The 288,358-nt window shown below is 42.1% G+C and overlaps 7 protein-coding genes and 1 long non-coding RNA gene across 11 annotated transcripts; 4 read left to right on the top strand and 4 right to left on the bottom strand.

Annotated features, from left to right (window-relative positions):
* Positions 1–2,838: 2,838 nt before the first annotated feature.
* LOC115611554 (ovalbumin-like) lies at positions 2,839–20,746 on the bottom strand. 2 transcript variants are annotated; one of them, XM_030494670.1, is made up of 11 exons: positions 20,572–20,746; positions 19,389–19,506; positions 18,916–19,058; positions 17,907–18,074; positions 10,023–10,208; positions 9,415–9,480; positions 7,988–8,116; positions 7,114–7,231; positions 6,228–6,370; positions 5,760–5,915; positions 2,839–4,451 (listed from the first exon to the last, which is right to left on the bottom strand). In XM_030494670.1, the coding sequence occupies exons 1-11, from the start codon at positions 20,725–20,727 to the stop codon at positions 4,050–4,052; spliced, it is 1,785 nt and encodes a 594-aa protein (XP_030350530.1). In that variant the 5' UTR covers positions 20,728–20,746; the 3' UTR covers positions 2,839–4,049. The 2 variants fall into 2 exon arrangements, with proteins under 2 accessions (XP_030350530.1, XP_030350539.1); XM_030494679.1 differs by having other exon boundaries at positions 9,430–9,480.
* A 17,820-nt stretch (positions 20,747–38,566) lies between these two features.
* LOC115608005 (serpin B12-like) lies at positions 38,567–44,789 on the bottom strand. Its single transcript, XM_030486078.1, has 7 exons — positions 44,628–44,789; positions 42,898–43,011; positions 42,413–42,544; positions 41,441–41,558; positions 40,052–40,194; positions 39,101–39,271; positions 38,567–38,971 (listed from the first exon to the last, which is right to left on the bottom strand). The coding sequence occupies exons 1-7, from the start codon at positions 44,787–44,789 to the stop codon at positions 38,567–38,569; spliced, it is 1,245 nt and encodes a 414-aa protein (XP_030341938.1).
* Positions 44,790–54,517: 9,728 nt separating this feature from the next.
* On the bottom strand, positions 54,518–64,161 carry SERPINB5 (serpin family B member 5). The gene is made up of 6 exons (XM_030486089.1): positions 63,988–64,161; positions 60,967–61,104; positions 59,462–59,579; positions 57,904–58,046; positions 56,251–56,418; positions 54,518–54,935 (listed from the first exon to the last, which is right to left on the bottom strand). The coding sequence occupies exons 1-6, from the start codon at positions 64,159–64,161 to the stop codon at positions 54,543–54,545; spliced, it is 1,134 nt and encodes a 377-aa protein (XP_030341949.1). The 3' UTR covers positions 54,518–54,542.
* An 18,464-nt stretch (positions 64,162–82,625) lies between these two features.
* On the top strand, positions 82,626–101,411 carry VPS4B (vacuolar protein sorting 4 homolog B). Its single transcript, XM_030478938.1, has 11 exons — positions 82,626–82,815; positions 85,376–85,487; positions 86,859–87,009; positions 88,274–88,341; positions 90,276–90,395; positions 90,635–90,791; positions 92,177–92,325; positions 92,496–92,577; positions 94,719–94,938; positions 97,154–97,291; positions 99,120–101,411. The coding sequence occupies exons 1-11, from the start codon at positions 82,795–82,797 to the stop codon at positions 99,219–99,221; spliced, it is 1,320 nt and encodes a 439-aa protein (XP_030334798.1). The 5' UTR covers positions 82,626–82,794; the 3' UTR covers positions 99,222–101,411.
* An 8,504-nt stretch (positions 101,412–109,915) lies between these two features.
* On the bottom strand, positions 109,916–112,425 carry LOC115605101. Its single transcript, XR_003990506.1, has 2 exons — positions 112,390–112,425; positions 109,916–112,048 (listed from the first exon to the last, which is right to left on the bottom strand). It is a non-coding gene; the product is annotated as an uncharacterized LOC115605101 (long non-coding RNA).
* A 336-nt stretch (positions 112,426–112,761) lies between these two features.
* On the top strand, positions 112,762–138,273 carry KDSR (3-ketodihydrosphingosine reductase). Its single transcript, XM_030478951.1, has 10 exons — positions 112,762–113,066; positions 120,944–121,033; positions 122,144–122,200; positions 126,350–126,415; positions 126,561–126,656; positions 127,728–127,919; positions 129,744–129,827; positions 132,511–132,594; positions 134,456–134,557; positions 134,913–138,273. The coding sequence occupies exons 1-10, from the start codon at positions 112,959–112,961 to the stop codon at positions 135,030–135,032; spliced, it is 999 nt and encodes a 332-aa protein (XP_030334811.1). The 5' UTR covers positions 112,762–112,958; the 3' UTR covers positions 135,033–138,273.
* Positions 138,274–146,578: 8,305 nt separating this feature from the next.
* Positions 146,579–242,758, top strand: BCL2 (BCL2 apoptosis regulator). The gene is made up of 2 exons (XM_030503507.1): positions 146,579–148,768; positions 237,980–242,758. The coding sequence occupies exons 1-2, from the start codon at positions 148,175–148,177 to the stop codon at positions 238,112–238,114; spliced, it is 729 nt and encodes a 242-aa protein (XP_030359367.1). The 5' UTR covers positions 146,579–148,174; the 3' UTR covers positions 238,115–242,758.
* An 18,948-nt stretch (positions 242,759–261,706) lies between these two features.
* On the top strand, positions 261,707–284,260 carry LOC115614796 (MARVEL domain-containing protein 3-like). Of its 3 annotated transcripts, none has more exons than XM_030502139.1 (4): positions 261,707–261,772; positions 262,871–263,026; positions 266,481–266,650; positions 278,224–284,260. In XM_030502139.1, exons 2-4 carry the CDS (start codon positions 262,911–262,913, stop codon positions 278,928–278,930), a joined length of 993 nt encoding a protein of 330 aa, XP_030357999.1. In that variant the 5' UTR covers positions 261,707–261,772; positions 262,871–262,910; the 3' UTR covers positions 278,931–284,260. The 3 variants fall into 3 exon arrangements, 2 of the variants coding, with proteins under 2 accessions (XP_030357999.1, XP_030357989.1); XR_003993859.1 differs by having other exon boundaries at positions 261,754–261,772; positions 266,481–266,634; XM_030502129.1 differs by lacking the exon at positions 261,707–261,772 and adding an exon at positions 261,982–262,175.
* The last annotated feature ends 4,098 nt before the right edge of the window (positions 284,261–288,358 follow it).

Below are 288,358 nucleotides of genomic sequence, written 5' to 3'. Positions count from 1 at the left end.
CACAAGTCTCTCACACTTACTGTGTTTATTTAGCAGCACACACAGCATGAGGGCCTGCTGCTGTACAGGTTCTGGACCAGTGCACATAGCAGTCTCTTCATCAGTCATCACAGCATATGTGAAGTCCCTTATTCATCCCTCAAGTCCCTGGGATCAGCCAAGAGCCAGGGTGAGGCTGTGGATGGTCTTACCTCACTGGGAGGCAGCATGGTAACGAGGCCCTTAGACCCAGCATACACGTGGTGCTGACAGCGGCCACTGGCATTTGCATAACTAGTTTACTGTCTGTGCCATATGGAACCTTAGTTACCAGGGTCAATCACCACAGAGAAGACTGCTCATGACAGCCTATGACTAGCACTGCTCACGTCAACAGCATCATGGGCTGCATAAGAAAAAACATTGCCAGCAGGTAAAGGGAGGTTTTCCTGCCCCTCTCAGCGCTGGTGGGACCACAGCTGGAGTGCTGTGTACAGCTCCAGGCTTTCCAATACAAAAGATATGTGGATGTCCTGGAGCAGGACCAGGGAAGAGCCACAAAGATGATGAAGTGATTGAAGCATCTGTCAGGAGAGGCTCAGAATGATGGGACTTGTTTCACTGGAGAGGAGAAAGTACACAGGGGTCTTATCCAGATGCCGAACTTTTTTGATGGGAAGGTGAAAAGAAGATGGAGCTAGACTTTCTCCAGTGCTTTAGGCAAGAGGGAATGGATGCAACTTGAAGTAGCATAAATTTCATTTAAACATAAGAAAGTACATTTGTTTATGGGGAAGGAGGTAAAGCCAGGTTGCCCAAAGAGCCTGTGGAGTCTCCATCCTTGGAAATATTCAAAACCCAACAGGGTTGCTGTAGCTGACCCTGCTTGAAGGGGGGATCTTGGTGTAGACAATTGGCAGAGGTCACTTCCAATCTCAGCTGTTCTGTGATTTTGTGTTATATGCAGAGGAAGATCTCCAGGGAGATGGAGACAGCAGGGTTATTGCCTGTTAATGTGCAAAGTACTGTGGTGCAGATAAGGCACTTCGAACAGGAATGTGTGGCAAGTCCCAGAGTACTGTTTCCATGTTGTACGGGGAGCAACATCATGTCATACTGGAGAGCCCTGGACCTCTCTTTGTGCTTTCTGAAGCTGTGTTAGTTGCAGCAAGAGGTGCAGAAGGTTTCAGACTTTTTGTTGCCCCCTCCCCCGCCAAGCCTTCCTTCTGGCGCTGCACAGTAATCTGTCAGAGTAAAAGGGTTTCAAGTCTTCAGGAAACAAAAGTACCAGAAGCCTTTGGAAGGCCAGTAGCAACAAGGAGGTTTTAAAATTTTTTTTTTTTTTTTTTTTCCAAATAAAAACATTAGGAGCATTTTAACATTGTTAAAATTTTGGCCTTTTTTTTTTTTTTTTTTTTCAGAGCAAATACACTCTATTATTAGAGCTGCCCGTTGGCATGAGAACCGGAACCATGCCTGGAAAATGAAACCTGTCAGGTGAAAACACAGATGTGCTCAGGGCACGGGGTCCAGCCGGAGCACTTGAACCCTTCCACTGAATGGTTGGTCGGTGGATGAGAGCACAGAGAGTCTGAACCACAAACCTCATCTGTCTGGGGCACAGGAAGGGCTGCTTGCCCCAGATCTCCCCAGGGTTTTGGAATGCTTGGAGGCCACACCAGGCATTCATCATCCCATTGGCCAGGTCTGCCACCCCCTTCTTGGCTAATACTTTTCCACTACCCTTTTAATATTGTGCCTCCTACTTGGTTTGTGGTGACCAGGTCCAGGTCCTAGCCATCGGCACTTTGTTACAGGTTTGGTTCAGTATTGCTGAATTTGCACTTTTGGCTGCATCTTCTTTCCGCTTTTGAGAAAGAGGAAACATTGTACTTTCTCATAAGCTTCGTGGCTCCTTTGCTTTTTTTCCCATTCCTTCATTTTGACCTTCTTTTTTCAGGGAACAACGCTGGTCACTGAGGCATATCTTTGTACTTTAAGCACTTTCCAGTTTAATAATCATAATAAGGCTAGTTTGCAAATGTAACCCTTTTCAAATCTTCTTGTAGTTTAAGTGAACAGGCTTTTAAATTTAAATGACTGGATTAACTGCTTCTGGCTACAAGAGATGCAAGGGGTGAATAAAGTGCTTATGACAAACCTTGAGGTGTTGAAATTTTGCATCTCTTGGAACTGTTCATATCATTGCTTTCATTTCTAAAGAACAAAAATTGAAGTATAGTTGTTAAAATAGGAGTTTTTACTGCTGAAAAACAGCTGAGTCTCTATCACAAATATCCTGATGATGTTCAAATAATGTGGATGTCTGACCTGTAGCAGCAGCTGCTTCCCTTTACAGATCTGCTTTTGTCACACCACACTATATGTTAATGTGGAAATAGCAGATATTAACAACAGAGTTCATCCTCTCAAGACTCTCAAGGGGAAAATGCTTTGCCTAATAGTTGTCAATCTACTTATTCTTTCTTATGCCTTTTCAGTTATGTGATTTTCAGATAACTTCATCATCTAAAATGGTAGAGCTGCTGGTATAGTTGTTCCTTGAAATATTTACCAGTGTAATTGTCAGTGCATCTTTAATACCCATTGGAATTGTATTGAAAAATACATAAGAATAAATTAGTATTCCATTGGGCTATTTCTTCGTAATTTGTAATACAGAGAGGAATCAAATTCCAAATATGTGCATTTATGCATTTCATAACTGCCTAGGAAGCTCCATATTTACATGCTTTATTCATTCTAAAAATAAGATTTTGTACTAAACCCCATTTTACTCCCAACAGTTACTGATGCAATGGTATTTTTAAGGGTTTGTGGACCAGAAAATTAATATAATTCTCATGAAAAGCATTTGTGATTTTATTTTGTTAACCAAAAAAAAAAAAAAATCAATTGTATCCATCAAAATCAGTAATGTATGATTAGAAAGAAAACAGGACATAGCATTGAGCCAATATATCCATATTTGCAGATGGCAATGGATGCATAGGAAGGAAAAGGCAGAGAATATTAGGATTCTCTGTATTTCTTACAAACAAGAGATGTAGCCTTGAACTATCACAGGAACCAAGAAGCCCAGCTGCATTCATAGAAGAATTATGTGCTTGAAATTTGAGCTCCACCTGAGGGCTTCCCAGTGACCAATTGAAGTTTACTTGCCAGGCAAGCTCAACAGAGACGGGGATAATGTTGAAAGCTGTGTTTTTCCACAGAACTCCCATGGAGAAATCAGATTCTTTAATACCACTTGCAGGATTTTTCACAAAAATCAAAATGTGCTCAAATTTGACATGCTTCCAATGTTTTAAACAAGAATTCAGACAGCTCTTCTGCCTGACAGTTCTCACTGAGTTCTGGATCATATGGATCAGCCATATATCCATGTTTCAGGCTTTGAATCTACACTCTGTGAGAAGGCGCAATTGCACCTAAGATCTTTTTTTGTGCTCTCTGAAGTGGAAGGGAGACTCTCCATGACTTTGGAGAACCTCTGAAATTCGGACTTAGGCGAGGAAGTCATGATGAGAGGACGACTCTGGTGACAGTGGTCATGTACACCATTTTCCAACAGCTAAGTAAAAAACATTTGAGATGTACACAGGGACCGGTTAACAACATGCATAGCAGAATCTTATTCACAAGCATCTATGCCAGACTGGAGATCTCAAAGCCCTTATTTGAGGAACAGCAGGGGTTTGTCAACAGAATGTACTGAGGAATGGGATGAGCACAACAACTAGTTCCTTGAATGAAAATCACTTGGCCCCTTCACAACTGGTGGGAGAATCTAGTCTCTGTTGACTCAGTATTTGTTCAGCTCAAGCAATCCTGGAACTAGTATGAGAAGGGAAAGGAGTAAACATACTTGCTGCTGTTTCCTCACCTGCAGGTATGTCTTTGCTATGGAAGCTTCCCAAATGGGCATTTCCTAGATTAGGCTTTCCATTTGGAGAAAATATTGAGAGATGAGATTATACTACAATACTACACTAAAGGGGATCTGTTTCTGAGGGGAAGGCAAGCTTTATTTCCAGCTCTTTCTTTCTTTAGGGAGAACAATATCTACCAAAGAAGAGGATGCTGTTGGTTGGATTGTGTTTGATGAAGAAAAGGAAAGGGTGGTCAGCCCTAAACTCTTCAGACTCAGGGAAATATTTGACGACTCCAATCACACCTGCTGAGCCAGCCATCTCAGTGCCGTCTTCATTGACTTCCATGAATGCCTTATGAATGGCCTCAGATATCTTCAGGTTCTTTGCTGAAGAGATGCCAGACAGATCGGCCGAAGGGCTGAACAGGTCGGTCATACCCAAGGCCTTTAAGACACCTGTGAGGTTGTATTTTTCCTCAATCTTCATGCGCGGGAGGTACACTTTCACTTTCTTTTTTTCCATCACGCTGGGACTGGTCCACTCCGTAAGTTTTTCAAAGTTGATTTTTTTCTCAAGCTGTAAAAAGAGGCAGGAAATGAAACACCTGGAATGTGAATTCAACAGCTTCTTACCATTCGTTTTAATCAAGGCTATCATACAGAAAACAAGCCAGATTGTCTCCTAAAGTGCATCCTATCAATATCCTTCTTGTGGTTTATTAGTTGCTTCTTCAGTACTGCCTGTGTCACTGTCCTTTTATTCAGTTCCTTACCCACCTGACACATCCCCTTCTGTCCAATTAATTTTATGTCTCATGAGACACAACCCAACAGTTGCACAGCTTAGCAAATTTTTTTTTACTAGTTTTCATGCATATGGCTGACTCAACCTGACTTAAAGCAATTTGATGTTTTCTTTTACTTTCTGTGCTGTTCTCATTTTCTATTCTTGTATGATCATGAATTCTTTCTGATGTTGATGATAGACGCAAGTCTCGTCTGTTTTCATATAATCATAGAATGGTTTGGGTTGGAAAGGACCTTCAGATCATCTGGTTCCAACCCCCCTGTCGTGGGCAGGGATGCCTCACACTAGACAATGTCACCCAAGTCTCTGTCCAGCCTGGCCTTGAACACCGCCAGGGATGGAACATTTGCCACTTTTTTGGGCAACCTGTTCCAGTGCTTCACCACCCTCATGGTAAAGAACTTCTTCCTTTTATCTAATGTATAATATATCTTATGTCCTTATATCTATTTTCTTTGTTTGATGTGTAATTTCCAAATATATTTTATGCCTTTCCTTTCCATCTCCTTATTCACAACTCTCTGAAGTCTTAATTGATGAAGTATTATTGATCAGTTAGTTTAGCTTGGTTTCACTGTTTCATAATCAAGAATATTTTATTTAGGACATGCTTTATCTAACTTTGGTTTTTGTTCCATGATGACAGAAGCAGAGAAGTTTTTGAAAGCAGCCTACTTATGATGTTTAATGAGGATTTTTCTAAAATACAAAAGCAAAACCAAAAAAACCCCAGGGATTTCGACAAAGAATGTCTGTTTCTCATCAGTTTTAGAAACATTTCCTCAACAGTTTCTTTGGGGGCAGAGGTGAAATTACCTCTCATTAAAAAACATGTAGTAGGGCTACAGCAGCACTAGTCTCCTTTACCTGCATTTTATTAGGCTGAGTCCAGTGCTCTCTTAAGAGGCCAGTCGCTGCCTGAGCACTTGGTATCACCTGGGGAGCTTTTCTGCTCCCCCACCAGCCCAGCACAGCCATGGGGTGGGCAGCTGGGATGTAAGTGGACAGCAGAAGGTCTGGTGGCAGCCAGGTCCCACTGAACTGGTACCTCTTCTGCTTCCCCTGTCAGGGCCATACCTGCTCCAGACCAGAGACGTCATCAGGCAACAGCACCAACATGCTCAGCTCTCCACTGGCATATGGCAGCTCCAGGATCTTAATTTTCTCTGAAGGCACCACTCCCACTTTGAAGGTACTGTTCTGACGCATCATTTGCACAGGTCTGCTTTCTTGCTGCAGAAACAGAAATGAGAGACAATGTGAGCAGGGAGCTATTTTTTCTTTGAGCAGGCAAAAGTACAAGCTCTTTGAAAGGGACAGGACTCGATCTTGAAGCATGCTGCCTTTGAAAAAGAGCTGTGTCTCCATTTTTCTCTCTTACCTACTGGTGTGCTTGGGTCAGACACATATCTTGCAAACCTGACTGCAAGGAGCGCAGCTAAATCACCTGGCCACTGACCACATCATGTTGTATGTGTAACACTCAGCCTGCTGTCTGTGCAAGCCCCCAACTTGGCTTCCTGGACAGATGATGTGCCCCTCTACCTTTGTCACGCTGAAGGGAAATTCCTGAGTGTCTTCTTCTTTAAACGCCGTCTTCCATATCCCTTTGAAGTAAATGGCATTCACAAGGACCAACAGAGTATTCAGATCAACAGAGCGTGGCTCAAGAAAATCTTGAATCATTCCTTTAAGGAAGAAGCAAGGCAGAGAGTGGTAAGTTTCACAGCAGTAGTCTTGCATTTTAGAAGTCAATCAACATGCTGCTTCTTGGCTTGACTTCCTCTTCTTAAAAGGTCTGCATGTGGAATTCAGGTTCATAAGGATGATTTAATACAGAATGACTGGAACCTGGCCAGATATTTCTGCAAAAAGACAGGTAGGATCAGGAGTGGTACACCTCTCCAGTGCTTAGAAAAAGATTTATATATAAAAGAAGGAAAAAGAGATGGAAGCAGCGATATAGATTTTCTGTTTCTTACTGTGCTTCTTTCTCGCATTGTTTTTCCTCCCACCTCAGCCCAACAAATGTACACAGCTCATGAGTCATTCATTTCCCACCATCAGCCTAGAGCATGCATTACTTTCATTCCTGGAAGCCCACTTGTTACCCATCCAGCACATCCTCGTAAAATTATGCCAACGTTCTAGAGAAGCTGGGACTAACCTTGCATGAGTTAAGCTCTTCAGACACAGAAAGTGTGCATATAAAAAGTGTGCACATCCTGGCATCTCTGCCTTTGCCAGATATGTTTAAAACACACTGTCACTGCCACACAGGTGCAATAGAGTCATCCCTTTCCATAGGAAATATCCACAAATGGGGATGGGATTGGAGGGTAAATCTCTCCTCTAATGCTTAGTCTTTCCAGAAGTTGTTTAAATACAGTTGTGAGAGGAAAGTGTATTTCAAAATCTTGTCTGACCTTACCGTTTGTCTGATTTTCCACCCAGGAATTAATGAGCTGTCTGGCTTGATCTGATGCTGTTTTGAAGTTGACCATTTCCAGACCTGCTCTGTACAGTTTCTTCACACATTTTAAGTAAATCTGTGAAGACAACAATTGTAGCCACCAAACTAGTAATTTTTTTTAAAACAGTATGAAGGTGATATAAAATATGACTAAAAGGATTTTCATAGTGATACCATGGTTAGGCTGTTCTCATTGCTTACTTCCTGGAAGAACCTGCTAAAACTGGGCCAGAAAAATTATTTTGATCCATGACATTTTCAGATCTGGCAATTTTATTACTTTATCAGTTAAGAAAATACATATCAGAAATGTTTAAATGTTTTCTTGAAGAAAACCTGATCCAAAACCATTGTTTCAGGTTCATTTCAGAGTGTTTTATTATCATTATGTCCACTCCTTTTACTTTAAAGCGTTCTTCTTTATTTTTGAAGATGATAAGAAGTTTTTTTGATCTGGAGTATTTGTATCCTTTGTTTTGAAAATGTCAAATAGAAGATTTTGACACTTTCAAAAGTTGGTTTTGAGGTGAGGTTTTCAATTGAAGAAATGTGCTGAAATCAAATTATTTCCTGGAAAAAACCAATCAATCTATTAAAATAGGAGCAAGCAGGGAGAGAGGAATTACATTACCAAATAGTTTTGGCTTTTACTCCATTCGTTTTTTACTAGGGCCATCTTTTTGCCTGGAATTGCTATTGTCAGGGCTGTGGCAAAGGGAAAAGCCATGGAAGTCCACACCAGTGGATTAACAGACCACCTACTCTGGCCAGTCCTCCTGGATTACAGGTTTACACAGAATTTAACAAAAAATCACTATGATGTACAACTTACCGGTAGGATTGAAGATGTCTTTTCAGCATAGAGTCTGTTGGCAACGTGGAGTGAATAATTGGCTTTTGGTGCAGTGATATCAGAAAGAAGTTCTTTAAACAGTATGTGGATATTCACAGACTTGCCACACTGAGAGTTGTTGATAAGAAGATAAAAAGGTACAGCTGTTAGCTTATTTTACAAGGAAGAGAAGTATTTATAAGGTACAAGTAACATGGGAAAATGCACAGTGTTTGGACATCTGCAAATGAACATCTACTACAGTCCAAGATCTCCGTGGGAGGGATATTCAATATAAGCAACTAACGATGTACAATTAATTCATAGTATACGATGACACTCATTCTAGGTGATAACAAGCAGAAAACCTCAGTGATGAATCTGAAACTGTAGAAGTGAGGTGAGAAAAACAAAAATTTGGGTGTCAATGATTGCAATTGGCAAGTTGTCATAGATATAAAGCCTCTAGCTCCATGCTTCTGCTTGCATTTTCACAGCAGCTTTCTGCTGAAGCTGCAGATAGGATAAGAGTGTTAGATGACAAGGAAGTCAGGAAGTGTCTCATAATATAATGAAAAAGTGGACCAACTGTCTAATGTCCCAGGAATAATGTTCCAGGTGGCAGAGGCTGAGTGTGCAAGAAAAATGCACAATGATAAATGTGGCTGGAACTTCATTTGATGAGAAGGAGAATTGTGTTGAACTGCTCCTTTCTAAATGCTTAAGCAGCCACTAAATGCTTTAGCTGATGTTACCTTAATCTTTCTTAATTATGAAAAAAAAAAAAAAGTGTTATAGCTCTTTGCAAGTCCCACTTTGTGCTTGTGGATCCCAAGTGTATCGGGACAGTCCAGGGGGCATGGCTGGTGTTATCTTTACAGAGACAGCAGATTTACACTGAGAAAAGCACACAGGTGGTATCAAGGTACTGGGACCCCTCATGGTGCTCTTGGGGTAGCAGTGAGAATTGGAGGCGAGAAAAGTCCCTGCAGCTTTTGAAGAATGTGGTTACTCTCCAGCCTTTGAGGTTTCTGGGCTTTTTTCTGAGAAAGCATATTCCTGCCCCACTTTAGAGTCTCAGCTGCAAGTCTTACTGCTACAACCTGATTACAGTTACTGAGCCCCTTTCAAATGCTGTCCCCTTACAGGTGTGCATATGCTCATCTACACAGGAAGGCTGGCTGGTACCCAAAGCATGCTATTCTGTTCTGTCACTTGTTCTAGTGCTACATGTGCAGCCTGTTTTCTTTTTCTGTTTTTTGGTTGGTTGGTTGGTTTTATTTTTAACCTCAGTGATGAATCTGAAACTGTAGGAGTGAGGTCTCTTAAATTAAGAGTGTTAGCAAAGGTTTGAGAAGGTGTCGAACCTACTTGAAGCACCATCAGGACGGTCTCAGGAGAAAAGTGTGAAAGAGAAATAAATGTACCTTAGATTTCTGTACCTTGGTCTGAACAGCTCCTCCAAGTCCTGCAATTTTGTCAAAGTGAAGAACCTGCAATTGGAAGTAGCAATAGAAGAAATTAAGTATGTGAAGTCTACCGAAAGTCACTGATGTTTGTGTTGATCTAAACAGGTCTGATTAACGCATAGATGAATTGAGAAATTGCATGTAAGCTTTAAAACTTTTTTTCCTGCATGTGCCACACTGAAAATTTGAGATTATGATGATTAGCTTAGATCCATTCTTTTCCAGTTAATCATGTTCAGTCTATAAACCAGTTACAATCTTATTGTATTGTATTTATAACTGTGATTTTGTTCTCTGAATGCTTCCTCTTTTGTATATTACAAGTTGTCCTTTCCACCTCGAAGGAATCAGGTCTGTGAAATTATACAAGCTGAAGCAAGAGGCTCTGCTTTAACCGTTCTTCAAGACTGCTCTTTCTTAATGGACTACTCTTTCTTAAAGACAGTTCTTGGTTGCCATGGAGAAAAGCAATGATGGTAAATGAAAACTCAGCTCAAGATCCAAACTTCGCAGTTTGGAATGTCATTCTTTTTCTAGGCAGGTTTGAATCCATTTAGGTAACTTACCTTCTCCATCTGATACTCAGTGTTACCTCTTGCTCCCAGGTAAACCATGGCCAGGGCTGCAATTATGCTCAGGGGGGAGTAGAAGATGTTGTCATTGGCATGGTGGACTTTCAGCTCTTTGAATACATCAAAAGCAAATTCTGCATTTGCTGCACTGATGGAGCCCATTGTTAAATTTAGTGCTGTCTAAAGTAAACAGAAATATGAGTGTCTAATGGTTGTATGTAGTACTTGCTTTAAAAAGTTCTGTCAATAGCCCAGAAACTGCTAGCTTATTGCAGATTTTGTGATGCTGAACCAATGAATTATATGAAGCCTACAAATTCTACAATCATTGGAAATATTGTAACTCCTGACCCACTTATCTCTGAATGCATGTTTGTTTTCTTTCAGCAAGATACTCCCTCATCATCAAGATAGTAGCTTATACTTGACTTCTAGGAAATAGATAGTTTCATCTGTGCTTCAATGTGATAAATATAACACTGAATGAATGAGTGTCCCTATGGCCATCCAGAGGGCTCTGAACAATGTTTGAAATCTTTAAATTAGATATAGTCAACTCATTATACTCTTACTTCTCACTGTTGCTTAGTACAATCAGTCAGAAATTTGGAGGTTGCTTGCCTGTATTTTATAGGAGTAACAGGAGTTTCTCTGTAAACCCAGCCAGTTGCTTAGATGCCGAACTATAGATTTAGGGGGGGTTCTTTCCTGTAGTCCCATTTTGGATATTTAATCTCTGCTGATGCTTTTTTGTTGAGAAAAAGCATAAGCATATGTATCATAAATACATGTTTTGGCAGTATAACTTGAAACAGCATAGAGTTGCATTCGTTCAGTCAGGTGAAAGTCCTGTACATGCAAAGGAATGCGACATGTTAAGGATATTCATTGAAACTGCAGTCATTCTCTCTTTTCAATCTGAGAAAGTTGCATACTGTTCTTATATCTCTAGAACAGTTAAAGTTGGAGGAACAGCAGCATATATCCATAGTTTGAAGCAGATGTGGTTGATTTATGTGACCTGAGAAGCATCTGGCGCTAATGACTGTGGAACCACAGACTCTGGGAATCATCATACTGTACCTCACCTGTGTTCTCCAGAGAGTAAGACTGAGAAAAGAAAAATGCTTTTATTCCCAAAATAATTATTAAAATAAAAAAAGAACAGTTTTAATGTGACACCAGATTTTCAATGAAAAAGAAATATTTCTGCTCAAAGCTATGATGTACAAATGCTCATATTTTGCATACCAGAAGTATTTGACAGTCAAACAGTATAAGATATATTGATAAAGCAAGGTAAAATTATTGTATATGCTGTCTTTTTACATAGCTGTCTTATACTTACCTTAAAGTTCTTAAACATGATATCACCTTTTTTCCATATTAAAGAATACTAATTAGAAATTATATTTCACTTGGAGAAATACTTACCCCAGAAACTTCAAAGAGGCACATAAAAATCCAGCTTGTCAGCTGAACCTAAACAGATTCTTTGAGCTCTTGGTGGTATATATTGTACCATTTGAGACACTCCCACTGTTAGCCTTCAAGAAGTCATCTTTTGAGTTAGTACCTTTCGTCATGATCTTTTGATTCATTGCACTTTGAAACACTGAGTTGATCAATGTTAGACTTGGCCTCTACCTACAGCAGGTCAATCTTTATTTATTGTAGTAAAACCTAATTTAAAAAATTACGTATTTAAGCTTTTACTGTAACTTATAAGGATGTACAAAAGCAACTGGAATTCAAATCTAAAACTATGTCTCATGCAGTTCTTTTGAATTTACAAATTACTGTGATTGGGCTATATTAGGTATCTAGAACCAAATGAGAAACAAATGAACAAAACTCAAGAAAAATAGTGTTACAAATATATCCAGCAAAACATAGTACATTTTTAATACACCTATCTGTAACATCAGATCAGGTGAATCTCGCAGTCAAGTGAAGCTAAAGATCCCAAAATGTTACAGGAAAATAAGACCTAGTCATAGTGCAGTGAGCTGGGAGTGAGGAAACAGTTCCCATCACAGTCCACCATTAGTGAGCATCCATGGATACAGCTGAGGAAAGAGACCTGCATTACCAGAAAGTCCAAAAAACTGCTGAAGCTATGATATATATGCAACAACTCACCACAGTCTATGCAGTGGAACAGAGGGAAGTTCCTCATGGACAGTGACCATCTGATATTGCCAAAATAATGCAATTCCAAGAAGAGCCAGCTGTGGGATGGTCATTCGATTCAGAGGGTTTTGAAATGGACTTTTTCCATGTAAGAACAAACCCAAAACTTGCTATTTATTTTCCAGACCAAACTACTACTGAAAGGTGTTCTGCTCTGCCAAAATGCAGAAGTATGTTCCTGGAGTCCAAGGACTAGTGTGGTTTATAACTTGTACTTGTTAAAAGCACAGACATATCTCCTTTTATAATTAGGTGAGGCCAAAGTTTTTTACCTGAAGTCAAACTATAGGGTCTACAGCATACATGTGGAGGAGAGGAGAAGGGCTCTAAGGAGAAAGCACTTCTTGCTACAACTTCATTTTGATGAAAACATTCAGAGCAGCAGTGTTGAGATGAATTAGAGGTCTGAGGGTGGGCATGGCAGAGGAAGAGATTTGAGAAACAGTTACGAATTACGTATTTTCTGGGCTTTAAGTTGGACCCCAGAGTATTCAGATATTCAGAAACAGTTCTAAAAAGCCAGTAGGATTTAAAGAATGATTGAGGGTCAGCTTTTAATTTTCATTCTTAGCAGGTCATGGCAACAAGGCCATGGTACCTGCACAGGCCATTCTCATAGATCTTCCATACCTACTTTTTACTATGGCAGGTGAATAAACTACAGAATCTGTCTGCAGGAACATTCATGGTCTGTTAGACAATCATAATGCACAATATCAAATATAATTCAATTGTAAAAAGCTATTACTCTTTATTGAATAATAGATTTGATGAGCAGTAAAGAAACAAATCTGGCATCTGTAAAGGCCATATGAGTGGATAATAGAAATCCCAGATTTGTACATATTAAGTCACAGAGCATACAGCAGTAGGTGCACCCTCTGTGAAAGGGGAAGGGAGACATTTTACCCTTAACAGTGTTTTGCTTTGATGAAATGCAGGCATGCATGAGCAGAACCTGATAATTGGGCTGTCTTTCAGTTTCCCAACTCAGAATGAGTTTTTCATGTGAGGGTGTCATAGCAATCATAAGGATGGAAAAATCTAAAGACAGTAAGCAGCTTTCCTCTCACCTTGTTCAATGTTCCTTATTCAGTGAGCTGGGCTGCTGTAGCTTTTACTTTATCCTATCAAACCACTACTGAATGAGGGCACGGGTTTTGTGTGAAAAGAGATGTAGTGTGTCTTCTCTTGTTCTCCTATTTTCACATATTTACATTAGAGTTCCAGCTGCTGGTCACCAGCTGCTCAAACATGCCGTTGGGGCTTCCATGAAGAAGCACCCACATTCCTTATGCTCTGCCTCAATGTGTTTGTCCTGTGTGGAGCATGCACGTGAAGTATACAACTGGCCCTGCCAAATGTCCAAGATTTTCTCAACACACATTTGCCCTGGAAGAGGGCATGTAGGTGTTTCTGGTATTTTCTCCCAGCCAATATATTTTCCTTCTTTGTGCACTCTACATTTCATACATCTGCAGCAACATGATCACTACAACAGTTCTCCACATAGGTTGAACATTTGATAACTACTCAGTTTCTGAATTAAACTAGTTATCCTTAAGTGAAAAACTACTTTGTCAAGGCAGGAAAGACAGTTTAAAACACCCAAAGTAAATGAGGAGAAGAAGTGGAAGAGAGGAAGTTTGGTTCTGCCAGTAGCCATGATGGGGCAGTACAACTACTCCAGAGAGTAGTCTGTTACTACACGCTGATGGGCTTGTTTAGTATTTTTTTCTACATGGAATGTTAGTGCAAAAGTGGTTGCAGAAGCAGCCTGTGAGTTGATGAAAATTTTGATCAGAATGGGCTGTCCATATGCAGCCATCAACAGACAAGTGCTCTTTTGTAACTCTGCCTAATTAAGGCATTGGATTTGGGAAAATCAGATGCTTCTCCTGAAATTCAAAAGCTAAGAGTGTAGTACTGTAAAGCAAGAAAAACAGGTTAAAATCTGCTCCATATCCATGTTTGGCCCAAGAAAGAGGGCAGCAAGGACTCTGCTGCCCTTTGTGCCTAAGTCAGTTAATGATGTTTGCCCCTCTTTGCCAGTATTAGCATAATTGAGGAAATATTAAGCCACAGAAAAAGCACCTCTTTCCAACATTTCTCTGTTCAGATTTTCACATTTAATTTCTTATGTTGTGCAGCAACTACTGTGCATCGTTTGGGGGTAATGTGTGCTTCTGTTTTGGATGGCCTGACCATCTGTAAAGAACACTGCAAATAGTATTTGACTTCTTTTGCTTTGTTTTTTCGCAGTGTACATATTTGTAGGCTGTGAGGCTTGCTGGCATGGTCCAACAGGCTGTTCAGCAACACTCAGCATAGAGCCTGTCCCTGGAGAAGGGGCAGGGGCAACCCCTTCAGGATCGTGTCTCCTCCAAGCACTTTTCGGAGTCTCTGGCTTTATTCTGCTCTGCAAGCTCTATTGTTTGGCATTGCACATTTACCAGCTACAGTTCCTCACAGGAGAAGCACTTGCTGTCAGAGTAAAGGGTTTATCTTCTGTTTTTAAGTAAACATCAATTTGTGGGAGTACTGGCCTCTATACTAGGAGCTGCTACCACCACACTAGCAACAGGAGGCTGCTTTCCAGCTCCTGCTTATTTTCACTACATTTTTTAGATGGTTTATAAATTAAGATGGCAATGAGAAAAAAGATTATGTGAAGAGAAAATTTTTTTCTATTTATACTGTATTTTTTTCCTGTTTTGAAATTATTTAGATATCCAAGGAGTAAGTTAAAAAAATAAATAAATACAAAGATCATAAGTGATTACTTCTACTGTAGTAAGCTAAGTGACAATCCTTGTTTCAGCCATTTCAGCCTTCTCCTTTGCTCACACAAAGGATTCCTTTTCCTTCTCTGAGACTCATGCTGTTTGGGATAGTATTTTACAGCACTTGCCTTTATCACATATGCTATTAATTGTTTTTTCTTTTACATTACATCTGAAAATATGTTTATCTGATTATGCGAGCTAATACATTCTAACACTGTTCAGTGTTCAAGGCCAGGTGGGACAGAGCCTTGGGTGACATGGGCTAGTGTGAGGCTTCCCTGCCCATGGCAGAGGGGTTGTAACTAGATGATCTTAAGGTCGTTTCCAACCCAAACCAGTCTATGATTCTATGATTTCACTCTATTTTTTCTTTTTTTTTTTTTTTAATGTAAGTAATTTACATTTGAAACAAACCAGATATACACAAAATACCGATGGTGGTTTTGAAAAACATGTATGGCTATTTTTTGCATACCCTGTTAACCAGAAAAGCCCACAGCCTGTGTTTGGTGTTCTCGTCTCTTAGCAGCTAATTGATGTGAAAACTGTGCCTCTACTGGTAGTTTTACTATTTCAGGCTGTATTTCATACTGAAATTGCAGCAATCTGAGACAGCTCCACAGACTAGCATGAGTCTGCTTTACTTAGCAACCGAATTTGTGTTGAATACTCTAATTTACTGTAATTTTTCCTGCATACCTCAGCATTTAGAAGAGCCCTTTGAATCCGCAGTTCTGAAATGGCACTAGTATGCTCACAGTGTTTACATTCTTCCCATCAGCAAACAACAGGAAAAAGAGTGTGTGTCATCGGAGGTGGAATATTTTTTCCTTTAAAAGCAAGTATTTTTCATGTATCTGTGGATTTTGGACATTGCCTACTGGTGAACTGGGCAGTCTGCTTTCTTCTCTGTACCCACTTGCTGTGCCTTCCCACCACCTACTCCGCAACATCCAGAAGGTGGTTTAGGGAACTAGGTCATCAGCAAGAAAATTAACTTTACCAAAAATTTTCCTCTTGGTTTACGTCCCAGAGAACTGTTCATCGCCCAGTCAGGCAAGTAATAGTGGTGGTGTAGGGGAGGGAACAGAACCACATGAAAGGAAGAAGACAAGGGGAGCAGCATCTTCTTCCTCAGTGGCATTAGGCTGACTCAGCCATGTCCTAAAACTGCACTCTTAATTCTCTGGTAGAATCAAATGCAGGATAGAAGCAGTAAGTAAGATTCAGGGTTTACCTATCCTAACGTCGAGTTGTTCAGTGCCTAAACTTAGCATGATAAATATTTTAAAATGGGCAGTAGACTTCAGTGTCACATTTATTAAAGTATTACCCTTATTTTTACTTGCTATATTAGACTATTCCTCTGTCCACTTAATACTGCACACTACTACATTTACTATTTAGTTTGCAGTGGTTTTAGTCTGATAGATGGAACAAATACAGGCTACCCATCTAAATACCACCACTATGGATTTTTTTATTATTTTTGATGAAAAAACAGGTGGAACAAGAGTCTCATGGTACCTGAGGCACAGAGAGAGCTGTTTTCTAGAAGTGAGAATAGCTGATCACTGCTTGAAGTTTTATGAGGGAAGTAAGGGTCCAATTCCCAGCCATTGCAAAGTAGGCCTTGTCAGAAAAGGCCTTCCATTATTCTGAAACCCTGTTTTTGTTCCATGGAAGTTTATGAAGAAGTTGGAGAACTTCCTGGCACATACAGGGTTTCCAACAGGAAAAAAAAAACAAAACAACAAGCAATGGGTCTGCCCTGCTTGAGAACAAGCAAAACTACACCAGAAAAATCTTTTGTTTCCTCTGCTGAGTACAAATCCTGAGAGTTCCAGCTTGAACCACTACCCACAATCAACATTTAAAGGAGGGGTCCCACAGGAATACTTTTTTACTCCAATACAATGTGGCATTTTCCTTGGGACCTATACCAAGCATGGGTAGGTAAACCTAAAAGAGACCAAGTACTCAAGTTTATGTTATCCTTTTAATGCAGATCCCTATCCTCCTGTCTCCTTCATGTGGGAGAATGTATCACTCATCTTTAGGGAACTAAAACCATGGGTTTCTTGGAGACATACTGCATTAGGAAAGGTTCAAAATAAGATTTTATATGCAGATGCCTTCAGAGGCCTACAGCTCTTTGGCAAGTATCACATAGTGTATTTTAAGGTAGATGTCATTTTAATGAGGCCTCCTAAATGTAAAACACATGTGAAGATAACACGTTAGGGTAAAGCCTAGTGAAAATGTGCTCATCTTGCCAGTGGGGATCTTAGTGGGGCAAAAGATCTAATTTCCAAAATAACATCCACTTAAGGAGAGGAATACCTTCCAAAGAAGAGAATAGTATTGGTTGGGTTGTGTCTGATGAAGAAGAGGAATGGATGGTCAGCTTTGAACTCATAAGAAATTGGGCGACACAGAGGCACTGCAACAAGCCCCATGGCATCAGCTGCTTCAGTGCCCTCTTCGTTGACTTCCACAAATGACTTCTGAATGACTTTGGACACAACCAAACCATCTTTCCTAGAGATTCCTGACAAATCAGCTTTTCCCCAGTCAAAAACATTAATTGCTCCCATCTCCTGGAGAATTTTGTTGAGAATATAACTTTCCTCCATCTTGAACTGAGGCAGGTACACCTTCACTTTCAGCTGTTGCATCCTATCCGAGTTGGTCCATTCTGCTAGCTTTTCATACGTCAGGGTGTGTTCAAGCTGTAAGGTGGTATCGATAATAATGATTGACACCATAATGAAGAGAAGGAAAAGATAATAAGGTTCATTTTTTTGTTCTTGTCTTCTGACCACACTGGAACAATGTTTAAGTATTGCTCTGTTTGCAGCCCCTTATGTATGCTACTAAAGAAAAAAGGAATTATTACCTGTTCCAGGCCAGTAGAATCCTCACAGACAACTTCAGGAAGAAGAATGAACATGCTCATTTCATTATCAAAATATAGGAGCTCTATCACTTTCATTTTGAGTTCCTCTATGATGGCCATGTTAAAATAACCTTCTTGAAACATCATCTGCACTGTCCTTCTCTCATTCTGTAACACATGAAACATACTAAGATAAAATACAGAAATTATCACCCAGGTTTAAATTGGTTTCAGTATTGAGATAAGAGTTCAGTCCAGAAACGTTATTTACACTGGTTGTAGGTTTAATGTACTTGTAGCATTGACAAGTTCCTCTCTCGTAACTGTAGCTCCAATGAAGTTATCCATTCTAGGAGCATAAAACCTACTTTTCCATTTCTACTGGTGCCAGATTACTTTACCCACAACTCCCTTGTTACAGCCTTCTTTATTATGGCATATCAAATGAGGAAACTGATGCATCTGATGCCACCATGAATCTGAATTCTTCATGAGTAATGTATACATTATCATAGAATCATAGAATCATAGAATGGTTAGGGTTGGAAAGGATCTAGTTCCAACCCTGTGCCATGGACAGGGACACCTCCCACTAGACCATGTCGCATTCTCCTGGGATAATTTGTCTTTAGCTCATTTTTCTTGAAAACAAACACTACTCTGTTGGTAAATAGTAGCAGAGGAACAGAATCCTCAAATCCACTCCCAAAAGCAGACTGTTTTCAGAACAGCATCCTCAGTTGCAAAATCCCCAAGTTAGTGCATGTGCTCAGTGACTTTGACACAACCAGTATCTCAGCTGCATGAGACCCACTTCTGATGTGAATTGATAGAAAGTTACATATCTGGTTATAAAACTGGAGGGAAGATGTAGCTTTCTATTGTTCTAGCTGAAGACCAGTGTTTTGTCTTGGGATAACAGAGGGCAGAAAAGCTCCCATCTGTTGTTACAGGAGACAGACATCTGATTTCCATCCCCAAGCTGTCTCAGTTCCTGTCCATACTGTACCTTGTTCAGATGGAAATATGTTTCCTTAGTGTCTTCTTTCTTAAATTCTACTGCCCACTTTCCTTTGAAATATATAGCACTGACCAGGACAAGCACAGTAGAGGGATCGATAAACCCAGCAGAAAATAGGTCTTTGATTTTACCTTTAAAAATAATAAATAAAGAATAATTATTGCTTTGTACAGGTAATCATCTGCACTTGACTGTTAATAATTATTTCTGTAAATCTGAAAAGTAGTATAATGCCGCCAGACAAATAACACAATGTTTATGTACAGCTTTTAAAGCCAGAAACTCTGGCCATTTTTGTGATTTTTCCTACTTTTATTTCCTATTAAGCAAAAATCTGCAGTAAGTGTTTAATATGTAACAATCTTGCTACTGTTGGAAAAAAACGTGGAAACTGAAATTAAGACATAATATTGCTACTGGTTCAATTGCAAACCAAACAACCTACACATTTTCCTCTTTACCTTTTGTCTCATTTTCCACCCAAAAGTTAATTTTATCTGTGACTTCTTCTTCGGTGTATTTAAAATTGACTGGTTCCAGTTCTGATCGGTAGAATTTCTTTGCGGAATCCAAGTATTGCTGGAAAGTACAAATGACAGAAGTTTATCACAACAGGATGATTTTTATAAGATAGATAATTTCATAGCTTCAGGACAATTCCATGTAGTAGATTGGTGAGAAAGGAATGAGTAAAAAAGGCATATATAATAAATTCATTGAAATAACTCAAGCATTCAGTTTTTAGAGAGATGCTATTTATTAAAAAAAATATTTGCAGATCTATTTTTCTGTATTTTCAAGCTGTCCTGAGCAGTAGAAATGTCTCAACACAGAGAAAAAAAGGTATCTATCAAAACCTGGTACCTTTCTTTAAGCTTGTATATAATTTTTATGCTGCCCGTATTCCCCTAACTACTATGTGAAGAAGGTTACCTTATTTTGAACAAATAATCAGGATTGATAATATCGCAAGGAGATATATGTGTGTTTGTATATATATATTATTCTTTGTAGATGTATGCACTGTAAAACATATAACTTCTATTAAGTATAAAACTTTTTCAAGCTGCTGGTCACCTTTTTCTATCTCTGAAAATTTCTCTTTACATGGAGTGCAAAGTTTTGGAAGCAAGATGAAATATGCAATGGCAAAGAGAAAGGTAGTAACAGGGATAAAATAGCACTGTTTCTAGCAATAGACTTATAAATACCTGAAGCCTGTTTTCCTGAGAAAATTATCTGTATGCACTTGCATTGCCTGGGTTGTTAGGAATGTTCTGAAATGGTGAATTCCATTAGACTAGTTGACAAAAATCTGAAAGGCTTACTTCTAAGCCTTGTTTGAAAAAGCAGCAGGAATCAGAGTCCCATATTCACATAGACTCTGAAGGGAAGGTGGAAGAGTGAATAAAATCATCTTATTAGAAACAGATGAGACACTGGGGGAAGAAAAAGATCTTCTTTTGGTCACAGACCTTTGTTTCTTGGATAGAAACGACACAGCAAGTATCAGCTCTATTAGACACCAGTTGCGCATGTCAAGGATACCTTGTGCTTCATTTCCCTTTGTACTTCATGATGGAAGAAATCCTGCTGAGTTTGTAATTCCCAGGAGCTGTTAAAATGGACACCATGGCCACTTACCTGGAAGAACGGATAAGTAATTTCTCCAAAGAGCCTGTTGGCAATGGTGAGAGAGCAGCCTGGTCTGGGTTCACTCACTTCAGCCAACAGAGCCTGGAACTGGGAATGGACTCCTCCATCTTCTTCACACTTTAAACATGAAGACAGGAGTTTCATGGTAGGCTTGAGCTTTCACCATGCAAAACTGGACCTGAGGGTGAATTACAGCCTCTCCCTATATGAGAAGCCTGACTCCACCCAGTTGATACAGGCATTGAATTAAATGCATCAGGACACAACGTCCAGGTCCCTCTGTACCAGATGTAAAGAATGACAAAACAATTCCCCTTCAGGCCCACACTAGTCCAGCTCCAAATCACTGAGCAGAAGTCTACTGGATTAGAGCCTTGGAGGAGTAAGCTCCAAGGTGCCTTTGGCATGCCCTGTAGACAAACCTTTGCAGATATCGAAACTTACTATGTTTTAGATTAGTACTGCTGTTTTGGTTAGAAACCTATAATGAGAAGGTTTCTATGTTGAAATGTGTGATCTCACCAGGCCCACAAAGAACATTAATAAGCAGGTCTGCAGATCTAGACAGAGTGGCTGCTCAGCCCTACTGTGCTTTCTGATGAAGTGATTGTTTGCAAGGAAAAGGGCTGGCAAACCTGCACCTATGGCTTCATCTCAGAGCTGCAACTGTGTCTTACCTTCTCAGAAGGGTATGTGTTTCCTTGGCTTGTACTGCTCAAAACTTCACTGAAATGAAATACCTGCAATGTAAATATTGGGTGAATGCAGCTGAGTGACAGTACCTCAAAGCTTAACCAGTGTTGCAAGCCTATCCCAAAATGCAGTCAGACACAGTCAGTCACAATTTTCCTTGCAAGTAAACATGAAGGCTTTGTAGAGGGTGAGCTCATGAAATGTTTGAAATCTTTCTTCTTAAGAAAAAAGACTTTGGGTATCCATAGAAGACAGAAGACCACGTTAAAGGGAATCACCACTTCTGAGCTCTGGAGAGTGGAGGGATACCTCCAAAAACACTTCCTTTAGCACTGATATATTCATTGCATGGTCAATTACTGTCATAGTGTTTAGTCTGAAAAAGTTTGGTGTTAGGAGTAGTGTAAGAGAGGGTAGTGTAAGAGAGGGTATTTTTAAAGGGCCCACTGTGTGCATCACTCCTTTGATGTGAGTAGGAGCTGTATCAGATGGTATTACTGGCCTCTTGGCTTGTATCTTAACTACTGTCCCCTTTTCAGAGCAAAGGAAACCCACCTTCTCAATCTGTTCTAGTGTGTTGCCCCTGGCTCCGAGGACAACCATCCCAAAGGCAGCTGAGAGACTTAGTGGGGAGAAGAAGATGTTTTCATTTCTTTTCCCTTTGCTCAGCTCTCTGAAAAAGTACAGACAGAACTTGGCATTGGCTGCACTGAGAGAGCACATTGTGGCACTGTGGTTGCCTGCAACAAGGGAAACAAAGATTTAGGCTCCTCATCCTTACACCTGCTAAGCTTAGATGCCTTGGTAGAGCGCAGAAAAGTTTTCTGCAGTAAATTGTTCAGCGCTTTATGGAAGATTCCTGATTCACCACGTCTGGGATTTCACAGCGAGTCTGAAAACCAGCACCCTGAATGGTAGGAGAAACAGATTTTCAGTGTTCTGAGCTCAGCTGTTTCTCCAGCTCAAGCACTAGCTATGGCTTTGTCACTTAGCCCTAACTTTGTTCCAACCACAGTTCCAGCTCGCTTTATCTTTCTTGCCTCGAATCCTTTAGGCACAGTGCTTATTAATTACAACCCTTGACTATACCTCACTCTCTGTCTCTCTAAAATCTTTGTGTGTATTAATCAGCTGTGTCTCACATATTGTGTCCTTCTAAGGCTGGTTCCTTAACAAATGTTTGACAGAAAATTGAACTACAGATAGGTTCACTTAGTAAGATTTCAGCAAAGGCACATTGTATATTAGTGGAAAACTACAGTTATATTTTTTATTTTATCTGCAGCTGTAATATTTTTCCCAAATATACTCCAGTTAGTCAAAATCATTCCTAGCAGATGATCTTGAATGTTCTGCAAAACTCTTCACATCTTGCACCTAGGACAGAGTTCCTTTCTCACGAAAGCTTTTTCCCTGTCTCTTCATCCAGTAAAATGACATAGAATCATCTGATCCATTAGAAAGTCAGTTTGGTATTTCGGAGTTTCCACTATTTTAAGTCACCCTTGTTTTGATTCTTACTGAGTCTGAATAACTTTCTCCACAGGTATGGAAGATGACTTTCCCCCAGTACACAAGAAGAATTCAATTATCTGTATAAATATTTAAAAGAAGGAATGGTGTAGAAAGATTATGCTCTCACAAATTACCACTCTGGGTCATGCAGAAGAAGTGGGAAAAGGTTTGGGTTTAACCTTCTTTAGAAACACACCTGGTAAAGCCATTGTACAAGATAAGCTCAGCTCCATCACACAGCCCATACATTTTAATGTAATTCAAAACGTTGCACAGCATCTTGACAATATTGTCAATTCCTCAGAAAGTTATGTACGGTATATATGTGCTAAGCAGATATGTACATCACTAATGCATGTATCAATCTTTAGACATTTCATACTTCTGCCATTTGTAATGTAAAGGTTAGAATTAAAGGTCAGGGAGATATTTACCTTCTCCTCAGGACTGATGGTGTCAACTTGACTGTTGAGCTTGATGACAAGGCTTCTGGAGCAATGGGATATAAAGCCATTGCCACTCCCAGTGGCAGCATAATTTTTGCTCATGATGAATCACATTCTTGTCTGTTGCAACCAGCTACTATAATTATGGGACCTTTTGTGGAATCTTGAATTTTTCCTTATCCCTAGGACTTCAGAAAGGAGCCACAATTTTAAGGTGTGAAAAAAACCAAACAACCTACCTAATCATAAAAGGAATGCAAACTCCTAGAAACAAAGGAGATTTCGGGGTTTTTATATGTACAAAAAATAAATTCTACAAAATCAGACGTGTTGCTGTCAGAAGTGACACCATTAAATGCAAACATACATTTTTGCAATGGAAATTAATTACTAAAACTTCTGCAGATGGCACAGTAACAAGGGAAAGAAAAAATATAAAAGTATCTATTTGGCCAATTGTGACATAAGGTAGTGGTTCCAGAGCTGCAGAGACACTGCAGTTTGGGGCTCCCCATGCATCACCTGCATTTCCTTAAATTTTCCTGATGGAAATATGAGAGTCTTGTTCCTCTCCTGGGGATTCCTGATATTTCTACTGTAAGTGGGGAAGACATTTGTGGCAAAAGGGTTAGAGAAATTATCCCTGTCTACATAGCCTTCTTTCAAAACCTTGCATTCTGCAGGTGTGTTTACAGGAAAGCTGGACAAGTTTTGTCCAGGCGGGCTATCCACAAGACACTGATGTGTCAGCTAAGTTTAGCCCAGAACACCTCATTACTCTTTATTTTTATCAGTGGCTCTGGGGAAGTCTGGTCCTCGCCTTATATTGCTTCAGCAAAGCATAGGCAGCAGAGACAGAGAAACCTAGTTTTAAGTGGTATTATGTTTCTTGGGTTATTTTCCTAAAAAGAAAATCTTTCTTCACATTTAGGTTGATATGGTGTGTGGGTGGGCAAGTATTTGCATGAGTGTATGCAAGCACAAACACTGATAACACTGTTTTGTAAGTACTCTAGTTACTACTACTAACATATACTTAAGTATCAACCCCACCATATACTAGGCTTCTCTGGCATTTAGGAAACTCTGAAGGCAGTTTCATATCAGTCATAAGATATTCACAAGTTTATTTCTTTTCAAGTTTGAATTTTCTCATATCTTTTTTCTTGGAGGAAACAGGAATAAAAATGCACTGGTCATTCAAGGACAAGCCTTGGTCATTGCCTGAGGACAAGAGGATTAGACCTGCACAGATTTTGCCTGAAGGGAAGAAAGTCGTCCAGGCTGGTTTTACATGCTGAATGTCAGGGCAAGAAAACTTCCCAAAGAAGTGCCTGTTTTGCTTTCCTGTTTTCTGCTGAGGAAGTGAGTGCTCTGCACTCAGTCACTTCAAAACCCAGCTCCTGAGCCTGTTCTTCATGTTGGCATCTAAAGAAAACTGCAGAACAGGACCAGTCAGATGCTGTTCCCTTTCTTGCAGTGGTGGGCTGGTCTCTGCATTCTTATTTTTGGCACTAGGCATAGCACAGTTGGAAGAAAAATGCTGTGCAATATAAAAGCAGAAGGTATGCAAGTAGGAGCAGCAAGATGCAACAAGTGTAACTCAGAGTAGCATTCAGTCACTTCCCAGAACAGAAGGGAGATGGCTTTCAAGGAGCAAGACACAATTACATATCGTCTTTCAAGAATACTGGCAATCTTGAACACAAATTAATATGGTGAATGAAAAATCACAATCCGGGAGCACAATAAATCATGTCCTTTTGGCACAGGGGGGTGTGTTGGAGCCACAAGTCCCCATAAAATTAATTCTTCTGTGCATGAATCTTCCATGGCAAAGTTCAAGTTATCTAATATGTTAGCAAAGTGAAACACAACACTCCTAGCCCTCCTTAGTTTTCTGATATTTTTGAGTTCATCTTAACTGTCTTAAGCAAAGAGGTTTCTTAGCTGTTGTTTGTTATTTCTCTATTTCTTTAGGTACTTCTGCTGGTATTACATTTTTGAGTTATCCTAAAGATTAACTGTTGCTCTGTTGCTCCATTGCTCCATTTGGTGGACGTTTGTTTCACGTGGATCATTTTCTGTCAGTGACCAAATTATATCTAATGAAGTAGCTGGACTGGCATTTATTCACAGAAAGAAACATTTTCTGCTGCTCTTCTAGTCTCTTCCTTTGATATTTTCTGCTCTTCTAGATTAGTATAACACAGGTTAGAGGGTGGTTTAGACAGGCATAGTACTCTAACAGGAATGTCTGAAGAACACAGGAGATTTTGTTCAAGTAGATTGAAGGATCTCCTGTGTTGTAGGTTCTGAGGAAACTCAGTACACACATGCCTCCTGGAAAAGACAAAGCTACAGCTCATCCTGCCTTTGGACAGGGAGCTGGACTAGGACTCGCAGCACCCCTGCCAGCCCTGTGACTTCCTGCTCTTGGAATAATGCAAAGGTTCATTGCTGGCCAGAGGAAAATGAAAAGGAGAAAAATGGTCATGGTAGTGTCAGAATCAGGAGACTGTCTTTATTCCTTTCCAAAAGTAAGCCTCCTAACAGGAAAAGATCAATAACAGGAGGATTTTTTTTATATTTTTTTTTTTTTAAGTTACAGAGAAATAATTGCTGAGATGCATTGCATGGAAAGGAAGATGAAGATATAAAAGCACTGCAAGCGCAAAAGAAGTGACAGATTTTGGTTTACATAGTTAGGCTGCTCTGGAGAGAATGCCGATCCAAAGACAGCCCTTTTGGGTGGTGGCCTGGTGCTTGTCATGGTAAAGTTGCTTTCAGGCACGGAGGAGTGGATCCCAGACTGAGCTGCTTCCTACCCCTAAAATTCCACACATTTAGCTAGGATTGTAAATAGTGCTGCATCCTCAGGGACAAGTTTCATTCAGCACTGGTTACCTGCACTGTTTACCTGTTTGCAGTCATAGCAAAACACAATTTTACAGCAAGAAGCAATGACTTACTCTGTACAGAACAGACCATCAGCACATCCTTTGTGATTATTCTCTGATGCAAGTAGAATAACCTGCAGCAAGCCTGCATGGCTATAGATCTCCCTTGGCTTTGTTTTCACCATTTGTAGTCATATGCTTCTCTTGCTGTCAGTGTCTGCAGGACACAGCAGGGAAGCAGGTTCTTGTTGAAGAACCAGAGGCTGATCTTCAGCTTAACACCAAAGGCTCTTCTTAGCCTTTTCATCTGACAAAATGCATATTCTGCTACCACTCTGAGACTGCTTAGGTGGTAATTACAGAGTACCTGATGTGTCTGAGGTTGCCTGTGAGTAAAGGTATGATTGGATAAGCAGAGTTGCTGAATAGCAAGAACAAACAAGGACTCCTGTGATTTTCACTGGCCAAGGACCAAGAGGGCCCACCCTATTTGCCTATTTACATCTGCTGTGTAAGCATCACAAAAAATAACAAGCCTTATACATCGTATCAGAGCAATTAGAGTGATAAAGCATCTGTGGTGATCAACAGCAACTTTAGCATGACAGAAAAATACGCCTTGAAGTTGATGAAGAAGTGGGAGAGACTTCAGATGTTCCTGATGGTCTCAGCTCATTTGAGAAGCCCCATGTGAGCAAGGTCTGGTATTAATTCCTGTGATTTTCAGGCTGTATGAGTGAAAAACCTAGTGAAAAGCACATATCAGCTTCTAAATTGCACTGCTGTTTCCTGACTCTCCAGTACTGAATTTACCAGTAACGGACTTCTGGAATTGATGAGCGTCAATTTTGCAGAGACTTGGGCCACCTCATCCTGGTCATTCAGCTTGCCGGGGAAACGGTGAGCTCAGCACTGTTTTCTTCCACCTGAACTTCTTTCTGTGCCAGAACTCTTTCCATGATTGCAATGGACCACTTTAGTCTCCAGGGACATTTAGACACGACACTTGATTCACTTATCTTCTTGGCATCCAAAGAAAGCTCTAACAATGCAATCAGTTCTGCTTGCTGTACCTTCTCTGCTCCCAACCTTTCTCACCTGCTCATGAGCCACAACTAACAGGAAATTACATTTGTAAGCAAGGATGTCTGCATTTTCCTTCTTAACCGGCTTCCACAGAGTAAGGGATTATGGCTAGATAGACATTTCTCCACGATGCTATTTTATAACGCCACCTAATCCAGGTTGTGTGACTGATCTCATCTATGATATGTCTGAATATCATTCCTGTGTGGCAGTTTAAATCATTTTATAAGCTAGGTCTTTTTACTTAAATAACAAACACAACATTTTTTAAAGCTGTGAAATGCAGAATATCTATAAATATTCCTCTCCTAGATCTATCTCCAGTAGTTAAAATTCTGTTGATCTCAATGCATAGCTTTTCTTGTCAGCCAGCATTGCGGGGTGCAGTGATGAAGGCAGTAGAAGACCTTGTTTGCCTTTTAAAACAGAGGCTGTTTTTCTATAGTGATTAACCACTGAAAGAGATAATAGATATTTTCTTGCAATGGAACTGTTGTCCGAGGTTTTGAAAGTGCAACAGAGACTGATTTGCATTTTGACGTTCATCCCTACAAAGACAGCAACTGGCTTTGGGCTTGTTTTTTAGCAATGAAATGTATGCACGAATGACAATTCTGCTGACATGAAACATCAGAATTTCAATCTAGACAACAGTCAATAGATGATATTGCAGTGGTCTATCAAGACGTCACTTCTTATTATTTCACTGCTGAGGCCCCAGTAATCCTCCAAACCGGTCATTTTGCAGCCCAGAAAATGATGAAAACCCAAATTCAAAGAGAGATTTGAATCTCAAAGAGAGCACAAATTCAAAGAGAAATTTGCCTATCATAATTCTGGTGGACTTTTTGGGGCTTCAGGTGACAGAAATGGGAGTTTGGCATGTTTATGCACTTGTGAAAAGGAAATTCCTTGAGTTTTATCACTTAAGTGTTTCTCCTTAGAATACTCCAGCTTTTCAGTGTTACTGAGGATATCGAAGAGCAGTAAACTCTCATCACAGGCATTTATTGTTTCATCTCTAACAGACGTAATATATAATTAAGTAGGTAATAAATCATAGAACACAGTGTATCTTTAGAGAATTGGGGATTACCACGACAATTTTTACAGAGCTAATTTAAATGAAATTTGGTGAGAGATTCCCAAATGCTTTGGAGAATGCAATACATCCAACACAGATTGGGGTTCATTTTTATATTGTTCTTGGAGCTGAGTTGTAAAGAAGAAAGGGCTGCTTGGAAACATTTCATACCTGAAGAAATGGTAGAGATTTACTGCAAAATATGCATTCAGCCACTAGCCACAATCTACATAGTGTGCAGACTACTTCCTCTGTGGCTCCGGTACCCAACCATGGAAAATACAACAGTTGGGCAATGGTTTTAGCGTAGAATAAGTTGATAAAATCTGTTTTCCATGTGGCAAATGAAGCTTCCAAAAGTAAAGTGTACAAAAAAAGAATAAAAAATCTATTCCCACCAACAGATCTCATAATAACTTTTAACAGATACATTGAGCAAATCTTTGTTTTTCTTTTGCAATTCCATGTAACCATTAATTCGTTCTGTTTGGAAATGACAGAAATGTGTGGATGGAAGGAGCCTTGAGACTGTCTAGTGCATCTGCTGCCCTAAGGCAGGATCAAAGATGTCTCCACTACAGTTAATAGGTGTTTATTGAACCTGGTTTTAGAAGCTTCTAGACAAGGAGTTTCCAAATCTCTGGATGTTTCATTGCTTCCTTATCCCTGGAGTTTTAACTCATCTCTGTCCTAAATCATCCTGACTGTAAATTAGAACAGTTACATCTAGACATTTTCAAACTTTGATGTATGTTAACTGGCCAACTCATGCAAATATTCATTAGTCAATTTATTCTTTGCACAAGATGTAGTGTTTGGGAGTGTCTCTTGGGTAGTAAAACGTAATTATTGTAGATGTATTCATGACCAAGAACTTATTGCTACACTAATCACATTACCCAAAACACTGTGAGTATTGTTAGTTACTGAGCTACTTCAACAAATTATGGACTTGGAAACCGGAAACTCCCTTTGGGGCTGCTCAGCCCTGTAGAACATTGCATAATTTTCACAATTCTGGGGAGAAAGGTATTGCTTTTCGCCACCAGACTGGATGTTAGCAGTAATTGTTCTTCCCGTGACAATCCTTGTGGTCTGATTTCCATAGCTAGTCATATCATGGAGTTGCTTCATAGTCCGATATATTATTAGCATAAAAGTGTGGGGATGCCTTTGCCAGTCCTTACAGCTAGTGAAATCAGATGTATTGTGGTCCAGAAGTAGGGCGTGATAATCAATATTGTTCACATATTGTTAGTGACCAACTTTTGAAAACAAAATAAAATTAGGAAATACCCTTCCCAAGCAGCCAAACCCTGTGAGGAACTGGCAGGTGTATAATTTGAAAACATAGCCAATGTAAACTGGTTCATCTCCAGAGGAGGTGTGAAAAGAGAATTTGTTCACATGGAAAAAGGCTCCTCTTCAGGCCATGGAACAATGTGGATGTGCAAATAGTATGTTTTCCCCATCCTGACATGGAACTTGTATAATATATTGTTTCATCATTCTGCAATTTAAATTCCCTATCTACATGCCTGGGGTGGCCAAGGACTCCTGAAAATGAAGTTCTCTATGTCTCTCCCCATTTCTGCTTTCTCTCAGTTGCACTGACTTTTACCATCGATAAAGCTGTTGCTCTCACATTATCTCAGATAAAATTTGACAGTTTGACAGCCTCTTCATTTCTGGCCTGCCTGTAAGCCAGATACATCACCTTGTGAATACCAGATACTTGTATCCCAGCCGGTTGTAAACATTTATGTATAATCTAATGTAGAACCTGTGACCAGTACTACTTACCAACAACCTTCATAAAACAAGATACTTTAACTACACAGTATAAAATATTAGAAAAAAATGGAATTTAAAACAATATGCTTCCATGAACCATTATTTTATGCAGAATATGCAAAGTACTTCCTGCTATTTTGGTCTTGCGTGCTTGTTGGATGTGAACAAGAATGTCTTGGCAGAACATGATGTCCAGTAGCTTTGGTATTTGACCTGGGACACCCATGTGAAATCTATCCACTCACAGAAACATCTCACACTGTTCCAGATGAAGGCAGATATCTAACAACATAATGCTGATGAAAGGACTTTGAGGATGTTTGGGAAATCATGATGCAATGCTTCCCGTGCAACTGTCTATTTGTGGGCCAGTGGAACAGTGTCCCTGTGGTATAGCAGCAGACACAACCACTGCTACTGCTGGTGGAAAGTACCATTTGACTGTTTTTCGAAACCTCCATCTTGTACAAAGTAAGCTTTACCACTAAGCCACAGGAGGTAAAGAGGAGCTGGAACAATATCAAATGCTTGTGGGGTGATTTCAAAGCTCTGATCCTGCCAGCAAGCTTTCTCATTTAAGAGTGGGGAAAGCCTGTAACTACATGTCTTCGTTTGCAGAGCTGCAGTTTGCTATATATTTTTTCCCCTGTATTTGGAAACCAGCTACAGGATCTATTCACAAATATATTCTCATTTTGTCTGCCTATGCGCTACATGGAGAGACACAACAGTGTGAGTTCATTTCTAAATCGAGACTTCATGATGGCTCTTTTTTCTTTCTGATATGCTCAGGTGTCTGACCAACTCAGATGGAGACTTGGGGCTGAATTCTGTTCTCAGGCATGGGTGTAAATCTATCATAACTCCCCCAGTATCAGATCACCAATGTTTAATAGCTTATAAATGGATACTGTATAAGTGCAGAAAATTGTATAGGCAGAAGAAACCAGAATTAGACCCAATTTAATTTTGTGATACAGCTCCATTTCTTCTGTCCCACTTGTGAATCTCAACCATCAGGACTGTAAGCTTCTAAACTCTGGAGATACTAACATTGACTAAAACCTACATGTATTGCAATACTTCACTCACTCTTGCACAGACAGAAAATGAGCTTTGCTATGCAGAAGCAAACTGCACAAATACACAAGTGTTAGATTACCACTGAAAATTAGTAATGACAAATTTAATGCCTTACCTGAAGTGGGGTTTGGCACAGAAAAACACTCAGCTCACAATTTCATGCTATAATGTAAAGTGTTACCTGTTCGGTAGACTCATCACTGGTGTTTTCTGGCAGAAGAATGAACATGCTGAGCTCTTTCACAGTGTAAGGGAGCTCCAGCACTGTCACTTGCTCTTCTTGTCTCGTGGCTAGTTTCTATTTTCCTGTGTGACACATCATTAGTACATTCTTGTGCTCTCTCTAAAATACAGAAAGTCAATCAACAGTCAAAAAAAACCCAGGCAAAATAAAGCAGGCAATAAACCCCATGGGATCAACCTGCTTGAAATTTCCACATTGCACGAAGTGTGGAGACAGTTGGAAACACAGAGCCTTTCTTAGGAAACTCAGCACCCCAAGCACTGACTTGCTCCCAGGAGCAGGTTTCAGACCATGCTTAGCACTTCATAGCGAAGTGCACCCCACACTTTGACCTGAACAACCACCTCTGGGCAAATCACCCCGTTACTTCTACTCTTGCTCTTCCCTTGTCTGCTCCAGCTAGCTCCACACTCACTTTCATGCCCTCAATTCATTTTCTAAAGGCTGTTCACTCCCTAAATACAGTCATATAGTCACAACATCCTGTTTTTCTTGCAAGGGCTGCTACATGGTTTAGAAGTATTGGTTAACCTTCAGACACTGTGCTTCACTGTAGTACGTTGTATAAAACCTTTTCTCGTCATTTGGGTATTGTATAAAACATGAAGCACACTGTATGAAAACAACAGAGAGACCGATGAATTGGACTGCCAAGATACAGCCAAACAACCATGTGGAGAGGCCTTCCTCTACCTCCTGAATTAAAGGTAGGAAGTTCATAGAACCATAGAATGACAGAATCACAGAATCATAGAATCATAGGATGTTTTGGGTTGGAAAGGACCTTAAGATCATCTAGTTCCAATCCCCCGGCCATGGGCAGGGATGCCTCACACTAGACCATGTTGCCCAAGACTCTGTTCAGCCTGGCCTTGAACACTGCCAGGGATGGAGCATGTTCCAGCACTTCTAAGATATCTGCCTTGCCATTTATCTCCTTCTGCATTTTCTGGGAACTACCAAATTCCATCCTGCTGTTGAGCAAGCTTGTTCACTTGAGCAAAGAATTTGGCTACATCTTACATCCTGGGATTGTTACATCCATGAAATGTGAAAGTCAGCCCTGTGGGCAGAAACATTGCTGCCTGCAACACTCTTTGCTCCTCTCCAGCTTCTGTTTCCAGTACTTCTGCTGCCCTGAGGAAAGCTAAAGCTGAGAAAGTCTCTTTCTCCTGGGAAGAGATGACTCTGACAGCTTCTTCATTGATGGAGGGTGGTGTCCTGCCCTGTCTTCAACCAAAATTTACCACTGTGTAGTCTTGCTCCCTTCCCAGTTTATTTCTGAAGAAGGAGCATGCCTGGGAAATCAAGGGCCAACAGAGTAGCAGCAGAATGGCTTTTTACATCCCTCAGCAAAGTGGGAGACACAATCCAGTCTCATCCAGTTTTCGCTCTCTGAAACAAGTAGTGAAAGAAGGAAATACATCTTTTTCCCTCCCAGAGAGGAGGGAGGCACCCTGTTGGTGCTGCTGCTTCTCATTATCTTCCCTGCTGCATAATTTCAAAGAGGTGGCAAGCATCTGCAGAAAGCATACAACAACAGCAAGAGGGAAACAGAAACAAATCAGAAGAGTCTGATACACAATGTTCAGAGAGGCACCTCTCCCTGAAGTACTTACGTGCATCTGATAACCTCTGTCTTGTGGGGAGCTCTAATAACCCTGCAGCAGATGACAAAAGCTGGGCCCATAACCACAACATGTTCTTTCTTCTTTAACCCAGGCCTTCCTGCAGAGGTGCAATCACCCAGCCTGTGCTCCAGCAGCTTCTCTGCCTGAGGGCTACACTTATCTGGGGCTGTCTCAGCACTGGCACTGTATCTTGGGGATCTCAGCATGTTTTTCTTTCTGTGTTAGCAAGAGCCAGGGAGTCGAGGGAGAACATGGTGGCCTTCAGCAGCACATCCTGAGTTTTTAGCATCTCCTGGACTATGGGTCAGGAGGTGGGAAGACTAACCAGGTGCTATGAGACCTGGTCCAGAGGGCAGAATGAATCCCAATTACACAGCTTTGGGAACAGATCCTGGCACCAGGATGCTCCCGAATGGTAATAATTTTAGGGCTTTTTCCATTGGCCTCATGCAGAAAAAGGTCAAGAGGAGGTGAAGTGAAGGCATCACCAGCCCAGCTCAGTATGGTCAGCACTGCTGGTCATGTGCAGGGAAAAGCACTGAGACAGAGCAGCTCCTTTGTCCAGGTTGGTGCTCCTTGTCCCTTCACAAGGCTGGATGTGGAATTTACCCATGACACCACAGAGAGTTAAGACACTGCTATGGGGGCACTTTCAGCTGAGGTGCTCAACTCTGAATGCTTGCTGCTGTGCTCCAGCTATGGATCTGCTTTCCTAACCCCTAGGTCTAGCCCACACATTTCAGCAGAACTATGTGGGGAGCTTGAAGCATTGATTGTTTTGTCTTGAAATGAATGTGGGGCTCATAAGGCTTTTGTTGAGCTCCACAGCCACTGTCAGTCTGCACCTCTGGATGGCTTGCACAAAACAAGCAGCGAAAAAGGCAGTACAGTGGAGTAGTTCCTGTGTGGGGGCACGGGAGAGACACCAAATGCCTCTGGGTATGTCTTCCAGGATCCTTCATATTCATCATCATTCACAAACAAGGAAATGGGCATCACGTTGCCAAAGCATTTCTTTGCTTCGTGGAGGCTGTTCTGCTTCACAAGCAGCAGTCGGCTTTTTCACAGTGTTTCCCCTGTGAAACAAAGGGGCACTTGGTGTCTCATGGCAGGCTGTGGGCTGAGCACTGTGTTTATTTTAGGCCAACAGGCAGCTGACTCTATCGAGCAAAATGCAACTAAACCCCATATAGATAACACAGGTTGATTGCATTAATATAATCTGATAATATGATTTGGCGGACTTTCCCTTATTATGAAATTCTGGATTGAGAAAGTCTTCCCCATAAATGGTTGCTCTTCTACTGTTTAGTCAGATAATTTCTCACTCAGCAGGCTGAGGGCTGTGGAAAAGGCAGGACTGATCATTGCTGGCCTCTGTTAGGGACTGCTTTGTGATGACAGATTGCAGGGGAGAGAAGGGATAGGTAGCACAGTATCCTGCGGTGGGGGCCTCTTGGGAAAGAAGCTGCCAAGGGTGTGAGCAGAAGCAGAGCTGTTTGCTGCTGCAAGGTTGCAGGCTACACTGAGTGCTTTGCCAAAAGCTAGATGCCTCACAAGCCGTTGTGCAAGGAAAGAAGACATCCGTCAGGATATGCAGTAGAGCTCCTTCAGCAGTGCTCTTCCAGTGTTTTTAAAATCAACAGTACATGTATGGAAAAGCTGGACCTGTTTCCAAACTGCAGCAGTCAAGCGAGGGAATAATGTAAAACAATCTTGGAGCTGTGTAGGTGGCAGTGCTCTTATACAAAAGCTGTGACACACCATCTTATAATTAAGAATACATAGTTTCACGCCTAAGGGTTCAGATGAAAAAGCTGCACAGTCGCACCCTCTGAAGAGCTGAAAAGAAGCTCACAATTGAAGTACTTTATTCACTGTTTTCTTTTCTAGGCAGATATTAGGAAAAATTCAGACTATCAGAAATCTACAGACAAAAATAGTTCTATATCATTGTTAGGATACTTGACCACATATAGATACTTTCTTTTTTTTTCTGTGTTACTGGATTAAAACAAGAATAGTCCTGGGAGCAGAGACTGGAAACCAGAACTCATCTACAATAGTTATTGAACTGCAAAGTTATCAGTCCTTGAGTTCTCTTCTTGTGCCATTAAGCTGTATTCATTTGCATAAGGGATTCAAGATGAAGGTAGGCAGTTTTCCTACCCAGCCTATGCTAAAACCTGGTGCCTGATAGTGCTTGGTGCATTCTCCTATGAGACACAGGCTTGAATTCCAGGAAGGGAATGGGGCACACTGAAGAGAGGCCCTTCACCTCCTGAGCCACATGAATTTCTCCACTACAGAAGTTATGTACCATTTTCACTTTAAAAAAAAATGAAGTCACTCTAACGGCAGTTTCAGGGAGCTCTATTTGAATACTTGCACAGGTCTGCTTTGAATGCGCTCACTGGATGTTCTCTGGGGACTTGCGCCTCATTCCACTTTGTTCCTGAATTTCATCGTGAGCAAAGCACCTCATTGCTACTGTCAAGGCAGTTAAAGTAAGCAAAGAAAAATACTAGCTGTCAGAGAATTTACAAAAGGTGAAAATTAAATGTCTAAAGATTTTGGATACTTCCACATGTATGAGAAAAGAAAATTTTTCTTTCGGATGGCTTTTTGGATGTACATGCTTAAAGCCAGCTTATGTTCTCTTTAGGAGAGCCAAAGCATTATTTTAGTGTTGCTTCTCCTTTCTGAAGCCACGTATTATTCTGTGCATTTAACATGTTATTCACCGGTTCTCCATCACAGACACAAAAAAAGTACAGGTAGCAAGTGTGGCTTATGAATCTGGTTTTCGTAAAGCCTATGAATACTATGATGTAGAAGTGATTATAAATCCATTTAGAAAATGAGCATACTTTACCAAGAAAATAAAATCAAGGATTTACGAAGAGACAATTTTTTAATAAATATGGAAATGAGAAGTCTAGATTACCCTGCTGCCATTACTGTGTGACTGTCTGTATTGATGGAGTAGATCAGCACGTTGCACAGTACAGAAGGCATGGAACTACTTACATTACCACCGGTCAAGGCCAGGGTGCTGGCCGATTTTGTGATTTCGTTAAGAAGGTCTGTGGCCATGCAACTTCGAGAACCTGAGACACTGCGCAACCCAAATACATCATGCCAAATTTCAAGAGGAGCGGTGGAGACTAGCTGTGTAATTTTGGTTACCCCTTGAGAGGAAACCACATGTAAAGTTAGCTCAGGCTGAACACAAACATAAAGAGTGACACTGTAAAAGTGAAACTTTCAACACTGATCATGTCTCTAAATCCAGTCTCAGGCCGTGAGCACTGAAAAGTAGTATTCCTTCACCTTATAGGTCAAAAGCTCTATATTTTGCCAATAACCATTATTCCAATCATGGTTGAGTTTCTCGCAGTTATTTCCAGATCCAGACAGGAGTAGGAAACAAGGCAGATCCTACACAGTTCAGTAAATATAACATGGGATATTAAAGTCAGGAGAACCTGAGATTTTACAATGTGCATGTATGTTTGGGTCTAAGACACAATACTTTATAACTCTTCTGGTTTTTTACTGGCTCAGATATTTTTGTCATACAACATGGTTAGTATAAACTAATTTGACCAGCTGTAAATCAGTAACTGATCAGAGCTCGGTCGTGTTAGCCAAATCCAGCTAACTGATGTGCAAGATGCAGAACCATAGAATGGGGTTTTGGTCAGAAGGGACCTTTAAAGATCACTTAGTCCATCCCCGGGGGCTCAGGGCAGAGCAGCAAACACATCTGAACCTTGACATTTGCAAAGGGGATATGTGCTCCCCTGACAAGCTGCAAACTGTGGGGAAAGAATAGGCATTGGACCTTGTTTGCACAGGTGGGGGTTGGCTGAGAGAGGCACTGCCTTTGGTAGAGCTTGCACCAAGGGGAAAAAAAAGTAAAAAAAAAATGTCACACAGACACTTGTTTTTTTCCCTTCATGATGTTGATCTTCTTTACATAGTACATGAGATTGTGGCAGTCATAAAACCACTGCTATTGCGTATACCAGAAATGGCCTGGATGCATTCCTTACACCAAACAGGGCTCAACACATCTTCACGGCTCCCGTACTCTGGCAGCACAGGAATGGCCCGGCTTAGCCAGCACTAAATAGAGATTTTTATTGCAAACCTCCCCCTCTATTTATTTCATTTCCAGGACTAAGCTCCCTCATTCTTCACGGATAGCAAGTGCAGATCCATCCCCCTGCTAACCCACAGTGTCATCAGAAACTGCTGTTTTAACTCAAGGGTACCGAAATAGAATATGCTGAGGGTTGCGGAGCGTATACTCATTTCTGAGAAACGACAGGAATAAAGGGAAGTTTTTTTCCCCTGTGGCATTTGCCACTTCATCAGTGGAATACCCATCCCTGCACTTTCAGAAGCAGTACTGATTTTTGAGATTGCAGTGTTCAGAACTTCCCCAGGGAATGTAAACACTGTATGATGATAGCTGTAGGTAACAAAACCATCATCTAACAGGTAAACTGGGCTTCCTGCATCTTCAGATTAGACAGTCAAGAGTAGTTTGTTTATCTGACTCTTTTATTGTCCTACTCCTGTCTGTTCTTGCTCAACCAGAGTCACCTAGAGCACATTACTCAGGACTGTCCAGATGGCTCTTGAATACCTCCAGGGAAGGAGACTCCACAACCTCTCTAGGCAACCTATTCCAAGACCTTTCTTTATTTCCCAGAGCATGGAGAGAGCCCTGTCTTCCAGGTTTGCATTTCAGATTGTTAAAATACACCAACAGCAGCATGAAGAGAAGAAAAAACATTTATTGGAAGTTCATGGCTACAATTTACACATCAGTAACTTCAATGGGGTGCTTTAGAATATTTTCCTCCTATTCTTTGAGATTGAAAACACTTGGTTTATCCCTAGATGAAAGGCAGCCTTCTTTACTATGTAAATAATTAACCATCGTTAGAAACGTCTGGGTTTGTATCCTGTTTCGGCAGACAGCGTGCACACAAAATTCTCTTTGGAGTTATTTGAAACCTTAGGGAGCACGTAGGAGAGGTGGTGGAGTCTTCGTCCTTAGAGATATCCAAAAGCCATCTGGACATGGCCCTGGGCAACCAGCTGTACGTGGCCCTGCTTGAGCAGGGGAGGTGGACCAGATGACCTCCAGAGGTCCCGTCTAACCTCAACCCTTTCATCACCACCACTGATATGCAGGAATGCATATGAATGCAGGAATATAGGAGCATATGTGGGCATTGAGGAAACAAAATGTTATCCACATCCAGTGAGGTTAAGTCAAATTTACTCCTATTCTGAATTCAGATCAATATTTGCAATTCAAGGAGCCTAGCAGGAGAGCATCCAATTGATTGGTTCTAAGCTAAACTGGTTGCAGAGACTACTTTGAAATACAAACTGGCTGTCAAAGGATTAAGAATGCATTGGGAGAAAAATACAATTTCTCACTTTGATCCAGCTGTTTCTCACAATCTTAGAAAATGGTCCTGATTTTAAGGTGAGCAGAGTTTGCCAAAGAAAAGAATGGTATTAGTAGGATTATGTCTAATAAAGAACAAGAAAGGGTGGTCAGCCATAAAAACCTCCGTGAGAGGAAGAGACCTCCTCACAATGGCAGCTCCTGTACCAGCTGCTGCTACAGTGCCTTCCTCATTGACTTCCACGTATGTCTTATGGACAACATTTGACAGTACCAGAGATTTTGCAAACGACATTGCAGAAAGGTCAGCTTTTGATTCATTGAAGATGTCGGTCATCCCCATCTCTTGTAATACCTCATTGAGGTTAAAGGTGCCTTCAAGCTTGAATCGGGGGAGGTATACCTCTACTGTTGTCTCAAACATGTGCTCTGAAGAGGCCCACAGCATCAAATTTTCATAAGTCATTGTGCTTTCAATCTAGAAGATGGGGGGGGGGGGGGGGGAAGAGCTTAAAATAGCGAGCAGCTTTGAAAAACTTAGATCTTTACCCAGCCATAATTCAGACAAAGAACATCCAGCCATAGTCCATAATATATACTGCCTTACCTGCTCCAGCCCACTGGTAGATCCATCAGCCATGTCACCTGGCAGCAGGATGATCATGCTCAGTGTCTTCTGAGCATAAGGGAGTTCAAGGACCTGAGCACCCATCTCCTCAATGAGGCCTAATTTAAATGTTCCTTTCTGATACATCATCTGCACAGGTTTTTTCTCATTCTATTTAGAAGAATTATACAGTCAGTACAGCTCTTAACATTTAAACTTACTACAGGTGTAGTATCAGTAGTCAGGGTTTCAGCAGTAATTGCTGCTAGGCTAAACATTTCACTTTATTTTGTTGCATCTACAGTGACACACAAAACATGAACTTTGCAACACATAAATAAGGGGATAATGCTTTGGGAAAAAACAAACAAACAAACAAACCATTTTCCTGCAACTGATCAGATAGTGAAGTTGCTTAATAGTTGCTCACACTTCCAAACAGGCTGATGCTGGTTAAATTTGCAAGTCCTAACTTGGACTGAGATAAAAAAGAAATAGCACTGAATGAATCAGGCTGTCATTTATCAGACTGATTGTTTAGACAGGAAGCAATAAATAGGTTAAGAGCAAAATCATAGCCTTTCTCAAGTATCCTCTTCTAGGTCTTATTATTTTGGCTTTTTTTGTGATGGGGTTGCTTGAAATCTTTATAAAGGCTCAAATTGCCTTTTACAGTTTGCTAACTTCTTAGCTAACTTCTAGAGTAGTGAAAGAAAGCTTTTTCTATATGATGTTTTCAGCAAAAATCCTGCTAGTATTGATTAGCATGTGAAGAAAAATATGCTTTTCTATGAAAAACCCTCCTGCCACCTCTACCCAACAAGAGAGGCTCACCCACACCTTGCTCACAGGTCAGCTGAGCCCTGGGCACTGTGCTTCTCCGTTATGCTTGCTGCAGTGCCCACAGTATCTAGGGTAAGTAATGTTAAGATTTACAGAATTCAGATCTACCTGATTCAGTTTAAAATCTCTCTGTACTGTTTTTTGTTCCTCAAACTTGTGCTCCCAGGATGCTTTGAAGTAGATTACATTCACCAGCACCAGCAACGCATGTACATCAATCACACCAGGAGCAAAGAGTTCCTTGATTTTACCTAAAGGAAATTTCAGAATACACAGTATTAGCTGTCATTAAGACTCTGGACTGAGACTCTCATACTTGTCTGTGAACTTAGTTTTGGAGAAACTTAGAAATCCAGTTCTTGGTTTATTCAAAGGGGCAATATAGGCAAACAAATGGTCGATTCCTCTGCACTATTATCAGTCAGGGAGGACAGGGAGGGCCACCAAATTAGCCAGCTGTCAGTGTCCATACATATGTGCCAGGTGACATTAACCATAAGGATGGAGGCAGCACCATTAGTCACCTGTTTTGTGTTACATGAGGGAATCTTTCCCTTTGCACCAAGCACAGCAGTTAACCAGCTGTGGAGCTTCTGACTTTCTACATAGAAGCTGAAGTAGGAGTTAGCATGTTCACAGGCTTCATATGAGCACCCAGAGCAATGATGGCTCCTAACCCTGGGCACAGTGGCTGGTGAACCTTCAGCCCTCTCACTGGGACCCAACTGGGGTGAAGAGCTCTTCCCCACACCAGCCACAGGCCGCTCTGCCAGTACAAGGACAGGTTTGGTCAGGAGATGGGCAACTGAGAAATTACAGAAGCCTTCAAATCTATTTGCCTGTCCCCCAGTAAGTTCTGGTTTATGTTCAGCCATAAGATTTAGAAAGCTTTCATCCTGCTGCTACTGCAGCTCTGATAAAACTAAAGGAAAATGGCATATATCATGTTTAGTCTAATCAACAAGAGCAAATGGCCCCTGCTAGCCTGTCAAGGGCAAGAGCTGGTTGATTGTCACTTGTGATTGTGAGTCTTGCTTGTGGTGACATCTCTGATCTTTGCTGGCCATTGCTCTACATATAATCAGGTCTTCAGTCATCCTCCTCCTTTCCTCCAACCCTCAACCCAGGCTGTTCCCAATCTCACCTTGAAGCTCATAGCTTCCATCCCCTGCTGTCCTGTCTCTGCACTTGTGGCTGTGCACAGAAGCAATTTGTCTGGCTGAGCCTTACAGGTACTATTGCAATTACCATGCCAGGCATAAGGGTGGGAGTACAAAAGTATTTGGCAACAAACACACCTGTAATTCAGGAATAATTTAGCTGATAACTTACTCTCATATTTCAAGAGTGGATGTGAAGACATACTGTCTTTAAACAGCATAAGATTGAACACCCAGAAACATGAGCAAGTCTTTGCTTTTCATATGCTGGGATTACTTTTGTTGAAGCAGTGTAAGAAGGCAGTGATAGTATGGCTACAGATTTACTTTGGTTTACCTTGTGTCTCACTTTCAACCCAAGTGTTGATTTTTATTCTGGCAGCTTCAACAGCACCATGAAAGTCCACTGCTTGCAGCATTGCTCCATACAGTTCCTTAGAGCATGTCAGAAATTGCTGTAAAGCAAAATAAAGATTATGAATTGGTCAAATCTGTTAAGCATTTATTCCCTTTTGAAAGAAATCAGTGGTTCAGAACTATTTTAGAAATGGTGAGGGACCTGCTGACTCCATAAGGCAAAATTTCATTATGGAAACATCAACTATCTGAAGTTTATTCAGAGAATCTTTGAAGGAGAGATACTTATTCTATTGCATAGGCAAAAAAAGTAAATAATTAAGAAGAAAGCCAGAAGAAAGAGTCTTCCCATGGAGAACTACATAGCTGAGGTACAGATAAAAGCAAAAAATTAGAGAAGATGCAAGATGTGTTGTTTAATGCTTAAGTATCCAAACCATTCAACAGAAGTAATTGACAGAAAAGCAAAGATGTGACTAGCAAGTTGGAGTCACATAGTCACATAGTTGAAGACTGCTCTGTCATTCAGTAAGAAAGGAGTAAGAAGTTCAGCAGAGCACACAGCAGCCCTATGCATGGAACTGTGTAACATCTCAGATGATAAACCCTCTCTAAGCTTCCTGCTGCCCCAGCGTGCCACTTGCAAGCACAGAAGTAGCTTATGGGCAGCTTGAATAGGCATATTTGGCTGTAGTCACACTCTGGCTGAGTGTAGACTTATGCCAAACGTGAACAGACTCCTGCTTTATTTTTGCCCTGTAGCCATTGATATCAACAGGGTGGTTTTTTTAAACAAAATAATTAAAACTGGCACTTCTGTCTCTTTCCCAGCAGCCCCAAAAGATACACCAAGTGCTCCATGTTACACGTGAGGGGGACATCAGCAAGGCTTACAGTTATAGGGAAGCTTGAGGTCAGGGCCGCAGCAGTTAGCAGATACCAGGTAGCTTACCTGCTGGAGTTCAAATCCTTGTTGTATAAAGAGATTGTTGGCAAGGGTTAAAACATATCTTTCGCCAAGGTTCTGTAGTTGTAAAAGCAGTGCCTGGAACTCTTTATGGTTAAGGTCCCCATCCTTGTTACACTGGGAATATTACAAACACAATAACAATTCCTCCATATAGCTTTGGTTGTTAATTTACATCCTAACTATTACACTATAGGGCTAACTCCTGCTGTACTGATTTTTAAATCCAGTTAGTCTAAGCTTTGTAGCCTGATCTTCCTTCAGATGGGGAGACTGAAAGCTTTGGTATTGACTCCATGGAAGACTTGGCCCTTAAAAAAACATCACCCCGTATCAGGCATTTACTAGTGGATTAGGCAGTCTGTGCGTGTGATCTTGACTCCCTCCAGTGGCAGACTCTAGTGCTCTATACCTAGAAATCTACTGCGCAGTGAAGAAAAAGATCCAGTACTCCTCACCCAAGGACGTACCTGTGAGGGGGAAAGCTGTCTCTCGTGGCTTCCTTCTGGCTCTGTTTCTGGGGATGTGCTCTCATAATCAGATCCAAGGCTCATTCTTCCTGTATCTTTCCTGGCATGGAGCACCTGCGATTGAAGATGCCAAATTATGGCAACTGTAACTGGGATAAAAGCATTTTCCTTGGTTAAGAAATTCGCTATGCTGTCCTGGATAAATGGTGTAGATTTATGAAAGATATTTTCTCAGCTTCAGCCAGGCTAAAATGACAGACTTGAAATTGTTCATATATTAATGTTCAAATTCACATTTCTATATCAGCTAACCAAGAACTTGCATTTAACCCCTCAAAATGTTACTCTCCTCCACCTCAAAATATTTACATTTGATTTGTATTTTTATTGCTACAGTTACCTCAAATTTCAAAACAAAAAGTTGCCTCAGGCAAAGAGATAAAAATAGTTTTCTTTGAAAACATCAAAACTGGCTTTTGGAATAATTCTTAGTCTTTGCATCAGCTTAGGAAATATACCAAAACCACACCATTCTTAGTGGAAACTAGTCCTTTTTTCTAATGTACAAATATCTACTGAAAAATTTCCAGCAGCTTCTCCATCATAATAACATGGCATCATACATAGACAATCTTTTTTATTGAAGATACTGGAATCCTCCTAGAATAAGCGAGAGTCCCTGTGCATTGGGTTTATGTGGCAAGGTTATGGTAGCTATGGGACTGCAGAGGTGGCCTCAGTAGGAAGAGACTGGGGGCTGACCCTGTGTCAGAGCTGGTTCCAGCTGGCTCCAAAATGAGTCGAGTCTGTTTTGACATGACAGTAATTGGAGAGTGATGTCCCTATCCTTGTCTCAACCCACAAGCTCTTTCATCTTATTTCATCTCCCAATCCTTGTTGAAGAGGGGGAGTTAAAGAGTGGCTGGGTGGACACCTAGCAGCCACCAGCTAAGGTCAACCCCCCACATCCTTGAAACCTCATGAGGAGGGCACATCTACCTTGGCTGTGGGTGACCCAGCAGTCAGACTGTGCACATGGCAGTGTTAGAATATGATAGATGAAGATCTACCAGTACAGAGCCAGCTACCGACAAGAACCTGTGCCGCAGGATTATTGTTCTTTTACCACTCATGAGTACAAACAAGAGAAGAAAAGAAAGATTACAGAAAGCAGAACTTGCACTGCAGGGAGTAAAGGCACAGCAATTGGAGGGGTGGCCTTCACCTCCTCCCTGACCACCTGGGTCCTTGTGAGCTCTGTAGGTCAGACATTTTGGCTGTTGAATGTCGTGATAAGTGAGCTGATGCTTCCAGCCACCCAGGTGCTATCACTTCAGGGTTCTGCAACTCTCCCCACACAGACCCACGCTTTCAGGGTTCTCATAGCAACCACAAGAGGAAGCGCCTGCCTGTAATTCTGAAACAAAGCCTGACATTCTGACAGCAGGCTGGGGAAAAGTAAGAGTGCCCCACTGTGGTGGACCACCTCCTCTCGTTTAGCTTTTGCTCCCTGCTCCCGAGTCTGCATGGGGCCATGGTATGACTCACGCAAGCAGATGGCAACGACCACAGTGCACCAAGCACAACTGAGAAGGCAGCACCTGTGCTTGTATTCGTTGCTTGTTTCCTATGAGACCCTCTCACATATGTCATGCTAGGATGCCCAACATTTCCGTTAGAGGAAGAGCAAGCAATGTGGAAGTGTCTCGGCATGTTTCATCAATACTTACTTCTTCTATCTGAGCAGCAGTGTTGTTTCTTGCACCTAGATGGACCAGGGCCAGGGCAACAGAGATGCTCATTGGAGAAAAGACGGTATTTGTGTCCCCTTTGTTGAGCTTGTTGTAGAGATCAAGACAAAACTCAGTAACTGGTCTTGAAATGGAGCCCATCCTGAAGCTGTTGCTGACTGGGAGCACTAAAGAAAGAAGAAATTTAATGCAGCTTCTTGCCTAGTTAGACCACACTGTGAAGCATCTGTTTGCCCTGAGATTGTCCTATAGCTGCTAAATATAAGAAGTTTTCTAAATTCTGACAGTTTGAAACAGTCAACTTTGCACACATTTGTTGGTCCATGCTACACAGCAGGAGCAAGGGCACAGAGGGTTTGGAAAAGGGAGACGTGCACAACAAATGTGAATTCCTCAGAAGGGACGATTTTTCTGTCTTATCCCATGGTGTATCTTATTTCAGGTCATGGTATTGAAATTAGTCAATTGTGGATTAACATTTTACTTCTCCAAACTGGTTTCATGTGTACAGTTACATCAACTCTTTCCTCTTGTGACAACGTAAGATTAGTGACAGAAACTTGATGACAGAAACTACTCCTGCATATAACCATGTCTGGTAACCAGAGGTATGAGGGTTTCAAAGGACAGGTTTCTAAAAATAAAATCACAATTAATTAAATGTTTTCTTATATGAAAAAGGGTCATTTACAGCTATGAAGGCTGAACTACACATGGAAACATGAAAAATTTGAAATACACTTTTTCACTCCTCTTGAGATTGGACTTGGTGATTTTAAAGGGCTTTTCCAACATAAAATATTCTATGATTCTATGAGTTGACCAGGAGCCACAGATTCAGGCAAGATACACAATTAAAATTTCCAAACAAAGCAGTAGCTCAACAGCCCTGAAAAGAAGTCTGTAAGTTCCTGCTCAAGGATATGACAAGACCTGTGTCACTCTTTTGTTTTGTACCAGAAACATTACAGTCTGATACCTTTTCTGTGGGTTATTTACATTAAATCCACTCTACTAAGAACAAGTTCCAAGCAGGAGGCCATCTGAAACAAAGGGGGCTTGAAACTCCATTCCTGTCCTGTAAGAGAAAATCGTAAAGCTGTTGTGTGGATACCAGTAGGATCACATGAGCTTTTCTGGAATTATTACACCCCAAAAAATCCCACATCACTTTCAGTGTCAAACAAATGATATTTTGGACAGCACACCAGAAAATTGTGTGAAAAGCAAAGCAATACACTCCTGCCTGCTTGCAGAAATAGAGTAGCTATGGCCTGTGTTCCAGAAAGATACTTTATTTAGGGAAAATACACAGCCACAGTATGGAGAGAAGACCCTCATGTCTCTGTCGGCACAGATCTGGCTGTTCTAGCTTTCAGCCTGCACTGAGACAAGCATAGATCGGGTCCATCGCAAGCTGCCAGAGCTCCTCTCCGCTGACAAGATGGGTGAGTGCACAGCTGGATGGTTATTCCCACTGCCCACAGAAGGCAAAGCAGACACTCTTTCTCAGCCCTGTGCTGCCCAGCTGCTGCTGCCTGCAAGGTGGATTTATGTGAGGAGCCTAAGCCTGTGCCACCAAAGGCTATGTAAGGGTGGGGAGAGTCTGGTGCAAAGCTGAACTTCAGGGTCTTTCATTAGCAGAGCCCTTGTAAAACCTGTCCTGGGCTGTTGGTGTCCTGACCTCCTTTGCAAGGGGTCTACAGCCTTCTTGGGAAGGGGCTGTCTGGTGCTGGGGACCTCCATTCCCTTACAACCAATGCTCTTCTGCTATCCTGCTTTCTCACTGAGGCCCCAGCTCTTCTATCACAGCCACAGTTCCCCTGCTCATAGACAGTCTGCCCTTCAGAGTTTTCTTTACTCAAAGAGCTACACTTGTTGTCCTCAAGATGTAGAATGTTCAGCCATGAGCCAGACACAAACTTTGCATGAGAAGCTGGGGCTCAGGTGCCAGAAGAGTTACCAGGGTGCTAGGAGTTGATGTGGCTCAGCTGAGATGCACATTTATCTGCAAACCATCTTAGCCCAGAGCAAGTGCCATACAATGGGAATGAACTCAGCCCAGAGTAAAACAGACTTAGGCTAAGAGGATTGCTGCAGTGGTTTGGAAGAGCTGAAAGTCAAGTTGCTGAATATATGAAAGTGCCACATGTGGCAAATGCAGACATTTCTTGCCTTTCGACTAGCTTGAAAAGCACAGCAATAATCAGTGCTTCATCATGTTTCTGACTGATGCTCTGTGGAAAGAACTTGCAATGCTGAAAGAAAAAGTTTATGTATGTTTCATACTGAGACATTTATTATACCCCGAAGTCCAGAAGTGCTTCACATACAGACCTAATACAAATGGGCAAAACAGAGGAGCAATACCCCAAAGGATTGCTGAACAAACAAATTAAAGGTGAGTTGTAACTCACTGATTCTGAAAACAGTTGTTCTAGCTCTGATGTTTGTGTCTTTGTATGAAACATTGTTTTCCTTTTCCTTTTCATAACACAGTCACCTTACCACAAGAAAAAGACATCGCACTGCATAGTCATTTCTCTTTTCTGCCACATTCATTACCTACTACCCAGAACCTTCTGAAACCAAACCTGAGTGCTTCTTTAGTGCTGAAGTTTGAATTGCTCCACTTCCACACCTCTTGCTAGATCTGAAATGGAGCTGTGAGATCGTTCACAGCAAATGTAGGTCATGAGGTATACTGTAGGTGTGCCCAAACCTCAGGACAAGTCAAGGAGAAAAAAAGAGTTAATAAACTTGCTCGTCAGGAAGGAGGCACCTCCACCCCACCCTGCAGGGAGAGGACCGACTGCTAAGCCCAGGAGCTGAGAACAGGTTTTGAAAACAAGTGTCTGGCACAACAAGGTGGCCACTCTTTTAGAAAAAGGAGCAGGCTATCCTCAGGGAGATGTCCAGGTGCAAACACTGTGGCCAACTCCATGGTTCTGTGAGTGGGAACCACGTAGAGAACTGTCCTGGAAACCCAAAGCAAGGGAAGAGAGGTGCGGGCTGGTGGAAGAACTTGGTTACTGCAGAATGAAAGAATTTAGTGAACTTCTTAATCCAGATTTGGGCGGGCACAAGTGTATGAATGATTCCACACCATACAGCCATGTGTGTTATCTGTGTAATCATTCAATCAGTGAGAGTTTTGGACTTACTGCGAGGACAGCAAAGTTTGGAGAACGCCTACATGGTGGACAATAAATGGTAACATTACTTTTAAAAGATTTTAGAGTGGTAAAGAGAGAAGATATAAGATCAAAAGAAGTGTTCCAGAAAGATTCTAGCTGCTGTTCTGCACTAGCCAAAGTGTCTGCACTGAACATTAATAACAGTGCAAACAGGGTTGGGGCTTTACAGCTGATGAAGGGAGATGTTTTGCATGATGGTTCAGTAACTTTTAATGAAGTACAGCAGATGGAAATCACTGGTGCTGTTACAGTGAACAAGCAGCTACCCAGAAAACAGAGCTTCCTTCAGAAGAAACCATTGCATTCCAGAGACCTTGTAAAGATGACATTCTTCCATGGCTGCGTGAAATGATGAACACTCCTTTTCTGTAACTATTAATGATCTATTTTTTATTTACCGTTTGCTTTTGGCTAAGGGTAAATGAAATCAAAACAAAAACTCTCAAAAGTTAAAAAGGTGTGCTCAAAGCTCTCATAATTAATAGGTGTATTAGATTATATTATGCTGTCAACAGGAGAAGGCAGTAAATAAAGTGCGGAGGGTAAGAAAGCTGTAGCCTTGTTTTTAAGGTAATTCTGTATTTAATATAAGGTGAGTAAGTAGGAACCTGTTTTCCCTGATGCCACATGATAATTCCCATTACATGTTTTACTTATTCAATCTGCATCCCATTAAGGTGCTTTAATGCACATTCATTTCTCATACACAAAGGAAGAGAGAACTGGCAGAAATGACGTGTCTATCCTAGAAAAGGAGCACGTGCCAGATAGTACTGTCTCTTCACATGAAAAATCTACGATTGGTAGAAGTGACTTTCTTTTTTTTCATGACTGTTCATACAAAAAGACATTTCCAAGTGTTTCTGTGCTGATTTGGAGTAAAAGGAGCAGCATATAAGAAAAATGAGATTTCATACAACACAGAAACTCTAACATTCCTAAGTGACACAAAACATTTCCAAAGTAACATGATTTAAATTAAAACCTAATACATTTCAGTACAAAATAACTTTTCAAGGGCAATGTTACCAAGTTCATTTTCCAAACAACTTAGCCTTTCAGGCTGCTACTTCTATGCTAGAAAGGCCTTTTTCTGACTGCTTTTATTGTTTTGCATCAGTACTCCAGTATATTTTCTACCTCCTTCTAGGCCAATTATTGCTGCATAAACAGACATGGATGTACATTGCCCTGTTATACGCTGTACAGTGGGAAGTTATTTGCTATGCCTATGTGCAGCTGCACCGGTTTCTCAGCAAGATTCTAAATATCATTGCCAAACCCAAGAGCTAATATGTTGAGAGCAAAGACTAACATCCCCACTAGCAACAACAACAAAAATCTGAATACTACTCCACCTTTCCTGTTTTATATAGTCATTGTTTAAGAATATAAACAATCCCCCAGCAGGGAGGATCAGGGTACAGGAGAAACATGTAAGCACCCGGCCAAACAATTGCATGCTCTCTCCCTCATCTAGTGAACTTTTCAAGACTTTTGCTTGTGCCATGGCAACCTGGGTAAAGAAGGGAAGTTAGCTTGTATCTCCCACTTTGTGGGTCAGTTTTCGCAGGTCATCAGTACCATTACTTCATGTAAAGCCCATTTCTACCAGAGTGGATCTGAAAAAGCCTACCCTTCAGCCCTTCTGAAAATACAGGCAGAAAAGCATCTACTTTCTGGTATAAGCCACTAAGCTGGTAAGTCCTGCGGCAGTAGAGCTTTCTGGATGGGCAGAGTGGTCCTGGGAAAATTTCAGGAAAAAAGCCTTTGAAATTTCAGCAAGAATCTTTATATTCATAGCTTTGGCCATGTGTTCCTAAATTCCACATCTACATCCCACTGAAGACCCAACTCCCTTTTTGTGAGCTCTTGAGCTACCTGGATTTTAGCAGTGTTTTTTGCTGCCTGCAGCCTGTAGAGGTATCCCCCCCTCTGTCCCATCTGTAAACATGATGTTTACTTTACCAACCTGTAGACTACTTTAGATCTGCCAAAACAGAAAAAAAAAAAAGGTATTAAAAAATAAAATAAATAAAGAATTGTTAGAATCGTTTACCTTCTTGCCCGAAGAGGTTAAATGAAGAGCACAACAGCTGAGCTCTGGAGCACGTTCTTGTGAACACTGTATTACAAAAATCTCCCACTCTCGTGTGGGAAAGTTCAGCATCTAACCAATTGCTGATGATAGCAGCATGTTGCAATTTAATGCAAATGCCATCAACATGAAGTTCCCTGCAGAAGACTGGGAAACCTATATCTAGCAACATGCTAATAGTATTTTTTTCAAAGCTGCCCAGCAAGTTTGTCAGGCAATATCTGCTGGCAGCACCTCCTGATTGCAATGCCAAGTCACCCTCAGCTGGAAAACCAGCTTTAACCCTGAAGATCCACGGCTGTACTGCTGTGCAGTACATGGGGTCTCACCTGGACACAACGATGTGCAGGGCTCATTCCAGGATTCAGAGAAGCCTTGTTTGGAGCTGAGCTTTCTTGCAGAGATAGAGCAAATGAATGGGAAATGCATGAGCTTTTTGTTGCCTACAGCCATCCCTCTCTCAGGTAAGGAGTCAGCTTTATATGTATGGAAGAAGCTTAATTAGAGAGGGGAATAAGTATTTCCTTGAACTGTAGCAGGAATCCCCAGCCAGGGGGTACTCTTTTAAATCATTGTAGTTAAGAATAAAAGGCTAGGAGTGCTTGATCACATAGGTTATGTTTCCAGCATAAAGTGAGATGGAAGTAAAGAGATGGGAAGCATTGGAGCTGCACCAGCACAGGTTGCTCAGGTGCAACACTGGGTTATGGCAGCTGGACTCAGGGGTCAATATTAAGTCCTCTAGGATTGTATGTGGCTTTGCAACCTGGCAAATTTTCTGTCTTTCCATTCTTACCTCTTCTGTCTTCCCACAAAGCATAAAACTGACACTGGATTCATAGCGTATTTGAGGCATCAGATATGGTGAAGGGAGAAAGGAGGAAAGAGGAAGAAGGTCTCCCAGCACCGCCTTCATCTTCCCACACTTCCCTTCTAGTGCTGAAGCTGAGGCGACCTCTTCCTCAGGTGCAGCTCCCACCAGCTTTACTCTATCCTGCTCCTCTGCCATGGTCTCAGCCCAGTTGGCCAGGCTCCAGTACTCCAGTGCCCATCTGGAAAGAGGGGTTTGTAAACAATGCAAGATACAATGATAAAATGAGTGCTCTTGTTACCCCTGTTCTTTTCATTGCTTTTGTGCTTCCATTTGCAATTCACTTCTACATTTCTGGTTTTCCTTCCTGTATGTTTCTGTAGTGTTCCTTAGTCTTCCTCCTCAGTTCTTTCTGTCTCTTTATCTGTTGGATTCTCTTTTTAATTTATTTCTGCACATTGCCTTACCAAATATCTTTTCTTCTGCTGCTTCCATGAGTCCTAGCCTCTTTTCAGTGACAGTCTAAGTATTTTTTAGTATCTCTCAAGACTTTCCTTCTTCCAAACTCTGTGCTTTCTGCCTCCTTCCTATATTAACATCGTTCCTCCAAAGATTTATTTTATTTGCTCCGTACATATATTCCCTCAGAACTTCCTTGACACCAGTTTAACTGCTTTGCCTCAGGAAATGTCAATGTGTGTGTAAATTCTGTCTTTTCTAGGCCCTTAGGACAGTATATTCAGGATTCAAATCTATACTGCTTTTCCAGTGGGGCAAATTTGCTCTATATAGCACTTTTCAAGTTTCAAAACCAAATTGCTCTTCCCCACAAACAACTTTTGTAGCCAGAAGACAGTAAGATGTATCCCTTCTCTTCTAAAAAGTGCTGGGAGCAGGAAGTGGGCAACGACTGTGCAGCTGGGCAAGTGATGAGATGACTAGGCACATAACACTGCAGTTTGCAACTGCCTGCAAAAGCCAGCCACAGCTTGCTTCTTTTCCATTAGGGCCGTCACGCATCACTGGATAGTAATGCTCTGTTGAAAGGTGAGGTGGAGCAGCTTGGCAATCTGAGCAAGTCCTCAGCTATGTTCACTTTCTCCATTGTAACCAACACCTTTCAGCACGTCAGTGTTCCTATACACGAGCTCCCACACACGTTTTCCCATGTCTTCCCATGGAATTTCTTGCCCAAGGCCCAGAGGCCAGCATGGGTGGGACCGAAAAATAGACCATAACAGCGTTTCTGTCACCAGCAGGAGCCTTACTGGTGCTTCTCCCTCACATGCTGCAAGACGAATGGGTGTCATACTGGGACTGGTAGGGAGAAGAGGCAGAAGTGAAAAATGAACCTGAGCTTTCATGGGCAAGATACCCTGTTTATAAATGACCAATAAATGGGTTTACCTTCTGCTGACTAAGTCAGCTTTATATCTCTGACATCTGCTTGCCTTGCATAGTCTGGGATACCATGGCATTAGTCGGGAGGTGGAGAAAGATGGGCCCCACCCTGAGGCAGTGTTTCTCTCTGCTTTCATGGGATAAGCTTTCCTGGCAAATCTATCACAAGGAAATGAGAAGACGTGCTTATGTAAATTTGTGTCAATGTGCTGAATGCTCTGATCAGCATTTTAACAGAGTATGATCTCCATTGAATGAAGACTGGCTCCTGGACTGGAATGTTTTCAGAAACTGAGAAAAGAGGCTGACAGAGTGGTGTCTGAGCTTTTCTCCTTCAGGAAATCTCATCCAGGCAGAAAAAGAGAGATGAGGCAATCTGCCAGAGGTTTTCATCAGTTTAGAAGGCTTATGAAAGATGTAGAATAAGTGTAATATCCTCTGCTGGACAACTGGAACTACCTGACAGTCAGAGCCCAAACACAAACTGTACTGACTATAAGTAACTAGTCCATCTTGCCTATGTATGGACTGCCTGTGCAGCTGCTCAGCCAGTCGACAACTGCATGTGCAATGCCCTGACCAACCTCCTACAGGAGAACAAATAGAAACCATGGCTACAACAGCCCTGCATAAGTCTGACCCTAGCCTCCAAAATAGATCAGACAATGATGGGGTGTATAAGACAGCTCCTAGACATTCAGCTATCACTGAAGTTGTTGAGCTGGTAAAGATCTTTGCAGGCATCCCTCTCAGACAGGATGGGCTGCAAAGTAATTGTTGTATTTTGCATTCTTCTTCTGGCTACCATCCATGCATCGGGACACATGTATCCATGTATCTCAGGGGTTGGCCATGAATCAAAACAGAACTCCTGTCTCCAAATTCACAATAACCACTGTGTTGTTCTTTGGTGTTAGAAGAGAAGTATACGTACTAGGGGTTGCATGTTCCCATTTACAAATCTCCTTCCAGTTTCTTTCAGACCTGAAGTACCAAGAGGAATTCTCAAGTAAAATGCTCCCATTTTTTGAGGATACATGATTGAATTATCTGTTTAGTGGGACCAGCTAGTAACATAGTCCTTACTGGGAATTATCATTATGTGGTCCAGAAGGGCAATCCAGACACTGATTTAGTTTTTTATTTTGACTTTGTGGGGTAAATAAATTGGTTCATTTTCATTGCTATCATTTATTGGAGGCCAGGAGTGAACACTGACAGTGAACACGCAAGAGTGAACACCCCAACTGACGCAGGAGGTATTGCAGACATTTGACACAGGTTTTATAGTGCTTTATTCTGAACAGTAATTAGGTAAACCAGTACTGAACATATGCAGCAGGCAGTCTTTAGACACAAATGAAATCTGATTACCATGACTTCATATGGAACTTGGAGACTGGTAATTACAATGTTACTTGCACTCAAGTTGAAGTCCTTATTTCTTTCTCATGCCTCAGACATCAAGTAATTGTATGGAGTCCCCCTAATGCTGAATCCAGAACTAGAAATGGCAGACAATCTGTGCATGAAAAGTGTGGCACTTCCAGTATTAATCCAACTGTTTTCTATCCTAGAATTGCATAATGTTGTTTTTCTCAGGATATATAAACAGGGCTCCTTGTAGCTGCAGTGAATTGGTCCCATCTTCCATGTCTGAAGGGCAAAGAGTCAAGAAACCCCACACAACGGAATCCAATTTACAGACCAACGTAGTTCACGCTGAAGAGTCTTCTGGGTATACATTTTGCCACCATGGTTATTGCCTCTTGCATCCATAGGCCTCAGTGCAGCTGCTGTTTCACAGCTGCAAACTCTGATGCTAGCCTGAATTGTCTAGCTACACTGCAGAACTTGGGCACTGTTTCACTGGGCATTGGCAGGGTCCAGCAGGGCACCCTGGACCACCAGGGTGTAGCCAGGTACAACGGGAGGGCTGTGACACCACATGTCCACATTTTCCCCTTGTAGGCAGTGGGAATCCACAGAGCGTGGGTCACAAGGAAGAGTAGTTTGGCTAGGGAGCAGGAATGTAGCTCTTCCTCCCAGAGCCCTTTCCAACTCTTGGTCTATCTAGAACAGGCTCTCAGTTCACTTTGTTTGGGCAAAAAGATGTCATAGAAGAATAAAATATATTCATTGCTGAGGCTGGGATACTTCTCAGTAAAATACAATGTGTCCTTCACAGTGGGAATCCTTCAGCTTAAGGGGATGAAACATAGGAAGATAAACTAGTTCTGCTGCATATGTAGAGTACATTGTATTACCCCGCTGATATATGAACCTCCCGGATTTCCTTTCAGAGGTGATAGTCAGGATACCAAGCTTTACAGGAAAATGCACCACCATAAATGTAATTGTGCTCTTTCATAATGAATATTCCCTGATTAAGGAGAACAGAACCGGCCTGAAAGAATCACATTGCGGGTTTTGTTGTGCCTAAACAGAAAGATAAATGGATGGTCAGCTTTAAATTCATCTTTGTGTTGCAGAATCCGATATCCTGGTACCTCTAGTGACTCGCCACCTTGTTCATTTACTTCCAAAGAGACTTTGTGGATGATCTTTGACATAACCACACCTTTTGTCTCACACATCTCAGAGAAATCTGATGCATTCTCATTGAAGACATTTGTCATTCCCAGGCTTTCCAGAAGTGGCTTCAGATCATAATCACCTTCCACGCTAAACTTGGGAAGAAATACATTCACTTTGGTGTTAGCCATCATGCTGGGATTCGTCCACTGTAATAATGTCTCTGGGGTGAGTGCCTTTTCCAGCTGAAGACATAAAGGAACAATGGAAGTTAATGAGCAGTCCAAGGAAAGAGGAAAAAAAAGACCATTCCTGAACTTCCCGCTCCCATCAAGCCCCTAAAAAGTAAAGTCCAAAAGGCAACCTTTGCTTTTGAATTCACAACTGTAGCATTCAGGGTTAAGCTACTCTCAGGTGTATTGATGGAAATATGACTTCATCCATAGGACACGCCTCTGGAGCAACTCCATTTTATGTGCATGCTCTGACTCTTAGCCCCTTACAAGCTTTTGACAGGCAATCAATCACCTCAACCACCATGTGAAGGAACCTGAGAAGACAATCCCTACCCAGGTCACACCCAGCCAAGAGGCAGATCCAAAAGTCTTGATTCTGACCCTCCAGAGTAATAAAATTGCTTGTATTTGGGACAGAAACAGACTCCAAATCCAGAGCCTGATCTCAGTCAAACATGCAGCTGTTTGAGCAATTTTTTAAAAACTGGGAAGTGATGAGGCAGAATTTGGGCCCATCACAAATTGCTATCAGGAAAGGCCTCTCTTGCATTTTAAGATATGTGTTCTGTTATTTACTCCTACATAAAAAAGTACCTTACAGCTGCAAAGGCATATTCCTCCTGCCTTTACAATTTACGGCCAGTTGCAGCAAATTACAAAGGAGACTTACGTGATCATCTATCTCTTACTCCTTAAACTTTGAAGAGAGGTGAAAGTATGCTCTAAAATTTTCATAGAGAAATGACATAAGAAATAGTTGTTCTTCAGGAAAGGTCTTATTAATTTTCAAATTTATGTGCAATTGTAATAAAAAATGGCTCATTTTCAGACACCTCTGCACAAAATTAAGTGTAAAACCTTAGTAAAATAAATCATGGATACATGTCAACTGAAAAAAAATGAGGACATCAGAGTAAGTAATGTCAGCAGTACTGAGTACCCATTAAGCATGACTTTAGCACTTTACTATAGAAAGAACAAAAATCTTAAGGTGAAAATTATTTGGGAGTCCAGATTTTCAAATTGATGCAGAGGCAGGCTCCTGAAGGGCATCATGAGCACCTTCTGCACTTCACACTGCCCTCTGTGCACAACCTACCTAAAACTCTTGTTCACAACCTCATGCTTGGCCACAGTGGAAACAATGTCACAAATATGAGATCAGGAACAGAGAAGCAGAATGAGAAGGTAAATTCACAGGAAAATTACTTTTTGTTTCCTTCTATATAGCATCTAAATAAGAAAAACCTTCCCTAAGCATATGCCATTATAAGTGGGCTGTTTCCAGGGGAAGCATCATACCAATTATATTTTTTTAGCTCACCTTCTCCAAGCCAGTGGTCTCATCTTCAATCTCTTTGGGCAGCATAATGAGCATGCTTATATGTTTGTTAAGGCATGGCAGCTCAAGGATAGCAACATTTAATTCTTTTACATAGCCCAGGCAAAAAGTAGCTTCCAGATTCATCATTTGCACTGGTTTAGTTTCAGTCTGCAGAACACAAAGGAAACAATTGAGCATTCCTTTTAATTTACAAATAAGATGGTGAGAGAGGAAAGTTTGTAAGCTTGCATGAAAGTGGTATGTTGAGTTACCATCAGAGGATTTGTTGGCTTTCATAGGTAATTAAACCAGCTGTAAGAGACCCTGTTGACTTTTTACAGTACGCCGCTTTACTAAGAAAAGTGGAACAGAATTCTACTTAATACAACAGCAACATATTGGGGATGTGCCTTAAAAGAGAAATTTACCTAACATCAGTGGCCCTTCATGCTTATTTCACTGAGTGCTGCAAACTATACTGTCTATACAATTATACATTTTAATGCCCGTAAGTATCAAGCACTGAACACATCTCAACAGTGAAGGTCAAGCTGTTCATACGAATAATTGATATTTTCTTCAGGAGCTGAAACAGAATAAGAAGAAATTTCAGGCTTACTTAAAGCCCTATGTCTTTGCCTTTCATGAAGGAAACAAACCAAAACAAAACTATTTTCTAAGGAAGATTTACAAACTGTACTGTTCACCTGGAAACATTTAAAATTCAAATGTTAAAATTTGAAACGTTACTTTTGAAAAATAAAAAAGGAACTTGAGATATTTCACTTAATTTTGGTGCTGATTGTATAATTTTAAAACTTTTTTAGCTGAAACTGTTGCTGGTGTGGTTATTTATGAATATTTTCAATGAACCTGAAATGACAACTTTTCTCATGCACACATATATATATGTATGCGTGTGTATATTTGGAGTATAATCTTTTTATCTCACAAATGTTGCCTAGCTTTATATCTTAGTTTAAAGCTGACTTTATCATTAAACATTCATTTCTGGTCACAGATTCCTGAAGGCAATGGCCATAGGTGCTGCACACACTTGGGCCTCATGGCTAAGCACAGCAAATATGCCAAGGGCTGTAATCCTCAGCCTGACTGGAAAGAGGGAGATTGATGTGGCACCATCCCTGAAGAGGAAAGCACAGGGCCAGACACCTAAGGGGTATTCTTAAAGAGACCCCACAGGTGAGACGTTTCACTAACTCTGTGACCATGAGAAACGCAATGTTTTGTGCTTCACCCCTACTGGTTTTGGGATGCAGCCTCTGGTACAGGCCGCAAGCTCTTGGAAGAAGCTAACCATGAGAATGTGCATCTCCTTGTAGGCAATGGCTGCTTCCGATCACTTGTACTCAGCTACTGTTGTCTAAATACACTAACAGGACAGTCTGTTTTCACACTGGGCCTTTGAAAGATGGATGTGAATGCACCAGCAAAGTTTTAAAACAACACAACAAGCGAACTAGTTTAGGGACCCTTGCAACAGCATATAGGTTTAGATAGAGTTTAAGAATCCTATGATAATAATAAATATTTCTAATTTTCTATTGTTGGATTTCCTTAGCTCAAAGTTTGCATTTTCTTGAGTGGAAACAGTACTCTTTATTTGCCCTTTTTTTTTTTTTCAGAACATACCTTGTTGACTTTAAAAGGACATTCTTTGATCTCTGCCTCTGGAAACTTCTTCATCCAATTCGTGATGAAATAAGCTGCATTAACTAGGAGGATCTGAGTCTGGTCACTTACACTATCCTCATTCAAAATATTCTCCATTTTGCCTGTGAACAGGTTTAAGATGGTTGTTAATGCAACAATATGTTATGAGTATATATGGTAACATTTCACTGCATTAAAAAGTCTATGTCCTGCACCTGACAAATAAAATATTTTAATTCTACTAGAAAATTCCAAAAAGAAGCACTGATTTAAAATTGCAGCTTAATGTTTGACAGTGGGTTTGGGATCAAAGCAGATCTTCCAAATGACAGGTTTTCTCATCTTATATAGCATGTTATCAAAATAGCATGTTATCAAAAATATGTTTACTGCTTTTGTCCAGTACCTTTAAGAAGGTACTGAATTTTCAGTGAAATTCCAGAGGTTTAAGCAAAAACTTTTGTCATTTGGAGGGCAAGACTTGAAGGGAAGTTCCAGATCAGCAGCCTCTCACTTCTAGACTGATACGTGAGAATAAAATAACCAGAATAACAAAAAATGCTGCTCTGATTACAGTTCATAATCGAATACTGCTACAGACTTCAAAAAGAATATGGAAATGTTGTGTGCCTCCTCCCCTTTACTCTGTTTTAGATCTGTGCAGGCACTGCCATAAAAGACACTGAATTCAGAGCACAGGAGAGGCAAGTCCTGCCTTCATGCATGAATTGCACCATCAGGGCAGGGTACTTCCACATTGGCACCTGTGCCAGCCTGGGAAAGACCAGTCATGGACCCAGGTTTTCATATTTGCACCACGCAAGGGTGAGGCAGCAGCCAACCCCAGAGATACCTGTGCCCAGGCTGCAAACAGGCTCACCATGGACCCTGGGTGATCTCCTGGGCCAGGGCCAGACCTCTGTCCCCAGCAGACTGGGCAGGCTCTGCCCCAGGGACCCTCACGGTCACTGAGGGGCATCTCTCATAACTCAGCCCTGCGGTTGATGGCTCAGCAGCACTGCAGAAGTTCCTGCAGCTCCATTCCCACAGGAAGGCAAATAAGAGATGCACATCTGCTTGTGGCACCCTTGCTGGCAAGAGCAGCTGAGCTGAACTAAGCCAAGCTATTAATTAACAGCCTGAAATTCAGAGTTCAGCAAGTGCTTCCCATCACAGTAAAACGTTTAAAGTAAACCAGGGCCCAGGTGTTTGATGTATCAATGTCAGATGCTTGTGAAGCAAGACAGCCAGAAGCTGTCATCCTCCCAAACTATCTTGCTGCAGTCAAGTGTGAGCAGCTTTGCCCAAGGCTGATGCAAGGTCAGTCTCACATTTCCACATTCAGAAATGCTGCAGTAAGTTAGTGATTCCAAAACAGGCTGACGTTGCTAATCCTCATGAATCCAAATAGTAACTCTAGTCTCATTGCTTTCACTATGTGTTTATTTCTAAAAGCATTAGTAAAGACGTGTCACAAGGACAAAGATCTCTTTCTCCAAAGAGTCAAACAGCACCCCCAAGGTTAAGCTGTACTCACCATCAGTTAACTCTGAAAGAGATTTGTTGATGTTCTGCCGTGTTTCCTCGGTTTTTTCTTTGAACTCCACTAATTCCAGTTCAGATGGAAAAGGCCTCTTTGTGGAGTTGACAAAGTCCTGAAAGACACAAGGTACCAAAGTCATCATAGGTTAAATGCCATCCCCTCAATGTTACAGAGTCTGCAACATCAGCATCCCAAGCTTCACCATAAGGTAGCTGGAGAGTTTATTATGAGTGACAGTGGATAACAACCAGGGTGCACAGCTGCATTCAACACATTGCTCCCAAGGTTGCCTTCAGGCCAGTGGTATTACATCAGCAGCTAAAGTAACTTTGGTATTGCAGGAGTGACCATGTTTCCAGAGTTTGAAAGGATAATACAACCCTCAGTCCAGACCTGGGTAAGAGAGAAGACTGAGATAAAGGCCACAGGCTGCTCATATCATATCTGTCCTCACCTGATGAGATGTTTACTGCTGTGGATGGGTACTGGCCTTTGCTGTAGCAGAGGCTGAACAGCAAGCAATCTGATTCATACAATCACAGAATGGTTTGGATTGGAAGCGACTTTAAAGCTCATCTAGTTCCAACTCACTGCCATGGGCAGGGACACCTTCCGCTAGACGAGGTTGCTTAAAGCCCCATCCAGCCTGGCCTTGAACACTGCCAGGGATGGGGCAGCCACAGCTTCTCTATGCAACCTGTGCCAGTGCCTCGCCACCTTCATAGTGAAGAATTTTTGCCTAATGACTAATCTAAATCTAACCTCTGTCAGTTTAAAAACATTCCCTCTTATCCTATCAATATGATTATAAAATTATTAAATTATTATAGCACCATTTAAATATGCTGAATTTTCTGAAACACCACTTCTAGGCTGATGTTTGGGGCCCTACTCAAAAGCAACTTTTGGAGAAAGAAAACAAAGCAAAGCAAAGCAAAACAAACCAAACAGAACCCCCAAACAAACAAACAAACAAAAAACCACCAACATTTTTCTCAGTTATTTGCAAGGTCCATAAGTTATAAGGCCAAACACCACCTTTTCCAATTGTGGTGTTTCAATAGCCAGGCTCCTGCCTCCTCAGACAGATTAAGAAAATACAGCTTAAGCAGTAATTACTTGGGTGTGTGAACTGGACACACACTTGGCCCACCAACTTTTTTTAAAAACTCCTTTTTTGCTCATACTTACAAGACCTTGATGTGGCACAGAAGTTATGTCGCATTGAAAACCTACTGAGCTACTGACATAAAGCATATTAATGAAAGAATTAAAAGTGTTGTAATAGTTGCATAGCTTGGGGTCAGGCAGCACACTCATCCATTCTCCTACAAACCTTTATGGCATCAGAGAATATTACATTGTTCATCATCTGAGTCTACCCAATTAACAGCCAAAAGTGAGAGAATTTATTTTAAATAACATTGCAGTCTGACACCATAACCCATCAACATACTGGCCAAGCAATTCACAGCACTAGGCTTTTCTGCAGTACTTACTGTGGTAGGATTAAGAGACTTGTCTACAAAGAGCCGTTTGACCATTTTCAGTGCAAAGAAAGAGCTGAGTTTGGAAACATCTGAAGTTATTGTTTGAAACCCAAAAGAAACATCTTTGACATCTTTTAAATGGAGTACCTGTAAAATGAATATAATAAAACACTAAACATCTTTCTTATTATTATAATCTAAATATTCCTAACAGCTTAGCAAAAAGTCGTGCTAGTTTGCGACCAGAATTGTGGCTTTTTGTATTTAAGCTAACAACAGAACCTCTCACTGTTCTTACTCAAAAATCCTTTATTTATTTGACATCCTCACATAAATCTAAAAACCTGATCCTAACAGAACTTTACCAATTGCATTTGTTTCCTGTGAGCAGTCCAAAGAAATCAATAGAGCTGTTCATGCTGGTGATGTGGTTTACTCAATTAAAACGCTGCAGTATGCAGTCATATTTTCATCAAACTTACATTCCTGCCCAAAAACCTGGAGCTTTTAAGCCAGATAAATGAGGGTCCCAGTTAGTCTCCTTTCTAGAAGCAGGCTACACATTTAAAAATGCTTAACAGATCATCAGGTTCTCTGATTGCTGTAACTGATACATGACAGGCACTGCAGCGATAAGACAAGGGGTAATGTGTTCAAACTTAGACAGGGGAAGTTCATGTTAGATATAAGGAAGAAGTTCTTTACTGTGAGGGTGGTGAGGCACTAGAACAGGTTGCCCAAAGAGGTGGTAAATGCTCCATCCCTGGTGGTGTTCAAGGCCAGGTTGGACAGAACCTTGGGCAACATGGTCTAGCGTGAGGTGCCCCTGCCCATGGCAGGGGGTTGGAACTAAATGACCTTAAGGTCCTTTCCAACCCAAACCAGTCTATGATTCTATGATCCTATGACATCATGTGGTATTTCAGCAAAAAATGATCAGATAAGTATAAGTCTGTTTTGGTAGACAAAGTATGAGCTGGAGGTAGGGCTGCTGACCCACACGTGGCCACCTCCCAGCTCCTGGGAATGACAAATCCAGTTCTAGGATGTACTGAGGTGACCTAAAACTTACTGGTTTTAGGCACCAGAGGTGAGAGGTTTCTGCTGGTCTTGTTTGAAAATAACCCTGTAAATATGAATTGAATTCCTAATGCCTGCTTATTACAGGGTCTTTGATGGTGGCTGTTTCATTACAGGCAGCCTGCCAAACCTTCCTCACCTGTCTCAAACTCTCACATGAAGCATAACAGGCGCTAGCAACCTTCTGTTCCCTTTGTCCTTCACTCCTGCTCTTTCTCCCTGAACACATCGTATCTTTACAGACACAATAAATTGCTGGTCTGCCTTAACCACCCCTTTGTGTCTTCCCCTATCCTTGCTTAGTGGGAGCAGAAGGAAATAAGCTCCCAAGGGCACAGCACCAGCACAGGTCTCATAGCCAAAGCCCACAGTCATTTCCTCAGAAACAACTTTCTCTACTTATTTCCTTTTCCTCCAACAGTTTTATTTCTTAGCATGTTAAGTGCAGAAAGCTTCTGTGCCTGGAAACTATGTTCAGGGAGAAAGCTACGCTACTGCAACTTCTATACCTGTGAGAGCCTTTGGCACAAGTTTGTTAACTGATATTCCAGAGTAAGACTGCCAGTCTGGCTCCCTTTGCATCTAGTATTTAAAAACCAAGCATGAACTCAGGGGCAGGCAGAAGCTAGAACAGACATAGAAAACAGGAGATGTTACATTTAGAAACACACCAAGCTCTCCTGAGTATTTGGAGTCAGCACTTTTGATATACCACTTGAGAAATATGAAACATGAACGCATTTATGTAACAGAGCTCCATTTGTGGATGTGTATGCTAACTTATTATGGGATGGTTCAAAGCAAATTACAGACGTAAGTGAAAACAAAAGTAAGAGCAGGTTACTATTTTGAAATCTCCCATTAGGAAGAAAATGCTTGAATTCTGAAATGGTGAGGAAGCTGCAGGGGTCATCTAAATTAAAAAAAAAAAAAAAAAATTAAAAAAAAAAATCTAGAGTTAATTTAATTCAAAACGAAAAAAAAACCCCACAATGCTGTGTGGAAAAACCTGCAACGCCTACAAGATCTTAATGGACACATTGCTGTGCAGCTCTGTGAATAGCACAAGACTCATTGTAAACCTGTGGCATGAGTGAGGGCACAGGGGGCTGCAAGTGGGGCTCCCTTCAGTGAATGACAAGGTACAGAGAGTAATTCCCAATGGAGGGAAAGTATATTCAAATATGTACAACATCTATCAAAGCCAGGTGATAATCATTACACAAATGCATATGGAATTTGCTTCTGATCCACCTTTAAGGAACTGCAAAAACCATGGGCACCAGGATAAAAAGGAACTACACAAATCTCTGCTTACACAGGGGCAGCAGAAGAGACTGCAAGGCTGTCTCTCTCCACCATAGAGAGAGCTTGATAAACTGCCATGCTGCATCATGGTGTTGGAAGCTCCTTGAACATCATAAGCTGCTTGTAAGGAGAAACATGGCTGAAGTTGTGCCTACTTCTACTGCCTCTGCCTCCTCTTCGTGGTATTGCAGGAGAAAGGGGAAATGTCAGTGACAGAGCTGCTAAGCATACTTGCTGCTGAAAGACAATGGCAAAATTCTTTCCAATTCTATAAAGCTTAGTCATAATTGAATAATGAAAAAATCCCAATTATCCAGAAAATTGAGTGATCTTGACTGTGACTTGCAGCCACAATCAACACTATGCTAAAAGGAGACAAGGCTTCAATGCAACTGTTGAGGACTTTGCCATGTCCACTTTGTTACACAATTGAGAAAGCTTTTTCTTTATGCCAGATTTTCAACCTCTTTTTCTGTGTGGGTTTATGGAGTGTGGAAACTTTCAGGAATTTTGGATGGATGGTTTGCAACCTAACTTACAAGGGAACCAGATGTCTAGTAGTATATTAATGAGAATAACTAAGAAAGCATCTCCAACTGCCAGATAATTTTGCAGGCACAGAACAGAATGCTGACACCTTACCTGTTTCATTTGGTCTGCAGTATCACCTTTCGTAGCTTTATATGCCAGAGCCAGAGACGTTGAGGTACACAGTGGAGAAAAAATAATATTGGCTGTTTTGTCCTTCTCACATAGTTTTTTGAACATATCAACTGCAAAGGCAGTGTTCGCTAGTTGCAGAGCATCCATTGTCATCCTGAATCAGAAAAGAGAAAAGAAAGATTAGTCAGTGTAATTCTAGCTCCTGCTGTGATGGGTCAGAGCACTGAAAGAGGCTGGACACCAACATGGGACTGAGCAGCTTGAACCTTCAGGGAGAGGAGAGAAGGGCCTGGCTGAGCCCACTCAGCTTCTGCCAGCACACTGGCAGCTCCTGAGGAGCGGGAAAGGTCTCATCCATATCCAACGAAAGAAATGAAAGTGGTTCAGTAACAGCCATCATCTTCAAGCAACAAATGGCAATCCCACATATTACATGAGCCAGTATTGCCAGAAGCACTTGGGGAAATCTGGGTAGGTCAGGGTGACCCACGCACATGAGTCAAATTGGATCACATACGAATTTAATCTGTTTTTAATTGATACTCTAAAAATGTGTCAACTTATAAGGTACTTTGCCTATGCTCTGGGCTCTCCTGGCTCTCAGACAGGCCTTTAATAGTCTCATAATCACTCCTGTCTCTTGCTTCATGGCTAATTGTTCGTTAAGGCTTTAGTTTTGGTACACGTCCTCCCTCTGAGGGATGATTCCCCATTCTCCCTAGCCTTGCTTGAAGTCTTCAGAAAGTTGTCTGGTCCTGTAGGTTGAGATTGTCCTAGAAACTTAAAGGAGGCCTCCTAAATAAATACTGCTGTGTGCCCATTCACCAATTACACTGTTCTAACTGCAAATATTTTCCTAGTTGTTCCTAATAACTACAATTGCCACAGGGCTGTTAGATGCTCTGTGCAGTCAGGAATGGGAAGGACAGTGCCCAATGTCTGTTCTGTCTCAAGTCCATGTTCTGGGAAAGCCAGAGAGTATTCCCATCTTCCAGACTGCTTTCACATACCTGAAATTGCACTTTAGCATAAGCACATTTGTGTAGGTTCAAGCTGACAAGGGGGAACCACAGAATTTCAGTCAATAGCACAAGTCTGGCTTTAGACCAGCAAGCACATAGAAGATGACCCCTTTGGCATAGTGAATTTGAGACTACTCTGCCCTCAGTATCATCTATCCCTAAAAAAATAGGCAATCTGTTAAAACTGGTGTTGAACAGCTCCATCAAAGCTACTTACAGAGACAAAAAGGAAATGGAAAAGATAAATATTGGGCATAAGATTTCACACAGAACCTAAAGCATGTCTCCAGCATTTGCTCTCTCCAGGAAAAATGTCAAAATAGTGGAATAAATATGGTGTAGAGGGGTGATTTTAAACGCTGTGTTCTTATCCAGACACATACCTATCTACATTTGCATGTCAGGCTCTGACAGTGAAGATCTAGGGGCCCTATTTTATCCTATCATGAAAAGGAAAGTCAGTTATTTCTTACACTAGTAGAAGGTTTGCTTGTCTTTTGAGAAACACCTTAAAGACAGGGATTTCTCTCCAATAGCTACCTAATACTTCTGTCTCAAACATTTACTCACCTAGTTCATATAATTTGCATCCTAGCCCAGGAAAGACCTCACTGGGTGAGAGCAGAAAGGTATGAGAAGACAGAAAGAGGAAGAGGGAACATATGGGCAGGCAACTGTCTCCAGCAAGGTACCTTTCTTGACTGCTCCCTCTCCTCCCGGTTTGGAACGGCATTTTGAATTAGAACAATCTCCTATTTGAGTGCATGTGTCATACTGCCCAAATGTAGCTAAACATCTGACACTACTGTACAGAGACACTGTGGAGCAGTTATGGTACTTGACAGCAGCAAATGACTTCCAAATAATCTGTACTTAAACATTTCTATGGGAGTAACAGAACTGGTGCATAATTTGCCTGTGACACAGTAAGAGAAACACTTTGATTTACTTGTAAGGCCCGTTTGATTAGAAAAGGCTTCTTATAAAATAAATGTCTTTATTTTTATTTTAATTAACTTACACATGTTCTTGAATCTATTTAGTAAGGCCACTGTTTTACTTGGCAACTGACTTGTTCTGGGCTAAAAGATGCTGTACAAAAGGTTACTGAAATACATTGCACAATCTAATTAAGTAAGAAAAACAAAGGTACTGGCATAAAACCAAGGCTTTTTTAAATCCACGTTTGAAAAGCACACCTAACCAGCACTGCACTCTTGCAAAATGTTCTGACTGTTGGTATTAGCAACAAATTGTTTGCTAAAAAATTTCCTCTCACTGGGGGGGGTGGGAGGGGAAAGGAATTTGTCTTGAAGAGGGGAAGTGTTAAATATATATGACTGGAGAAAGTTATCTCTACATAAAAATATAGAAAAGTATGCTTTGCAACATCCAGGGGCCAGTAGCCTGGCAGTGCCCAGCAGCTGCTAGGTAAGGAGAGATTATCCATGTGAGATCCCATTTTACAGTGTCAGCAGGTAGTCACGCTGATGTCAGAATGAGATATGTTTCCTGAGCCTCAGAGATCTTACGTATCTAAAGCACCAGCGCAGCGCTGCAACCATCTATCTCATTTACGTAGTTACAATTTCTCTTGCATAAAAGCAATTCATTACCAGAAAAGTGAAGCTTGCCAGAAACCATGGGCTCAGCATGAACCTTAAAGGAGGACAGCTTTGGGCAGAACAGTGGCAAAAGTCAGTTAAAACAAATTTGAAGGACTGAGACTGCTGATGAGGGAGTAACTTGGAGCAACAGAGGCAAAGCAGCAACGTAACATCATCCTTTAAAGCATCTCTCTGTAGTTGCTCATTCCAGACATGCACTTTTGTGCCTGTGCATGTCTTAAATAAATGCCTTGCATAGGCTACCTATCTTATCTTCCCCATTAACTCAACCATTCACAATGAACACAGAATATATACGTACCCTTATCTCCTCCTCTCTTTCTCTGTTCCCCTCCCCAACCCCTTAAAATTTTAAGACTTGGGGCAAGTAGCAACTTCCTAGGTGTTTCTTACTGAGGAGCTGGTGGAAAATTACCCAGGGAACAAAGAATGTGTCATTCAACATCTACCACCCTCAAGAAGACAAACAATACAAAGAACATCAAAATGCAGAATGAGGCATGTAGTTCATCTGAAAGAAATCTGACTTGCTAGTGGGGTAGAATATCATTCTTTAGTGCTGGCTGGCTTCATATTATTCTATTCAGGCCTCTGGATCTTGCAAGAGATTCAGAGTAAGAAAATAAAATAGGAAATTTTGCAAAATTGAATTAAACTCTTTTTCCTTATGCCAGTGAAAAGCTGTACCATGGCTTAAAAACTCTTCTGACCTCATTAGTAACTCTGATACTGTTCATGTTGGTTCATTTTCTACAAAGTTTCGGTGTTCCTTTTCAGCAAGGAAAGCAGGAGGTACTTTGTGGTAAACCTTTTATTTACCTTTTGTTCATTCATTAACTGCTGATAGTCTCAAAGCTTCTTTTGTGTGGAGTGAAACTATTCCTGGTAGTGGTAAAGCTCTCCATTCTAACAATTTCTTTTAGTGCTACTATTGAAATAATGCCCATTCATGGCATTTTGTTGGGAGAAAAGCTCAGTCCCACACTTAACATTGAATGACGGGCTGGATAGAGAAGAATAATCTCTATTCCACTTTTTCAACTCACCCGGTCAGTCAGGTTTTTATGCTCCATTTATTTATGATGTATGATATTTAGGAGCCTATGACATTCATATTAGTGAAAAATATTTACTGTAGTAAACATTACAAAATGTTAAACCTCAGTAAAGACTTGAGCATCCCAAGCCTTGTGAGTCCAGTAAAGCCAGTTCTAATCAAGTGAGAAGGGTTGAGGCTCCCATCTAGAGGAAAGCCCATTAGCAGTCTTAGAAATTAGATGCAGCTCCTGAGTCAGTAATCACAGGGAACCCTCAAACAGGGAGGAGTAAAAAACCTGAAAATGAAATTTCAAAAAGGCCTGCTGCATTGATTCTTGCTGAGTCCCTCCTTTCCCAGGAAAGCAGTATGTCAGCATTTCCAGAGAGGCCCGCGGCACTGGGGCATCTTCTAAGCTCAGGTAGCTTGTGATCCACCCAGCTTTTCTTAAAACTGTCACAGAGTTACAGAAGCACTTTCAGATACAGAAGGGAGCCGAAAGGCTACTGAACCAGTTTGGAAAAACCTGATTTAAACACGTTTAAGACACCATTTTTGCTTAGTCACTCTTAAATGCAACAACAACAACAAACACTCCCCCCTCCCAAACCAACAGAGAGGCTTTGTTGACTGTCTACTTTCTAAGAGAAAAACTAAATATAGCTTATCTTTTAAAAATATAGCCAGGAGAATAGGAATATCTGTGTGGAAATGTCTGACAAGTCTATTTAGCTACATGGTAGGGATAATCTGATAACGCAGAACAAGTATTTATTTTATTCTTGTCCTGGTTAAGCAGTCCTTCCAGAAGTCACTTGTGACAGATAAAGCATGACCGGTGCTGGCCATCCAGTGCTGGGGAAGTGTATTTGGTTTATAGCTCAGGAGCTGTGAGTGCCAGTGTGGTAGTCTCTCCAGTTCAAACAAACTTCCACTGTATGAAACCATATCAAAAAGATACATGCATGGTTCACAAGTAAGGCATTAATGTGTGAAATTAGCTCAAGCGCTGAACATGACCCACTTTAGTTTTTACTCGGCAAACAGAAAATATAAAGGAAATAAAGGACATCTGTGAGCCTTTTCTTCTTACTTCTACACAAATGACAACTCTCTACCTGGCAGAATACCTGGCTATGCAACAAGAACACAATTTCCTCTGAACAGACATTTCTTTGAGGAACGTAAGACATTAGACTCATGTGGGACCAGAACATCTTGTATGCCTGGGAAAAAGCACTGTCAGCAATATAGCAAGGAAAGTCACTCCAGGAAGGAAATCAGGATGAGCCACCGCAATATGCTTTGTTGTACCTCAATAGCCAGTGAATTCTTCAAACTAAATTGTCACACTGAAAATAAATTGGTAATTACTGGACCAAAGTTCCTGCCCTTCACTTTAAACAAGTGCAGGTTAGTCACTCAAGTAATAAAGCAAACGGAGTACAGTGTACACACCTCTGCAGAAAATGAAAGGAATATTCCTCTGTAACAGAGACAAAACAGTCTAAATCCTACTTTGACACATGGAGCATGTTTCATGGCATTGGACACAACCTGCTTTTTCTGATATGGGGAAAGCCATTTGCAATAAACCACTATATTTTAATAATTTGTAATGCTTTCACTGTCTCACCTGCCAGATCCTATTCACTGCTTCCAATAAATCTTTTCAGGGGGAAGAAATATAGCATAGCAATGCAGCAATTTTGGGATGAACCCAAAGCATCGTAGTTTGGAGAGGATCTTTGCTCCTTTCATTTCACATGGTATCTTTTTGTACAAACTTCTTTATCCCACTCCCTCTACAACATTATGTTTCACAGTGGAGATTTTTTTAACTATTAGTTAGGCATTAACTAAAGTATCAGAAGAGGGAAAAAAAGCTGTACTTACTTTGCAAAGCTGTAATCCTGGTAAACGAGTCAATGGAATGGGTACAGCACAAAGAGCTACCTGTGGTGAAACCTTGCCGAGCAGAAGACTCTGCTAGCTCATCTGCTCATTGACACCACTCCCACTTTCCCAACCTTAATTTGTGCAGACACACACTCCCTCTCACTCTCTCTTTCTTCCCTCCCCTAGCCTTAATCATTCTTCATAGCAACTCCTACATTGCAGGAGCAAAATGATTCACACCTGAGTTGTCTTTACCTGCCCAGCTACTGAAGACAACAACAAGCTCTGGCAGGAAAGAGCAGTCTTTGTGCATTGCCTTCAGCAAGTGCAGTACAAAAGGCACCCTACGAGAATGAACAAAGACTATGAAGGAGAGAATACAGTAGTGGATGAGCAATTAAAAGGCCTTCTGAGCAAAACCAGTACTACAAATTACACTGAAGTTGCCGCTATTTGCAGGAAAAAAGTTTAATTGTGAAAAAGACACTCAGGAAAACAAACAAAACATGTAGGAGTGCGTGGCTGAGCACTTAGCATCTGTACATGCATTAAGACAGTGTCTTAGCTCTGTCTTTGTAAGGGGCACAAGTCTGTATTTGGTTGCCTTAAAAGCCCAAGGCCAGACTGGAGTTAACACTCCAGGAAAAATACCTGCCCTCCTTATTGCTGTAAAGCAAGCGCTTCCTCCCACAGGCAGCCAGGTCTTCTGCAAAGGAGCAGCCTTCTCTGCTGTCCCCAGAGGTGGAAGGGGAGCAGAAAGTCCCATCCCTTCACCTCTGGGATGGGGACTGCTGGGTTCATGTTGTACAGTCCACATTACTACTGATGAACATGACAGAGTGGGAGAAAGAATTGAGAGGGAGAATTGGTGCAGCCCTCCAGGTCTATTTTTACTTGAAAGACGTAAGCGGTCCTTAGCAAGGAAGAGGTGGCTTACTCCTGCTCCACACCATTCCCTGGTCGTGCAGCCAAGCCACCCGCAGCGGGCAACACCAGCAAGTACTCCCTTCAAGTACTACACTTCAGTCCCCATGAGGAAACAGCGTGTCACACCATGGGCACAGCTCAGGTTCACACCTCAGTAACCCCAGCTGGCCCTGCATGCTTTTAGGCTACAAAAGGGAAAAGCAAGATACTTGAGTTTGCTTTCAGGTTTGCAGTGCTGGCTGTGCCCAGCTGCCCAAATGAAAGGGCTAGGAAACCAAACGACGTTGTTTTCACCAACACAGTGCCTCCTCAGTGACAGTAGGAATTGGGGAGCTGTTATCTCCTTCTGGAACAACACGTTCCTGTGTTGCTTTGAGCATTAATCACACTATGCCACAGCATCCTGATCACATCCTACCCATGTTTCTTTTGAAAAGGGTCCTGAGCTCTTATGACCCAGGAGAAATTTTATTTTACTTTCTCCTGTGATGCAGATGGGTTTCACCTTTCATCCTTACCAGACAGCAAATCTAAGATTTGTATGCTTTTCCATAAGTGATTCATAACAAAAACAGATTGTGGATATGTCTAAACAAATAAGATACGGGCCAGCTGGCCAGCTGGGCCATCATTGTTATGTATCTAATTATGCCTTCTGTAAGAGAAATTTTGATGAAAATCCACAATAATATTGGTTGACAGACTTTTCTCACATGTCTGCAGGTAATCTAAAGCCAAACATTTCCATCTCTGCAGGAGCAAATTTTCCTTCAGACTCACATCTACCAAGTATGGTCACAGTGAAGGGGCTCAGGAGCTTCTGGATAAGCTGCCGAGAGGTGAACAACAGCCATACTGCCCTAACAGAGACAGCACAACTCACCAGATCCACTTCCTTTTTAATCATAGGTGGGAAATACAGATATAAAGTACGTGCATCAGTTTCTTTTAAAGGCTGGACAGCGGAAAAGAGAAAAGACTCTACATTGCCAAGCTGGAGGTGTGTAAACATCACCCGCTATTAGATAACTGCTCTGTGATAGCTGAGGTCTGGCACTACGTAGCTGTACTGAATCCTTCAGCCTGACCCACTTACTGCTGAGAAATTCTGGTCATGGTGCCATGAAACTAATAATCACTGCTGCAATTGTGGTGCTTCAGATGAAGGAGTCCACACTGGCACTGGTAAGTGAGCAGCTCAGAGGGAAGTCTTGCTTCCCCTGAGAATGGATATTTTGGGCTTATTTGCCGTTGGAGGTAATGTTAAAATAACTGTGACTTCCTGCTAGCTTCTTATTCATATTTATGAGAACTCCTGACACATGACTGTGTCTTATAGTCCAGCCAGGAAGATGTGGAAAAGCAGAAGATGCTGACTTGAAAATTACAACATGCTTAACCTCAGGTAGTTGAGGTTTCCAAGGGACAAGAAATGAAGCCACTCTCTTCCAGTCCAGGAACACTCTTTCTTGGTCTGACTGAATGATAACTACTTGCATCAGCTTCCCTATGTCCTGCATTTACCTTTCAGTAAATTAGTCTTGTTCAGTTTAATCTCAAAGCATTTTCAATACACACCTATTATGACCTGTATTTCTATCACCAAGTTAAAAAAAAAGAATAAAACAAATAACAGGATTTTTCCTTATAAAAAAATCAAAACTATTTTTAAGCCCACTGTTAGTTGGACACCTTCTACTGTGATATTATCTCAGAAAATAAGTTAAATAAATCAGGTAGAAACAATGAGGGTGTGACGTGGAACACTCTGAATGTTAAAGTCTGAAGCCGCCTAATGCAGACAAGTTACAGTCTACTGACAAAGTAATAACTGAGCTCTTGTCCTCCCTCTTTCAGGTCTTCAACAGCCCAAGGGAAAACACAAAGACGCTGCTGGATGCTAGCATTCAGAAGTTACATATGTGTGTCTTCATCTACGAACTGGCAAGCTGGACGCACTTTGTTGCAGAAGAGATGTAACCAGCTAGGTGATTCTCCTGTTACTCAGCCTGCTTTTGGCCCTCCCTCCCCCAGCTCTCCCTGCCACTCCCTCTGAACACCTCCTAGGAACGCTGTCCCTACATGCTGCTGGAAAGGAAAGAAAAACGGCCGCCTTCTCTCCACACTTGGGGCAAGCTCATTTGGGGGGAGGGAATACTCCTGCTGCTCAACACAGCATGGAGAACTATTCCAACTACTTCATAGACTCAAAGCATCCACTGGAGTGTTTGTTTATTTGTTTTTTCCTTCCCCAAACTCACTACTGCTCAGTGCATGCCTGATTGCAATTAATGCTCTGAAGACCACATGGGAAATCATCTACAAGTGGGAATGAATAATAAATAGAACAAACTAACTGGTGCATTCTTTCTACGCTGCCAGTCATGAAAGGTCTTCTAATCGAGTTACAGCTTTCACAGTAAGCTGCAGATCTTGCAAGGAAGCCAACGATAGGAGGTCATTTGTACGTTTTATTTTGATTCAGTGACCTGTAATTTTAACACAATTAGAAAAATTCAAAGGGTAAGATTGCGGAGTCTGTAACTAGGTACACACAGCAGCACTTTTAATATTCCCCACATAACATGAGTTTAGATTTCTTCTTAGCAACAGGAATAAGTGTTAGCCCAAATATTTTTAACTTTCATAAGAGATGCTATCAAAGATCAGACTGACAGTTATAAACCACAAGGTAATTTGAAATTAAAATAACACTTGCAATAATAAAGCGTTATTCTCTGGTTCCATTGAGAAAGACAACTGAACAGCAACAAGCTGTCTCTATTTTCTCTTTCTTCCCAAGATGTATGCCCTGTTACACATAAAGGATGGTGTCACATAGCAACACACTGATTCAACATGTATCGTAGCAACACAGTTTTCTTCAGACACATCTGCTGACGCAGAAGTATTACTCACCAGTAATTACTTCTAACAACAGACCGGAAATTAATTTCTCATGCCTACTTACTTACTTTTGGGGTTTTTAGTGCTTTTTTTTAGTCCAGTGTTCTGGACTGGGGTGTACATTTCATTGGGAAAAAATTGAAATAGGCAACCAAATACCTGACAGCTTTCAGTGAGAACAAAGCCTTTGGTGAATGAGAAATGAATGACTCCATGTTCTGGAATCAGGCTGTTGAGAATCTGACTATTTACCCTAAAGGCATTGCTCCCAACACTTAGCACCAGACATAATGTTTGGCATAATACAAATAAATCAGCTTAACAAAGAGATATATTTGACTGACTACTTGGAAGAGCCTGTGAAAATAGCCTTGTAATTTCACTAGGAACTCAAAGTATAAGGGGAAATGCATATATGTAAAATAGACAAAAACCCATGACACATTATTCTGAAACTTCATCTTTTTCCCACTACAAAGACTAAGATCAACTTCTGTGAAACAAAAGCAGAGAGATAATGCTTTGGATTAATCACTTCTCACTAGAACATCTGTGATCCGCTCCTTCCAGGAAGGAAAATTTTGAACCCATCCCTGTGTGCACTGCTGGTTCAGGGTGCCATCTCATGGGGACACAGATAATATTCTTTTTCCTTTCTCACCGATGCTGGCAGTTACTGCACCATTTTCCTTTGCCAGGCTGGAACTATGACGCAACATCACCTGCCTTAACATCCGTCCCAGAAAACATGCAAACACTCTCACATTTGTCATGTTTCCTCAGTCTTTTTTTTTTTTTTTCTATTTAGTGATATTTTCAAATCTTCGAAGTGCCACTCCCTAGTATTCATAGAATCATAGAATGGTTTGGGCTGGAAGAACATTAAAGATCGTCTAGTTCCAAACCCCCTGCCATGGGCAGAGACACCTCACACAAGACCAGGTTGCTCCAAGCCCCATCCAAGCTGGCCTTGAACACTGCCAGGGATGGGGCAGCCACAACTTCTCTGTGCCAGAGCCTCACCACCCTCACACTAAAGAACTTCTTTCTAATATCTAATCTAAATCTACCATCATTCAGCTTAAAGCTTGTCCTACCCCTTGTCCTATCTCTCCATGCCCTTGTAAAAAGTCTCTCTCCAAATTTCTTGTAGGCCCCCTTTAGGCACTGGAAGGCTGCTATAAGGTCTCCCTGGAGCCTTCTCCAGGCTGAACAGCCCCAACTCTCTCAGCCTGTCTTCACAGGAGAGATGGATTGTTTAGGTGAATGGATTCACCTTAATGAAGCCACCATACCACGGGAGTACTGTTACTGAGGACGCTTTCTCTACATATCCAGAGTTTGTTGTGCTCAAGTATAGATCTTTGGAGGACTTCAATTACTGAATTACTGTTAGCATAATAATCCTTCAGCAAGTTCCTAACTGAGCACTGGAGCAATTTTAGAATTGTCATCCTTCACCTAACAAAATCAAATCTGTATTGGGATAGGACTGCCCCTGTGACTAGATCAAGGTAGGAACCCTAATGAGAGAGGAGATCACATTGATATAAGCTAAATTAGCAGACGTACCTTTCCCAAGAGAGTAAAGGGACCAAGCAGCCCTACCCCTCAGACACCAAACTAGTTTTAACTCAGAGCTTCAGCAGTTTCTGGAAGGGATTACATGACCTTCACTGCCTGCTGTAGTAGACCTGGACTCTGGCATGCAGCTTGCCTTCCAGCTCTGTGTTTGTATTACTCCCTTAAGTGGGTATGAGAACAAGGGATACCCTCCCACCCCCCGCCACCCTTTCTTTTACCTATCGTCATCAGTAGATGAGTCACTCTCTTCTGTAATCCCAGTGGTTGTGTGCCCGTGTGATTAATGTGAGTCAAGGCACACACTTTCCCAGAGTTGCTCAGTCGCAGTTTCATAGCCTGAATATATGTTTATTACGGGAAATAAAAGCTTAGAATCAATATTTGCTAAAGATTTCACTGGAAATAGAAATGGAAATTCAGCCTTCACAGGCTGAATTTTCTCATGTTGTCTGTTTTCAGTGGAGGATGGAGTGAAGGACTTTGTTTACCCCTGAATGGCAGCTAAGATGAGGTGTGAACATGTTAATTCTTGCTTCTCCTGTTGGTATTTGGCAGATCTATTAAAGGCAACCAAATCGTAGTGTGCATTCTTATGCACTACTTGAAGGAACACACCCTGTTTTCTGTATGATCAGGAAACTATAGAAGTTATACCTGCAAACTATCTTGACTTCCAGATGTAAAATTTAGAAATAATGGCCTAAAACCCCAGCTAATGTAAACTGATTAGTGCCCATGAAAGCAAGGGAACTCTTCCCCTGCTGAGCAGTTAATTCAGCTCATATCACCAGCAACGCAGGACTACTAGATTGGCATCACAAAACACATAGAAAAGAATACTATATAAGCCTATAATGGGAAAAATATAAAAAAGTTATAAAACATAAAAAATTATTCTATATTTTACAAACTAAAGTGTTAAGACTTGATAATAGAATTTTTTCTTTTCACTTTCCTAGTTACATTTACCCAGACAATAGGTAACCTATGGAGAAGTAGCTTTCTTCAGTCATTCTGAGATCTAATGGTCCCATTAAGCTCTACAGGGAAACTTCAGAGGATACTGCATGCATATCCCAGCAAGCTAACAAACTTATGAGCACAATAACATTAACATTTATAAAATAGGAGTAGGACGTAAAGATGTAATTACGTCTATAGAAACTTGTGGTAATGCAAATACCTATCCATCTGTCTATTTAAGGTCAGGATTCAAAGCCCACTGTGAAGGTGGATATTGACTTCAGCAGGTTTTGGGCAAAATAGGACAACAGACTTGTTGTTAGTGAGAATCGTATTGAAAGGTGTGGAGAAGGTGGTGTGCATGTGGAAGGATTACAGACAGCTCATGACAGAGTAATAGCCTAGTTCAAAGAACTTCCTGCTTAAGATGAAAATTCTTCTGCTAAGAGTGGCTTGGATGAAGAGAAAGTTAAATGACTTCTCTATCCAGTTTCTGCTTCTTTCCATACAAAACCTAATTAAAAGGCTTAGGAATTAATAGAGGGATCCAGGAGGGAAATGCTAGCCCAGAAATGTAGCGCAGACTAGACTGCAGTAGCTACACAGCCTGCTACTCCTAGTAGAGCTGCTGGCCGTTGGTGGTTGTGGGACTTCTTGTGCTCCTCTGACACTGCATAAGCGAGAGGTGCAATAGCAAGTGCCTTATCATTGTGATGCTCATCCCCCAGTACACCACCATTGCATCTCCAATACTGTGGAAAGGGGGAACACACTGGTTGGAAGACACCTTGGATGGCCCAAGTTCTTCCTACCCTCCTGTGAATTAAAGAACTGTGAGACCAGTTCTGAAGCAGAGGGGATGTTTAGACCCTTACTTCTTAAAACACTATTTTGAAGAAAACTACAAGACAAACCACCATTAAGAAGAAAAATTATTTGAAGGAGCTGCAGTATGGTCTACTCCCAGAACAGGTCTCTTTTACCCTTTATTTCCTTATTCATCCAGACTACATGTCATTCAGTAATATTGCAAACACTGCTCTCTACAGTCACACAGGCGAAAACCACTTTGAATTTAGCATGAGAATGAAGTCTGCTGGAAGCATCAGAAGTAGCGCATCAGTTTTAAAATGTATTCATCCAGTGTGACACTCTGCTTTGCAACAGCTAAGTTCAGTTATTCTGCTGTATACTGGAACTGCAAAAATTATTCCCCTGTCATCTGTGTAGAGGAGTCTGGCAACACTTTTAAAAGTACCTACTTGAGCAGAACTGCTTTTCTGCTCCTCACTGCCTAACAATTGAGATTTCTGGTACTCTGGCAACAGTAAACACTACAGGCTTTCTGTTGCACAGGAGAGCAAATTCCCAGAAAGAAAAATTGAGTCAACTCACAGATTTGTGTCTTTTTAAGACAGTGAGACACAAGCTGTGACAAGCAGCTGGCTTGAACCCTTACATAATATGGGCTGTACAACCTGATCTATCGATTTTATGAGACCCATGATTTCTCTTTGGATTATAGCATATATTTTTAAAAAATATGGCAGTGATTAAAAAAAGACCCCAGATGATGAGAGCATCTACAATATCCTTAGGAGCTGTTCCAGAGATTCTACAGGTCATCAAAATATTAAATGAAGGCAACGTGAAGTAATCCAAAGTTCACAGTCCAAACCTGAATCTTTCTAAACCCAAAGAAACACTGGCTGGGGAACGTTTTTTAATGTTTTTAACAATAAAATCTCTGAAGTGAGTACGGCTGTAAGCCTGTTAAATGCTGTCACTGAAATGTGGAAACCTTTCAAAGAAAAATGCAGCTACACCAAACTCCACAATGCATAGCACAAAATCCCTCCCTGAACTCATATGTGGGTGGAAGAGTTGCCAGTTCCAGCTGGCAAAATTGGGTATCTTAAATGAACAGGAGTCAAACAATACAGGCCTGAAGCCACATCTGCTCAAGAGTGCATGAAGTCATCATCGAAGAGATTTTACTCCATTTAACTCATTTAATCTCAATGACTTAGCAAGACCTAACATACAAAATGCTACGCAGAGAAGACCTAGGTGAAATGTTTGTCCTTGGCCTGTATACAGAATGCCAATATGAGTGTTCCTGTCTGGCGAGTTTATGATGAGGAAAGCCTCAGAAATCACCAGACTTATGCTGTTTAGGGAAAATATGACCCTTGAAGATAACACAGGCAAAGCTAAGAAAAATATTGTTTCAGATTTAATTTTTGTTCCTGACAATTTCTCATGTAACAGCAGAAAAAAGTCCTGAAATTCACTATGCTAAATGTTGTTCAAAACCCCAAAGTAGTAGTCAAAAAGTAGTGGACTGTGCATTTCACAATTTAAGAAAATAAACTACATTCTTATTTCTATGCTTTGTCGAAAGAGCAAGTGAACAGTTTTAAAATGAGCCCTCAGTTATAACTGCAACCATTTTCTCAGGCTGTTTTTCTGATGTGCTGGATTAATCTCACTAGGAAGTACAGGCATACACATCTGGAGTCATTCTGTTGCCTAGAATAAAGTAACTTAGTCCAGAAGATTACACATTTCATACATCCATACACCTGAATAAAAATCATTGTGCATCTTTAAGCATTTACATATTTTTGAGTTTCCAAGTTTTAAACCTAACCCAGAAGTAGAGTGAAGATAAACATAACTAAGTAATCTAAAGAGTTGAGCTCAGAAGGTACAAATTGAAATTTTCTTTTCCAGGGAGGCAAGCCAGACTCACTACTGTACTATGCCAGGAAATATATTGCCACCATCCACCACAGATTTTTAATGTCTTCCAGTGAAATGAATGAGCAAGACCAAGGTCTACCAGCAGGCTTCATGTTCTCTCAAGCCAGACTGTAAAAGTAGGAGGTGGAAGAGGAAATGTTAATTTTTGAATGCCAGTTTTTCAGAAGTGATTGATTCTCCAAACTTCATTTAAATCAGATTCTTCTCAACAACCTGTGACGCCACAGCCCTGCCCAGCCATGATAAGGCTGTCTGACACCACTTCCCCTCATGGGGGCTTACCCTGACCCCCACCCATGGGCCCACATCCCAGCCCAGCTCATCCGCAGGGAGTTGCCAGATGCCCAGGGCTGGGGCTGCCCCAGTGCCTCCAGCTGCCCTGCTCCTGGCTGGGACAATGGGAGCAAAGACCAAGGGCTCTGAGAAAAGGATCTGTGACCCATGGTGGACATGCTTGCACTGACGCCTCAAGCTATGGGTTGGGATACAGAGTCTAAGGACCACTTACTCCTCAAAAAAGCAGTCCTTCAGGTCTTCCACCGAAGCTCACCCTTGCCTCAAGTGCCATAGATGTAACATGGCTTTATTTTTGTTTCAGTCTTTCTGGTCCTGAGTACAGCTTCAACTCTTTTCCTCCTGGGCACCATAGCTATACAACACACTCTCTGAGCCCCAAGCCCTGAGTGCATTAAAAATAAGGGGTATTAGGACACAGCTCTCTTCCACCATGCTGGCATGGTTTCAGTGCTATTAAAAGTGGTTATGGATGGCAGCCATCCACCCAGGAATACTGTAGCAGCAGTACTCCCAAAGGCACTACGTTAGAGGCGGACACATTCCCAAGGACAACTGGTGGCTTGGATCTCTTGGAACAGCAGTGCTCCTGCTTTTTAGCCCCTCATGTTTCCCCGTGCAGAGGGAGAAGCTTGCAGGCCACACAGCCAGACTGACAGTCTGCTCAGCACAGCTTCATCGCACGTCCATTGGAGGTCCAGTCTTGGGTGCATGAGCTGACTGTGTCTACACCAAACTAGCTCAAGGTAACGTAACGGGAATTGGAGAACCTGAATTTTACTTGCTAGCTTTGTTACTGACAGCCTTTGTTACCTAAGTCAGATTGATCTTTCTGCATAATTTCACCAGGTAGAAAAATACAGAAAAACAGAGGTTATACTTTCCTACTTTTCTTCTCCACCTTGCCTATTTGCAGTTAAGTTCTCTAAGACAGTCATTTCCCTTAACTGCACACCTCTCGTGTCATCTAGTTATAGTTAGTATATATATAATATTGAAGTCTCACTCTGATAATAACATTAGTCATGTCTAGCTACCTCTCAGCTGCCATAGTGGAGGAAAATTGCAGATATGAGGCCTGGCTGTGCTGTAGACATGACTTGTTTTATTGACATATCCATCTATCCTTGGCCCAAGGTGTTCACACAGAGTATAGTGTGGACCCCTTCCTTCCATACCAAGAGATGGCAGCAGGAAGTGTTCTCCACGGCAGCTTACTCAGCCTTAACATGGTAGATCATGCATGCCTGTGCCATCCACCCAAACTCACAGCAATGTGAGTAACAGCACCCCAAGGAATTAGGAGATGGGCTTAGCTGAGGCCAGCAGGTACCTATATTAACATCTTTAATACATTTTATTTTCATTACACTTTGTTGTACACAATCATTATGATATGGATTCTTAGAATAGGGTAACACGGGAACTTCTGCACTAGGAAGTATTAGATAATGTGACTGTAGTTGTTCCTCAAATTGAAGTAATACCCTTGATGTGACACTTCATTAGCTTCTCAGGAATTAATTTTGATGTCATTACTCAGCTTTCAGCCAGTCTTTCCTCAGGCAAAACTAGCTGCGAAGTGCAATTATAGTAGTAATACTGTATGAGTAAGACTAGAGCAAGGAGTGCAAGATTTAGCCTGTTATCTGTATATATAGGTTCCTTCTCTGTTTATTTGTTTTCTTTTAAATTTCATTCACACTTGCAGAAACCAGTTGTTTTTGTGGAGTTTCAGAAGCCAGTTCAGTGCTATTGGGGTGGCATTTACTACTTATATGCCTGTGACATACTTACTGTTTTAGACCTAAAAGCTAAATATAACATTCCAGATTTGAAAATCACAGGTACAGATGACACAGCCAGAAATATTAGTGACAGGAACACATCTCAGAACACGCTATTACACTAATCAGAATGAGAAGGTAAAGATAGAAGGGAAATTTAATCCCCAAGGAAGTAGTGTGGTTTTTTTAAAAAAAGGAGGTTAAAACTAGACCAAAGGCTCCAAGATGGCATAATCAACAGTAAAAGGGTAAAAAGGATGCTCTGAAGATGTAATAAAAATAAGAAAGAAGCAGTTATATGTGATTTAAGCCACCAAGTTTCTTGAGCGCTTCACACCATGGATGCTCTGCGTGTATCCTGCTGCCAATGCATCTGTAAGTTTCCTTCAGACATCATCAGCTCTCCCATCACTTGGCCAATTTCCGTTGTCTTTTGTGACAAATGCAATAAACCCTACTTTCTGAACCATTTCTCTTTATCATCTCACGTCCCAAAGCCCGATTATGTGACTTGATCTTTGTTACATCACATCTTCTCACATTTGCAATCGAGCCGAGCCGAACAGCTGTTTGTGACCATGCCTAAAAATCAACCAAACCATCCTCCAGTATGTGGGTATATGAGGACACTTACCGATATAATCTGCCAACCAGATGACTTGAGAAAAAGACTGCTACAACCTTCCCAGGTATAGGGGTGACTGTGGATGTGCCTTTTATACTGTGTCCAGAACAGGCAGCCTACCAACAGTATCAAAAAGGTTCACTGAACTATTGTATTAGAAAACAAAATCAAGAAGTGACACCAAAATTAGTAAGTGTACTTACTAATCTACAACTACCTCTACAGGTAGATCTCTAACCTACCAACTACCTCTAACTCTAGGTCTCTACAACAACCTGAAAGGAGGACGAAGACGTGTCTGGTCTCTTTTCCCAAGTAATAAGTGAGACGACAAGAGATAATGGCCTCAAGCTGCGCCATACATGGTTAGACTGGATATTAGGAACAATTTCTTCACTGAAAGGGTGATCAGGTATTGGAACAGTCTGCCCAGAGAAGCGGTGGAATCACTGTTCCCGTGCTTGAAAAACATGCAGATGAGGCCCTCAGTGACATGGCTTAGTGGTAGAGTTGGCAGTCCTGCGGTAACGGTTGGACTTGATGATCTTAAAGGTCTTTTCCAACCTAGTTGATTCCATGATACCAAGTCAAACTTGCACTATAGTTACTTGGAGGTAGTTGGAAGAATGGGGTTTATTAATCTGGTGAAGTTTCCCAGATACTCCTTTTTTGCCCTAAAGGAATGACAGCAGCGCAGGGAAGGATATGGCACTTATTTAGGAGAGGTTCATACAGCCACACAGCAAGTTAGCTTCACAAAACCGGTTTATCATTTGCTACATGTTCTGCATCACTTCCTCCTTCATCCCCTGTGGGCATCGCACCTTGCCTGAGTTTTATTACTAACCCACGGGTGAGCAACACCCGATTGCTCATGACCGTGCCCATTAAGAGCTGGTTCTGCCAAAAAAAGCATTCAGCACTTGGGCTGTGCGAAAGGCAGCATCGCTGACGGCACCAAACTGCGGGAGGAGCATGGCAGAGAGGACAGAAACCTCCCCAAACTGAAGTAGAACTAATCCTAAGCCCCGACAAGCAACTGCCTTTTAACGCTTTACGCAAACAACGTAGACACCGCCCAAGGGACACGCATGTGTACATCGCCCGCCGCGCCCGGGCGGCGCTACCTGGAGGCGCGGCGCGGCGCGGCGCGGCCCACACGTCATGACGCCGGGGGAGGTGCGCGGGGCGCTGGCCGGAAGCGGAAGTGGGTCTGTCGGTGGGTGTCGGGGTGCGGAAGTGCCCGGTGGAGGAGGCCGCGGTTTCGGCGCTGCGGGCGGACGGGAGCTCCGCCACCGGCGGCCGGGGGCCTGCGCTCTCTTCTCTAGTGACCCTCCGCTGCCCCGCTATGGCGAGCTCCAACCTGCAGGTAGAGCGACGCGCCTGCCCCGGGCGCACCCAGGAGGGGCGGCGCTGCTGGGGCCGCTGGGGGTAGCTCTGGGCCGGGCCTGCGGGCGGGGCGGGGGGAGAGGGAGGTCCGCTGCCGGGGCCGGCAGCCGCGGGAGGTGTCGAGGGGGCTCGGCGTGGGGCTCGCAAGTCTCGGAGGCCGCGGGTCGGTCCTCTGGTGGGCACCGGGCTCTGCTGGCAGCGGGTGATGGGCCCCGCTGGGGCGGCGGGACTTGGTGTCCACCTGGGAAACGCGGTTGGTTGCCTTTTGAGGGCTAGGTGCATGGTTTGGCTTAGGCTTCTGCTAAGGCTACCGACTGCAGGAAGTCTTTGCCTGCTCTGTTTACTGTTTGTGTCAGCCCTCGGTTGAGGCTGTATAATTTGTGCTGTGGCTGGTTGGCAAGACAGAAATGACCTGTGTTAGAAATAGTCATTGTCTCTTCAGCTGTTTTGAACCATGATCATTTCCATAAGCTCATTACCATGTAGTACTTACACCGGCAAGTCTAGGGGAGGTGCTGCAAAGTTTGGAATAAACAGGAGGATGAAACCTGTGTAAGATGATGTTCTTTCTGAGGATGATGTTCATCAAGCTATCAAACCACAGCCCGATAAATAGAGTTTGTGCCTCATGGCTAGTTAGAGCTGGACATCTATGCTGTGGTTCATACAACTTTCTAATAAATTATTTCCTGTTCGATAGCAGTGTTGATCTTCCCAGTAGCAGGCTAAGATGCCAGGTGATGTAATCAAGTACTAGAACTGAGAATCTAATACCCAAGTAATAGTCTTTGGTATTTACAAAAGCAGAGTATACCAAAAACAATCCTTGCATCGTGTAGGCTCTTCTATTTCAGAGGAGCAGAGCTGCAACATGCTCTCTTTTCTCACACTTCCTTTTTAGCAGGTGGTATTTGCCATTTAGTCTTTGGATTTAGTGTTTCATCCATCACTTTGTTGTACTGTATCCAGGAATCACTGGGCTGTTCTGTGGTAGTCTAAGTCTTAAGAACTTTAAGAAAGTAACTTCTTTTTTTAGAATAAATTCTGCTCTTTTGCTGATTTGAGTGATGCATAGAGGGGCCTAATGGAGCCAGCACAGCATGAACAGCAAGGAGGGGATTGCCAGAGGGAGTGCCGCTTACTACTCTGTCAAACTGTATTAGTTGTGTATATGTTAAGCTGCTTATTGGCTCATGGCTTCCCCAAAAAGGGAAGACTGAAGTTCTGTTCCAAGGAAACAGATGCTTACAGTGTTCCAGCACTTGCCGCAACAGAGCTGTATAGTCTGCTTTATTGGATCATTGTTTTTAAATAACTTGCTCTTTGATTTCAGGTAGATCTCTTGAGATGATCTTTGCCTCCAAGACACCACACAGAACAATAGAATGAGAGATTTTGCTATTTCTTCTTTCATGGCCATTGTTTGCTAGCTGTGTTTTGCCTGAAACACATCTGAGTGTCCCGATAGTTGCAAGAGTATCTGTACTGGAATGTCTAATGAAAACTCCTTGCTGCAGTTGAAGTTCTCCACCTTGCTCCCGGACATTGCCATAATCTAGTGAGCATACTAACAATGCTTAGGAAAATAAATTGACCCAATGTGGAAAAATACTTTTGGGGCTATAGAAAATTTAGTTCGTGTTGGTTAACTCTGGCTAAACAACTGCCTGTTTTAAACTTACGTGAGCTAGTTGTTCAAACTGACAGTTTTAATTGTCCTGAAGTGGTATAGGCATTCCAAGGAGGAAACTGTAATAAAAGGTAATAAGCACTTAAGAGCAAAGGAGTAACGGTGATACCAACAAATCCACAGGTCAGTGTATGCAATACACTGGATGGATTAGATCACAGTTTTATTTGAAACTAGCCCAACAAATAAAATTAAAAATCCATTCATAACTTCTAGAACTTTTCTTGATGCTTGTGATTTGGGGACATCCTCTGTCTGGTGGGGTTTTTTTCTCCCCTCCCACTGTAGTGTTAATTAGTATTTCTCACTTGGATATCAAGAACCTAAGTCCTTCTAGAGAAGCCAAACAAACATCTTTGAAGATGTCTCCCAGTATAGGGCTGGAAGTGCGATAGAGCATTGTAATCATGTACTTCCTGTATTGACTCTGTTGACAGAGTTTACTGATGTCATCAGTCATAGTTCAGAGTGTCTGAGTCTGTGATTAAAAAACCCTCTTAGAATGGATTTCCAAATCTTTACGTAATAAATGCAAGAGATTGGTAAGGTAAATTGCATAAACAAACCAGTAGTAGTTCCAACTTCGTACACAGTTCTTCTCACTTACACTTTTTTGGGTGCTAGTAAATTTCAGCAGTTTGTTATTCAGTGTTCATAAATGGATAGAAATATTGTGCCACATACAAAGCACATGTAAGACTTGCGGTCATTTGCATTCAAGATTTTTAGGGTAAATGTTGAAGAGCAGAAAAGCTGGCTGTTGAAAACCAGTCAGAGCAACAGCTTAAAATGTCTCTTTGATCATGCAGTGTGTTCTCGCATAGCACTTAATTACTTGCTTGTATTACAGAAAGCAATAGACCTTGCTACCAAGGCAGCGCAAGAAGATAAAGCAGGAAACTATGAGGAAGCCCTCCTCTTGTACCAACATGCTGTGCAGTATTTTCTCCATGTTATTAAATGTAAGTGTAATGTATTAGATGATTAAGTGAAGTTTAGTATTCAAATTGCACAGGGTAATCTCGTATGTCGACATTATTATTTAAATTTTTACTATCATCATCAGTTGGTAATTGTAGTTTGACTGAGGTCGTATATTTTGCAGCTTTTGCCTTTACCATGTTGTGTGCTTGCTTCACTCTTGTAAGAAACCAGATTATTTTCACTTGTGTTTTGCTTTAGACAGGGAGGCAGGGAGTTGCTGTGTCGCCTCTAGACTTTTATAGCAGTGTGTCAGGCTGGCCACTGCACAAGGAAATGTGACAATAAGTACAGGGATCCCTGAATTTCTGTTGTGCTGAAAACCACGTGTTACACAAGAAGTCTTTGTATCCACAGAGCGGTTTTTTGTTCCCTAATTCATGCTGGTTGCTTTTCTACAACCTATCTGCTGGCATTTTTCTTAATGTTATAGTCTGCCGTTCATCCTGGCCAGCAAAATGTATGAGATGGATTTGTATGTTGTAATTTTTCTCCAGTTTCCATATTCTCATTATTTTATGCCTTTTCATGCTTCTCTGTACCTTTTGTGTCATGTCCAGTGTTTGTATGCAAAGAGTAAGCTTTCTTAATGTAGGTACAGCCCTAATCTAACTGGGCTAGGGTAGCTCTCCTGACGTAAGCACACTTGCAGATCTCCATGATTTGGAAGAAAACTCCACACCATTATTCCATTATTCTATTTGCTTTATAATCACTTACGATAATTTGTGTTTATCAGTTCCTATCCATTTATATCTTACAGACTTTTATCAGAATATCACTTGCTGTGCTTTTAAAATACTGATGTATTTTTTGAAACTTAACACATAAACTTGTTAAATTTTGACTGCCAATTTGAAATACTGTAATAATGACTAAAACCAGTGTGGCTGTTGAATTTAACTCTTTCAGATATTTTATGTAATTTTTTTCTTTGACGTGAACATCTTTTAAATTTAGCAGGCTATGGAAAAATAAAGTATGATTCTAAATAAAAATTGCTTAATACAAGCAGCTTCTTAATGAGATATTTTAAAAAAGGAGTTAATACAATGTATAGCTTTAAAGGTTGACAGTAAAGCTTCCAGTGCCATTATCCTTAATTATTACAGTCAAATTTTAAGCCAAAGCAATGTTCAGGTGTATATTTATTTTCTGGTAGGTGATGACTTCCTATCATTTCTTTCTATGATATAGTGGACAAAGAAGTAGTTGAGGTGCTCAGTTATGCGGTGAGCCCTGAGAGAAGCATATTGAGAAGATATAAAGAAGATAGAGATTCAGTCTTGTTTTCTGATTGATACACTTGTCTTTTGCTGTTAACAAGGCATTGTTTCTCTTTAAACTCTTAGATGAAGCACAGGGTGATAAAGCAAAACAGAGCATTAGAGTGAAATGTACAGAATACTTGGACAGAGCAGAAAAGCTGAAAGAATATCTGAAAAAGAGAGAAAAAGCTGCACCAAAACCAGTTAAAGAGTCTGGTCCTACTGATGGAAAAGGGTATGTTTTTGGAGAAGGTAAAGCAAAATACTTCCTGAACTCAGCTTATTCTAAAATTCAACTCTTCAAAGATAACTTTAATTAGTGTTTTTGAAACGCTTCAGATGACTGCTAATGCTGAAATACAGCGGGCTGATAAAAGAAAAATAACGTGAATTAGAATCACAGGCATTTCTCTGCTTGTTTACTAAAATGTGTGATCATTTGCATAGGAAATTCAGTGAAGAATGAAAGTTGTTTCAGACTAACACCTGATTATTAGATTTAAAGGCAAAGAGTCTGATGACCCTTAAATTTTTCTACATTTAAATACTTACTGGAAAAGAAATTCAGACTGATGATTACTGGGCCTCAGTTTGATGTGTCTCACACTTGGTAAGAGGTGCAAAGCTCTCTGTAGGGTGAAGTTCTAGAAGATGGGCTGAATCACCCTAATGCCTTGCTGCTGCCCAGTCTCTCTGCTGCTTTCCTTGTGTTAGATTTGGTTTTCATTTTGCATATCAGAGCTGAACAAGCGAGCCACCTGAAAAAGCAGAGCCTCTTTTCCATTTGCTACTTCCTTTAAGAGGATAGGGGAGAGAAAGGGTTCAGGATGATGCCTGCTAGCAGACTGCCCTTTTTAGCAGTCCTGAACAGCTAGAGTTGCTCAGTTGTCTCTTTGAAACTTCACCTGATTTTTGGTCTCCTTCATTGTCTACTTGTCTCATCAGTTTTATTTTTTGAGCTGTACTGTGTTCTGCTGGTTTATAATAGAAGGAGCTGGTAACATCACAGAGGCTACATGTATTTCATGACCTCCACTCTAATTGTTCACTATCTAGTCTCCTTTTATCCTTCTTTAACTTTCAGTTTCCTTTGCTCTGACAAGACACGGGTGTACATAGTACTAGATGGAACTGACCAAGTCCTGTTGCAATTCCAGATAGGGGACGAGAGCGAATGTCTGAAAAAAACCATTTTAACAAGCAACGTGAGACTGCTACAGGGCTTTTGTTTTCTAAAGGCTGGCTCAAAGCATGTAGAAGTGTGTGAAGAGGGCTCAGACCAATAAGAGGAAGTTGAAATGGTGAGGAGGGTGAATTAGAGAGAACGTGGCGTAGAAAAGCGGTAGTACAGTGATGTAAACTTGTAGAGATCTGAAGGCTTCTCAAGGTTTCTTTCATTCCTTAGCTGGGTGATTTTCCTGCAATTTGCATTCTGATTTTTATCCAAACACAGCAGTCTCTTTTATTGTATTTCAACATTTTTTCTTGTTTCAAATCAGGAATGACAGTGATGGGGAAGGGGAGTCAGAGGATCCTGAAAAAAAGAAGCTACAGAATCAACTTCAAGGTAATTTTGCAGCATCCTTTTCTTCAAATAGGGGTGACTTCAGTCAAGCAAATGCCTATATTTTTGTCACCTAAATGTTATGGATTAACTTGCTGTCTGCAAGTGGCTCAACTAGTATGTACTTTTCACATACAAAAGCATAATATTACTGGAAGTATGGGTTTGCATGCCATGAAATCATACAGTGACTATGTTGAAATGCATCTCCTGTACCCTGTATTTCATATTAAAATTGAACTGTTTATCAGGATAGCATTTTCCAATGGGAGAAGTTGCAAAATTCCATGTAGCTGTTGGCTAAACTGCATCAGTATTTTTCACTCTTAAGTGCATTAGAGTATTGCCTAGAGGCTAAGGTAACAGACATACAAACAGTATAAGCAGGACCATTTTCACAAAAGCTTATGCTCAAGTTTAGGAGTTGAGAACATGGATTCTTGCCCATTTATAGTAATGGGCAGCATTTTCTCATATGCAGTGATGATGTTCTCCCAGTTGAATAATATGATTGTTTGGCGTTTCTGTATCACTGACTGTATGCAGCATTTGAGTTCAATGTATAGCAGTGACCAGTAGTTTTGTACACAATAAAAAAGATGCTTTATTTGGTATTTATTACCCTTTAATGCTGAAGAACTTCCCTGCCAGAAAGTGCTTATGGATATGAAGAAAATTCATTGTTCTCCATCCTATTTTTCAGTATAACAAAAATCAAATGCATTTACTAGAACACTCTGCCTGTATAATTTCAGGAGCTATTGTATCATATTTGGAAACTGCACCATGCTTTTTCTACTTCTCTGCATGTTTACTTAATCCTATGCATAGTTATATGGGACAGTTTCCTACACTTTAAAATGACAGTAAAATGGTGAGCATTGGACTCTTATGCTGTCTCTCACTATAAAGGCTTTGTTTCTTCCCACATGAATCTGACCATTTCTTACTTCCAGAAACAATTTCTTGCATCCACCACTTTTTTGATATCTCCTATAAAATGACAATTTTCTTGCTTATACATGTGATTGCTTGAAAGTCTGAGGTGTGAGATCCTTGGTACCTTGAATCTTAACACAGGAGTCTGTTATTCGGATAATACAAGCTCTGGGCAGCCTTCAGATTACTCATTTCTATTTTGCTTCCCACAATAGCTGCAGAACTTTCCTGTATTTAATATTGCTGCCTTGTCCCATCTAAAAGTATTCAAGACAAAATCATTTTTAGTATGTCAGGCTAAACAATGTTAAGTCTAAAGAGAAGGCTAAATTAGAGTTCAGTTGGCTGAAGTCAAACTGAACTTGTTGATTGAGCAAGATGAGACTTGATGATAAACTTTGAGAGAACATGGCTAGACTACGATACTCTGCAGCTAAGCAGGCTCCATATAACCTTTCTGATGCTTTCAGACCTAGCTCTTGAAGCTTTTTACCATTACGTGACCCAGTTGTTTGCACATCTGGAGACACCCAACAAGTTACTTCATCTCCTGGAGAGTCTTATATATCTTGGGCTAGTGCAGTGACACTGCTTCTCCTAGTTAAAACTAAATTTCATTTTTTTTGGAAGTACATTGGTGGTTCAGTGAGGAGGTGGTGCCTGGGTACCTATTAGAGAAGGTACTCCTCTGTAACTATTAAATGCACATTTGCTGGTCAGTTACAGACTAGTTTTAACCATTGCAGGACCTCTACTAACTCTTGAGTACTTTGGTTATCCATGGTTTATTGTGGTAAAAAAATGTGATAGATTTATGTAGAAATAACATCTATTTGACTAACAATATTCAGTGTTTATATCTACTTTGAAGTGCCTTGTTTTTATTCAGTATGGACATGGGCATAGATTTCTGTATTTTTTATTTTTTTCCAAAATCGAATTTACTGAAGTTGTAAAAAGGTATGTGCATCTCTAATTTATACAATCTTTTCTTATAGGAGCAATTGTTATGGAGAAACCAAATGTCAAATGGAGTGATGTTGCTGGCCTCGAAGGTGCCAAAGAAGCACTTAAAGAGGCAGTGATCTTACCCATTAAATTTCCACACCTATTTACAGGTCAGAATTACAGCATTTATTTGCTATTGGCCAGTCAGGACTAGCACTGGGGTCTGAGAAGAGTGGTGTACCAATGTATCATAGACTCAAGCTGAGTTCTTAACAAAGAGATTGTGATCCATCTGACAGAAGTTTCAGGGGTAGATGTGGAAAACCTCTTTAGTAAATTAGAGGGACTTTAGAAAAATAGATTCAGTCTTTCTACAGTATTTTGAAGGCTGATGGTTTCTCTCTTGCAGGAAAAAGAACACCTTGGAGAGGGATTCTCCTGTTTGGACCACCAGGAACAGGAAAGTCTTACTTAGCAAAAGCTGTGGCGACAGAAGCAAACAACTCTACCTTCTTCTCAGTATCATCCTCTGACCTTGTATCAAAGTGGTTAGGTGAAAGTGAAAAGTAAGTCGGAGTTGCCAGAGGTCCAGGAAATCACTGGCAAGAAGAAATTAACATAAAGCTAGATAAGTTACTGTGAAGAAATTGAGTTTGAGGGAAGGGTGATGTCTTTAAAAACAAACTTCAGGTGTTTCTATGTTTCATGTTGAAGTGCCATGGAAAGATATCATCATGCGCTGTGTTTTGTACTGCTGCAGCTGGACCTCTCTTCAGTGCTCTAGATAGTTTTTGAAACTAGCTCAGAAGGGTTTCAGGAGCACTGTGGAGCTCATTCTCCTGTACTTGGCTCTGATGCAGGCTACATCAGTCTGGAGTGTTGGAGTACTCTACCTCTTGGCATCTCCCCACTCATCTGTCCCAGCAGCTGTGCTGTTAACACGTGGCATCTTTTTGTCCATATGGAGGAGTTTTTTCTTTATCCTGGTTTCAAAAAGTATCTGGAATCTAAAAGACTTGCAAAAATAGGTTGGAAAAGAGGAGCAGCCATGAAGGAAAATTTCATGGTTTCCCATGTTAACTCTTCGTTTATTACTATGTGTTACGTTAAGACTACCAGAAAGCCTGAAGTGACATGTTGGCTGTGGTCTAGAAGTCTAGGCTTCCAGTGAATACTTACTGAATTAGGAAAAAACTCTGGCATTGTTGTAAAAAAGGACTTTCATGTGATGATAAGAATACTTGTCAAAACCATGCTTTGGTGGTTTGAAGTGCGGACAACTGAGCAACATTAAAGTTGATAGAATGAGGAAGAAAGGCCGTTAGATGAAGTGTTTGAACTGGGGATTTTCCCCCAAAGCTGGAAACCTTAAGTGGCTTTTCTCCTATTGCAAAAGGAATACAGAACTTGAATCCAGCTGGGCATTTTTTTTCTGTTTAACTTCATTTGAGACTATTACCTGACATTTCGTGTTGGTAATGTGAAGGATTTCGCAGCATGTTCTTAATTTATTTTCCTTTTTAACTTAGTAAGATACGTTAATAAGATTAGGTTACTATCATAGAATAGTTAGGGTTGGAAAGGACCTTAAGATCATCTAGTTCCAACCCCCAATGTTAAATAAGAGAAAGCCATGTTCTTTTCAGTCTGCCTGGAGTGGTGGTTTTGTATAGTCCAGGCTGTCTTGTAGAAATGTAAACTGAAAAAGGGCTTTTTCTTGCAAAACCATGTCTGGAGTACCCTAAAATGTTTCACCTCCCTTTATGCTGGGCTGTTCAGTCAGTAAAATGCTGAGACTTGGAGCTGGAAGAATATTATATGTTCGAGTAGCTTTATGTTAATACTTTTTTTTTTTGGCTTTCTCTAAAGGAAGTGACTGTGTCATAATCTCAAGTTATGTGTTTTCACTGGTGTAATCATTAAGATAACTGAAGCTGTTTCCTTTTTTAAGATTAGTGAAAAACTTGTTCCAGCTTGCCAGAGAAAACAAACCTTCTATTATCTTCATTGACGAGATAGATTCCCTCTGCGGGTCAAGAAGTGAAAATGAAAGTGAGGCTGCCAGACGGATAAAAACAGAATTTCTAGTCCAGATGCAAGGTAAGTTTACTTGGTTTTCACAATCAGTCAGAGGAATTAAGATACGTATTTTAAGGGTAGCTTGCATGAAAACATGAAAAACATCTGCAGTTGCACCCTGTTAAATTTTCATGACATTTTAAAAGTCTGTTTGTTACCTAAATTGTAAAATGGTTTCTGTCCTGATATAGGAGTTGGTATTGACAATGAAGGAATCTTGGTCTTGGGAGCAACAAACATACCTTGGGTTTTGGATTCTGCTATCAGGAGAAGGTATGATGGCATTATTTTATGGTATGAAATTTGAAACTTTTGTGAGGGTTCAGTCTGAGACTGCTTGAGGTAGTAATCCAGCTCATGTTTGCAGACATGGCTAATATTCAACAACTCAATTCCATGAGGTGGACTGAGCCAAACTAATAGCCTCTTGCCCCTTTAAAGAGGTAGGTTGTTCACTCTTATATTGGCCCTATAGTTTATTTGATTTTTTTGTTTAGATGATTGTGCTTGAGCAAGCAGAAAACTATTCTATTTCCTTGTTGGCTGGTTTTCTGGTGGGCTTGGGGGACAAGTTACAAAAAACACACCTCAGAAGCTCAAGAGGGAGTAAAGCTTTCCTTTCCAGCTGTTAAACTGTTGTGCAGCTTGAGTTCTTTCACGGAAATGTAGCTTTATGTTACACAGAAACACCATGGTTTTCTGCTGATCAGGCATAATTTGTGATCTTTCAGTGCATGTTTTAACTGCTGTTCTGTAGAGCTTCCATACCTGTATTTGACTAGCTGGATCTTTCTTTGAGCTGCAGAGCAGCAGGGGAAAAGTTACAGCTATGTGACAAATACAACAATGTTGTGATGAGGACACACCTTGGATAATGGTCATTTTTGTAGGCTAAAGAAATAACTACCTTTTTTTTGTGACTGTCACTGACTTTATATATATATATATATATATATATATATATATATATATACACACACTTTATTCAAGTTGATCATACTTTGATTAGAGGTTGAACCAGGTGACACCCAGAGGTTGCTTCCAACCTGTATGACTATAGTTTTGTGTGAGACAGATTTAGAGGTGAATGTGTTGCTTAAAATTTCAAGTCATTCTTGAAATTCCAGCTCTGGGGTCTACAGTACAAGACAGACAGATAGTGGGCCATGAAGATAACCAGAAAGGGCTGTGAAACACCTCTCCTGTGAAGAAGGGCTAAGAGAGTTGGGCTTTGTTCAGCCTGGAGAAGACAAGACTCCAAAAAGACAGCAGAGCAGCCTTTCTATATATAAAGGGGGCTTTTAAGAAAGATGGAGAGATGTTTGGGGGTTGGTTTGTTGGTTTGGTTTTGTTTGGGGTTTTTTTTTTGCTGTTTGTGGGTTTTTTTGTTTGTTTGGTTTGGTTTGGTGGTTTTTGTTTTTTTGTTTTTTAATACCAAGGCCTGTAGTGACAGGAGAAGGGGCAACAGTTTTAAACTGAAAGAGCATAGGTTTATATTGGACTTAAGGAAGAAATCTTTTATGACGAGGGTGGTGAGGCACTAGAACAGGTTGCTCAGAGAAGCCCCATCCCTGCAGTGTTCAAGACCAGGTTGGAAGGGGCTTTGAGCAACCTGGTCTTGTGAAAGGTGTCCCTGCCTGTGGCAGGGGGTTGGAAGCAGATGTTCTTTAAGGTCCCTTCCAACCCAAACCATTCTATGATTCCCTGCAGTTCGAAAAAGTAGCTCTCTAGCTCTTGTCCATAAGACTTAAAGGAGCTTGTGCAACAATGGCAATAATCAAATTAATTTTTCATGGATTTCACCTATTTTGTCATGTATATCAAGTTAATTGTATTCTACAGAATTTGGAGTCACTCTTATTTTGTTGGTAGGAGGTAATCCCCACAGCGAGAACAAAAGCTGTTTTAAAGGCAGAACTGCAGTTATCAACATTTCCTACTGACAACTGTATTGAGAATATGACTTCAAATTTGCTTCCAACTATGAGCTTTTCTTTAATAGGAGATGGTGAAAGTGGTTGTGTCAGCTTGCTATCAGACAGTTCTTTGAGTGTGAAAACTGCTCAAATGTACTTCAACACTTGAAGACTTTTCCCCCTCAATTTTTTCTTTTAAAATACAAACTCTACTGGAGAGAATCTGGAAAAACTTCAGTCTGAAGAGATCTTTGTCACGGAAAGGAAGTAGTTGCTCTGCTCTGGATGTTACCTTATGCTAGTTACGGATTTATTTATGAGAACACGTTGTTGAATATTGGCCTTAGGTGTGGGGGTTTATTAAAGTTTATAATACTGAAACTACTTCTTTCTAATACTGTTAGGAACAAACTACATTTATTTGCATAAGCTTCTTTCCACCGTGCACCTGCATGAGCTAGCATCTGTGGAACATTTTGGGTTTTCTTTTTAAACCAGGTTTGAGAAGCGTATTTATATTCCTTTACCTGAAGACCATGCCAGGGCTGCAATGTTCAAACTTCACCTTGGGTCGACTCCAAATGTCCTAACAGAAGCAGATTATCGAAAGCTTGGAGAAAAAACTGAGGGCTACTCTGGCGCAGATATAAGCATCATTGTACGCGATGCACTGATGCAGCCTGTCAGAAAAGTGCAATCAGCTACTCACTTTAAAATAGTAAGTAGGAATCAAATTTATTTTATTTATTTATGTATTTATTTATTTTTAGTTATTTCATCTCAGAACTACCTTAATTTGAAAATTCCTTGCAAGTAAACCGAATTTGGTTTTGGGTAATACTGCATGCTTACAAATGTCCTTTTTATCGACCAGGGGAGAACTTGGGTATTCCTCCTCTGTTTTCCTCTCCCCCTACCTCCCCCAGTCCTGCCATATATCTGCTGGAGCTAGTTTCTGGGTATTCACGACTCTTCATGTCTCTAGGTAGTGTTAAAAGTATTCAGTTTGAAGTTTGACGTAAATAGGAATGTTAGAGGTGCTTTTTTTCTGGATCAAGTTACATGGTGGTTCATGTTTTTCTAGCATGTTTAAAATAAATGTATTCCTCATCCGCGTGGGAACAGATGGATTATAATTGTGCACATTCTGCTTGCTTGGCATATTTTTCAAACTGACAAATTAAGGTGCTTGTAAAGTTCTGGTAAAAACATTGATTCATTGTTACTTGTTACAGTATTAAAGATGCATGAGAACTAAGCAAACAAATTTTTTTAGGGCTCTTGAGGAGCTTTTCCCAGTTTAAAAATGGAATAAGTATTTTGAAACACTTGATAAGTTTATTCTGGGGGCAGCTCGGCAGTAACACTGATTTAAACTGTATTTATTTAAAAATAAGCAGCTGTTTTGATGTCTCAAGGATTTTCTAGATGCTTCCTTCTCTTCAGCTTGATGCCTGAAGCATTTACCCACTGTTGACTCTAAGTGACAATGACATTTCAGGCTGAAATGGCTATTACCTTTTAGCATTTTGTTCAAATTTTGAAGAATCTGAGGCACATCTCGGATTACCATGGAGCAATGAAATAACCTCAGTTAAACTTCAACAGGGGAAGTTTAGATTAGATACCAGGAAGAAGTTCTTTACAGTGAGGGTGGTGAAGCACTGGAATTGGTTGCCCAAGGAAGTTGTAAATGCTCCATCCCTGGCAGTGTTCAAGGCCAGGTTGGACAGAACCTTGGGCAACATGGTTTAGTGTCCCTGCCCATGGCAGGGGGGTGTTGGAACTAGATGATCTTAAGGTCCTTTCCAACCCTAACTATTCTCTGATTCTATGATCACAGTTTGTGTAGCAACCCAAAAGGAATTCTTGCCTCCTTTTGCCCCCAAAAAGGAAGGAAAAAAGCACACAACTACAGTACTTTGAGTGTTCTGGCATAAGCTAAGTGTGTGGTTAGTACTTCAATTTCATGCAATTTCCTATTTTCAGAAGCAGAATCTTAGATTTATTAATTATTTGCATCATAATGGACAACTCACCCCAGTTAAACAGTGCTTTCCTCAATTATTACTAATTCATTGTAAACCATTCCTTGCTCTACATGATAATAGAGGTTTGTCAGAGTGCATTTTGAATATTACAGTATGTGCTTTCCAGCACTGTGCTCTAAATGCGGTTTGGAATAGCAAATCCAGTTCTCTGCTATTAAAAATAGCCAGCAAGTGTGGTATCCTTTAGTCCTTGCATATGTTTGAGTTCCTGTGGATGTGTGATGCTTCGTGAAGGAAGATAAAACTGTAGGTCCCAGATAACGTGTTGCAGAAAGGTAACAGATTCCTGGTGCTGCTTTTTTGAAGCTGCACATCAGACCTTTCCCCCAGATAGACCCTTCCCCCAGATCTGGGGCGGGGGAAAGGGATGGATTCTGTTCTCCCACTAGATGGTGCTGTTCTCTCTGTAGTGCTGCTGAGGTGGTGTCAGAAGTGCTCAGAGCTTTGTAGTGCAGTATGTCAAAGACTGACGAGCTGTCTCTGGCTTCCTCACTTGAGGGACACTCGAGGGTAATTATTGAGCAGAAAGCTGTTAACCAGCAATGAATGAACTCCCAAAGTGACTGGGGACTCAGAAGGGTGGTCTTGTCCAACTAGATTTCCTGGCATGTTAGTTTTCCACAGAAATCCTTAACCTTAGGAGGAAGCTGCTTCTGGGATTTGACCTGATGTGAATTTAAGTATCTGGCTGCAGCTGCACATTATCAAAGTGAATGATGCCAGGACATTCATACCATTTCTTTTTCACAGCGTAGGTCTTCCCAGTGGGTGGGGTATCTGCATAAAATTAAGGAATATGTTTGCTCTAAAGATGCTGTTCAGCTTCTGGTTTTTGTCTTTAAAATTTTAACTCCTATAAACTGAGTATTTTCTTATTTTTAGGTAAAAGGACCATCAGTGTCTAATCCAAATACAATGGTAGATTTGTTCACCCCTTGCTCCCCAGGTGACCCTGGAGCCATAGAAATGACATGGATGGAGGTTCCTGGTGATAAATTACTGGAGCCTCAAGTTTCCATGGTAGGTATTCTTTTGTACCATTTTTTTCTTGCTTTGCAGAACTCTGAAAAGACTTTAAAGCCTTTTTCAAATGGTTATGCGAGGCAGTTGGAGTTGTTTGTTGTCACAGATGCTGGGCATACCAGATAACATCTGAATTCCAACATACAGTGCTACAGTAGGACATGCCTGTGGAAAAGCCAGCTCTCTATCCCTGATAAGCATTTCTTTTTTATTGTTCTTGTCTGCTGGCATGCAGCTGCTGTCTTTTCATCCATAGACAGCACCTGGCTCTTCCACTATCCTCTCACTTGTCTTTTATTCATGAAATCATAGAATGGTTATGGTTGGAAAGGACCTTAAGATCATCTAGTTCCAACCGCCAGTGTTTTTTCATTTAAAACATTTGGGAACCTAGCCCCAAGACATGCTTCCTTCTCATCACTCTAGCATTAATATCGATACTGAGAAATGCAAAATTATATTCACTGTAAACTGGGAGGTGATGTGCTGCAGGTGAATATTGCCCACGAAATAAATGCAAGCATAAACAATAAAATATAAAAAGATTGTGGATGTAACAGTAGTTCTGGTTAAATTTCATCACAGGTGATACAGCTCTTTTAGGTGTTTTCTTTGTGCACCTTAAAATACTTGCTTTGGTCTAGAGAATGAAATATGTCATTTTTAGACAAATTGAAATTGTAGCTCACTGCTTAAAAAAAAACAATTGCTGGACACTTATTCTGTATTTTTCCCTAAGAGGAAAAAAAGAAGCTTCTGAATTTAAGTATTACATTTGAGGGAAGGACTTCATAAACAGATCTGTGCTGCTGCCATTTCTTGTGTGCAGACAGTCCTGTGACGAATGAAAGAAATCGGTGTATTTCATGGCGATCACAAACCTCTAAAGCAGTAGGCACTACTTTGTAAATATAACTGTCACTATATTTCAGAAAATCATTTTCTGTGCATATTCGCATACTGATGAAGCACAAAAGGAAGTATGCAGGTGCAGGCCTGCCCTGGAACTTCTGCCTGCGTGGTCTACGTGGATTTCTTTAATCAGTCTTTCCTGGAATACAACATAATTCCTTGTGTGCTCCTAATGGTACCTGGACTCCGATTGATGCTCTGTAATTGCACAGGCATTTGTTTTGAGTGTCCTTAAAAAGATCAGGCTTTAATTCTTTCTAAGCAGGGTATCTCTAGTCATGATACTAACTTTTGCTTTTACCCATAATTTTATAGTACTATGAGGTGTTAGGCATTACTTTTTTTCAGTTGCCTTTGGCGAGGACTTGATTAGTTTTCTTGTGTCTTTTCATAGTTCATAGGGTGTTCTAACTGCTGCTTTCAACTTTATAGATCTGTGATTTTTCTGAACTCCATTTTTCTAGGATCTATCTAGGAAATTGACTTAGTTGAAGAGACACAAATTACTGGTCATGAACAGTAAAACTTTGCTAGAAATGAATCACAAAATGATATTCTATATGCTTGGACTGTAAAGAGCACATGGGAACATCTGATTATTTTCCACTTTTAAACCCCTGTAGTTAAAGATGGGTTGAAAATAGTAACTGACAAAAATGGATGAGTGGCATAAACTTAAACCTGAGATTGTGGTTTCATTATTAGAAAACTAAATGATGGTGTCTGTCGTCACAGGGTTAAAATGCTGCCTCTGTGCAGGAGTGTTTAGGCTTTGAGTAAATAGGAACTCCTATGGCCATCTTGGTTTAATAGGCTTTTTAACGCATATTTGTCTTAGCAACCAGATTGTTAGCAGTGGTACTGTACTTGTTTCTGAAAACACTTGTTTTCTTGTTTGTTTGTTTTTTAACAGGCCGATATGCTCAGGTCGCTAGCTAGCACAAAACCAACAGTTAATGAACAGGACCTGGAGAAGTTAAAGAAGTTTACAGAAGACTTTGGTCAGGAAGGCTAAACCAAAGATACATGTGGAGCATTAGAACTTTTTTTTCCTTTTCTTAATTATTCTTGTGTCTTTACTGATGGCACTTCAAATAAATGCCAATAAAATCACTCCTTTCTGACTTTGCAGAAGGAATAGAAGATACCTTTGCAAAGACCCTTAAGCTTTTGTATTGTATTGTTTTCCTCAGATGTCTATTAAATGTCTTCTATTGAAAAATAATATGAAAATACAGTTTTAGGGTGAGACAGCAAAGTGATGTGGTAACGTCTATTAAATACTAGAAAATTTTAAAATCATTAGTTCAATTTTAGGTATTATATTAGACCTGGGTATAAGTGAGTTTTAAACTCCCAGTAGGCTCAAAAACCCCTTTTTTGAGGGTGGAAGAGAACATATTTGGGTTTTTTCGGTATCAGTCAATCAGTCTCCGTATTAATTGCTCTCATCTCATTTAGAAAGATGCAACAAAATTTGCTAATCAAGCATATGGCAAGTGTGGGTTTGCTATTAAGGAATAAAACACTGTGAGGGTAAGACTGCATGGGCCAGTACTTTGTTTAAATACTGATGGAATTGGTATTTGGCTTTTTCTGCTATGCTGTGTCAGAATTTTGCCTTAAACAGGAAGGTTTTGTTTTTAACTCTTTACTAGCTGATACACACTGTCAGTATGCAATTTAGCAAAAGTTTGTTAAATGCAAGTATCTGAGAAGGTGTTTTGCTGGCTGTTCTTGTTTTGTTTTGTTTGTTGCTGTTGTTGTTTCTAAATCTGGATTTACTTTCTGCAGGAGTTTGGCTGAAGTTAGAAAAAAGCATTAGTAATATCCTGTAAGATTCCACATGTCAAGGCTGGCAAGGTGTAGGTAGTCTTTGGAGAATGTATGGGAGCTATTCTGGGAAATAGCATGCTTTCACATCTGAGGAGAGTATAACAGATGTTTTAGCCACAGACTTTCCGGTGATAAATTAACCCAGAACTCTACTGATAACTGTTGCATATGTTACATCAATTTAGTGCTTAAACTTGGAGAGAAGGCTGGCAGTTTAGTACAGTAGGAGCATTTCCACTGGTCTCTTTCTGAAGAAATACAAATTGAGATGTGCCTGAATGTGACTTACAACACTACAGTGTCAGCATTGAGTTTGTGCCTTGTAAGTTTGCACTGGCTGTAGATACAAAACATCCTTAGGATACCTAGGATACTCTGTTCCATGATCATTGTACAACTCTATCTTGCATAGGCTTGGTTTAACTTGCATTAAAAGAAATTTGCACATTTTGTGTGTGTATATTATAGGTACATACACACATATATTGATCATCTTTTGATGGGGTTTGGTTTCCTTTATGTACATATTTTGTGTACTTTATAAATCATAGGATGGGTGAAATTTGCTGTATGTCATTTAAGTAAAATGTTAGAGTACACCACCAGCTATGTTCTTTGAGTATTTCTTCAATGTTATGTTCAAGTATTTTCTGCTTGGGTGGGGTTTTTTTAAAGCTTTGGTTTCTGTGTTTAACAGCTAAACAAAATATTTAGTTAAAAATTCTTTGATCTGCAAGGTGCTGAGCTTTTATTTACTAACATGATGAAACATTCTTTCCAAAATCATTCAATTACACACAGCTTTACCTTTGTCTTATGTTGGAATGTGTAAATGTGAATCAGTGGACTACAAATCTTTTTACGGACCTTTCTGGGGGCAAAGGGGCAGGAATTCCAGTGTAGGTGCAGGCAACTATGGTGAGTAAACTTAATCCTCATTTTGCAATAGGATTGCTTTTTCATAGTTGCCTCTTGTGAATACTTTAGAAATATTCACAAGTGTATGAGCCATTTACTGTCAGGGCTTTCACTCAGAGGTTTGAAGCTACTCTCTGAAGTACTTGTCTCTTCACCTTTTTTAAAATGAGAGTCCTTATTGCAATCCTAAAATTCTCAGGAACATTTTTTTGCGTTTGTGGTAGGCTGATTTGTCCTATGAGTTTCCATAAGCTGAATTGTGTAATCTCCTATCTTTCATGTAGAAGACAAGTAGACAAGTATACTGTATGTTTTAAACTTACATCTTGCTGCTTGCTCAGTTGTGGGATGACATCTGTAACAGAAGCACTAATGTTTGATGTTTCAAGTTGTTTTTAGAAATATATTCCAAATAAACATTGCTGCTTAGAATTGCAGCTACAAGGACAAATTTATGGTTTGCTGTCTTTTTAAGATGGAAATAATTAACATATATCGCAGAGCTTCCTAGCTAAGTTATCCCAGTACAGATGATATAGCCTAATGGGGCGTGAGGACTGCAAAATCACTTCTTAGTTTTCAGGCTTAATTGAAATACTCTAAATAATTTATGAAAGGTTATATTTGCTTTACATAATCAAACCCTCTTTAAATACTGGATAAATTAGTTGTACATTTTTCATATGGTCTCAGGTATGACTCACCTTTGGCTAGTTAGCTCACACATTTTTTTCCTAACTTCTGATGTTACTGCTTACTCTGACTGCAATAAGAAAAAATGCCATTTTCCTTCCTGTGGGTAAACTAGTTGGTCAATTAAATCGGTTGTACGTGTGCTGCTTGTGTTCTTCACAGATGGTGTCTTCACACTGACATTAAACTTTTTGGATTTCCTGGCACTTGTGGTACATATCTCAATACATACACTCACAGGGCTACGAAAGCTCAGTAAATGAACTTGGTATATTTTTCCCCATGTTGCCTGGCTGACCTCAAATTCTAGAGTCTTGTTTCTTCACTGATTTACCTGTCAGCTTTGTTTTGTCATTCTCTAGCACAACCAAAACGTGTAAATCTCCTTCAAGGTTTTTGTTCGATTTGGTTTTGAATTATCTGCTGGTCTTCAAATATGCTTTTGTTTTAATTAGTGGAGCACAACATGTATCTGAGGGAGATACTCTTGAATCAGCTGTTGTTCATGCTCATGTCTGTTGGGGTGTCTGATCAGTTTTCTCTTTCTGTCAACTGAAGCAAAGAAGCTGCTGGATGTTCCCTGGTCAGGCATTTTGATCTACGTTTTGTGTTTATTTAGTCTTCTTCCTAATAAGAATATTCTAAACTTTTTTCATGTTACTTCTGAGGATTATCTTGACAGGAAGCTTTCTAATAGTTCTGAATTTGCTGAAATATGCAGGAACATCTTTATTGTGCTGTTTACTCTTTCCTTCCTCCAGAATTACAAGCTTGTTTCACGATTGGCTTCCATACATGTTTTTGGTCTTAACCAGATCCATCCTAGTAATCATGGTTGACTTAAAGCCATTCCTGTAACTTACGTAAACTGTTGCAAGAACATGGCGGACTGTTTGTTTCCTAATGTGCTGCTTTTCCAACAGATACGTAATTCTTATCAGAATGTTGTTCCCTTTATTCTTGAACAGGTAGGTTTTGTTGCAGCTCTTGTGGCCTAATGCCAGTGCCTTCCCCTTCAATTTTTCTTTAGCTTTTTATTGATAGTATTTTAATCTAGAGATTTTATTCCACAAATCCTCTGTCATCATAATTAGCTGTGTAAAAACTATTAATTGTTCATTCATCCTCTGTCCTGGCATTTGTGTAATGGCAGCCCAGGTATTAGATAAGTGTGTCCTGTTATTTGTCTTTTGGTTGCTGTGACCCAATTACTATTCTTCCTCTCCCTCCCCCACCTCTACATAGACATATGCACACACATGCCCTTCTGCCGGTAGCTTTTTGACTAGGCCACTGTTTTTGTGCCATTCTCTACTCACATCTGCATCCTCTATTCTACGTAGGCGTCTCCAACTTGATGAATAAGTGCTCAGGGATACTTCTTCCCGTCATCACATTGACTCCGTTTGGGCATGCCAGAGTCCATCTGTTTGTTCTACCTGTGCCAAACTATCTACCACGTGTTGGTCTGCTGGTCTTTTGCAGAAATAGTTGATATTTTAGGGCTCATTTATTTGGACTTAGTCATGAAAGCAAAATACGATGTCCTATCTGCATCATAGCAGGAGCTAAATTCTCTTCTAAAAAGGCTTGTGGTCGTGTTTTGAGACATCTCCAGGAAATAAGTCACTGACACCTGAGCGCAGGGCTGATGCTGATAGTGAAGCTAGGGTTTTCTTTCCTGCTTGGTGACCTATTATCAGGCACTGTGCCATGAATTGGCAAGACTTGCGTTTGCTTGCCCTCCCTCCTCTTCTGCTGCCTCAGCTAATTTAAATCAAAGCTATTCAAGGCAGGGACTTTGCTTTCAAACATGCTCAGTGTCACATGTGTTCTGTAAACTATAAACAGTAATTTCCTCTGACTCATTGTGTTGTCGGCCGATGACCGACCACAGGTAACTTCTTACAAAAATCTCAGCTGGAGCAGCGGCCCTTCTGCTGCTTCTCTGTCAATGTCTCAGCAGTAACAAGTCAGCTAGATGAGGAACTGAGAAAGTTGCTATAAATATTGCCATCTCATACAGGAAATACAATGGCAAATGAGGATTGTTACTTACAGCTGTGACCTGGGCTCTGGAAGAGTTAAGTGAATTGTTTGTCCAATAGAAAGCTAGGAAAAAATGAAATTAAAACTGTATGAATTCAAATGATTACTTTTCCTCTCTCCTCTCCTTAAAGGCTGGAGCTTGGGCTGTGGCAGGGAGGCTCTGACCTGTCAAGGCCTTATTTTTAGGTAAAATTTTAGAAAATCAGGAAAATTAGCTGACTACTGTTTTCAAATGTGCCATTTAAAATGGCAGTTGAAATGGTCATGCTCTTGCCTTGCTGAGCCTAAGCTCACTTGGAGTTTTAAGGTTTTAATGAATTAATCACAGCTATGAATTGCTCTGTACGCAACCAAACTGCAAAGCAATTACTGGTTTTTTTAGCCTTTACACGTGCTCTTGTTTTGTTGTGCACTCGTGCATTCATGTCCAGCCTTGTTCTGTGCCTGTAATTTAAAAAGGTTTTCTTTTATAGTTTGTTGTTACCTGCCCCAAAACCTCATGCACGTGTCCACTATCAGTATGGAAACAAGCAGGTGGTTTGCCTGCCTGGCAGCAAAGCTTGCATAGTTGCTGCACAGCAATAGTTTCCATAGGAGCCTCAGGGCCTGCTGACAGAGCCTAAAATCTTCCCGCTGCCCTTCAGCTTCACTGTTCCTTCACCAGCTTCAGGACAGAGAAGGGAAGCCTGTATAAATAGATACCATCATTGCCTAAAGGCACATGGAGGGCTGTGGTATATCCATATATGCAAACGCTGGTTACAAACCCCTCAGGAAAGACCCACCAAAGGCACAACAGGTAGTCACTGCGAAGTCACCTTCACCCAGCACTTATAGCACTGCACGGTGCCTGCTTGTTTTGGGTTTAGATGGGCTAAGTCCAGCAGGGAATGAATGTGTTGGAGCTTTTGTGGGATTATGTGAGGGAGGAGGCATAGTGGTGGTGTTCTTCCTGGGCAGTTGGAGGCTCTGCATAGGGTAAATGCATCTACAGAGGCGCATACAGGGTGAGAGACCCTGGTCTGTGCCTCAGGCCTCCTGGGGCTGGCACAGGGTGGAAATCAATGGGTGAACAAGGGCAGCAATGCTGATGCTCCGGGCTCCTGAGGGGTTTTGTCCTGTTTTTGTCCTAGTTGTCAGCTGTGTAAAATGGTTTCTATGAGCTTTGTAGCCATTAGACTTACTCTCTTGGGCCGCTTTTTGTGTAAAGCGTGCTCACTCCACCACAGTAGATACTGGAAATGCCTGATGCTGCTGCTTAGAAGAAAAAGGTTTTGATCAGAATTTTCTTTTGATGTGAAATGTTAATTGGCAATCTATGCTTGCCTTTTTCCTGTTGCTTTTGAGTTGTACTCTCTGGTTTTTTGCTGTTCTAATACCAGGTTTTCTTGGTTTTTTGTCTGACTTACCCTCTGTCCTTCACACCATTTTATTTTTTTTTCTCAGATGGAAGATGAGGCCCTGATTCCTTTTTAAAGCCTATTTCAAAGCTCTTTATGTTCCTGTATTTCTGCAGTGTTTATACCAAAGCAAGCTTATATGCAGCAAACAAGCTGACAGAATGTCTGCTATTTCCCTTTTTCCCTTCAAAGCAACAGAGCCCATCTGTACAAGCTGTCCTTTCCCTGGCTGACAGCAGGATGGCAATGGGCTGGGCTGTTTGAGGATGGAGACAGACTCAGAGGAGCACAAGCAACACGGTGTATCTCATAACAGTGCAAGGGGGAGAAATGGTTGAATGCCTGCTTTTAGACAGCTATTTTGTAGTCGTTTCTCCGGTGAGAGGAGGCCTGAGCTACATACAAGACATCTTCTAAATTTCCATTGTGTAACAGTAGCTTTGCTGCAGTGTGTGCCAAAGATAATTTATTGGGCACTGATACAAGGGCAGATGTTGTGTAATTGCATCTGAGAAATAAACACCAGCCCCTTGCCAGTGCTGTGGATATCCAGTGTGTTACCTGGAACTGGAAACAGACTTAATTCCTGTTAAAAGATTGATCAAAGAAAGTTCTCTGAATTGCTTTGAAAGAGAACCTGGCACAAACCTGGAAGTTTCAGTTCTTCCAGTATTTTTGAGTGCAGCTACAAAGCAAAGGGCAATGGGAGAGTATGCAGCTCTCCCACCCAGCAACGTGGGGTAGGGCAAGCGGCTCTAGAAACATGAAATGTTGTCATTGGGAGGCACAAAGAACATCTGGAGAGCAACACGGTAGGTTTACAAGCACAGAAACTACCTAAGATCACCTCCAAAAGGTGAGGTTTTGATTAAACCAGAGGCCTACCAACATTGCAAATCATTAACTCAACCTTTTGTAATAATATTGAGTAATATGAACATGCACATAATAGACACGGCTTGACTGTGAATGACTTGGGGTGGTATAACTAGTAGCTTAATCCTGAAGCAGAGTGAAGTTGTGGAAGTTTAGGACCTGTCATTTTAAAGATTACCTAGAGGTATGTGTTTCCAAAGGCATGATATAAAGCACAAAATTATGCCTATTTTGGAAAAATAACAACAGCTTGCCTGGAAGCAACTTCACCACCAAATTGCTGAGCAGAAATCAGGGAAAGTGAAAGAAATAGGCCAGAAGTTGGTGGAAGTATAATTACAAAAATGTTCCATATCTGGCTAAAAAGTGAAAACATTCATGCAAATACACATCCAGGAAGGTCATAATGACAGTCATAAGTGAAAAACTGCCTCTAAGGAAAGGCAAAACATGATACAAATATTGCTCAAGTGATGTGATGGCTTCAATGTTAATTCCTGAAGGACTTAACTGAAAGCAGCCAGGAATGGCTTCCTTACACAGGAAGGAAGCAGATGTCCACTTAGAATTACTATCTGGAAACCTAAAAACATACAGTGACCAAGGAGTTAACTTCTCTACAGATGAAATCCTGTAGTAAAGCTCACTCTGACACAGTATGACAACAGGAGCTTAGAGATGGTAACTGCAGGCTGCAGCAACTGTGGATTTCCTAGACAGGCAGGGAGCAAGGGCAGGTGTGGTAATCCTCACATGGCTGTTCTTGGAGTTCGTTACACAAGGGGCCAGGGGGCTTTATTAAGCCTCTGAGGCTCTTCCCTGGCTCTCATTATCCACCTTTCCGTTCGGAGGTAGGCGTCACCCCATTGTAAGCGCAACACAGGCATCTTCTCTTCCCTCCCTCTGAAGCATAGATTGCCTGTCAAAGCACAACTTCTTCGCTCCTTTTGGAATGCAGATCCTTGCTTTACGTACTTGGCAGTCCAGCCCTTTCCTAGGACATAAGGGAAAGGGGGCAGCTGCCACCGGGGTGGAGAACTGTGAGCCAGGACAGGAGCTGCGGCATCTGATTTTGCTAGCAAAGGAAGAAGGGCTCTGCTGCAGTGCTGGTAAGTGGAAGGTTGCAGGAGAAAAGTATGGAAAGCCGGAGCAACTCCAGAAAAGCTTGATATGTCACACCATGAATTACTGTTACTGTAAGAATGGCCCTACAGACCAAATGTAAGATGGAGACCTACAAATTACAAGGACTGTGCCTTCTGCAGTGGAGGCTACAGCATGTTTGCTACTAGTGAAACAGTCACTTTTTATGAGGAACAACAAAAAAAATCCTCTTACCCAGCATTCAAGGTGGAATAAGTAGAGGGGAAAATCACACTTACTACACCTGACAGGAAGGCAATTGTGGTGGAACTGTATTTTCAAACTTGCCAGCAGGTCAATTCTACTTGTATAGCACATTTTCCTGTACATGTTCAGTTACGGTGGCCCAACAGTGAGTTCCTGGGGGCTGGGTGCAAAATGGTGGGACAGGCAGCAATGGTGGGACAGGTGGCAATGGGGATATTGTGCAGACTGTCATGGCTTCTGGGGCAAGCAAACACACTGTGTGTGTCTCTGGCTGCTTCTGCTCCCACAACATCTATAATGCTACATGTGTGATCTTGGAACATTAATTGTATTCATCTGCTCAAATATAATTTTTAAGGCCATTAGAACAATTGAGAATGGGTGCTCTTATGTCAAGAGCCAAAGTGGGTGTCCCTATGTGAAATACCTGTGTTCACTGCTTACAGATATTTAAAAGTTACAGCACTGAGCCTTCCACTACAAAGGACAGCCATAGCCTGTTCCTTCCTATGCCTGTTCCCCCCTGCTTTCAGCAGTGCTTGCTCCAGCATGTTTTCCATGCCATCTGAGGAGAAGCAGTCCACTTGGCATTCTCCTCCAACCTGCAACATACCTAGGAATATTCAGCAAGCTAACAGAGTCTCTTATGTTCAAGTGTGAACAGCAAATTGTTCCAGTGTGAAGTCTGGTATAAGCAGGTGCACCAAATGAAGAGAAATATAAATAAGTGAAATGCTAGACCATCTTGGTCCCAAGTTTATGTGTTTTTAAGTTACAGACAGTAAAGATTTCCTTTTATTACTGGTTGTCATTAATTTTATTTCAATAGATCTATTGCTCAATATGCAAAATAGCAGTAGTTACTTCTTCAGCATAAAATTAAAAATAATTATAACAGGTAATGATTCACAATTAGAGTTACTAATTTTGGTTACTGTTTTACCTTTCTTTAAACAACTATGGAAAACATTAAACAGTTAAATAAGCTTGAAGAACAGTGTGAAGACAAAATTCTGATGTAAACAGTGCTTTCAGCGGTTTTGTTTCCAGTGTATTCATCCCAAAACAGCTGCAGAAGCCCTAGGCTGGTGGCTGGGCTATACACGTACACATGACGTGCTTTCATACTGCAAAATCAGCACCATCTCCTCTGCTTCCAGCAGGCAGCCTTGGTTCGACCTAGACCCAGGCTGCCTGCAACCACCACCTCCCTTTGTGCTGGCAGCTGCGGGGCGCTATCCTGCAGAAGCCCCTGGGCCATCAGCCCTGCCCGAGTTCATCAGGGTAAGGGCATCTGGTGGCTGTGAGAGGGCCGGGATCTGCCTGTCCCTGTTACAAGCAAGCACCTCCTGGATGGTACGCTGAGTACTGCAGCACTCAAAATCTCCTTTTAGGGAGACCCACAAGCTCAGCCTGACGGCTCTCCAGCAGAAGGTGTTCTGGCCTGGGTAATGCTGTGAGAGTTATTTCACTCTGCAATGCAAAGCATAATTCTATGATCTTTGCCCAGCATGATGACCATTATACAAGCTGTTGTCCAGCTACAGGGTGCCTGGTTTTTTTGTTTGGGGAAGCACAACCATGCAGACAACAGTGTGATACATATTTCAGTCACACACTGTTAGTCGCCACCATATACAGGACATCATTTCTTTCCTCTTTCCCAAGTATCCTCTACAGACAGCTGTCAGGGACACACAGTATGTCAGATCCTTTTCTGACCAAGTGCAGCAGCTCTTATGTTCCTATTAGCCATTCTTCCTCAAGAAATAAGGGATGAAGAAAGTTGGTTGACAGGAACCACCCATCTAGGCTGCCATTATTCTAAAACGTGGAGCTTCACAGGACTCCCAGAATTACTGATGTGGCTCTATGCTCTTGTAACCATTAATGCTCACTTCTTCAGAGTGCTGTTGGATGCCATACCTATGCTTGCTACAAAAAAAGGCGGAAAGCTAGAGAAGAAAGCAAGTTAATTTGGAAGGATAAAAGGAAAAAGTTGTGTCCCTTGGTCATGAAAGTTACTCTTTCACGACGGTTTCTTTTTCTAAATGCACTAGGACAGGCTGGATGCAAATCACATGAAGAAGTCCCCAGCTTTATCGCAGTATAGCCTATAGCTCCTGATCTCCTCTCCTCCTTCAAAATACGCAGAAAAGACAACCAGAATGTTCAGCAGATGAATAGCTGGGGACAATACAAGTGACTCCAGTGGCTGGAGGTTGCAACCTTGCTACCTGCTCTTCTAAAACTTCATCCCTTCTCCCAAAGGAGTCTTAAAACAAGACATATTTCTTTTACGTGTACCTGGTATGTTTTGGGAGCATTTATCTCTTAAGAAGAAGATCAAAAGGACATTTCTAATATCAGCCATTTGTGCTGCAGTATTACCAATTCACAAATTTGTTTCCATGTTCAAATGACAGCTTTGATTCTTTAGTTGCCACGCTTTAATTCATACTGAGTATCTCAACCCGCAATATTGTTATTGTAAAAGTCTGTTGAAAGATTAAATTAACAAAACCGAGGAAGCAGAAAACCACAGCTGCAACAGCTCTTATAGTTTGGCTGCTTTCATCTACTTTTATTGTATTCCCTCTCCGTCTCTAAACACATCACTTGTACCGAAGCTTCTTCTAAAGATTAATTATCAAAGCAATGAGCATGTTTTATCCATTCTTTTTCCCTCCCCATCCTCAGGGTATGCACAGACATTGGTCAACTTGCTCTTTAAAATTATACACTTTGTGAATATTATTTATGAAGGTCAGATTAATTAAGCACTGCTTTATGTACAACCTCAGTCTGGAATGGAGAGCAACGATGTTTACATTAGCATTCAACTTCTAGTTCCACCGTCATTGAGAAAACAGTTCTATAGTAAACAATTCCCTTGTGCCAGGAATGCATTTCCTCCGTGAATGAGGTCATATGAGAGGAATACAAACCAGGCAACTCAGGCAGGGCAAACTTTAGTTTCCGTTGGTAGACTTTAAAAGAATCAAAAAAATCTGCTGGGGAATTCACCAGTGACTTGTATGCAGTTCATAAGGTCTTCCTTCACCTTTGATTGTATTTTTCACATGACACTTTACAATCCAGAGAACAAAACAAGAGCAGACGTTATCACAGCTGCACAGTCAGCCCCGAGGTTGTGAGGTTGCCTCTCAGCCAAAAGAAAAAAGCAGTAGGGATTTCACCATAAAATCTACTATAAGGGAAGTCCACATTAGTCCAGAAGGGTTTTTAAAATGTGGCTTGTAAGATGTCATTGATTTTAACCGTGACTGATCAGGACCACATCACGCGTTCAAGGCTTTTAATGGCCCCCTACCAATACATTTAACCATCATCTTACTAGCAGTTTACTGCAGATGATTTCTTGCACCCGTGCCCTCACCTCACCTTGATGTTGCGAGTGATACTATATTGTGAAAGATGGATTTATCTCTGCCTGCTCTGCTTTATCTCTATATTGCTGACATTTGAGCTTTGAAAGCCTCACTGTCTTCCATGGTGGAAGTCTATAAATAGTCTATAATTATTACCTGATTAATCTCCTCTTTTATGTTAATTTAATATTGTTGGAAAGAGAACACATATAGACTGTCCTATGTGTAAAAGAGGAAATGAACATATTTTATTGCTGTTTTTTCCAGTCCACATCTTATTTGACTTCTGCTAACAATATAATTAACACTCTGTCTTTTCTTAGAGGGACTGCTGATCAATTTCCATGGTTGGCACTGCAGCAGCTAGCATCTTATTATGCACGGTTTCTTCCTCTCACTTCCTCATACCTCCGCCTTTGCAGCACTGAACTCAAAATGCCACCAAAGACATATTCCAGGTGAATCCCATTTCACGATTAATTCTTGGGTTTCTCATCCTTTTACTGCATCAAGTTCAGGTTCTTTGTTCTCCCCCTGAAAACTGCATAATCCCTGCCTACACATCTGTTCCCATTTCCACCTACTCACTACTTCTAATCTCTCCAGTATTATTTTCACGCCCTTCTGCACACCCTCTTGCCTAGGGGGTTTTGGGGCTTTTCTGTGAACTATTTTGTGCAAGTCAACGACTGCATAGTAGCTATTAAGAAAAAGTATTTTGAGAGAGCTTTAAAGTTACACATAATTATAGCCTAAATTAAAAAAATAAAAATCAAACGCAAACATTTATACTAAATAAATGTGTAAATATTTAAGTCAAATATATGAATTATTTTATTTGGACTGCTCTGGAAGGGGGTTGTTTTGGCTGGTTTCTTTGTTTTAATCTTTCTTCGACTATTGCGCCTAACAGCTGAAAAACATGCTTTTGTCCTTTTCTCGTGCAACTAACTCGAAAAACCTGTAGTTTCACCCAGCAGGGAACAGCATGTTGAAAAAAACATCGGATTTTTAGATTTTAGAAGGTAGCAGCGTTAAGCCCAACCGCAGCCAGCAGAAAACAGTGGAGCTCAACTGCTCCAGAAACCGAGTCTGGCAGAATCCACGTCTGGTTTTACTGGAGGCGATGACGTAAAAGAGGCTTTAAAACCCGCCTGTGATAAAGTCAGTCAATTATCTTTCATAAAACGTTTTTGTTTTCCCACAGAAGAGAGCACCCTCTGCTCTCGCTCCTCTTCCCAGTGCATGTCTGTCGCAGGAGCAGCCTGACACATCTCCACCGTTTTGAGTTGCGTCAATTGGTAACCTCGGGCAACGTATTACAAAGTCTGCGCACAAAGAGGTGCTTATTATTCAGGGCATTTTTGTAAGCACATGAGGAAGCCAAGATAAGTGCTTAATATTGCCATACTTAACCATCACTGTTTGTTTTTCTCTTCCCCTCCCCAAACCGGCGTTTGGCGCCTGGTGAAAGGAGCACTCGGGGCTCACACTGAACACACGCACGCCTCTGCAGCGGCACGGAGATGCCCCGAGCTAGGCCTCTCGCTAAAAGCCGGTACCTGCACAAGGGCCCAGTTCTTCATCACTCAGCCCGGAAAAGCCTTCCCCAGGCGCCGGCAGCCGTCCCCCCAAGGCCGGGACGCTGGCCCAGTCCACCTCAGCTCACCTCGCCTCACGCCGCCTCAGGCCCGGCCTGGCCCCGCCCCTCCCTTTCGGCGGGAAGCGGCCGCCCGCCCCACGTGACGGGGCAAGGTCCCCGCCTCCCCGAGCAAAGACCCCGCGGGGCGGCAGGCGCGGCGCTGCTGCTCGGCCGGCAGGGGGCGGCCGCCCGGTGCCGCCTCCTCGGAGGGGAGCCTCTCGTGTCCCCCCGCCCCGGCCGCCCTTTGCCTCCGGCGCTGACCCCACAAACCCCCTCGGGCTCCAATCTCCGAACGCGGTCCTGCCCCTCTGCCAATCCACGGGCACCTTCGCTTTCCTCGCCAACCAATCCGAGCGCGCAGGCCTGCGCTCCCCTCAGCAGCCAATCAGGTCGCGGGACGGCGGCCGGACCTTCCTCCTCCTCGCTCGCCCCGTAGCAGCGCCTTCCCTCCTCTCCCCCCCCACCCCCCCCGCCCGGTGCTGCGGCGCCCCGCGGTCGGCGTTCCCCGTACGGCAGCACCTGCCGCCACCGCCGCCTGAGGGGCTCGGGCCCCCCCCTCCGCTGGCCGCGGCCCTTCCGCGAGCGCAGCCCGAGCCATGCTGCTCCTGGCGGCCGCCTTTATCGTGGCCTTCGTCCTCCTCCTCTACATGGTGTCGCCGCTCATCAGCCCCAAGCCTCTCAAGCTGCCCGGCGCTCACGTCGTGGTGAGTGAGGCGCGCCGGGAACGGGTCCCCCCCTTGCCGTCGCTGTCCGCCCCGCGTTGAGGGAGCGAGCGGCGCCGTTGGCTCGGCTCTTCCCCGCCGCTGCGGCGGGGGAAGGGGGGGGGCGGCGGCTTCCGCGCGAGCCGCTCGCGGCCGTTTTGTCCGTTGGGCCGGCGCGCGGGGCGGGGGAAGGGAGAGAGGGAGGCCGCTTGCTCTGAGGCGGGCGCGCAGCGCTGTGGGAAGGGGTGTCCTGCTGTCGGCGGGGGGGTATGGCGGCATTAGGGAGTGCTCCGCGCTGAGGGGTGAGCGGGGGAAGGCGGCCGGTCATAGGGATTGCGGGGGCTCTGGGGGAGCGGGCGGGCGGTCAGTCCCTGCAGGCTGGTGGTGTTGGCAAAAGCCCGTGCTGGGGGTGGGGGGCGTCGGTGTTAGGGGAGACCGCTGTTTGGTGCGGGTAGCACCCCGAGCTAGCGAAACATGGGAGCCCGGGTGATAAGGAAACGACCTGTAGAGATGAGCCTGACAACCGCTGTCTATCTCGGTTGGCTTAAGGCTATCTTCTGAGTCACAAGAAATGCAAACCGTCTTCAGTCTTCATGTTGACTTATTGAGACATGCCTTTTGTACTCTCGAAGTTACCAGATATCTCGAGTTTTTGTTTTCTGGTAGCGTTTCCCAAGGTATCCCAATGGGGTGTGTGCTTATAAACAAAGGCAAAATCTGTTGTTTCCTTGGTCTAAAAAAACGAGTCAGATGTGAGGAAATGGAAAGACTAATACAAAGGAAGTGGTCAGATGACATTCATGCACCTCTTCATCTTTAAGTACATAGATATTGATGTCTGAGCAATATTTTGACTGTAGTCAAGATGGTAGATGTAAGTCTTTAGGAGGAAGCCTGCAGAAAGACATACTATTGAAAGAGTTCATGAATAGGGCACCACTAGAAGTTATATGGTTTTGTGGCTTGGGGGGCAATAGGAAAGGAAAAAAGTGCTTCAGGTGGATCATGGAGTAGTGGATTTGGACACATGAGAGCAGTTGAAAGAATCAGGGTCCTAGAATCAGCTTATTAAACTTACCATTAAATCCTTAAGGTATGTTCTATGCAGAGAAGCTGTAGCTTGCTGTTTGATTAAATTTGCTTAGAAGGGGTGAGTAGCACTTGGAGATACCCTTTATTACAGTGGGAGTTTGTGATGATCCAGAAGATAGACCTTTTAGGTGCAGGTGAATTTACAGCTACTCTGAGTTGTTTGGGTTTTTTTACTTTTAATCCCTGTGTGGTGCCTTGTTTTGTTGGTGTGTGGTGGTGATGTTTTCTTTGGTGGGATTTGGGGGGTGGGGGGTGTGTGTTTGTGGTTTTTGTTATTTTTGGAGCTCCTCTTTGGAGGATGAAGCTGTCCCCAGAATAATTTAGACCTGTCCGAGTTGCAACAGTGTTCCCAAATTGCTTTATGCAGTAGGTGTTACTTGGATGCTGTAACTGGCTTTACAGCATCAAATAGTGTGTGAGGTGTGTCCGAGCTTGCAATAAAGTTCTCTGGTTATGGCTCTTCCCACAGATGTAATGCTTGTTAAGGAGGAACCCCTTCAATATTGTGTAAAAGCAAAGGTGAAGCAGGTGTAAGGGCCTTCTGTGACTTTTATTCAGAAATAGAATTGCAAACAACAAAAAGTTTTATTGTTGTCACCGCCAGCAGAACTACTTGTTTTATTTTGACTGTAGTTACGGTCTAAGTATTCACGCAAACTAATGAAATATGGAAAGCTGTTTCAGAGCTCACTAGTTCTTAGATTGGTAGATGCTGGACGCTTGTACGTTTGGATTTCAGATATTCTAGTGTAATGCAGAAGGAAAAATATTGGATGATGGTACTGTAAATCAGAAATTTTGCTTAGGGAGGCATTCCATATTGTGTGTGTAAAGCGAGTTCTTATATTGTATACTGTGAGTAACTGTTCTCTGATGATGAAATGACTGAGAGATTTCAGGAAAATACTTAAGGTCCGTAACATTATCCAAGGACTTCTTTGAAGTCTTCTCACGGAAAAATAGCAAAATCTGTTTGTGTTCTCCATATGTAAATTCTTTTTCATTTATTACTTGATTCAGATAAGGTTGTAGATTAACATTTGTTAATCTTTCTTAGGCCTCAGTTGAATCCAGTCTTGCAATAAAGAATAAAGATCTGCAAATTGTGTATTTAACTGGTTAAGCCCTCTCAAGAGTGCAGTGATTACCATTGCACAATAAATACAATTTTTCAAGATATACTTGAATAAATTGGTGAGATTTTTAAGCAGAAAAAGTCAGTCTTATCTAGAAACTCTTCCTTCTGGGGTTTGTTGAAAGTATCTTGAAAATATATCTGTTACGTTTCTGGAGGAAGTTCATTGGGCAACTTCAGAGGCTATTACATACCAGTTATTGAATTTTCAACTCAAGTCAGCATTCTTTTCACTCTTAATCATCATAGAGTGGTTTGGGTTGGAAGGGACCTTAAAGATCATCTAATTCCACCCCCCCACACACCATGGGCAGGGACACCTTCCACTAGACCAGGTTGCTCCAAGCCCTGTCCAACCTGGCCTTGAGCACAGCCAGGGATGGGGCAGCCACAGCTTCTCTGGGCAATCTGTGCCAGGGCCTCACTACCCTCACAGTAAAGAACTTCTTCCCTACATCTAATCTAAATCTATCCTCTTTCAGTTAAAGATGGGACTGAACGTATGCTCTTTCAGTTTAAAGCCATTCCCCCTCGTCCTATCCCTACATGCCCTTGTAAAAAGTCCCGCTCCAAATTTCCTGTAGGCCCCCTTTAGGTACTGGAAGGCTGCTATAAGGTCTTCCAGAGCCTTCTCTTCTCCAGGCTGAACAAGCCCAACTCTCTCAGCCTGCCTTCACAGGGGAGGTGCTCCAGCCATCTGAGCATCTTCGTGGCCTCCTCTGGACTCGCTTGAGCAGGCCCACCTCCCTCTTGTGTTGAGAGCCCCAGAGCTGAACACAGAACTTCAGATGAGGTTTCACCAGAGCAGAGTGAGTCACCTCCCTCAGCCTGCTGGCCACGCTCCCTTTGATGCAGCCCAGGGTACGGTTTGCTTTCTGGGCTGCAGTCACACATTGCTGTCTCATGTTGAGCTTCTTGTCAACCAATACTCTGAAGTCCTCCTCAGGGCTGCCTCAGTCCATTCTCCACCCAGCCTGTGTTTGTGCTTGGCATTGCCCCAACCTAGTTGCAGGACCTTGCACTTGGTCTTGTTGAACTAGATGAGGTTTTCATGGGCCCATCTCTCAGGCCTGTCAAGGATGGCATCCCTTTCCTCCAGCATACCAATTGTCCACAAAAAGTATTTCTCTTCACTCGTAACAGTTATGATTAATAGATGTTTGAGTTATGGCTAAGTAACTGACTCTGGCTGCCTTTAGGGATAGAAATTTGAAGCAGAAAACTTGTGGGTTTTTGCTCTCTGTCCTCTCCCAGAGTCATTTGTGTGATGGAAGCACTTGCTGTGTTAGGCAAGACATGCTTTCTGGAGGTATTGCAATCACAGGAGTCTCTTTTTCTTAGAAAATAATAAGACTGTTATTCAGAGTGAGAGTCTACAGAATTCCAAATTACTAATGGTCTTATCTTGTGGGTTCCCCCCTCTTATATGCTATGTATTTTGGTGACCCCAAAGGTCCTTAAAAAGGACTTCTCTGCTATCAAATTGGGTCAAGCATCAGGTTTAACTTATTTTAAACGAAATGTTTTGCTTCTAACATGACTAAGAAAGTATTCTTAAATAACGGGTATAAATGTTATTTTTGTGCTGTAGAGCTGAACTTGTACTGAAGTTCTCCATACTTTGAAATCTGGAAGACTATTTTATATATCTTTTGTTTTGCCGTTAACTCCCTCCTTGGGTCTCAGGCTATGTACTAGCACAGATCACCTATTCTGTGAGAATAAGCTTTTATTTTGGAAGCTGACTGTAATAGTAGACAGGAAAATAAAAACAGGATAAGGCCGTCATGACTGTTTCATGTGCATCATGCTCACTTGCATCACATTTAACTGCCCTTTGTCAGGTGTGTTACACCTGCCCTACACACACGTTCTCTCTGCTCACTCTTTTCATTTGTCTGCAAAGGTACTTTGCTTGATGGAGCAGAACGCAATAAAAGTTTAAGATGTTAGGGCAAAAGCAGCCTTGTGTAAATTTCATGAGCGATGTTTAGAAACTGTCTTTGATGGAATAGCAATGCTAATGTCTTCCCCTGTGTTTCAGGCTTAATCTTTCTAAAACCAACTTGAAATTTTCAGGGGGAATGGAGGGGGGAAAAATGTGGGAAGAGATCTTAGTGATATGAATGCAATTTATCAAAGTTTGTGGACTAACAATGGTAGGAAATGTAAAGATGTTCTCTTCTTGGGACTGTCTCCTGTTCAGATTGAAATCTATTGCTTGGACATAGTTTAGGGTGATCATGCCAGATCCACATGCATAAGGGTCATTTCTAGTCTAGAAATAGTTTTGTGTCTTCTGCACAGAGCCCAGCATGGCAACTGTGGTCAACTTGAAGGATGACCAATCTTAGCGTCTCAGCATTGTAGCTCTTGTGTTGGGAATGACACGATTTATGGTTTGGATGCATCTGAGGGTTTCGATGAGAGGTCATTTTGAGTCTAGTCAGGCATACTAACTGCTTTGAGCAGATTACAGGGATGTTCAGTTCCAGTGGAACTAAATACCTTCTGTGAGAGCACTGACTAAAAGCATGAAGCCAGCTTGCATCCACTGGTAAGTGAAAGTTAATAAGCTCTGTTGGAGATACCATATTAAGTCTTGATTTTGATCGTTCCTGATGACAATTCTGTTAATTTGGAATTCACCCCAACATTTCCATTTATCAGGGAGGAAATAAACCCTAAGATCCTTTGAAAGCTGAACTCTGTTATTAAGGATCACAGCTCGAGAAGTTGGAGCCAGCCTTTTTGGAATAGCTAATTTGGTACCTGTTCTTCTCAAACACAGAAACAGCTCAGTAATGCTGCTCAAGGGCTGGTAGTATTGCATTCTGAACATCTGAATTAATACCGGGACTTAATTGTCTCTTCCTGTTCAGAAATTCGTCTGTGGTTTAAGTTCCCTGTGACCAGATTTTGGTTTTTGTTGGCTTCTCTGAGGCTGGGTTACAGTGAAATTGAATTGCAACTGATCCCGTTTTTGCAGTGTCTGGACCTAATGAAATGCAGTAGCACTGTAGAACTATTGGCCACAAGGGTGAGGTAACTGTAATAACATCTTGTTTAATGGAGTGGATGGGTGGTCTTCTTTTAATTCTGAGCATCTACATTAGTAACCTATGTACCTAACAGACTTCATAGCTTTGCTTAGGCTAACTTCATTGTAGCACAAAGCAGTTTTCACTAGTGTTACGGATTTTTTTTTCTGTTTCAGGAGCATTCACCATGAATGCTAACCTCCCACGTATTAGTAACTGCCTCCCACCTAAATGTTAAAGTTCTTAGCTAATTGATATTGCCTTTTGTCGTTGACCTGTCTGACATGAACCCTATCCAGTGTTCTTGGGTGTGACTATGAATAAAAACTTCCTTTTTCCGTTTCTTGCATGACTTCAGACCTTGTCTTTCTGAAATGAAGTTAGCATTGTTTGAGAAGCCAGAGGCTTGGTGCCAGTACCTTCACCTTCAAATAATTCCTCTAGATGCTGTACAATTCCTGGTGTAGTTGGCCTGTTCATGATACTCAGAAGTTTGTGCAGCTAGTAAGCAGCTGTCCCTCAGTGCTATATGGCAAAAACTGAAGTTGGAGCAATATTCCATGCACATTGATTAGCTTATGTGCTGGTGTACCTGCTGCTGTTGAAACTCAGTAGAAGCAGCTCACGAATGCTGTGGAACTGAGGTCTGCCTGAATGTATCAAACTAAGTCTTTCAGTCTTTTCAGAGATTTATTGAAATCTCACAACCTATTTTGCAAATACTTTAAAATACTTAGCTTCTTTCCATCATAAAGCATTAAATGGGGTTCGGCTGAAGTCCCAAATCATTAACCTAACACTCTCACTCTTACTAACTTCATTTACGTTGAAAGCAGTCATACTTGGTTCAGAATACCACAGACCAGGCTTCACATTTCTAGACATGCGTTTTGGAGTTATCCTCAAAGGTTTGTGTGGTGTGAAGCTGATCTGGTGAAGAGAGTCAGAAGCTAATCTGAAGCAGCTATCTGTAATAATAGAGAAAGCCTTAAGAGTTGAAATTAATCTATATGAGTGCTACACTCATACCCATTCTCGGCCCATTTGTGGCTGCAGACAAGCCAGTCAGAAGCCATGGGCCATGTTATAAACCTTTGCTGGGATTATTTGATTTACACTAAAGTATTTTTGAAGGTTAGTGATAAAATACTCATATGAAAGAATTTAGTGACTCATGGGAATGTACTTCTGACTCTTCTGGCTTTATTGCCTCCAGGAGTGGAAAGAATTTTAAGGATAATGCATCTCTGAAACCAGAGGCATTGGCAGATGAAGAGCAAACACAAGGCTTTTGATAGGATGTGTAGTTAAGAGATTGAGGATCTTTGCTTTGACACTAATTAACTCAATGCCTTCATTTTCTCATACTTAAAATGGAGGTGATACTTTATGTTTTCTGGAGTATTTTGAAATGTGGTAAAGAACAAAAAATTATGATTTCCAGAGCAATCCAAATATTTTTCCATGCATTAGGAAATCTGTATTTCAGAACTCACTTCATCAACAGATTTTTTTCACAATAAGTGCTTCTGGGCATTTTCTTCCAGTATTTTCTTGATTGTAGTCTCTTAATGTGCTGTTAAAAGAAAATCCAAATGATTTGGATACATAAGGAAGATACCTGTGTTTGCTCAAGGACCAGAGGTACATGCAGGCTGAGACTGGGCTTAAATGAACAAATCGTATAAAGGCAGTGTCAGACAGGCAGACATTTTTATTTTACTCAAAAAGAGGGGTCAGGATTGTCATCTACACCTTGTTCCCCATGGAGTTTGTAAGTAGGTTTATTGAGAGTAGTGAGAGAGGTGTTAAGGTGACTTTAACCTGTATATTAGTAACATTTGACAGTGTGTCCTCCTGCAACATGTGATGCATCACCCTGCATTTTTCTATAAACAAACTATCATAAATTTCCTGTTTGTGTAGAGGGCTACTCAGTGTTACAGTTCAGAGGAAGAAGAAAACGTAATGGAAGTTTAGGTGCTGGCATCTCCACAAAACTGGAATTGTGGCATGGCAGGGACAGTTCAAAGTCTAGACTGCGGGACTTGGAAATACTCTACAGAGGACCAAGTGTTGAATTAATGGATTTTTTTTTTCCTTTTTTTTAATAAGAAAAACGCTATTTTCTGTTTATGTTTACATGATGATATCTTAAGCAGGCAGCCTGTAATTGTTAATTTTACAAATAATTTCTATAGTGACCGGGTATGGAGGGGCAGTGTGTAATTGTATCATTATACTAACATAAATAGTGATTTCAAACTTTTAACTACTTCTGCTTTTAAAAATAACATGCAGAACTTAGTCAAAAGCATGTGAGAGAGCCCATGTGGGTGCAGGTCTAAATGTGCTTCATGTAAGAAATGAGCAAAAATGCCGCTGAAGTAAAACTGGTTTGGGGGTAGAAGAAAATGCTCATTGATCTATTCAGAACTTCTTTTTTCATTCGTACTCAATCAGTAAACTAACTTTATGTATCTTCTGTACTCATACCTCATTGAGTGATATTTTAATCTCAGTATATTTTTAGAATTTTCATTTGATTTGACTCATATGTGAGAAGGTGCAAGGGTAATGGACTAACACTGCCATTTTCAAATAACTTTTAGGTAACTGGAGGCTCCAGCGGAATTGGAAAATGTATTGCTATTGAATGTTATAAACAAGGTGCTTTCATAACACTGATTGCAAGGGATGAGGTAAGTGTATGTGTATTTTTACTGGCTAAACTCTCTTGACGAAATCCATGCAAGTGGGGAATAATTTTGGCATGTATAATTATTCATACTTTCTTCAGTGTCTATTTTAAGGGGATCTTAGGCATTTCAAATTAATGCATTTGAATAGCAGAGGTGGCTGCCTTTTTAAGGAGTGTAGCCCAACATGGAATTAGCTTGTCTTAAAACTCTGCCAGTGTTACCACTTCCGTTAATGGTATTCATTATTTCACTGTCTAGATCTGTGGCAGAGGACAAAAGCAGGAAAAACCCTATATTCTTTAAAACCATAGAATTACCCTACAGTAAGTGACAACTTGGAGATTAAATACAATTCTTAAAATTCACTGAATATTTTGGTGTCTAATCAGCATTATATCATACTTTTTACTAGTGAAAAACTGTTCAAGACAGTGCTGGAGGAAAAAGGGTTGTTTTGTATTTGGGTTTTTTTTAACTAATAAGTATTCCAAATTTAGTTGGAATGACTGTTTTTATAATGGGTTTTTATTTTATTTGTAGAAAAAACCCAAATTATTCAGGAAATAAAAGCACTTAACTTGGGGGACTCAGTCCCAGCTGGCTTTGATACTTTCCTTACATTTGAGAACTTGCTTTGCTTACTCTTGAATGCATCCAGAATGAACACAAGTTTTTCTCAAAGGAGTATGACAGTTTGAATTTACCAAATTTTAGTTTATTTTTTTATTATAATTCTGTGACAGTGATTATAATTCAGAATAGTTTATATAGTATTACATAGATATAAAATAGAACCAAAATACAGAAGAAAAATTAGTACCTACAGGCTTAGGTGCTTTGTGTAGTTGTATGAAACAAAAGCATTATATCTGTTATAGGCATCGTTACTGGCATTAGAAGAAGAAGTGAAAAACAGAGAAGTGAGTTCTGGTAGTTGGATGGGTTTCATGTATTCATAATATATTTATAAATCTGTAAAATGACAATATTAAAGTGTTATAACTAGTTACAGATAACTCTTTTGGGGCTTAGGGTTTATTTTTAAGCCTTATTCAGATACCAGAGACTAATACTGCTCTCAGAACTGCAATGTTCTTGTATCCATTTCAGAACAAGCTGCTGCAGACAAAGAAGGAAATAGAAAAGTATTCTGTTAATGACAAGCAGGTAAGATCACTGCTAACAGTGAGCGTTGTAGGTTTTGTTTAATTTAGTTACTAGAACATAGTTCAGTAGTCGTATCTTTAAAACAAAGCTGTTTTGACAAAAACGAGTGAGGACTCAGTATTTGAATTGAAAAATATGCTTACATGAGATATTCTGAACTCTGCTGCGTTTGATGTTGCCTCACTAGTGCATTAGCCTGATTTTCTTAGAGAAAAAGATTGATGCCTTTAGTGGTAGGTGTAGTACACCTTTTTGGATAGCTGCAATTTACTGCCACTCAATAAGTGCTTGTATTTTCAAGATTAAGTGGAAGAACCAATTTTTTTTTTTTTTTTTTTTTTTTTATTATTTCTCCAGATCTCTTGCTTTTTGCAATTCAAAAATAAAGCAATTGTCTTGGGAAAGAAGTTAAGATACTTGATTCCAGGCTTAGTTCACTACATCGTACATTCCTTTTCCTGGCAAAGAATTGTAGCAGGTACACAAGTTAAATTTGTGAAGTTCTGAGACTTCTGAACACTGAAGCTGCCTTAGTGAATAGGTAGTGCATTCATGCATAAAGGTGCTGTTTTAGAGCTTGCAGAGGTACTAGCTTAGAATAGGCAAGCTTGCTACATTCAAAATGTGCAACTTCAAGATGACATGCTAAAATTATTTTTTTGCAGTGCTAATAACCAAGGGAAGAGAGGAAACAGTGTTGAGCCTGTCAATGTATTTGACTTCTCCTTTCTCATGTTCCCTAACTTTTTTGTTGCTTTAATGATTACAAATACAAGCAATTTATGTGTCTGCAAAAAGGGATTTGAATTGATACGCTGCATGTTTTGTTAAAAGCAGCAATGGAAAAAGCCAAGTATTTGGAGGCAATAATGCTAGTACTAGCTGATACAAAATTTTCTTAATACCTCAATTTAGGATATAAGGGTCTGTCTTCTTGATTTTTTTGACAAATGGCCCAAGCTGATTTATTTTTTTCTGTGCATGCTGCCTTACTCAGATCAACTATTTGAAAAACTGGGCCATTTGAGGTGAGGAGAAGCTATATTTTGCCCATTTATGAAAATAAATAAATAAATCCTGATAACTGTTTTCTTGTAGCTGCTCTAGTAGTTTCCCAAGCGTAGCATTAAAGTTAATCCCTTGTCAAACACTGTGTCAGGATGTTCTTGTTGAAATCTGTCCAAGCTTGATAGATGCAGACTTTTTTAAAAAGTATTACTTGGCGCATGTTCTTAAGAGTTTCAGTTAAAATCTCCAAAAAGTACCTTCAAGATTAAGCAAGTTGCAGTGTGGACTGAACAGGACTGCTTTTGCAGGGGCAGCTTTAGACTTGTAGCCAGTTTAAGTAAGCATACGCAGTGGGGCTGATAAGTGGGCTGGCTCTTCTGTAGCTATTGTTGGATTGTGGAAAAAGTCACAGGGAAGCCTGCCTGGTCTAAATGCAAAGAACAGAACTGGAAAAAGCAAGGACTCTTGGGCAGAGCTCACACTAGAACAGCAGATCAGAAGCTGGGAAGTGAGGGTAGCTGAACTGAGAGAAGCTGTACAAAAGGATTGCTGAAAGAGCATAAAGGAAGGTATCTGATACACATCACATACACAGAGACTGTTATGTTTACTAAATATCAAACTAAGAGGCAGAGATCCTCAGGAAAGATTACTTTTTCATAAGCATATGCTGTCACCATTCAGCCCTTAGATGTATGCACAAAACCAGGTTGCATTGACAACCAGGGTCTGACATCTGTGTACGTTTTAGTGTTTGACATTTTCGTGTGATTTATTTAGAGTGCTGACACTGCAGCCTTTATGGGTATAGGTGTGCAATGGAACAAAATCCTTGCCCTTAGGTATTTTTGCAATGTTTTTTTTAATCCCTTTCCTAATATAGAATAGTTACTTCACTGGGAGCTGAATTGATCTTCTATTGTGAAAGCTTTATTAATGATCTACCACCATGCAATATTTAGAAAAAAAAGTTGGGGAACAGGGCTGGGGATACTAGGCTATTTCTGGCAACATATTCCATGTCCTAGGCATGGATCTATGGCGCATGCTTTGGAGTGAAGGTAATTGGTCTATTGTAGCAAAAGAAAGAATGTAAGATAATACAAGCAGAGAGGTGAATTGTAAAATGTGATAGTAGTCAATAAAAGCTGTGATAGTTCCCAAGTGTGGTGTTCACAGTATGAATAACTAATCTGCGCGATCTGATCTATTAACCAACTGCTCCAATTCTGATACAGAACCATGATTTTTAACCTCCTCACTGATCTTGCAAAGACATCCAGATAATAAATCAATGTCATTTCCATTCAACTGGTATTGTGTTCTTAAACTTCTGTAAAAGATAATGTTTCCAAAATGGAATAAATGCCCTCAGGGGAGATGCATGCAGACCACCCAGTAACTCACACCACAGGTTTACTCTTATGTCCTACTACACACAGTGCTGGGAGGCAGGAATAGCCAACCTGCTATACAGGAATGGCAAGCAGATTCTGTTTATATAGCTAAGAAGTGTTGCAGTCTGACCAGAGGCAGGACTGACAAATGACTAGCTGCCAAAGCAGTTAGTTATACTGTGGTAAGCTACTTTTTTGGTGTGTGTGTCCACGTGCTCCACAAGTGGTCATGATACGTGTTACAAACTGGTGATGACTTTGTTTTATTTCACCTCAAACTGAGTTTAAATGAATTGACCAAAGTGACAGAAAGGATAGAAATCGGATTAAAAATACAGAAGTACCTCCTTTTATTGAGATCGCTTTTCATTTGAAGATGATGAATTCCCCTGAAGCTCTGCTGATTGCTCAGCAGAAAGGGTACCTTATTTGTCAATATCTGGCCAAGCTGGAATTTATATCTTACAGTTGGTAAGTGGTAAGCCAAAGGCAATGCTTCCTTTGGCCAGAAGAAGTTGTGTGAAGAAGTTACAGGTTGCCCAGAGAAGCTGTGGCTGCCCTGTCCGTGGAAGTGTTCAAAGCCAGGTTGGATGGAGCCTTGAGCAACCTGGTCTAGTGAAAGGTGTGCCTGCCTATGGCAGGGCTGGTGGAACTACATGATCTTTAAGGTCCCTTCGAACTCTAACCATTATATCATTCTATGAAGTTGATGTGAAGGTGCTTCAAAACGTGGATTCTGAGGTCATCTTGCTGAAAGTAATCAGTGACTAAGAAAAACGGGGCCTAACTTTTAGCTGCAACAAAATTTTAGTCATCTGGATTTTGTTGTCCTGCCTGCCTCACCCCAGTCCTCAGGCCAGTGCTTATTTTCAGGCTTTTATATCTTTCAAACTAAACCCCATAGTCTCTGGTTTCCAGACAAGGAGTAAATATATACATGTTATTTCACTTTTTAGATATTTATAACACTGCAACTAGTTAGTTTCTCATAGAACTTTAGTTTTGTCCTTGACATGTCCCAATTAAGCAGTGTGCAACTAAGTTTACTACTACAAAAATAAAGACATGATGGAAAAAAGTGGGTAGCGTGCATTGGCACCACTGAAGTTAGCAGGTTTTTAACACTTGCTTTATAAATTTTGGAAAAGTTTGGTTGGTTTTTTCGTCGGGTTTTTATTGTTGGGCTTTTGTTTTCCCAGTGCTGATGCTGCAGTTTTCAGAGTAACACTCTGCAGCCATGCCCTTCTAGGATGTGGAAAAAAATGTTTGTTCTTAAAGATAGCCTAAGGCACACAAATGGTTTGACTTGTGTTTAATGCTGATGGAAGTTAAACGTAGCACTGTGAAATTTTGTCTGCCTTGGTTCGAATAGTTTTTACTAAGCTTTATGTAAATAACTCAAGTCATAGTGTGTTTTAGTACAGTAAATTAGAAATGGTATGTTGTACATGTGTAGCTGGTTTGAAGATCCTGAAGTGCTTTTATGTTCTTAATATAATCTTTATTATACTAGAATGTGTGTGTATGAGGGGGAGAAGCTCGGAGGGGGCAGAGATTGTGTTCTGCAATGTGAGAGAAGTATAAACTGTCCTGTCAAAAAGCCGCCTTGTTTGGTTTTTTGTTTTGGTTTGTTTTTTTCTGGAAAAGATATGTCATTGGGTTTTGTTTCATTTTGAAAGGCTTGGAGTCAACAGTTACTGGACTTACTGTGTTGTAAAAGTATTCTTTCACTTTCCTTTTCCAGGTTGTACTATGTATTTCTGTTGATGTATCTAAAGATTATGAACAGGTGGAGAATGTTCTAAAACAGGTGAGGAAGTACCCGAATCACTTATGTATCTTAAGAAGCTTGTCTCTGTGTAATGTATTTCTAATGGAAATAGTTTATTATAATGATACTGTACTAAAGGAAAGATGTTCCTGCTAAAGGTCTTAACTTCTATTGCCTCTTTCAGGCGCAGGAGAAGCTTGGACCAGTTGACATGCTTGTAAACTGTGCAGGAACATCAGTTACAGGAAAATTTGAGGATATTGAAGTGAATTGTTTTGAAGTGAGTGCGCATGCTTTTTTTTATTCTATCATATGATTTCTTTTTCAACCGCTCCAACAATTAGCTTGCATTCCTGTGTCTTTGTAGGCTTTTTAAGAATAGCGATACACTTGATTTATGGTAGCTGTCAGAATTAGATCTGCGAGGATTGCCTCTAATTTCTCACCTAACAATTGGTCCATTGGCAGGGCAGAACAGTGAATTCTCCGGGGTAGAGTCAGTCGTCATGATGGCACAAAGCCTGGCATGTATTATTATAGTTTAATGCACTGTGAAAGGCACTGAGTCACTGAATTTCATGTGGTCTAACTTTTTTTTCTGGTGAAGATTTTTTTTTTTTTACATATTTTTAACCTGTTTAAGAAAAATTCAGCTGTAATCAGTGTTCAATGCTGAGGTGCGCAATTTGTTTGCAGCTTGAAAAGCTGCTGCTCTGATTAAAAGACCAAAAAAAACCCCACCTCAAATCCCGGCATGTTCGTTACTTTACAGCCCGCAGGCCCTGGGTCATCTACAAATAACATTGAATAATCTGAAAATACTAAATGGACATAATTTTATAATAAATTCGAATCATCCATTCTATTGCTTGTATAGGCTATCAATTATGGTTTAGGTCTTCTAAGAGTGAAAATTAAATACTTCCACTTATCCTGCCAAAGATTAAAATCTCTGAAATGCATCAATACATAGAATTTTTCTTGTTTTAGAAAGCTCTTTAAGCTTTTATTTCAGTATGTTTTCATATATCTTGTGTAAATGGATTGTTTCCTGGACATTGTTTAGGTTAGATTTTCCCTCAAATATTCTTTTTTCCTTGAAGGCCACATGGTTCACAGTATTATCAGTATTGTGGATGCTATGAAGACTTGTTGATAGACTGGGTTTCTTTTGGCTTGAAGTGAGTTTTTTCCACTATGAAACAGTTTCTTTTGCCAGCTGATAGAACAACAAATCTAGTGAACCTCATTATTAAAGCCAACTGAAATAGGGAGTTTTGATAAATAATACCAAACAGCTGAAGGATTCTGAATCTGTGGCTCAAATACCATATTAATATCGTTTGTACAGAGATTAATGGCAGTCAATTATCTGGGTAGCGTTTACCCGAGTCGAGCAGTAATCGCTACCATGAAGGAACGAAGAATGGGGAGGATCGTGTTTGTATCATCTCAGGCTGGGCAATTAGGCCTGTTTGGTTATACAGCTTATTCTCCAACAAAGTTTGCTCTTCGAGGGTTGGCTGAAGCCCTGCAAATGGAGGTACGTGTGAAATAATTTCAGTATTTTAGATTGTAAACAATACATTTTTCTTTTAACTGGCAGCACAGCACGTTTTCATTTAAATAGGTCTCTTTTTGTCTTGTGCAGCTCTGTCTGTCTGTCTGCTATGTTGGCCCCTTTTTTTTGGCAGCAGTACAGTCCTATTGCTCTGCGTGGGGTTGCAGAAACTAAGCTGATTTCAGTTGCATGAGAGGGAATAGATTGAATCCATTCCTAGAACACCTGAAGGTGACCATGTGTGCAGGCATTTTTTTTTTAAATCTTTTAGTTTAACTAAAAGGACTTGGTTTTTAAGTCTTTTGAGTAAAAGTCTTTTTCAAGGCTCTAAATGCAGAATGATACTGAAGATGCCATGGATGCATGAGGGGCAGGCCAGTGATTCCCAACTTGTTTATGAGGCCATGGTAAGTGGTTTGTGAACCATATGAAACAGTAGAACTTGCAAGCTAGAATTTGAGGGTTATCCACAAAAAAAAAAAAAAAATTAAAAAATGCATTGACGGTGGTTCACCCTTCTCAATTTTGATATATGTGAGCTTTTTATAGTGCAGTAATCTAAGCTTATGCTTAAGTCAAGATTAAAAACTAACCAAACACTGTTTTCATTATTCAGTGGAATGAGGTTGGTAAGTACATTGTAGTAAGACAGGTAAAATTGATTTGAAAATTACTTCCCGTATTCTTCTGTTAGGAAAATATGTTTTAGTTGTTAATTGTTCAGATATTAAGTGCTGGTGTTTGGTTCTAGACCCTTGCATAGTCCCTGTTGTTACCCTATTCTGTTCATTGTAGCTGTATTCTTTGATCCTGAATGTGGGGTAAAACTGCCTCTAATCACTGCTGGCCTGCTAAATAGAACAACGTGACTGCAGGGTCCTTCAGACTGGTGACAGATATTTTTGTGAATACTGACTTACACAAAACTAAAAATAGGGTGTTTATGGACCTGTGATATGGTATTTCAGTAAGTGTTTTCAATATAGAATGTTTCATAATAGAAGTAAAAATGCTTAGCGCTGTACAACACTTTGCTTTATCTTAGCCCTCTGAATATAAAAACTTCTTTATTTGTGTTGGAATACAGATTTGTATTGTTGCAGTTTCTGAATACTAGCGCAGTAAGTGATGTAATTCTGTGACACACACATACAAATACATAACTAAATGCAATCCTTGACATGAGACCTTGCATTTTTCCTCATATTTTCTGCCTTTTTCTTTTTCTTCTGTCTCCTTAGACTTTGAGCCCTTGCAAGTTTGTACCATGGGTTGAAAAGCCTTGTCACTTGAGTATACATCTTAAAGATACCAAATTCTCCTTTTACATTTTTGTTGGTTTTGCCCTTGTCCAGCGAGCATTGAAAATATGTTGACATCAATAACAGCAAAAAAGCATGCTAATAAGCCCCAGTGAAAGCCTTTTTGGCCTTGTGGTTGTGAATGTTGGGTATTGGTTTTGGCAAAGGTTTAGTCTTATTTTAAAATTGAAATTGGTAACATTGTAGAACTAAACTACTTTCATATTCCTCCTAAATGTCTTAAAAACCACTCAGATTCACCAAATGATTTACATCAACTGCAAAGTACTTAAGTATTTTTATTAAACGAAACAACACAACTGTCTTTTAAAAATCTCTGCTGTTTTGCTTTTTCATGTCAAAGCTGTGACAAATGCTGAATACATACCACTAGAAGCAATTTAAATTCATGCTTGCTGTATTTCTGTACAAGAGAAATTAATGAAGTTGAGGGACATGTAGAGGCTGTAAGTACTAAAATAACATTTACTTTTGTAACATACAGGTAAAACCTTATGATATCTATGTAACGGTGGCCTATCCTCCAGATACTGACACACCTGGCTTTGCAGAAGAAAGTAAAACAAAGGTAAATTGTCCTTCAGTAATACTATTAATGTTTTTAAAGCTTCACTTTGTAGTAAGTAATGCATTTCAGATTTCATTTACTTCCATGGTACTTTTGAAATCAGTGCATATTAAGATTTTAAGAAGTACTTTTAAATACTTAAATTTTATCAACTTAACTACTCAGAGTTAAATAGATTGTAGGATAATTTTGCATATTGTTCTGGCCTTAAAGGGAAGGACTACCTACTTGTAATAGCTGAAACACTGCAAAATCTTTCTGTACACAATGAAAATATTGTTGTGGAATGGTAAACTGTGAAACCACTATTTGTTTTGATATCAAAGCTAACAAGCCAAAAATAATATTCCTGTGTCGTGTCTTTGATAATATGCAGTTGTTCTGGTAGATGTGATGGATCAAAATAAACCTCAGTTCCTTCAGTAAAGTCTGCAAACTGTCCATGCTTTATGAATATATGTAATGACACAATTCAGTGGTGACTGTTGACTAGCATTAAAGTAGGAAGTAAATTTTTTGTGTTTGTAGTGCAAATGACAGTATCACTTTCCGGAAGAGTATGTCAGCAGTAAGGCCTTTTTCATTTGGCTTACCTTGAAAGTGAAAGTTTTGACTTTGACAAATTTAGTCGCTTCTCGTCATTTGACCTGTCCCTGCACATGACCCACAATTCCAAAAACTACATTCAGGCCTCCTGTTCATACTGAAGTATCAGGTAACCAGAGAAAAATGTGTCTTATTTTTTATTTGCATACTGTGAACCAGAAATCTGATATTTAAGGAGATCAGCCTTTTCAAGATGCCCCTTCATGTATAATAGGAAATTGGGGTTGAATTCCATTTTGTCTTTCACCCTTTGTATAGGAGTCAGTAGGGATTGTATAACACTATTCTTACTTCATCATTCTTGATAGAGATATTCTGTATTACAGAACAAAAAGTGTCAGAATTAGACATCTGCAGATACTTGTATAGTTTGCATATTCTTTGGGGTTTTGTTTTTCTTCATAATATCCTTTTTCAGGGAAATAAAATCACCAGCAAAATGCACTGTTCATCCAAGATTTTTCTTTACAAGAGATTCAGTGAGATTTATCGTATTAGTCAAAAAGGTGGTGTCTTTTAATCAAAGACTTTCCTATGTTTTAGCATACATGAGGTTTTCGGGTGACTTGGTCCTGTTGTGACGGCGCACCTTAAATATCCGCAGTATTGCATTGCTCTGATAGTTCAGATACTTGTTTATTATTGTTGCATTTAGTTAATACTACTTAGTTTGCAACATCTCTATAGTTATCATCTCTTTGGGATTAGGCTATTTTTCTCTGTAATCACTGAATATAGTAAAAGAAAATGTCATGAACTAGGATATAGTTTTCCTATGTTTGCTACTGGCCACTAAGCTCAAAGGTACATAGGGGTTATAAAATGGAGATCTGATGGCATAAGCCATATCACTCTAGGAAAGCATGTAAAAAGTGTTTGTGTGTGATTTCTGCTGACAAAAACACTGATTCCCCTCTCTGCCACCTCTTAAAATATACATACTAAAAAAAAAAGTTTTCAGTAGGCCTGGTATGTGAAATCAGGATTTATAATTGTACGGGTATTTGGAAATAGGCCTGTTTCTGTGAAATTTAACTTCTGTAGTACTTTGGATTGATAACGAGAGAGAAACCAGTAGTTGCTCAGCTCTTCCCTAGAAGTGCTTTTTAAAAGCATTAATCTCGCAATTAAACAAGTCCCAGCATTTGACTAGGCTTGAATGCTTCAATTAAATTTTGTTTCTAGATGTAGCAGAATTAGCCATTACAAGTCATCTTGTGACCAAGTACTCCTTTCTCCCTCATTTAGTGCTGTTTTTTCTTCATCAGCAGAACCATCTATCTTAACATACTGAGCATAACTGCTGTGCAGTTAGCTCCACCGTTGTTTGATTTGTTAAAAGGACATGAATGAGAAACATGCTTCTAAATACTTGAAAGCATGTTTTTGCTGTTTGTTTTTCTAACAGACCAGACTTTCTTGTTTGAGGATTTTTGTTTGTTTGTTTTGGGTTTGTTGTTTGGGGTTTTTTTGTGGGTTGGTTTGTTTTTTGTGTTTGTTGGTTTTATTTTTTGTTGTAAAAAACTGTGCTTGCTAAAATAGTTGCCCTAATAGTTTTTTTTCTAGTGAGGTAAAGTAGCATAAATGCTTTAAAACAGGAAGAAATAAAATATGGTGATGGATTTGGGTGGATACCAGTGTGTGGAATTTGAGAAATTAAAAAAAAAAAAAAAAGTCTTGTAGGATCTCAAAATATTTGAGGCCTGTCTTCATTTCTGGCAAGAACCATAAATGAATTAATACCAGGTGTTGAGGAGACATAGTTTAAGCATTTTGATTGCTTCTACTGAAAATCAGTTACTTGGGGGAGGAGGGGGGGAACACTTGTTCATATTTTATTAGTAATAAACTATTAAAAAAAAGTACAACTGCTCAAGAAAAACTTGGCATTTCCCTCCATAAAAATAGACTATTACTTGTGAAGGTGTTTTTACCTTTAAGTGGATGTTTTAGGTGACAGTATGATACCACTTGTGATGTCATCCATGACAAAAGACCCAAAACCAAAATTTGACCTTCATATTTTTCTATCCTGTATGTTGTTACCCAAACTGATATTGGTGTTTTTCTACTAAAGCCCTTAGAGACGAAGCTAATTTCTGAAACCTCGTCTGTTTGTCAAGCAGAACAAGTCGCCAGAGTTATAGTCAAAGATGCCATTGTAAGTAAATTATCTTTTTAAAGTAAAATTATCTTTTTAAAGTCTCTTGTTGGAGAGACAAGGATTGCATGTAATACTTGTTCAAGGCTGTAAGGCAATGGCTGAGCTGAATGCAGAATCAATTTACATGAAACAGTACTCTTCAGTTAGTTTGAACAGGAAGTATTTTTTTTTATTCCTCTTTTGCTTTTGTGCCCACAAATGACTTTATACAACCTCTTGCAACTAAAAAGTACTGAAATTGTACATTAGACAGGACAAAATGATGCATCAGGATGATGCAATGTCTCAAAGGCAGACTATGACTGACTTTAAAGCACTAAACTCTATTGAGTTTTTATGTATGAAATGCCATTTGTCTAACCTCAAAAGCTTGTTGGACTATCTTATTTTTCTTGAAGATGAGTTCATATAAAAATAATTTTACAATAAATGAAGGCAGTCTAGCCTTTCTGGTCTTTAATGTCTTAAGTGTGTGATTTATAGGTGATTAAAATATATAAAATGCTGCTCTTAGTGGTTAAAAGTGTATTGTCTTTCTGAGGATTTTTTTTTTTTTTTTAATGTTTTGTGCTATGGAATGCTTGTATGCTTAATAAAACACCTCAGAATCGAAACTAACATGAAATTTCATGTTCATAAAGCACCAAGATTTAAGCCTAAAATCTGTAATTACTTTATAGTTCAAAATACTCTTGATCCTCAACATGATTTAACATCTACAGCAGGTGTTCAGTTGTGACGTTTTTACAGTATTTTCACAAATACAGCACAAGAACAAAATTATGTCTGGTTTTGGGGAATAAGTTTTAAAAGCAAGCACTACCTCTCATAGTATTCTGCTTTGGTGCTTACGGAAAACTAATCTTCTCTCTAATCTTAAGCATCTGGTATTTCTACACCATGCTTTCCAGCACTTTGGATGAAATATTAGGTCAGGCATGGTCTTTATGCACTCAAGCTATCAGCGGAGAAGTCTGTGCTGTAGAAGCTGATAGTCCTCTCAGTTGTGTGTTGGGAAATAACCAAATCTCTTAAGCATAGATTCACTCCTAACCCTGATTCAGAAGCACTACCACCAGCTTTCACTTCTGCATTCCGTAGATTTAGTCCTGCAGTGTTTCAGAAAGTCCATTTTCCAGCATAAAGTCTGCTTGGAAAAAAAATGGGGGAAGCCTTGCAGTCAGAGCTATAGAGCTGCAATTTTCGTTATTTCCAACCAAACGAACGACTTTTTCCTGGTGTCTGTCTCCTGTATTCTGCCAGCTGAATTGCTTAGCAGGCTGTGTATGTCATGGTTTTGAGGAGGGCAAGTTAAAAATCCGTGACACAGATGGAGGAGGACCTGTTACCTAGCATCTGAAATACACCCCCCTGCCAAATCTCATGTGACAGCGAAACTAATCTTAACAAAAGGCGAGCGGTGATTTATTCTACAGTTACTGTAGTGATTGGTGATCTGGTGACCTGACAGGGTGTAATTCTGTCTCTGAAATATGTTTATCTCCAGGGAGAACATCGTGCATTTTCTCAATTAGTAAGCATGCTTCAAGAAGAAATTTAGCGCCTTTCTATCTTGTAAAGAAACCTGCAGTAATATAGCGCACCTCTCTCTAAAGAGAGGTTAGCTTCCTTGTCCGTTTTCAAGTGAATGCCTTTTGGAATGTTGCTGTATAGCACAAAATATTTTTGAATATTTTGGTTCTTAATTGTGTTAATAGTTTTTTACATAAAAATGTTTGTTGTTAGTGACATCAGTCATCTGTGTTCATCAAGAATAGCTGTTCAAATACAGCAGATCACAATTTGCTACAACTGGGTAAATTACTTTTTTCCTAATTGCTGTTTTCCTTCCATCCAGCAAGGGAACTTTAACAGCTCAGTTGGATCAGATGGTTATATGCTATCTATATTGACAAGTGGAATGTCACCAGTCACTTCTATTACTGAAGGTCTTCAGCAGGTAAGATTTGGGAAGGCCCCGTAGTCGTAATTTCTTATAGTTTAAAATACTTTAATTTGTGGAACATTATGCTAACATCGATTATTTTTTTCATCAAACGGCTGCTAATGCTGCGGAGACTTGGATTTAGGAAACTGAAGTAGTATTTTAAAGCAGAAGCAGCAAGTTGGTGGGAAAGCTAAGATTGCTACCTGCTACTCAGTGCTGAAGTGTGACATAGTTATGATAGTTTTCATGAGTTTGTTTTCTTGAGATTATATAACGTACCTGCCTGGAACTTTTTATTTCATGAGTAAATAATATGCTGCAATCCAGGATCTTAAATGAATTGAAACATGTTTCTCTCTGTTTCCAGGTTGTTTGCATGGGCATTTTTCGCATCATTGGCTTATTTTACCTAGGAAGTTTTGACAGCATAGTGCGTCGCTGCATGATGCAAAGGGAAAAATCCGAAAGTGCAGATAAAACTGAGTAATCTTTACTTTGAATTGAAAGAAGAATGTCAAACAGTCGTGGACAGCTTGCTGCTTAAGTGGGACTCAGTTTTTCTCCTGAAGGATTTAGACTGGAAGTAATTGCATATGTGACAGATGAGTCCCCTCAAAAGCTATGAAAGAAAACAGAAGTACAACTCCAGAAAATGCCAAACTATGCAAAAGTGTGAATGAGGATTAGATTATTTTTTGGGGTGATCTGAGTTGGAGAGAATCTGTGAAACTTGTAAGTGATTCTGCAGAGTAGAATTTGAGAATGGACCATGTGTGGTAATTCTGGACAGATGCTTAAGTTTTCTCACTTTGGTGCTTATGGGCAAAATAAGTACCATGACAGACTGGGCTGAAGTAGATTGAAGTCCCCTGGGCAAGTTGGTACCTTTTGCTAACGTTCTGGGACTGTTTTTAATTTAGAATGTTAACTTTTCCTTTGGCCAGTCTACAGATCCTTCTGTCAGTGACAGCTTTCCTTATTCTATTCAACATGCAATTGTGGAAACCTTAGGATGGCAGGAACATTTGTATGATCCAAGCTTTCTCAGTCTGGGAGTAATTAAAAAGTATGGTTTAATATATGCATACTTTCTAAAGGGAGATGAAGAACCCGTTCCCACAGAGAAACGCTAGGAGATGTGGTCGGGTCTGTAACTATTCTGGCCTTTGAAGTATGTTGTGAGCAAAAAAAAAATCAAACCAGTATCAAGTGTGTTGATTATGACTTTCAGCATTTTAAGCCATTGAAATAATGTACAATTTTTACAGATATTTATCTGTACTTTCCTTATCTGCCAGTTTTTGTTCTGGAAAGGAAAGTAGCTTAGTGCTACTGTTATGCACATTATTTTTCAAAGCTGCAAATGATGAGCCAAACTAGTAGTTGATGATAGATTCAATTGTAATTAAAATGCCAGGCTCTTCCAGTAGCAGGAATGTAGCTTTTGGGGGCGGAGGGGGAGGGCTGTGTATCAGAACGGCATTCCACATTAATTTTGTCATTGCATGGAAAAACTTCCACATGGCAAGAAATCATTTAAAATACTCTCCTTCTATGCCCCAGTTCTAGTTTGTTTCATTTACAGTATATGAAACAAGGCTGCTCAGTAACTGCTTCAGAATACACAGAACCCCGTGGTTGTTTCTAATAAATCTTAACACTGAAAAAACTTGATGCATAACAATGGTGTTTTAAGGGTGCACTATATATACTGTTTATTTAATGGACCACTATAGCAAGTGCCTTGAGCTGTTTTTCTTTCAAAAGCTGCGTATTTTGTATTTGTTAGCACTGCTGTGCTTTCAATGTCATATTTTTCATTTTCAGTCAGTACTCTGAATCTAAAATTACTCATAAAACCGGGCACTTTCACTTACTTGAAAGTAGTATTTAACAACAAAATGAGAAAAATCATTTGCTTTTGTGAAGATATTCTCTACATCTTTTTCAGAAGAGTTACTCAAGCTGAGATGAAAAATAATAGGTGGTTAACTGGAAAACCTTGAATATATAATTTATTGAGGCTGTTTATTTTCCCTCTTTGAATTTGGTTGATCACTTTTCAATTTTTCTTCACATAGACCAAACTTGCTTTAATACCTGGTTTACAAACATATTTTTGGGGGAGGGTCACATTGGCACTCTCATTTTAAGTGGTTAGACTTTAGTTGAGGCATTGTTGAATTTATCACAAAGACAATGTTTTAGGTCCTGCCTCTTGATTTTGTTCAGATGTGTGAAGCTGTGCATGCCTATAATGTTATACTAATTCTGAGAATAGGGCATATTCCTGCATTTTTAAACAGCTGGGCTTCAGTGCAAAGAAATCTAGTGTGCATATGTTTCCTGTGCTGCTTAATGTGAATGACATAATGGAGCATTTATCACACATCCATTGTCAACATTGCTGTGTTTCTTAAAGCAACAGACCAATGCTTTCGGGACCCTATTAACTGTGTTAATTCTTACGTTGATGAAAATCAAATACTCTTTGACCACCTGCAAGAGATACCAAGATGGGTAAATCAGTTGTGCTCTAGTTTGAAAGAAATAGTTATGTAAATTACTTGACATCAACACAAGCTTGAAGGTCAGGACTTATAACCAGTAAGACTTTGGATACTTGAATTTTTGGATCTTCAGTTTGGAGTGTTAAAGAGTTTGCATTTACAAACATAATCCAGAAGGTCAGAGCGCACACAAGACACTGTGGCAGCTGGGCCTCTTTAAAATATTTCAAGTGGGACACCACTAGTCACTCTTTCTTGACCAGAGAGTCTTCCAGGTCATGGCTGATATAATTTCAGCTCAAGTGTCTGTGAAGGAGGAATAAGAATTCTGTGTGAAAATTATGGCCCTGATCTATAGAGACTTCAGCTCACATCTGATCTTGCATACTCTTAAGTGGTTGTATTGACAGTAAAACTGTAGGTTGAACCCCTCAGCGACTGTGGAAATTGGAACAAGGCAAGTTTTTGAAGGAACAAGTGAAGAATAAGCTTTTAAAATGTTCTAGTTTCTGCTGTTGTGAGTTAATGCAGTTAATTTTAACTGATAAACTTTTCAACTGTTTTATTGTCAAAACATAGTAAATTGTCAACAACAAACTTTGGTGTAAATTTTTTCTTACGCACATTCTTTACCAATATACTCATTTTAAGGTCCAATATTAAGTGAAGGAGATGCCTTGTAACCTTGTGGAAAAATGTTTAGCAGCTGAAAAACTATTTTGCCAGTTTAAATGTTACGAAACCTCTGCATTGAAATGTCTTGGCAATGTATTAGATCCGTGAAGAACTTCAAATAGGCTTTATTACTTTTTGTTAAATTGTCGATTATTTAATCACTTGTGCCATATCAGTCAGTGTCTTGTCTCTTGTTTCCTTGATCAATCTCTTAGATTCAATTTAGGCTTTGATAGTCTTTTCCTTTCCATGTAGTTTCTAATGACTGTCTGCTTTAAAATACAGATTTATTGTAACTTTACATATAGTTTACTTCACCAAGGTGTTCATGTGCAATTTAAATAGATTTAATATTTTACTAAGAAAAAAGATATAGATAAACTTTATTTGCTGTGAAGAACTCTAGGCACTTTTAAATGGTAAAAATCTATAGCATTATTTGTAAAAAGAAACTCTGTGCTTATTGCTTCATCATTTTTGTGCCAGAACTGTAAACTAGTTTTCATATTTTATATTTCTTGAAATAAATGGAGAATCAACAAAGCATGTAACTTCTAAGTTCTTTGAGGGGATGAAGAGCGATGGATAAAATCATTTGCAGGGTTTGGTGTGGGTTTTTTGTTGGTGGTGTTTTGGGTTCAGTTTTTGGTTTTGTTTCTGCTTTGGGCTTGTTGTTTTTTGGGTTTTTTTGTTTGGTTGGTTTTTTTATTTAAATCTGGGATTAGTTCAGCAGGATCTTCTTAATTTTGTGGGACAGCAGAGGGGGCAATATATCCCTTCATTTTAGCAGCTTAGGACAGAAGTGTACAACAGATGAAAGAGGTAAGGAGTTCAACTGAATATTGTCAGCAGACCCTGTGTCATCAAACCATGATGAAAGTGGGATTAAATTGACAAAATCTGCCTTTATTGCAGGGGGTGCTGCCAGCGTGTAACTAGTGATTGTGCTCTCTGGACGTGCTTGTGGATCCTGGTGAGCCAAGCGATGCTCATTCTTCCTAGCAGAAAACAATAGAAATAATAGTTATGGGTAGCTGTCTTTCTGTACCAGCACTGAGCATGCAGCTGTCTAGAAAATTACTGTATTATGTTTCAGCTTTGTGGCAGGAGGGCTCGAGTAGATAGCCAGCTCCAGGATAATAGTAGGGGAAAAATAGCCTTCAGATACTTCCTCTCAGAGTAAATCCAAAATCACAAAAGTTCAATCTCTTAGAAAGACATTCTTGTTGACTTATCAGAGAGACAGAATCAAAGACGGATTGAGGAAAGTATGTGCTATCTAAAATGTGTTTTAAAGCTGAGGGGCTGATGTTAATCTTGGAATGCTGGAGAATAAATGTTTTGAAATAGAAGAAAGCTATGTTGCAACTGGAGCTGCTGATTTTTCCTTTTCAGTAGAAGTAGCAGGCCAGAGTAGATTGCTCTTCATTCCTCTCTGTAATCGGATTTCGGCTACAATGCTAAATTACCTGGAAGCTCCTTTTTTCTTTTTTTATTTCTTTTTTTTCTTTTTTTTTTTTTTCTTTTTTCTTTTTTCACCCCTGCTCAGCCGCTACTAAGCACACTGAAGAGTAGGGGGGTGTGTGACTGTCAAAGCTGGTAGTAAAACCTCATGAAGTCATTTCCTTTCCTCTGTCACTGGGGGGAGACTCTCGGGAGAGCCAGAAGCCTTTAAGTGAGGTGTCTGTCTTGCCACACGTCCCATCCTCTTTCTCTTACTTCCTTTCTTTCAACCTAGCTGCATTAAACTGGTGAAAAAGTTGACTGGGCTAATCTTTTTGTAGTGGTCTGCAGTGGGGGAAGTAATGCTGTTCAGCTTTTGGACAGAAACTTGCACTGAAGGAAGTGGAAAGTGCAAATACCTTTTTTTTTCTTTCTCTCTCTTGTGGTGTTTTTTTTTTTTTTTTACACTTTTGGTTTTTTATTATTATTATTATTAAAAACCCCCAAAGATGCATGTCTAGTTTGATTGGAGGGGAGGGGGGAGCATTTCATAAAGCTGATTGGGAAGGTTTGCTGTTTGGGGAAACCTTGATGAAGGAATATAATCCCAAACCTCCTCTGTGGTAGGATACCACCAAGCCAGTCTGAAATCTTATATTTTCTAAGTTGAAAACAAGTTTGTTTTCAGCTTGGAGGGGAATCCCCATGTTAATTTTAAACCTTTCGAGTTCTAACTATGAAGTTCGTTCTGCAGTAGTGCTGCTAGAGCAATGCAAATAAACACAAGGGGCGAAAGCAATGTATACATGACTGACACTAAATCATGCTGCCAAGCACTGAGAATCAACTGCCTTGGCCAAAATAAAGTGTTAGATCTCTAACAATACCAGCTGTCAATAATGTACATAAGTCTAAAACCAAATTTTAAATGTTCTAGGTAACTTGCAGCGAAGGGGAATATCCTTTTCAAAGCTAACAGGTGCTTCAAAGAATGCACTTAAAACGAGGTGTGTTGGTCTTTTTTTCAAAGCATTTACCAGAAAATGCTTTCCCCTTTTTAGTCTGAGAAATTTTAACACGTGTAATAAAAGTTGATGGATCAGAGATGGATGTTCCTACTTGTCCAGCAGACTCTTCCTATGCCTTATTTCTCCAGACTAAAACTATCTCCTTCACTCACCTTCTGTTTCAACTGGGAAGTTTGTGTCAGATTCCTTTTTCCGTAGCAGAAAGAAGGAAGAGCAGGCATAGGCAGCACTGCCCAAATTGCAAGAAAAGTGGGGCAGACAGCTCAGGTGCTGTAAAGACAAGACCCTGTTGTCACATAGCAAAACAGAGATGTCAAAGAGAAGGATTTCCAGAGCTGGATGCTATTGTTTCACCTTCTTCCAATCGAAACCATGGGGCCTCTATCTCAATAAAAAGTGAAGGTAGTTGAGGAACAAGTACAGTAAAAGGCGCCTGAAAGTCAGGAGCTGTTTGCTATGTTGGACCCTAAGGATATTATCTGAGTATCTCACCCAACTGCCTTTCCTGATGAGCACAATTAAGCCCCATGAAATAAACCATAATTGCAGGTTGAGCGTGCTTTAAGCATTTTACAGGAGCATTCTCTGCTCTGCAAGTGCTTCCAGCCAAAAAGGAACCACTCCACACCTGTAGCATTTGCAACAGGGGCAGGATGAAAGGCAGTCTCCCATTTCAGGAATGCACTCTGAAGCAGTGAAAAAGTTTTTTCAGGTTACGCTGCCACCATCCTGGTAAAAATGAGGAAAATACTTGTCCAGGCTTCATGGGTGCTACTTTGTCCTATGCTTTTTACATGCAGAACATTGTTTTTAAAGCATTGTTGGTGACGCATGCTAGCTGCTGCTGAGATAGCAATGTTGGGCAACAAGTCGAGCAAAACAGATGAGACAGTAATAAATGGTGGTGTGCAGTTGGTAGCAGAGTATTATATGCACAATGCAAGTCTCCAGAAGACCGTTGTTTTCAAGGCATTTTGTCTATCTTGGGAGAGGTCTGTGGGTATCTTGCATGGGCCCGAACACAGACACAACGTGAAAGATCACAGTTGGTGGTCAGTTGTAGTCATTTTGACTAGGGCAAGTTAGAAAGCTCTTGCAGGCACAAAGGCACACAGAGCAAAGACGTGCTGGCCTGGAAGGGAGAAAGCACTGAATGCCTTGAACACAGGGAAGCACAGCTGTGGGTGGTGTAGACAAATGCCTCACTGGACAGGGCACTAGCAAGCATTTACAGAGCCAATGGCATTTACAGGCATTTACAGAGCCTTTGGCTGTACAGGGAGCAGCCTGCTAATCTGCATTGGTGCAAATTCCCCACCCGTGGGCACCATCTCAGCAGGCTCTTTCAATAAAACCAGTGTTTAAGCTGTGCCAGAACGTTGTAAGGCAAAGGACCTGTAGTTGTCATAATTGTATTTACCTATGCCACTCAAAATATTAATTTGGGGTTACTCAAATTTAGGTTTTTGTTGGATTTTTTTTTTTTTTTCTTTGGGTATGATTTGTTCTGGAATAGAAAATGTCTGCAGATTTTCACTGTGAGGGTGGTGAGGCACTGGCACAGGTTGCACAGAGAAGCTGTGGATGCCCCATCCCTGGCGGTGTTCAAGGCCAGGCTGGATGGGGCCACCTACTCTAGTGGAAGGTGTTCCTGCTCATGGCAGGGGGGTTGGAACTGGATGATCTTTTAAGGTCCCTTCCAACCCAAACCATTCTGTGATGCTCAGCAAAAAATGCAGCAATGCCCTTTCTCTCTTTGCTTGCTGTCACACAACATAAACATACACCCCGCTTGTCCATGCGTGCTCAGGCAGGGCTCTGAACAATTGCTTGCTTCTCTCCAACTTGCCTGCTCGTGAGCCAAGGAAATAAACGGGTGGGCAGGTCACTAGGAACCAGGCTTGCTATTGAAAGCCTGTTGATGTTAATACAAAGGTACAGGGAAAAGGTGTCCACTTTCAGATTGTCAGGAAGTTCAGCGTTGCCAGGCATTGCGAACTTTTCTGGATCATGTGTTAATAATGCACCTACTGTACCTTGGGCAGCTGGGAAGCCATGAAAGAAACAGCAGGCTGTGCAGGATCCTGCTCGTTTGGCCAGTTGCCCAAGCACGGATGAGAAAGCCATCTCCAGAAAATAATCTGTCCTTTACACTGCCAGACTCGACTGATGCTCCTGCTTCTCTATTTGTCAATGGAGAGTGTTTCATGCAAGGTTCTGTTTGTATTCCTAATTGAGTTCCAATTCTCTATACAGCTAATTCTTCCTACTTAGTCTGACTAACTTCTGTGGGCCAGCTCACATAAAGGTAAATGTGTGTGCAGAAGGATCTGCAGGATCAGATCTGGAGTAATCAGCATGTTATTCTGCTGCCTGAAAGCACTGTAATGATTTCTTAGCTGACTTCATGCCCTCATTCCATGTTCCTTGATACATCCTGAGCCTTTCTTGCTGGTTCCTTCCATCTTCTCCCCCAAAACATACTGCCATTATTTTGGATGTCTTTTTAGCTGTTGTTTTATTGCACTGAGCTCGAACAAACAAGCAAGGTAAAAAGCAGTACTGTGATGGAAATGTGTGACACTTTAATCACCCACTCAGGTGGTGGTATAATTGGTTTAAAGATGCCGCTCCCTTCAATTACAGCCATAAATGTGGGTCAGATGCAATGCATTTGACACGGTAAGTTAAGAACAAGGAGGACTGTTTAATGCACGTAATTTTGTTTTGGTTTTTTCTGGAGTCCCAATTTGTCATTCTTCAAGGCACAGTTTTTGTTTCCTATGACTCATCCCTCATACTCTTGCTTAAAGCAAACAGTGCCTAGGATTTTGCCTTGTGTTTTTCACTTTTTTGGGTACAGTCTCAGCTGTGTTTGGTATTACCAAGCTTTCTTGTGAACCATGACCACTATCTCCCTATTAAACTTTTGCAAAGGCTGGGAGCTATCATTCCTAAAGCAAAGTGCTGAATGTAAAGCTGGTGGGGGAAAAGGCATCATTACTAAATCCATTCCAAACAGAAAACCTCATAAAGTTTTGCTGTACCCCTTTCTATCTATTTTATTTTACTATGTGCCCTCAGTACACTCTGTTCATTTAGTTGGTCTTACTTCCATTTCTGCATACAACCCTACACAAATTCAGTGGTATTTTCAATTTCTCTTTACAAAAGCCCACTGATTTTATATGCATCTTTGTTTCCTGCACCAGATCTGCACTGGTTTATCCTCTGGGCTTTAAAATCGATCCTGCTATGCCATTGCTGTGCAGCTTGCCCAGATGGTTTTCCTGTGTTACTTAATGTTGGTGTCTGATGTATTTTCAGTTGTGGGACCAGCTGCATTGGATTCAGTTGCTAGCACAGTGACAGACTTTGATGGCCGCCTAGTTGGTTATGGCTGTTCCAGTTTTCTGTATCACTTGTTCCAGTTAAACCACAGCATATTACATGGAAATGTCAGGTTACTTTCTGTATGCGGAGGACACTTTTTTCTTCATTCTCTTTTGGTGCAAGACTGAAGGCAGCGATTTTACTTGGTGGGCAGATCCCTCATCTACCTTTCTGCCATCAGAAGTGATCCCTCAGCTGATGGCAAGCACCATACTTTCTCAAGTCTTTTGTACAGGCAGAGATGAAGTATGTTTGCGCTCCAGCATTTCACCATGCTGTGAGTTACACGCATCCCCGGTGGGGTGCAGCCTTTAGCCCATGGCTGCATAGAGCATCCTCCGTCTTCTTTTGACCTCGCTTCACCTGCCGTCCTGCAGCCTCTGCCCCTCCTGATCCCCGAAAGCACAATCGCCCCGTTTTAAACAGCCGCAGGCGGCAGCGAGTACGGGTTGGAGGCTACTCCCCGAGTTCCGCGGGCGTGCGTGGGGCGGGTGAGCGCCCGGCTCCTGCCAGCCCGCACACAGGGAGTGGACCCTGGGGCCCGCCCGAGGCCAGCGGCGGCCGCTGGGGGGCGACAGCCGCCCGCCGGGGAGGCGGGGAACGGCCCTGGCGGCACTGACCTGCACCGCACTACGGGCCCGCACCGGAGCATCGCTCCTTGCGGGGCCTGCGTGGGCTCCCCGGCGGCGAGAGGAGGGGAGGGCACGAAGGAGGAGAAGGGAGGTGGCAGGGAGGTGGAAATTGCTAGCACTATGAATGGTGCCGAACACCTTCCTGTGCCCACCTAAATACGAGATGCCAGAAAAATTAAGCATCCTGAATGCCTCTGAGTACCTGGAATCATAGAAACATAGAATGGTTTGGGTTGAAAGGGACCTTAAGATCATCTAGTTCCAACTCCCTGCCATGGGCAGGGACACCTTCCACTAGACCAGGTTGTTCCAAGCCCCATCCAACCTGGCCTTGAATGGGATGGGGCATCCACAACTTCTCTGTGCAACCTGTTCCAGTGCCTCACCACCCTCACAGTAAAGAACTTCTTCCTTATATCTAATCTAAATCTATCCTCTTTCAGTTTAAAGCCATTCCCCCTCATCCTATCCCTACACACCCTTGTAAAATGTCCCTCTCCAGATTTCTTGTAGGCCACCTTTAGGTACTGGAAGCTGCTATAATGTCTCCCTGGAGCCTTCTCTTCTCCAGGCTGAACACCACCAGCTCTCTCAGCCTGTCTGCATAGGACAGCCCCCTAATCATTCTTGTGGCCCTCCTCTGGCCTTGCTCCAAAGGTGCTGGCTTGTACACATTAGAGACAAATTCCTCAGTGTGGCCTCAAAGCAAATCCCTGGATCAAACGAGCTCTGATAGTGCATGGGGAATCCTTCCAGTTTGGATGCCAGGACCTCCCCTTCCTCTGGATGAAGCAAAAGCTGATCACCATCCCCACTCCAGTGTGTGTTTTCCTCAAGCAGGGGAGCTACCACTCATTATGGGAGGCCACTCAAGATGGGAGAGTCTGTGAAGGAGATGGACACTTGGAGGGCAGCACACATTCATTCCCTGTGTCCCCTGTCAAAAAAAAAAAAAGAAAAAAAAAAATCACGTTCACAGCTTCATTTATACATTTTATTCCTCTTTGGTTCATGGTAGTTTACATATGAGATTATCATCCCAGTCACCCTCATATGGACAAAAATTGGCAGAATTTATCAAACATCTTTTTCCCCCTCTCATATTAGGCAGGGAAAGGTGCCAAGTATGTCCTCCTGCTCCTGTTTCACTTGGTTTTCCCTGGGATGGCTGCCTGCATCTGGGGCTGTCCCAGCATCACTCATCCCTGCCCTGATGCAGCTTGTCAAGATAACAGGGTGGCTGAGCCATCACTACCTCCCAGCGCTGTGGGTTTAACCTACTTTGAAGGTGAACTCTGCTTCTTTGGTCAAGCTCCAGATTAATCTAATCTCCAAAGAATCTCTGGGCTGGGTGCAGGGGCAAATCTGTGTCTCATTTCATAGAATCACAGACTGGTTTGGGTTGGAAGGAACCTTAAAGATCATCCAGTTCCAAACCCCCTGCGATGGGCAGGGACACCTTCCACTAGTTGCTCCAAGCCCTGTCCAGCCTGGTCTTGAGCACTGCCAGGGATGGGGCAGCCACAGCTTCTCTGGGCACCCTGTGCCAGTGCCTCACCACCATCGTAGTGAAGAATCTCTCCCTTACATCTCATCTAAATCTACCTTTTGTCAGTTTAAAGCCATTCCCCCTTGTCTTATCCCTACACGCCGTTGTAAAAAGTCCCTCTCTTCTCCAGGGTGAACAAGCCCACCTCTTTCAACCTCCCTTCACAGGAGAGGTGCTCCTGCCCTTGGAGCATCTTTCTGGCCTCCTTGCGTTGGGGGCCCCAGAGCTGAACGCAGCGCTGCAGGTGGGGTCCAACTCCCCTCCTGCCCCACGGGCACGGCCTGCCGGGAGCAGGTGTGCAGGACCCTGCAAGCCGGGAGGTCACCCGCGGGGCCGGGCCTGTCCCCGGTCCCCGGTCACCAGCCCCCGGCCGCGCACGGGCTCCGCAGCCGCACAGCGGCTGCTGCCAGGACAGCCCGCCCCGCCTGCGACTTCTGCCTGCCTACACTGGGCCACTCTTCTTTATAAAAAGGGCGATTCGGGATTTTTCCTCCTCTCCATCCCCCATTTTATTATTATTATGAGTCTCTCTATTATTTATGTGAACCCGCGCAGCTGCAGCAGCCTCCGGCAGAGGCGCGGAGCGGTGCGCGCTCCCCCCGCGGAGGGCCGGCTTCCTCCGCGCCGCCGGTGGGCCGGTCCTCCCGCACCCCGCGCCGCCCGATGCCGCCCCTCCGCGCTGCTCCGCTCCGCTCCGCCCCGCCACCGCCCCGCTGCCGGCCCCAGGCCCGCGCCGCGCTGGAGGGCGGTCCCGGTCTGCGCGGGGCTGCTCGCTCCCCCCCCACAGCCCGCAGCACCCCCCTCCCCATTTCCCCCTTTTCTTGAATGAAGCGTGAGGCGGAGCTCTAGCGAACCACCGCGCCCGGCTGCGCTGCGCGGGGCAGGCGCCGGAGCCGCAGCCGGAGCCTCCCCCTCGGGCTCCGCTCCTCCCCGCCTCTCCCCGCCCCCGCCGCTCCGCTCCGCTCCCCGCCGCCGCCGGGAGAGCTCCCCGCCCGCGCCCGCCGCCGCTCGGAGACGCCGCCGCCCGGAGCCGCCCGGAGCCGCCGCCGCCGCCGGCAGCAGCAGCGCGGAGCGCCCGGAGGAGCCGCCCGGAGCCGGCGGGGTGCGCGGGCGGGCGGGCGGGGAGGCAGCGGCGCCGCGGCCGCCGTCCCCATCGGCACCAGTCACACCGCACACGCGGCCCGTCCGCGCCCCTCCTCGGCAGCGCCAGGGGCTCTTCCTCCTCCGGTACAAAGCTGCTCGCTCGGGAAATGGCACTTCGCCCCGGAGCCACAGTCAAAAGCAATTTTCCTCCTTTATTTTTATTTTCATTTTTCTTTTTTTTTCTAACGCTCTTTCTTGTGAAAAAGAATTAATTTCCTAAATACATCCAAATTTTTTTTTTTTTTTAATTTTCTTTTTTTTGGTGCGTGCGTGCGTGTGTGTGGAAGCACCGGGCTCTCCTGCGATCGGTGTCTGAATGAAACTACGTAAATGCATATGTCTGTACGTTGCACTGGAGGGAAAAACGGAGCACTTCTTCTGCACGAGCTTGGATTCAAATGCGGTTCATCTGGTCTCCAGGATTTTCCATCTCTTTGGGGTTGTTCGCGTTCCCGGGCTGCAAGGCGGGATTTTCTGAGCTTTGACACATCTTTGGAGATGGCTGTTAAACAGGAGTCTGGGAAAAAACATTTGAAATCCTAGAGAGAGATTTTTTTTTGGGTCCCTTTCCCATCCCCTTGGTGACTTGAAGCATCAGAGCGGCCAGAACTTAACGTCTCTGAAGACTTGTGATGTTTGGGTTTTGTTGTTGCTATTTTTTTTCCTAGAGGAAACATGACAGAGGAACATATTTATAGTCCAAGTAAGTACTTTACAGAGGAAATTTAGTTTGTGTAACTTAACAAAAAGCAGTGTTGAGGTTTCTAGCCTAAAGTGCGTTGGATTAACGTCCATCCGAGGCTGTTTAGCAAATCGTATTGAATTGCATCTTTTACGGTGTGTGTTCGTCCGCTCCTTCGTGTCCGTGGTAGTTCAGCACCTAGGGGAGAATGCACCTGATCTTGAGTCCATGTAATACATTTTAAAGATGTATTTCAACACCGAGGAGGAAATGGTCCTAAAGTAAATTTATGATAAGTAGTAAATGTGCACCTGGAAGTAAAGTATTTACAGCATTTTAATCCCTATTTATACCATGCATCTCAAACCGAGGAGGAAACACTGAGAAGACAAAAGTACCTCCAAGAACTCCCCCACACCACCATGAATGAAACCGTGTCCGATACAGTAACTGGATTATAATTTTTTTTTTTGGTGTTATTAATTTTATTATTATTGGCTGCTTTACTTTTTTGGGTTCATCCTGCTCCTCTTCTTCCTCTCTCCCTCCCTCTTGCTGCTTCCTCTTGGGAATTATGGCTCATCCGGGGAGAAGAGGCTACGATAACCGGGAGATAGTGCTGAAGTACATCCACTATAAACTCTCACAGAGGGGATACGACTGGGCTGCCGGGGAGGACAGGGCACCCCTGCCTCCAGGTCTCTCTCCTCCTGCTGCTGCTGCTGCTGCTGCGGTTGCTGCTGCTGCTGGGACTTCCTCTGATCACACTGGGCTGGTGTCTCCGCACCCCGAGCCCCCCGGCTCGGCTGCTGCTAGCCATGCGCCCCTGGCCGAGGGGCTGCGCCCTGCGCCCCAGGTCGTCCACCTCACCCTGCGCCAGGCAGGGGACGAGTTCTCCCGCCGCTACCAGAGGGACTTTGCCCAAATGTCCGGCCAGCTGCACCTGACGCCCTTCACGGCCAGGGGCCGCTTCGTGGCGGTGGTGGAGGAGCTCTTCCGAGACGGGGTTAACTGGGGCAGGATCGTGGCCTTCTTCGAGTTCGGCGGCGTCATGTGCGTGGAGAGCGTCAACCGAGAGATGTCTCCCCTTGTAGACAGCATCGCCGCCTGGATGACCGAGTACCTGAACCGGCACCTGCACAACTGGATCCAGGACAACGGAGGCTGGGTACGTCCCCCGATCGCTTGCTCTTGCTCCCGGCTCTGGTCCGTGGCTGGTGGGCTCCGGGGTGGGCAGTGCCCGCGGGGTTGCAGTTGTGTTGAGGTGGCCAAATGTTTTCCTGGGGGACATCTGCACCGGTGCGTGCCGAAGCAGCACAGGTCTTTTGCCAGCTGTCGAGTTTCACCTCGCTGTGGGCTTACAGTGGAGCAGTTTGGGATGGGGGAAGCAGCTGCAGCTCAAGAGCGAAAAGGATGAGTGAGGCACCCTCTTCATCATGCTCCGCTCTCCTACCTCTGTCCACCCTTGCCTGGCCAAGGTAGGGTCCTGCAGCAGGGTGGGAAGGTGCAGCAGAGGCACCCATCCAGCTGTTGGGCGCAGTCGCACTGCGTCAGGTCCCAGGCATGGGGGCAGTGGGGACCACGTGTGTGTGTGCCGGCATCCCTGCCCGTTACGGGTGATGTGCCGGGCGGCAAACATGGGATCCTGGTGCTACGGGCGGGCAGGTGGCCATCAGTGCTGGTGTCTACAGCTCCAGTGGCGACTGGAGTGAGATTTCATGATGTAGGATATGTCTAGTGTAAAAATCTGTCTTTGTCTTGAGATGAAACAAAGGTGCTGGGAGCTGTGTCCATGGGATTGTTCCAGAAAATGTGCATTTGTTGTGATCCGATGGGTGACTGTGTTTCTGGGGGAGAGATCACCTCTGGCCAGGGCTGGCTTTAGCGTCGTCCATTAAGGGAAGATTTCCACGTGTGGAAAATGGACAGCTTTTATACTGGTAGTCAATCAAAAACCTCTCCTTTCTCTATCTCTCTACTAAAGAAATAACCACATTGAAATTGGAAGGGTATTTCTTTCCTTTTTTCTTGTATTAATTGATACACTGTAACAAAATGTGGTCCCAGCTGCTCTCCAGCAAACCAAACCTGTTGTACGTGTAAAGCTTATGATATTAAGGCATCGGAGGAAGAAATGGCAAAAGTTATACTGAAGAAGATACTTCACGTATATTCTGAGAGCTGGCATAAGTCGCTTAGAAATGGAGGCTGGCTAGGTAGGACACCGGCAACTCCAGGTCCAGTCCCCTGTGAAATATGGAGAGCTGACTCAATTACACAGCACACCTTTAAGAGGCGTGTGTGAAGGAATTACGTGTTTCCCAGTTAACATGGTCTGAAAGCCGGGTGTTAGTGATGCGTTACTCAGTTCAGTTTTTAGCCTTGGGTCTCTTGAGAAGGCACTGTCAGGCCAAGTAACATGCCACCCGCATTGACCACCTCCATCACAAACCAAAGATGCTGCCTTCCCGCTGCTGAATGTGCCTGACTAATGGCTATATGTGTCTGAGGATCCAGGGAACATCTATGTGCTGCCGTAATGGAGGGAATAAGGCTTTGGGACCCTTTCCTCAGCAGGAATCCCCATTGCGCACCACCCCCTGAGGAGCGCTGCAGACCCCTGGCTGCTTGTCACGTTGGAGGCAGGATTGTTCTGCTTTCCCCTGCTCCCACCAAGGAGAAAAAAATTCAAGGTTCACGGAGCCAGAAGGGGGAGCAAAAAATGTGTGTGCATGCGTGTGTCCATGTATTTATATACATATATACAAATATGTATATACAAATATGCGTACATATACAGATGCACACATATACACACGCACACAAAATTACTCCAGTGTTTACTGGTTGGGACCACACTCAGGACAAGGAGACCTATCTCCTGATCACCTATTTCATGGATCAGTACAGAGGATTTGTCAGTGTTTTGTTGGGGTTTTTTTCATTAAACAGATAATTGGGGAAAAAAAAATCTGCAAACAGTTCAGGTTTTGGAGACCTTGGCTGGTTAAAAGCTGAGCAGCTAAAGGGTTAGGGATTTTGCGATTGCACTTCTGGGCTGGGATGCCTAACTTGTGCGTAAGTCCCTCCTCAGGCTGGAAGCCCGTTTGTGGAGCTGGGGCCCTCGGTTCGCTCCAGAGCCAGTGAAGTCATTCTGTTGACTCCAGTGAGCTTTGGATCAAATCCGTAAGCATGCTGGAGATGTATTGTCCTGCGGGTGTATTGTGTAAAGAGAAACATAAATAATGAATAAACCCGAGAATGTGAAAAGACAGGTGTTACCAGGTGTGACTGGCCAGATGAGGCGAGTGCTGGAGCTGTTTCTCGACGGTTAGAAATGCGAGAAACTCGGACTATAAACACTGGCTGCCTTTAAAAGGAAAAGATGCGTCTTATCGATAGCTGTTTAGTTGCTTATTGAGGTTTCCTATAAACAAAAGCTCCGGAGTTTGGATGCATGTGATGCCATTTACTGCCGCGTGCTATTTGTAATGTACACATGGAAGAAGATGTGCAAAATACTACCCCAAGGTGGCTTTTGCCTGTCTGTCTGGTAACTGGCTGGTACCTTTGAGCCATGGGGTTATTGAACACAGGCAAAATTCTAGCTGGTTACAAAAAGGTAAAGACTATCATGAAGCTGCAAACACAGCTTTTGGGATTCTCTCTTCAGACGGAAGAAATCAAGAATGGCATTGGGGCAGTGAATTTAAATTTTTCTTTCTTTCTTTTTCTAGCTTTCAGGATCTGTCAGTGGAAAAAGGATGCTTTAATATATGCACTCGATCTTCAGCTTGGCACTTGCGCCATTCCCCATGTATGAACCTTACTAAAGCATCATAAGTGGCTCTTCCAAAATAACTGGAGTGTAGGAGGTGAGGCTTTGTAGGACCTCAGCACTGCTTCCTGTGAGATCTCCCTGTCACACAGGCTGCCGTAACAAGCAGGAGCACGAGCTGTTGTAGTCTTCTCCTTTATGTCGTGGCTCCCTGCTATGTTGTGGAGTGGTAAGTTTATTACGTGCAGTAGTAGAGAAGAGAGTATCGAAGTTAGTCACGAGCATGTGTTGCACATTGAATAAGTGGGACAGCGTGTGCTTTGAGCCTGTTGTATGGGCCTATGTCTTAGGTCTGAAGTATGGTCACCATGTCTTTCTTATTTATCTGTTTGGTTTGAATCAGTTCTGTAAGTTAGCAGTGTATTTCCAGGACGTGAATTCTTTCCAAGGAAACTCCAATTCCAAGGAAAACGAAGAAGGAAAGAAGCATATCCAGGGGCAGGTTGGAAGGGGATATAGCTGGTGGCGTATAAATTTTAGGCACTAGACATTGTTAATGGTGTCTGAGGACTGTTAATACCCTTACAATACACAGTGTCATGGGTTTGTTAGAAACTTAGAAAAAGCAACAGATGGGGACTGCCTGCACTGAGGCTGTATTATTAGCTTGTGGTTCCAGTGGCAAATAAATGCAGCTTTCAAAGATTTTCATGTAGGCCAGGATACCGCAATATTGTACTTCAGCCTGATAACATCTTAATTGTGTTACAAAAGGAATAAGAGGAGAACCAGCTCATCTCTGCAATTTCATGGTACTTGGTGTAATGTATGCTTTCTGACTGACAACTTAATGGCTTCATTTCGTTTTTTAGAACCTGGTGTTTGAGCTGCAGAAGGACAGGCTTGGCAGCGGGCTGTCGCAGTTGGCGACTTTTGACTTTGACATAGGGAACACTGAAGTGATGCAGCTGGAGCTGGGTTGGTCTTGCAGTGATGGCTTCCCTCTTTGGACACACAACCTAACATATGTGGGAGCTGTGCTCAGCTCTGGCTGCTTCTAGTCCAGCATATGGCTTCCTCCCTGAGTTGTTCAAGAAAAAGCAAGAGTGTGAGAGCTATAGGAGACACAGGCACTATAATGTATGTATAGACAAGTACATTTTCGATGTAAAGAATGTAAAGAAGCCCAGGTGAGAGAAGCAGCACTGTGTTGAAAATTCAGCCAAGAAAACATTATTTAAAATTACAATATTTGCATTTGAACCAGGAATGTGCTGTTTTCATCCAGTTCTGTTCTTTTATTGTGGTTGTTGTGTTTGAGAGTTATGGCTAGATATGGGGAAGAATTTAAATGTCTGAAGTGGACCATAGGTGGAACACAAGTGCTTGCATCCTCTGAGAGCCTGCCTAACCAGTATGGTGGCAGAAGCCGCTGGCCTCTCTCTACTTTTCATCCAAACCAGCTGAAGGGTGCTTCTGCCTTGAGAGAGGGGAGCCACTTGGCACACTGTGTGGGACACCATTTCCAAGAACGTCCATATCCCACAACCGTCAGGCATCCTCTGGCCTGGCCACTGTCACTCCCGTGCCATCCTCATGCACAAACACAGCGAGGGAGAAAGAAGTCCCTTCTTTTCCTGGTGGCTCCTTGGTCAAGGCCTTTCCTGAGGTAATGGGAAGTTTGCTTACGAGACCTTCTCCAGCCTGGCGGGGGGGTATACACCCTCATCTCTTACACCTCAGGAGGTTTCACCTGCCAGATGGCTGCTGGTGTTGCCGAGGTGTCCTCCCCTTTGGCAGCAGGGCTCCTCCTCCTTCTGCAAGGGTGAGATTTCATTTGGTGGAGGAAGAACCGGGGTGTCTAATTCCCACTGTCTGTTTTCTCAGGTGGCTGTCTACAGCCAAATGAATAAATGCTTCTTGGACCAGCAACTAAACCCCAGGTTTCCCTTCTCCCGGGTTGACTGCCCTAATCACTGTGTTTTCCTCTTTTCGTTTTTTTTTTTTTCCTAGTAAATCATTAATTCTCTTTGCTCAGTAGCATGCCTTGGAAAGGAAGTGTGGAGAGTCTCTGTGCCCCGCAACGGTCCAGAGCCCCCGCAGGAAGGTTAGGGATGGCAAATGCTTCTGCCTCCAGGACAGTGCTAGAGCTCATGGGTATCAGTGTAATGCCAGGGCCTTCCTGTGCTTGTGTGTGTGGCACTGACCAAAATCTCATCCCTTTCAGGCTCTGGAACTGCTCTCCCAGCAGCTCAGCCAGGCACACACCTGCGCAGCACGTTGCTTCTCTTACAAGCCCTGAGCAAAAGCCTCTCGCTCGTCCGGCATGGGACGGTGCCTTGGTTGGAGCCAAATGCCCCATGCTGGAGCAGAAACGCTTTGAGTTTTTACCGGTGACATGTGGCGTTGTAACGACTCAATCCCCAGTGGGGCTAACCCCAAGTCACTGTTTGACTGGTAAAAGGAAACTATCTGAAATCCACTCAGTTAAATAAATGAATTGGTAGTTTCAAGTGTTACACCTTCTAGGTCCTTTGCCAGTTTTTGTGGCTTTGTGGGTTTATAATCGAATTCTCAAAATATTATCAAAATATTTTTCTTCTTGCTGTTGCTGAAGAGCGAAACATTCATTCTGTAGAGGACCTGTGCTGAAGCAAGGAGGAGAAGAGCTAGGGCAGAAAGAGAAAATGATTGTGGTTCTCTAGTCCCTTTCATTTATAATAGCTTTCTCTGTAACTTTCAACAACTTTAAGTTGCGTATTTTCTCAGAAGTCTCATCTTTTTTTTTTACTTGAAAAAACAGCAAAAAAAAAAAGTATTGACCATGACCTTTAAAATTTCAGAACCAGGGGTCTTGGTTATAGAGATGATGTCATTTGCCTTGATCTTGCAAAGAACCATAAAGTTCAAACAGCAATCCTATTAAAAAGTTTTACTTTACTTTCAATATTGAGAAAGAAGTTAGCTCTGTGCCTGCATTAACACAGGCCTCTCCCAAGCAGCTACATTAGCTCTGCTGGGCAGTAAGTAGCTTAGGTTTTTGAGTATGTAGCTTGAAATTTGGAGTCGGTAATCCACAAAAATCCAGTTGAATTTTTCTGCCGAGGCACAAGTGTTTCTCTGATGGCAAAGCATGGCTCTAGCTGGAGAATCACAAGACCTATGCAGTGATGTGTGAAATTGCATGTGGAGCAGAAGCAGTTTCTCAGCAGCCAGCTACCAGGGCCTGGGCTTCCTAAGGCAGCACGGGAACTTTGTCCTGCAGCGCCAGCAAACATTAAGCCCTCGTGCCCAATACAGGCGTCCTTGACAAGAGAGTCATCTTTCAGTGGGTTGGACCAGGGATGGTGGAGGGAGATGGATGTAGAAATGGGAGCAGTGCTCAGGTGTTGCTCCAAGACCTCTGCTGTGGTTTTGGTCTGCTGTGATGGTTTATGCCTGGTGCACTGGCGAGCCAGCCTCGCACTCCACTGTTTCCACCAAGGGATGCCAGGCTCGGGGCCTGGGGCAAGACCAGCTGAAGTGGTGGCTCTCCATATGCCGCTCTGCTCCCTAACATGAGTTGCCAGCAATCTTGCTGCGTCCTTGTCACCCCTCTCACCCTGCAGCCGCCTCACTGGGCTAGCCTGCAGTGTTTTAGCACCCTGGGGCTGCCAGCGAGGCTGTGAGCGCTGGCTCCTGGCCTGGGGTCTGGGCAGCCCCAAAGCAGGTCAGCAGCCTTGGCAGTTGAGCAGCTGTAACTGAAAAACAGCACGATAGGGCCAATTAAATAACAACTCCTCTGTGGCAAAGTGAATTTCTATGTTTTGGAGGTTGCATTTCCATCCCTGTTGGCGATTGGGGTTACGGTGAAGGCTGCGGCTGGGCAGGGGTGAGCACATGGCCATGCACCCCATGGCACGGTAGCCAGGCATGCTCCCCACTCGCCTCCCAAATACACTTATATTTGGTGGGTGCCTTGTTCTTTGCTTGGTTTGTCCTCCTGCTTCATGGAGGGCTGGTGGTCTCCAGCTTTCTGCAGGCCTTTCTGACCATCCCTTCCCATCGCCACCGCTGGCACCAGGCATTGGGTGTTGGACACGGTCCTGGGTGCTGCTGCCTGGCCATCGGCTGTGGTGTGTGCTGGATCTGTCCCTTCCCACCTCTCTCCCTGGCCTGTTCTATTTTCCTTCATGTCCTTGGGAGGGTGGAGCCCAGCCTGTTTGGTTTGTTGGGTTTTTAAAAATAATTTATTTATGAGCACCTCGTGGCTGCTTTCCTGCTGGTTTAGTAATAATAATAACAACACTTGTTACCCGGTGGCAGCAAAATACTGGTTATTTCTGAGGGCAGTACCATCCTGTTTTATTTTCCATTTCATATATAATAATAGGATGGATGAAGGTGTGCAGTGCCATAAATCTTCTCTTCTCCAGCAGGATAACATCCAGGCCTTCTTGGCAAACATGAATGCTGATGACAGATTTGAGGGATTTTTATTTTACTCTGGCATTCAGTCTCATTAACAATCTGATGGCTTTTTTTTTTCTTTTTTTTCTTTATTTTTTTGGCTCCTAAAAGACTATGAAACCGGATAACTTTTCCAAATGCATCTAGAAGTCTGGAATTTATTTTCTGTTATTTTATCCTAATGTTAGTTTGCTGTTGTAATTATTGTATATTGATAGATTTTGCTAAATCCCCCTCACTGGCAAGTTCTTTTCAGGTTTCTGGATTTTACAGTTAATGAATAAGAAAACAAATCTGATATTAGAAATTGTTGCCATTGATTTCAATAGGAACAGGAAGAGGCACTTAATTGGACAATTGTAGTTATGTTTGTTTTGTATATGCAGCAAGAAAAATAAGATCAAATGGAAAAGCTACAGGTTTTCAACTAATAGAGAAACACAGCCTTTTCTGCAATGCATGATTAACCTTTGGGGGCTGTGAGTGGAAGTACCAAGCTGCATTCAGAAAAGGTTTAGGTATTTATAAGGGTACAAAAAATATCTATACTTCTGTTTGAATAAAATTGCTTGAAAGAGCATACACACACCTTGGGGTAAATTTAACATCAGCTGCTGAAATGAGATCACCAGGTGCTGAGGGTAGACCTTTCTCCAAGGAATGCAATTCTCTTTTACATTGCTTCTCCCCCAGAGCACCTGGTGCTGGTCGGTGACTGGGGATACTGGGATGGATCTGCCTGTCTCATCCATCCGGGGAAAACTTCTTGCTTCGGCGTGTGTTTTGTGAAGGTAATTGTAAATGTGCTTGTTGTGTTGCTAAGAGCACCCACATCACTGAATTTACTCCTGTGCTGCTTGAGCATCTGTTATGAACTGCCACATTTAGTTGGTTAAAAGAAACAGCATCCTTCAGCACATACATAATTTTACTGTTATTTTATTTTATTGAAGCATAAAAAGGATGATTCCATTTTGTTGATTGACAAGGCAACTCAGTGGGTTTTGGGGTACTTCAGTGATTATGTACATGGGCCAAAATCAAAAAGGAAAGGCCCTGTTTTTCCCACATAGTGATCGAAAGAGGCTGTTGTGCAGTTGTTTGAGAAAGCAACTGAGAGTCAAAACTTAACTTCCTCATCTTGGCTCTAGTATGGAGTACATAATAGGATGTGGGGCAAATCATTAATATCTCTCTTTTTCAGTTAACCAGATATGAAATCGGTATTCTTGTTAGCTATACGGCATACCAGGTTTGTTGTATCATTGCCCACCATGCTAGTATGAGTTGGGCTGATGTTTTTTAGTAAGAAAAAGAAGTCATAGAGGGTCCAATATTGAACAAAATGTCTGTCATTGTAATTTGGGGCTTAGAATAAAATTCAATTCTGTAGCATTACATTTTGTCGTTGCTGGAGCTTGCTAGCCTGGGAAAGAGCAAAGTGAGTTAGATTGTGAAACTACCTGGGGGTGAGATCTGAGTAGAAAGAGGAGCAAGAAAGAAAAAGTTAAATGGAAATTAGGCTTAAACTTTTTCACCTCCACTGTTCAGATGTGTTAAGCAATGCTTGTGGTAGAAACAGATCGGTTTCAGGAGTTGATTTCTAGTTTTTATTTAGGAAAAGGGTTAGCAGTCTGAGAAATGGCAACCGACAATGTTAGTGTTTTCCTTTATGTATCAGCACAGTTCATTGGGGGTTTCAAGAAGGAAATTGTTCTTCCTTTTCCATTCCCACCATATGTAAAAGCTGTCTGTGGCACTTCAGGAGAAGGAGCAATAAGCTGTATTAGATGCACCTGTAAGAAGTATCTTCATGCACATGTATTCTTTGCTTCCACAAGCTTCATTAAGTGTTCAGATACAGGCAGAAAAAGCAAATTTAAATTTTTTTTTTTTTTTTTTTTTTTTTTTAAGAAAAATCAATTGGTAATCAAGTCTTTGGTCTTGACCATGAGGTTGAAGTTACTTTTAACTATCTTACTGAACTGAAGCTTAGAAGGTGAAATTCCTGTTGTGTGCTCTGGAGAGACTTGCGAGAGTCACTGGAAAGTCAGGATAGGGCCTTGGATGGGAGGCTGCTGAAATGCCTCCCTCTGTGGTTTGGGACGATCCTCTAGCATGTCTTCATGATGGAGTAACTATTGCCAGCTTTGTCTCTAAAGGAAAGAACTCCTTTCTTAAGAATATTCATCACATGTTCAAACCATGTATTATAAAATGCAATAGAGGACCCTATTTCTAATCTTTTTTTTTTTTTTTAGAGAAAGAAGAATGAAAAATAATTCAAAGACAAATTTGAATACAACAGTAAATGAGTTGGCATTTCCATTAGCAGAATAAGATGGTCAGTGTTGTACATTAGTAAAATCTGTTGAACTTCTCAAGAATGTACGCACAGGTCAACTAAAAACAACATTAAAAAATCTAAAAACTCCCTTGTTCATAACAGAAGCAAACCCTACATCATGCTTCAAATGTCTGCAAATTTTAGTTCAAGTAGACATATCCAAAGCCCCACTCCTGAAATCATCTGGCAAATCACAGTAAATCATGCTGTCTAAATATCTAATCCCCGGTCTGCTGATGGATGCAAAAGGTCCCGAATATAACCAAAAAGGAGGCCAAACACCTGTGTCATTTTCAGGTTCCAGCTTGACCTGTTCCTTTCTCCATTGCCCAGATCCGCCATAAACAGCAGCGCAGCCATGAAGCCTGGGCAGGGGAAGGGCTTTCCGACTCGCGGGGCTGGAGTGTGGCCGCGGGGTGCACCTGCAAGGGAAGAAATAAAACTGGTCACTCAAAATGTCAGGTGGCAATCAAGGCTGCAAGTAAATGAGCAGGCCTGGAGTCTGTTCAGGCTTCTGCAGTAGCTCACGTCTGTCTGCAGTAGAAAGTTCCTGCAGTAGAAAATTCACGTATTTGGCTCGGGACTGAATGTGTGAAATCCTGGCCCGGTTAGAGTCAGTAGCTATTTTTTTCCAGTATGGACATTAAAACTAGTGTTATCCAGCCTCATATAGCAGTAAGCATGTGGGCAGACCCAAAAAGGGATCTATAAAGTGCTGTACAAAGCCTTGCTTGTAGTAGATGATTGGGCGCGTCTCTGTAGTGGTGGAAAACTGGAGCGAGTCTGCCTTGTGTTTTGCCTTGAGGATGCTCCTCAGCTTCCCTAGCTGTCCTTGCTGTAAGGGGAACCTGGCCCGGGATGCTACAAGCGTCCCTCTGACAGTGCCTGCGTGGGCCAGGGGTGGTGGTGTCCCAGCAGCTTTCTAGTAGTTGGTCGTGGTGGGACACCAGGCTGTTCAGGTTCGTCCAGTAAAGCCATGCCTCAGCCCCAGCGGTGAGACCATGAGAGGGGCAGCTCCCGTCTCTGCTCTCCAGCCTGGGTGGCACAAGTGGTGGGGAAACATGTCAAGGCGTCTCTTTGTACCTTTTTTCATATCTGTTGAAGCTGATTGTTTCACAGGAGAGTAGTATATTTATTTTGCAAGCAGCTGGATTTTTCTTTGCCTTTTTAATTTTATTTTATGATTTTATTTTATTTTCCCAGCCCAGCAAGAAGGATGCTTGGGGCATGGTACTACATCTTGCAAGCAGGGACCTCTGTGGCAGTTTAGTGGGCTGAAGGAAGAGGCAGCACTGGCACGCTGTTAGGCTGTGTAAATGCGCTTAGGGTTTGTTTCAGAAAACTTGGTCTCTTTTTTTCCCCTCTCTGCCTCCTTTCTCTCCCCCCTGCAGACAAAAATACATCATTCTCACAAACGAAACTGTTTAATTTTAATAACTGGCCTAGAGCTAAAACTGACAGTGGGAGAGGAGCTGTTTGGTTTGCAGTCGCTGACAGCTGAAATAAACTACCTGTTCTCTTGGAAGGGATGGACAGCCAGCTTGTTCAGTTTTGAGGACACTTTGATCCCTAAGGAAACTTCTCTCTCAAAAAGAAGGGGAAAAAAAGACTGGAATTGTGGCAGTTTGGTGTTACTGACTGCTCTTTGTATGTAAGACTCCAAGTATGACAGAGAAAGGCTGTGTGTAGACATCCCTTGTCTCTGTAGTTCAGACCCTTGTCTTGACAACAGCTCCTCATCATGAAAGGTTGCTGTCACCAGCGCTTTGGGAGAGACTTGGGGTCCCGCTAAAATAAGCATCCCTACCAGGCTGATTGAGAAGACCTCTTCGGCGTAGCCAAATGGCCCAGGTTCTCAAAACCCTGCCTTGAAGTGATGAAGGCTGGATGATTAAGTTAGATATTAAATAATTTTGCAATGACTAGTTTTACCTCTGGCTCTGTAAGAAAGTCAGCCTTCTTATTTTGCCAGTTTTCAAAAGAAAATGGCAGCACTCCCATTTCCTCTTCTCCTCCCTTAGGGCCTGCCACCCTTTTTATTTTTACTTTTTTCCTCCCAGGGCCATTAGACAACATGCAAATTATTGTTAATAGGGCCAGAACAATACTGCGTTCCCAGTGGGATCATTAGAGTCAAAGGCATCGCGTGCCAGCCCTCAGTGTGATACTAATTTTGGCTGTGTCTGCCCCAGGGTTTGGAGGTCAGGCGGAAGGGGGCCGTGAAGCACAGACTTGAGCAGGACCTGTCCCTGCAGCCCCCCTACCCCACAGCAGGCTCTCGGCCGGGCTGTGCCTGGGGACTCTCCTGACCCCCCAGCGAGGCTGGTGGGCTACAAGGCACTAACTTCTTGCTCTACCTCTCCTGCAGCCTCATCAGATGTCCCTCAGAGGAGACAAATCCTCCCCTGGACAGAGACCTTGCAGACCACTTCCTTCCCTCCCTCTACCCTCTGCTGCTCCAGAGAGGCATCTTTGCACTTGAGAAATAAGAAAGCACCACGTGGCTCATTTTGACCTGAGCTCCCGCTTGAAATATGGGAATGCTCAGTAGCAAAAGGGTGGCCAAAGGGCAGCTGGTAACCCTCATCCTCCTGAGCTTTGATTTGGAGTCTCCAGAAGACAAGGAGAGGCTGGGGGAGCTGTGGAGAGGATGCTGTACCCCCATATCTCCCTCTTTTGCCCCAGACCCTTCCTCCTGGAAACTCTGAGAGTCCTGCTGCAGAGTGACATGCGGGCAATGCATGTTTTAACATCAGCTCTATTAACTGCATCGGCTGTCTGCTGCGGCTCAGGGGGAAAGGTAGGGCAGCTGCCTTCAGACCTTGGCCTTGGGCTAGTTTCTGTCTCTGCCTTTGCTTTGAAGTCATGGCATTTTGTCAGTGAGGCTGTTGGGAAGGGGGATTAGGGCATTTGCAAGGCTCCTTATGGAACACCTTTTGCAGGGAAGTGGCTGTAACTCTATTGAAAAGTGAATATGGGGGAGGAAAGAGAAATGTACCTCCGACATCACTGCCCGAAGTAAACATAGAGTACCTGGGATGACTCTGTCAAGGCTGGGGTTGCGAGTTCCCTGTTTCTCCTACAAGAGTTGCTGAGGGGTGTGTTAGCCCTGCACAGGGCAAGGGCTGAAATCCCCGCCTCAGTTGCGCTTTTGGAAATGGCAAGTCCCTGACATTGTATCTTCACCTTAGGTTTTAGTGATTGAACAAAATGAAAAAGGAATGCTTTGGATTTTATAAGGTACTTCAAGTAGTGGTTTGGGTTTTTTTCCTCTTTTTGACCTTTCTGGGGATTCTGCTAGCTTCCCAATTCTGCGAACCCAGATGTGCTTACGTTTAAGAGGTAACAGGAGCCTCACTGAACTCTCTGACTTCCAGGGAAGCAGGATGAGAGGGTTGAAGTAGAAAGTGAAACTCTCTAAAACCAAAAATGCAACAGAGCAGCCTTCTTTCATTTTCCCAACTGAGCACAATGCAAAAAGTAAACAGTTGGCACAAATGACTAATGCAGGTTTGCCAGGGGGATGATCGAAAACATGCTGAATCCAGCAATATGTTTTGCATGAAGTTAACAGGGTTTTGCATCAGACACATTGCAAGGGAGGCAAGAATATTTAAAAAAAAAAAAAAAAAGTCTTTTAAAAAAATGTGGAAAATTCTCCTGTTCTACCTCCTACATGTTTCTATTGTCAAACAGTCACTGATCTTATTTTAGACTTGACCTTCATGTTCTTTCCACAGCACGCAGGCTGAATGACATGTTATTCAAGTTCTCGGACAATATTATGATATATCTGCTTTTATATTTAGCTTTAACTTTTATTCTCCTTATAAACAAATCCACCTAATGCAACTACCACCTATCCAGGGAAAGTATTTCCATTCCCCTCGGTTTAATTTGGACAAATTTGGCATGAAAACATTCAATAGTTCCATAATAACCTTTGCAACAGGATGCCTGCTGTGCTGACATGCAGGTCTAGAGCAACTTGTACCATGTGCCAGGAAATTGCATTCTTAAGAAAAATCTAGACATAAATTCTGAACAATCAACACTTAAATTTTGAAAAGTCTGGCAGCAAGCTGTTATCTGCCTCATGGGTTTTCGCTTTAATAGCTTTTTACTTTCTGAGCTCTGCCTCTCCGTCCTTTATGCAGGCTGCATGCCTCTGGCCCAAGTAAGCTGAGCTCTGTAAAGTGGAGAAAGGGGCAATTAGTTGTTTCACTCTTGTTGTTCTTGTATGCCTGTTGCTCCAGCACTGCACCTTGATGTGGCAGGGGAGTGATTTCTTTCCAGAAGAAAGCAGAGCTTAGCTGGAAGCTACACAAATGGGCATTTAGCTCTCAGTGGGTATTCACACAGCAGGAGCTTGGTGGGTTGCGGTGCAGTTCAGCCTTTCCTCCCGGCCTGAACGGTAGGAAAGGGGATGGGAAGAAATGAAGTATCACCAGACCCAAATGTCCTAGATCAGCTGGAGGCATCCTTCACCCTGGGACAAACCAGTTTGCTGAAATATAAGGGAACTGAAGAATACACTGACTCCAGGGTGAGAACAGGTTTTCCCTGCTTTGAGATCTCTGAGCACTTCAGTCTTGTTGCTCATCTCACTGAAAGCAAAGCAAACAAGCAACATTGTGTGGATGCCCACCTTCTAGAACTGCTGCCAGCTTGCCTGGAAGGCTCCATGACTCTCACATGTTCCCCAAACCTTTATTGCTCCTGCTTAAGGGAGCAACAGCATGGCTGGAAGACCTTTATGTGGCACTCTGTCAAGACCCTCTAGATGAATCTCAAATGTTACATCAGCAAAAAAAGGGTGGTTGTAGATGGATGCAACTGCATCCGTGAGCTTTGGTGCTAGGAGACTGCAAGAAAATCTGACAAAACACATATGGCTCATTGGGAAAAAAATAAACCCAATGGATTTTGTGATGAGTTTGGTAAAGCAACTGTCCAATTTAATCGGCAAAACATTAAATGGGATTCTAGGAGGAGGCGGGGATGGGGTGAGGGTGTTCCATGGGTATGAACTTGAAGCAAAATGAAGGGCTGCAAATCCGTGTGAACTGAACTCCATCAGGGAAGGCTTACTAAAACTTGGGCCAGGAAAAATTATAGAGCTCTATAAATAGCTAAATTGAAAATTGAATGCATTTGTGTGTGTGTGGATGCACACGTCTATCTATGAGGTCATGTGTGTAAAAGAAATACAGTAGTACTTCATGTGTTGGGGTTTTTTTTAAGTAGTGGAAAATGTTTTAATGATTTTCTTTATTTTTTTTTTTTTTTTCCTAGAGACAGTACATTACGTTCTGTCCTTAGGGCCAAAAATACAAAGTGCCTATTTTCATGAGGAATCCTACAGAAGGAGGAAGGGAAAGTATTATGCAGTGTAGCAAGGGTATAGTAGCCATTCCACAGTGATTACACATCCAAGCAAAGCATGTACTAGAAAACTCAAAAATATATTAGAAGCGGAAAACAAGATGTGTGAAGTGTTTCCTATTCCCTCCCCACACTTAATGACAACCGAGCAAGCAGGGAGGCGGTCATGGAATTTAAATTTAACCCCTTGTATTTGATAATAAGACTGTATTTCAGTGTCAGGCAGCAAGCATATTATGTACACGCTAGATTGAGGACTTCCTCTGCTTATTAATTTTGCTCCCTCAAAACTTTCAGTTATTTTCAGTATGTTAAAATAGTCCAGACACAAACCAGAAGGGACTGGAAGCACTAAGTAATGCAGTAGACATTCAGGAATTAAGATAGCTGAAATGAGCCCCATTCTGAACGGCTCCTTAATTAAAGTACAGAACTGTTTTTAGCTTTATACCAATAATTTGTGATTCAAAACCTGCCCCCCACCCCCATTATCTTTTTATACCTTTCATTCATCCTGCAATGGTCAAATGATGAATGAAATGAGTCTTCTGGGAAAAAAAAGGAAAAATAATAAAGAAAAAAGGCTCTTTTTCGTACAGAATTCAAATGAATTAAAGAATCTGTTCAGTTGTTCAGTTTGATTTAAGAGCAGGACACAGTCTGGAGTGTAATGCCCTCATATCACGGGGGAATCAAATTCATATTCACGTCTCCTTTGCCAGCTTGTTTAGTCGTTTATGATAATATCAGTAGCTTGGTAAATGATGTAATGGGAGTTAAATCAGGATGACCAACATAAACATCTGTCAGTGCATGTGAACATTTGATGTATGACCCCAGGGCCCAGTGCAGCAGTCAGTATCTTGGCAAGCAGTCCTTGGACGTCAGCGTCACTCGAGGTTGCAGGATCGCATGCTGGAGAAGATACATGCCGTCTACTCTGTGCTGTTAGACGGGAACTGAGTACGTGATCCGGCTGGTTGGTATCGGGTGTATCCCTTGGCAGCATATCCCCTCCTTAACTCACTGTGGGCAGAACTCACCTCAGTGCTGAGGGTCAGGGCAAGGCATTGGCATCACAGTGCTTCTCCTGGTGAACCTCAGCTGGCATTGGGTGGTGAGTAGGCTTGTGCTTGTGCTCTGAATGCAGGAGAGTTTTACAGAGATAACTGGTATCATTCTGAGTAGCTGTATAGATTGAGATTCACAGTCTGATTTTGTACCAAAGAAATCAGCCTTAGTGTTTTGTGATGGTAGTATCAGAGGAATCGTTTCCTAGGCTTCGATTATACCAGTATTATTTTCATTCGAAGTAATCTTGTCATCGTGTTCTTGCATGGATTTGTAATTTTCTGAAAGCAAACTGGCTGGTATGTTCATGTTCCTCATTAATATTTTTTTATTATTATTTTTAATGAGGTTCATATAGGAAACTAGTATCTAATTTAGACAAATGTGCAAGTTATTGAATGTGTATGCCTGCCACAGAAATGCACAGAAAGGATCTGAAAAAAATGTCTTGCAGAAAGCAGCACAAAGGCAACTCTGCCAGATATGTTTTGAATTAAATTGTTCTTTGAAGGCAAAGTCTTTGGTGCAAAGGCAACACAGGTGAGAAACACCTCAATGAGGGGTACTGGGGGCAGATGGCTCTGGCTCCCCTGTCGTCAGCGGGAGCCTCAGCAAATGCAGTAGCTGGACATGAAAACCATGGTTGGCCCCGTGTGCCCACCCACCCCAAGAGCAGCTTTGCTTTAATGCATGGAGATAGTTGAAAACTGTTCCCATTCATGGTACATCCTTGCTGTTATAAATATGGTTGCTTTCACACAAAAAGTAGGCATATTTAGCTATTTTACTTCTTTTTAATAACTTCAAGGTACTGGATGCTTGTGATTTACTTCAAAAGAAGTCTTTTGTCGGTCTTGAGTAAGTACACGAGGTTGCAAAATGCAGACATCTTATTGCCATGACTTTTCAAAAGAGAGCTCGCAACATCCCTCAGTTTTTATTATGAATGTAACCTAGAGTCTGTTTGCAACAAGAAGGTGTAAGTTATATATTCCAGAGTTACTGGAATTTTGGAGATGAAATACAAGCCATTCAAGAATGCAACTGAAGCCCCATTACTTCAAAATAAATTTATAGAAATAAATAATAAATGCTAGCTAAAATATTTTATCTCTTTAAAGAGGAACTACCAACTATAAAAAAAATAAAACCATAATTAGCTGGATATGTTAAAATTAAAAGTGCCAGAACAGCACACTGTTATTCTAAATGAGAAGAAAGACTGAAGAAAGAAACCACCCCTCCTCGCCCGCAGATGTGCACACGTGCACCACACATGCCCAATTTGGTTTTTACAAAGTATGCTGTCAAGTGAATACTGTCATGTTCCCTGTTTAATCAGTTTCCTCTTTTATTTGTGCGCTGTTGTATATGAAAGGAAATCTGCCTGTAAAGTCAGGCTTTTTAATAATTCATTCACAAATGATTAGAGTTCAAGGAGAAAGTTGTTCCTTTAAATGACTGAGCCAAACAGGAAAAAAACATGGGTATCAATCAGAGGATGAAAATCACTTCTGCCTACATTATGTACTGTATATTTAAATTCCATGTTCAGGCTTAAAAATTAGGTAGGGGAGGACCAGCTGCAGCAGGATGTCCATTCCAGGAGAGCGGGGATGCTGATCAGCGTGCACACAACCACCTTTACACAGATGAAATGGTGCTGACCGGTGTGGTGGTGTGGCGTTTGGAGGCAGGCGGAGGGATGGTGAGAGCAAGTCAGCCAGTGGGCAGGGCACGGGACTGGCTGGGCTTCAGCCCTTTGCGTGATTGCGCCTGTGCCCTGGGAAAGGGCTTGCGGTGGGGTTTTTGTTTCATGTTTTCCCTCCTTTCTCTTGTGCAAGAAAACAGCTACCAAGGGCCTGGATTCAGCAGTGTGTTTAGACTTGAAACTTCCCTTTGAAATCCCTGTCAACACTTTCCCAGCATTCAGCTAAACAGTGAAACAACAGCATGAGGACACTGAAGCAGAGATGAGAGCCTGTGCATTGTATTGACTCTGGTCTACAGAACTGTCCACGTGGCCCCAGAAAAACTCTTTCTATTAATGAGAACATTCCCTTCAACTGCTTTGCTTTCCAGAAGAAGCGTAACCAGCTGCAACCCATGTTTCCAGTATCTGCAGGGGGCTGGTTTTACAAGTGCTGCTCAGAGCCTGCGTGGTGAGACACAAACACCTTTCCATTTTGGGGGCGCTCAGCAGGGGTGGTCTGCACTTCCCCCATGCAAAGCCAGTATGCTTGCATATGGTTAGCGTACATACCATCCTTGGGGATGCTGCTGTGCCTTGCACTTTGTCTCTCATCCTGCTGAAGCCACACTTGAATGAGTGGAGGGGCGTTGTCTGAGTCACTCGAGTGTGATGATGCCACTTAGATGTGACTGAAGCCCAAAAGATGATAGAGGCGTGAAGAGGAAGAAAGATAGCGCTTGTCAGATAGTACTCTGTGGTCAGCAGATGCAAGGATATTTATAGGTCAACATTGCATGTATGGTCAAGAACGCCTTGGTCATGGAAATACATCATCTCATTTATTCAGCTGGAACAGCCTCAGTCCAGGCCCTTGGTATCACATGAGCTTGTTCAAGTCTAAGCTATAGGTGTCTCAGCATGGGACGGAGTTTGGTAAGTCCCAGAAGTGTCATTGGGGTGTATCTGTCATGTGGGAAAGGCTGTTGGTAGTGATACAGTGACCCTGGATGCAGTGGGGTCAATGGCTTTCTTGAAAGAATGAGCAAATGGCAGCTGGCCATGGCCCGCAGGCAAATAAATAGTTTGATGCTAGGTACGGTACCAGTAGATGGTGCTGAAGAATGGATAGCACAGGTCCTGGGTTTTGCCAGGACCCATTAAGACTTCTTGCTTGGTGGCATTTTACTAGCTCCTTGCATGCCAGTCTGTGTGTGAATATTGTATCATCGGCTGGGTGCAGCCTGGGCCCCGAGGTCTGATCCAAACAGGTTATTGAGTGTATTGCAACTTCAGTTTCTCCTGCTAAATTGAAGATGCTTCATGTTTCAAAATTGTGCGTGTTGCTCGTATAACATTCCCTCTAAGCATGCTCTGAAACTGCTTACTCACTGGCAGTAGAGAGCATTATTTTAGTGGCTTATCATAACACCCAACAGCTGCTCATTTTCAGTAAAAGGCCAATGTTTATTGGCCTCCTGCTATTGCCTCTGTGCTCTTCTGTTATGTACTGCTTTTGTCTTAGAAGGTCTGCAGTTCTCGCGGGTGTGATCGAGTCCCAGCAGACTCTTAACTTGACCTTGGTACACTTTGAGTCATATCCAAAGCTGTCTTTTTTCACCTCGGGTTGTATCCTACTTGCTACAGGTCGGAACTGCTCGAGTTCATAACTGAGTAGGTCATTGCTATAGTGTTTTCCATTTGAAGTAGGAAACCATATGCATGAGAAAAAAAAGTAGAACTTGAGATTGTTTAACGAAAAATAGATTCAATATTTTACAAGTTCAATTATGAGTGATTTTCCATTATTAGCTTTATATGCTTTTAATGTGGAGTCTAAATTAGGCCACAGGAAAAGGATGATCTGGCTTCAAAGAAACAATTAGGCTGATTGTGTTCTTCAGATTCGTGGAAAACAGCTGTGGGTGTAGCGCTAGCTCTCAAGCTTTCTTCCATGCTAGCATATAAGATGCGGGTGCAAGCTGGATACTTCTGCTGTGTGGGAGTTTGGAGGAGAGGCTTGGTAAAACTGGTTGGTGAAATTACCAACAGAGCTGTAGACCTGTGACAGTAAGATCTTTTAGAGGTGTGTGAGCTAGGGGAGGGGGACAGGAGAAAAGGCATCCCACATCCTCCCCATGCAACTCTTAAGCCTCATGGACAGAGACCACATTGCATAGATGCATAAATACATTCTTTTTCACTGCTGCCTGCCCATTAAGAAAAATTTAAGAACGTAATTATCATTCATTTGATTGAAATGCAACCCTACCCTTATTAATGCAACCTATGGGAGGCATGTGTTGTGCATTTATTACACATTCACAAACCTTTATGGGATGCTTTGAAGGCAAGTGGGTGTGTAGCTAACTGGTGAATTAAGAAAGATCTTCAGAGAGGCAAGAGTAGGAAAAGAAAGCATTATCTTAATACGCATGACTTGTATTTAGCTGATCAGTATGTCTTCTTGCTATTCCTTGTGCAGTGTACTCTTAGAATTAAATTTAGAAAACATCACCCTAATTTTCATGTACTTGTTTGCATGTTAACTTTTGTACATGAAGACTGAACTTATATGCAAAATAAATTGCTTATTTTCTATGTGAGAATACCATTTTGTGCGTGAAAAGGCATGTTCATGGGGGATCACATGTATGCAGAGCAACAGGCCATGAAAATCACCAGTGTTTTGGTTGTATCCAAGCTGGAAGATGGTACCACAGGGAAGGCTCCACAGAAACCCTTTGGGAAGCCCATGGTGGTTCTGCCAGGAGAGACTCTGCTCTTTGACCTTTAAGGTTTTGTAGTGACTATTCTTCAGATTTCCCTACAGCTTTTTATACAGCTTATCTAGGACAGTTAGTTAACCTCTTCTGCTCATATTTGGTACCCGATGACCTGCATGTGTGTGACTAACATATCTCTGTATGTCCAAGGCTTGACATTTTTCATGAGAGATTTCCCAGGATTTCTCTACACACGTGTTATTCAGAAACAGGTATGGAGGAGCAGCTGTTCCTGAAGGAGTCCATGAACCAGTAGTCTTTTTTTAGGAAAGAGGCCACATTGCTCTTGGACAGTCTTTAGGGTATTGCAGCATTGGTTTTGGCAAAAGAGGAACAACGCACCCTTATTGCAGAGGAAGAGTGGCAACTCATGGAAGACTTCAGAAATAGCTGCTGTTCAGTAATCCCACATAAAGGCAAGCTCTATTCTTTCACTGTGGATGTGCTGCAGGGCTTGGTTTTGGGCTTCTGAAGACCTGTCTTCACAGTTTATGTTACTTAGTGGTTGTCTGAATTGTGACTTCAGAAACATTTAGCTTGGCAGACAAACTGAACAAGCATTGTTTAACTAACCAAACAGGTACAGGAGGCTATTTGATGTTTGGAATCGTCAACAAATTATGTTGGATATCTATTTTCAGCAAAATCTTCGTAAGTAGATTCAAATTAGAAGTTCTGAGGTCAGGTTTGGTTCGAGAATATTAAATGCACAGAGGTACAAGTGCTTGTGTGTGAGGTGCTGCAGTTTGGTTTGGGCCAGCAACTGTTTGCTGGCTTGCCAGTGGTAACAGAAGCAAGAGCTGTGCCTTGCAAAAACATCTGTTTCTCCCAAGAAGCTCCAGCCCTTTCAGCAAATGCAAAAAATTAGCAAAGATCTTCATTGTTTGGTGTTATGGATTTCATCAGCACCTGGAAGAAGAATGCAGTTCATAACTTAAAACCTTTCCAGCCTCCGTTCTAGCACAGGCCAGTTGGTGTTTCTGAAAGAGACTCTTTTCATATGTGTGTCTGAACGGGTCCTGTAGCCCATCTTCTGTTTTAAAGCTGAAAAATACAAGAAGTCCTTTTGAGTGGTATTCATTCTACCTAGTTTTCATTGCACCTTCCTCCTGGCCAGGCTGCTATGCCTTTGCAGATACCAAGGACTGCTGGGGCTATCACAGAGCAGCTGCTGAGCCTCTCCAAAGCTACTTGCTTTGGCCCTTGGTTGCAGCAATGGTCAGACCCTGCAGGCTCCATTTGTGCCCAAAAAGCATGAGAGAGTATTTATCTGACTTCTTGTTTTTTCAGCAAATGTCAATATTTCAGTACAGTACTTTGCATTGCTCTTTGTCTCTTTGGGTTTGCAAGTTACTGAGACTTAGAAACCTTGTTTATTGTTCCCTCTCTCACTTTCACATGACTTTTTATTGAAGGCCCGAGCACTTCTTAGGCAGAGTGTTAGATTCAACATTCTTTTTAAATTAAATATACTGGGGTGACCTAATCAGATGCTAGCTGGTTGACCACAGGAATGGAAACCACGATACTCTGTAATCTAGTTTAATGTTAATTCACTCTTTGACCTTAGGCAAACAGCTTAGTTGCTGCAAAATGGGGATAATTCCTCTGAAATGTTGACAGAAAATTGAATAAATAAGCAAGTTTTACTCTCTGTGGGTCAAGCAGTCTTATTTTCAAAGGGACTTCAGGGCTTCCATTCTTTCAAATGACTTTGGAATCAAGGGATGTCGTACAGGCTTGTGGATCACCACGGACTTACCGTGTTTTCCAGTACTGAGCCCTGTACCACAGCTTTGTGATGTGCGTGGGGTTTTTTTCAGGATGGAGTGAGGGATTTATGCCTTGCCTCCAATGACCATGCCATTCACCATTTTACACCTTGTTGCGTGGAGACAGAAGACGGAGGGACATCCTACTTCCCCTTCAGGCAGAAATGTGATACTCAATTCCATTATATTTTTAGTTTTGAAGTAATGTGCCTTTATACTAAATAATGACATTAATGAACTTCGCTCCATAAGTGCAGCAGTGGCTTCATTTGCTGTCAGTGAGTTTGCTTCTCTGGCTTTGCCTGAAATTTCCTGTGAAGCCTCCTGTGAAGTGGTCCACTTGCTGTTTAACATCCCAGTGACAGAACTCCTCATGACAGCAGAGCAACCTTTCCAGTTTTTAATTTCTCAATTGTGTTTTTTAAACCTTGAAGTGCCATTTATTTTGACACCTGGCATTTTTCAGGCCATGCTTTTATTTGGTGGGAATAGCATTAACGTGTATTAAAGGCAGAAAAGCCTGAGCATATGGTTAGAAATTATTCCCAGAATGTAAATAATTTCCTAAATTTTGAGCTCTATGGGTCTGATGTGTTTTAAATGGCCTTCCAGAGTGCAAAATGAAACTCAGCGTGGCATTTAACCAACAGTTTACAGAGGTGCTAGTTATTCCACTTGGCTATATTTAGGAGTCCAGGAAACAACAATGACCAAAAAAAAGCAAAACATTCTTGCAAAAAAAAAAATAAAGGAACAGTTTCAGCTATAAAACTGATGTCTACAGCAAAAAAACACAGCTGCTAAATGTTACCAAATCATAATAATTGTGACAGAGTTACATCCCGATCTTTCTTTAAGACATCTTCACCCATGTGAAGGCCTCTTGATTTAAACAGGGCTCTGCTGCAGCAGGGGGGTTATGTTAGAGGATCCTGGTAAAACTGGACTGCTCATGTAAATCAAGGCTTATTTTTGCATTCCAAAGGGGAGTGAGACGCAGGCCATGTGAAGAAACCTTTATACAGAAACTCTGTGCTGGTGAAGTCTCAGCTGGATGCTGTGCCCAGCTTCCAACAAAAAGCAGTTGACCAGTCTGAGAGGGAGTCCAGAGGACTCCCCTGTGGTCTGGGGAGCATCGCCCACAGGGAAAATCAGAGCAAACACTGTGCGTTTGGTCTGTGAAGGAGCACAGCGGGCTATGGGATGGCAAGATAAATCTTCAAATGAGCAAGAAGCAGCCACAGGTCCCGAAGTGAGTAGGACAAGAGCAGAAGTATAAAAAAATTATATAGGCGTAGTTGAGGGACCACCTCTAGCTTAGTGAAACCTTACTTGGTAAAGACAAGACGGTACAATTAACATAGGTAAGTGGACATAATTAGTCCCTTTCCAGCAAATAAAGTAGGTAAAGTAACTTAAGCTGATATTTTGCACTCTGCCTTATGAAGTGATGTAACTTTTACCAACCTTTAAAATAGTGATTGTGAATGAGTCAGTGTTTCTCAAGGGCTTTGGTCAGCTGTTCCCATTTACTGGTCTGGAATCTCACTTTTATCATGCAGTCTCCCTGAGCTTCCCCTCATGTGTTTAAAACCAAAGTTACTGTCATTATACTGGGATACTGTCATAGTCAAGGTTGGAAATTCACTGTGGTAGATGCTACTCAAATATACAGGGAGGCAGTTACCTGCTTTTGCAGGTCTGTGGTTGGATTGCTTTGCTGCTATAGTACGGTTCATTCAGGCTGTGATTTCTCATCACAGCACTTTTATAACCCTAGCATAAATGCAGTTTTATCTTCAAAAGGGTGGGTTTTGCTGCAAGAAAGTGCTAGAGAACATATTGATGCAAGCTTCCTTCCTTAATCCCCACCCTCCCCCAGGATAAACGACGTTTGCACTGGCTGAGCACGCCTGTGTGATTACACTGCCGTAGTTCCACTGGACAGCTATTCCTCATGCCGACCTGGCCTCAGCCCGGGTTGCTGTAAACACAAGATGCATTACAGATTAGAGGGCATCCGCTTGAATAGGAGCATCAGCACGCCTGGCCTGGGCACAGACGTCGCGTTGTTATGAAGGGGAGGGAGCTTGTCTCACAGCGCTAGTCTCAACATCCTTCGGCCGTGCCAAAGGGAGAGCCTGGGAATGTCTGTGTTAAAGGGTGGATTGACATTTAGCTCTCGTGTCTCTCCTGCAAGAGTTTTACTGCTATCCAACGGTGATTACTTGATGGTAATCACCCTCTTTTCCCTCTTTGCCCTCCTCTCAGGCAGGTAGGAAGTCATTTCATAACCAAGCACCCTCTTCGCCTGTCCTCCCTCCCACCCCAGCCCCTTGCTATGAGCAGGTCAGCAGCAGTGGTCAGAGGTATCCCTAATGAGGTCCCTAGCTGCTCACTGGGCTGATTTGGTTGTAGTTTTTAATAATGCGAGGTTATTTTGTTAGCGGCTTTACTTTCCAAGTCTTTTCCCCCTTCCAGCACCCCTAGGTACGGCTCTACTGGATCAGTTACCATCTGCTCCAGTGTTTGCATTTAGCCTGCAGGGCCTGTGATCTCAGAAATATTTCCTGTAAATGGGATCTCTCATGCCAGGCCTGTCACACAATAGATATATAATTGGATAAAACCTAAACTGAAAACAACAAACAAAAAGAAGAAAACTACATGTTGTGCCATACAGAGCGCGTGAGGCTGTCCAAAATGGGATACACTCCTTGTTTATGTCTGAAGCTGCTCTCGAATATCTTTTTTATTCCCCTCTGCTGTTTAACAAAATCAAAATAATGTAATAACTAAATTCCACAGTGCATTTTTTCCCCACTTAATATCCGACTTGAGCAGCTTGCAGTGCACAAGCAGAACAGCACTAGCACCACAACAAATGCATTTGTTGCATTTTAAGTCTCGATCCTGGTCTTAGATACCAGGAGGAGCCCACGTGGAGGTCAGAAATCTTTCTCCTTCTCCAAGAGTTGGCTGCGCACAGCATTTCTTGTTCAGTGGCAAGCAGGATGATGCACGGCCTGGGAGCAAGGCTGGGCCCCAGGGGAAAGAGCAGGCAAACCGCAGGCAGCCAGTCCCCTGGTCAACAAGAGCAAGGGTGAGCATGGCAAATGATGCATCATTGATCCTTGCAAAGGAAAAAGAAATGCAAAATGTCTTTAAACCCAGTTTGAAGGCCTCCTGAGCAGGGGTATGGGTTTGTGTAAGACACACGCTGTCCCCTTTGGGACAGCTCACCTTTGGGACCTGCCAACCTTTCTTCAACAAGGTGGAGTTGATGAAAAACATCTGATGTGATGAATCCACACCTAAACGTAAAAAAGCCCCAAACCTGATTAAATAAAGCAGAAATTGATCACTGTGGTTTTCCCCTTGTTCAAACTGTAAATTTTCTTCGTCATCGCTGCAAGAACAAACTGTGAGTCGTGTCTGTGCTGTTATTCTAGTAGTAATGAGCTTACAAATACATTTTCTGTTTTTTTGGAGGGACCGCAAATGCTGTACGCTAGTCAGAGCTTGCAAAAGCTGCTCGGAAGTGCACTGCAGAACATCAAAAAAGGAATTGAATTCAGCTTCAGTCAAGGCCAGTAATTGGTTTTTATACTTAAACAAAAAAAAAGAAAAATTCCCAACCAAAAGCTGTTAATTTGTCTCTGGAAGATAAAAAAAAACACAAAACAAAAACCCAACCAGAGTTTAGGTTTGATTGTTTTCCCTTAAAGTAATAACAGTAATCCTAATAAAGGGGCCGATTTGTAAATTTCTCCCAACAGACAGTGCCATGACATTATACTAACTTTGACTTATTTATGATAAATGTACTCTAAAGCACCAGAAATATAAACCTTGAATCCTTTTTACTTCCAACATAAAAGGATTACATTTTATCAGTATAGCTTATCTCCTAGCACTCTGCCTTTTTTCTTGCATCCTTTTTTATGAACCCACAAAACATCTTTTAGTCTTTTTTTTTCGCCATGACCAGCAATTTCTAAATCAGGAATAAAATCCTAGTGCCATTTTTGGCAATGGGCTATGTTATTGGTTTCTGCAATGCTAGCATTTCATCAATAATGGTTAAATATAGCCCTGTAAATTCACCCTTCCTAAAAGGAAGCATCCTGATATATTACAGCAGCTTCCATTTGCCATTGACTTGGACTGTAGGTTTAGTGGTTCAGAATAAAATCAGGTTTGATGAGCCTTAAAGAAACAAATAAACCAAGCCAGAAGCAATCAAAAATACATGGAAGTTCATAAAAAGTGAGCCTTGGTTTCTTTGTCGAGAAGATTAACACTTCCTCAGGAGGGCTGTAATAGGATTGAGCCTTCCCTCTGGTACTTCAAAGACATGTGCTTCTGAAGACTTGCTGAGAAACTTGCAGTATCATTTGCTTTATCTTTGCTTTCCTTCCCGGTTTCTTTCAAAACTTCAGGGAAGATCTGAACTGAGGATCGTGTTGCTCCTCCTCCTTATTTTTATCCCTCATATATTTTCTCTGTTTTCTATGCAAATTTTTATCCTTAAAGAAAAAAATAATCTGAGTTGCAGGACAGTTGGAGATTTTTTAACGTAAATATCTGTTTCTCTCATGTTACTACTTCAGTACTTTCAAATGCCATATTCTTGTGTTTGATGCTGTAAAGTAAAATACTTTTTCTTTTCTTTTTAATTCAAAGTGAGCCACAACATGTGTTTTTATTACATCTGCAGTGCTGTTGTTCTTTTCTTCCAGGAGAACACACTGTAAGCTTTGATTTCCCAGGCACTGTGTACTGGGTAATGAATTTAGTTCTCAGTGTTCATGTGTGGTTGTAATGCACCATCTCCTTTTTTCCGTACTTGGGCTATTTCCCCACCCCTGTTCAGATGGTTAGGCTGCTTTCCTTGGTGGTGGAAACCTTGAAAGCCTTCTGACTGAAGGCAAAGCAAGCCACTCTCTAGGTAAGTGTTAACTACTGGCCTGGGGACAGCTACTGCTATGTGTTGAGAGAAAAGAAAGCAGATGTATTACGTGGGAGAAGGTGGTCCTGTGCATGGGTTAGGCATGCTCTACTGGTTTGGCTCCATGGGTAATAAGTCTTGTCTGCTTGGGTTGGGCAGCTTAGAAAAGTAAAGTTGTGGTGGCCCAACAAGTTCCCCTGGCTCCAGGGCTACACGGTGCCATGCTGGGCTCTCTGGTTCTCACTGTAGGTCTTACATAGACCTGTGGAGCCTGTGTCCTGCTTAAATGCCTGCAGTTGCCATTTCTGAATCTGGCCATGAGTTGATGTGCCTGGAGTCAGGTAGGGAGCAGAGAATCAGACCCAGATACGTGCAATCTTTGGCCAGGTGGCTGAGTCACAGGATGAAACTCCCTCTGTATGCCCCTAGGAGACACCAAGGAAAGAACCAGAAAGTCCCCAAGCGTCTTGTTCGTTTAGTTCTTGTTCTTTTTATGACAAGTTTTGCTCTTGTACTGATTGAAATGAGTGGGATTAGACAGGGCAAACCAGTTACGATTTAATTTTTCACTTCGAATGTGCTGTCAAGCTTTGTAATTCTATTGCCAGGATTTCTCATAAAGCATTTTGGTATGTTAGTTAATACATTTAAATCTACTTAAAAAGCCTCTCTCAAGAGCAAATGGAGCCCTGCTTAACATTCCTTATTAGCTTACTTAGGGGGAAAAAAAACGGTCGTCTTTGCCATATTGGCTGACAAAGGGAGTTGCATTCTTACTCCATGTACTTTACTAATTTGTAATCTTTCACTCTGACTAGCTTGTTTCCATCTTCTAGTGATTTGGTCATTTTAGTATCTGCCTTGACTAATAGTGCGGTGTAGCAGCGCAATTTTGATGACCACAAATAAGCAAGCAAAAGTTGCAGACTAATTCTGGTAGCTGGACGTACCCAAACAGAAATTTCCAGCCCGCTACACAATGTTCACCTAAGCCCCAGCGAAGCAGACCCCTCTGCCCAGCCTCTGGGCCCACTTCTTTATTACCAGGAAACATTAACCAAGCTATGGAAAGTACCCATCGCTGGCACTTCTCACATTACTAAGCGGTGCACAGGGGCTCTAGCTGTGCGGTGAATAATCCCAGAGTTTCCCAGGATGGCTGCAGGGTGGTGGGACTTGGCACTGGGAGGGTGCTGAGGGCTTTTTGGAGCAGCTGGGTGGGATGGGACCCTCTTCTGGTCCTCCTCACCTGAGGGGAAACGGGTAGTGGGTACCTGAGGTGGCCCGCCCTGCTTTGGTTGGTACCCAGGGCTGTGGCTGGTGACATTGTCCAGGTGTGACCCAGCATGCAGCTATGGTCTGTGTGATGGAGGGTTGTGTGTCATTGACTTCTTTCGTACCGGGATTGGGCTCCTGGCTTATTGCAATCCTGTAAATTATGCTATAAATTAACCACTGTATGAAGTGCAAAGTCCAGAAATAAAAGGACATAAATAGTTGGGTTTGAAAGCTGTATCATCATCTGTAGATGTTTAAGTGGGGATTTTATCCGTTAGATTAGAAATACCACTTATCTCATCCTTCTGGTTATTTTCACTACCCTTCTAACTTGGAGATAAATATCCCTTAATGGTTTTTTTATGTGTTTTATTTCTTTTTCCATGATGATCAGATCAGTTCTGACTGAAAATGAAGCCAATTATCAAGAACAATAAATAAAAAAGAGGCGCGCGTTGCTCCTTCTGCACTGGAAGAAAGAACAGTAAGTCGAGACAAAACAAATTTGGTTGCCAAGTTCAAGTACCAAAGGCAGCAAGGAGAACTCGGGCCCCATCCTAATTAAAGAGATCTAAACACAATGAAAACATATTGTACTGATGTAATATGTTAAAATATTTATAATTGCACAAAAAGGAATTGCAGCCTATTGAAAACATTTACAGAGCTCGCCATTTCTGCGAGCTAAAGAGAAGAGTGACTGAAAAGGACTCGTTTTGCTCAACTGTGAAAGTTTTGCTCTTCAGGTTTCTCCTGTGAGGTCCAATATTACCTTGCCACTTTGTCTTATCACTCGCTAAGATAAACGAAGTGTGCTGCTGACGTTGTTTCCGAAGACAGGAGATGATATCTGTCAGGAATTGCCATTTCCCCCCGGCATTGCATTGCAATTGGCTCCACTGGAATAATTTCAGCTGCCAGGAAGCCATTTGCAACCCAAGGGCCCTTCGTATCGATCCGGCTTGCAGGAGGGCCAGGGACTCCCAAAAGGAGAGGGAAGAGAGCAAGGACATTCAGTTTGGCAAAAACAAATGCTTTTGCCTGTATTCTGCAGGGAACTAGCAGGGAAAAAATGATGTGTTGGAAATTATGGTCCCTTTCAGCAAAACCAGAGAGGCAATAGGAAGGTCCATAGCTGTATGTATAGAGATCTTGAAAATGCTGGGAAGTCAGGCTGAACTAGTTTTCCATAGCTGTGCGTAATGGGGATGGCGGGCAGAAGGCACGGGTGGCTTGCAACGCTCCAGTCTGCTGTCTCTGGTGGATTGTACTACCTGGTATGCATTGGTGTGCCAATCCACCTGTGTACGTTGTGTGAACAAGATCCACGGTATATGTTCCCAGAGAAGCTTATTGCAGATGTGCTCACTTAAATACTTTCTGTAGTATAAAAATAGGTTTTTGGCTGCACATCATGTACTCATTGGACTAGGAACTTTTCAACTGTGGCTTAATTTAATATCTTCCTTGTTTGTGTTTATGTTTCTTGATATTCATTTACATGTTTTTCTTCCTCAAATGCCAGGGAGATCCTTTTGTAAGTAAATCATACAAGCACCTTTTTACGTTTCTCTAGTATTAAAGAGCTCTGTACCAATGTATGGACATATTGAGGCTTCTTACTAACATACCAAAGAAGAGCATTTATTAATTAATGTTTTTATTAGGAATTTACTTGGCACCAGAAAGGTGATAGGAACTTGAAATATCTAAAGCATCGGTTTAGGGAAATAAGAGTATCTCTGTTTAGCTAGTTAATGTCTACCTACGATATCTAATATGAAATGAAAAACCAACTCGTAAATCATACAATAGAGGAAAAATGGTGTTACTTCTCTGAAATTATTAATGAGCCAAGAAACGCAATTGCATTTCTGCACGGCTTTGCTGTAGTTGGAAAAATTGACACTTTTTGTCAGAAGGAGATTGATAGCTCTGCAGGGGTTTGAGAAAGAACAAAAGCAGGTTAGTGGGGGAGTGCTAAAAAGGGGTGTATGAGGAAAGATGCCTATTTTTTTTCTAAGTAGCTATGGGTCATGTTAGGGGAATGCAGACAATCCCCACTTAACCACCAAAGGCAGCTTGAAGGTCAAGAGAATTCCAGTCAAAATCTATACACATGGGTGAGCGTGAGGGTGTCCCCAAGGTAATACACTTGCTGGGAAGCTGGAGACAGTGGCTGGAGTATGGTGCCACGCTTATGCAGCTGCATGACTTTCCAGCAGCGTGGAGGCAGTTCAGCCCATGGGCAGCCAGAGTGACTGACTGTTGGTAAGTACAACCAGTGTAATGAGGGCTGATGGCAAGAGCTCAGCAGGGGCAGAATGCCATTGAAAAAGCAAAAATTTAGCTGAAGCACCAAGGAAATCTTTCTCTGCTGGATTAAGAGCTTTTAGGGTTTGCATTGTCTCCTCAGCGAAGTGAAAGGTGGCAAAACTTTTGCAAATCACGAACATGGATTGCTCTCCTAAAGCCAGACAAAAGTGATACCCAGGTGAAAAACCTTCAGAGGCAGGGAGGGATGGATGACCACTTCAGCCTCTGAAGCATGCTCTCTCCACCCTCCAGAGTAATGGTTCCACGCCTGTGGCATGGACATGGCAATGTTACGCCAGTCTGCGCCAAGTAGCATATGACCCTCTGATGGACAGAAGCAGCCAGCAGATTTGGAGATACCTGATGGCTTTTGTCTTTCTCTCTTGATACTGCTAGCATCAATGGCACATGGCAAGAGCCCTTCAATGGCTTCTTTCTTAGTGCTTCCCAACACGGGTTTTCTAGTCATGCTTCTAACAGGATGGTGCTGGTGTTTGCTTTCCAAGAGGCCTGCCTATTGCCCATGCATGGCTCTTTGCTAGAGCAACATGGCTGCTTGCCTTACCCGTTGAAGCAGACATTAGCTTGCCCTTCTGCTGCAGAATTCTCCGGCTCTGTCCTCTATTTACTCCTACAACAACTCAATTAGTCTGATGGAAACGAGATGTCAAAATGCCCCAGGCTTCAGTGACTTACCCAGTGTTGCTCAGAAAGCTTTGGCAGAGCACTGCCTCCTGAAATCTGCATGCAATCTAGCAGTGGGCTGTTTGTCCTCCTTACCTTCAGAGACAGCGAGGGCGAGTGAAAGTCTGAGGCATTCAAAGGACAGTTAAAAAAAAAATCTTTTGTTTATTTAACTTTCTAACAATTTAATCAACATCCTATTATTCTTAGGAAGTTTAGATATGGCTCTACTTTTGGTTTTGGTTTGGTTTTTTTCTTTTCCTTAATTCAGCTTGGCATATGCACTCCTGGGGTCACTCCTTTTACACAAAGCTACAGCCTTGGCAAGATAAATCTAGACTATCAGAGAAGAAACATATTTATATAATAGAGTATGGACATATTCCTCCAAATCTGTGTTTAGCAATTGAAGCTTATTATGAATGTAATTTGACTACAGGGAAAAAACCCCTTACTTATCTTTAAATACTGCATATGAGACCTGCCTAGCTGACAGATTGCAGAGCAGGTTTTAAAGTGGACATGAAAAGAATGGCAAATTCTGCTTTCCTGGCAATAATTGCCATAGAAAGAAGTTGGATTAGAGTAGCTGGAATAAAAAGTCAAGCTCTAAAAGAAAAATGCTAATTACTGGTTTCTCTAATCATGCAAAATGAATGTTTTATGACATTTTAATATGATGCTTTTAGCCTTTCCCACTTTGTCAGTGCCAGCATCCTCTGAGCAGCTCATGGATGCTATAATTATGTGCTCCAAGCGATCAGCTGCATTGTGCCTTACCTGCCTGATTCAAGCTAAGCGGGAGACATGATATTCTGACTCAGTTCTGTGCAAACCACTGCTCATTGGGAGGCAGAAATGAGGATGCCAAACCAGAAACTCTTAGCACTTACTGTAAGCTTTTGGAAGGGGATTTCTCATGGGAACTGAGGCTTAGGATCTAGAGAAGAGCTTTGCATCTGAGGTGTCTCAAGATGATAACATATCTGCATGCAGGCTCTCGATACAGCTTATTAAAAATATATTGGCTAGTTACAATGTCAGGGTATAAATTTAGACCTCCATAAAATTTAAGAGCATTTGGATCTCAGTTTTGAGGCCAACCTTGCCCCTTCAGTGAGATGAAAACCCTTTACATATTTATTAAAATAAATTTGCCTGCTATCAGCCCCTAACCATCTTCTCTTTTGAGGGGCTTGATTATAGATTCATATTTGAAAGGGGAACATTCATCTATGCTTTCCTTTTCTCAAGGCTTAAAATTTTCCTAAGGTCAAATTAACTCTCTATCAATGCCTAATTTAGATGGTGAGATTGGCTTATTTACAGGCTGACTTGGGTGTAGTACTATTGAAATTAAATCTGCAGTTTAATTTCCCTTTTAATTTGTTTCTTCATTGGAAGTGCATCATTATTTCTTGGGAATGCTCTATAGCAGAAGGAGGCTGCTGTTTCTACTTCATCATTTCAGAGGTATACCACAGGATGTGGACTTAATGCATCTCTGTGGAGTTGCTAATTTCCTGTATTTTTTCAGGTATATGATTTGTAAATAGTATGGGAAAGTAAGGAGAAAATATTCTCATTTCAAGTGGATGGTGCAGACTGTATACAACTGCTTTCCACCCTACCCCCATCAGGACGTGAAACAGCTGGTGTGTCTCTCCAGAGACTAATGTGCTGTCGCTAGCTCCATTTTGCCTTCGTAAGCCTCAGGCATTACTCTGTAAGTGCACTCCAGGAATTAAATTAATTTACAAGCTGAGGAATACGCTGTTTCTCCTTATTTACAGGTCTCAGATAGGACTGCTACTGTATGGTTGGGAAGATAATGCGCACATTGCTGTCAAGACTAACTAGCATCTTCCCAGGGCAGTCAGCACGTTGGCCAGGGCAAGGGCAGCCTTGCAGCCGGCACCCCTGTCTGCCCACGTCATCTCAGGTCCCAGTCATGCCAGCTCACTAGTGAGGTTATTAGGAGATAGTTCAGATAAGCTATGCCTCGCCTTATCTTAAACTTTATCCCTGCCATGCACACGTTTCTTGATACGTCAGTTTGGTTCTTCTAAATCATGTCCATCCGTATTCAAAACTGAATCCTTTTTACTGTCTTCCTGAAAAATGACAGCTTCTGGGACCTAGCTCATGTTTTCCTGCATAGAAAATGCAGCCAGCATCTGTCTTTGAATCAGGTCAAGCTCCAACCCCAGATACACGCTAGCTGGCCTTAACGAGCTAATGAGAGCAGTCCAAAATGGACTGTGATTTGTTGTTCATGTCAGTAATAGCCATCTCAGTTGTAGTCACTTGAAGAGCTCAGTGGTTCCTCCTATCTACCCCCATTGCCCAAGCTCCCTCCCTGGCAGGGTGTATGTTTAGGTGTGCTGCTGCAGTGCTTCATCCCTGACGGCCCTGGCACCCTTGTCTGCTTTCCCACATGGAGGTTCATCAACATATGTATTTAGTGCCCACCCTTGTTAGCCCTGAAATAAACCAGAACTTTCCTCCTGCCTTCAGCCGGAGCAGGATTTGTCTCTACAGTGAGACCATGATAAGATCTGGTCTTGAAAGCCCTACGTTTGTTGCTGGGGAGATTGGCTATACCTTGCCTTACATCTCTTCCAGTGAAATGCCACTCACAGACAGGTTATGTGTTATAAACAAAAGTTGTACCCCTACAGGGAGAGCAAGGGCACCAGCCCTGCGGCATGCTGGTGCTGGAAACCCAGTGGTCAAACATCAGCATTCAAATTCGAAGAGCAATTTTTAAACAGCTTCAAAGCATAATTCATGTCACAGTGCAGGAATGCTGAAGCTTTTTGATCTTCATCATCATGGACCTAAGGGTGAAAGGCTTTTTTTTGAGGGGGGGGTAGTTTCTTAAATCCCCCGAGAAAAGGTAACTATAACAATAAGGGAGCAGATGTGTGGGAGTAAATGCAGCTGTAACTGAATCCAGACGCTCTGCTGTATGTAGGGACATGAAGGGAATGTTCCAATAAAATTCACGTAATAAAAATCTGAGCCCTTTTTTTTTTTTTCCTTGCTTAAACTTGGATTCACATGTGTAGAATTCCTGTGGACTTTGATGTGGATTGACATTAGCACCATACAAAACTGGACTGGGAGAAAGATTTTTAACAGGCGTGGGGTACTGGAAGGTAAATGATCTATGGAGACCTGCAAATTTCAATAGAAAAACACTTGCCCAATTAAAGAGCTTAGCAAACCAGATATTTAAGTGATGCAATCACCCTAGTAGGATGAACTGGTCTAGTAAAGAGTTTTTCAAACCTTTGGGAAGTGGGACTCCCTTTTGGCTCACCTGTTTCCTGACACCCTGAAAGGTGTGCAGAAGCAGCTCAGTTCCTGGGGGAGAGGAGAGCAAAGGGAGGGTGAGCTGTAGTCACTGGCTGGAGGTGCCCGCGTCATCCCCTGCCCAGAAAATAAAGCTGCTGCCAGTGAGTAAAGGGGGTGAGTGGTGCCCTTCCAAAGGTAAAGGCTCCCCATTTGTAGCTGCTCCCTGTCCACTCTCCTCTGAAAAAGAAGTTTCTCGTGGTTGTTGCTGCTCTCTGACACTTGCTGTGCCCCCATCCTTCCTTTGAGCTGCCTGGGTTCATGACCAACAGTGTGAGCAGTTCTCTTTCTTCTAGGAGAAAGGAAAGAGCAGAGCGGCAGGGTAAGTTTTTTTCCTGTAGTTTGTTTTTCTGTAGTTCAGATAGCTCTGTGCTGAATTAATTTTTACCAGGCAACTTACATTGCACAGTAGCGTATTTTGTTCTTGCCCCACGCATGCTTCCGAACACAGGCAGTACCAGACATTTCAGCACAGCCAAAAGCCCCTTCCATCTGCCTCACAGCAGCTGAAATCCTCTTTGTATACAAAAATAATTTCATTGAATGCACACAAACCCCATTTGCGCTCGTGCTTGTGTTCCTCTTTGCCGGGATGTAGCAGGAACACTGTGGTGTTGTCCCGGCGGGACATCTGTAGTGCTTTGCTTCTTCCTTCACATGATGTTCTTTCTCCATGCCCTCTGCAGCCGTCTCCCTCCCGCACTGGGGAGGACTGCAGTCTTTCACCACAAAACATCACTGGCTGTTCCTAATCATCCCGGTTGGTCATCATGAAGTGTGAGCTTGCTATGGCACCAGTGACCACAAATTGTCTGCAGGGCATAGCATTGCTGGTTGAACAGGCAGAACTCGGTGCATTTGCCGAGATGCTCGGTACCCATATAAGGCTCTTCTATGAGTCTGTCTTTGATATATGACTATTTAATTAGTCCAAACTCCATCAAGCATCAGTTTGCAGAACAGTTTATTGGAGAAGTGTTTGGTGATTGGTACATGAAAAACCAGTGAGCTCTCTAAAGCACTGCCCTTGGCTTTTTGTAGATTTTCCAAGGGAGGTATACATATTTCTATTCCATATAGCTGTTTATTAGTTGCTGTTATTATTATGATGATGATGCTCAGTTTTAAGGACTAACTTTGGGCTTGCTTGGGCCCTGTTTTACAGCTATTCTTAGTGGGTGATATCAGGAACTGAGAGAAATATGGTCGTTACTGACTTGTTTGCAATCGTTTGGCCTTCTAACCATTTAAATATTTAGTTGTTATGCTACTTGCAGAGGAAAATTCCAGTTCTTGTCCAAGCGTACTTTGGAAGTACATGTACATAGATTATCTCCCTGGTGTCTTAACTGTAAATATGTAGCTATATATGTATCTCACTGTAGCTGTAAAAACTTTACTGAAAGACCTTTTCACGTAGCAGACTGCAAGTTATTTTCTTCTCTTTCTCTGAAAGAGAGATTTGCCATGTGATTTATGAACAGTACCACTCACTGCTCTGTGACAGGGACATATGTATGACTGATGGAAACAGACACAGTGAAGACTGTTTTGCATAGAGCTGCTGTGTTCAAAACTGTCTAATTGCCCAGCTTGTCCCTCTTGAGCTTCCCCTGGGTGATGTCCTGCAGCGCAGAGCATCCTTCACACCCACCCTGGTGCCTTTCTGTAGGTGCTGGGTGCTGCAGCTGAGGATGCTCTAAATCTCTGCATTCAAGGATGTTGCATTCAAGGAAAGTTTTGCCCTCTCTGCTGTTTGCCAAGGGTGGGAAATCCAGGTCTTTCTGTTGTGTTTTGATTGTAGGCTTTCCTGCTTTTAGGAAGTTTGGACTCGTTCATTTTACTATGTACAGCCTGATTATACCATTGAAAATTTACTCAGTATGCTTGGTAAAAGTGTTGACGCTTCGTTAGGCAGACAATGCCAGATCTTACCCAGCGGGGCTGGCACATGCCCGCAGCCAGGCTCCTGTTTCCTCTGCACCCAGCACACAAAGGCTGCGATTCAGCCGCCTCCTGAAGCACAGACGCTGCGGCTTTTATGTACCTAAGGGACCGAGAACAATTCAAATCCCATGGTTCAATGTCTGGCTAGCAAGGGGTTAAGTTGTTTTACATCCACTTTGCACAGATGGAAATGAGTGTGGAAGCCGTAGGAGAGTGCCAAGGGAGAAGCAGTAGACACAGTGTGTACATCTCTCTTCTTTTATCTCGATGACCTTAGTGTGGCTACAGCGTGAATGCAGGGGGCAAATGGAGAGATGTTAGGACTTGCTTTTTCAAACCTAGGACTGAGTTTCAAAACCCTCTCCACTCACAGCTCCCACTAAGGTCCGGGATATTTAGATCTGGGTTATTTGCTGAATGTCCCAGGGAAGCGTCGTAACTCCCATCTCTATCTACCTCCTGGGGTCAGGACATCACTGTCCTCCTTTTGAGTGCAGCAGCAGTTGCTGGCAACAAAGCTGGGTTCCCACTCCCCTTGTGGGTACAGAGGGAGGCAGTCCGTCATCTCAACTATCTTCAGGAAGCAGCCACCCACCTCATCGGCACTGTCCCACCAGAGGGGACAGTGCCGATGGGGCACAGGAGGGTGGTGGGCTGCCCCACTGGTGTACCCCACAGCATCCTATGCCTCCAACGTCGCCTCATGGGGCGCCACTGCTGCAGCCTGAGCAGTGCCAAAAAAAAAAGAGGATGTCCAGAGATCAGCTGTAGATGTTCTTGTGCCCTCCGTGTGCTGTAACCGAAAAAAAGGAAGTGTTGTTTTAAAAATGAAACAAAAGGGGAAGATTAGGCTATTAAAATCTAACCCATGCAGAAATTATTTAGTAATAATGATATCATTCATTATGGTTCTGTATCCTTAGTGAGTAATGAAGGGTGGCAGGGAAGCATCATGATTGCATCAGGATTTCCTTGCTAACTGACCTTGCTCTACCTGAGACAGAAAGAAACTGAACACTGAGGGGGTCAGAAGGAGGGGGAGAAAAGGAAGAAGGGGGAAAAAGTAGAAAGCAAAGGGAAGATAAAGCATGAGATAAAGAAACTGAGAAAGAGACAGGATTAGCACCGTGGTCTGTACCAACAAAACTTTAGCAGTGTTTCCACAACTCTGTGTTTTAGCAATATAAAGCCAGACAGTTTAGTTTTTTGGTTTAGTGTTTGTAGCCACAAAAATGTGTATTATTTCCTTCTTACCCACAGTGTACTCAGAGTCATCCATCCAATACAGAAGTTAATCCCAAATAATCTTGTCACCCAGAATAGGGAAAGTGCCTTCAGTTTTACCACCCCTTATTCACTTTTTACTTACATACATATCTTAGTAGAATTTGTGTTACAGTATTTTGGAGTTTATAACCCTCTCCTTGCTGGGTTGTTCTTTTTTTTTTTTTTTCAGATAAATAACTTCTTTAGCAATAACTTGTGCTTACTGCCAGTTTTTCTAACTGTTGTGGCATAGTTCACAAACCTGGCATTGGAATGGACATGCTGAGAAGAAATTATTTCATCGTAAGGTAAAATGTAATATAATCTCTGTCCTCAATTTCAGTGCTCAAGTAGAGGAAGATTCAAGAGCCTCTGCATTTTTGTTGGCTATTTGTATAGAGAAGATATTATAAGGTTAGAGGTTGATGGAAAGAAGTACAGCTATATTCAGACTCACCTATAACCACTGGTCTGCTCTTACACCTGGGGAGGGAGTTGTTCTGTTAATATTATCAGCAATGCAATAATTTGATGCTGTTATCATTTAAGTTGCCCATATAGCTCTACAGGAGCAGCCCCCAGAGCTTTGATCTTTCTCTACCAGTATGCTGGTAGGCTCATGGATATTAGCATCACATCAGGTCACATTCTGAAGCTTTGCTTTGCAATTGAACAATGTAAGAGCTGACTGCATAAAGCAGAGAAACTGCACTTTAGCACTGGGGGAGAAGTCCTGTGGTCTTCGCGCATCCACTAAATCCAGTTCTGCTGAGAGGTTTTAAAAGATATTTTTTAGAGATACAGAATTAAGGAAAAAAACCCAAACCTCTGTTCGTTCTACCTGTGAGATCAAAGAACTAACAGTGCAGTCAGTAGTGGGAGTGTGCTAAATACCTGCAACTTCATAGGCAGGAGATCATCATTTCCCAGTTGCTAACCCTAAAACCCTGAGGTTTTCTATGGCAAAGCAGCAACATATGGTGCAGAATGCCCAGGCTTTCAGTTTTAGTCACCATTTTTTCATCATGTAGGCTTTAAAACACTTGAAGAAAAATCCCCAAGCTCTGCAGAACCTCCCTAAAACCTGTTGGTAGCAGTTTGGCGTGAAACAGGGAGAAATTTTTACCCTGGGGATTACCCGTAAGAGTAAAATCGGTCATGAAATACTCATCAGTTTGAATTTGAGGCAGTCTATTTGTTGACTTGCTTTTGTAAATGCTGTTTGCTATCTCTAAGGCACTTGTCACTGTGGGAGAGTAGATGCCTTTTGTCTGTCTGTAGCTCTGCTCAGATGGGCCTCTTGGGTTTCGGAGGCCTTTTGGGCTGCCACGTACACTGGCAGTATTGCCAAGTCTTATGGGGCTGTGTCTCACTCTGACTGATGTTCTTAAGGCCTTCGCTTCTGGAGTTGTTTGCAGAGAAGTTTCTCCATTGTGGAGAAGTCTTCTGAAAACTCAACACCAGTGCAACCTTAAAGGGTCAGAAACAGAGGCTACACAAAGCCCCCAGAATTACATTTTTTCCGAAACCCAACGTGTTATTTTTAAGCTGGTGGCTTGGATGGGGTTTGGCTCTCACGTGGGAATTCACTGGGGAGTTTTCCCAAGAGGGGAAACTCTCTGTCATCTCTGTCATCCTAACGCAATTAATTCCTGCAGCTAGATCTATACTGAGCTTCACCATCTTCTTTGGGACTGGAAGCCAAAAGCAGAGTGAGCAACAGGCACAGGTTTATTTGGGCAGCAGAGATTTGTGTCCAGCTGTAGCATCAAAGTGGGGTTGAGCCAGGAGCTCTCTGTTGTTTGAGGCAGAACTGGGTCTCATGACAGTACATATTCGAGGAGGAACCATCTAGCAGATGGTGGGAGAGAAAACACAAATGTAAACTTAGCCTCTCCTAAACCATATGTATAAAGCTAAAACTACAGAAAAAGGCATGTTTGCTGCAAAGTTTGATCAAGTGTTTGTATTCTCTTCCTCACCATGTGACTTTATTTCAGTTGTGTAGCGTGCCTGACAAAGTAATCATTTCTTCAAGCGTTTTCTGAAACGTAGTGGCTCTTTTGTTTGTTTTTTATGTGAAGAGAAATGGTTGAGTTTATGAAAATTAAGAATCCAGTATTTTTGTAATTACTGTCAAAGAATACTGTATAAAACACTTCAGTTACTAGCCCTAAATAGATCCATTATAGGGTTTATTAACTATTTAGTAGTTGGAGATGATTGTGTTTTTCTGCATAGGCTGGAGTTATCTAAAAATTAGGCATCCAGCAGACAGATACTTTCAGAAGGTGATTCATTTTGTCCTAAAATAGATAGGGTGAAATGAAATGATTCATCCAGGGAAAAAATCGACACGATCAACTCTGTCTAGACTTGCAGTTTTAAGACAACTCAAGCTAGGTAAAATACATCTCAACCTACATTTCTTCACTTCTCTGAGTGGCTTGATAGCCCGAGCAGGGAACAGACTGTGAAGGCTCAGCCGGAGGTTGTGCTTTGTCACTGATTCAGCAGTGTTTATCCACATCTGCAAAATGGGCCCAATGCTATTTCCATACCCAGCAGATGACAGACGAGTGACAGAATTCACAAGCACCTAAAAAAGTATCTTTAGATTCTAGGGCTAAATAGATAATGTAAAAAGCCAAGGATTAATGTGACCCGCAAGACTACCCATCTATCTAAAGGTAATAAAAATTATAATGATGGCATTTTTTGACTCTTTCTCCATTGTGGGAGAAAAGGACTGTAAGATTTTCCTATTTCTCATTCCTGCTGTATTTAAGAATAATTAAAGCCATTCTGGCTAAGGGTGATATAATGCATATATTCAGAAGCAGGCTTTCAGTTTAATTTTTCCAGCTGGTGGGCCTGTTAGCCCATTTATTTGACTAATCTTCACACATTGACTGAAATAGGTAATTGCTCTGTTTCCCCTGAGATTTCCCTTCCATTTTTTTTCAGGCATGAAAGATATTAGGCTGTGTATATTTTAAATTCAAATACACTGTAGGATAGATTTATGTCCTTAAACGCTATGCATATCTAGCCATAATTCATTTCATATAGAACTGGAAAATGGATTAAAACAAGAGTGCTAGACAAGAAAATCCAGAGTCTTATCTGATGAGGCTGGAGTCCTTTAATCCTCACTCCTTGAAGTGACAGCAGTATCTCCCTTCATTTTATGTTCATTTCACATTTTTATCTTAATGGGAATGTGGAGTCAGTTTGTTTGTTTGCTTTTAAATCTTCAGTGTTTCTTTCACATATTGATGTGGGATTATGGATGAGATACTGAAAGGGTGTAAAGCAGGACGATGCTGCTGAACCCAGTGGGGTTGTACCAGCCATCGCAAGTCCCGCAGTTGGCCTTGCGGAGTGGGTTGTGCGGACCCTCACCTCGAAATGAAAAGGCACCACATATTTTTAATAGTCAAAGGCTGTGGACTGGCTATATTCAGAACTGGACCCATGCCAGTGAAACGTTGCTAGAGGAAAGAAGCAGCAAGAGTTTTAAGGTCCAATAGCTCATAAATCACCAGGGATAGAAACACATGCCATATCCCACGGGAATGCCAGGATTATACTGTTGCAACAGTATCCAAACAATGTTCTAGCTCTATACTATCTGAGGACACTAAGCTTGTATAAATAAAAGTCTTTATTCATGTATATATAGATAATACTTGTCATCTTAATTCAAATTTCAACATGCTTTTGCCGTCCATTGTGTCAGGAACTATCAGACATAACAACCCCCTTCTTCATAAAGTCCAGTAATGCAGCATTCAGATGGTGCAACACAGGGGTTGCTAGTCCCAGGAAATTTTAGCTAGTGGGCTGCTAAAATCATTTTGGATTTAAACAGCAGACAGGAGATGGGAGTATAGGATTCAAGGTGCTATTTAGTATCAAATGTGACTGAAGTACGTGATTTTTTCAGATAAAACTCCTGCTTCCAGGATGCGTTAGGTTTCCTGAAATAAAAATTGAAGAAAGGGAGGGATGTGGCAAGAGTTTCTGAATCAATATGCAGATGGTTTCCTAGGTTTATTTGGTTTTTACCAGCTGTTCTTGGGTTTACTAGTGTTGTATTTTTCAGGTCCTAGCAAAGAGAATGGCATTTTCAGGTAAGAGGAAGTCTTAATGCCTAGGTATTGCATACTGTATAATATATATATGTGTATTTCCCCTAAGGCAAGTTTAATGTCTTCTCTGTTTCTGACAAGCTGCAAACCCCATGAATTCTCTCTCGGTTTATCCTGGTGGAGCATAGCTTTCTGGGTAATAAAATAGGGTTGCACTTACATGAAGTCCTTTGTAACAGATTATTTATCTTGAGCTTTGGAAATGATTGAACTAAACCCAAGTCTTCATGGTATCTTTAAACATGTGGGTGTTGCTCAGAAGTCTATTTCTTATTATTACTGCTTAGGTATTTTGCTCTGTTGTTAGCAAAAATACAATGCAGAAGGACGGTATGTGACTGTGTATTACAGTTTTCTTTCAAAAGTACCTTAAAATTACTTGATATTTCATAGCTTTCTGAGGAACTGGGTTAGACTTCTCTTACCTATTTGCAGCTGCAGAAACCCCATTTTAGCTTCTTGCTGTTTGAGAAAACATTCCAATATGTCACCATCTGTGAAAAGCATGAAATGCTGGCTGAGGCCTGGAACCCATTGATTTCATAGATATCTTGTCCTCTGAATATTTTTCCCGTAAACATGAAGTTGCATCACACTTTCTGTTTTTTTCTCCGCTTCCATCCCCCTGCCCTCCCACCCAAACACTTGCAACTGGGCAAAGGAAAGCAAAAAATAAACTCCCTTCTTCTGCATGCACTTTGGCTTGGTTAGAGTTTGATTGGAGTATTTTCTTGAAAGATTAAGGCCATTATTATCATTGATAAGAAGTAGATAAAAATAGATATGAGAAATTATGAACTACATCTTTTCCAGTGCACTTAATAGTATAGGTTGTCTTAATCCCTTACCCTCCTGGGTTAAGACTTTAGAACTTAATACCAAGAGAAATCATAATCCACAATTTAATATGGCTATTATCTGGTTTTATCTGTCTGTGAAGAAGATTAAATTCCAGATGGTAGAAGTTATAATCCAAGCCTGTTATGATCACCAAAATGAACCAAATAACCAAATGGAAAATGGTTTTTCACCAGAATTACTTGTTCAGGAGCTTATCTGCTGTAGCTGCCATCAGAAATGCAAAATTTCAGAAGTATATTGAGAAGGATTTGGACAACAGTGCCCCCAGCAAACTGAGAGCTGCTGTCAGGCAACAGGAGTGTGATGAAAGCCCATTTCCTAGGTCATCACTTCAGACCAGCTTTTCAATCGCCTTGTTACTGTCTACGAGCGTTATGTTCCCTCCTCATGTACATCAGCCTTTGGAGAGGAGGAAGGAAGGAGTGGAGAGAGCAGTGTGGGAGGGTGTGGAAAATAAATGCCTATGAAGAAGTGCCCTGCGACGATGCTTGCCTGGTCACACTTCAAGGACATGGTCAGGCTTTGCCAGAGGCATCCATGAAAACATCCGAAGTGGGGTGAACTATATGGCAGTGCTTCAAGCCCTGGTGAGATACGGGGCTCACCTGCCTGCATCACCCGGAGGCCAGACCAGGCATGGTCAAAATGCCATCCATGGACATAGGCAGTCTGGGTCTCTGTCCCAGAGGCCTCACAGTCCAGCAGAGATTTGGCAGATAAACTTTCAACTTGTGCTAAGATTTACGGCTTAACGAAAGTTGCCATCTGATCAGTGGTTCATGCACCGTTTCCCTCGAAAATTGGGCTCTGACATCCCTCTGAAATTGCATAGGTCAATTGTGAAAAGTATGTAAGGGGAGCAGTTTATATTTTAGTGGGCATTACCACCAGAATTCATGATGATTTTATTCATCTGGTAACAGCATATGAAATGGGCAACGGACCACGCTTCTTTGAGGTCATTCAGGGAAAGATTTCCTATGTGGCTGAGAAGCTGCATTTTAGAGAGATGTTAAAAGTGATGCAGCACGAGTACTCACGTATGTGTCAAACGTGATAATTCCTCCAGTTAGCAGTGGCTTTCCTGCCTAGAAAAAGCATCGCGTGTCTGCATGTAGATAAGCAGTCCTATTTCCATTTTTATTGAGGAATAAATTGAGTTGCACAGTGGCAAAGTGACTTATCTATGGTCACTGTTAATGGGAACTGGACAGGGCACAAAACCAGGTTCCCTTCTTCCCAGCTTATCTCCTAAATGCCCCAGTTTCTCCAGTCATTCCAAAACATTGACTCCCAGTCAGCTGCAGAAATTTCCCAGTAAACAAAGTTACTTCATGTAGTCACATGCAGGATCCCTAAAGGATTTCTTTTTTTAAAGGCTATGATTTATAATAGCCCCTTTTCAAGGACTAGCCGTGCTTAGGTGAGGTTAAACCAGCGATTATTCCGAAGTCCTGTTTTCAGTGCAGGCTCTCCGGATGGTTGCTGATTTTGTTCCATTTAAAGCATTTTGTGGCATGAACTCACTTTGTTTCTGCCCACATCACTGCATTCCTGGGATGTTTTTCACAGGCCTTAGCAAGATCATCTGACAGCAACTAGTGAGGTCAATGAACTTTATACACAATTAAACACTTGAAGCTAGGAGAATTTAATTGTTATTTTTTTCCCCTGCAAAGTTAGAGAAGGATACACGGTACGTTATAGTCTGTAACAGAGTCAATGTTATGTGTGGTAATCAAGCTAGTTTCACATGATTTAATGCTGAACAGAGTCAGAAAATGATTGCATCCTTTACATGGGCCTCACAGAGCAGTCACCACCCACACTGTTTATTCAGACTCGGAGCTCTGCCATTCACTGTTTAAGCCAGAGGAGGAAAAAAATCCCTTCATGAATGCTCTTGAAGCCATGTATTCTCTGTGCAAAGTGGAGCTGAGGGGAGGAATCCAAATAAGGTCCTTTCGATTGCCACAGTTGCAAGGAGGTGCGATTTTCTCCGAACCTCCAGTGGCACAGTAAAGGAAGGATTATTTGGAGTTAGGGATACTGGGGAGAATCAAACCAAGCATTAGCTGATGCCACTAAAATTTCCTGAGACAGCTGGGTAGCTTTTCTCCTCCCAGCCTTCCCATCTGTTAGTACCTGAACAAAGAGGTAAAATTACCTCCACTGCTCCATGCAAAACAGGTATGGTTTGCTGAAAAGGCATGTGATATTGCAGATTTTGTTCAGTATGCCTCTTTCAAGAGTGAAAAGATTTTCTGCTGTCTTACACCTTAACTTTTTTGGTAATAGAAGTGTTTGGGAACCAGCTTTTTGCTCCCTCATGCCTACCCATCTGTTACAAAGGAAGCTCTAACCCACAAAAGGTTGTAAGCAAGGATGCAAGACATCTAAGACACCCTAGTAAAATTTTATATGCATCCAGTGATAGTGTTTTTATTCCTTCTATAGCTAAACTGATCTCATCAGGAAGGCTTTCACTACGCTTCCATTGATGTTTTCCCTTTTACAGTTCTTCACGTTTCTTCTGCCTAATCCCTTTCCTTTTAAAAAGGGATTCCTCACTTCCCTAGGCACTCATAATTTAAAGTTTCTGCAGATCTAAGCCACTCTTAAATTTATATCTGCAGGTTTCTGAGGTTATAGAAATGCCAATAGTACATCATCAGCTAGTCTAGAGACATAAACTAGAACACATAGACCCCCCTCCCCCCCCTTAATTTTATGCAGCAATTAAACTTTTTATCTTAGGTGTCAGATAATCCCAGTAGCAAACGCCAACTGGTTGGTCCCTCATCTCAGACCGCTCACGTGCCTTGCTCTATCCAAAACATTATTTTGGGTCCATGAGTGAGAAATTTTGTTCATCCTCTCCCCACCTCTTAATTGGTGGTCTGTTTTGTGGGGATTTTTCCCCCTTCTGATTTGTTTTGAATGAATGAAACAAGGATTCCCTTGCTCAGTAGATTCATACCCCTCCCCCCCCCAAAAAAAAAAAAAAGAGAAGACTATTTTCCTTCTTATAGTTATAAGTTGTGTAATACATACTGATGTAGAGTGGTACCTTCATGTTGTCTTACTGCCTTGAAATATTTCAAGACCTGCTCAGTTTGTGTATTCCCTTGACTGGAACAGTTTTATTCCAAGCTCAGGTATCTCATCCATTTTTCCATTTAAGAACTGATCATAAGATCAGCCAGATTCTTGCTTCATAAATTAGACCTGAGCCATGGTAAACCCAGGGATCTGCAGTGTCCTTCAGGTTGCCGTCTAAAAATACTTGAGGCATTTTTCCAGTCACCCAATATCTAATAAGGTGGATTTGTTTTATGCTCATTGTAGTTAAACGTTATGGGTGAAATGCTTCTTGGAGAAGCAAGAACAGGGCTCTCACTGACTTCAGTGGGAGAGGCATGGGCAGATCAGGGAATAAAACTTGGCCAAAGTGTCTTCCATTAGAAGGTTATGGGGCACGTGAGCTTACAGAGCACAATGACTGTTTCAGTCATTGTTTCCGTGTTATTCAAAGCACTTACATAAGGCAGTGCCTGGAAGGACAGAAAGTTAATTATCCCCAAACAGGAACCCCTTTAGATATAGTAAAGGTTATTGAAGCAGTATTTGTATTTCCAGCATTTCCAGTGCTGCTTTCCCACTTGCCTTTGAGATGTGACAGAAATGTTCCTCTCCTTCTGCCAGTGAATGTGTTGTTAGTACAGAATTCATTGGTAGCAGAATTATATTTGTATTTCCACACCGGATCATTTGCGTACTTTTACCCTACGTTTGCCTCCTTCTTCAGCAGCCTGGACATTGCAGTACGTAGTGTTCTGGCTTGGTCAACCTTGTTTGACCAAGGTTGACCAAGCCACAACCTTTGTTGTTTGTACCTTCAACCCAGCTTCACGTGTTTCGACTCTCCTCAATAACGGCTGCCCCACCAAATCAGCTGTCTTCGGAGGAGGAAAACTACTATTTGCTTTGTGAAGTGAGTGAACTTGATGTAGAAGTCTCTGTGGGATTAGGTATCTTTACAGATACAAAATAATCGTATTTGATATGGAAAAGTGAGTCACTCAATGGTTTTGGTTTTTTCCTAGGCAGTGCTAGAGTCTTTCCACTTTTCTTCCAGAGCTGCCAGCCTTGTGGGATCACAGGGGGGTGCATGAAATCTTTGCCCAATTCAAGCCAAAGAAAGTAGTAATTAGTAACTTCCTGGTTCAGTGGTGCCCAGAGCCTATTTAGATTATGGTATGAACTACTGCAGAGCTACTCAGTGCTGTTTCTTGAGCCAGCTCTACCCATGGCCAGGCACTGCCAGGCTGAGATGGCACATCCCGCTTTTGCACAGCCCCAGTCCTGCCTATAGCCACATTTTAATTTCTGTCATAGAATCATAGAATCAACTAGGTTGGAAAAGACCTTTAACATCATCAAGTCCAACAGTTACCCCAGGACTGTCCTTTGTGATCATGGTTCCATTAGCTCTCTCTAGGGCTCAGGAAGCTGGGAAACTGATTTTCCTATTACTGCTTTTCACAGGCCCTACTCCACTAATATTTGGATGTGCTGCATTAGTCTGTACCAATATGATGCAGGCAGTTGTCATTTTACAGCAAATTCTGCCCAAAATAGCAAATATATTCAGGGAAAATCTTAGCAGTCGCTTTCAGGCTTTGGCACAACCATGGCCACCTTACTCTGTAAAGAGCATCTTGGTTTTTACTGTTGAAGTATTGAGACAGCTTTCAGTTCTGCTGGATTTATTGCTGAATCCTGACTCTCACCTAACAGTGAAGGCCAGAAACTGTCTGGCTGTGGTCACCTTGAGCTGCTTCTGCCAGATAGGGCTTATTAGACTTCTCTTTGTCATCTGGAAAACAAAGTCCTTGCAAGCTTATGTTGAGAGTGGAGCTTCTTCGTGGTAACATGCAGCCCCTGGAGTCCTGAGAAGCCCTGCCAATAAATGATTCATTGAAAGGTGCTCTTTCTTTTCAGTTACCTTTCCTGCATGACAGCAGGATTACACCTAGACTGAATAGAAGGCTTTCAAGTCACCTAGGAAGCTATGTGTTGCTCTTATAATGCTGCATTATACTAACAGAGCCTCAGGTGAGTCCGTTTACCATCTGACTCCCACCTTTAAGCAGATGCTTCAGCAGTGGCGGAAGGCTGTGCTGTGAACAAGACCCATGTGCCCTTTTCCTCTTCCCCCCTGGGTTCCTTAGGAAGGGGACAGACATGCATAAGCCCAGAGGACTGCAGGTTGTGCCTCGCGAGTCTTTACTGAGGTCAGTCTGTGTCTTTGGAGCGCAGAGTTGGGTTGCACTGTGCAGGTGCAGCACTATTAATTCCTATTTCTTGTTGTCTATCTGAAATAGTGGAAGAAAAGCCCGCTAAAGTAATATTGCTGGCAGTTTTTTGCATGAAGCATAGGAAACATCTCCATGGGTTGTTTTGCTGTCCCGTTCCGCTAGCCTTGCCCTCCTCTGCCCCCAGGACGGAAGCTGCTTTGCCAAATTCTTTTTGTAACCACACAGCTCACGTGGACCTAACTTCAGATACGAGCATGCTGTAAAGGTTCTTCATGCTTCTCCACTGGAAAAATCAAGTGAGCCTGAGGTGGCCCTGCCAACCCAGCAGCGCTGGTCGCAGCACTGGTTGAGGCTGGGCGATAGTGTATAGCCCAGGAGAGCAGGAGCTCGAGGAGTTCACAAAGGGTTAAGCATTGGTGGTTTTAAAGTGTTTCTGAATCAGGATGCTTGCTTGTTTTGGAGACTGATTTATTTCCTCCTGTACGTGTTTGGGATCAGAGCACTTGCTTCCTCTGACTCCTGGTGTCTCTGTGGTCTCTCTTTGGACTGCAGCTCTGCGAGGGAGAGACTCTTACTCCCATACTTTACTATGAAGCTGGCATGGTGGGGCCTCTCGTCATCACTGTAACCCAGAAGATCAATAATAATAAGTGGTGGAGACGTTTCAGATGCCTTAAATTAAACAGTCGTATGGAAAAAGAGTTTGTATTCCCCATGGCTGTAACGTGGATGCCTATTAGGGTGGGTCAGGAGGTTGTGCTGGGGGTCAAAATGCTAGATGTGCATCTGAAAATCATTGCTTTTGGATGGCAGAAGCTGGGGGTTGGGGGTGGAGGTGGGATTTAAGACCCTCAATTCTATATAAATATAGCTTTGTGGTTTAATGTGCACAGCTCTGTGGTTTATCATTTACTGAGAACTATGCTTTTCTAAGAAAATGCTCTCTTCCTGGTGCATATCTAAGCCAAGGCCTCCGCTGTCAATTCGTTAACCGTAAGGATTACTCTTTAAAACAACTGTTTGGTAGTAATAAGGCCAAACAATTGCCCGATTCACAGTGCAGGTGAGTTTAAATCGTGTTGACTAAAGCTACCCTGAGCAAGACATCAATGTTGCATTTGAGTATTTGCCAAGAAAAATGTGAAAGTTCCTAAAACTGGCTACAAGGACAAGGGATTAGCCTATCCTTCCAAGCCTGTAAATAAGGTCCCCAGACACTTCTTCCACTTGGGAACACGAACACTTGACTGTTTATGTTTTTTAAAGAAAAAATTAAAAGATCCTGTGATTTTGCTGATTGCTAAGAGTCAGCTTTGCAGTTGCTCAGCTACCAGCATGTGGGTCATTTGATGTTCTTTTCTAATCAGGAATGTATCATGAAACCACTGTTCCTTGCAGTGAAAGGTCACTGGATTTTTAATTTCTATTTGCCGTTTGTATTTTTCTAATAAATCACACCCTCCGATAAACTGTATGACTGAAACCATGGAGCAAATGAAACTTCATAACAAAACCTTTCCTTTGGCACACATATGTATCCTAGAGTTTGCCTGACTTTCCAAACAAGGTACCTTTTTAATGAAGTAGTTGGTTATTGGGTGGCAGGCTAGACTAAGAAAATAAAGAGTGTGCATCCTGTATAGCTGTGTGAATTTGGTCTGCCAGAATATTCTAATTTGTTTGTAAGCACGGGTATTTAGTTTCAGAATTAGTATAGGGGCTGAATAGTTGACAACCCAAGCTGTTATGACTACATTAACAGTGCAGAAATAGATCCAAGTGCAAGTTCCAAAAAATATAGCTTGGTATTTGTGATGCTGGTAAAAGTATATTGTTCTGTATCTGTTCAGGAAAGACCAAAACTATTGCTCTGTTGCTAGGTTTTATGCAATGCAACTCCTGTGAAATGCCTCCATACAGTGGATTATTGGTAGAGAGCCTTTTATTCTCTTTTCTTCCCTCTTACCCTTCCTTAAAAAGAAAAAAAATAAATCTGATTTTTATAGCTAAGGGCTTGCTTGTTTTCAAATAATGGGAACTGAACTGTAAAACTGGAAGAGGGCAATATTAAATCAGACTCGGAGCTTCATTTTTTCTCCGCTGGGACCTGCGCTGGGACAGGGCTTGGGTGCAGGAGGGACTGTGGCCAGCCTAGAGCTCCCTGGCTCAGAGCTGCTTGGCTTTGCCTCTCCTTGTCACTCCCCTGCCGCTGAAGAAAATATTTCCATTTGTTCTCTCCAGGTACTTTATGGCAGTGCGATGTGGCCAGAGAATGCAATCCTCCCTCCGCGAAGAGGGGCAGGACATACGTCCTTTATTTCACTTGCCTTGCTTCTTGTGCTGAGCAGGCAGTCTCAGTTCTGGCATCTCCGATCTTTTGAGTACTTGCCTTTGCATATTTAGGGTTCTTTTGATTGGAGAGAAGTTTTTTGATGTCCTGTCCCTATAACTTATGGATGTTTTTTTCCCTTAATGAGAAGAAGAGGAAAAGAGAAGACATACACTTCGTTTTGCAGATTCAACGGAGACACAAAGGGTGCATTGTTCTGGCCCTCCTGGCATGCTGGTAAATTTTTTATGTTGGCAAAAAGGACCTGGACCTCAGAAGTCCTGAGCACTTCTGATTTCTCATGCAGGAGCTGGGGCCTGCAGCGTGAGCAAGCATAACATCTGGGAGCTGTCTGCAGAGCAAGGCGGAGCCAGCAGCCTGCAGGACAGAGCATTTCTTGGGGTGGCAGTGGAGCTTCCCAGCATCACTTCCCTGCTTGGCTGAATGCTGCTGCCTGTTAGGCATTGGATAGAGCTCTATAGGAAATATTTGAGGCTCTGCAAGTGCCATTTGCAGGCATTGCACTGACTTTCCCTGCAGTACCCTGTGTACCCGCAGCAAGCCACCCGATTCACCTTTGTGTTGCAGCGTTAGGCATGGCACTGCTGAGGTCTGGCCCTAAAGCTGTTGGGAAGATACCCAGCCCTGATTTAGTGTCCTGGACCCCATGCACATTTTACAAGTGAGTTTGGTGCAGCAGAGAGCCGTCTCCATCAGCCAGTGGGTAACCTGCCCCAGGGCCAGGAATCCCAGCAGCTCTGGGGGGATCCCAGCAGCCGAGTGCAGGGTGACGGGGGCTGAGCTCCCTCACAACACCAACCCTCAGCTAGTAAGGCCTAAGACAGGAGGATCAGACAAAGGTAGGCCAAATACCATGTTCATTTTCTCCTTGCAGTTGTTTTCTGGCAGCCAAAATGATTCCCTGGAGCGAGACAGAGCAGTGGCAAACGCACAGATGCCTCACTTGCATTCAGAGCGAGCCTCCTACTTCTATTGGGCAGAAGAGATTTTAACTCTTATTCACTCACACAAAGGAAGCATCCCATCCTTGCTAATAGAGTTTGCTTCCTTGCTGGGGAAGTGTCAGGTTAAGCTGCTGTCTTGCTCTTTGCCTATTCTTCAAGGTTTCAGAGGGAAGAAACCTTTCTGCAGAAGACACATGGCAGAGCTCACTAGCATTTAACCCCATGTGTCAGCCAAGTATTATGAGAGAAGAGCAAAGGATATACTTCCTCTGATGGGGTGTTTTCATACACCACGTGCTTGTTCAGAGGAACAGCTTGCTTTTTACTTTTCTGTGGAACCCTCTTACCATGAAGTGCTTCGCCTGCATCCTCCCTCCCACCGACATACAGCCCTGCACACCTGGGATTAGGGCTTTGGCTGCAGCAGTGAGGATGCTACAGGCTTGCCCCAGGACCTGTCCTCTCTCTGCTTCCTGCAGGTGCCCCTGTGAGGACAGCTCCACTTTAGCTTCCTGGGGGAAATGCCGAAGGGGGTGTTGCAGCTAGAGAGGCCAGGGGTGTTCCTGCTTGCCTCTCTGCCCCGCCGGGGCCACTGCCATTCCTGGTCTCTACTCATGCCCCAGGAGGGATGGCGTTTCCCATGTTTCTGGTCGCCTCCTGCCCCATCTCAGTGGTGAGCAGAGTGTGAGCCCAACCGGAGGTATCTCCATCAAGGTGTGGGTAGGGGCAGGGGCGGAGGTAACCGTAGATGTTTCTGATTCATTTGGCTTCCTGCCTCTCTCTAAGAAAAGTATGTAAATAGCCAAAAGCCAGGGATTCCAGTGAAAAGAGCAGGCGGGTGTCGTGCTGCTGTGCCGCGCCAGCTGCAGCACCCGGCCTCGCGGAAGGCCGGTAGTGGTGAGAGCTGGGGATTCTCAGAAGCCGGGGAGGCGCGGGCTGGCGCTGTGCTGCATCACCCCGTCACATCGGAGAGGCTTCCTGCAGGCGGAGGAGAGCGTGGAAGGAAAAGCCTCCACAGTGATGGTGACCTTGCCCCTGACTGTAGAAAGGGCGCGCCCTCACTTCTGCGTTCCAGGCAGTGGCAGTGCTGCCAGTGCCCTTGGAGACAGGTAGGCACCCCTGCGCTGTGGCCAGCCCCCAGAGCAGGGAGGGTCCCAGAGGGCTGACAGCTGGAGCTGCAGAGACATCTTCTCATGGGAGCTTCATAGCTTGAGGCCTCCGGCAGGGTAACATGGGCAAGCTTTGTGTCCATACTGCGTGGTCATACTTATGCTCATGGGTGTTGAACAACTCCCTACTTACAGAAATACAGCCTGTCATCGCCAGTGTTTTCCATGTTCCAATCATAATAGCTAATTAGAATGACCATACAGAGGCTCAGACATCAGTGTCCTGCTACCATAAGAAGGATGATGTCACTCTGGCCTCCCTCTCTCTCAAGGGCATTGACTGGGCAATCTCCTGCAACCAGCTGTGCTGGAGACACTTGGCAGTGAGGTGGTGAGCTCCATCCCCCAGCTCATCTCATGCATCACCTTAGCAGTCATCAGCCAGCAAAAGACATACCACCAGTACTGCCTTCACCTGTCTTACCCCAGGCCCCTCTGCTTCTTGCTGTTTCCTTATGCTCAAAATGAGAGTGCTGAGGAGGCAATCCAAGTAAAGGGGGTTCAGTTCTGTAACAGTGACAAATATATGACTGCAATTGGTGCAACACTGATAAGGGATTTGGGTGTTAGGCGCCCACTGCCAGCCAACAGACATGGGCATTCACCTGTCTTGCTTACCTGTGATGGTAATCTATAAATCCAGCACTCTGGTACCTTTTTGAGGAGGAAGCAGGGAGGATGGCTCACAATGCAGTGCTGGAATTGTGTCCATCATTTGGTGATGACACCATCATTTGGTGTCCAGCTCCATGCTCCAGCAGCAGGAAAGCATCACATCTTTAATCAGTTGTCTTTAAGGCTGTTACAGACCTAAAAAATGCAAGAGATGGGTCAGAACTGAGGCCCGAGGTATTAATCCAGAGCAGAGTTTGAGATCTTTTTCGGAGCATGGCTTTCTGAGATAAAGTCACAGTTATGGAGTTCGTGACACATTTGGAACCACAGTATGAAACTGTTCACTTGGGACAGACTTGGTAAGACAGCTCTGCTTATTTAGAATTAGCTGCATATTTAAGTGGAACTCAAAGAACCCATTGCTTTTGTATTTTATTTTTTATACTATAAGCCTAAACATCTACTTCGTTGATGGCAAAGCTGCAGGCAGGAGAAGGTGGGAAATGTAACACTTTTTACTGGGAGCAGTAACCTAATACAAAATACATTCAAGGTTCAGAAAAATAGATATAGGTGAGGATTGGCTAGCTGTATCTTCTTAGTGAGGGCTGTATGGACTCTTCCAGGTTACAGATAAAGCTGCTTACTAGCAAAACTCCCACAAAACTTCACACACAGATTGTTTAATATTTATTTTAATATTTATTTTATATTATAATGTAATTTTTATTATTTATTAATACTGCTAGTAGAAGACAAACTCAGTCTACCTGATACCACTTCGGAAGATGATAAAACCACCGTTACTGACTTTAATGGAAAGGCGATCTGCTTTCCCCACCATCTTATCTTTACTTGCCTGCTAGTGCTCTTTTCCCTTTCAGACAGCTCGAAATGGTTTCTGCTGTCTTCCTGTAAGAAATTCAAGCTCCACCTGTGTTTAATTAGATATTGGATAACCTGGGTTGTTGTATTACGAACATCTAGGGCAACAGTCTAGAAAAACTAATCAGTACTAGGTCAAAGAGCAATAGTTCCAATTTTAAGCCAAGTGAAGCAATAGGAGATATAGAGCATGAGACCTAACAAATCCAGAACAATTGTTAAATAGAAAATTAAGCCAACCCTGTTGCTTGACTCTACTGGCTTGTAACATGTTTGTGATTGCATAAAGAGACAAACACATAAAATGATCTTTTTCAACGACACATGAAAATTATTAATTTTTACAAGAGGTTTTCATACCCTTTAGTTCCTTTACGTGCCTTGCTTGCTTCATAGCTTTAGAAATTTGTTCTACAGGAAATTTTAGATACACAAGGTAAATCCTACTTGCTAAAGCAAAGGATAAAGGAATTATTTTCTTTTAAATGCTCCTGTCATCTTTCAAAGAAAAGAAGGAAAGCACAGTGTGAATGTCTCTAAAGGAACTGGTCCAGTGATAATACAGCACTTTTATGGCCTAAGGTACCATCAGGGAGTGTGGGGATCTGCAGTTTGCTGCCTACCCCAATGAATACTAATGCTAGAGGGAGGCAGGGCAGGTAGAATCTTTATAACATTCCCAATCTGGGGGGGGGAACAGATGCACTTTTGGGCACACAGTCTTTTAGTGCCATACATTCTGGATCTCGCTGTTGTGCCTGAGTGATGGCATCTGCTGCTCCATCACAGGGCTTGTTCCTCCCTGTCTGAATAAATTAGCTGTGAGCTGTGGAAACCCTACAGCAGGAGGGACTTGCTGCATTTTCACCTCGGGATAACCCACAATGTTGGGTTTGAAACAAAGGGAAACAGTAAGCTGCAATTCCTTTGGGCTGGGAGAGGAATGATCCTGGGTCTTCCCATATCCCTGCAGAGTGGGGTGAGCCCAGACCCGCTGGGTTAGATCAGAGAAGTAATTTTGGAAGGAAAAGGAATGTACAGGCCTTTGGGTTATTTTTTAATTTGAAGGGAAGTAAGTGCTTCCAAATGTAAGTGTCTACAAACTGCCCGAGGATAGAGGCATTGCTCTGCAATCCCGAGTTAACACCACACTCTGGCCCTGGGGTGAGGGCATGGTTTGTCTACCATGTTTTCTCTGGGCTAGCTCTTTTCTCAGACAGCTGATTTACACTAAGGCCTTTCTTAAATGTTCCCTGCTCTGAGCAGGGAAGCCCTGGTGTCACATGTGGGTTTGGCCAGACTTCAACCCTAACAGCAAGGTGCTTGTAAGTCTTTGAGCTATCATGGGCTAAGCCTCTCCCAGGGCAAGGTGGGTAGGCACGTGTAGGCTGATTAGAAAGCTCTGCTTGTATATGTGAAGATGTCCTTAGTTATAAGAAGTCTTTCTCAAGATCTCCATGCCACAGGATTTCATTTTTCTAGCTGCAGGCCCAGTGCAAGCTATGCCATGTCTACAGATGATGAACCTTCAAGTTCATTGCAAAATCTTTCAGCCTTCATATGCTAAAATATGACTCCCTCCCCACCCTAAAATTTCAGCAGCCCGGTGGCAGTACCCTTTCTCCAACAGCACGCAGAAGGCTCTCCCTCCTCACATAAATGCCACTCTTGATCAGTGATGAAAGGCTCTTGCCCTTGAAGTTTTTCCCTGTGGGTGAAAACGGACTCGGGTCTAATGACAGCAGCTCTGGTAGTTATAAAAATCCTCATCTGCTCTCCCAAGAGCTCTCCCTCCACACATACACTTGTCCTTAAGAACTTGAGGTCCCCTCTCACTGCGAAGGTTCTGTGAGTCAGCAAAGCTCCTTGGAGTGCCCATGTACCTTCACAAAGAGCTTTGTAAATACTGGACTTTGTTTTTGCAAAACAGCCAAGTAAAAGTTATCTGTTTCTGATATGATACCTGCAGATGTATCTAAATACCTACCAGGTTGCGTTCATTAGGGCTGGTGCAATTCCTCTGCCAGTGGACCAACCTCAGTGCAGCTTCACGTGCCTTATTCTTTGAGATGAAGAGCAGGTCTTGCGTTGCCACCTGCAAACTGGCTGGGAGAGAGCTTGCTGGAACATAGTTAAAGGTGTTTCTGATCTGTGGGAAAGAGTAAGATTCTCCTTAGGTTTGTAGAGTCTAGGGCATAGTGGCTGTTAACTTGTCCAGCCTACTCGCCTGTGTGTCATGCAAAAGTTTCACTCACATGTTCATATGCTAAACCTGAAAGATTTTATATTGCGGTGTTTGAGCCAAAATGAAGTGTCACCAAGTGGGTCCAGAAATATAGGTCAGATGATCATATCAGGTAGATGGATTACAGTGGTAGGCTTGTCTCCTGGCCCTGGATCATTTTTGCGATTCTCTCTTGAGTTTTCCCACGTGTCTCTGAGCTATGGGACTTTTCCAAACCATGCTGTGCCACTACTGTGGCTCCAAGCTAGCTATGGGTGCAGAAACATAAGAGCATATCAGGACAGAGACAGATGTCATGTTGACCAAGCCGTGTTACCCCCAGCAGTCTCACGTGTGGCTCCCAAATGTGGTGCTTCTCCACTGGATAAGCCTCATACTTGTTTCATGGGGTTGGGAACATGGAAACAGGCATTACGTTTTTCACACCAGGCTCGTATGCTCATTTCTAAATCCTTTACTAACTGAATTTATGTCTTTTTGGCTCTCCCCCGTCTTTTATACTTGCATGTTTTATCACTGCTTCTGTATTTCCTTCTTTAGTAGAAATGTCCTTCTATCTAGACTTAGTTTTAGGCTTCTTCTGTTTTGAACTTTCCTATGGAATTGTGGATGTCTTTTTATAAAACCATGTTTTTGTCAATTCTTTCCATTGCTAATTTTTGTTGCCAGTCAGTTATGCTAGTATGTCAAGTTTAGGGACAGTGACGCATTTAAATTTCTATCATACATTTCTTTGGTTGATGCTTTATTCTACTTGATCCTAATATGGTCATTGTTATGCACAGCCACCTGCTAATTCTTCAATCTGTAAATCTGTAAAAGCTTTTTCTTTTTCTTTTTTTTCCCCTATCTGAATGAGATCAGGACTCATCTCAAGTATACTGGGTGCATGACCGTCTAAGGTATTTTTTGAATGACCACATGAGTTCTCCAGCAAATATCTCCGAGGCTGAAGTCACCAGCAATGGTAATTCCTCTTTCTACACATTACAAACAGATGGCTGAGGAGATGTTCCATTCACTGGTAAAATTTGTTCTGTAACAGATGCCTGCCAGCTGCCATTCCCTGCCCTGCTGCGTGATTTTATAGAGCTAACGAGATTAAGAAACTGTTGAAATTGATTTTTGCTTCTAAATACAGCAGATCTGATTCTGAGAATGCAGGGAGGGCTCTCTCTCAGGTGGTACAAGCTGGCGCAACTCCAGTGAAAAGTCAGTGGAGCTGAACCACTTCACATCAGCCTCGGTGCTGCCTTGAAGAGCCGCTCTCTTAAATGAAAGCGTAAGCATTGAGAAATCAACAACAAAAAGAAGTTTCCAGAGTGGAACAGCAGCACAAAAGTGGGAAGAGGGGAGAGTCTGGGGCAGTTTAAAAAACTACGCTTCACTCATACCAGCAATTCAAAACTGCTGATACTTCTTGAAAAATGCCTTGCATTGGAAACTCCGGTACATCAGATAGCTCATTGCTCAGCCTCAGTGCCATCGCAGAAGGTTGTTTTGCAGCCTTCAGAACATGCTCGCTAATGAATCAACACTTCCCACCTGTAGCCACTGGGGCTGAAGCCTCGAAACCTCCCAGGCTGAAATCCTTCTGCTGATAAAAATCTAGACTGAACTCGGCATGAAGCTGTGGAAAAATGCAGATGTATATTTTGAGAGTCCATGGTCGGGCTTTGAACAATCAGATGAGTATTAAGAGAAAAAAAATGCAGTAGTTTAAAAATAACAAATCTACTGCGTGGCAGCCATAAAAGGAGATTTTAAGGAAAGGAACAGAAGATCATGCCAGACGAATGCATTAGGAACAGCAGTTGATACGGCATGTACAAATGACAACATATATATACCCCTTCTCTCCAAAATGCATGTGAGAACCTTACAGGAGCAGTCTGTGAGAACCTTACAGGAGCACACTGTGGGAATTCTATTAGTACAACGTTCACCACGTCTTCTTATCACTGTAGGCTTTTGTTGAATGCTACTACTGTTGCTTATGTCTCTGGCCAAAATTTAAACTCCGCTTAAAGCTTTAAGCAGTGCTTAATTGGGCAGACCAACTTAAAGCTTTACGGGCAGTTTGAAAGCATGTGCGACCCGACAGATTTGAATAGTGAAAAACATGACATTCAGCGTGACCTTTCCTTCCCTGCTCTCACAGCTCCTTTCTTCTCAGTAGATGTTTGAATCTCTACCATCTTCCGAGTCTTAGTTTCCTGTATCCATCCCACCACAGTCACTAGTTGCAGGGTCATTTATTCCCTCTCCTCTGTTCTGTAAAGGGACGGGAAGGCAGCGCTGGGCCTCAGCAGCATCCGCCAGCTGGCCAGACACTGTGATGGTCTTCCGAAACACCCTTGTCCCCAGAGAGCAGGACTCTGAGGTCTGTCCTGGTTTGAGTTAATCGGCAAAAGAGTTCAGGCCTGCCGCAAATGTCCCCTGCCATCACCACCCCGCAAGCCCAGCCCATCTGAAATCACTGTTTGCTTGCTGTCTACATCAGAAGTTCTTTGTGAAGAGTACAGTTGCTCCTCTGTAACTGACCTACATGGAGCAGGTCATCAGCTGCTTATGAGCTTTCCTTTTTTTGTTTTTCAGTTTTTTTCTTTAAAAAAAAATACCCACAGTGTGAAGTCATGTTAGAAATAAATAGTCTCAGACTTCTCCCCTAATAATAGAAAGAGGAGCCTTGTTAGGCTACACGTGATTTTCAGTCAGCTCCTCACCTGGGAGTATGACTGGGTTTCCATACCGCAGAATAGGTGTCTTTACAAGTTACAGCAATTTGGCTCAGCAAAGCCTGAAACAAAATGCTGTATTTTCTGCAAGTCCAAAGAATGATCTTTGAATTACTGAGGCTTTCCTCAGGATGACTTTGAAAGCCATCTCCCTCACCCCAGCGACGAGATCTCTGTGCGTGGCATATAGCTGCGATGGCCCCTGGAGAGTTTTGTCCAAGCCAAGAAATTAAGAGCCCTGTCTAATGGGGTCACCGGCTGCTAATGAAGTTGCACGTTCATAAACTACAGCTACAGCCCTCAAGGGAAACTCCCCGTCATCCCTGCTTCAGGAGGCACAGTTTGTTTGTGTTATAGGAGCTCATAGGACCCGTGAGAGCTGATGGAGGCAATCTACTCCGTGGGCTTTAATTTTTACCACCCCACCCCCTCCCCGCCTTACCCCTGATCAGGTTCTTCTTTCATTCCCAAATTGAATTGAGCAGAGTTTTAATTTCAGTGTCTATGTCTATTTGTCTGTTTGGCAGTAGCCAAATGAGACGGGAATTATTCAGCTTTTTTCCTCCTGTGGAGGATCAAACAACAAATCTGTATGAGGAATGCCTGACGGAGAAGCCTAAAAGGAAGATTATGAATTTTCAAAGCTGTGGCCTTGTAAACTAGGTGTCTCTGCAGACATCATGGAGCAAGAGCTCATTAGGAGTAATCATTTAAAACCTGACTGAAATCTCTGTAGCTTTTCTGACTTACACCAGATGAAGATGTGATCCATTCACCTGGTTTTAAGCCCAGACACACACTCTTGCAGTGTAGGCATAATTTCCTCTGCTTCCATAACCATTGCTTTTCACTGTGACAAGCAAATGTTTATTGGGCTTTATATGGCTCAGCATGAGCTTATAAGACATTTTTTAAATGGTATTTGTTTTGCTATACATGATGTATATTTTGGTGCTTTTGCTGGTACTTTGATGCTAGAGATCACTCATTTCTGAAGCACAAGTGTGACATCTTGAGAAAAATAACTTCCACTCAGTACTAATCTATCATGTTGACTTTATTTCTGTCATAGCATACTGAGAGCAAACAACTTACTACTACTCCGTGCTTTTCAGCTAAATGCCTTTTCCAAAAGGCTAGGGAAATGCTTGTGTCATGGAAAAAACAGAATCCAGCTACGCAGAAAATAAAGAGGTGCAGTGGATCGGGCTTAATTGAGCACTTAACAGGTTCAGACTAGTCTGAGCTTACGTTAACTGAACCACTGAACCCATCCAAGCTGAACAGATGTAGATCATTTTGGATATGCAGTTGAAATACACTTTAGCATGGTGTTCTTTATCTGCAGTATAAATGGGTAGCCACACTGAAAATTACTCCCCAGCATGGGCAGGAAAGAGGGCCATTTTGTATCTGCATAAGGGAAGCTACTCTTGGCGTCTCTAAGTACGATATGCCCCTTTGCCTCTGAAGATGTAGCTAAGAATGCTCCCAGGCTCTTGTTCTTTTTCTTTTTTCCTCAAGTGTTTGTCCTGGGAAACAGGCACTGGGCATGTTCTCAGGATTTCAGGTGGCTCGGAGGCAGAGGGGCTAATGGATGACTTTGTTCTGTCTGCAAGACCTTTGCTCTTGCATGCGCCTGATGTCTCGCTAGTGTGATGCTACTTTCACCTTTCTAAGGAGCCAGTATCTCAGAGTCAGTGGGGAATTGCCCCAGAAATCTCCAACTCACTGGAAATAGTGCTTCTAAAGCTGCGTGATAGTTTTGGCTAACTAGACGGTGTTGCTACCACCCTGTCACAGCTGTTGGTCATTCTACAGTACTTTTTGCTACAGAACAGATTTTCTTTTTGACCTGGGGAAAAAACCCCCTATGCACACTGTTAGACAGGTGATAATGTGCCTGTCCTAGGAGATTACAAAACAGTTTGTATCATTATTATGTCTGCAGTTAATTTAGGATTCTTTAAACAAATGTTCAGGGGAAAAAAAGTGTGTGATTGCAGCTTAAGGTCATGGTTATTACAGCATCCCTGGCTCTAGCAGGCAAATCAGGAACATTGTAGCTCAGCATTTTCTGGATTGTAGGAATCTATCTGTTGGCTTAGGGTTTGCTAAAATGTAAGTGGTATTTACAATTGCACTTGGCCATGAACTGCTTCTTTCTGGTATGAGTCCAAATGCTAGGGTTATAATTATTGTGAATCCTGCAATCTGAAAGCATAAGCTCAACATGCATTGAGTTGGTCTTCACAAAGAACTTGCTGAGGGCTGCAGTGGCCATCTCTGAGGAATCTTCCCACGGCTCTGCGTTACGTAGCAAGCCTTCATCTCTGTGGTCTGCTCTTGATGTGTTTCATTTTGCCTGCAATAACTGTGTTAGACACCACTGCAGACTGACTCTGCAGCCTGATGCTGGCCCAGGCATAAGATGTGGGATACATGCTCTTCCAGGGACTAATTTTAGATAGTCTATAACAAAATGGAAAAGGTTCAAAAGAAGAGAGACCCATTTAAAAGGGATACTCTCTTCTAAAGTAGTCTTCTAGGTCATCTTGTAGTCTTTATAATGAGCAAGGGTGGGAACAAACCTTGATTCTCCCAAGAAGGGGAGTAGTAGCACGAGGATAATACAAGCTCTCTTTTTGTAAGGCCCGATCTTGACAGCGATCTGTGTAGTCGCATACCAGATCAAGCCAGAGCAAAGCCAAATAGGCAGCCAACATCCAGAGACCTAGGAAAATATTACTGGTGCAAAATTAGAACATCAATGCTTGCAGAACCGAGAGGGGTTGCCTAAATTTGGGACTGGCATGTCTAAAATGACAGCTAAAGGTATGAATCATTTTGTGGGCCTGCCTGTATGCTGCTAGTGTTGAAGGGTTCAGTGTTGCCAGCTACCAAGCAGTAAGCCTTCCTAAGGGCTGGATGATCAACACCTCTCAGGCCAAAACAACACTTGAAATCTACTGGACTCAGTGGATGAAAACTGAAGCTAAAACCACAGCTGGAAGTTTGAGCCAGTCTATAAATAAAGTACCCAAGTAAATTGAGAAGAAAATGTTTTTAAAGGAACCTGTCCACACACCTTGCACTTCAGTGATGGGATGCAGCTTGGTTGAATTTTTTCCCAGCGGGTAATACAGTGTGTGCTTACAACAAATACATTTGGACAAACATGGATGTTACATAATGTTGATGTTGGGGGTTTTTTTCCCCATAAGCAATTTGGTAAGTTTTTCTGTAAAATTTGATTAGCAACAGATTTTTTTATAATGTGTAATTGGTGAATTTCCTATGGTAAACACTTTGTCTTACAAACATGTAGTCAAAGAAGGGTAAGAGATTCTTACACAAGACACAGGTATGCTCATAGTCTTAATTTTATCAATAAGGAAAAGAATCCCCTGAAAACTGAACAGGTCTCAAAATACTCTTACTTAGATTCTGGTTTTGCACTGTGTTCTGAATTTGACACAGCAGAAAAATTTTCAGCTAAAGACAGAAGGGATTTTATACAGACAGACTTGCTCTTTCTGTCCTGTGTGTGCCTACATATATATTTATATATATATATAGTTTAAAGAAGAAAAAGATGAAGTATGCCTTCTTTAGCTTTGTAATAAACTCAAACTTAAGTGAAGCCAGAGGAAGACTTTGGCTGTGTACTCAGCCTCTGCAGGTAGAGTCTCATTTCCAGTTTGTTCTATAAACAGATTCTTTTCTTCCATAATTTAAAACTGTTCAGCTGCTTCTCTGCAAGAAAACAGCAAAGGCAATTGAATACAGCCTTGGTCACGTAAGTGGCTCTTGTCTCAAAACCTAGTTCATATTCAGCGTTGTCCTAGTTTTTCTTAAGCCCATAAAGGTCCTTTTCAGAGCTGAATAAATTCCAATTAGTGAGTGCTGGAATCACTGTGTGCGAGCAAAAAAAGTACAGTATATAGCATACTACTATAAAATTACGTATAAATATTTACATACCCTTTAATGTCACCTCACATTCAGTTAAGTTGTCGGGGGTTTTTTGCAGCTTTTCTCTAATCTTCATTTGGCCATTTCAAGCATGACTAACATATTTCAAATTATTTTTAAACTTACAACATCTTCTCTTTAAAACAGTGTACATGAACGTGCAGGTGGCTGAGCTGAGTTCAAAAGATTCATTTGCTGAGGAGACCTAGGACTTTCCAACTGTATTTCAGTGCTTGTTTCGTAATAAAGCCACTGCGTTATCCTGAACTTAGGCTAACTCCATGGTTACGGTGGTGTCGATTAACCATAGTGTCAAAGAGAAGAATTCAGCCTGAAATAGGCAATACAGGGATTTTTATTTTCCTCTCCTCTTCTCTTTACTAAGCACGGACAAAGAGGCAGGTTGCTACGTATTGTTGTTACACCTTATCTAAATATATTGATCAGTTCCTCCAGACTCTTATCTGTTTGCTCAGCAATGACTCTGGTTCATTCACACCGGGATTGCAGGGGAGCTGAATGGATACAGCCACATGAAACGTACCAGTAGGCTAGTTCAAGCTGCGTGACACCGTGCCTGGCTTCTCTTTTGTTTCTCCTGCCTGGTTGTTTGACATCCGCCAGCCTCTCTGTTCATTAAGTCCATGTGATAAATAGAAGGCAGCAATGTAATTTGGGCAGTTAAGGCCACCTGGTCGATAAATATAATAAACATCCACTAGTGCATCTCTTTCAGCGCTGAGTGCGTCAGTGAAGTGCAAACTGGAAAATTTATGATAGTGAATGGAAATCTTAAATCGATGTGGAGATTCTAGCAGTTTCCAGTGTCCCACTGGCTCCTCTTGCTCCCAGCCTTTTTAAGCCCAATAAAAGAACATTTTCAAAGGTGAGGTTCCCTCAGAAACAGAGAGATTACATTCATGCCGTATTGTTTTTCGAGCAGCAGGCATCTGGTTCTGCTAGTTTTCACACTGGGATAACTTTATTGAAATAGAGTGGATCCTGCACTGCCCCAAGGGGAGGTGTACCCAGCCATGCGGGATCAGGCTGGTGCATAGAGTCAGCACGGTGGTTTCTGTGCCATCCTTGCGCTGCCTGTGTGGCACAGGCGGTGTGCTGGGGAAGGCAAGAGGAGTGACTTGCAGCACCAGTAGTCCTTATGCAGAGGTGCAAGGAAGCTCAGCCCACAAGAGCCCCAACACCAGCTGATTTTAAACACCAACTTTGCACTTAACACTCCCAGCCTGTGCCTTCGCCTAAGCTGAGCTCTGCCAGTCCCGACTTCAGCAACATTACCGTGAGTAGGAATGTGGTGTGAGCTCAAGTCAGAACCAGGGACTGAACATTTGTGCTCATGACTTGGTAATATTGACACGTATATGCAATCTTGGACTCGATGCTGATCAGTGAAGGCAACGCTATGGCATATGGGAACAGCCTCACGCTGGCCGGTGAGTGTAATGTCTTTAGCAGACTTTACATCATGAAGTGGTTAATGAATTCTTTTGTACTGAAGGGCTGGATTCAATAAAAAGTTTCTGGGGCAAGTTACCATAGCCTGCCATACTGTAGTGCATCAGACAGACCTTTTTTCTTTCCTTTTCATTTATTTTTTCTTCCTGTTTTAATTTTAAATTGAGTGCAGCTGGCTGCCTCCAATGCTGTTGTTAACAATGGCACTTCTTTCCCTGGGACAATGTAACATTTAAAACAGATAAAAGCCCATGTGGGGCTCATAAAAGTTTGTCCCCATCCTCATTCCTGTAGGGCAAGTTTCTCCATCGTTAACATTTTAAGTATTAGCCAGCTATGAATATGAATGTAATTGAGTTTTACATATTATTACTTATCAGCGGGTAACTCCGAATAGGCATCACTGGAGGGATGTGCTGAATCTCAGAGAAACTTTGCAGCAGCGGGAGAGCCGTGCAGAGCTGCATGAGCTGCAGCCTCAGTGGGGACTCAGTGGGGACTCAGTGGGGATTCAACAGGCAAACAACTGTGAGGACCATGTTCCTATGGGGCATGGCAGCCCAGCTGCCCCAGTCCAACAGGAGTAGGAAAACAGGAAAGATCCGCAGATGACACTCAGCTTTTGCCCAGCAGTACTGCTGTGCTTTCCTTCAGGTGGCTAATGGAGAGAGGGAGCAAGTCAGAAGGTTCCCATTCCAAATTTTCCATCTCATTTGCTAATGCACATTGGCTTAGGGGTCTAAATGAAACCCTCTGACCACTGGTCTTTCTGTCCATATCAAGCAGAAGGCGTAAGTGGCTGTCTACAGACATGCATACCTTCTTGGATGGAGAGTATTCATTGAGCCCTTACAAAAATCCTTACAAACAACATTACGATTTCCAGGGCACTATAAAAGCATTAGGTTTTATAAATGCGCTTTGAGGTGACTTCTCTCCTGAGCGGTTTCTGCATGGTATATATGCAGTCAGCAAACCAACTAGTTTTAAAATAAAAGTGTGTGGCAGGGGCATGTGCTTTGACTACCCTCCATGCAGAGCTCAATCCAGAACATCCACGACTGAAGCCTTCCTTTGCCTTTGATGGTCATTGGATTGGTCTCCTTGTTGCTTTGCATATCCATGCATGTCTGTGAGGTTTATTTTTAAATGTTTTACTTTTATTTTTAAAAAAAGGTTGAAAGCCTCTATCAGTGCTGTGATGGGAAGGTGCCTCTGTTCCTTTCCTCCACCTCTTCCTGGTGTCTGTGTTGCTGGACAGCTCTTGGTTCCTACGCCGGCTCCTGTAGTACCAGACCTGTCCAGCTGTGTGAGCTGAGCCCCTGCCCTGCCCTTCCCATCACCAACTCACATCAGTAACAGGACCCAAGAGTTGGTGTGATATGGACTGTTTGTATTTACAAATCTAGAAATACGATTGCTCCCTGCCAGTGTTTACCAACTATACATTCCAGCCGAAGCACGAATGAGTCATTTTTACATTGCTCATAGAAAATAAAAAAAGATTTAAATACCCACAAAATTTGCTTACCCTTCAGGTGTAGCCCCCGGAAGGGTGAGGACAGCTTCTGCCGTATTCTGGTTGGAAATGTCACTCACATGACTATTGGAAAGTCAAACAGTTCCTGCTAGTGATAGGTGATGTGCAAAAAATACGGAAAAGAACATGAGGTCAAATCCTGAGGACAGTTTTGAAAAAAGGCTGGAATCCAAAAGGTGTACTTGACTTTGGTAAGGCCTTTTCATGACATGTAGCCCGATGATGCTACACGGTGTTTGTAGAATTAAGCCGGTCTTTGTCCACACAAATATGAAGTTACATCTTGTAATGCCCTAGTGGCTGTCTGTAGACTGATACAGATGGTCATTTTGTTCAGAACAACATGCATGAATATATTCCAGAGGTGAAGCTCAAAATACCCACATTGCTCTAGTGTGCCGCTCCCTCTCTTTCCATTAACGTGAAATGACTCACAGGCTTGAAAGGACAAACACTGATCAAAAGACCAAAGAGTGATTTACTGCTGCAGGATGGGACAAGATGTTGTTTTAGCCCAACAAACAGTAACTGCATTTAGAGGTGAGTATTGCCAAGGGAGCCCAAGGCGGTGCTTGCTTACTAAATTGGGTAAAATGCAGGGATTTCACCAAATGCAAATGACAATGAACAATATGTATGACTCAATGTATCCGCTGTGCTTTCAATGTGGAGTCAGAGGGTGGTATAGCTGACCTTTTAAAGTGATGCTTTTCAAACCACATTGTTATGATTATCAAAGTGTTCATTTTAGAATGCAGTATTTGGACTCACTCCCGTTAATATTCTCATGTATCACCTGAAGGCTGTTTTTGCCACTGTATAAAGAAAGTGCTTCCCGGCAGCCCCTAGAGTGTCATACTTTTATAAGTTCTATGTCTAACCAGGGAACGAAATTTGCCATCAGTTCTCCGAGGCTTGATGCACACCTCTGGAATACTTCAAGTCGTGTATGGAATTGGCTAAAATAAGTGTGATGGTGATTTTGCAAGTCCTTCCTGTGTGCCAGAAATAGTCTCTGAGAACAATGTGGGGTGAAAAATATTCTCTGCTCTTTAGCCTCAGCTTCCTTCTATCTAAAAGCTGTTGGTGGCATCACTGGCAGTGCAGAGCAGATCCCAACACAGCTCTGGTGTGACTGCAGTTTTGCAGTACTGTAAGAGAAAGAAAAAAATCTGACATCAAATTTGTAAATGTATGTGTATAAAAAAAAAAAAGAAAAGTATTAAAATAATGCCAGTACAGTGTCTGTAACATGGTCAGCCCAAGGCCAGCACACAGCCTGGAATGAGGCCCCCGCAAGTCCGAAGAGAGGCAGTTTTGCTGGGATGCATTTCCTCCCTGTCCTCCATCAGCCAAGCCAAAAACTTAGCAGGAAAAAAAAAAAATAAAAAGGAAACCGTACACAGCAATTTGGCTGTACAGCGGTGCTCATTACAAATAAATAGCCCGGGCCTGGCTCCTCCATGGTGCAGGGACTCAGGGCGGTGCTCAGGGGCCAGGCGAGATGCTGCTGCTGTGATCAGCAGTGGCCACCGTGCTGGTCCCTATAGCACTGCTCGTCCCTGAGCGGTCACCCCTCTGGCCTGTGAGGGGTCTGGCAGAGGCTGGGCCAACCATGGTTAAAGTACAGTTTTCCTGAAGCACGAGCTGTGGTGGTCAGATACCCAATCGCCATCTGACTAAGTACTAAAAAATTAGCAGAATCTTTTATCGGGTTGAGGATGCCTTATTTTGATCATGGAGGTCAGACACAGACGTGGGAATTCCCCCAAGTTGGTTTATTTGCAGATTTGTTCAGACAGTTTCTTTTTTTTCTTTTTTTTTTTTTTTTTTGACAAATCAGCCTTTTTTTATAATAATCTCATCTTGAAACTTGAGAGGAAGGGAATGTATGGGTGAGCAGCTAATATCAGTGAGTTCTGGAAACTCCCTTTTCATGATCTCTCTCCTTTAGCAGCTGTACTGTTTTGATTCTTTCATTGCACTAAAAACATATTTGACAATAAAGTAACTTCATCTGTTCCAGTAAAATTAGCTTCAGCTCACAGTAAGTTTGATAAAAGCACTACTAAATAATATGAATATACAGAGAACTTGATCTACTGTTTTGATCTAATATAGCATAAAGAAGAAAAACATCAGAGGTTTTAGGATCGGAGAAGGCGAGGCTATTTTTCTTTACTGATTATACTCCTGGTTCAAATATTAAGAGTGTGTATGTAGCTTCTAGTGACTGGTAGATGTAAACATTGGTTTAAAATTAATTTTAAAATATCTCTTTATACAAAGCAATATATTTACTGATTTAAATCATACCCATCTGGACATGTTTATCAAAATCAATCCTGGTCTACTCTAAGCCATTTGCTGCCATTGCCACCCACTGGCCAGGGACAAATAACTATCCTGTTACTGACCCAGATCAACAAATATCCTGATTAAACAGACACATCTTGCTGCATATCCAGTTGCTTCCTATTCAGCATCTTGCCGTTAATACAAAACCTGGCCAGCTTTGTACAAAATTTATTTACTGATTTTATCTTCAAAACAAAAGTCATAGTCTGGGAGAAGGGCAGGGGGAGGGAGCATGTTTTGCAGACCGTGAACTCTGATCTGGTAGTTTCATCCTTCTGTCAACTCTTTAAACGTACTATTTAAAAACCAAAGGATGTCATCCTTTTATGTTTCTGTAATACAATTCACAGTTTTGGCAATATGTAGTAAAATAATGAAACTGAATTACAGATGGTAGGGAGCCATTTTTTCTCACATGGGGTCAGCATATATGGTTATACTTTGGATTAAGGATGAAATTACTATAGGACCATAATAACTAACCTTATTAATCTCTTCCCATTTTCTTAAGAGTATCACAAAAAGAAATATTACAGCAATTGCAGCCGAACACAGGACTCCATCTCTACTTTAATCACAGTCCTTTATGTACTGTGATTTTGTGTGTTATTTTGTACTAATCATACTAACAAGTAATCTTATTAATCATATCTGTTGTTGCTGGTTTACCGCTTTCCTTCACAAATGATTTTAGGGCCCAATGTTTGGGCCTTTGTAACAGATTTGAAAAACTGATACAAAAATGATTCTTCTTAGAGAAGCTGTTCTTCACTTAGATACCCATTAAAAAAAGGTAAGCCAGGCAATTTCTCTTTCCTGTGCCCTTCGGTACCATACCAGGTGCATAGCACCAGCGCTGGGATAGTCTTCTCTACAAATGGTTAATCAGAGGCAAAGAAAGGCAATAATGTTTTGTTCTCTGCATCATTAGTAAGGGGGAAGGAGGAGAAGGACGTAGCAGAACAACCACATCTTTTGTTTTTAAGTTCTTTGGAACAATTCTGCCAGGCAGCGCATTTTCCCTCTGTTTCATTTCTCTTTGTTATTTTCCTATCTAATTAAAATTCTGCAATTCTGTCATGAAATTGTTGTCCGGTTAAGGTCACAAACAGCTTCTGTTCTAATGAAATATGAATTGCATTAGTTAATTGAATTGTGCACTTATTGTGTGTTGTGAATGGACTGAGCGCACTTATATTCTTAATATATACTGAGCATTTTATCAGTCTAAGGAACATGTGGACTCAGAAAATATTATTATCATTATTTGCTTCACAATAAGGAGACTTAATTGTCAATAGACAGGGCTACGAAGTATTTGTGAAGGACAAGAACTGTAAGATCTCACGCAGGCATCTGCTAGCTGGGGTAAGATCTTCAGTGATCTGGGGTCAGGTCACAGTCCCAAGCGGAAAGCTCGAATAAACCCGTATTGTACGCGGTGTCTCTGTGATGTCTGTAAAGATAGGAAGAAGCAAGGAAGAGTAACAAAACATCTGTGGCCGCCTGCAGCAGCAGACTTTTTGCGTTAAGTGAACCTCGTAATTGAAACCCTAAGTGCATGGTCCAGACTGTTCTTTTCCAGGACCTGCCCGGTCTCTGTGCAGACACTACCCTCATACCTCTGGTAACACAACCAGCTTTGCTCTGGGATCATTTTTGCAGATGAGAGATTCTTCTCTGAACTGTGGGAAAGTTCAGTTTAGCACGTCAAGTACCTGCCCAAAGTCAAGGCTGTGGATGAAACAGGTGCTTAAGGGAAGTGCAGGCTCTAGTGCTCAGCCCTTACAATGTCTTAAGATGGATATATTGCATCTGTAACCACTCAATGGTGGACTCTACTAATGAATCAAACTGTGTCAGAGGACAGACATTAGCTGGGAAAACAGTAATGGAATACAACATTTAATTTCTTTACATGGGTCTTGATTTTTCCCTGAATTGTTCAAACCATTCAGCATTATACATACATACACACACACGTACTGATGTATATACATGCATACATGTAATATGCATATGTACATGATATACATATGCATACATATATATCTCCAATATTTACCCTTTAGATTTATTTATAGAGAAAAGTATGTTTAGATTCTGCATAATACTTATGTAAGATAATAGATCTGAATATAGTACCTTCTAGTTACTCTTTAACTTGACAGGTGTGGAGAGATATCTATTGTTCTGTCAAATAGTGCCTCCCTTTGCTTGAAATGATATTTCATTCAACAGTAGGCTGAAAGAAAAGATAAGCTATGTTCAGGTTGAAGAGTTGTTGAGAAATTTTTTCTCGTAATCATTTTCCACTCAAAAATTGAGGAGATATGCAAATGCCAATGGCAGTCTTTCTTTTACTGCAGCAAGCTAATGCAGGAATATAAAACCACTTAAGATAAACACAGCTAAAATTGACTTGCTGTGTTACACAATTCCCAAAGGGAAATACCATGACTCTTTCTACAAGAGTAGCAGAGAGAAGAGAATCTATCCTTGATCTCAGCTGGCATGGGCAACTGCTTTGTGGGGGACTTCCCAGCTCTGTGCACATGCAGAGCCACTCATAATTTCCCACTGGGGGCAATCCTCCACAGCTGCTGTAGCACTCATCTTCCAGGAACACTCCTCCACATGCCCCAGTCAAGCACTTCATTACCACCATCCACAGGTGATGCACCAAGATACAGAGATTAAATGAGGCATTCTTGCTCTGGTGTGTAGGCAAGGACTTTCCCTATATGCTCAACAGAGGGGGAGAGAGGTTTCTCCAGAGGGCAACTTGGGAATAGCCACATTAGGCTGCTGCTTCTCTGAATCACCTTCTGGAAGAGTTTCTCTCTCTTGAGATCATTGTACTTAACTGAACCTAAGGGGACCCACCTCTGGGTGTAGTTGTTGCATTGCAGAAATGCTTCAAGCAGACCAGTTTCCCGCATTCCCCAATCCCACCAAGACAGTCATAGCTGCTAAATCTTCTGACTAAGGAACTTCCCACGTAGTGCCCGTATCACTCAGTTACCTCCTCTCTCTCTCACTTTGAATTTTCTGCATTTACCACAGTAGCAACAGCTCTAGCTGAGCTACTGTTGAATACCCCTGCCCACATGAAAGGGTTGGGGAGGTGAGTAAGAAAGGGTGGGCGTCTGCAATGGTTTGGTGAGGTGCTTCCTGACACAGTCATGGCAGTGGGCAAATGACTGAGACTGAAAGTGGTGGGGCGGGGCGTGAAGGGTGATTGACAGTGGTTGCTTAGTGGTCTGAAAAGAGATGAGTGAAAGTACTTGGGGGGTGGGGAAGCAAGTTTGGGAAGCATGGCTGACCGTGAGAAAGACACCACTATGTTACCCATGGCACACTGCAGGTATATATGCCGTATTCTCTTCCCTGAATGTAACTTTAAAAGGCTTGATGTCATTAAAAATATTCACGTACTTCTATCCAAAAATACATGATATAATGATGTGTAATTAGGGAGGGGAGGAAATGAAAGAGATTCAAGGAAGGCAGAAAAATAAAAATAAACTGAGTCCTCCTCTAGGGAGAGTAGAGAAGAAGTGAAGACCGATACAGCCTTGCAGACTGTAACATAGCTTTGTTGTCTTCTGCAGTGCCATTGCGTGCAGGCAGGCAGTTGGGGGTCCTGCTCCTGTGGGTGGCCCTCCATGGGGACACCTGCAGTCCAGCTGCCCTTATGCTCCTGGGCCCAGCCAGAGGACAAGTTGCCCATGTGATGCTTGGTGCAGCCTTATCTGCCCCAGCGCCATGAGCTGTATGTACCTCTGTGGCCTCTTCCAACATCCACCCCAGCCCCACGCAGTGCAAGGATGTCTCTCTAGGTGGCAAGCAGCCTGGGAGACCCTGCTCCCCTGCTGTAATTAATTCAGTTAAAAAAACATAACTAACTGTCCCAGTCATCTATACCTGAACAAAGAAGTGAAGGCAGCTCTATGTGAACAGTAGGATTCTATACCCTGGCACAGCTTTAAATTCAGCATCGTTAGCAGGTTATTTAGCTTTATTTTCAGTTAAATAGGAAACAGTTACTTTTTTTTCTTTTTTTTTTTTTAATACAGCCTCTTATATGTTCAATTACTATTCCTTCCATTTGGATAAAACACATGAGCAAAACCAAATTTGTATTGATTGCTTTTTAGCTTTCATTATATATTTTATAAAACTGTTCCTTTTAAACATTGCCCATTTTAAAGATCTCTCGTAAACTTCTTTTCTTAACCTTTTATTATGACTAGCATTTAACTTCCAGCATTTATTTTTTTTTAATACTAAATAGTCACATTAGTTTTCCAGATAAAAAGACTTACGGTATTTTTTTCTTAAGGTGCTATGTTGCTCCTTTTTTTTTTTTTTTTATTTCTCTACAAATCTGACTTCAGGAATCCACGGGTTTTGTCTCAATCAAAGTCTTTTTTAGTTAGATGAACATTAAAAAGTTTAGAAAAAATCTTTGTAAAACACTGGAGGGCAACTAAAGAAAACTCCCCTGTTCAGCTAATACACACGTATTAAAAATTGCCCGTCTTCGCCAAAGTCATGATCCATCCAGCACAGACTGTGCCTATGCTCAGCACCACCTGCTTCAGATAAAGGCAAAGAAATGCCACAAATGGCAGATTTAGGATGATCTCTTCTCTCTTCCATCCTTGCCCCTGTCCTGCATAGTTCCATTGAAGACCTCACGCTAATCCCAAGAATTCAGAGATTGATTTAATCCTTCAAGCATAAGGCTTCCATTATTGTTATTGTTGTTATTATTATTATTGTTGTTGTTGTTACCACCATTACTCTTACTCCTACTCCTATTACTATTATTATTATTTTGGAATAACCGTTAACAGCTTTTGTTTACTATAGACACATTTAATTATTCTTTGAAGCTTGCTAAACTCCCTTCTCAGCATCCTGTAGCAATCATCTAATTTAAATTCTTTACGTAGTAAAATTATCTAATTGTGGATCCCATGCAAAAGTATGTCCTCTTACCAGCTTTAAATTTCCCGTCTTTCCTTACATAATTGAAATCCTTCTATTCCTTACATGTTGAGGACCAGGAGTGCTGAATTTCCATCCCTACATTCTTTCTCCCTGTCACTCATTCACTCCTTGTTCTGTTAGTTGATTACTTACTAACATGGCTAGTTCCAGTGCCCTCCCTGTTGAAGGGTTTTTTCTGTTGTTATAGTCTTGTTGCTCCACTCTGATCCCTGTCAAATAAATAGTGCAGAAAATTCAAATACAATTTTCTGAAAAGATTTGTTAATTCTCATAAATTTTAATTAAATTATTATCAATGCAATGATTATTAATGAATAATATTAAAATTTTAGAAAGGGATCAGGAATTTAACTTCCTCTGTCCCCATTCAGACTTTAGCTTTGTAATGTATTACTCAGCCCAAGCCTTTCAATGCTTGGTACCTACTTAACTTCAGTCTACAGGACGTTCTCCCTATGAAACTCAGTCTATTTATTTAGGTGTCTACTCATGTGTTTAGGAATCTAACTTGAAAGCATATTTTTTGAAGATTTAGGGAAATGTGATAGATTACAGTGCGAATGAGAAAGAACTTTCTTGGGCAGTACAGTTCTGACAGTTATTTGCCCAACCAAAAGCCCATCATTTTATTAGAACTTAAGCAAATAGATACAAAGATAGTAACTCTTATTCTGACTAGGGAACTGTTGAAAATATCTTACCTTCTGTTAAGGACCCTTGATCTTACACAGTTTCTGCTTCTTTACTTTCAAATGTTCTGAAATCCTACAGATGCCTGTGAGAAATTGAGGAAGCTCAGAAGCTGAAAGGTCAGATGGGAGGGGAATGGTGGCTTTTAGGCACATGCTGGCTAATGCTTTGTTTTAAGAAGCCAGCCTGCTGGTGAAAGAGAAGCTCGGCTACAGAGTGGAGGGTCAGATCACACTTCTTTGGCAGAAAATGCAATTCTTTGCAACTGAAGATGGCTTTTGCTACCGATCAGAATGAGACTGGAGAGATAAATAACCCCAGTTATCTGGAATGCAGTTAACAGGAATGCAGTTGTGAGGAACATATAAACTCAGCAAACTTCTTATTTGCAGCCAAAACAATGGATGTCATGAGACACTGGATGAGCTTTTCTTACCAATAAATAAGAGAGACTGTCTGGGAACTAACATCATTTGGCTAGATAGAAAACTCTGGGTCCGAGACAAGGCTAATGGTTTTGACTCAGTTATTCCCTCTTTCATATGCAAGCCTGATGAGGCAATGAGATCTATGCCAGTTCTGAGTGTCGCCAGAAAAGACTGTGCAAGAAGGCATTTTAGTTTGTTGGATAGAGAGTGAGGAAACCTTCAGGGGAAATGAGAGGCTAGAAAATGGAGAGGACCAGAACAGAAGTAGATCCTGCAAATAAGCCAGAAGTTATGAGGGTCTGGGGAACATATTAGTCAGATATGTCTATTAAAGACATCTGTATATATGGCAGCATCTTGTGAATTCAGAGAACATGATGCCAATTACAACCATCAGAGAGTCGTAATTTTGGTAAATGCATAAAAGAGAATTCAGTAAAACTGGGAAGGTGTCAGAAAAAGGAGTTGAATCAAGTGTAAGTATTCAGACAAATGTAACAAGCTTAAAAGCAAAAGAAAATCAGAGTATTTTGGTGTGTAGGATGATTTCAATAATAATGGATGGTAGGGAAATGTAATGGGACAACACATTACCTACCTACAAACTGTTCGGGAAAGAAAGACTGGCCACAGAGGCAGGGGAGATACCACTGTATAGAAGAATAACATCAACATTAGTTAGCTGAACTTTAAGTGGGAAGGACTATGAAACTGAATCTCTGAAGACAAATAAATAAATGCTAAAGTAGAAATTCCAAAGCATTTTAACAACTTTTGGAAAATAAAGACATTAGCAGATCTTTGCTGCTAATATCCAGCTTAAGAAATGGACATGGAGTGAGAAGTGTTGAACTCAAAAGAACTGTTAACAAAATAGTCATAATAGAGACTTTGGATACTCCCCTATGCTTGGCCAAATAGGTCGGGAGGCACACAGATTAGAGGAGAGATTTCTTGACATTTGACATGACAGCATCTTGGAAAAGTGACACACAAAAGGAAGAGACTAGTCTTAACTCAGGTATTAATCACAAACTGATTGTAGCTGATTCACTAAATCTTAATGTCTAGGTGGGTGGGCCACAAGGCTAATTCAGTACAGCAGCTCCTGTGTTCATGGGTCATACCTTTTATCTCTTTGAGGGGATGCTATTTCATTTTCTTTAAAAACTGAGACATAAGTACGTATTTTAATATCTAAGAAATTCAACAAAGAGCAACTTCATGTTTCTCCTCCTAAATCTACCCTTAAAAATTGGCCAGAGGTGAAGTACTAAACACAGCTTTATGAGCTGCTCTTCCTCCTGGGAGTGTGAAAGCTTTCAGAGAGCTTCTCATATGGCTCACCAGCTACCAGCTTCTTGATAAAGCACAAAGACACCCTGCACTTCCACATATTAGGATTCATTGAGCAGGGCTGAACTATAGCTATACATTGCCCAGGTATCTCCACTTTCCAAGCACGGTTTTGTGTTGGCTCCACAGCAAAACAGACACAACTGGTGTTTGTACTAAGTCTTGTTTCAAACTCTACTACCTAACCCCGCTTGCTTCTAGAGGAACACCACCTCAACTTAGGTTTATTTGAGACACAAACTGGGTATTGTAGTCTCACTGAGTGCTAGGCAGGGCTAGTCTTCACTGCAGGCTACCACTGTGTCACAACACAACCTTGAAGAGTCCCCTTGGCACAATGCCCACAGTGACTTGGCAATTACATCCATGTAGGCTGCACTCAGCATTGTGGCAGCCAGCTGTAGTTAAAACCTGCTGGGACCACAGCTCAAGCACGATTAGCTGGCACAATGACAATCATGTATTTGTCTCCACTAACTTCAACTTAATAGACAGGAATAAGCAATATGCCGTCAAGGAAAGGCATAACTTGTGTACGCACAGTGCAAGGTAGTACTGAATGTGTGAATAGTGATAACAGAAATGAATGAAGGAAGGTTACACACCCATAGAGAGAAGGAATCACAACAAGGAATAGACAAAGAACAGGGTCAGGCAGGCATGAGAAGAGACTCATTAACCCTGACATGGTTGTTACCTACATAGGAAGGCCATTTGGATGGGACAGAAAGAGGATGCAAAGGAGCAGTGTATTTTTTCCAGTCAAAAGCCATCTGTCACCTATGCTGAAAATGACTTCTTTCTTCACTTCAAGCATATTAACAGTTTAATATATGATAGTATTACTGTTGGCACTGAGAACACCGGGCTTTAATGAATCAATAGATTTGTTTCATCTTTAACTAATTTGAACCTTTAATCCTCTTGCTTGTGCAAATTCTTCTTCCTTCAGGTCAAAGCATTAAATAGGCTCAAGAAGTAAATAAGGAAATAAATACCAAAATCCACGTGGGGAACATTTAAATTAAAGTTTTTTAATAGTCAAATCAACTTAATGCTGTGATCACAGACTTCAGCTTCTTCCCCTCCCTCCCAACTCTATGGTTAAAGCTGTGGGAATAAATAGCCAAAAAAAGGAAGGGCCTTTAGTTTTATTTTAGTTTCTTGATGCTCGTGTTGCTCTAGATTGTTTCTTGGTTTTGTTTTTTGTTTGTTTTTTTTGACTGCTGTCGATATAGACATACGGGAACCTTTAAAACTCAAATTTGTAAAAAATCAAACATGTTTTAGCCCAAAACATCGGACTGAGACTTTCCCCCCATGTTTCATGCCTGGTTTACATTCTACTGTACACCCATGTTGGCTATGCATTTGACTTTTTTAATGGATATAAATTATACTACTGCAAACCCTTCTGTAGGCAAAATCTTGCTGATGTAACTGTCTTCCACCAGCACAACATATTTCAGTTAATGAGTCAGAATACACTTTGATATCAGTATAAATGGTTCCTCTTGGGGGGGAGGATTGCTACTTCACTGTTAAAGCGTAGAGAAGTTCTGATCTTTTTCTCTTCCCTTTCTTGGGTTTGAATCAATCAAGCCCATATCTAGTATTTCTCATTCAGAAATAATGCAGCTTCTTTTCAACACCTTTTTGACTGCTGTTCCCTGTGTGTGGCCTTGCTTCGATTGTATGGTCATCAGAAAAGGGTATATCTAAAATCTGCTTGAAAGCAGAAGTTCTGTTTCAAGCAACAGCAACTGCAAGATCAAATGCCTCAAATCTTGAAAGAAAACTGACTCAAAAGTTTGAAACTAACAAATGGTTTGTAGTTGGCTAAGACACTTGTATTTAATATTGAGGAAGCAATGACTTTCTGGCCTCCTAGACAGGCAGGCACACAACAAAATGAAGTCTTAATGCCGTGAGCTTCTTGAGAATGCTACAATAACATTCTGGCAGGCTGGGCTCCCTTGGCTTCTGTACTCACTGCAATTTGAATGTCTCTTTCAGTTTAGCATGATGCTTGGCAGGTTTCCCAACTTTACATTATCTGGGAAAAGAAGACAAGAGAAGCTGGTACGTTCAGGGAGCCTTTGAAGAAGCTTCTTCACAGTTTGCTCATAGCAAAACAGTTGGCTGCATGTAAGGAGAAGTGTTAGGACTGCAGCTTAGACTGCTAGCTTGAAAAGGGTTTAACTGAATTGCATCCAGGCACCAAGATGCTCAGATACCACAGCAATGTGTGTGGTACAAGAACCTAGATAGAAGAAGATTAGATACCAAATCAGACAGAATTTTGCATGTGATTTCCTGGGTTTGTTTAAACTTACAGCAGCAACAGTTAATTATAGGAGGTTCCAAAGGCTGCTTTCATGGGTAGGTTATGTCACTTATACATTAGGTTCCAGCCATAAATTGCTGGAAGAGAGAATTGCTGGAGAGAATTCCCTGTGGCAGGAAGCCCCTATTCATAAAAAGCTGATGGAAACAACCCTTTGCCTTCCCACTCAGGGCTATAAGCGGCAGATATTAGTGATGGAAGATCTCAGGGTGAGGCAGCAGGTTGACAGCAATGGCAAAACTCCAGTGAAAAGAGCATCAAGATAGGCACAGGTCATCACCCAAAGAGAGACCCAGGAAGTCGTTGCACACAGGAGGTATTTGTCGTCATCGTCTAGGTGATTGCTGTACCTACTTCCAGATTTAGTCATTGTCCTTCTACCACGCGTGAATCCCTTAGCTCTTATAATCACTTCCTCTGGCTTTTAAGCAAGGGTAGCTCTTTAATTGCAGATTAATGCTTTAATGAAATTCTTGAGACTACTTTGAAGTGGCTGGGCAAGAGAGACTGGCCTTTCAGCAGCAGCTGCTGGCACTAGAGTCACAGCACACATTGCTGTACAGGGAAGGCGGTGCTGTGAGACTCTGTGCACAGCCAGATCCATAATTTTTTCTCCAGTAGTGCCTCAGGGCACATCTACACAGCACAGCACAGCACTGCACAGGGATACTTGAGGTGTCCCTGAACAGTGGTTGCACTGATTTCACAGCAGGAGTAATTAGCCTACCTGGGGTAGGATTCTAATATACCTATAAGTGGTTTGCACACCTATACGTGCCCCTGAGCTGGCTTGTTCAGCGCAAGGTCAACTCTCTCTTCCTCTCCATAGAACTGCATTCTGCTGTGTGGACCCACCTGCCCTGAGAAGTATTGAAAATAGTAAATTATGAAGTTTAGGAACTTATATAAATTTTGATCTGCAGTTTCCGATCTGCAGGGTCTTATTTATTTTAGAAAGTGGGAAAGCTTTCAAGACTGATTTCATAGGTAATGCTTTTTATTTTTTTCTTGGCTGATATTCCTGATTTTGTTTTTTATTCTTTCCTTTGAATATCTGAAATTTTGCATGAATTTCTACTCACTTGGAAACACCAACACATGAAGTAATTATCAGTCTTTCCTGCCTAAGTTAACAGCCTTCTCCTTCCTCATGATGTTAGTTCAAGGTCACAATGATAGATTTAAATCCTTCGTGAATTTTCATCTGACTTGCTGCCCACAGAAAGTGTTCATTAGAAGATCCAATTTCCATTGGCATTCTCCCCTTCAAAGGATGTCAACAGGAAACATAAATGCTCAGGCCTCTGTGAATGATCTGCAAGGACATGCAGGCTTATTAAAAAAAAAAAAAAAAAAAAAAAGGCAGCAGTTAACCAAATCCTTTAGTTTCTGTTTTGAATGACTGGCCATAGGAATGCAGGCTAAGCTGTATTTCAGCTGTTCCCAAAATTGTGTATGTGTAACTTGTTGACAGTGATAGGTACATCAGGCTCCAGTGACAGCTATGTGACCACTGATGATCATTCTCCTGTAGCAGAACCAGCCTCTGCCTCGTCTCAAGAACACTAGGCACAAAAGAAAACAAAGAGGCATCTGTTTTTTTCAGAGGACTTGCACTGATGATAGCTCCTGCTCTTTACTGAAAAAATGAAGAGAGATCCTGGTCACCTCAGCTCTCACCCTATGCTCCCAGCAGCCAATAGGTTGTAAGGAACTGCATGAGTTGCTCCAGCAACTGATGTGAACATCTGATAGCTGGGAGAGCTGAGGCAGGACCTGTAGGGGATCCGATTGATGGGAGCAAAACTCAATATCCAGAACACTATCTTACTTCATTGGGAACTACCCATCACCACCAAAAGGAAAGAAAAGCCCACCACAGCCTTTAAGTTTCAGCACGATATTTTTAAAATCATACCGGTGTCCAAGGTCTATGTCTTTCACAGTAAAAATTACTTGGAGTGCACTGTGAATACACAGACACAGATCAGTGCTGAACATCTGGTTAAAATAAATTACAGTCTTATTTTGCAAATAAAAGTTCCTAGGGTCTACATGACAAAGTCTGGCCAGCATAACTATCTCATGGGGAAAAAATCACATCCCATAGTCTACAAAGATAACTATTTGGCATTATTCCCTTCCCCACTATGTAGACTTACATAGAGTTACACCAAATAGAAGAGTCCTTTTGCCAGCGGTAACTCACATTGTTTGGGAGGTACTTCAACTGTGCTGGCAGACCTCCTCGAGCTGGTATAAAGCCATATCTCCATCGAGGGATTTGGCCAGAACAGTGACACCAGCAAAGCCCCTGAAAAACAGAATAACCCTTTTTCTCCTGCTTACTAGTCTCTAATATTTTTTCAGTTTTAAAGCTTCCTGCCAAAAGGAAGCACAGAATTTGTGCTGTTTCTTGTGTCATTTCTTTTTACAGAGGAATTAAATTATATATAAAGGGTAGGAGGTGTGTTGGCTTTCCGACATCCCAGTGGTACTTGCTTTTGTATGGGAGAAGATCTCACTTCTCCTGTAGGATGCCTGTTGTTTGTTTTGGTATTGGTTTTGAAAGGTGGAGGGGCAGAGGTGGTTTGCATTTTTATTAAGTCTTCATACTTTGGGTTGTGTGGTGGCCATTTGAATAAATCTAATGGTCATAGTTAATGGATTACAACTGTGTATGCAAATGAACTTGAGCTGTTTTGAATAACAAAACAAAATCCTTCTAAAGTCTTTGTGAATTGTATTCTTACACTATGACTCTTCCTTGTTTTTTCATATGGTCCCTGTTAGCTCTTACCTGATCACATTTGCCAAAGGACTTTCTGGATGAACCCAAAAATTCAAGATTTACCAGCCAACCTTAACCTATGAGCCCCCAAAAGGCAAGGCTACTCATAAAACTATCTTGGCTTTAAAGTAGGATTCAGCTTATTGTGGCAACAGGCAATTTTTGCCTGTCCTATTTAGACAATTCATTTTGTCTAAACTCCCACTTGCCTCAGTCTGTGCAGACTCTCGTCATTCCTTTCCCTGCTCCTTCACCCTCCATTTGTCTCCTGGGTCTTGTGCTTTTGTGCAAGTGGTGAACAGGATGGAAAGGACAAGAAGGAGGAGTAGAGGGGAGGCATCCAGACCACAACCAATCTGTTCCGAACAGAGGCAGATCGGGAACTTCCCCTTATTTTAATTTCCCATTATCACTTAGCTGTTAGAAATGATGAAAAACATAGAGCAAGCCACCGAGAGGCCTTCTCTCCTGGGTCCACTGTGTTGGAAGGGGGCACATGCAGCTTGCTCTGTCAGGCTGCTTGACTGCCAGGATATGTCTGCCCCCTCTACAGCTAATCATAGAATCATAGAATGGTTTGGGTTGGAAAGGACCTTAAGATCATCTAGTTCCAACCCCCTGCCATGGGCAGGGATGCCTCACACTAGACCATGTCACCCAAGACTCTGTCAACCTGGCCTTGAACACTGCTGACACAGTTCCAGTGGAGTACAGCACCCAAGGGCTGACTTAGGAAATGGCAAGAGAAAGCAATGACCGAAAAATGGTGCCTCTTCTCTGCCTCAAATAGGCTTTTACAGGTGAGCAGAAATGGCTTGGGCTGCTAATGAGGTGTTAGGGCTGCCAAAAGAAAACACATGTGCAAATTCATATTTTCCAGGTGGCTGCTGTAGAAGTGTAACTGTCCATTTGAAGTCCACAGCACAAGGCTTTTTTGTGCTTACTCATTAATTGCAGATTATCGTGAGGTACTTTATCATAGTGTTAGCTGTGTTGTCTCATCAGCCCTGTAAATCAGTTGATTGTCACAAGATATAGAAGAATGAGAGCGTGATTTTAGCCATGTGAGGAGCGGGGTGGCACATCAGCAGAAGGTGCTGGTGGCTCTGCTGTGACCTGTTGCCGCTGGAGCACCAAGTGACCGCCAAGGCCACCGCTCCAGCCTATTGTTTACTCTTGCCACATGCTGAGCATGAGTTTAGTCAAGCACAAAGGGATTTGGATCAGAATGGAGTGTTGAGACAGCACAAACACGGGGATCAAGTGTTTCCTGAGGGATGTTAAAACAAGAAGCAGAAAAATGCATGACTGCTCCCTCGTGGTTCAGCCAATGGCCAACCTGCTCAGACTGAGTTTGATTTTTACCCTTCTTGTTTGCATGCACACTCTGGCTTTTCTGGCTGAGGGCCACCCCGAGCCAGGCACTCCTCCCAGGCTGGCAGCCTTGCTGGTCTTGCTTTCCCCTCCTGCTACCTCTGCTGATACCTGTGCTTCAAGCCCAGCACAGCTGGACACGCTTGTTAAATAAAACCCTCCATGGCCTCAATGACAAACACTGCCACAGCACTTTGAGCATTTCTACAAGCAGCTACTTTCGGTTCCCATTTCTCAGGGCAGTTATGTGATTTAACTCTTTTTGTGGCAGCCCGAGAACGGCACAGGCAGCTGGAGCAGGCAGGGAACATAACAGGGGATGTGTTTCACATTTCCTCTACTACCAAATGTATCTACCGCAGCCACATTTTCACATTTGGACTTTAAAATTAGGTAGGCTGTTTCCAGTATAAGGGGACTCATACTGGGACAAGTTACGAGCAAGATGGAGAATGTAGACAAGATTTTGAGAGGAATATGTTTCTGTTGTCATGCAGACCTGTTTGTCATTGTTTTCATTTTAAAGTCATTCTGAAGATGGCGAGGGTCCTAATGCATCTAGCTTCTTTCAGAGATGCAGGTGTAAGAGCAATGTTACAGCATGAGAGAGTCCTCGCAGCAACTCAGCGACACTTATCTGTCCTCCACAGTGATCCACAAATGGTGTTTCCCCAAGTTACTGTGTAGTGAATGAAAACTCTCTGTAACAGGTTGGTAAATTTGAGTAGAAGGAGAAGAAGGTAGTCTAAAACTGAACAGTTCTCAGTGCAACTGAGCGTCACGAAAATAGTGCAGGGACATATTTGTTTTCTAGGTAGAGTTACCCACAGTCTTAGCAGCTCTACCCAAGTGGGGTACCTTCAGCAAATAAACTAAGACTGCTAAATAGTGGTGCAAACAAACAGCAAATTAATTGACTAGGATTACCAACTCACAAAAGATCTGAAAATTGTTAAGGATGGAGTAGAGCAACTTTGACCACATTGTTTGAACATCAAGGATTTTGTCCAGAAGGCTTTCCCACCTTCTTTCTCTCATTAATGCTAATACTGCTTCCTCAAAAGCAGCACCCATTAAATACCACCAGCTAGCTGCTCTAGTGACATTACAGGCGTTATGCTGATGCCAGAAATACCTCATTTTACTGTGGGCCTTTCCAGGAATAAGAAAACAAGGCAGCCTCCACTGGGTCTGGGCTTTTGCATATTGCAGAGCCATGTCTAACTGAATTAAGTAGAGACGCCAAGACTAAATTACTGAAACATTTCTCATGCTGACTTGGTTTAACAAGAATGTAGCCTAGTCTGAGCACGGCATGGGTCTCTAGGCAAGCTGAATGACCACACCTTACAAATCATGTATTTAAAGAGATGTCTTGACCATTACCCAAAGCCTGGGTTTGTGCTTCATAGTGCACAGGTCCAGAGGAAATCTGCATTGCAGCAGGGGTCACTCTCTAGGAGCGTGGACAGGAGGAATAGTCATCCCTGTTACTATAACCACTCACATTTATATATTTCTAAGCATATGCATCAGTTTTCAAGAACAAACCTAACCATGATTAGTCCTCGCTCCTTAGATGTCTCCGAGTGCCATGTTCAGTCAGCCTTATGCAAATGATATTTCCACTGATTTCAGTTCACACAGACTTCAGTGTGAGCCTGGCAAGACCAGGATCTGCAGGATATGCCCCCGAGATTACAGGCTCACTCATGCAAGAGTTTATACAAATAGATAGCAAAGACAAGGAACAAAGAAGTTAGGTAAGATCACTGTGATGAGAACCAGTTTTGTCCAAAGTCAGAAACCTCAGATATCACTGGAGAAACAAAAGGCTAGGCAGCCAGCAACTAACACATCAGCTGCAGACTTAAGACTATATCAAGCATTGTGGAAAGAAAATCCAAAGCAGGCCCATTTCTACCACAGGCAAAAGTGAAGGGGGAAAAGAAATATTGGGGATGGGGATTTGATTAGGTCCATATGCCAATGCCACTCCCCAGGCAGGTTCTCTGGCCATGATCAGCAGGGTTTGTCTGGTGACACCTTCTTTTCCTTCCCATTATAATTCGATAACGTGCACCTGGCACGACTGCCAGCATGTTGGCACTCCCTGGTGTAAAATGATATCGGCCTCTCTAAAGATACTGACCTCGTGAAACACCACACCTTGGCACAGCACAGTCAAGGCCTGAGCTATCCTGATTTGCATGTACTCATGACTTAGACTTGCGTAAAAGACCCATAAACTCTTTGAGAAAAGAACAGCCACAGATTGTCTATTTTTTGTGTTCCAAGAACTTTTCTCTTTCGCTTCAAGATGACATTTTAATGAGGTTTTGCTGCATAGACAACATGGGATGATTTAACCAGCTCTGTCTGCTCCCTCTTTCCCTCCCGAAATGCTTTCTGAAATGAGTTACCATTCAGGAACGAAAGCTTTTATGAGGATTTATGTCATTTGTATGGTGGCAGGGGTTTTGGAAGTCATTCAGCTGCTAAACCTTGGCATTGGCACAAATGCCATTCCCACTCCGGGTAGCAAAGGTGCCTTGTTCAGACCTGTGCACGTTTCTTCAAAAGCCAGGAGCTAGTGTGTGTTTGTTTGTTTGTTTTGGAGTCACAGAGAGGGCAGCGTAAAATAGCTGCAAGGCAATTCCCGTTCAGTAAAATGGAAGTCTCACCGGCTCTTCATTCAGTACAATGTGGCTCAAGAGGATATCCTGCCAACCCAATGATAACGAGGGAAATAAAGTCACTTCCTCACCAGCTGTTTGATTCAGGTAGAAAAAGGAAGCCTTTACTTCCTCATGTTTGCTCTCCCCACTGCCCCGTCAGTCAGAAAAGCCAGGCTGTAACTGCCTTCTCCCTCTGTATTTTCAGTAAGGAGGCATCAGATCCGTAACACTTCGCTGGGCTCAGCCTATGGGAAGTACATACTTCTCTGTGGACGAGAAGCTGTGCCTTGCCTCTCAAGCAGGGGTGAAGGCTGAGCTGCAAAAGGGCCACGACGGAACAAACTCAGCTGAGTGCACAAGCAAAGAATGCCCATGTAATTAAAGAGGACATTTGTTTCTTGGATCAGAACTGCCGAATTTGGGCCAGCAGAAGAGTGGTATAGTGTGATGTGGATGCTTTGTTTTGAAACTGCCCTGGCTCAGTGCACGATTACTCCTCCAAGGGTAATTTTCGCCCTGGGCTCCCTGAAAACCCAGGAACCCTGGCCAGGAACATGCTATGTCCTCCCTGCATATAGTTCAACAGGCAAGGAGACAGCGAAGGGTGCCCTCAGGGCCATCTTCCTGGCCTGCCTATTGAGCCTAGGTAGGCAAAGACAGGCATCTCAGGTGCTTTGGTGCTAAAAGGAGCTTAGGCAGAGCTTCTTTCCCTTCCCCACTGCCACTTTCCTTGCTTCTCAGAAACAGTCAACGTAAAGTTGTATAGTAAACCAGCAATAGACTGATTTTACTTAATAAAAGCTTCTTAAGAAATGACTTTTTAAAAACTTACAGAGCTGAATGAAGAGTTCCATATAATTTTAACTGCCCTGATATAATTTTATATCCAGGATATAACTTTCCATTAAATTTTGAAGGTCTTAAAAGCAAGGCCTGCAACCATTTTCTTTCCAGTTATGTAAGACTTATGTAAGAAAGGTTGACCAAGCCCAGAACTTGCCTCGGTATATTTGCCAAGGGGACCCTTGCTTTTCATTATAAAGAGTACTTTTCAGAGGACATCAAGTTGTTTCAAAGCAATATTTTCCTAATCTTATTTATTTTAGCAGAGATTCTCTTCTTTTAAACAGACCGTTTTAGGCGTCAAAAATCCAGTGACAAATTACATGGGTTTACAGAGGAGACAAACCTTATGAAACAGTTAAGATTCTGTTTAGGGTTCTCTTTGTGCTAAAAATAGTTTTCAAGCAACGCGGTCATACTTCCCTCCCCCTCTCCTTGTTTTAGTACATAAAATGGACATGTGTTTATTTAAAACAGGTTTGAAACTTAAACAAATAGTGACAGGCTGTTCAAACAAGCTTCGGAAATAGGCCTAATCAGGATGTTTGAGAAGGGGAGGGGGAACGATCATAAAGAGCTACTTGTAATATATAGGGCAGACACCATTAGGTTGGGTTCATGTTATTGTTGTAATAGTCTTGTGCAAAAAAGTACTGCATGCTGCACATTTTTTGTTAACATTCCTCTTTTAAGCCATAGGTTGTACCATACTTTTGCCTTGTCTTCAAGTTTTACTGTAACCCTCTGTCCATTTTCATACCCAATACCAGGAGCTCTACCAAATCATTAGAAATGGCCTCCCAGACAGACTGGGAGGAATGTTCCTTAACTGGGATAGAAGGGAAGCACAAAATGTGCTCATTTTGGTATTGATACTGTGTATGCACTGGCCTTCCAGAATATACAGAAGTGAGATCTTCCCACAGAAAGAAACCATGAAAATGTTAATGTTAAAACGTATTCACATGGCTTGCATTTCCATGGTTTTGGGTTTGTTTTTTTTCATTTCCTCTCTTTTCTACCCATAGTAATATCACCAACTGTTGAACTTTACCCTTGTTGTATTTTTATAAGGCCTGATCTTGAACTCCCTATACAGACAAAGCTCCTGTGGAAGTCAGTGCGTCTGCACTGGCGACAACAGGATTTAGCCCAGTCTGTAACATTTTAGGATATTGTGTTACATCATAGCCTTAAGGAGAAATAAAAGCAGCTTTACAAAGAGCCGCACAGCAAAATGTGTATGCTTTTTCAGCTCTGCAACAGCGCAGCAGAATATTAAGGCCAGAGTTTGCAAATGTCTACTTGAAAAATCAGGCAGCTAAGCAAAAGTTGCCAAATTTCCTCTGGAATGAAGAGTGTGCATTAAAACATTTCCCCACAAAGTTTAAGCTGCTTTCACTTAAGAATATACCTTTGGAAACCCAAGTTTGAAAATTATTGCCTGGAGGAACAAGCATTGAGAAATAGCAGGAGGCAGATGTATTTTCAGGTCAATCTGTTGGCCAAAGCCTATAGCAGTTCTATTACCAAGTCTTACCTACTGCCATCCACTCTTGCCTACAAGATGCAGCAGCATTACTTAATGTAATAACATATTCTGGAAGCAAATGCCTATTATTTTTTTTGAATCTCACTCAGTGCCTCAGTGAACAGGAGTCAAAATGGCAAAATATTAAAAAACCTTACACGCCCTCTCGTGGTAAAACCACAAACGCTCTTCTTCTGACAATAGGATGGCTAATGATGGAGACTAATTCAACTACACAATCTATGGCAAATTAACTTGGCTGGAAGGTTTATATTAATAATAGAGACCTTTCTCTCCTTAATTCATGATGGAAACCGTAACATATATGCATTTTTAGAAGGCAGGCTACCTCCTAGCGTAGTAACATTACAAAACGAGGTCATAAAGGTAGAGAGGGAAACCCCCACATTAGGTAGCTCTTTCATGGGTTTATCTCAGTTGTTTGGGAGCACAATAAAAGAGTTGCCTTAAACGATGCTATCAGTTCTGTCACATTTCAAAAGTTATTCAGCTTTGCTATTTAGTGCTTTCATGCCACTCAGTGTGATTTATCTATGTCTCAGGAATGCTCTGAAGCTTCTTGTTTGTTAGGAATTACAGCCTGAAAGACATTATGTGCAGAGTATCACCAGCCTGATCACTAGTCCAGTCAAATCCCACTGTATTTGTGAGTCACAAAAACTTTATCTTTGCTACTTAAACAGCATTTCCATTTGGTGCCTACACGTACCTCCAGGCTTTTCCAGAGCAGCTTTACAAAACAGCTCTCCATACATGGAGTACTGAAGCTCAAAGGAGATACCCAGGGTGGTTTGGGCTGGGCTGAGGGATGACTCCCCCTACACCTCACGCCATGTGATTTGTGGTCAGCCGTGAGACATGGCATCACTGTATGCGTCCCCTCCTCTTCCTCTACCTGAATGTCTTGGCTAGAGGGCAAGTCAGACTGACAAGACGATCCCATGGCAAGACAGCTCTTGCTCAGGGCTCTCAGATCAGCTGGTTGGCCCAATGGACCCTACAGCCAGACCACTGCCACATCCAAGACATGACTAGCATGGGGCCAAGGTGTCACCCCTTTTGGTGACAGCTGTGAAAGACCATGAAAGGTGTAACACAACCCTAACAGCTTCATTTCATGTGGAAGAAACATCTGTGGGTACTACACAAAAGTCTTCTGAATGCATTGCAGGGGAACCAAATAAATACTGCCTTATTTTCAGTGAAACTAACCAGCAATATAGATGTCCCATGTCCAGCAGAAATGAAAGGTTTGGAGAATGAAAGTCTTTGTGTATGTTTCTATATACAACATTCAGGAGCCAAAATGGTGGTACTAGTATTTAAAAATGCTGCCTCTGTATTTTCTTTTAGACTAAGCATGCCTAAAGCAGAAGTCACAACTGTAAGTACAGCAATATTTGTAAAGAAATGAGCAGAACTTTGTGACAAGCACTGCACAAAACCATAGCTCCCAAATCATTATTTTAATAGGTTTGGGGGAAGGTGGGGGGTTGTGCTGGCATGATTGCTGGGTGACCACTGAGCTTGAAGAAGTTGTTTTCCCTCTCTGGAAAAGTTACTGCAATTCTGATATTCCATTATTTCCCTTTCTAGGATGCCTTCGTGGAGTTGTATGGCAACAGTATGAGGCCTTTGTTCGATTTCTCCTGGATCTCGCTGAAGACTATCCTGAGTCTGGTTCTGGTGGGAGCTTGCATCACTCTTGGCGCTTATCTTGGACATAAGTAGAGTCATCCAGTTTATCGTGGATTACAAAAGTCTTTCAGAATAACAAAATAATATTTTTTTTTCTGTAGCACAATAATATTTTATGAGCAAAACAACTTCCCAGCTAAAGATTAAATCAGCTATTACTGCCAAAGGAAATACCATTTATTTTTACATTGCAGGAAAATTATTTATTAAAAGATATTTACATTTTAACCTGCTATTTTCAGAAACTCTGCAAGTTGTATCTGTCATCACATCATGTTGTTATTCTTAACTTTAATGAGCCCCAAAGTCTTTTAGGTTCTCTTTCAATTAATGCAGCTGGCTGGATTATTTTATCTTTGAAGAGCAAATATACTGACAAAGACCTACCTGCTTACACTTACGAGGGCAGTTACTAGAGCTGCTAAAGGCTGCGTAATTGTGTTGATTTTCCTTGCATTTTTTGGGTAGCTGGGAGGGATCTGAAAGACAAGGTCAGCGTGAACAAAGCTCTCGTCCTGCTGGCAAGAACTGACGGAGTAGTCGATTCAACATGGTACATACGTGGAGTCAAGACGGCAACTTCTTGAAGGACACCTGGCTATCCCTACAGGAGAGCAGTTGGAAATACGATTGCCTATGCCTTGTAAACATGCGTTTTCAAGTTACCAGTTGCGCCATCGCGTCATAATCACAGCACCCTGATACATGTCGACTCAAATACTTTTTTTTTAATAGAAGTGTGAAGTTAAATCTTTGGGGCTTGTAAGAAATTGCGTTCCAATGATTTTCTCAGCCGTAAAACATTTTTTGTGGCTACTGACAGAGAAACATCAGGAGACCTTAAGTGCCTGCTTCAACAGAGCAGAGCTGGAGTCTGAAGACCTGACCTGTGTCCCACTTTAGTGGGCTCATATCTGCAACTAATCCTGTTTACTTACTGAGTTCCTCCAGGGGTTTGAAACCAATTAGATGTGGTCTCTAAATCCCTGAAAGTTGAAAAAGATCTTAATTTTATTTGGCAAGAAGCAGACCTCAGCTGAGTTACAGATTAGCTCTGACTATCCTTGTTTATCAAACTGGACACCAAAATCAAGTTCATTTTCATAACAGGAAAAGAAAGTGAGCTTTATCCTCCTGCCCCTCGCCCTCAAAATTATTTCATGCTAATCATTTCCTAAGACTGTCTACAGAAAAGATGATGAAACTCCAGATCCTCTCTCTGGACAGAGAGCCTTTGACACCTCGATCACGCAGGTGCCTACTGTCGTTTCAAGTGAAAATAGGGTGGGGGAAAAGGGGGCAGTGAAGTCATCTGCTCATGTTACAAAATGCAACTTGAGTAAAATTCATGCAGAGTACTCATTATACAGTTTTATAAACAGATCTGTGTTCTGAAACCAGATGTGTCAATGCATTTTAAAGCGGGGCTTTCTGTGCGCTCAAAGGGGGCCAGGAGTCCGACAAAGGTGAACGAAGAGTCTGAAGCGTGTCCCATGGGCTGCTCCGAGTCATGGAAATGTCCAGCTTCAAATGTTTTGTCAAGCGCTCCTATTTTTTCTATGAAACTTTTGAAATCCGGGATTTGTGGGTAAATGGATGTCCAGACATAAAGGGAAAGGTTGCAAAGCTCTGGATAAAATGTACCATACAATACAAAAGTGCTCGAAGGGTGAAAAAATACAGTGAGTAAACTGTAGATTCAACCTCAAGATTTCAGTCGAATAACTTAGTGGCATTATATGCAAAATATCTCCATTAACTTGGGAATGTAATATGTTCAATGTTAAGGCTGTAGTTGATGTTGTGTCTTCAAAGCTGCTTTTTTGTTTGTTTGTTTTTTTAAGAGTTGTACATCTCAGCATTTTTACTGCTATTTAGTTGGGGCACCTACACTTTGTATGAGCAAAGATGGAGCGAGCTTATATTTCAAATTTGAAATGACTTTTGATTTTATAGAAACATAGAAAGGAAATGTTTAAGACACAAAAATGTGAACTATGCTGATTACAGAAAAATGAAAAATCCCAATCAAACAACAAGCACCTGCGATGTTTTCAGAGTGCTTCTGTCAGAAGTGGGCATGCTTGTGTAGGGTTCATATGAAAAATATTTGAAATGGGAGCAACTGAATATTGTGGATTGAGTGTGGGCTTTGGTTTTTTCAGCTTCCAAGCCGAATTTGTCTGCAGCCAGTTTCACAACTGGAATTGGCTGGGTATTCGAGCTAATGTTTCATTTCACAACCTAGTCTTCGTTTCAATTTGTGCCCATACGCCCATTAAAGTTCATGAACTATTAGACCTCAAATTGTTTCCAATATTGTTTATTTTATTAAAGGTTTACATTGTCAAAAGTAGTAAAGAGTAACTATCAATTCCAGTGCTGCTATACTACCAGGATAATTTGAATGGGTTTTATTTTTAATACCTTCCAATGGCAAAAGTTTTTTAAAGGCTGCTTTAGAAATAATATGAAGAAGACACATGATACACATTGAAATAAATACTGAGGATTTGTGTTCTGTTGTGTCTACTCACTGGGCTTCCCAGTGTCTTAGTTAATACCAGGCAAAGAAGAGTCATGATGACTGTTGATGATTTATTTTATTAAAGAGCTAATGGAGTTTTCCCATTCTGACTGCAGAATAGTACAGTATTGTGGCTGCATTAGGTATAATGATAGTTGATAATACATTTATTAAGAAACATATTAGAAACATTGAATGTATATAAAAGCTTGAACTTCTTTAATAAAATCCTCTCCTCTCACTCCTGCATTTCTTTTGCAATAATTCCTGTCTTTCCTATTCTCCCTCACACTTTCACGTCAGATTTTTTCCCCACAAAATGCCTTATAGATTTCCATGCTCCAAGACTATGCTTCAGTGAAAGTCCATTCTCTGTCATTATGTATGCACACACAGCTGACCGCTCCCAGCATATCCAAGTTGTAAAAGCAAAAATAAAAAAGAGGGACACTTCTGAGGCTGGTTTGGTGTGGAAGATCAGAGGACAACAAAAGAGGAGGTCAAGAAGTGGAGAGAAACAAAGGCATGACTGAAATATCTCCTGGGTTAAAGAGGACTGTTACCTGGAATTCATTCATCTCTCATCCTTTCCCTTGAAAAAGGATGATATAAGGGCAGAATAAAAGATTACAGAGACTCCACAATTTTTCTTTACTATAAAACTTTGTTAATTCTGAAGGTAGTCTTTTGCAGAATAGGAAATCCATAGGAATTTAAGAGAAATACTTCATTTTTCTGCATTCGATTTATTTGTCATTAATTCTTTTTCACTCCATTTATTAAGAAAATAACGAAGGAAAATATTTTGCTTCTGAAAAAATTAATCTGTAAGATCACCTAAGATCTGTTATAGATCAGTAACCTAGGAAGAGATGGAAAACAAGGAAAAAAAATCTGCAAGTTAAGTATTCTGAAATGGGAGCTGACACAGAGGGCATTTCTTAATAGAACAAGCACTGGATCCACCAAAGGAGTAATGGGGCTGTTGAGGTAACAGAGAATATACAGCTAAGGAAGGGGGCTGGAAGATATGGAGAATGTCATTGGTATGTAAGAAAATCTCGAGTTTCATATGATGCAGGAGTTCATCCAAGATAGTCTGAAAATAACTTTTAACTAAAACCAGCTACAAATGTGTGCACTACACAACTGCAGTTACTGAAAATTTTCAGTTACAAAATTACTTGTAAACTATTCTAAAATTATCCAATCGCTATAAAAGTTCATCGATTTGCTGTTGTGACTGAGGATTACACAGCCTCAGTAGGGTTGCACTAAAAAGGAACAATTACGAAAAAAAACCAATATTTGTCTGAAACCAGATGTGCAAGGAAACATGAAGGTGATGCAGTTCAAAGAATACAGACTCGGTACCCCCAGTCCTTGCATGCACACAGTCTCCCCATCCGAAGCAGGGGGAGTCAGCTATACATAACGACTGCATGCTTTGACCCTCAAGCATGACACTCTGTAGCTGTGCACCTGCACTCCACTCCACAAACCTACATGTCCTATTGATTAAAAGTATGGTGAAGTAGTATGTTTAAAGCCTATTGGGTTTTTATGTCTCACTACTTTTAAACAAGCTAGCAAAATGATTCATTTGTATTATGAGTTTATGGCTCACTACTATATGAAAAATTAAACATCTTTTGATTTATGAGTATAAAAATTCTGTCTCATTGTGAAAGCCCAGCTTTGTTTTTCATTCCTATCTCTCTTTCAAACAAGGTTAAATACAAGGAAGACAAAAGAGCTAATTTAATCTATATTTGGTTTAAATCACACTCCTGTACCAAGTTAATGCAGCTTCATCATACAATGAAATCTTTTTCAAAAAGTTATACAGCATTAAAAGTTCCACAAAAAACCTGTATATTTTTATAATTTAAATAGCTTTTTTTTCTTTTTCTTCTGAATATTTGAGTTTTAATTATCACCAGCATAAATGTACATAAGCAGATATCGTTTATCCAGTACCTTTGAATGATGTATGTATGGTAATGTAGTTTGTCAGTTTATCATCATTTAATATGATTATGTTTGTTGTTCTTTGTCTTTAAAATGTTATAAGAACATGCTGCCATTAAACTTTCCATGTCTGTCTAGTTAATATTGTGAAAAAATAATAAAGCACACTGTGAGTTACTTGGTTTGCATTTGCATTGTTTAGGATTTGTTGATAAAAAACTACTCAAACATTTTGTGTGTAATCCCATAAATGAAGCATGTTTCCTTCCTGATAGTTCTCTTGACATGTTCTACTCGACCTTGGCCAGTATTCACCAGCCTTCCTCAAAGGCCTCTGTGCATGGAGATGCAAGAACCCAGATTTGATAGGCTGCTGCTGTGTGAAATACGTTCCACAGATTTACCATGTGCCCAGAGGACCCAAGGACAGTGTCACCCATTCTGCTTTCTAATATATCTGATGTCTTGCAGAAGATGCAGCAAGACTCTTCTATTTATTTGCTAAAACTAGTTTCATCCTTGTAGAAAAGAGGTGGAAAAGCTTATTAGCAAATTTCAACAGGAGAACGGAAGTATTTTTCTTCCTGCTGAATGTTTGTCACAGTTGCGATTGGTTTCCAGCAGGTATTTTGCTTCTTGAAGGCTCATATTAACTGGCCCTCAAATCGCAGTTGTTGCCACATACCTTTTGCAGCTTTAGTTCATGTAGAATGTAGCTAAATGAGCTCAGGTAATGAGTATTTAAGCGCCTTAGGAATCTACCCAGCTTCTTGAGTGGATTCTGCAGCCTGGAGTGGGCACTGTGCTGTCATGGATGCACTTGTGAGTGCCTGAAGTTAGTAGTTTAATGCCTTTCAAGGACAAGTCAGACACATGTGCGAAACATCTACCCCTCTGTCTGTGTCCCTAAAGACAGAGAAGGTGGAGGAAGTCAGCCTGAAACCGGAAGAAGAAGCAACAGCAGTGGAACACAACTAACAGACTCTGGGCTCCAGGATTAAACCGTCCAGCAGAGCGCGAGGTTACTAAATCCTTTGCAAGGCAGAAGGTAAGCAAATTTGCAGTTCTGCAAGTACTGCCATTTCCTCCCCCTTATTCTGTGAACTGAAAAAAAAAGAAGAAAGGACTTGGAGGAAAGTAGCCTCAGCACTGTCTTTTTCTAGCTAAAACCTAACAAAGGAAGATGGGATTGAGTTTCCCCAAGGAGGCAAACCAAGTTCAGCAAACCCAGGTGAATTAATTCAGTGATTCTCCTCTTTCTGCCCAGTCAGATGACTCCAGTTTTTCCAAAAAGCTAATGGATTAGCACCCATGATTAAATGTTTACCTTACCACTGGGACCCAGCACAGTGAACAGATGGGAAGAACAGAAGAGGTCTAGATAAAGACAAAATGAATGCTTGACCTGATAACTAAGGTGGGTTTTGGCTATCTGAAAATTAGGTAGGAGCACCTTTAAAACTAGTTTTTCTGGGCCAAAACCGGAAAGCTCCCTTCTCAAAATATCCTTGAGTAGTTTCAAGTAAGTCTCCACAGAAGCTGCACTGCTGGCAGCACAGTGCAGTCCCTCTGCGGCAGCAGGCTCTTGGTCCCATAGTACCTATAGCTCCTGCTTTTGTCCTCATAGCTTATGAAATATTTAATTGGAGACTACAAGTGATTCAAAGTAAAATTTATTCCACAATGGTTGACGAGATAACTGCATGCCATTTAAGTTCCACATAACACCTGACCCTAAGAGGAGTTAGCCACCTGCTGGTAAGTGACTTTTTGGTATCAAGAACTGCCTCTGAGGACAGTTTGCTCAGGGCAAAAGACCAAGTAGTCAAGATCTGTGCACTGCAAGAAACTGGCTTGCACAGATGGACAAACAACAAAGCAGCTCCTGAAGCATCCATCCCACCATAGCCTGCAGTTCACATTTTTTGAGGACTTCTCAAGGTGCAGTCACACTCCTTGCTATCCTGCCATATACTGAAAAGTGTTTCTGGGTTAGTTCAACCAGAAGATGCCTCTTCCGCTCTGATGGGGATACCTATTCTGGTACTGACCAACGCAATCCATTTAAAATATGTACTGAGTTGCTTCTTGGATATCCCAGAGAAATGTGTGCCCTTTTCTGCCTGTGTCCTCCAGAGCTCCCAATTACAAGCACAGCCACGAAGGTGAGAATGCAATGCGTTGATTATAGTGAGAAGCTCTGAAATCTGCAATCAAACAAGGTCCTGGTCATGCAGAAAAAAATGTGCATCTGGAGCAGAAGGTACTGGTGCAAAGCTTTATGAAGCCACAGGTGGCAGAAATGAAAGCCAGGTAATCTATTTATTTGGAGATAAAACAGGAAAGGAACCTGCTTCTCTTATTTTGTCCAGCAGATAAGCTACAGATGCTGACCTGCCAATGTGGTCAGAGATGTCCCAATGCCATAGTTAGTAATTTTCTTAAGGTCACCTGGAGTTTCATGCAGCTTTAAATGTCTCCCCACTTGTACATTCCCACTCTAAAAAGATTATTGATCCTCAACATATTCAGTAAGTATTTTTTTTCATTTTCTACCTCTGCCTTCCAGAATATTACTATTCTCACCTCTCTGAGAACACTCAAGATCCTTTGGCAGATAAGGTACAATATTATATCAGCAGATTATTAACAATAATGTCCAATGTGCATATCTTGGGCTATGCTACTGTGATCGTAAGCACTGTGGTGGTCTCTGCATTGCTAGACCACCAAGCTGAGATAGTTTGATCCAGATTATGAAGAGACACCTGATGCTATTTCTGTCAAAGCAGCCACAGCCCATGCTAAGGTGTTTACTCAAGCTGCAGGGGAATGAATGACATCTGATCCAGCATAATTTGGTTTGAATGGCACGAACACGCTTTATCCTGTTGTTTTGGGTTTGCATGGCAAGGTTTTGGTGGTGTGGTGAGGCTATAGGGGTGTCTTCTGTGAGAAGCTGCTAGAAGCTTCCGCCATGTCCAACAGAGCCAATGCCAGCCAGCTCCAAGATGGAACTGCTGCTGGCCAAGGCTGAGCCCATCAGCACCCACAGCTTCTCTGGGCAGCCTGTTCCAGTGTCTCACCACTTTCATCATAAAAGAATTTCTTTGTTATGTCCAATCTAAACCTGCCCCACTTCAGTCTGCACCATTGCCCCTTGTCCTGTCACAATCTTGCACATCTCAAATCTTAACAGCACCTCAGAACTAGAAAAAATAGAATTAAAAAAATAGAAAAAAAAAAATTACACTGTGACTCCTGGATAGTTTGGAAAGAAAACAACAAGAAAATGGAACATTAACCCATGTGCCACATGAGAAACCCTAACAGGTGCCAAGGCAGTCTTGAAGGCAATATCACTGGAACATGCGGAGAGGCATTACGCCTCCATACCTGTTACTGTGTGATCCCACAACACTGCAAACAGCAAATCAAAATGATTTTGGCTAAATAGCCCCTCTTCCTGACCTGCACCACCTCCACTGCCCCTCTCCCACCAAACAACTGAGGAATCCCACCAGCAGGACCCAGCAATGCAAAACACGGTCAACCAACCTCAAACACAAGTTTTGGCAAGCCCACTTTCCTAGTGTAAAGATGCCAGCACCCTATAATATGCCTGGCAGGTGGGGGAGAAGCCACAGTGCTGCAGTATAATTAATGTTGCTTTTCAGCACAGAGCCAGGGCACAGACTTACTCCATAATGCTCGCAGCAGAGCCAAGCCAGCAGCCTGTGCCGCCTGCTCCACTGCCTGAAAGGGACCGCTGCCTGCACTGCTCTGTCCTCCAATAATTTTGCTTGAAGGCAAAACTGGCAGCAAACCAAGGTGTTCTCTCATGAGACTGTAAATTAATGTTGCTGAAGGAAACTGGCTAGTAGTTCATGCGGCTCTGGGTTTGCTTTCCATCTGGCATCGAACTTTGAATTCCCTCTACATCTAGGAATAAAACAGGTGAGGCGCCTGGGCCATTCAGCACCCCCTACACATTACTAATTTCCTTTCATCCAGGCCTTAAAAAAAAACCCTGATCTTGCTACAGTTTTGAAATGTTATAGGGGGGTTTTTTTGCACTTAAAAAAGCAGCTGTTATTTCTCTCCAGGCTTTGCAAACATTCTTCCCATTAAGTAACTCATTTACTGCTAGCAGCAGGCACAGCTTCCTCCAACACACAGCTCTAAAAGAAGCTGAAACATTTTACACTTTAGAAATGTGGCTATGGAAAAGAAACAGATGTATTTTAAACAAAGGTGCTCATTTTCAGCTCCTCCTCATTCCTCTGCCTCATAGACAAGGTATCTAATAAGCCCTTCCGTCTAGCTGCTGACCAGCTAAATCAGCACGATGAATTGTCCCAGTGTTTTCATTAGGGACATAAAATCAATCTTTAACCAAGGACAAATAGCACTGCTTCCAGTTACATCCAAGTCACAGCTTCCAGTTCTAGAATTAGCCATCAAGCCTGCTACTTAATGGCTGCTTCCGTGTTTTCTGCCAAGATGGAGGGGGAAAGGAAGACCGGTCCGGAGATCATACAAGATATTCAAGAAGTGGAAAAGGAAAAAATCCTATACAGCTATCTCCAACAAGAGATGAGACAGCATTCAAGGTTGATAGGTCTAGGCTCCTCTTCACATCACACACACTAAAAGAGGGGAGATTCAAGCTGGATGCGAGAAAAAATTCTTTACAATGAGGGTGGTAAGATACTGGCACAGGTTGCCCAGAAAGGTGGTGGATGTGCCATCCCTGGAGACATTCAAGGCCAGGCTGGATGTGGTTTTGGGCAACCTGATCTGTTGATGTCCCTGCTCATTGCAGGGAGGTTGGATTAGATGACCTTTGTGGGTCCCTTCCAACCCAAACTATTCTATGACTTATGCTACCAACTTGAGAACTACTCCCATCACCATCTACTGGGAAACTCCCATTAATATCAACTGGAGCTAGGAAGAGATATTTTAGTACTTTCACTGGAAATGGAGCCATTGGTAGCTGCACAACAGCTTTAATTTCTTTACAAGGTTATTCAACTACCTGAGAAAGGATGGATCTTTCTCCAAATACCTTAATTTCTCCTAAGTCCAAGTTGATTGTGGTGGGAAGCTCTGTGGCTGGAAAAAATCAGGCAGCCATCCCAAGTACTGCTCATCCCTCATGACAACAAAACCCCAGCTGTCCCTTTCCAATACTTGAAAGCCCCTTTGAAAGTAATACCAAAACCTGTGATACAGTCAGAAAGGTATTAGGAAAATGGAACATGACACACAGCTGTGACATGCATCACAAGTGAGCACAACACATGCAAACACAGACGTACCCTGGTCTAAGTGGTATCCATTTCTTTGCTTATTTTGCATGCTTGACAAGTGACATTTTACCTCATGCTTTTCCAAGTCTTTCTGGAAGTAATTTCTCTACAGAATGCCACCAACAAAGACATGATCAAAACGTTTCTAAAATGCTCAAATTCTCTCCTATGGGAGAAAATTTATTAAAAAAAACCCCAAAGTCCCTGGTTCAATTAATTTAATTTTTTTTTTTTTTTTAATTTAGTAGTTACTTGGAAAAAATAGCTAGTCAAAAAATATGTTACTTTTGGCAAACACAAGTATACACACCCACGTAAAAAAACCAAACTGTCATGCAACTGTATGTCCACCACCGAATCATCCTTTTCTTTAATTACAGCTGACAATATCAGAGATGTCTCCAATGCAGTTTGCTCATAAAGACACATTCATTGCAATGAGATACATGGCAGACTCCACACATAACAGTTGTCAACATAACTTCATTAATGTGCCTTGAGTACCCATTTGCCCACCCCCGCCCATTTCAAAACCAAAATTAAAACCCGCTTTTATTCTGTCATCACATCCTCCAACAACTACCACCACTCACTCAAGCATTAGGGAAATAAGTCACCACTTTTTCCATAGTCTCCATCAACTAATGCTACTTCCAACAAAAGCAGTGTACAAACAAACTCAAAGTCACAAATGAAAGAAGCCATTTTCATTTCCCAAAGACCACATGTAATTATCTTGTTGACCCATGCAATTAAGTGGTATGATTCACCAATGACTAGTAGCACAAACATACATTCATATCTTAAATTCCGTCAAAACATTACAAAATTAGACAGCACAGAGCAGCCACTGTTGTCATTTTAATGATGTGTCCATGATGACTGTAGCTGACAAAACAAATGTTCCAGCATTACATGAGCTCTTTTAATGCATAAAGTATTTCCTATAAAAATCAGCTTATATACTTAGAAGACAACATGGTGTTAGAGTTCCATTATAAGAATTATCTTTATTGGGTAGAAGAGACCTAACTGTTCTTGCTAATGAACATCAGGCAAAGCTTACCTTATGCAGAGGTGGGGCAGCAGCCCCATATGGAAACAACAAAAGCTGTGGGACTCTAAACAAGAATGCCCATATTTCATGCTTGTCTAAGCAGGAGCTGAGCACATGATGGAACATGTCTACAGATGGAGCTGAGTATCTGAAAACAAGAGATATTAGCAGATTTCATTTTTTGACTAAAGACACTTGTCAGTCAAAACTACTTGTGACTCATACTGAGATTAAGTTTTATATTAGAACAATGAATTAAACCACCTGTTTGCGTCATCATTGAGAAGACTGATAATCCACCTGCACACATGAACTTTGCTGTAAAGCTCTATTGGCAGCAATAACCAGGGACTTGGTTGCAACACTGCCCATTTTTCATACTCTCACAGGAACAGAAACCAAATGTTCAACTCTGGTACCTCTTTATGATTACTTGACCTGAGGGAGGACTATAAGGTAGAGCAAGTTCAAGAAGGATTCATTAGGTCCTCCCCGCTCATGAGTCCTCCCTACTCATATCAGGCTTTGTATTTTGCAAGACCACAAGTCCTAGACAAAGGTAAAAGAGAGTTGTGAACCTCGTAAGGGTCAAGCCTTTGGTGACCTTCAGAGCCAGGAAAGCACTATAACCTGAAAGGAATATTGTTGTAGGAGGTGGGGCACCAGCAGAAGGAAATTTCCCTCCAATTGGAATCTGGCTTAAGAAGTCCCTTTGAATCTCTCTGCTGGTGCCTCACTCTGCTCCTTTGCTGTCTCCCCTCTTTTGCACTGCATATGTGTGCACATACATAGCTGTAACTTAAGACCCCAGTAAGTAAGGACTATAAGACCTCCTTATAGTCAGGCAGGTCTTTCTGCCACTGGGCTATATAGAGAGAATTTACCATCACAGGTAAATGTGATGAGGACATTTATCCTCATGAAACAATCAGTGTTTTGAGACAGCTTTTTCCCTGAGTTTCCCTCTCTCCTCCAGCCTCCCCGACCTTGTTTGATAAGAAGATGGAACATGGTAAGGAAAATTTACAGCTGGAAGTTCCCCAGGAAACCTTGGAATAGCTCTCTGGTGGAATAAAAAAAAACCCAAACAACATTCAAGGAAGTTCTAGAATCACTTCTGATACTGATATATCTGTATTGCAGGAAGTATGTGGTGAATCTTTCTTTGTAAATGTGATTTGAATATATGTAAGCAATACAGTAAGATAAATTCAAGTTCTGGTAAACAAAAACTTTCTATTACTATATATACTCTACTAGGTAGAAATTCAAAATTACACACAAGAGCATGAGAAAAAAGCAGTCATACTGACGAAAGTGGGGGTTTGTTTTTAAATGTATTTATTTTGCCAAAAATTCCATCTAAATGCAAAAGCTTAATACAATGTTAACTATGATGCTGCTATTCTACTTGTATAATCAGCCTAATGCCGCTGAAGGTGTAAAGAATAGTGTAGCAATTATGCGATTGCATCTTAATGCCAGCTTTAAAATGAAGGGAAAAACTACTTCTGTATGCCTCACAGAAACAAGCAATTGCTTTAAATCCATCTTCCTTGAAAGCAAGCTGTAAACTGTCCAGTTTCAAAACAGACAGATGAATCTTATGCAATTTGTCTGGTTTCTAGTTATTAAGATAATTTATAATAAAAAGCTGGAGGGGGGAGAATTAGGTGCTAGAGAAAGATGTTTGGGCACATATCAACCACCAAAATGGATTAAGATCAGATGAAAAAGAGAGAACAGAACAGTTATTAAACTCCTTCCTAGTCTTCACTGGGGCTGTTGTTATAAACTTTGAGTACAGCTGCACTTAATGAGTTTGTGTAAAAGCAGACATCATACAAATGGGAGAAAGTAGGAACTTCATCCAATTAGATAAGAGAATTGGCCAGCAGCCTCCAATGAACTGAAAAGCTCTTCCAACTTTAGGGATGAGAGCTAATTATAACTCTATTTTTGTGTGTGTGCAATGCTAGTAAATTATTAAGCGATGTTGTCCTGTCAAAAAACTGTCATATGCACTGACTTGATTATAACAGATTAGAGTCTGTGCCAGAGATGGGGCCAGATAGTGAATAGCTTTGATAACAAAAGAAGTAATTCTTCCTCAAACTTCAGGTGCAAATGGCTTTCCTTCTTGAGTTTCTCCCAAAATGGGTGGAGTGACAAGAATTTCTATTTCTTCTTCATAGTGAGGAAGACATATTGACACAGATCATTGTGTGCCTGTTCAAGAAAGGTAGCTCAAGAGATGTTCGCTGTTGAAACTAACACACAATAAGATGAAGAATCAGGCAGAAAGGCTCTCACTTTTGCTTTATAACAGTCAGTACTGTTTCTTTTGTCACCCCAAAGCATGCCTCTTTAACACACTACGCTGCAACTACTTAGGGTGTGCGACTCCCAGCAGCCATGTCCCAAACATCTTTCTTGGCTCTGTGGCCAAGTAAGTCTCCCAGACACCTCCAGGCAATTTGCAAGAAACAAAAGACATTTTATGTAAGGGAAAAAGTGTGAGAAGGCATATTCTCACTCCGTGGAAGTGCGTGCTGAGGGCAGCAGGGAGGGCAAGTGAAATTAGAGAATGTATTCACCAAATACTAGAAAACAGGTTCAGACTCTGGACCCTGCTGTTTCACTTCACTCGTGTTTCCGCTGGAGTAAGTGCTTACAACTACTGCCAAGCAATGTCACTCCTTACAGCCTAACTCCAAAGTTCCATGCTCACTGACAAAACCTGAGCACCGTCATTATGAGTATGAAGTGTAGCTCATTTTTCCTTTCAGGACAAGGTAAAGCCACTGGGACTCTCTGACAGAAGCCAGAAAAACAAGACAAAAAAAGCCCAGAGCAGACACAGCACATTGGAAGGCTGGAACTGCTAATGGGACAGCTGTAAACAAGGATGAAAAACTCAAATATGCGATTAAAAAAGGCAGTGGGAAGAGTCAAGAAGAGCACTGTTTTTGAATCCATCCAAGCCATATTTCCAAACAAATATATTTTAATTCAATTATCCTAGAAGCAAATAAACTAATTGACTTAGATTTATATCATCAGTAAGACAACAGAGACAGCAACATCTCAGAGACTTACAGCAATCTTTTGAACTTTGAATGAAGGCTACCAGTGCAGCTCCTAAAACTAACACAGGCAAGAAAGAGGTTTAAGGCTTCTAAACACAGATTCAGCGTGTCCGTTTAGAAATGCTAAATAAAAACAGTGGTGCCTTATGAAACGAAAAGCAAATCACCAAGAAATCAGCTTTCAGGGATCAGCTGAACAGCCGCATTGTAGTCTCATGGAAAATTACCCAGCAGCTTTTTCTGAGCGAAGAAACACAAATCAGTTTTGCTTAGCAAATGCAGGAGCCAAACTCTTCTATTGTGAAGGTTTCAATAGATGCTCAAATAACTTTGACAGCGTGGAGGGGGAAGGGTGTCTCTGACCCAGTTTCTACATTACGGCATCGCTTGGGTGATGGTGGTGCGAGTGTTCACAGCAGAACCTCTTTTCTTTAATTTTCTTCTGCTGCTTGCTCACCACCTCTTTGTTTAAATAATCCACAGATGTTATCATGGGCTCAAGAATAAGATTAATTGAGCTTAATGATTGCTGGCGACTTCTTATATGCATTCAGCTGGTGATGTCTTCAGCACAGAGGCCTTTTACACAGTGCAAGAGGAAAATTTTCTTTTTTGTTTGGCTTTCTCCTTTCATAGCCATTTTGAAAGTGGTGTTCTCATTTCATCCTGACGCCTTTGCTCAAATGCTCTTAACATGCCATGAGAAATTTTGACAGTGAGACCCTCCTCACCTGGTAGAACCAAAATGATTTTTTTCTTGGTTCTCTTCCAAGAAGTTTCTTGCTTCTTCTCATGCCACTGATCCAGAAGAAGATGTAATTGCCCCCTTTTGTAGAACAACAAAAGCCCACAGAGGCAGGGAACTGGACTACTGAGAAAGGGGACAAATGCCTGAAAGAAAGGCTCCACGTGCAGAGGTGGCAGGGAAACTGAGAGTCTACGTGTGCAGGCATGTAAGGGCAGTGTCCCCGCCAGGCACGCGGGCAAGAGATGTGACAGATGGACTGGTCTGAAAACACTGAACATCTGAGTAAGAGAGGCAAAATCCAAAGGATGCATGTGAAGCTGGAATGACAGGGTTTTTTCCCACAGCAAGGTCTGAAATGCACTTACAAGCCTGAATATCCACAATAATAATTTTCTCTCTATAAAGCCCTCACTGCTAGCCATGTTTCAATCTGGTTTTCAACAGAAGTTGAATTATTATGAACTCTCACTTGTCTGCTTTGATATGTCACAAACCATCACTAAACTGACAGCTCTCTGGCAGACTTTCAAGCATCTTCAAAAATACAAAACCAACCTCTCTTCTAGTGCTTTCCCCACTTCCAGCTCCTAAACCAAAATCTGATTCAGGGGCTTGAAAACAGCAGAGTCAGAAATATTGCTCGCCAATGTCCTGATAAAGAAAGCTGAATCTAAAAAGTTACAGTGTCAAAAGCAATGGAATAAAGGGGAAAGGCAAAGCAGGAACGGTTTTGTCAGCCCTAGGCTGCACAGTAGTGTATGACCCAGCAGGGGAACCAGCCCTTGAGAAGCACACAAATAATTCTGCTGTGCATAGGCTGGGATTTCACCAGATGTCTCCCAGCACGGATGCATGAATGTGGGGCTACTGTGCAAGCAGTGGAAGGAGGTGAGCCAGCCAGCAGAACTGCGAAGAAGATCCCTGTTCAATCCTATCAGACAGTAAAGCAGCCAGAGACCTAAGGAGCCACTGTCATCAGCCACAAAACCTCTTCCCAGCTCTCTCTCTTTAACTTTCCTTCACTAAGGAATTTTGATTAAAGTGCTGGTACGTGTTTTTTAGGGTTAAGGAGACTGGTCACTCTTGCACTAGTCAGTTATACTCACAAGACAAAAAGAAAAGACTAACACTGGAGAGGGGAAATCCTGAAGAAAAGGCGCAATGTAGTTTTTATTGTTCAATCGACAATACATTTGTACTCTCACTCCATTTGAGAAACCAGGTCCCTTTTATGCTTTCCTCCCCAGAAGGTTTTTCTTCCTTCTTTTTTCCCCACTGGGGAAAAACAGATCGATTGGAATATTTACTTTATAAGCCTAGCTCATTTTGGTTTGAATCCAACAAATTTTACTTCATTTTCTCAAGATACATGCATTTCCTGCAAACATTTGTATCATCTGAAAACTCATGTTTGTTAAGAAATTTTGACCATTTCTAGTGGTTCCTTCTTCATGAGAATTGTGCTACTTCTCTGGAAATCATTAGCTAGTGCACTAACCCCAGGACTGTTAAGTTCACTCAGGTGACAGAGGCATAATTCCCTCTGCTGCCAGAAACTTCCCTCTTGACTTTGGACTACTCACTTTGCCTCTGTGCTCCTTAAATCCAGTTATAAAGTGGACATTATAGCAACTTGTACCTCACAGAAGCACCGTGGGCACAAAACCACTCATTGTGAAGCTTATGTGTACTGTGGAGGAAGAAGGTATAGAATATATAACAACTCATGTGAATTAGGCTTTATAAAGATGCTGCAGAGGATGGTGGACTTGACTGAACTACTATGTGCAAATGAGCAAAGCAGTGTTATTTCCTGCACTACCAAAGCCTTAAGACACTCTCACTCTTGCAAATAGCATCACAAAATCTCTAATGGATTACAGATAGGCAGGACTTCTGCTTTATATCTCAGCCAGAAGACAAGAATCACTCTGCTGCTCAAGGGGCTAAAAACATGCAGTGGGTCAAATAGACCAAAAGGGAAGGCAGCCAGTAACACAGAGTCAGGACCTATGAAATAAACACCATCATTCCTAGAGCACTTTTATTTTATCTTCAGTGGAAAAGCCAGGCTCAGCCTTGCTAATGGCATATGAAGAGTTTGCTGCCTGATCAAGTATGCCTGTGATGTTGCTTCAGTGCTGGACATTGTAGCTCCCCTCCTGCAATTTAAAGCATGTTTTCTGAACGCAGCCTTAGCAAAAACCCTTGCCTGACAAGAACTGATCTCATTCACTTGTTGGTCTTTGACATCCTTCATCTAGATTCAGGGCAGTCAATTTGCCTTTCTCTGAAGGCTCCCCCCCTTCACACACCAGAGCTGAGCTGGACATGGTGAGGCTGGTGGCATCCTGGTGCAGACACACGCTATCAGCGAACAGCCGAGAGCCCGGTGCCCTCCTTGTCTGCAGATTATCAGCAGTACCTGGTATCAGAGCTGGGTGGGAAAAGGGAAAAAAGAGAGAAAAACTGAGAAAAATTAACCAGATGATTAAGGAGTAAAGAATGGCAGATGAAACTAAAAATAGTCCCCTCGGCAGTTGTAAAGGAAATTCGCTTGACAGGAGGCTGCTTCTTTTGTCAAGAGTGGTTTGTTATGCAAGAGACTATACCAACACCGGCTCTTCTTATCTTGGTTGTCAGTTTAACTGACAAAAAGGAGCAGGGGTTAACATCACTGGAGCCACAGCCAGTCTTAACATTTGTTTGTTTTCATGCATGTGCGTGTTTTAAGAGGCAGCCCAGGGATTAATACTGGCAAGAAACTGTGGTGCAAGCTCAGTTAAGCAATTTCATAAAAATCTTAAGAGTACTCACTCGTTATTAAAAGCAACAATTAAGCCCCTGCCTGCTGCTGGTTTTGTTCCCATGCCTCCTGCTTCAGTCATCTGAAGAAGGGGATCATGATGACTTTCCTGCAAAACAGAAAACTTAACGCTCACAAGTTCTTCCATGCACAGGCAGCAGCGGACAACCTTGCCCATACACTGCTTTTCCAGTTCTCAAGGTAAATCACCCAAAACATGCAGAGCCTTCTGGATACAAGAAAATGCAAAATTAAAACGAACAAAGTTGGTTCATTTTCCCCCACACTCCTTCCTGATGATGAGCCTGCAATAGCATTTACACCTCCACATACAAAGGTAAGAAGTAGGAAGTAAGAGGCTTTACAAGAGAGCACCTTAACATCTCCTTTCTTACAGAACAGAAGACACTGGAAAACCAGGAGGAGAAGGGGGAAAAATGAGGCCATCAGCAGCTTCCCTGACAATTGACCATAAGAATGCAGGTAAGCCTGTATGTTCCTCATTAACATGCCTTCTGGCATCCCTGCAAGCTTTTAGAGAGCCTGGTGGTGGCGGCTGCCAATATCTGCTGGTGAGGAGGTAAGCAAATCACAGCCTGTCCAAGTTAAATAAGTAAAGGCCAGGATTTTGAGAAACTCAAGAGACACACACACATGGTATGTGGGAATGAGCACTCAGGTATGATGTAGGTGCAAGAGAAGACAACTCTTATTAGCCTTATCTTCATTGAACTTGCCTGAAAAATTCTTTTTTAAACTAAGTATGTGGCACTAAACTGTGGGTTAGTTGAAAACAGGACACTCACAGTCTCTACTCCATTCCTTTTTTCTGAGGAAATGTTCAGCAGCACAAAGACAGCAACACAGAAGTCCTCTCTCCTTGATGGAAACTGAAGTCATCCTCTCTTTCTCAAACACCGACATGTTTGGTAGAAAAACAAGCAGCAGAATATAAGATAAGTTGGTGGAAAGACCCTGTGGAAAATTAGACAGCAGCTTCATACTTCAGGCTGAAAATGCGCACCGGCTTGAAATACTGTGGCTTCTTTTGTAAACTAACTTCGAAATAACTTGATCTTGTTTCCCGCACGGTGCAGGAAGACCCCGACAATGGATTCTGCCCTACACCAGCCCCACCTGCCATGAACTGCTCGGGCCACAGGATGCCACTGTTGCATTTCTTTTCAGAAGGTCAAAAGAAACTGCGACAAACCGTTTACATGAACTGGACACCTAAATTTAATGCCTCTTTTCCCTTCTTAACGCATACAATTGCCAACGTTACGGCCCCAGACGACCAGATGTAAATAGCTCAGAGCTGCCCAGGATTATGTGTTTTGATCTGGAACAAAATGCTCGGATACCTTTTAAGGATAGATTACTGAACCCAGCATCTCCACACTTTCATAAATTTTCTATGATGTGCAAGAAATCTTTCCAATGACTGCCAGGAGTGTTGACTCCAACTCTGATAGTTTTGACTACAAAACAAATATCCCTTGTTACTGGATTTTATCTATGTCCAGATGAGAAAAGAAAGACACTAGATGGGAGAGTAGATTAACTGAGAGAGAAGGCAGACTGCTCGTAATTCCTACCTCTTGTAAAACAGGCAAGAGCTCCTACCATGTTAATAAAACTTCATAAATATTTTACTAACATAAAATGGAATGTAATGCATTCATGCCAGGAGACAGAGAAGTGGTGTAAGCTCCTAGATAGCTCCTCTTGCTGCAATTTTGTGCATTTTGCAAGCTGGCACCCAGAAGCATAAGCTCCACCAGTGTGAATTTTAGAGCAGTCAAGACTGCAGACATCTGCACAGGGTCTAAATGTCCTCTGAAAGCAAATTTCGGACCTGAATACGTTTACATTTAAGTGGTAAATTATTACAGAAAACCAAGTACGGGATTGCAGATGGTCTCCAAGATCTATTCACACAGGGGTTTCCCCAAGTTCAGCATGACACAGGTGGAATTTGGGAGAAAGGACTGTTAAGAACTGAGGGAGAAATTTTAATGCTAACACTCTCAGATTTCAAAGGCCATTTTGGTTTTGCTCATCATGTTAGGGAAAAATGGCTTCAGCCTACTACAACTCTGCTTAAGAACAGGGAGAAAGAAAATGAACAATAAGGTTTCAGATACAGCTTGGGTGGCCAGCAACAGCAGAACTTGAGGAAAGTCAGCATGGAAGTGACAGCTGTGGTGATGCAGAGCATTAGCGAGGCTGGTGTTACCGCTCCATACTTCAAGCTGATATAAATACGAAGGGGCCCACAGATAACAGTCTTTCGGGATTCAAGGCTTCAACAGAAACATCCTCTCTGCCTTCAGCCTGTTTTGGAAATGTTCCAGAAGCTGGCTATTCCCCAGCCAGAGTCTAGATTCAGCGTGACAAAATTCCACTTTTCAGAAATCTGTGTTGTAAGATTTTTAAATCAGAGCTAGGCAATTGCTCAGAAGATGCTGGGAAGGACTCAGCCTTGGAAAAGAAACAACTGCCAAACAAACAATTCACGTGTTACCAAAGACAACAATGAAAGAAGACTTAGGATGGTTTCCACTGCTTTTAAAAATAAATATTTGTTATATCACACACCAAGGATACCATATTAATATTAAATCAATGAAGATTGTTTACATTTCTTTTGCTGAAGCATTATTTGGTGTTGTGGCGGGGTTTTTTTCCACTAGGATAGAAAAAAATTGACCAACACATAACCAATTACTTAGTTCCCAAACTCAATTTATTTCCCCTTCCAAAGACCAGGGATTTCAAAATCTCTGTAAGACGAAAAAAAATTAAAAAAATAAAAATAAAAGGAAGCCTTCAACCCAAATTATTTTATTGCCATTTGTAACAATAAACAACAGATTTGATACAAAAGCAACACTAAGGGGGTAGAAAAAAACATATGCCAAAGCTAATTTTAGTCCTGCTGATCTCAGGAGCTTTGTGTTCCTATCAGACTGAACAGACTCCAGTGGTGCCCTGACTGCCTGGCTGGCTGGCAAAATCTCTCCCTGGAGGTCTATTTATGTCACCTTGTACCCTAGACCCAGATCAGGGGATTGCATTGATCCAAGACACAGATGTGACCTACTCAAGTAAATTACCAGAAACAAAAAAAATATCTAAATGGTTCACACTTCGTTTTCTGCAAATCACTCCCTCTGGACTTCAGTAGCTAGCCAAAATTCAGTCCCTAAAGTTACTTCTATGAAAAGGAGAAACTGACGACAGAATCAGGTGTATCTTTGATACAAACCCATCTGCTTACATACAACACAGAATCCTTTTACCTGCAACAAGGTAAGAACAAATTATGGTTCTCATCCAAAATTAGCCTGTACCATATCCAATCTATTCATGAGCTCCTTCTACTTTTTTCTTCTTAGAGACACATTCCTACTGCTACCTCTGGCTGTTTCTCCCTACTCAATACCATTTTCTGTGGCTTGTTTCACTGGTTCTTATGTCATATATAGGCAACTCCAGCAATCGCTACCTCAATGCCTCGTGTTTGCTTTATGAGTTCCCAGGGAAAATCCGTTTGGGCACCTAGTTAAGTTTTTAATGTAGATCTCACCATGTAATTCTGGGTTGGTTGCAACCCCATTATTTCAACTACCTGGTTCCATAATGACTTGAACCACTTTTTAAACACCTTGCCTGGCAGCTTCACTGAATTTTACCCAGTCCAAATTGTACCCCTTCCGTTCCGCCCAGTCTTCCATCAAACCAAAACAGTAACACCCCAACCCTTTCAGCCAGCAAGAGAAATGGCTTAACAAAATGACTAGTTATACTGTAGACAGCTGCTGTCAAGGTACCTTCATACTTCAGCTACACCCTCTGCCCCTCCAAAGTCTGTTTCCAGCCATGTCTCCTTGTGATTTTTCTACTGTTTTTATGAAACCTGCCTACCTGAAGGGAGCTGTAATTCCTCATGCCCCCCATCAAGAGCAACATCCTCTGCTGGATGCAAGTGAAGAATGTATTTCCCAAATGTTTATCATCTAGACAGGAGAACAGAATTCATGCAGGCACCCTGATCTTCCTCAGGGTAAAACCTGCCAAACTAGCCTAAACTACCTTTAAATAGAAATAGTAAGAATTAGAAACAGGACTACAAAGCAGTAAAACACTCCTGCTGCTAGACTGCCTTTGCTAGCAGGATGACAGCCCCAAACTGAGAAGACATAGCAACTAACTGATGGGTAGTAGAGTCTCAAGCTGCAGCTTTGCATTAAGGCTTCAGTTACATTCACCACTTGCTGCTGCCAAGAGAGGTAGCCCTCTCCCCCCGTTCCTCCCCCAGTTTCTTCCCTGTGGGACACACGCTTCTGCCAAGTCCTTGCTCCAGCACACATTTGATTGCAGCACAAAGCCAACTCAACTCACTAAAACAGCAGAAAGTAAATTGGTTTTGGCTGGAAAGCTAGCTGAATTGGCTTACTACATGATCAAGTGAGCACTAGGGTTGGTGCAAGACAGAGAGAAGATGAACTGTACAGCTGAAGGTGGGAACAGCAGAAAAGTTCAAGGTGAGGTGGAAATGGTAAGAAGCGAAAGAAGCTGTTAACACAGCTCGGCCGCAGCAGGGAATCATAGCCTTACCACAGTACAGCAATTTACAAAACACATGTCCTGAGCATGCAGTTCACACAGATATCTCATTTCAGGGACAGCAATTCCTCTGATACCTGCATGTTATTAAAGGGATTTTGTATCTAGCCTTCGCATGGGGCTGCACTAACAGTTACAAATCTTAAGCCCAAATTCAAGAGGCACAGGTACCCCAAGTGTGTTGCCTGGGAAGGAAAGGGATTTTATGGTCCCAGCTCTTCTGCAGGATAATGCCACAGCCTAGGGAAGCTTTGCAAGGCTCCTCGTTAACACCACTGCCCTGCTTCTCAGGTACTGACTGTTTTTGTATATAGGACTGCACAATGAACAAGTCCCTCGTTGCAATGCCGGTTCATGGGTCTGCCCCAGGTTCTCTACAGAAATACATAGATAGAATCACAGAATGGTTTGGGTTGGAAGAGACCATAAAGCTCATGCAGTTCCACCTCCCCTGCCATGGGCAGGGGCACATTCCACTAGAATGGGTTGCTCAAAGCCCCATCCAGCCTGGCCTTAAACACTGCCAGGGATGGATCATTCGCAACTTCCTTGGGCATCCTGTTCCATTGCTTCACCACTCTCATAGTAAAGAACTTCTTCCTTGTATCTAACTTAAATCTCCTCTAAGTTGCCCATCACCCCTTGTCCTATCACTACAGTCCCTGATGAAGAGTCCCTCGCTGGTATCCTTGTAGGCCCCCTTCAGGTACTGGAAGGCTGCTGTGAGGTCTCCACGCAGCCTCCTCTTTTCCCCACAGAAAGCATTCTGTGGGGACCAGCACATCATTCCTCTGTAAGAGAAACACTATAGGCTGGCGTGAGAAGACAAAGCCCCTGGAGATCCACCACAGGGAGGGCTTTCAGCAGAGCACCAAGCACTAAGACTGCATTCATTCAAACAATCAGTTATCTAAAACGTGACTTTACACCAGAAGGGAGTTTAGTCACTTACCTCCCTTTCCCACCCATCTAGCATAGCACAGCCTGTTCCTACCCGCTTGCTCCTAAGGACGTTTCCCACATTTTCTTCTACCTTCTATCCTCTGTACATGTCATCCCACCCTGAGCACCATGAGTCAGTGAAGTCGGCTTTAAAAACAAAAAAAGCAACCGGTGGGGACCTTGAATTTTAACTTTATTAACTTACAAGTTTTACATCCTCTCAGGGCCTCACCAGATCCTGCCTCAGCACTGCTGGGCTCGGGGACCTCAGTTTATTAAACTAAACACCAGCCCAGGCTGTCCCACACCGGCTCTCCCCCTCGGCTGGGCGGAAAGCAGCACTCACTCCCGCTTCCCCCCGCGGCGCCGCTCCATGGAGGAGCGCAGGCCCCGCGGCGGGGCGATTCCACGGGCAGCGCAGCACCTGCGCGGGGAGCCGGCCCGCCGCAGGCCGGGGGCGCGGCGGAGGTGGGAGGGCGGAGCTGCTGCGGGGCGGCCCGGAGCTCAGGTGAGGGGTGGAGGGGCCGCTGGCCTTCGGCCCCGGAGTGCCGAGGAACGGAGCGGAGCGGGCGGAGGAGGCCGTGAGGCCGTTGCTGGCCGGCGGGTGGGTAGCGAGGGCCGCGGCTCCTTCCCTAGGGCCGTGGGGAGGTGCCCGGTGTGCGGCCTCAGCTCCGAGGCCTCCGGCCGGGGCTCCACCGGTGGGGAGAAGCGGGGTTTCGGTTTGGTGTCGTGGCGCTGAGGCAACGGGACCGGCACCGTGGGGAAAGGTGCGTGGCTGCGCCTTGGTTAATGGCTTCTGCCGGAGCAGAGAAGCTGAGCTCCCCCGGAGGAAGGCCCGGCCTCTTTGTTAGCTGTAAACAAATAGAAATTAGTTTATTTCTGTAGTGACACCCTAAGGAGATGGAAGGGAAGTCAGGAAGAGAGTCCTCGGCTTGATCAGTCAAAATTAAACCGACTGCAGGCATTTCTGCGGTAATGCTGGAAGGCTGCATTGAAGGCAAATAAGGGTAAAGATTGCTTATGTGCTTAAACTGTGTGTTTCTGTATTTTACAGGTTTGGGCTAAAGAGTACTGCACTTGAAAGGGTAAAGACACTTTCAGGACATAACATCCCTGTAATATTTAATACCAAATAATCAAGGGTGTGTGTCTTCTTGACAACTTATTTTCCTCCTGGCACAGCTTTGCCCATAGCTAACGTTTATGCAAATCACAGGCAACGTTGGGGACACTAAGGGTGACCTCCTTTTAGAAACTTCCAGGACAAAGGTCACAGCCTGCGCTTTCGGGTTTGCCCTGCCATCAGTGGCAGTTGTGTGCATGCTTATGGAATGTACTGGTGTTTGCTGGTTTAATACTTTATTAAGACAACACTAGAGAAGTCAAGATTCATGTTCTTAGTGGACACCATGCCGTGTCCTTGCAGCAAAGGTAGGAGAGTCAGGGCAGACCTAATAAGTAAGCTAAGCACAAAAAATGTTGAATATAGAAACATTACAATTACTTGATGAATAGGAAAATGTAAAGAAAAACTTCCTTCTTTAATGAAGTTACTTCACCTACACTTTAAAGGGTATTACTTGTTTTGCTTGATAAGGAAGCATGTACTAAGTCTTGAAACAGCATGAAGTGGGTGCAAGTGCTGGTCAATGAATAACTAAGTAAAGTTATAAAATGAACCAGTTTTATTTCTCTGGCTCAGGAAGTTATTTTAGAAAGAAAGAATACATGTAAGAAACAAGATGCCTCATGCTGGGAGACGGTACCAAGATAAGCAATACAGGCACCATGAGAACCATCGATCTGGTAGATATGAGGAAGACAGAAGAGTGAGAAAACCATACCCATACAATACAAGGTACGTCTTTATCACCTTAAAGAAACACATCACAGCAGGTCTTTAATGTGTCTTTTAACTTTGTTTACTTTTAAATACTTTCATGTTGCAATAGTAAAGGCAGCATTTACTCAGCCTTGAAATTGTGAAGCATAAGCATGACACATTTGGAATAAGGGAGCTATTTTACACTTAGAAATTAAACTCTTTTCTTTGTAAAGAGAGGGGACAGAAAGAGAGGCTGTGTGACACAGGCAGAGATGTGCATTTCCTGGGTTATCTGTATCAAGTTGGGTCACAAGTAGGTGAAGTGTGGCCATGTGTTGTAGTACTGTTCCTTAAGAGGCTGGTCAGCAGGTGACAGCAAGCCATGGCTTGCCAAGTATGCATTGCTTAAATGAGAATGTTACATGACTGAGACAAGCACAGGGACCTACTGAAGTCTCAGGTTGCTCTATTTCAGCTGTGAACAAGTTAATATTAATCTAAACCAAAATTACTTTCAGTACTTGCAGTCGATAAATGAGTACTTGTTTAAGTGTCTGAGGCTGTTTGCAGCACTTGATGGTGGGTCAGCCCCTATCACTGCAATAAGCAGATCGACTAACAGGTTTGGAGTGACAAATAAACTCTTCTCCTTCCAGTCTGGCCAGCCTGCAGAATATTAGGCGTGAGCTTAGGCTGTTTCCTTTAAGGGCATGACAGTGCCTGCATTGTAGGAGAGAGGTCTGTAGCTCTAAATGGCACCGGCAAATTGGCCATGGCAGTAACGTGTTCATCACGCCCGTGTAGTCTCTGGGGACATGATTGTAGGGCAATTTAAGAATAGACAAAGAGAGAGAGAAGATGAAATATAAATAAGATTATTGAAAAGCTGAAATATTGAACTACGCCCTGATAATGCGCATTTTAGCAAGAAAACCAGGATGAGAATAAAAGCTGCAGTGAAGAGCACTGTGTAGACTAGGAGTACTTATGGCTAAGTATAAAACATTTGGATGGTGGTAATCCTATTGTGTTATGAAAATAGCTAATCAATTTTTCTTCTGTCTCTCCTAAATCATGAAAAATTGGAGAGAAATGGGAACAAAGGTCAGCCTAAGAATCATCGGCAGAGGCTGAATGACTGTCCTTGGCAAAAGCAGAGATCAGGAGGAGATATAGTTAAATTATCTTGAACATATTAGAAGTGAAAGCAGCAGATGCCTGGAATGTATTCATTGCACTGTGGAGAGAAAAAAAAAGGTTGAGTTTTTGGGGTTTTGGGTGTGGTTTGTTTTGGGTTGGGTTTTTTTTGCCCCCCCCCCCTTTTTTTTTTTCATATATAGTGTAATATGAGCAATGTGTGAAACGATAGCTATAAATTAAACCACCACTTCTTAATAAAGCCCTTTGCTGGACTTCTTGGTTTTGCTGTTAGTTTGAAATGGCTGGAGACGTAGACTGAAGATTGGCGGATGGACTGTAAAGGCCCAGGACAACAGGTCATCCCTGTATCCATGGAGGATTAGAGGAAGCTGCAGCTACAGACCTGTAATAGCCATGGAGATAGTAAGAGTCGAGCTGAGAATCTGGGGTCACTAGCCCTCACTACAACTAACCAAAAAGCTTTTCCATCAGTTGTTTTGATGGAGTTTAGCTTAACCTATCAGTATTTCCCCTGCTTAGCTCTCATGACAAAACCAGCTGCTCTTGTAAGGACATTTCAGTATTTTGGTGAAGACCGATTGACAAAAAAGACCTCCTCTATAATGAAATAGGAAGAGTTTTGTGGAAGCTGTAATTTGGGTGCTTAATGCTTTTATCCCTTACAAGCAAGACTTTCTAGCCAGAGTATTTCTCTTTCCAAATGCATTTCTGTCTGAAACTCTCATAGCAACCTTCATCTCATTGCTGAGGTGAAAGAGTTGCATTGCCCAGAACTGGAAAGTCCTGAAGGAAAACAGAAGCAAAGGTGGCCAAAATAGGCCATTGTGAGACAAAACAAAAAAAGCATCTCAAGTAAAGTTTTTTGTTTTTTTTTTTTTTCCAAATTGTGCTCTGTTGCTGAACATTAGGGGTTTTTTAGTTTGTTTTGTTTTCTGGCAAGTAGCAGGATACAATAGAGAGAAGCAGCTGCATCAGAAGTACCAAAGGGATTGCTTTTAAGTTAACTGGAAGTCTTATAAATCACACAGCTTATTTAATTTATGTGACACAGCTGCGCAGGATACTTTGGTGGTTGCACAAGACACAGGACAAAGGTCAGAAAAATCAGAAATGTTTCAGCCAAATAGAGCTGTTGGCAACTACACATGGAGATGCTAGCATCGGTCTTGTTATTGAATGTCTTAATTAAAATGTAGAAACTACAAAGAACATGATTTAAGGTGGATGAATGAGATAATATTTCTAAGTTGAATCTGGAATTGGATGAAGATAAACCTTAGTGAAATGCAGTGATAGTAGGACAGAAAACTACAGTTGAAAATGCTGATCTGTGGATAAGAAAGTCAAGATAAAAACTGAATAGGAAGAAGACTTTTAAAAATAATAATGCTGAATGAGACTTAAAATACCCTGTAATAACAAAATAATCCAGCTGTACCTTGAAAAGGCAAGCTCCAGTTCTCCTTCAAATGAGGGAGAACGTTTAGATTAGAGCAGACACAAAACAATCTACAGCTGATGTTTCTTTTAACCTGAGTGTTAACTCATTTTAAAAAGGGCAAATTGCACTTTCCTGATAGAATAATCTAAATCATACCAACCATAAAAGTCATCAGGCTTCAGATGTGAAGTTGTATATCATTGCAGCAAAGTGGACAATTCCATTTTGAGGTACATGAATGAAGAATCTAATCAGAGACATGAGAAATTGATTTTATTGGGTAAATTTTAGATTCCTTTTCAAATGTCAGCAAATACCTAAAAAAAAAAAAAAAAAATAGGGTTTTTCTTCCCCACTTTAAAATATTTAGCTGTTTCTTTTAATAGCTTTAATTCTTTTAAAAGGCATCATTCTGAGACATGGTGGTCAGAAGTAAAACCTTGACAGAATGCTTACCCATGAAATAGTTGTGCTATTTTACTCATGTATTGTGTGAAAATATTTTTCTTTTTTATTCTCTGGGCTGCTGTGGACTAGCTAAAATGTTTGTTTTTCATGAAAAAGCTGTTACTTGTTTTTAAGGGAGAAGGAACTCCCCCCACACCCTCCTCTTTGATACTGTTTGCAAGTAGCCTAAACAATTCAGCCAGCCTACTCAGACACAGTTTTCCAAAATAAGAATGATCAAGTGCAAATGTCCTTGTGAACATGGATTTTTGCAAGTATTTGGGATATTTCCTTTCAAAACATGCAAGGAAAAAAAGGATCAGATACCTGTGAAGCAGGCTAGCTTGTTCCACTAACAGGGGCATCTGCCAATTTCTTATGTTCTAATGTTCAGGAGAGAGCATAATCTAATTACATTTGTCATTTACTTCATTGTAGATCAACAGAAGACATCCGAGATGTCCAGCACTCAAGGACTTCTCCTGTTTGCTCAGAGCCTTACTCTAAAACCTCAGGAGCAGCACGGGAACACTTTGGCCCACCACCAGACTGTTACCCTCCCAAGGAGACCTTCTCAATGAAGTGTTCAAAGGTATGCACAACAAGAGGTATGTGAGATTCTTATTACCTGCCGTCTACCCCTCTCCTTCCAAGGGCTTGTCTTGATTTTGATTTCTGTCTTTAGAAGCACAACAAAGTAAAGCTAAAGGATTATTAAAAAAGAGCTCCAAACAAATTGGGAGAGTTAATGAATGGAATAACTGAGGGTTACTAGCATGCTTTAGGCATCTAAATGCAAGATTTATAGAGGTACTTAGGTCCTTGAAAATGTATCTCCAGAATATGCATCCAGAGGATCATGTCATGTATGTAATCAGGTCATGTATGTAATCACCCAGGTTGTGCAGCAAGAGTTAACCTTTGGGATTTAGGAATACAATAGATATTTGCATCTGTAGGCAATTTAAAGATTGCTGTTGAAGTTTTGATGCTAGTTTATTTCTGACACATTCTTCTCAGACTTTTTATCGGCTCTGGATTTAATCCAGTGATCACATATACATCTTTATAAATCAACATTGTGGGAGACAAAACTATTTTATGGACATGAATCCAATAAAACAGCTCTTGAGAAGTAACTTTGGTTTTTTCAGTGCTAGAAAGTGACTACAACAAGCAGAGAAATGAGTATTAACGTGAGAGGAAATCAGCCTTAACACTTAGTAAGCTCGTTCCTGTAAACTGGGGGAAAAGAAGTCACTAAAATACCCATTACTCCTTTAAAGTTTTCCCTCTTCCAGGTCAATGAGCATTCTCACCTTGTTTGTAGGAAGGGCCCACTGCAGTCTGAGTTGAAACATGCAGTTAGGTGCAAAGTCTTTGGCTGAAGTCTATAAACAGCCTTTCAGTGCTCTCCAGTAGAGAGACAAACAAAGAGTTTAGTTGTTGAAAGTAAATTAAAATACATAATGTTAGATTATTTCTTCACTCCATGAATGAAAGATGAATAATACACTCGCTTTGCTCTTAATATTTCTCTGAATGTGAATATGTGAACAATTTTAGAGTGAGCTGAACCATTGCCTCCTGTAAGTACGTTCTGTGTATTTGTCTGCAGTTTGTTTTTCGTCTAGATTTAACTCCAATAGTTAGTAAAGCATATTTAAACATACAGAGCCATACTGATATTTTATCCCTGATAAAATCATATCAGCAGTTTCTTCTTCAACAATACTAAATTATTTTAACTTGTTTGAGAAACTCTAGAAAACTCCATGCCTTATTTTATCACAGCTTTAGAAAAATGAAGTGGCAAGTTATATTTAGTTTACAGTTTCACTGGTTGTTTAGACTTATGGATAGCTTAATATGACTTGCTGGTTTGGTTTGGTTTGTGCTTTTTTCCCCTGCATTTGCTTCTCATTATTTCAGTGCATCATTAACATTTTCAAAATGTCCTAGTTTTGGATGCATCAGTTGACGATGATGATTTCACTCCCACCCTTCCCCCAAGTATTGCTCAGTATTTTCCAAAAATTTAATGTCTGAGCTTGCAGTGGAGGAGGAAAAAGAGATCATGTAGAAAAAAACCCAAAACCTTTCATTAGCAGTTTTATTTCAAAAAATGAAAATATACTGGAGGTTGTTAAGATTGAGCACTTTACTGCCCTGTTTAATTTTTGAAAGTACCAAGATTTGGCAGAATTTTCTAGAGCCATTTTGCAGAATTCTGTATTCCCTGCAGTCGTAGTAAGTGTTATAAATGAAAAGCTGCATGAATTGTTTACTAAAAAGTCAGTATGTGTGAGCTGCAACTTCTTACAGCAAGAAAAGTTACCGTAAATACTTCTTAACCATCTCTACCTTTTGCCAGTGATTTATCAGCACTCTGGTGAAATTTCCCCTTCCCGATCACCATAATTCTCAAATAAACTGGTATCAAACAAGGCCAGGAAATCAAGTGATGTACCACAGTCTTCTCCAAAGCAACAGCTGAAATGTGATCTTTAGTTCCTGACTGTACATCACTCTGCTTTCACTATGGGTTTGTTTTGTTGGGGTTTTGTTCCAAAAAAATATATACTTATGCTCTTTGTGCATGTTGACCAGTTTGGCATACTAGAGAGGAGTTCTAAACAGTCAGAGCTCTGAAGAGTATTTGCTTCACCCAGATACAGCCTCCTCATCCATGCTTTCCACCAGCAATAGCCCAAAAAGCTAAAGCTGAGTTTCAGAAACAGGCGGTTATTTTTGCAGGGATCCTTCAAACGCCTTAGCTGCAAGCAGCTGCAGAAAAAAGGACATTCTTCTCCTACCTTTGTTATTCCCACCTTCCCTCCCTAATCACCACCTCTTCCCCCCCCCCCCCATTAACAAAATAAACCCAACCCAAATCTAATGAAAAAACAACTGATACTGACCCCTTTTTCTGGTAGGAACATTTGATACCATCTAAGAAACTTCAAAACATTCCTCTCTTTTTTTAATCCTTTCCTCTTGAAAACAGAAGGAAAAAGTCTGTTAAAATGCTTTATGACAATACCTGTGGAAAACCATCCAAGTAGGATCATGTGGCTGGATCATACAAGGCACCTAATTATGCATCCTCTCAAATAATGTACTAGAGTGCAAACTTAGGAGGGCCATTAGAGTTTGGACCAGTAAAGAGTGAGCTCTCCTCTGGAATCTGAGTTGACAGAAGAGTGGATGGTCGATCTTAAATTAGTCATAGATACTTGGTCACTCGACCTTGAAAACTTCTCATTTTATTGTGTATGTTGGTGTGAAAGAGATGGGACAATGCAATTCCAGGATAATGCTTCCTAAAACTGAAGTTTCTCCCATCCTCAATCAGTGTGCGACTCAGGAAATGCCTGCCCTTTTGCCTTGTGTAGGACTGTGCTGTGCTGGTCATCATTTCTGAGCTAATAACTTTTTATTTTTTAAAAATTCTTCAACCCGCTTGGCATTTAAGGGAGACAGCACTAAAAAGGTTAGAAAACAGTTTGTGGGAGAGCAAGTATAATTGAATCCCTGTTCTTTGCTGCCATGAATACAGCTTTGCACCATGAATAGTGTCAGATTTCTTAAGCATATTGTAGGCACTTCCAAACAATCAGGCCTTTAGCCTACATTCTAACATACATAATTGTTGAAACCTTCAGACCAATTTCCTCTCAGAAAAAGATGGCATTACGGTTTGTAACAAGAAGAAAAGTCTCCAATTTCAAGCATAGCCGGGAGGAAATATCGAACTGAATTTATTTGGAGGAGGAAATAGAATTAGGGAGTAACAATTACGTTCTCCAGGATATATTCATGCATGAACAAGCCAACATTAATTGAAATGTAAACATCTATAAGCTTTTGTTTTTCTAAAACACAGTCAATTGTTTTTCCTGTAGCTATGAATGCTGGCAAATACTCAGACTGGAAAAAATACTGAGATGAAAAGTCACCCTGAATACAGGGTTCACACTAGTAGATGCTTGGTTTGAGTTAATGCCATTGTTCATAACTGTTATACTGCTGCTGTTATGTTGCTCTGTGATGTCCTGATACCATTCTTCTTGGACTCAGACATGAGAGCAGGAGGGGAAAAATATTTTGCAGAGCACTTGTATCCCTTCCAGTGCTGAGGAGATGTTGCGGGAAAGCAGTGGTCTGCAAGAGGCATTGGACTGGAGTAGAAGACCACCTATAAACCACTGAAGGGTCATTAAATGTGCATAATGCAGGTAACCTGCTTTGTGTATGAAAAAAACATTTGACAAGTATGTTCAGCAGCACATGTTACGTCTTTTCAGGAGTGGTCAGAAGGATGCTTATGTTTCGGTGGAGGCACCCATAGGATTAGAAACTGGTGTATTTTGTAGCCCACTATATTCACATTTTGTCCCTGCAGTCTGCCGTGCTTAGCTCCTTTACACTGGGCTCAAAGCTGTCATGCACTGTTCCTCCAGCAGTTAATTTCAATGTATTTCTATGTAAGAAGGGGACACTGAGGTCCCCTATAGTCTCATTGTAATTAGGTGGCTTCCCCTTCCTATCTGTTACAAAGTATTTTTAAATATAGTGTGACTAACAGACTGAATCTGCCAATAAGTTTTTAATCTTGTAATTGTGAAGACAGAGGATATTAGTAGTGGGAATTAGACAGAACTGTACAGATTGAAATTATCCCAGTTATTCAAAATGCCTAATTAAAATTGTGCAGTAACAAGATGCAGTGACAAAGCTGCAGGTATCCTTCCTGTTCTGAATTTAAAGTATTTCACTTGGTGGTAAGTCCTGTTTGCTGTGAAATACAAATGGCCATGAGCAATTAGCGCTATAAAAACATGTAGGGGAGCTGAGCGAGCTGCAGATGCCAAATGTTACCTTTAGAAAACTGTTGTCCTGCCAACATATGGGACTTCTCGCTGCCCACATCTTTATTTCATCCAACTTTTGGCATTGTTCTAACAGGTACACTATTGTTTTTAGAGAAGGGAGAACTATAACTGGGAAGACTCACTTAAGTTGATCATACTGTCAAAGTTGATGTTAGCTGTTGGATATGTGTTAGATTCTAGCCCGTGCCTCCCTCCTGGGAAATCTTAACTCTCTACCAGTATAGAACAGGAGCTGCATCATCTTTCCTCTGAGACCACTGGGTTTGTCTTCCCCACATCTGGCCCAAATTCTGGGAACCAAGAAAAACTCTTTAAAAAGTGGCTCTCAAAGCTAGTTGATACAGCGCACTGACTACCTATTGCACGTAGCTCTCTTCCTTGAGCAGGTCACGTTGGCTTACTTAAAGGAGAAAAATCTACCCAGTCAGGAATGTTGCTCACCAAGTGTGACAACCCACAACTGGTGCAGTGAATGAGAAGCTAAGATTCACAAGTGCCTCCAACCTGACCTACCTTTAAACAGACTATGATTGCTTAAAGAGCAATAACACCCCTATCTTTGCACTTTCTAAAGGCGGCTCAGTCTCAGTTCAAACGGAGGGAGTGGCGATGGAAAGTTGGCATAAGGAACAAGAGTGGTTCATTGTTTTCTGAACTCTTAAGAAAAAAAACAAACCTCCCACAAGTTTGTTTCAATACCAAGGTATTTGTTTACTGCTTGAAGGAACTACCAGTACATTACGAAGAAGAAAGACCGTTTCCTGAAAGGCAGAACGTGAGGTGACTGTGTAGAAACCTACCAGTACTACAGATGCATGTACAGCTTTTTAGAGCCATTGTATTTAAATCAGTATTGCCAAACATTACAGTTTAATGCAAGACTTTTTGCTTCCCACCCTCTCCAAAATTATGGAAGATGACTAATGCTCTGTTAACAGGAGAGAGATCAAGAACGTGCTAGAAGTGATGCTTTAAAGAACTACTGGGAACGAGTAAACCAAAGCTGTTTGTTCCCAGGCGGGGGCTGGGTTGTGCTGAAACTGTGCCTTGATGGCAAGTAAACCTGAGTGTCATACAGTGGTGGAAGCCATGGGGATAGAGGCCGATGCAGTAGTTCTACAAATGAAGTCCACCCTTTCCTGTGGAAATTGGACAGCACTATTTAGAGGATGGGAGGGGATTAAGCAGAAGGAATAGAGCAGGTGGGACAGTAGGTCTTTAAGGGAAGATGATACACAGAAAAAAACAGGACAATATGTTTGGATCGCAGCACTGTGTGAACGTACGGCTCTTCTGAATCATTAAAACCAAGGCGGGTCATCCTTTGAGATTTCCCAATGAAGTGATTATCTTGACTAAAGAGGAACAACTTGTTAAATGATAATAAAAGGGCTTCTTTCTCAAGCCCATAAATCATTTAATTTTCCCAGTTTTAACTATTTTTCCAACAATTTCCAGTAAGATCGATATCTCAAATGCGCATAAATGTGTTGGGCACTTTCATGCCATTTAAATTCAGTTGGCTCTGAGTACATAGTTCCCTCGGGTCCTTTGAAAAGCCAAGATTCTGTTGGTGTTACATTGCCTAACTCTTGTGTTTTAGGGCTGGGTTGTGGTTTTTTTCTGCCTTTGAACATTACTCTATTAGGGAGATTTTAATGTAACTCAGTGAAAGCTAAATCCACTGCTGGCTGAAGAACACAGAGACCTACAAAAACAGTGGTGGGGTGGGGGTTTGCGGGGGGGAGAGATTTGTTTGTTTATGACAAAGCTGTGTATTGCCCTGATCCTGCAAGGGTGAAGGTGGTTGAATGTTGAATTCTTGTTACTGGTTTCAGTAAGATCTTGCTTTGTACTGGTATACGTGAGGGCAATAATACTGTTAGCAAGGTGTTTTATTACCTTGCATCCAGGTGTAGTATTTTTAATCTGTTGCAACTGTTGTCTCCATTTCATACCCCTTGTTCAGTTGTCCTGCATTGTTTTGGTTCCTCCCCACTTCTGTCACATTTTTGTCCCCTTCCTGAAGCAGAACAAAACCTCTCTTCCCTTTGGTGTTTTCTCCCCCTTCCTCCTCATCTATTCCTCCCATCACCGGCTCAGTTCAGCAGAGAGGTGACCAAAGCTGCACATTGAGCTGTGCCTTTACACTCTGGGGAATGCCAAACCTGCACTGCCAAGAGAAGTTCAGCTTTTGAGATCCTTTTCAGGACTGACAGCTGCTTTTGTAAGTCACTGTATATGGTCAAAATACGTGTCCGCTTCTTTGGGGGTAAAAAAAGAAATACCTCTGAAAAGCGGAAAGTTACCCGAACTGGGAAATAAACCAAAGACAATTTTCAGTGAGGAAGGCTGGGAGAATGAGTTTTAATGTGTGTGGTTAGCCTCTTAACTCCCCTCATCCCTTCTCCTGGAGCGACCCCTAATGGGGTGCAGCACAGGCACCACTGACCAGCACTGCTGCCCTGCCACTGCTGTCAAGGTGGCCGAGGGGGGAAGTGGGCACCCCTTGGGGCTGCCGGCTGGGTACTGCTGGTCCTGGTGTTACTGCAAAGGAAGCAGAGGGAGAAAGCAAACTAGAATGGAGAATGAAAGACATTAATTATCTTAGAAGGACACAGGGATGTTAACGGATGAGGGGGGAATGATACCAAAAGAGACAGGAGAGAGTCCACGTGCAGTCAACAAAGGAAAAAAGTGACTGCTGTGCCAAGAGACAGTGGAGGGAGACGCTTTGAAGGCCTCTATTAGTCAGGTCCTCGTGGGAGGGGAGCTCGACACAAACAGCCAGAAATTTGACAGTTGCGGAAACACAGGAACAAACATGAATTGGTTATTTTACTTTATGTACACACACTGTGATCCTGACACCTGAACACTGGCGCCATCCTGCAGCAGTGCCTGCAGAAAAATCTCATGAGACCTGAGCACATAGTTGAGTTACTGGGTACCACACAGTCAGCCACAGTGTAGTTTTATGAGGCAGAACATACAGATTTAACAGCTCACCTCACCTGTAGAGTTTCTGGTCTTTCTCTGGTTCTGGCTCTGTTATTTCCCCTGCTAAACTTACGCCAGCACGATTGCTCATCAGATACTCTGTGAGTCACTTCAAGTTGCTAAAGTTGCAGGAAAAAAAAAACAACCCAGCAGCACACAAGAAAAGAGTTGAATTGTTTCCTGTTATTTTAATTTATTGAAACAGCTCTCGGAAGGGCTTAATGCTAGACCAGAGTTATTACTGAGCAGGGGAGAAAAGTGGTGACTGCCCAGCCAAGGGTAGCTGTTTGTTAGAGTAAGGTCAGCTGCCTGTGGATCTGTACCCTTAACAGCCTCCCTGCCTGTTTTGCTGGAAGTTTTAGCCCACCATTTGACAGAAGACAACCCCATTGATCAGTTAATACCGTGGCAATAGCCCAGCATGCACCTGATACAGAAGGGAAAGAAAAAATGAATAGGACATTAATAGTACTGGAAGGCTGCTGTTCGTTATAGCAGGAAGCCTGCTCACAGCAAAAAAAGACTGGATTCAAGCAAAGTTAACAAATATGATACATTGAATTTACTGTCCATCACTATCCATAAGATTGAGGTTTTATGGGATGAATGAAACAATTATCTGGAAAGTTCTGGCAACAACCACTGTCTTTTAAATTGCAGCCGTTCTCACCTTCAGTGCTGAAAGTCAGTGCAGGAAAGAAGCATGGGAAAGGAAATGGAAATCCAGGAGCCCGGACTCGAGGCTTGTTGCTTGTTGCTCAGTATGGGGAGGGTTAGTTCTCCTATCACTACAGTCCCTGATGAAGAGTCACTCTCCAGCATCCTTGTAGGCCCCAAAGTAAGTAACTTCCCTGCAGGAAGACCTATTGGCAGCCTAGTTTCTGCAGCTATAACTCTTAAGATGACATAGCTAACTGGCCTGTGAAAGCAAGAATGACAAGACAAGAAAGACAGACTCAGAAGAGTGGCTTTTAACTCAGCCCTTTCTGCCAGCAGTTCACTGCTTGACATAGGTCACTGCCAATAAGTGTGCATTAGCATACGCTGACAGAGCTGAGACCTAAAACTTCACTGTCCTTTTATTCCTGATTTCTCAAGTCTGTCTATCGTGTTTATACTAGTATAGTAGGATTAAGTATCAGCTTGTAACTATCACAGATCAAGGTTGCACGAGGCTTTTGGGAGGACCTGTCAAGATCTGAACATTAATATTTCCATCAAAGCCCTGACAGTTGTACAAGGGTTTAGGGATTTCCACTAGTTGTCTGCTACTTTCACAAGCCCTGCTGACTCTCCTTGTAGACCTGTAATTCACAGCTTCGTTCTACATACTGCTTATCATGATAGGATTTTCTTTAATACAGGAGGCTTTGTTATTGCATGTTTTCTGTTGTGGTGGTGGTGTTGGATTTTTTTAAAGTCGATACATGTGATGTAAGTAACTGGTGGAGTAAATACTAATGAACCTCTCTCCATTGTTAAGTTACTCTAATCAATTCTGTAGCAGGTGTGTGTGAAAACTGTTCAGGTACATGCCAAACCTGCCCAACCTGAACGCCCTGTCTAAGGGAATTTTTCAAGCATGCCATGAAAGCATCTACTGCTGCAGTTAAAAATACAGTGGACCTGCACTGATTATGTGTTATCGCATGAGAAGAGAGACAGCCCTACTGTGGTACTGGCAGTCAGCGCAGTGAAATAAAGGGGTTGCATGCAGAATTTGTGCGAACACATAGGAGGTTTTGGAACAGCATCATTGGGGACTGGGGGCAATTACAAATGTGGGGAGGTTAGCAGCAGGTGCTGACTGCTTTGACAAGAGAAAATTGCCTTTTCTAAAGCTCAGCAAGGTGATGTACAGGAAAAGCTGATGCTCAGCAGGTCAGAGTGCCTCACCAGTCATAGAGGAAAAGGAAATTTTGAAGACAACAGTAGAAGAAAGCTGGGCTGGTCATGAATTCCCAACTTCCCAGACATATTTAAAATTATGTTTCCCTTAATCAAATGGTCTTTCCTCCCTGTAGACTTGTAAGAACTGCTTCCTGATGGAACAGTTTCTGTGAAAACAGTAGTCAGCCCTTAAAAAGGGAAGTGGCCTTCTGTGTGCAACACTGTCCGAGGGCCCTGAGGGCCTACATTGACTCCCTGTGTTTGGAAGGCATATTATACAGCTCAAATGAGTAAACAAAAAGTACTTGATCCAGTTCCAGTGGATGTCCTGGTGCAGCTATTACTCTTTCAAAATATTTTGAACAGTCCTGGTAAAGTGATGGTTCTGTACCCATGAAAAACGTTGAGTCATTTGGCTGCATTGTTTGAATTTGGTACAAGGAGTTCCAAATCTGCCTCATGGATTTAAATTTCTCTTTACATTTAGCTTCGCAGATATTTCCTTCGAAATACTTGAAGCCGCCTGAACAGATTTGGTAACCAGCATTGTTATTGACCTGCTTCACAGAAATGGTTGTGTGGAATGGTCAAAGAAAAGGCATGTTGTCATGCAAAAATCAGCATCACCTCTGAAGAACACATAGACAGAACTGCACGTTTAGTTCCTTCTCAGCAATAGCACTTTGTCTTCTCTGCCTGCTTTACCTAATTCCTTTTAGGGTATGAAGTCTATAATATATGTGCTTGTCTATACACACACACACACAAACTGAAACATGCTGAATGAGCCTCAGATATGCTGTTCTCAGGTATTACCGCTATTACCATTGCTCGCCTTTGTGCTTCTGGAGTGGTTTGCAAGGCCCTGATGTGAATGGGCTCAGTACCTACCTACTTAGGAGGTACCTACCTGTACCTACCTGCAGTAGGAGAAGTGAGGGGACTAATCTGGGGACCGGGGAAAGCAGGAGCTTCTGAAGTGGCCAAAGACCCTTGTCAAAGCAGTGCAAGCATCTTCCTGTGAAGAGCAAGTGGCAGCAGGAAGGTGCTCATTACCTCAGCCCTGTCTGGAGGAAATAAGAAGGGGCAGAATGGGAATATCCAATAATCCTTCATGGTGGCTGTCACTAGCTATCGTGGTTAGAAGCATCTGGCAAGACGAGAGGAATTTGTCCAATTGTCTAGTGTGCTGCTTCATCCCTTTGTTTTCAAGGGCATTACAGCCTTGACAGCAACTGAGCCATTGCTCAAGAGGAAAATGCCATGCTGATCAATGTTAGCAGCATAAAATGGAAGTCTGTATGCAAACTGTAGATCCAGCCCCACTTTAAAAGATGCTCTGTTGAGCATCTTATGGTCTTGGCTGTCAGACTGCAATGGAAGAATTAAGATTCACAATTCTGTAACCAATTTCAGAACTTGAGGAGCAGCAGACATGATACACTGGGGATTTTCAGTTCCCGAATAGGCAACTCCAGCTATGCTACGCTTCAACATCTGTCATGTTTACTAATCTTAGCCTGACCCCTAGTGAGCTGTCACAGAATAATCAGATTCATCTAACAGATGCTGCACCTTCCTGACAGGTGGCTACTACAAAAAGAAGTCATTTATCTACTCCCTCCCCGCCCCCCGCCTTAGAAAACCGCAGTTACCTTTATCAGTAGCAAAACATAAGAAAAAGAAGAATCAGCTCAGAAGTCGTAAGCCTTTCTTCTGAATGTGGGGGTGTGGAAGAGAACAAATGACCCGGTAGCAAATTCACTTAGCTTACCTTTGCATATAAAGTGAGTTTTTCCTCCTTCCCTCCTCATTTTCTGGGCAATTGGGAACTGCTTCTCCAGATCTATGAAGAGATTTTTATCTCTGAAGGAGATGAAGTGGAAGTTGCAGCTGGTTAGATAATACGTTTAACAAACGCTTAGACAAAAAGGAGGTGTAAGTTAAAGCAGTAAAGACATTTTAAAGGACCTAAATAACTTGCCCAATTTTTTTAAGCCATTAGAAGCTTCTAGGTTTTTGTCAGCTTTAACCTCAGCATTTTGTTCATACTGGATATTTCTTGCTCAGTGTGTTTATGCCAAGTAGTTGCAGGCCAAAATACAATCACTGTGTGCTTGCCTTGGCAATAACATAAGCACAGTAAATTTTTTATGGATTTCTTTCCCCGTGTGAAGATCCATTTATCAACACACTGACAAATTTAAAAAAGTAATTTGCCCAACCTCTGAAATGTACCCACGACAGCTTATGCTTAGGGTTTTTTTAAAGCAGCCGTAGCCAAGGGGAGTATCACAGTAGTAGTGCTCTTTCCATGGGTTTGGTGTACTTGTGTCATATCCAGTTTGCACAAGACATGGTTTTGACACCTATTTCCATCCTTCTGCTCCTTACAGGCATTTTGAAGTTTGTGGAAATCATGGTCAACCTCCTGGTGCTGATTTGCGTGGGTGCTGCCCAAGCCTCTGTTGCAGGCTTCACGTCCCTTGGTGGCTTTGGCACCAGCTCCTTTAGCCTGAATTCAGCCTATAGCCCCTTTGAGGGCACGGAGCTCCAGGAGGTGAGGGAGCTAGACATGCAGTTCACCCAGATGCGAGCCCCATGTGTGTATGGTGGAGTAGCCTTCAGTTTAACAGCAGCAGCACTTACCCTTGTCTTCCTTGTCGTGGGGGCAAAACCCATCCAGCAGCTCAGGACGGGGCTGCTGGCAGGCGAATGCGCCTTCAACCTGCTGGCTGGCGCGGCATACGTTGCGGCGGTCGGCCTCTACCTGCACTTTGTCAGCCAGGTGAACTCCACAGAGGTTTGCAAGAGGCGCGAGAGGCTGTATGCACGCCGTGGTTACACCTCCATGAACTGTGTGGTCCAGGGTGGCGATGCAGCCGTCGGCCTTTTTGGCGTTGTTGCTGCCTGTTTGTACTTTGCCAGCTTTGTGGTCTGCATCCTTGCTATCCGAACTGTCCGTGCCTTCCAGAGCAACATGGCCAAGGCTCAGCACAGCCCCAAAAGCAGCATTAGAGACAGAAGTGTCAGAAACCACCATGTCGCCAGCAGGACCTCAGAAAGCTCCCACAGCATCCAGGCTCTTGCCACATTAGTGTGAAGTCAGCTCTCAGGCTGTGCCAAAGAGCTGGAGCTTCAGGAAGAGACAGACACTGGGTGTCACATGCCAAACTGGCGACCAGTCCACAATGCATTGTTCTACATGTTGCTGAAGTGTGTATCAAATCACCAAATATAACAATACTGCTATCACATGATGTAGTAAAATTGATGTTCAGCAGATGTTTTAACAAGGGGGTTTGCATCAGTCTCTCAAGCTGGACTCCTACATTTAAAATGTGTTTGATTCTAATGTCTTCATCCTGCACAGAGCAATCCAACAGCAATGGACTGTTAACAGGTTGCAACCGTAGCACTGCTAAACCTGTGCTACAACCCACTTCCTTTCCCCTCCCATGACATCAAGAATTGAGTACACAGCTAGGACGGGCAGCCTTCAACAGATCTTGTGCCTGTCAATTCGTCCTGTTGCCTTATGCCGCACTGCTCAGAAAGCAGAGGACACTCAAGTCCTTCTCTGAATCACAGCCGAAGATACCTTTGTGACCTGTTTCACTTGGGCTAGTGAAGCATTCTACATCTTTTCAGTCACAGGGGTTGGCACATGCCAATCATATGCTCCCTGAGGAATGCTGCTGGGAGGAACTAGCTGCAATTTCAAAGGCAGTGTTTCAGTCTTCCTCCAGTTCCCTACTGTGTTTTTTCCATCTCACTGAGCACAGATCGGAACCTGAGAGGCAGCGCATTGGTCAGCTATCAGCTTAGTAAAGATACCACTTGCTTCTGTAACCACCTAGACAAGGTTGAGCTTGCTGACTCCACAGCTGGTAGTGGGCAGAGACTGAATCGGGAACACACTGGCTGCCCCAGAGTTTTCCATGGGAACGCTGTAACAATGACAGAAAGTACATGCGTACTTCCAATACCTAAACACGCAAAGCATGAGTGAACAGCAGTAACTGCGTGCCCCCAGGGTTGAGAAAATAGATTGAAGAGAACATCCTTCAAGAGCCCTTTGAGGCAAATGAAATAGATCACTGGTCTTCACAGATGAGGGAGTGAGGAAAAAGGCTGCTCAAAGTACTTAAGATTTGTCAGCTTGAGAGGAGGGAAGAGGCAATTTTCATTCTGGCTGTGCTCACTCTTTTTGGTTTTGTCTGGCTCAGAGTCATTACCCAGATGAGGCTTTTTTGAACCTCAGTAGAGCTATTTATTGTGTATTTCACATACATATATACACGCATACACACATAGATCTCAAAGGATTATGTTTAAGGGAATATAAGACAAACCAAAAGCGTAGTTCTGATTAGAAGTGATTACATGAGACTTTAAGTATTTACATAATACCTTAAGCATCTTTTTAACACTTTCAACACCAACAAGCTTCATAGCATTATTATGCTTACAGAGTGAAGAGTTTTTCCAAACATGCCATGGCTCACAGTAGCGATACAGTTATGAAATTAAGATTCCCAGCTTTCTGCCCAAACCCAGACCTTCACAGGTATGTGGTAACCAGTTGCACAGTCTGTTACAGAGATGTCTGTCACGCAGCTACAGCTGCAGCTAACCACTCACTAGGCATTTCTGCCTGCATGCTTGTTCCTGCGCTACATCTACAGCCTGCACATTTTGAATGCAGGCTTGGTAACATGATGACACACTGTTATTAACTTATACAAACAACAAAAAGCAGCTCCTTGAAGTGACACATTCGAAAGGTTAGCAAACACTGCGGATAATGTATAAATCTTAACTCAGTCTTTAAATACATGTGCAATATGAATTTTAATCTCAAGGCTTCTTACTCTGCCCCATTCATTTTTAAATGCTTGCCTGCCATCACTATGCAGTAGCAGTAGCCCTCTGTGAGTCTTGTTTCTGTCTCTTTTTGCCTTGTGTGTGTGGTAAAGGCCTCCTTTGTTTGTTGCAAGGTAATTCAGTCTTTAGAAAAAGGTGCACAAAGTTTCCCTGTGGACTATTGCTATAATGTTCCTTCCTTGGACACTTGGCTTCTTCACAGTCAATCCATTTTGGGCCCCTTTCCTGTTAACAGGAGCAATTTTATGCATTATATGGAGAGAGTCAAAAAGTAGCTGCTAGTTACAGGAGCTCAGTTGGAGATTTTGGAACCCACTCACTGCCCTGAGCATCCAGTCAGCCCGTCATGTTCTTTCAGTTCCTCACTGAGCTGCCTCCCTGCACTCACCAGCCCCTCATGTTTCCAACCTCCACAGCCTCACATTTATTCCTTATATCTCATCTACATCTACCCTCTTTCAGTTTAAAACCGTTAACCTTTGTCCTGTCACTATAGGCTCTAGTAAAAAGCTTCCCTCCGTATTTCTTAATGGCCCCCTTCATATATTAAAGGGCCACAATAGGGTCTCCCTGGAGCCTTCTCCAGGCTGAACAACCCCAACTCTCTCAGCCTGTCTTCACAGGGTAAAAGTGCTCTCTCTCTCTCATAATTTTTGTGGGCCTCCTCTGGGCCTGCTCCAACATGTCCATATCATTCCTGTACGGAGGACTCCAGAGCTGGATGCAGTACTGCAGGTGAGGCCTCACAAGAATGGTGGGGGAGAATCACCTCCTTCAGCCTGCTGGCCACACTTCTTTTTATGTGGCCCAGGGTACAGGTGGCTTTCTGGGCTGTGAGCGCACATTGCTGGGTCATGTCCAGCTTTCCATCCACCAGTATCCCCAGTCCTTCTCTGCAGGGCTGCTCTCAATCCCTTCATCCCCCAGCCTGTATTGATACTGGTGATTGCCCCAACCCAGGTATAGGACCCTGCAGTTGGCCTTGTTGGGACTTTGTGAGGTCCACATTGGCCCACCCCTCAAGCCTTGAGACCCTTACAGGTTCCTCTGGGTGGCATCCCTTTCCTGGAGCATACCAACTGCACCACTCAGCTTGGTGTCAGCCACATGCTGAGGTCCGAAAGCTCTGCAGGGACCACAAAGAAAGCCAAAACCTGGTGACTGCCAGCTTCTTGAAAGCTTTGTGCCTCAAATTTGTTTCCTTCCCTGCCACCATAGAGAAAGACCACCAGAAAAGAATCGCAGAGAGGAAATATACCTCAGTACTGTTTCCTCTAGTCACCTTCATGGAGTCAAGTGTAGGAGAGGAGAAGGGAAAATCCAAGAAATACTCCTCAGAGAACTAGGGCAGGGAAGAAGCAGGTTTCCTTCCCCGCAGGGTGAAGGGCAAGCCATATACCATCAAAGCAATCCAAACAACCCTGCTTTCCAACTGTAACGAGACCATGCTTGGTAAAAACCTTTACTGTGCGAGCTGCAAAGGTGTAACACAAGAGCAGGGATTTTCTGGTGCACACGTAATGACTAAGGCTGCAACAGGCTGTCATCCCCAGCTGCCGCTGCAGGTGGTCGTACCCTCCAGGGCAGGTTAGCCTTCCCACCTTCTGCTGCAGACGGCTGTGCCCCACTGATACCTCTGCGCAGTGACTGCCACTTAGTACAGGACAATAATCCGCATTTGGATCAGTAAACAAAGGCAGGGAAAATGGCTCTGTCAGCCCTGCCATTTCTTTTACCCTTTCCCTGCTGCCTGCCCTGTGCATGCATGTGCTGCTTGTGTGCAACCTTCAGGTCAGCACTGAACATCATAAACTCACCTCTTCCTCTGAAGCAGTCCCTGCAACCAGAGCACTTCACACAGTCGTCACCCTCAGTCCCTCTTTGGTGAGAGGGATCCTCAAGGTGTATTCAGCTTGCCCACTGTGACCACTATCAGCTTATAACCCGCTGCAAGGGAAATGGTGATAGCAAATGTCAAATCTGTACTTCCCTGAGAGGTTGTCTTGTGGGTGGACAGCATGGCTTCTCTCAACATAAAAGCCTTGGGGTCCCCACCAGTGGTGCAGAGGAAACCCTCTGGCACACCAAGCCTACTCTAAACCTTCAAAAAGAAGAATAAAATGGCCACCATCCCTGGGGAAGCTAGGAAATGGATGCGGGCGGCAAGGTGAACTGGAGCTGCCCAGCAGGAGAAAAGCCCCGCTGCAGATGATGGGTCACCAGTGCAAGGTGCCAAGTGAGCTGAGTAGCTCATTTATCATCTCAGAGTTACCTGTGAGACTCTCCGCCAGCCCCTTTGGATTTAACCCATCAATTTGCACCTGTCTCCTTCAACACAGGAGCAAACAGCTTTAGTCTGAAAGCAAAACCTCCAGCTGAGCTCCCTGGCCATTAACTGTCCACAAAGAGACCCCTCCACACAGAAGAGCCTTGGAGAAAAACAATCTCTCTATGAAAAATTGCGTCTCCATGCTCTGATCTGGAGGGGGAAGCAGGGCACAAGACAGTTATGGTGACTACATTTACAAACAAGATTAACAATCCACCTGGTTCTGCATCCCACCGCTGAGTAAAATTCATTCAAATAGTAGTTCATAAAGGCAGCTCAGTCTGGGGGAACCTTGTCCAGAACAGAGCAAATCAGCATCTAAAGGCACAGGTGGCTCGTTTCAATGTAAAAACCAAAATTGAGGGGGGTGAGGCTGGAAAGGAGAGAGAATGTTCACTCCTCCAAATAGGCTTAACACAACCTTTACATTTACCAAATAATTCAGGTATCTATCTGACACTATAGATCTGGTGCTGCTGGAAGATTTGCATGTGTCAGGGCATTGCCCTCCTGCTGCTGAGCACTTTCGTACCATCCACCAAAAGGAAGTTTTCTGATAAGGACTAACAACAAGTTTTCCAATTTTCTTAATGAGTTTAAGAAAACATTCCTGGACTATATTAGATTTTATCACAGTTTAAGCTTTCTTCAGAAGAGTTTGAGTGTATCCAATGTGGAGAAACAACTAGGATCACAAACCGGTTGTGCAAGAGGAGAAATTGAATTAAAGGCTTAGTGTTAAGAAAAACTGGGATCTCAGTTTACATGAGAAACTGCTTTAAAGTGATGAGAGTACATACAGGGATTACAGTGCCAAAGAACAGCCTGAATGGAAATTGCTCTTTCATAATCCATGTATTTTACTCCCAGTTCAGATTTATCTTCATTAAAGTTACTTTTCTGGTAGTTTTCCTCCACACTTACATTCACCGTAAGTTAAATAAAGCTGCGGATACACAGCAGGCCTTTGGTAACTCCGATCTCTCAATGACATTTGCAGAACTCGGGTGTCTCCTTTCCTTGTTCAAGACTCAAGTACGTTATTGAAGGGGCCTATGACCGCATTGCTTATGACAGCTATGACATTCGCCATTACTCATCCAAGAGAAGGTGGTGCTCAGTGTATTGCAGCAGCTTAATGCCAACACAGCACAAGAAGTGTCACAGATGCTCACCATCACCTGTCATAAATAAAGCATGAGGCTCTTTGCAAGGTCTGTGGGTTGTCAGGGCGTTTGGTGTAATTGGTTTTGGTGTGTGACAGAGCAAAATGGGCAAGTCACTGGATGCCCTTCATTGCTACAAATGGGCTATCCACTTCCAGCGATGCCGGTCGCATGCAGACCTGCACCTGCTACTGGATTCCCAAAACTCTCAGCCATGTTGAAGGGCTCAAGTGAGGGAAAGGCATGCATGCCTTTAACAGGTAACTGGTTTCTCAGAAGGATGTAGAAAGGTTTGTGAGAGATGCACACAGATAAAGACTGTATATTTTAAACAGGCTTTAGAAAACTGGTTTGGATATATTACTTTCAATACTACAAGAGAAACTGTATAACAGAGGTGTTTAGGCACTTATAGGGATATAAAACCTTGACTTTTTTGCTATCCTGTACTGACTTCCAAGATAAATAAGGATAATAGAAATGCAGAAGGAAAAAAGGAGGCTCGAATTTGTCCAGCTGTTTAGTAAAAATTGGAATTTCATCAGCTGTGCATTACATATGCATTGCTCATAGGCTTCCCACCATACCCAGATTTATAGATATAAGCATAGCTTTGTGCTATCATCTGCACACCCATGCCACTTCTCACTCATGCCACAGCAGCCTGTACCTGCAAGCATGAAGGACCCACCACAGTGAATTCCAAATACTCAGTATTTTAGAGCAGGATCCTCAGCACAGAACAATGGAAGCCATCAGACACTGGAAGAGCTGGTGGCAGAAAATTAGTGAGTATAAGATTTTCTAGGTGGAGGTTAGTTAGCATTCCTGGTCACCATGGGGAGAGGGGACAGAGAGCACAAACAGTAAAAAGGGGGGTTGCCTTCTTTCGGACTGCAAAAATAGCTCCCCAACAAGCTGGCCCTATGTCCCTGAGCAACTTGAAGGAGATTCAGGTTTTTACACTGTGGTGGCTCAGCTCTGATGGTGAAGAGCAGGCAATTTACTGGTCCAAATACATAAAGCATGCTCTGATCAAGATCTCATTGCCTGTTCACTAAGACTACTTGAGAGCTCGCCAAGACCATCTTCTCACCTGGCAGCACTGCAGATGCTCTATGAGCAGTAGCAGATGTAGCTCCCATGGCTCCCTCAGCCTTTGTTTCCCCATTTAGGTTTGTGGCAATCGCTTCTAAAGCTCAGGAGGCTTTGGCGTGCATGAGGGTCCTCGGCCTGTATGAAGCAGGTACCTGCCATGTCACGGTTGCTGCTGTTTGTTGAGCTGAAGGAAAGCTTCTCCAGCCCGCTGCTGTTCCTGCCTGATTCGCACGGTGGGGTGCACAAAGATGTGAGACGCCCTCCTTTATCTCCAAGGATGAAGATGCAGCAGTTCTGGTCCTGTCCTGCGGTAACACGAGGGGGAGCCCTTGCAGCTTTCAACTAGCGCAGACAGCAGCAATACGGCTTTTTCTACCCCAAATGCAAAGGCTCGGTTCTTAATCGGAAAAAACAGGAGACCTGAAAGCCATTTCTTATCTTCACAAGGAGATTGCCCCTGGTTCAAACAAGTGCGAGCCACAGATCACCAGGACGGGGGAAGGTTGGCTGCTGCTCCCCACACGTACCCATTTCTGAAGAGGGGCCAGGGAGCAGGATGGGCCATGGACACATTTTCATAAAATCATATAAAATGGTTTGGGTTTGAAGAGACCTTAAAGTTCATCCAGTTCCAGCCCCCCTGCCATAAGCAGGGACACCTTCCACTAGACCAGGTTGCTCCAAGCCCCATCCAGCCTGGCCTTGAGCACTGCCAGGGATGGGGCAGCCACAGCTTCTCTGGGCAGCCTGTGCCAGGGCCTCACCACCCTCACAGTAAAGAACTTCTTCCTTATATGTAACCTAGATCTCCCCTGTTTTAGTTTGAACCCACTACCCGTTGTCCTATCACTACAATCCCTGATGAAGAGTCCCTCCCCAACATCCTTGTAGGTCCCCTTCAAGTACTGGAAGGCTGCTATGAGGTCTCTAATTTGTCATCTCAAGGCACTCAAGAATGCTGGGGAAAGACTTTGTTGGTACCCAAGTTGACTCTGAATAGCCCTATGGTCAAATTTTGCCCAACAGAAGTGAGAGAATGGGATAATCCTTCCACCCCTTGTTAAATGACCCTGCCAGCTGGGCTCACAAAGCTGGCTTTCAGGGAGCTTTGCTGCATTCAGGACACCTTCGGCCACTTCAAAAAGACACAGCAGTTTATGCTCTCCCTTGCCACTCAATTTTAAATACATTTGAGCAGAGTACTTCACTATATGGAGACCTCACTTCTTGAGACCTCACAGCAGCCTTCCAATATCTGAAGGGGGCCTACAAGGATGCTGGAGAGGGACTCTTCATCAGGGACTGTAGCAATAGGACAAGGGGGAATAGCTTCAAACTTAAACAGAGGAGATTTAGATTAGATATAAGGAAGAAGTTCTTCCCTCTGAGGGTGGTGAGGCCCTGGCACGGGTTGCCCAGAGAAGCTGTGGCTGCACCATCCCTGGCAGTGTTCAAGGCCAGGTTGGACATAGGGGCTTGGAGCAACCTGGTCTGGTGGAAGGTGTCCCTGCCCGTGGCAGGGTCTTGGAACTGGGTGAGCTTTAAGGTCCCTTCCAACCCAAACCATTTTATGAGTCAATTCTATATATTCAATGCACTATTTTATGCACAAGATGTTACTATATATTCTGTAATTCTACCGATACATTTTGTTTTTCAGGACTAAGGTAAGTACTAACTGCACATTTCTTAATATTTAATAATTTTTAAGATTCCTTTTTTTACAAGATGCTGGTGTCTCTCTCCTTAGGAGGGATTACAAAGAAAAAGCATCTTATTCACAAGTCACCGAGCCGCATACTTCTGCTACACCAGCCTTCCTTCCTTCATAGTTCTGCATCCCAAGTTTCTTTAAAGCATTCAACAGCATACATTTAATTAGCAAAACAATTCCATCTGTTCTGTGAGTCAATACTGACAACTTTACTGTTAAAATACACATATTTCTCTTGGTGCAGCTGTGCTTACTCTAACAGGGGAGAGAAAAGCCTGCTGTGCATCATGTCTAGTGCCCAGGTTCCATTCTGGGGCTGCATCCCAGCTGACCCCAGGGGCACCCAAAGGCCTCCACAGCACCATGACCCCTAAGGCACCTACATACCCTAAACACAGGCCTCCAAATGCAATTCCACAGAACCACTCGTAAAAGATCTGTTTTTGGCTGTTTCCTTACGTTTGGGCAAGTTGACATAGAAGAACAAACTCAGATGAAAACACGAGAGACACACAGGGGCTGTGACAAGCAACAGGACACTGGAATTGGGAACTTTTGGAGCAGTAAGAACCAGCTAAACCTCATCCACGGGTAGGCGTTACCTCCCAGCCTTGGTACTGTTGAATTCATCCACTATCCTCAACCTGAGGTGCAGGCTCTGTGGCTGGAAACCCAGCTGCTTGGTTTTCCTACAGCAGATACCCTCAGGGGCTCATCTACTGCCAGGTCTCCCTTCTGGGGAGCAAACCAGCCCTGCCCATCCCAGTCTCTGTCACGTTGCCGTTGTACGGCAGCTTCCTCACCACTGCAGTGCTGTCATGCTCCTGATGAGCTCTTGTGGATTAAGCATCTCCCTTCAGCTCGCAATATAAGGAAATATGGAAAAAGATGAGACAGCGTCTGCCCCGTTCAGATCCTGCCTCAGTCATAACCTAGAGACCAAGCTTAACTCATTGCGGGAGAGAAGAGGTAGGATGAGGTATCCAAGTGAACTGCAGGTGAATCCCAACTTGTCAGCCTGACAACGGATGACCTAAAGGATGAACTGTTGAACTCAACAGGAATGGAAGTATAAATAAAAGGTTTGGGGTAAAGTAGGGACCAATCACTTAAACCAGGGAGTTGGAGCAAATGAGGAACCTTTCCCCCACTAGTGTTCTAGGTAAATGGTATCCTGATTCTGCCCTGGGTCTGCTGCTAACCTATGAAATACTTACTTTTTCCACCCCCATCTTTTGATTGGAATGGGTGCTAAAGGTTTTACTTGTTCTCAGGCAGCAGATGGACTCTAGCTTTCATCTTTGCACAGAAGCAGCAGCCTTGTTAGGTATAGGGTA

This window comes from Strigops habroptila, chromosome 1 (genome assembly GCF_004027225.2).
Source record: "Strigops habroptila isolate Jane chromosome 1, bStrHab1.2.pri, whole genome shotgun sequence".
Lineage (NCBI taxonomy): Eukaryota > Metazoa > Chordata > Aves > Psittaciformes > Psittacidae > Strigops > Strigops habroptila.
This window is presented reverse-complemented; position numbering and strand designations above follow the sequence as displayed.

Excerpts from the sequence above, each read along its gene's own strand:
- LOC115614796 (XM_030502139.1), top strand. The coding sequence starts at position 262,911 with ATGCCTCATGCTGGGAGACGGTACCAAGATAAGCAATACAGGCACCAT. Across the intron at positions 263,027-266,480 it reads CCATACCCATACAATACAAG|ATCAACAGAAGACATCCGAG; the intron begins GTACGTCTTTAT and ends ACTTCATTGTAG. Across the intron at positions 266,651-278,223 it reads AAAGGTATGCACAACAAGAG|GCATTTTGAAGTTTGTGGAA; the intron begins GTATGTGAGATT and ends TGCTCCTTACAG.
- LOC115611554 (XM_030494670.1), bottom strand. The coding sequence starts at position 20,727 with ATGAAACTCCTGTCTTCATGTTTAAAGTGTGAAGAAGATGGAGGAGTC. Across the intron at positions 7,232-7,987 it reads AGACATCTTCAATCCTACCG|ATTTACTTAAAATGTGTGAA; the intron begins GTAAGTTGTACA and ends TTGTCTTCACAG. Across the intron at positions 5,916-6,227 it reads TTCCCTTCAGCGTGACAAAG|CAAGAAAGCAGACCTGTGCA; the intron begins GTAGAGGGGCAC and ends CTGTTTCTGCAG.
- KDSR (XM_030478951.1), top strand. The coding sequence starts at position 112,959 with ATGCTGCTCCTGGCGGCCGCCTTTATCGTGGCCTTCGTCCTCCTCCTC. Across the intron at positions 126,657-127,727 it reads TTGAAGTGAATTGTTTTGAA|AGATTAATGGCAGTCAATTA; the intron begins GTGAGTGCGCAT and ends TCGTTTGTACAG. Across the intron at positions 129,828-132,510 it reads CAGAAGAAAGTAAAACAAAG|CCCTTAGAGACGAAGCTAAT; the intron begins GTAAATTGTCCT and ends TTTCTACTAAAG.
- LOC115608005 (XM_030486078.1), bottom strand. The coding sequence starts at position 44,789 with ATGGGCTCCATTTCAAGACCAGTTACTGAGTTTTGTCTTGATCTCTAC. Across the intron at positions 40,195-41,440 it reads GGTTGAAAGTGAGACACAAG|GTAAAATCAAGGAACTCTTT; the intron begins GTAAACCAAAGT and ends AATTTCCTTTAG. Across the intron at positions 38,972-39,100 it reads CTACCAGTGGGCTGGAGCAG|ATTGAAAGCACAATGACTTA; the intron begins GTAAGGCAGTAT and ends CCCATCTTCTAG.
- SERPINB5 (XM_030486089.1), bottom strand. The coding sequence starts at position 64,161 with ATGACAATGGATGCTCTGCAACTAGCGAACACTGCCTTTGCAGTTGAT. Across the intron at positions 59,580-60,966 it reads AGTCTCTTAATCCTACCACA|GACTTTGTCAACTCCACAAA; the intron begins GTAAGTACTGCA and ends TGTGTCTTTCAG. Across the intron at positions 54,936-56,250 it reads AGACCACTGGCTTGGAGAAG|CTGGAAAAGGCACTCACCCC; the intron begins GTGAGCTAAAAA and ends TTATGTCTTCAG.
- VPS4B (XM_030478938.1), top strand. The coding sequence starts at position 82,795 with ATGGCGAGCTCCAACCTGCAG. Across the intron at positions 92,578-94,718 it reads GATTCTGCTATCAGGAGAAG|GTTTGAGAAGCGTATTTATA; the intron begins GTATGATGGCAT and ends TTTTTAAACCAG. Across the intron at positions 97,292-99,119 it reads TGGAGCCTCAAGTTTCCATG|GCCGATATGCTCAGGTCGCT; the intron begins GTAGGTATTCTT and ends GTTTTTTAACAG.
- BCL2 (XM_030503507.1), top strand. The coding sequence starts at position 148,175 with ATGGCTCATCCGGGGAGAAGAGGCTACGATAACCGGGAGATAGTGCTG. Across the intron at positions 148,769-237,979 it reads TCCAGGACAACGGAGGCTGG|GATGCCTTCGTGGAGTTGTA; the intron begins GTACGTCCCCCG and ends TTCCCTTTCTAG.